This window comes from Hibiscus syriacus, unplaced genomic scaffold, assembly GCF_006381635.1.
Source record: "Hibiscus syriacus cultivar Baekdansim isolate YM2019G1 unplaced genomic scaffold, ASM638163v2 tig00110198_pilon, whole genome shotgun sequence".
Classification (NCBI taxonomy): domain Eukaryota; kingdom Viridiplantae; phylum Streptophyta; class Magnoliopsida; order Malvales; family Malvaceae; genus Hibiscus; species Hibiscus syriacus.
This window is the reverse complement of record NW_024062623.1, coordinates 783,849-1,026,547: the sequence shown is the minus strand read 5'-3', so window position 1 is coordinate 1,026,547 and position 242,699 is coordinate 783,849. Positions and strand designations below refer to the sequence as shown.

At 34.0% G+C, this 242,699-nt stretch overlaps 30 protein-coding genes, 1 non-coding gene and 7 pseudogenes across 45 annotated transcripts; 14 read left to right on the top strand and 24 right to left on the bottom strand.

Moving 5' to 3' along the window:
* Nucleotides 1-1,575: 1,575 nt before the first annotated feature.
* LOC120218559 (probable methyltransferase PMT24) lies at nucleotides 1,576-8,327 on the bottom strand. 3 transcript variants are annotated; one of them, XM_039215488.1, is made up of 10 exons: nucleotides 5,199-5,367; nucleotides 4,135-4,730; nucleotides 3,662-4,089; nucleotides 3,426-3,575; nucleotides 3,054-3,324; nucleotides 2,853-2,963; nucleotides 2,576-2,750; nucleotides 2,252-2,494; nucleotides 1,957-2,151; nucleotides 1,576-1,866 (listed from the first exon to the last, which is right to left on the bottom strand). In XM_039215488.1, the coding sequence occupies exons 2-10, from the start codon at nucleotides 4,694-4,696 to the stop codon at nucleotides 1,638-1,640; spliced, it is 2,364 nt and encodes a 787-aa protein (XP_039071419.1). In that variant the 5' UTR covers nucleotides 4,697-4,730; nucleotides 5,199-5,367; the 3' UTR covers nucleotides 1,576-1,637. The 3 variants fall into 3 exon arrangements, with proteins under 3 accessions (XP_039071419.1, XP_039071418.1, XP_039071417.1); XM_039215487.1 differs by lacking the exon at nucleotides 5,199-5,367 and adding an exon at nucleotides 8,316-8,327 and having other exon boundaries at nucleotides 3,662-4,730; XM_039215486.1 differs by having other exon boundaries at nucleotides 3,662-4,730; nucleotides 5,199-5,368.
* Nucleotides 7,105-9,153, bottom strand: LOC120218405 (annotated as a pseudogene).
* A 2,776-nt stretch (nucleotides 9,154-11,929) lies between these two features.
* LOC120218561 (magnesium dechelatase SGRL, chloroplastic-like) lies at nucleotides 11,930-13,572 on the top strand. The gene is made up of 5 exons (XM_039215489.1): nucleotides 11,930-12,220; nucleotides 12,612-12,788; nucleotides 12,893-13,051; nucleotides 13,185-13,331; nucleotides 13,420-13,572. The coding sequence occupies exons 1-5, from the start codon at nucleotides 12,065-12,067 to the stop codon at nucleotides 13,540-13,542; spliced, it is 762 nt and encodes a 253-aa protein (XP_039071420.1). The 5' UTR covers nucleotides 11,930-12,064; the 3' UTR covers nucleotides 13,543-13,572.
* A 20,152-nt stretch (nucleotides 13,573-33,724) lies between these two features.
* On the top strand, nucleotides 33,725-35,035 carry LOC120218558. 2 transcript variants are annotated; one of them, XR_005525243.1, is made up of 3 exons: nucleotides 33,725-34,660; nucleotides 34,757-34,877; nucleotides 34,968-35,035. XR_005525243.1 is itself a non-coding variant. In XM_039215485.1 (2 exons), the coding sequence occupies exons 1-2, from the start codon at nucleotides 33,780-33,782 to the stop codon at nucleotides 34,815-34,817; spliced, it is 942 nt and encodes a 313-aa protein (XP_039071416.1). In that variant the 5' UTR covers nucleotides 33,725-33,779; the 3' UTR covers nucleotides 34,818-34,961. The 2 variants fall into 2 exon arrangements, 1 of the variants encoding a protein (XP_039071416.1); XM_039215485.1 differs by lacking the exon at nucleotides 34,968-35,035 and having other exon boundaries at nucleotides 34,757-34,961.
* A 655-nt stretch (nucleotides 35,036-35,690) lies between these two features.
* LOC120218557 (putative pentatricopeptide repeat-containing protein At1g77010, mitochondrial) lies at nucleotides 35,691-37,732 on the top strand. The gene has a single exon (XM_039215484.1). It carries the CDS (start codon nucleotides 35,696-35,698, stop codon nucleotides 37,730-37,732), a length of 2,037 nt encoding a protein of 678 aa, XP_039071415.1. The 5' UTR covers nucleotides 35,691-35,695.
* A 4,231-nt stretch (nucleotides 37,733-41,963) lies between these two features.
* LOC120218556 (ACT domain-containing protein ACR3-like) lies at nucleotides 41,964-45,869 on the top strand. Of its 3 annotated transcripts, XM_039215481.1 has the most exons (9): nucleotides 41,964-42,190; nucleotides 43,162-43,246; nucleotides 43,300-43,323; nucleotides 43,747-43,858; nucleotides 43,991-44,039; nucleotides 44,149-44,212; nucleotides 44,414-44,793; nucleotides 44,884-44,988; nucleotides 45,365-45,869. In XM_039215481.1, exons 4-9 carry the CDS (start codon nucleotides 43,788-43,790, stop codon nucleotides 45,668-45,670), a joined length of 975 nt encoding a protein of 324 aa, XP_039071412.1. In that variant the 5' UTR covers nucleotides 41,964-42,190; nucleotides 43,162-43,246; nucleotides 43,300-43,323; nucleotides 43,747-43,787; the 3' UTR covers nucleotides 45,671-45,869. The 3 variants fall into 3 exon arrangements, with proteins under 3 accessions (XP_039071412.1, XP_039071413.1, XP_039071414.1); XM_039215482.1 differs by lacking the exons at nucleotides 41,964-42,190; nucleotides 43,162-43,246 and having other exon boundaries at nucleotides 43,316-43,405; XM_039215483.1 differs by lacking the exons at nucleotides 41,964-42,190; nucleotides 43,162-43,246 and having other exon boundaries at nucleotides 43,319-43,356.
* A 1,272-nt stretch (nucleotides 45,870-47,141) lies between these two features.
* On the top strand, nucleotides 47,142-49,282 carry LOC120218555 (F-box protein SKP2A-like). Its single transcript, XM_039215479.1, has 5 exons — nucleotides 47,142-47,249; nucleotides 47,483-47,770; nucleotides 48,199-48,547; nucleotides 48,626-48,767; nucleotides 48,851-49,282. Exons 2-5 carry the CDS (start codon nucleotides 47,511-47,513, stop codon nucleotides 49,216-49,218), a joined length of 1,119 nt encoding a protein of 372 aa, XP_039071410.1. The 5' UTR covers nucleotides 47,142-47,249; nucleotides 47,483-47,510; the 3' UTR covers nucleotides 49,219-49,282.
* A 198-nt stretch (nucleotides 49,283-49,480) lies between these two features.
* On the bottom strand, nucleotides 49,481-54,525 carry LOC120218554 (putative DEAD-box ATP-dependent RNA helicase 29). Of its 2 annotated transcripts, none has more exons than XM_039215477.1 (11): nucleotides 54,114-54,525; nucleotides 52,627-53,788; nucleotides 52,454-52,511; nucleotides 52,187-52,276; nucleotides 51,760-51,805; nucleotides 51,267-51,343; nucleotides 51,055-51,107; nucleotides 50,543-50,624; nucleotides 50,390-50,446; nucleotides 50,039-50,177; nucleotides 49,481-49,908 (listed from the first exon to the last, which is right to left on the bottom strand). In XM_039215477.1, exons 1-11 carry the CDS (start codon nucleotides 54,487-54,489, stop codon nucleotides 49,682-49,684), a joined length of 2,367 nt encoding a protein of 788 aa, XP_039071408.1. In that variant the 5' UTR covers nucleotides 54,490-54,525; the 3' UTR covers nucleotides 49,481-49,681. The 2 variants fall into 2 exon arrangements, with proteins under 2 accessions (XP_039071408.1, XP_039071409.1); XM_039215478.1 differs by having other exon boundaries at nucleotides 51,267-51,340.
* A 3,317-nt stretch (nucleotides 54,526-57,842) lies between these two features.
* LOC120218404 lies at nucleotides 57,843-59,882 on the top strand (annotated as a pseudogene).
* LOC120218402 lies at nucleotides 59,635-67,900 on the bottom strand (annotated as a pseudogene).
* Nucleotides 67,901-68,696: 796 nt separating this feature from the next.
* LOC120218359 (basic blue protein-like) lies at nucleotides 68,697-69,318 on the bottom strand. Its single transcript, XM_039215316.1, has 2 exons — nucleotides 68,999-69,318; nucleotides 68,697-68,925 (listed from the first exon to the last, which is right to left on the bottom strand). Exons 1-2 carry the CDS (start codon nucleotides 69,177-69,179, stop codon nucleotides 68,723-68,725), a joined length of 384 nt encoding a protein of 127 aa, XP_039071247.1. The 5' UTR covers nucleotides 69,180-69,318; the 3' UTR covers nucleotides 68,697-68,722.
* A 4,086-nt stretch (nucleotides 69,319-73,404) lies between these two features.
* LOC120218401 (receptor-like protein 35) lies at nucleotides 73,405-74,363 on the top strand. The gene is made up of 2 exons (XM_039215344.1): nucleotides 73,405-73,817; nucleotides 73,866-74,363. Exons 1-2 carry the CDS (start codon nucleotides 73,638-73,640, stop codon nucleotides 74,187-74,189), a joined length of 504 nt encoding a protein of 167 aa, XP_039071275.1. The 5' UTR covers nucleotides 73,405-73,637; the 3' UTR covers nucleotides 74,190-74,363.
* Nucleotides 74,364-78,553: 4,190 nt separating this feature from the next.
* On the bottom strand, nucleotides 78,554-83,569 carry LOC120218553 (small RNA degrading nuclease 5-like). Its single transcript, XM_039215476.1, is given in 16 exon segments — nucleotides 78,554-78,683; nucleotides 78,990-79,285; nucleotides 79,362-79,543; nucleotides 79,770-80,037; nucleotides 80,155-80,215; nucleotides 80,574-80,629; nucleotides 80,988-81,047; nucleotides 81,520-81,561; nucleotides 81,563-81,591; nucleotides 81,702-81,821; nucleotides 82,550-82,659; nucleotides 82,757-82,890; nucleotides 83,025-83,090; nucleotides 83,172-83,228; nucleotides 83,336-83,439; nucleotides 83,511-83,569. Coding segments are annotated over 15 exon segments (1,695 nt in total). The 5' UTR covers nucleotides 83,426-83,439; nucleotides 83,511-83,569; the 3' UTR covers nucleotides 78,554-78,559.
* Nucleotides 83,570-86,198: 2,629 nt separating this feature from the next.
* LOC120218551 (thioredoxin M-type, chloroplastic-like) lies at nucleotides 86,199-86,983 on the top strand. The gene is made up of 2 exons (XM_039215475.1): nucleotides 86,199-86,458; nucleotides 86,532-86,983. The coding sequence occupies exons 1-2, from the start codon at nucleotides 86,251-86,253 to the stop codon at nucleotides 86,849-86,851; spliced, it is 528 nt and encodes a 175-aa protein (XP_039071406.1). The 5' UTR covers nucleotides 86,199-86,250; the 3' UTR covers nucleotides 86,852-86,983.
* A 26-nt stretch (nucleotides 86,984-87,009) lies between these two features.
* On the bottom strand, nucleotides 87,010-93,897 carry LOC120218550 (transcriptional corepressor SEUSS-like). Of its 2 annotated transcripts, none has more exons than XM_039215473.1 (10): nucleotides 93,649-93,897; nucleotides 91,900-93,200; nucleotides 91,699-91,818; nucleotides 91,415-91,463; nucleotides 90,986-91,200; nucleotides 90,827-90,895; nucleotides 90,384-90,481; nucleotides 90,054-90,147; nucleotides 89,614-89,683; nucleotides 87,010-88,163 (listed from the first exon to the last, which is right to left on the bottom strand). In XM_039215473.1, exons 2-10 carry the CDS (start codon nucleotides 92,887-92,889, stop codon nucleotides 87,196-87,198), a joined length of 2,673 nt encoding a protein of 890 aa, XP_039071404.1. In that variant the 5' UTR covers nucleotides 92,890-93,200; nucleotides 93,649-93,897; the 3' UTR covers nucleotides 87,010-87,195. The 2 variants fall into 2 exon arrangements, with proteins under 2 accessions (XP_039071404.1, XP_039071405.1); XM_039215474.1 differs by having other exon boundaries at nucleotides 93,765-93,874.
* A 13,380-nt stretch (nucleotides 93,898-107,277) lies between these two features.
* On the bottom strand, nucleotides 107,278-109,536 carry LOC120218400 (bidirectional sugar transporter SWEET1-like). Its single transcript, XM_039215343.1, has 5 exons — nucleotides 109,514-109,536; nucleotides 108,271-108,366; nucleotides 107,902-108,181; nucleotides 107,698-107,817; nucleotides 107,278-107,603 (listed from the first exon to the last, which is right to left on the bottom strand). Exons 1-5 carry the CDS (start codon nucleotides 109,534-109,536, stop codon nucleotides 107,424-107,426), a joined length of 699 nt encoding a protein of 232 aa, XP_039071274.1. The 3' UTR covers nucleotides 107,278-107,423.
* Nucleotides 109,537-113,372: 3,836 nt separating this feature from the next.
* On the bottom strand, nucleotides 113,373-114,944 carry LOC120218547 (psbP domain-containing protein 4, chloroplastic-like). The gene is made up of 5 exons (XM_039215470.1): nucleotides 114,572-114,944; nucleotides 114,333-114,436; nucleotides 114,126-114,237; nucleotides 113,677-113,904; nucleotides 113,373-113,527 (listed from the first exon to the last, which is right to left on the bottom strand). Exons 1-5 carry the CDS (start codon nucleotides 114,876-114,878, stop codon nucleotides 113,463-113,465), a joined length of 816 nt encoding a protein of 271 aa, XP_039071401.1. The 5' UTR covers nucleotides 114,879-114,944; the 3' UTR covers nucleotides 113,373-113,462.
* Nucleotides 114,945-115,234: 290 nt separating this feature from the next.
* LOC120218549 (probable beta-1,4-xylosyltransferase IRX10) lies at nucleotides 115,235-120,355 on the bottom strand. The gene is made up of 8 exons (XM_039215472.1): nucleotides 119,922-120,355; nucleotides 119,703-119,849; nucleotides 119,548-119,612; nucleotides 119,382-119,451; nucleotides 116,409-116,627; nucleotides 115,895-116,038; nucleotides 115,649-115,784; nucleotides 115,235-115,562 (listed from the first exon to the last, which is right to left on the bottom strand). Exons 1-8 carry the CDS (start codon nucleotides 120,288-120,290, stop codon nucleotides 115,333-115,335), a joined length of 1,380 nt encoding a protein of 459 aa, XP_039071403.1. The 5' UTR covers nucleotides 120,291-120,355; the 3' UTR covers nucleotides 115,235-115,332.
* Nucleotides 120,356-122,567: 2,212 nt separating this feature from the next.
* LOC120218548 (alcohol dehydrogenase-like) lies at nucleotides 122,568-122,927 on the bottom strand (the record flags this gene model as incomplete). Its single annotated transcript, XM_039215471.1, has 2 exons — nucleotides 122,568-122,710; nucleotides 122,790-122,927. Coding segments are annotated over 2 exons (255 nt in total), but the record flags the coding sequence as incomplete, so codon positions are not given.
* Nucleotides 122,928-126,822: 3,895 nt separating this feature from the next.
* Nucleotides 126,823-140,019, top strand: LOC120218544 (alcohol dehydrogenase class-P-like). Its single transcript, XM_039215466.1, has 11 exons — nucleotides 126,823-126,936; nucleotides 127,123-127,259; nucleotides 127,348-127,394; nucleotides 127,475-127,800; nucleotides 127,893-127,975; nucleotides 128,062-128,137; nucleotides 128,241-128,302; nucleotides 128,415-128,510; nucleotides 128,595-128,756; nucleotides 128,836-128,978; nucleotides 140,008-140,019. Exons 1-10 carry the CDS (start codon nucleotides 126,903-126,905, stop codon nucleotides 128,950-128,952), a joined length of 1,140 nt encoding a protein of 379 aa, XP_039071397.1. The 5' UTR covers nucleotides 126,823-126,902; the 3' UTR covers nucleotides 128,953-128,978; nucleotides 140,008-140,019.
* LOC120218399 (tumor necrosis factor ligand superfamily member 6-like) lies at nucleotides 129,423-129,893 on the bottom strand. Its single transcript, XM_039215342.1, has one exon. It carries the CDS (start codon nucleotides 129,891-129,893, stop codon nucleotides 129,423-129,425), a length of 471 nt encoding a protein of 156 aa, XP_039071273.1.
* Nucleotides 130,318-133,063, bottom strand: LOC120218543 (annotated as a pseudogene).
* Nucleotides 133,360-133,452, top strand: LOC120218661. Its single transcript, XR_005525255.1, has one exon. It is a non-coding gene; the product is annotated as a small nucleolar RNA Z221/R21b (small nucleolar RNA).
* LOC120218546 (pathogen-related protein-like) lies at nucleotides 135,442-137,719 on the top strand. The gene is made up of 5 exons (XM_039215469.1): nucleotides 135,442-135,609; nucleotides 135,712-135,844; nucleotides 135,926-136,227; nucleotides 136,305-136,452; nucleotides 137,654-137,719. The coding sequence occupies exons 1-4, from the start codon at nucleotides 135,478-135,480 to the stop codon at nucleotides 136,449-136,451; spliced, it is 714 nt and encodes a 237-aa protein (XP_039071400.1). The 5' UTR covers nucleotides 135,442-135,477; the 3' UTR covers nucleotide 136,452; nucleotides 137,654-137,719.
* LOC120218545 (uncharacterized protein C57A10.07-like) lies at nucleotides 137,946-139,891 on the bottom strand. Its single transcript, XM_039215467.1, has 3 exons — nucleotides 139,109-139,891; nucleotides 138,562-138,686; nucleotides 137,946-138,363 (listed from the first exon to the last, which is right to left on the bottom strand). Exons 1-3 carry the CDS (start codon nucleotides 139,701-139,703, stop codon nucleotides 138,046-138,048), a joined length of 1,038 nt encoding a protein of 345 aa, XP_039071398.1. The 5' UTR covers nucleotides 139,704-139,891; the 3' UTR covers nucleotides 137,946-138,045.
* A 1,410-nt stretch (nucleotides 140,020-141,429) lies between the features above and the next one.
* On the bottom strand, nucleotides 141,430-145,116 carry LOC120218541 (LRR receptor-like serine/threonine-protein kinase RCH1). Its single transcript, XM_039215465.1, has 2 exons — nucleotides 142,179-145,116; nucleotides 141,430-142,011 (listed from the first exon to the last, which is right to left on the bottom strand). The coding sequence occupies exons 1-2, from the start codon at nucleotides 144,967-144,969 to the stop codon at nucleotides 141,566-141,568; spliced, it is 3,237 nt and encodes a 1,078-aa protein (XP_039071396.1). The 5' UTR covers nucleotides 144,970-145,116; the 3' UTR covers nucleotides 141,430-141,565.
* A 2,002-nt stretch (nucleotides 145,117-147,118) lies between these two features.
* Nucleotides 147,119-184,596, bottom strand: LOC120218536 (PH, RCC1 and FYVE domains-containing protein 1-like). 2 transcript variants are annotated; one of them, XM_039215461.1, is made up of 11 exons: nucleotides 184,069-184,596; nucleotides 183,257-183,343; nucleotides 182,843-182,932; nucleotides 182,354-182,440; nucleotides 182,123-182,242; nucleotides 179,619-181,718; nucleotides 179,374-179,520; nucleotides 178,586-179,073; nucleotides 178,167-178,377; nucleotides 161,656-161,667; nucleotides 147,119-147,134 (listed from the first exon to the last, which is right to left on the bottom strand). In XM_039215461.1, exons 1-9 carry the CDS (start codon nucleotides 184,114-184,116, stop codon nucleotides 178,230-178,232), a joined length of 3,315 nt encoding a protein of 1,104 aa, XP_039071392.1. In that variant the 5' UTR covers nucleotides 184,117-184,596; the 3' UTR covers nucleotides 147,119-147,134; nucleotides 161,656-161,667; nucleotides 178,167-178,229. The 2 variants fall into 2 exon arrangements, with proteins under 2 accessions (XP_039071392.1, XP_039071393.1); XM_039215462.1 differs by lacking the exons at nucleotides 182,123-182,242; nucleotides 182,354-182,440; nucleotides 182,843-182,932; nucleotides 183,257-183,343; nucleotides 184,069-184,596 and adding an exon at nucleotides 181,890-182,062.
* Nucleotides 151,826-152,610, bottom strand: LOC120218398 (dof zinc finger protein DOF1.2-like). The gene has a single exon (XM_039215341.1). The coding sequence runs from the start codon at nucleotides 152,608-152,610 to the stop codon at nucleotides 151,852-151,854; it is 759 nt and encodes a 252-aa protein (XP_039071272.1). The 3' UTR covers nucleotides 151,826-151,851.
* Nucleotides 158,216-160,197, bottom strand: LOC120218538 (annotated as a pseudogene).
* LOC120218540 (15-cis-zeta-carotene isomerase, chloroplastic-like) lies at nucleotides 161,694-163,977 on the top strand. Its single transcript, XM_039215464.1, has 4 exons — nucleotides 161,694-162,155; nucleotides 162,822-162,968; nucleotides 163,117-163,326; nucleotides 163,453-163,977. Exons 1-4 carry the CDS (start codon nucleotides 161,751-161,753, stop codon nucleotides 163,786-163,788), a joined length of 1,098 nt encoding a protein of 365 aa, XP_039071395.1. The 5' UTR covers nucleotides 161,694-161,750; the 3' UTR covers nucleotides 163,789-163,977.
* On the bottom strand, nucleotides 164,019-166,084 carry LOC120218537 (annotated as a pseudogene).
* LOC120218539 (U-box domain-containing protein 29-like) lies at nucleotides 168,565-182,759 on the bottom strand. The gene is made up of 2 exons (XM_039215463.1): nucleotides 182,754-182,759; nucleotides 168,565-169,814 (listed from the first exon to the last, which is right to left on the bottom strand). The coding sequence occupies exon 2, from the start codon at nucleotides 169,805-169,807 to the stop codon at nucleotides 168,587-168,589; it is 1,221 nt and encodes a 406-aa protein (XP_039071394.1). The 5' UTR covers nucleotides 169,808-169,814; nucleotides 182,754-182,759; the 3' UTR covers nucleotides 168,565-168,586.
* Nucleotides 184,597-195,890: 11,294 nt separating the features above from the next.
* LOC120218535 (fructose-1,6-bisphosphatase, cytosolic-like) lies at nucleotides 195,891-198,625 on the top strand. Its single transcript, XM_039215459.1, has 12 exons — nucleotides 195,891-196,223; nucleotides 196,318-196,365; nucleotides 196,455-196,529; nucleotides 196,615-196,676; nucleotides 196,784-196,850; nucleotides 196,957-197,070; nucleotides 197,198-197,284; nucleotides 197,398-197,468; nucleotides 197,550-197,615; nucleotides 198,028-198,114; nucleotides 198,255-198,330; nucleotides 198,439-198,625. Exons 1-12 carry the CDS (start codon nucleotides 196,065-196,067, stop codon nucleotides 198,550-198,552), a joined length of 1,026 nt encoding a protein of 341 aa, XP_039071390.1. The 5' UTR covers nucleotides 195,891-196,064; the 3' UTR covers nucleotides 198,553-198,625.
* A 5,743-nt stretch (nucleotides 198,626-204,368) lies between these two features.
* Nucleotides 204,369-215,719, bottom strand: LOC120218533 (serine/threonine-protein kinase STY46-like). 5 transcript variants are annotated; one of them, XM_039215458.1, is made up of 16 exons: nucleotides 215,277-215,719; nucleotides 215,047-215,134; nucleotides 213,885-213,994; nucleotides 213,595-213,717; nucleotides 213,172-213,238; nucleotides 212,043-212,153; nucleotides 211,444-211,494; nucleotides 210,777-210,916; nucleotides 210,574-210,681; nucleotides 207,181-207,254; nucleotides 206,657-206,832; nucleotides 205,642-205,737; nucleotides 205,267-205,347; nucleotides 205,147-205,197; nucleotides 204,617-204,757; nucleotides 204,369-204,539 (listed from the first exon to the last, which is right to left on the bottom strand). In XM_039215458.1, exons 1-16 carry the CDS (start codon nucleotides 215,456-215,458, stop codon nucleotides 204,507-204,509), a joined length of 1,632 nt encoding a protein of 543 aa, XP_039071389.1. In that variant the 5' UTR covers nucleotides 215,459-215,719; the 3' UTR covers nucleotides 204,369-204,506. The 5 variants fall into 5 exon arrangements, with proteins under 5 accessions (XP_039071389.1, XP_039071385.1, XP_039071387.1 ...); XM_039215454.1 differs by having other exon boundaries at nucleotides 204,370-204,539; nucleotides 215,047-215,161; XM_039215456.1 differs by having other exon boundaries at nucleotides 204,370-204,539; nucleotides 213,595-213,714; nucleotides 215,047-215,161.
* LOC120218532 lies at nucleotides 207,549-210,030 on the bottom strand. The gene has a single exon (XM_039215453.1). It carries the CDS (start codon nucleotides 209,652-209,654, stop codon nucleotides 207,771-207,773), a length of 1,884 nt encoding a protein of 627 aa, XP_039071384.1. The 5' UTR covers nucleotides 209,655-210,030; the 3' UTR covers nucleotides 207,549-207,770.
* Nucleotides 215,720-217,782: 2,063 nt separating the features above from the next.
* LOC120218434 lies at nucleotides 217,783-220,094 on the bottom strand (annotated as a pseudogene).
* A 2,370-nt stretch (nucleotides 220,095-222,464) lies between these two features.
* On the bottom strand, nucleotides 222,465-224,190 carry LOC120218397 (protein WHAT'S THIS FACTOR 1, chloroplastic-like). The gene is made up of 2 exons (XM_039215340.1): nucleotides 224,172-224,190; nucleotides 222,465-224,050 (listed from the first exon to the last, which is right to left on the bottom strand). Exons 1-2 carry the CDS (start codon nucleotides 224,188-224,190, stop codon nucleotides 222,465-222,467), a joined length of 1,605 nt encoding a protein of 534 aa, XP_039071271.1.
* Nucleotides 224,191-229,801: 5,611 nt separating this feature from the next.
* Nucleotides 229,802-239,536, top strand: LOC120218531 (exocyst complex component SEC5A-like). Of its 3 annotated transcripts, none has more exons than XR_005525242.1 (21): nucleotides 229,802-230,364; nucleotides 230,453-230,604; nucleotides 230,840-230,934; nucleotides 231,202-231,396; nucleotides 231,559-231,686; nucleotides 231,784-231,942; nucleotides 232,400-232,504; nucleotides 233,804-233,878; nucleotides 234,817-234,945; nucleotides 235,052-235,237; nucleotides 235,495-235,623; nucleotides 235,898-236,021; nucleotides 236,092-236,302; nucleotides 236,605-236,720; nucleotides 236,806-237,040; nucleotides 237,334-237,427; nucleotides 237,676-237,753; nucleotides 237,859-237,915; nucleotides 238,142-238,291; nucleotides 238,656-238,818; nucleotides 239,144-239,286. XR_005525242.1 is itself a non-coding variant. In XM_039215451.1 (21 exons), exons 1-21 carry the CDS (start codon nucleotides 229,993-229,995, stop codon nucleotides 239,363-239,365), a joined length of 3,225 nt encoding a protein of 1,074 aa, XP_039071382.1. In that variant the 5' UTR covers nucleotides 229,802-229,992; the 3' UTR covers nucleotides 239,366-239,536. The 3 variants fall into 3 exon arrangements, 2 of the variants coding, with proteins under 2 accessions (XP_039071382.1, XP_039071383.1); XM_039215451.1 differs by having other exon boundaries at nucleotides 238,606-238,818; nucleotides 239,144-239,536; XM_039215452.1 differs by lacking the exon at nucleotides 239,144-239,286 and having other exon boundaries at nucleotides 238,647-238,783.
* The last annotated feature ends 3,163 nt before the right edge of the window (nucleotides 239,537-242,699 follow it).

The window sequence follows — 242,699 nt, the reverse complement described above, 5'->3', positions numbered from 1 at the left end:
ATAAAATTAATAGTAGTTTAAACAGTGTTAGTGAGATATGTAGATGTATTTCACGACAAAATCAAGTGGTTTTCAAGACACCCACCAAATGCTTTATAACTTATATTTGGCTAGTCCTTTAAGGGCAATCAAAGGTCCAACTAAGGGGCAACTTGGCTTATTTCAATATTGTAAAGAGGACATGCTTCTATGACAATTTATTTAAGGGTTCATTGATCCTAGTTGGACCTTGTAAATCTTTAAATAAAGGTGGTTAATTAGGGTTTACATTGATAAAATAAATTAGTTTTTTTCCTAGATAAACATGATTATTAAAATATGAACTACGTACCACAAGTCAGTTATTCATGTGATAAATTTTATATCACCTCTAACTGTAAATACCAAATATCTAAATGATTAATAGGTCACAATTTCAAGAGTCGTATTCGTATTAAAAATCGGAATCAAACGGGATTTTATCCTTTTATTTTATATAAAAGTTTTATTCTCTTTAATTCGTCTTAGGATAACTATAGAAAAAATAATTATCTAAATGTAACTCTTATTAAATAATTGTATTGTGACCTTTCATCATCATACGCAAACCATGTTGTTTACTGTTTTGAAAATGATCCACCATCATTGTGGTCTGAATCTTGTTCACGAATTTAGGGTTTTCTTCCCTTCTTCTTTAAGCTAATCATCATGAGCTCAATTGAACCAGGAAGACTCACTGCAGGAGAAGAATGGGGTAATCTATGGTTTGTGATAAACTTAAGTTTTTTTTTAGTGATAATATCACATTTGATACCTTTACTTTGATAAAAATATTTAATGTGGTATTTTTACTCTTAAGATGTCCAATGTGGTAGTTATACTACTAGAATATTTAATTTGATACATGTATTTCAACATGATTTTAATATAATAATTATATTTTGAAAAAATAACTAATTTGAAAAGAAAAGAAAAGGTCGTAACATCCTCACCCTATCAAAGACAAGCATGATCTGAAAATTGTGTTCGAGATTAAGGTTGAATTGAGGGGAGACAGTCGTCTCTCGAAAATTTTAAATTTTCATATATTTTATATATTTTCTATGTTTTCTATTGATAATATATTTTCATCTCTTACAATTGAATAAGTTCGTCCCGTCTCGTACTAAAATATTATAAATTTACCCTTAATATAAAATTTATATTATAAATTTCGTTAAAAAAATCTGAATTTTGTGATAAAATTACAGTGCGTCATGTCATAATAATATCTCAAAAAATATTAAAATTTAACCGTCAAAATTAGTTAAAATGATTAATTAATTAATTAATTAATTAATTTCTCGATTTAGTAACTTAATTAATTTATTTTCTTAATTTAAAGATTCAATTAATTGCAAAAATAATTCATAGCTTAATTTATAGGAAGCCATGCAACATAATCAAGAATGAATATGAGTTTCACCAAGATTAAAAAAGACTACTTATTTTATTTTAATAAGGGGAAATTGACACAAAAATTACAATTGATTCTAATGTAATCAACTATATAATTTTACACTTGCCACTGGTAAACTATAACATGCTTGTGAATCCAAATGAATTACGTATATATTAGGCCAGATTGTGGAGAACAGACCGTAATCTAAGATTCATGTTCAAACAATGGCAGACTTGATCGGTTCTTCCTCGGTGGGACGCCAGAATTTCTTGCGTACGCAAAGGAATCCTTCGCCGTCTTTCGAATAAATCATTCGGATCTCCCATTGCAGAGATTTAGCCATGCTCTCCACCTCGCTAATCGTTTCGGCTGTGTCTCGTACGATCAGCTTCCCTTCCGGCCGCAGAATTCTATCGGCTTCTGCTATTACTGTGACCAACTTGCACCTGCAGACAATGAACCAAACGTCATATCATGGAGGTGATCTTGGTTGAGAAATAACATCTGCAAGAAATATAGCATGGAAGATAGTAGACCTCTTTTGAATGCTGGAGAAGAGATGATCTGCATGAAGAACATCGTACGTTCTCGGGTATGTGTTAAATGATTCACACCAATCATGATGTATTCCGAACAAGCCACGTTCGTAGATTACCGGAAGTGTATCGGGAGAGTCGATTGGGACGACATTCATAACCCACAATTTCAAGTCTTTCAGGGCCGCAGCAAACCTATAAACCGAAGCACAGAAGCATGATCGAGTAAGAACTAAGATAAAGAAAGGGCCTGATGAATAATGTCATCACTAGAGAGAGGTTAAACAAAATATACCCTCCGTAAACAGCTTTCATATCCATGACATTTCTCACAGAAGACCAGTCGATTCCCATCCCGTTCAAATACGACTGGGAGACGACTGTTTTCCAGTGATTGTAGTCTGCAGTGAAATCCTCCTGAGCATTCAACCAATATGGAGGTTGTTCCAACCTTTCCGGCCATTGTGCAGGCCAAACGGATCCTCTCTCAGTTGAATCTTCCGGTACTTTGTGCATGCATGCCTGAAGGGGAACATTCCTGAAGACATGAACCCGAAAATGTTCATCCATTGAGAGTATTGCAAACATTATTCATCAAGAAAATTCGGAGTACACTTACCAGGCTGCATTAGGATCATCAGATTCTTCACAAAGTGGAGGTACATTTTTAGACCTTTTCTCGTAGCAGTCATTGGAAGTCGGCTTCCGATATATTGCAGCTCCAACTGCGTTCAATCTGTCCTTCTTGACAGTCACCAGATCCCAGCACATTGATTTTGTTAGCCGAGACATCTCTGCCATCAGAAAGCCACAGCCCACAAAAATTAAAAACTTGTTAGCAATCCAAATCTCATTCTCCCTTAGGAACTACATTACTAGGTTATAAAATATTTTACCTTGCAAAATGCCAACATCTTCAGGGAGCTTCTGGTAAACCGGAGTAGCAGACCAAACAAAGTAACCACCGGGTCGTAGGACACGGTTGAGCTCCAACAGAAGTTTTCCACCTGAAACATGCATCCGGATGTGTCTCCGTATTAGCAAAGAATAAAACAGTATAGAATCAAACACTGACAAATACAAAAATGAAATCACACCTTCAACGTGCCAGGGGACCCTGCAACGTGCACAGTGCACAAGATCGAAGACGGAACTAGGATAAGGTAGTCTTTTGGTGCCCATCACATTTGATATAGCAGGAATCCCCCGTTCGAGAGCAAACTGCACTTGGGCTTCATGTTCATCCTTCGGAGCAAATGACATGGCAAGAACATCTCTTTCGAAGAGATAGCCTCCAAAGCTAGCCACCCCACACCCAACATCAAGTATCACACGGCTTCTTTTTCCCCATGCAATTTCAGGAACAGACTGCATTGTCGAAGCAGATATGTCGTCAACTTGACATGATTAGACGAAATAATACTTTACATTGTTAAAGCGAACATATATACATGCATGAAAGTACTTACCTCTTGAATAAAATCAATGTAATGAAGAGCCCCATTCTTAAACTGAGTTCCACCACCGGGAAAGGTCAGGTATTCGCCCGTTACTTTAACCCAATTCTGATGCCCCTTGACCTCTGCAAGCTTGGTGTGGGGGACATTGTAGTACCATATCTGCACCAAGCATCAAAAGAATAAATTTCAACCAAAGTAAATACACATAACACATACACTCTTTCAAGCTTTTGATAGGTGTTTACTTTATCCCGGCTTTTAGGCCATTTTATCGAGCGCTTATATCCTTCAGGTAGAGGGACAAGACATGTAGGAGCTTCATCCGGACAGTGCCTCTCTCGATGTTCATAGTGCTTTGTGCTTGGAAGCTTTTTGATAACTTGCCAATTGTCTAGGCACGGTATGTAGTCAGGCCCGGCAGTTGACTTACAGACTTTCCACTGGTGAACATTATTTTCACTGGATGTTGAAGTTTGCTGTGACTTCTTCTCATCCTGTGATTCCTCTGCTTGTGTCGACCAAGCTCCGATCTGAGTGGTAGACTCGGTCAAAATTTCCGACTGAGCAGCCGCAGGGAGAATCTCATTTGAAGTTTGATTGTTTTCCTCGCTTTCTGCATTGTTCTCGACAGCACTTTGTTCCGAGTTCTCGTCTTCATTTTTTCCTTTATTTGAAGTTTGATTGTTTTCCTCGTTTGCTTCATAATAGTTTTTACCACCCTCGGTGGACTCGGATCTGTTTTCACCTGAGCTATCCTCCGCTTCTGCCTCGACATTGTTATTCATTCCAACAGCTTCATTCTCTGCTTGTCCGGTTTCCAAATTCGACTCTCCCTCTCTTGAATTCATTTCCCCATCTTTACCATTTCCATTCCCATCATCTCCATCCGCCCTTTGTTGTTCACTTCCTGTCTCGGTTGTCTCATCAGAACTCTCGTTCCCATGATTTTCTTCCCGGTTTTCCTCAGCCGAATTCCGAGACTCCTCATCAGTATTCCCTGAAACTTTACTAGCCATACCAGTGCCATCTTCTTTTGTTGCATCATCCGATAAATCACCAGAGGTATCATCAAATTGCTTAGAAACACCTTCTTGCAATCTCTGTTTCACCTCATTCCCGGTCTCCTGCGACGACAATTCCAAATTCTGAACCGGAACGACGGATGAGGACATGAACATCCAAATCCCAACCAAACAAAAAGCAACAAACACAACTATAGCAGCCGTCGAACAGAAACTCGACTTCCTCCCATCAACTCTCGAATACTTCCCCATGACCATGTTTCTTTTAAACGTTCTCTCTTCTTACATATACCTGGAAGAACAAAAAGAAGTCGATTACTACCGGAAATCGACTTCTAAAACCAACGAAAACAAGTAGATCTAAACAATTAAATCTTAATATACCGAAAACAAGCCAATGGTAGCTGAATTATATGTATCTATACATAGAATTTTTCTTCTTTTTTTTACAAGAAAATCGAGTAGCTAGAAAACATTAAAAACAGCCTGTTCTTGAACAAGATCTTTCCCAAAAGTTATTCTAAAAACTAAATCTTGATCTACGAACGAAACCCAGATAAAAACAATCCACACAAAAGTGATTTTTTTTTCAATCTCCGGCCATTAAAGCTCAACTCAAAGCATGATCAGCTAAAGAAGCAAAACAGTAGCTTAAAACACCATTTGAGGCACTTTAATTACATGCAAAACTCATAACTACCAAATCACCTTAACTGATCAAAACATGGATAAAAAAAAGAATGTTGAAAAAAGACTGAACCTTTATTGTTTTTGCTTCGATGGGGCTGTTGCAGGCTTGTTGTAGGGATCTGGGTTCGGAGAATTTTAGGTGATTTTGCTCATTTTATTACAGTTTTTGTTAAATGAAGATGGAGATAGAAGTGGAAATGGTGCAGAAGCTGATTGTTTATTTATAGGCAAAGTTCAAGTATTGATAGCATAGTATTATTGCAGCTTTTTTTGTTGGATTTTGGTTGTCTGGATTCTTTTTTCACTAAAGGAAAGTGGACAAGTTGGATATTGGTACCATAGACATTTAATTTTATTAAAGAATTATATATAAAAACAAATTAAATACGATTATAATATTTAAAAATATGAAAATAGAGTTTAAATATAAAAATTATTGAAGTGAGAGATCTGTTTAACATTAAAAAAAATGTTCTTTTCGGGGCACATGCTTGTGTTTTAAAATATTCTTTTTTTAAATCTTGTCCTCCTTTGAAAATATCCTTTTTTTCATTTAAATTTCACCGACAAAATATGAAATTGAAACCCGTCTTTCATTTTCCATTATGCTTTTGAAAAATCATTCTATCTATATTTTTTAAATAAAATATTTGTAAAATATTTTATTTCTTTCATTATTAAAATCGTTTAATAATTTAAATAAAATTTTTATCAAAATAATGTTTCATTCAAAAATTTATTCAATTAGAGCAAAATACACCAATGATCTCCTACTAAAATATATTATTTTATTCAGTCTCCGACTATTGAAAATTATAAAATGATCCCTTAATTATAGGGAGTTATTTTGTTGAGTCTCTCTCTATTATTAAAAGTTACAAAATGATCAATTGACTATTAATTATGTTTCAAACTCATCATTTTTTCTTAAAAAAATTAGCGACAGACTGAACTGGAGGTTAACTTGCTGACTGTGATATAAAAAAATAGGATCTCATCATCTTAAACGACTATCATATCTCAATTAACATATTAACGTCTAGCTCAGACGATTATGATTTTTTAATAAAAAAAAAGGACGAGTATGGAACATAATAAATAGCCGAATGACTATTTTGTAACTTTTAATAGTAAAGAGACTCAACAAAGCAACTCTTTACAGTTGAGGATTATTTTATAAGTTTTAATAATCGACTGATTTATTAAAATAATATCCATAGTTAGGGGACCATTTGTGTACTTTACCCGTTTAGTTATCACATGATTCAGCAAGACAAACGTTAATTATAACATAATTACAAGAAGCAGTGCACCGACACTAAATTTAGATGCATGCAAGTCAATGTGTAGAACATGGGGAAAGGCCCCACCTAAGCCTCCATTCAATTCATAAAACACATCATTGAATTTGTATGAACGCAAGACTTTCATTGATTGAATCTCCAACATGATTTTATTGAAAAATCAGTAATAATTTTCCTATGAAAATATCACATAAAATGGTCCCATTCGGCATTAATTCTAATCTATATGGTTACGACTTAATTACAACTTTTTCAAGGGTTATGGTGATCCAGTCTAATTCGGACATAGACGAAACTATGTATAATATCGGACCAGCCCAACACTCAACACTCAACCGCAACCCAAAACCTTTACAACAATTATAATCGGCTTGGGTCCACGGTCCACCACTTACTCCTACCCTCCCACCCTGACTCAACTCCTCAACATCATTCGACCAAGTCAAACCGGCTACATATAATCTTGGAAAAATCGATGTGTTTAATCAGATCAGTTGTACATATGCTGCTGGTGATGTTACTTAATGTTATATAGACAGCATCAACACCAGCAGCCGCTTCTCAGGCAAAACCCGGCTTCCAAAGCCACTGGCGACATTATCATCCCTTACCAATTCGGTACCGGCTGTGATTGCAACGTCAACAAAAAAAAAATCATCACATGTACACCAGTTACAACATCCCATACCCAACAAGCCCTTTGAATCCACCACTAACATCGAAGTCATCGACATATGTTTCAACGATCAGTTGGGAATCCTCAGTGGACATGTTTATAAATCCTTTGACAGAATACGAAATCGTCAATGGAAACCATGTTAGTGCATAAGAATAGACATAAACAACATCTGCAACTTTGTTGCCGACCATGCAATACGATTTGCTGCCTACTGTCATAGTCGGACGGACTGCTTTTGTTACTTTGAGCATTAATTCCCGAAAGTTCACCGAGCAAAGACTCTGTCTCCTTCGAATCATTTTTCATCCAAGGATGCTTTAGCATTGTTCTTAGACCGTCCAATTCCATTGCAACTTCCTTCATTGAAGGCCTATCTTCTCCTCTTAACTCTTAAGCACCTGTTTGCCAACATGGAAACTTCCTTTATCTGTGCAGTGTTCCCCTCAGCTAGCACATGATGATCGATAATCCCGAAAATCGATCCTTCTTCAGTGCAGAAACAAACTGCATTGCTAGATTCCGCTCCTCTTCCGGCATTAAAAAACTAAGTGCCTTTCTCCCAGTCAATAACTCTGCAAGTACAACTCCAAAGCTATACACATCACTCTTTTCAGTTAACTGACCCGATTGAAAGTACTCCGGGTCTAAGTAACCAAGTGTGCCTTACACTAATGTGGTTAACAGTGTTTGATCCAAGTGAACTAACATTGAAGCTCCGAAATCCGACACTTTTGCAATGTAATTCTCGTCCAAAAGAATGTTAGTAGACTTGACATCTCTATGAATGATCGGAGGATAAGCAGCCGAGTGCAGACACGAGAGTGCTCCGGCAGTTTCTGCTGAATTCTCAACCGACATTCCCAGGATAAAGATGCATTGCCCGGACAATGCAAGCGCTGGTAAAGGGTTCCATTGGATATAAATTCGTAAACCAACAAAGGGACTTCGGTCTCTAAACAACATCCCAAGAGCTTCACCACATTTCTATGGTTAACCTGAGAAAGAACAATAACTTCATTAATGAACTGTTCGACTTGACTGCGATTTGCAATCATAGATTTTTTAATGGCGACAACTCTGTGGTCTCGCAGTAATGCTTTATAAACAGTACCTTGGCCTCCTTTGCCTAGAATTCGAGTTTCATGGAAGTTGTTTGTTGCCTTCTTGAGCTCTTCTGACGTTAAAATCTTGGCTGAAACAGGACCTTTAAGCTTTAAAAATTCTTGTAAGATAATTCCACATTTTGTAGGAAGAACTTTTCTCTTTGTCGGATGAGTTTTCTTCGCCAAAGTCCCCAATATGTCCAGGAAATGTTCAATATGACCACTAAAAGGCCTATGCTTACACCTAGACCGATGATAAGGAAAGGAAGGCCTTGTTCATCAATAGGACTGCAACCTGTTCCATATCTTTTTCCTGGTAAATTGTAGCATATTGCATTTTCCTCGCAGGAACTCCAAATCTTGCACTCATCCACATCTGCAAAAACATGTCAATCAGCAACAATCCCGAAGCCGGTAAACGACTTAATCGAGTTGCAGGTGACAGCAGATACAAAGAGACATGCCTAAACAACCTTCAGGGAGGTATGGATTCCCATGGAAACCGTCTGGACATTTGCAAAGATAACCCGAACCAATGACAGGTTCTTAACACTCGCTCTGATGACATGCGTAATTCGATGGATTCTTACCAGCTTTGTCACATGTCTCATTGCTTACAACCCAATCGACGGACACTGGAAACTTTTTATTTAGAGGTATAGATCGAACATAATCCGAAGAGAACCGAAATCTACTTTCTTCAACGATAAAAGCATAGCTGCACCGGTTAAAATCTGACACATTCACATGGCCGTTAAAGCTATTAGCTTGAACATCAATTGTTTTCAGTCCATCAGGAATCTGAGTCTGGCAACATCCGAATCCCGAACAAGATCCATTGACGAAGTCCTCAAACTGGTTACATATGGACATACATCCGGTACTGTAGCTTTTGTCTCCGATGAATCCCTTGAGATATGCATAAGTGTCGCATCCCATGGCGGTGAACTTGTTTCAGTTGTTTGAGACATTGTAAATCGACAAGGGAGACAGGGATGTTGTCTGTGGGATCACATCGGTCAGGGGAACATCTTAACAATCTCGAACAACTTTGGTTAAGATCTGCAACTGACCTTCCATGGTGATATCGGTGACAATAAAATCAGTGTGTGCTAAGTAGGCTATGGATTAGGTGGCTGATTCATTGCAACTGATACGAAAGTTCTCGTTTAGAAAACAGCCTTCCTCTGTGCCAAATGGGTATGCCATTTTTGTGCAACACTCGATTTCTTGTCACCGGGTATTACTGTTGCGGCCATTACCAACGATACGAGGATGTTTACTGATAATCTCGTACGAGGATCCATTACTCTCTCATTTAGAAACATGTAACTAAAAGTTTGATTAAAAGAGGAAAAGAAATAGTGTAAATCTTTGGATAATACGATGTATGGCAGCTTTGAACCATTTGCATTTTTCTTTTGGGATAAAACAGATTGCACATTGGACTTCTCTAATTAAGATCGTTTATTGTCATGGGATTATGTCTGAGACCACATTGTTGCCGGCTTTATAGCGAAATCTATTTCATTAATAAATGGACAAATTCAGCAAGACATTCTTATATAACTGGACAAAATCTAGGATGAGAATCTATACTGATTTGTTTATCTAGAGGATCCAACTGGCAATGTTTGGTTCAGTCTTTTCGTTTTGATGCAAATTGAATTCTAGAACCAGTTTGTGAGGAAGTAATTCACGCAAACTACAACATTACGTCCTAAAATCAATCAAAAGAATTGAGAGCCTCCACTCTAACGAGTGTCGAGATGTCCTCACCCTAAAATCGTTGAGATGCTTCTAAAAATCCGACTAATGTAGAGATGTCCAAAGAATGTTGAGACGTCTCTGCTATGGCATCAAGATGCCTATTCCCTGACAAGGGGAGAGTTGGTCTATTCCTCCTTGTCTTCACCACGACAAAGATGTCTCCACCCAATAATTAGATCCCTCGGAAGATGACGAGATATCTCCTCTTTGACCAAGGATTTTGAGAAATCCCCGCCCTACCTATTGATACAATAATATGACACTTCTGCTAGTGACTAACCAAAAAGAGTCGAGAAGCCTTTGTAGCGTCGAAATGTTACTATATTCTCCTTAATTCTCTGCGTGAGAAAGAGTATTGATAAAATTTCATAGAGAAGATTATGTCTTTTCCTATTGTTTCTCCTGCTACGTGATAAATACCTTTGCTTCCAGCATTGAGAGTCTTTGTGCGAAGATACCTCCGTTCAGTCATAGTGTCGAGACCTCCACCTACTTTTATACTGGAGCATCAAAACACATCTGATTACATATCCGCCTTAAGCGTCGAGATTCTTTACCTTAAAGATTTCTGCAATAAAATCACTATTTCAAGCATGAATAGCTTTTACCGATAACATAAAGCAAAATTTCATGGTACACACCCCGGAACGTTAAAGATAGCTCCACGTTAAGCAACAAAATCTTCCGCTGTCAGCATGGCGATAAATAATCTTCGAACGATATTTTACGAAGTGCTAAAATTTGTGTTAAATGATTAAAATACCTCTTTTTAGAACGTTTCAGATGACTAAAAACTTCTCTGCAATCATGTGTCGGGAATCTCTAAGCCGAGAGGCCTTCGTGCCATGATATATCCACTAAGGTTACTAGGAGATACCATTAATCTCCACTAAACAAAGAAATAACATCAATCTTATAACTATATCGTTTAAGCGTATATTATAGGACGCAGAGATATCTCTGCCCTGATCCAAAATTTTAAAACAAATCTGTAAGGACATAGGGATCCTGTAAAACATAAGCGTTAGCATACCTTTGTCCACTTAATAGCGTTAAACGCCCCATGAATAAAGATACAATCTAAAAATTCATTCAAACAACGAAGCATAAAAACAACAATAAGACCTGTTGACTTGACAAATTTGAAAAAGGTGAGGCATAAAAAAGGCCAATATTTTATTAAGATCATATACAAAAAATAATAAAATCGTTCATTACATAGGAAAATCAAACTGGATGATCATCGACATATGCCTTTTGATCAATGGCTCGACCTCTCAGCTACCTCTAGAGAAGAAGTAGAAGCATTCTTTAGAGATGATTTACATCAAGCTCTGAGTCGAAGTTTGTATCACCGTCATGTTAAAGAAAAGTCATTTTGGGCCCTTTTTTTTAGTATTTTGATCTTTAATGTTTCATTTAAGGATAAAAAATTATTTCGTGGATAGAAATTATTAGTCAACAAACGATTAACAGCCTTAAATATTTATCTTTTTTGTCTTAAAATGAAATATTATGGGTCAAAATGCTTTAAGAAAAAAAGAGAGAGTTAAAGTGACTATTTAATTAAACATTAAGGACCTTTTACCCTAAAATGAAACGTTTGTGTTAAAATATTCTAAAATTATATATATGAACTAAGATGATTATTTAATCAAAAAGATAATGGACATTTTGTAACATTATGCTAAAATAAAAAATACTTTTGTTTTTTTTTCCAGCAGAATTTGATTTTGAGCATCTGGTTGGCTATGGAAAATTAAACCATTGGACTGAATCAATGCCACGCCATTACATTATCCAAAAGTTATCAAAACTTCAAAGGAATGTCGATGACATGGCGCAATATTCCATCCCCCAATGCATGCAATATTTTCAAAAATTAATAAAACAAATATGTGGATGAAAGGACATTATTGCAAAGATTTTTGACTACCGGGTTCTTTTGAATACCAAATTCATCAATTCTCCACATTTACCCCATCAATCCTTTCTCCTCTGAAGAAAAAAGTTGTCAGAGAAGACAATGGTGGGCTTTGAACGATGAAGAAGAAGAGAAAGTGCAGGTTATGCTTGTTCCATGGCCATCCATTCTGCCTACCATGCTTCTTCCATTTCACCTTCAGTTCCATTGAAAGGCTTTGGTGCCAAGAATAGAAAGTTCAAGCCTTTTCGAGTTCAGTTTTTTTCCATTAGCAACACTGTTGGATCCTCCTACAATTCCCTTGTCTCTGAGGTTTTCCTCTTTCCTCTCCGTGTTAATGTAAATTTTGGAATTGATAGTTTGGTTTGTTCTTAGCCTGCAATTTGCTTGTGAAAAAGGCATTTTTTGCTGTGTTTCTGAAATTTGCATAGATTTTGTTCATGCACCTTTGGCCATCACCTGTTCTATCATTTTGGTTTGCTGGGATTTGCTTAGACTGTTGTTTGTAGTGAAAAAAGACATAATCTAAAATCTGGTTTGTGTGTTTGATCTACTTCATTGAATGTGTTGAAAAAGATGTGAAATACATGCATTGCTTCAAGGAGCTTTTCTGTAAATTATGTATGCTTACTCTGCTGCAATTATTATTGAAGGTCCCTTGATTTTCCAAACGGATATCAACATTTACATTCTTAGTTTTCAGGCTGTAAGGCTCTTGGTTCCTCCGGCGATTTTCGAAGCTTCTAAACTCGAAGTTGTCTTCATGGGAAAGGGGCTAAAAAGTTATTCTGCAATAATCCCAAGAACCTACATTCTTTCCCACTGTGACTTCACTGCTAACTTAACATTGACCATCTCGAATGTCATCGACCTCGATCAGGTTCGGATTCCATTAGTTTCAATCTCGGTATGCAGTTACCATTTTCTGAATATAGAAGAACTTTGATTTGGGGCTTTTACACATTGAATGATTTCCAATGGCAGTTGAAAGGGTGGTACAACAACGATGATGTGGTTGCCGAGTGGAAGAAAGTGAAAGAAACCATGTTTCTGAATGTGCATTGTTTCGTAAGCGGTCCGAATCTCTCGCTCGACCTTGCTGCTGAATTTAGATACCACATTTTCTCCAAGGAGTTACCTTTGGTAAGTTTTCCTCCTTAGCTTCGATGTTTTGGACTTTGACACCGTGTATTCGCCGTCTCGATAAGGATTTTCTCCATCTAGCTAGCCATTCTAGTAGTGGTACATGGTAATGCTTGCGGAACTTTTGCTGCAGGTACTTAAAGCCGTGCTTCGTGGAGATTCAGTCCTTTTCGCCGAACACCCTGAGTTAATGGATGCTTTAGTTTCTGTTTACTTCCATTCTAGTTTGCCGAAGTACAATCGAATCGAATGTTGGGGACCGCTTAAGGAGGCTGCAGAGGTAAATATATCAAACCCTTATTCATAATTTGTCACATATTACCGATGCCGGTTTTCGAACTCGAATAACCGAACCGAATGTTGGTCAGGGAAAACATAGAGATCAAGATCAAGGTATGTTAAGTGCAGATAAACAAAGTTCATCTTCACCAGCAAAATGGGGAAGAATTCCAAAATCCATCTTTCAAGCATTGTTTGCCTTTCTTCTTTGATTTGTGGATAACAATACAATAAAAGAAAACAAGGTTCAATTTCAATACCAAAGAGCAGTGAATTCCATGAAAGAAGGCTGTTGTTTTCTTCTGGTATTCTTTGCTTCTTGCTGATGCATTTGCTGAAAAATGTAAAACGCATAATTCTTCTGCAACTCAGGCCATTTGTTCATTCATTAAGTAATGGCTATTTTCTTTGTTGATTCGTAAATCAACATTAGAGCTACATTACACTCTTATTATAAGCTTCTAAGATCTGATTTATTTGTCATTCAGTAGCTGGACACTTGTACATGAATTACATACATAAGTAGGAACCGACATGGGTCGGGTCGGGTCGGGTCGGATTGAATTTTTGTCTCACCCGAATCCGGTCCAAAACTAAATTCCTCCACCCACACACGATCTGAAATCCAACTCCATTTTTTAGGTTAATACTCATACCCGAACCGAACTATAGTGGTAAAAAGAAATGTTGATCTCCTGAAGGACCCAGGTTTGAGCGTATACCTCTATATGGTGTGTATACTGTCAATAGGTTAATAAAATTCTAAATAGATACACTATATGCAATCATATTTGTCCACCCTAAATTTAAACTTGACTCGCATGATTACACCATTTGACAAAATCCAACTTGATTCAAATTTGAATTTTTAAAATAAAAGACCGACCCCACAGGGAGTTGCCCTTTAGCATTTATGCTCAAAAGGAGAATATTAGGGGTGTTCAGATCCGATAAAAAAAATAACTGAAAACCGATCTAAAAAATCGATAACCGAAAAAAATCGAAACCGATTTAGTGTGTTTGATTTTTTTTTAAAAAATCAATCGGTTTCGGTTTGGAAATCCGGAACCCATCCAAACCGAACCGAACCGATAGTATCTTACAATGAATGACTATCTCCCTACGCAGAACGACACCGTTTCAAGTTCAATAAAAAATAAAACCCTTTTCTTGGCTCGCGTTCACTCACTGGCCAAAAATTAAAACCCTATCACACTTTCGTTCGTTCCCAATTGGATCGGACAAGCTTGCATTTGTTAAAATATATATTCTCTTTGTAACATTCACAAACTTCACAAGCTTGCATTTGTTAAAATATATATTATATTTGCTTTTGTTATACATATGATGTTTTTTTATGAAAAAAACTCAAGAATTATTTTGAAAAATTAGAATCCAAAAACCGTACAAATCCAAACCGAATCAAACCGCACTTAATTGGATCGGATCGGATTTTTTTTAGAAACATCCAAACCGATCCAAACCGAAAACATTTATACTTTTGAATTGGATGAATTTTTTGCCAAAAACCGATCCAAACAGACCGCGAACACCCCTAGGGAATATATTGAATTTTAAGATTCGTCCTATTAATATTATAATTTTTAATTGAATTTTGTTAGTGAAATTCTTAAGCTACTTAAAGTTATCATTTAAAGTAATTTATTCTAATTTAGTGTACGGAAAATGACTAATAACGTTATTATTACTACTATTGTATTTTTAACTGTTTACTAAAATGATAAGATATATTATATTTTTATGAGAAAATCATATATACTATTTATTATAATTATGATTTTAATTGTCAGAACGTACATTATATTTTCTACAAGAGAATGTAGATTTGAACCTTAGCAATAATATTATCATAAAAAATAATTATATATCTCTAACATAAATTATAAGACATTCTCTCATCACTGTACATTTTTAATTAATGCAGCTAATTAATTAATCAATTATTTAACTAATAAATAGTTGAATGGTTATTTTCATTACAAAAGCCAAATAAGTGGCAGAAGCAAGATTTTGCAGCCGGCTTGTATGTCCATATCCTAAAGTAGTTAACTACTTAGTTAAAATATCTATTTTTTAATTAAAAAAAGATATTTTTTATAATATATATAGACACTTAGATAATAGTGAAATAAACTGTCAACATTTATACATACAATTTTTTGTGTTATTTTATTTAATTTTTTTTTATAAAAATGATAAATATTTTTTCGGGTTTTTATAGCATTTTTTATTATCGTAACACTTTTTTAAGATTAAATTTGATGTCTCTTTTTTATATTTATTTAATTATCTTATTGATTTACTTCTAATTTTGATCTTTGAATTGATTCTCTCACATTAGGTGCTTGTAGTCATCTCAGATAAGTTATGTATGCTTGAGTTGTGATAAGATTAATTTTCAACATGTTATTATCATTATATTCATTTTTATGTTAGTATTTATGGTGTTTATCATTCATTATAGGCAATGGTGTTTGTTTGCATCTTTAATTTTTCGAGTTGTTTGGTTAGATTTTTTAAGCCTTTTCATGTACGATCTTATTTTCTTACTTAGTGATTAGTTTGTGCTCTTTGATTGCTTTACGGGAAATGACTAGGTAATATGATTAGTGTAGTTTAGTTTTTGTAGGGGTTTTTTTTATTTAGAGGTTGTAATTTATTGTATTTTTGTCTCTATTTATTTAATAAAATTAGTTGTTTTTATTAGTAAAAAAATAAACAATAAATAATAAGACTCAAAACTCATGTACGATCGATAGATTAACAAGCGTCGGAAACATTGGTAAGGCACATTAAATTCATAACGAGAGAACTAACTTATATTCAAATTTTGGAGAGAACATTATTAGAAGAGAAATCTAATTTTAATCTTACTAAGAGAGGAGCAGACTCGATCCTGACATTTTAAGGGTCTTAGGCCAGGACGTGATGACAAGAAGACAAGTGGGAGCTCACACTTGATTACCCTCCCAATCATCAAAATGGGGTCTATTGGATTACCATGTTTCCGAGTTTTTAAATAAAAAATGATGTTTAAAAATATTTTTTAATTATTGGGGCCCACTTTTCGAGTGTTTGAATTAAAAAATATTTTTTAATTATTAAACTTAAAAATATTTTTAAAAAATTGGCACCTCCAAATCTGGCCCCCCTCGCCTATGCTCAGGGTCGGCCCTGGAGAGGAGGAGAAGTAAACTTTAGGGGAAGGAAAAAGAGTGTTTCTTGTCGGTAGCAGATATAAAAATCTAAAATTGGGAGTCTAAAAATTTTAATACTCCTTTTTTTTAATAAAATGGGTATACAAATATTCTTTTTTATTATTATTATTTCCCTCAATGTATTGAACTATATTTAATAATTTATCTAAAGACCAAATGCATTTACCTTCCTCACCTAAGGAAATATAAGAGAACAAAGATAAGAAGCTTAACCAACAAACCCAATGTGTTTACTCAAAAATATAAACTTAAAATACAAAAGATAAAAGAATGTAATGAGATTAAACATCTTGGATTTATCTAATTGTAGCATTCAATAGATAGCCAAGAGAGTGCATTCGATGTTTACTATACATTGTTATATATGTATAGACCAAAATCAAAAGAAGCTTCCTGTTGTACCCGATTGGTGATGGGTCATTGGCATGGCATTTACAATGACATTCATTCTTCATCTTATATATATATATATATATAATAAATATAAATTTACGTGTACCTTATTGATCAAACTCTCTAACTAAAAATATATAACAAATCACCCCTATTTAAATATTGCGTTTATAAAGAAAGAAAGAATGAATGAATGAATATTTGAGGACAAGTCGTAAAGATTAATCGTTCCTAGTGAAGGCCATGCAAAGTAGACCAGCGGTAAAGATGAAGAAGAAAGACAATGCTCCGCCAGTGAGAGGCGGCGTAAAACGTCGGATCTTCAATAATATCTCTCGACTGCTTAAAGTCTCGACCGGAAAGATTACTCGTCTTCTCTTCAACCGTCGAGAACGTCGTTAGCCTGCATTTCGTGGACCGGAAGCTTCATGAAGGGTTAAAGAAGAATTTTTCATACGTACGTGCTCTGTGACATGCATGCAATCTTATTATATGGACCGATTAAGTTCCCGATCATACTTTGTGAGCTATGTTTTAAGCTTTGAGCAATATTGGGTTTGATCAAATAAAGTTAGTTCCAGAAAATGAATGAGTTCTAACCCTAATCATATAAATTCCAATGATAAATGTAAAATAAAGAAATATAAATAAGGTTACACTCCTTGAATTTGAAGAGAAGGTTCTTATACATGTGTCCTTTAAGAGAGATATGGTTATAATTCTTTTCAAAATTTGAGTTGAGTTGTGATGGATCTAAATCACTTAATTAATACTCAAGTAGATCGTTTTTATTTAATTTTATTCTGCATTTGTTTTATCATTAAATCTATATATTTTCACGAGGAGTTTGAGTAGACTAAACTTCGAGAAGTTCAAAGAAGCACTTGAAATAGTCTGCAAATCATCTAAGGAAAGAAGTTTGCATTGAGGGGAGTCTTGAAATCCAATGCAACTTCTAGATAAATATATAATTATCATTTAGGAGTGATATATTAGGAATATTCTAGATTAATATAGAAAGAGGAGATGGCTAGAAATATCCATAAAATAATTTAGATATTTGTAATATTTAATATTATACCTAGAATTATTTACTAGAAGAACTAGATATATGTAATGTTAAATGACTAAGATGTTGACATGTGTTAATAATCTATTGATCACTAAAATATATAAATAGGGGTTGATTTTACCATTGTAATAAGAGTGAAAAATAAGGAAGACAGGGCCAAAAGTGTGAGTTAAAGAAAAAGAATTTAGAAGTAGAAAAGAGAAAAGTAGTGGAGTAAGCGTGTAATATTGTAATTATATTTTGTATTAATATAAGTGTTCTCTTCTCTTAAGTTTCTTGGTTAGTGCACTTGGGTTAGTTTTATTATATGGTCGGCAATGCCGTCTAATTGGTATATGATAGGCAATGCCGCCTGATTGGTATATGGTCGGCTCTGCCGCCTGAATGTTGTAGTGTTCTCTTTCAATTTAGTCCTTATGAGAACAGAATACAAGCGGTGTGGCATGACGACTTTTTTCGAAGTGTATTCGGAATAAGTTTACAAATTAGAATTGAAAGTCAAAATTTTAGAAAATGTTTGAAACGTTTGAGGTCGCCATCAACCCTTGAGATTATGTAGATTGAAAACCTGAGATACTCCCTTTTAAAAAAATTTAAAAAAGACGTGATTTTGTTTGCTTTTTAAAGATTTTGGGTTCGGGAGTCGATTACTTTTGGGAAAAGATTAACACCCCACAACACCAAATAATTGGTACCTTCAATTAAGAATTTGTCCCTATATTGAAAATTAAAAAAATTTGAATATTTATTTAATTAATGATCATTTTATTCCCTAAAATAAAAATATTCTAATCTAATTAAAGAATTTTAGAGAGACACGCAATATTTGTCTATTTCCAATTAAAGAAGAAATTGACCCTAATCAAAATTAAATCGATTATTTTTTATGTTTTAATCGAAATAATAAAATATTATCATCCTTAAAAATTATAGAATTAAAAGAAAATTAAAGGTGACACTCCAGTCAAATTATTATTTAAAAGAATAAGGATATTCCTTGATTTAAAAAACGAAGGTCAAGCCTTTGACATTAATTAAACAACGTGTCTTTAGCAATTTAAACATAGGAACAAACATCTACCCTTTTATTTTAATTAATGAGCCTATTTAATTTTTTAAAAATAACCACCAGTAGAATATTTATCCATTTAAAAATATTGAAAAAGAAATATCTAATTATTTTAATATTATTCATTTCAATATTAAAAACAAATAGATATTCTATTTTAATCAAATTATGAATTTAAAACTTAATTAATTTCTAAATAAAGAACTTAAACTAAGACTCTAATTACTAACTAAAGCTAAAACTAAAGAACTTAAAATTTAAGGTTAAATTTTAATATTAGTGTTAAATTAAAATATTTAAAAAATCTAAAGGTTCTACTCTATGATTAAACGTGTGACTATTTTAAAGATTCAAGAATTACGAGTGTTCAATATTAATAATTAAACAAATTTAATAAAATATAAAAGCAATTGAAATAAAATTGATTATTAAATTGAATTCAATCAAAATTCGGGAACAAATTACAAGAATTTGGTGACTACAATAAAACAAAGGAAAAGACACAGCCAATAGAAAAAACACGCGTATTATAGGGGTTTTAATGAAGCAATTAACCTAAAAATTACACACTATCAGTCTAAAAAATTTTAGGACAATCTTCATTTTTGTCTTAAAAAATGTCTCTTCCGCCAATTCCTCTACTTAGCCGAAAATTCTAACCAAACTCTCCCAAATTCGTTAAATCTTCATCATGTGTTCTTCCATATTTCATCCCAAAACACAAGTCTAGATCCAAAAAAACACCCAAACCATCCGAAAAATTATTTTTCAAGATCAAACAACACTTTTCATCTCGAGTTCTATCCATGTTCTAACCCAACAAGCCACTTTAATCCATGTAAACACCCAAAACCATTTTAAAACTAGTTTTTTTATATTAAAACTAGTTTTTTTTATATCAAAACACCTAAAATCTCAAAATCTTCAACCTCTTTGTTATTATACCCCAAAAATCTTCAAGAATAAAACTTAAACTACACACAAAATCCCAACTGCATCCAACCTAAATTACCCAAACCTAAACCACCACCACCCTAAATACCAAAACCCGTCGGCCCCCTTGCATCGCTACCGCAACCCGACGAGGGACGGCCACCATCTCCGCCTCCAACAACCTAACCGACGCCGACCACGACTAGTCGAGCCGAAAAAAGAAAGCCACGAAGCAAGCTCACCTTAACGACGAGCTGCAGTGACAAAATCCCGAGGATAAAAAGGCTTATTTTCCAACTCTTTCCTTTGAAATCTTCAGATTAATGCCTTGATTCTTCCTCTTGATGATGATGTCCTCTTGTTGTTGTGATTAATTGCATTTTATAGTAGGTAGATTCATTTCTTCCCGCCTATAAACGGTTATAACTAATTTGGGTTTAAAATTTCCATGTTTGTTTTCTTGTGTTAATATTGGCTTCTTGATTTTGTGCATGTTGAAAAATAAAAAAATGAAGACAACGGTGGACTTTTCGGTCGAAAAAGGCGATGAACGGCGGTCGCCGATAAAGATTCCGGCTGGTAGCCATTGGATCCAATCTAGATCGAATGATTGAGATTGTTTTGTTTTTCTTTCACATGGCTTGATGACGTGGGTCAATATGAACCCTTGAATCTACTCCTCATCCAATGACTCTAAAGAAATTGTGCTTCTTTGACAAGGATGGATAGTGTCAAAAAGCTAGGCCATTGAATCTATGGCTCATCAATGGTCCACAATGGCTTCACAAGGATAAAAAAAATATTATCATCAAAAACCTAAAAAGCAACACCACAATTAATATGTTGTCTCGTTTAAAAATTAAAGCAAAACAATTTACCCCATTTCCGACAAAAACCGGAAGGATAAAAAAATATCATCATCAAAAACCTAAAAAGCAACCCCACAATTAATATGTTGTCTCGTTTAAAAATTAAAGCAAAACAATTTACCCCATTTCCGACAAAAAAACCGGCTACTTTTGGGCCTAGAAAAAAAATTATGTAATCGACATATATAACGAAATGAACTATTTTATTTGGATTTTAATTTATTTATTTAAAAAGAAATTAAAAATGGACTATTGTAACATGAACTATTTATTCTAACATGCAAACTATATAGTATATACAAACTATATAATATAAACTATGTAATATGTTAATTATTTAATATCTAATATGTAATATGCAATACTATTTATAATATGTAATTATTATTTAATATGTAGCTATCATTTAATATGTATTATCACATGCAATTATTATTTAATATGTAATTACCTAACAAAAATTATATACTATATGATATATAATTATCTAATATGCAAATTATACACTATATATTATACATGCCCACACATTTAGTTTTACTATTATATTATATTATAATATGTTACGTGTCACCATCCGGACAAAATGGGTGATGACATGGTAGAATCGTATGTGTGGTCAGCTTATTTCTCTTTGACTTCAGCTTGATTGAATTGATGTTGAGGAGCAACAACAGAAATATTTTGGTTCCTTTATCAGTTGTATCACTCATATTTGGTGGGTATTCTTCGTCCTTCAATTCTTAAAGGAGAACCCTGCATATATTCAGCGTAGAGTCCGCCATGTGCGGGTGTGCCACTATCACCTGAAAGCTGCCGTGTGCGGATGTGCTACTGCCACCTGAAGCTGCTGCTGCAACTGAATCTTCTCCAAGTGAATCTCCTATCACTGCCATTCAATGAAATTTTCTTTAATCTTTCATCTGTAATAAGACATTAGTTTGCTCATTTCCTTTGTAAGAACTGAAAATGTATTTGGTCCGAACATATACTGAAAGACAATTGTATTGTATTTTACTTGAACGTTATCTTTGTGTGACTATAGATACACATAATTGTTAACCAGTTAAGGTATGCTATCTATTATATTGTTGTGCTGACCTCTTAATTGGTTAGTTATGATCACTGGTAAAAAGTATTTCAAATTTACCTTGTTCCTTTAGCAAGAATCTTGGTTGAAGATTTATCAAGGAATCAGAGTTTAAATCCGTAACTTCCACATTACACAATAACTAATAAAAGAATTTTAGACACATATATTAAATATATCTTATATATGAAGGTATCTCATTTAAACGTAAGACATGACAAGTAGATCGACATTATGATTGGATTTAATGATTCAACAATCCATATCAAATTTACATCATTTTTTTTCTTTTATTGGTAAGGAGCTGATGAGTGGGATTCAAGAATAAAAGAATGCTTAACTTTGACTAAATCAAAAACAAAATTTTAGTATTAACCCAAAAAACTTAATTATTAATTATATAGGTAATGATGACAGAGGTGATTTGATTATACACCACTCTTGCAATCAAAGCCCTCATGTCCCTATTCTTTCTAGAAAAAGTAATAAACTTATCAAAAAGACAACCATTCCTATGACACCAACACCTTAAAATCTACAATATATTATACGATATTGACAAATTAAAATATTTAAAAAAAAATTGTTGTCCTCCCGGTTCTAAGGTTTCGTCTTGACTAATCTAGACATGCATCACACACTTGGTTTTGGTGAGTGAGTCTCCCAGCATAGATTTTCTGCATACACAAAGACTTAAACTCGAGATTTTACTTAAGCGATATCAAGTTGCTTACCGTTTGAACCATTCCCTATTAGTAAAAATTTAAAAACTTTGATATCACATAAACATGATTAGAAATGGATATGAAAAGTTTTTTATTTAAATAGTATATTCTTCACTCGTCGTCTGACACGATCATAGTTTTGGAAGACATATTCTTGAAATTATCCTTGAACATATAGAGGATAAATTATATTATTATCTCAGGTCAGGTTAAGTTGGATATTTTCACGCAAAATTCAAATTCAACTTGACCGTATAAGGGTGAACAAAATTTGACTCAATTAAAAAAATCAAATTAAGTTTAAGTTATAAAATAAGACTCTAATAACTCAAAATTTTTAATAATTAGTGAATTGGTTTTTAAGTTCGTAAAAATATATATATATATGTTATGTATGGCTCATAAAAAGTCTCGTTGTGGGGTTACGAATTATGTGGGTTGGGGGTGTGGGGGCGCAGCCCCCGCGGTACGGTACAGGGTTGATTTTGTAATTTATGTACCAGGGTTTTCTATTATAAATAGAGATGTAACCTAGACCTAGAATATCATTGAATAAAACTTCTAGCGCCGCCTAGGCACTGAGGACGTAAGCACATTGCCGAACCTCGTAAAATTCTCGTGTTCTTTCGTTTTCTTTACCCGTTTTCGTCAACAATTGGTATCAGATGTCAGGAGCAAAATTCGAAGTCGCGAAATTCGATGGTCAGGGTAACTTCGGATTATGGCAAACGAGGGTGAAGGATCTATTGGCGCAGCAAGGGATCTTGAAGGCTTTGCGACCTACAAAGCCGGCGTCGATGGATGAGGAAGATTGGGAAGAATTGCAGCAGCGAGCGGCAGGAACCATACGATTATGCTTGGCGGACGAGGTCATGTATCACGTCATGCATCTATCGTCTCCAGATGAAATTTGGAGGAAGTTGGAAAGTCAGTTTATGTCCAAATCCTTAACGATAAAACTGTATCTGAAGCAGCGGCTGTATGGGCTGAAGATGCAGGACGATCACGATTTGGCGCAACACGTGAATGTCTTCAATCAAATCGTTTCTGATCTGGCTCGGCTTGATGTGAAAATTGAGGATGAAGACAGAGCGATGATTCTGTTGTGTTCGTTGCCTTCCTCTTACGAACACATGGTGACTACTCTTACATATGGGAAAGAGACTATCAACGTTGAGGAGATTACTGCAGCCTTGTTGGCTCACAACCAGCGGAAGCAGAATGCAGGGGAAAGCTCTCAAGCCGATAGCTTATATGTCAAGGGTAATCGAGATCGTGGACGGAAGCCAGAGAAGGCAGGGTCCGGGAAGCGGAATTCCAGATCCAAATCCAGGGATAAGAAGACGATTCACTGTTACAAGTGCAAGGAGGCGGGACATATGAAGCGAGACTGTCCGAAATTGAAAAAGCAGACCGATGAGAAGTGTGATGGCTCATCCAAGTCTGTGAACGTGGTCGAGGATGATACTTCTGATTGCAGTGAGGGTGATATGCTTTCTATTTCAACGACACAATTGACGGATGCTTGGATTCTTGATTCTGGATGTTCTTATCACATCACGCCAAATAGGGAATGGTTTTCGACATACAGGCCGGTTAATTCTGGTTCGGTTTATTTGGGTGATGATCGATGTTGCAATATTGTTGGTATTGGTGATGTCAGAATTAAGATGCACGATGGCTCCGTTCGGACGTTGAGTGGTGTTCGACATATCCCAGACTTGAAGAAGAATTTGATTTCCTTGGGCACTTTGCACAAGAATGGTTTTATCCCTAAGGCTGACGAGGATAGGGAAACCATTCGGATTGTTAAAGGAGCATTGACTGTGATGAAAGGCAAGATGACTGCAGGGAATATCTACAGATTGTTAGGGAGTACCGTTGCAGGTGGAGTTCACTCTGTTGAGTCCTGTGATGATACGACAAAATTGTGGCATATGCGCCTTGCTCATCTTAGTGAACGTGGTATGGCAGAATTACACAAGAGAAACTTGTTGCATGGTGTCAAAAGCTGTAAGCTCGATTTTTGCAAGTATTGTATTCTTGGTAAACAGACTAAAGTCCGTTTCAAGACTGCGAAGCACACAACTCAAGGGATTCTTGATTATGTGCATTCTGATGTATGGGGGCCTTCCACGACATCGTCTTTGGGTGGATCTAGGTACTATGTTACTTTTATTGATGATTTTTCACGGAAAGTTTGGGTGTATTTTTTGAAACAGAAATCTGAAGTTTTTGAGAAGTTCAAGCTGTGGAAAGCTGAGGTAGAAAACCAAACAGGACGAAAAATCAAGTGTTTGCGGTCTGATAATGGTACGGAGTACACAGATTCACAGTTCCTACAATTCTGTAAGGAGCATGGGATTCAGAGGCATTTTACAGTGCGCAAGACACCACAACAGAATGGTGTTGCGGAACGAATGAACAGGTCGTTGAATGAAAGAGCCAGATGTTTGCGGTTGAATGCGGGGCTTCCCAAACACTTCTGGGCTGAGGCTGTTAACATGGCGTGTTACCTTATCAACAGATCGCCAAGGGCATCGCTGGCTGGGAAAGTTGCAGAAGAGGTATGGACTGGTCATGATGTTAGTTTTGATAACTTATGGATTTTTGGTTGTCCTGCTTATGTGCATGTACCTGCTGATGAGAGATCCAAACTTGATGCAAAATCGAAGGAGTGCATTTTTCTGGGTTACAAGAAAGGTGTCAAAGGATTCAAGTTCTGGGATCCAGTTGCGAAGAAAGTTGTGATTAGTAGAGATGTCGTTTTTGATGAACAGTCTATGTTGCAGCAGAAGCAAGACACGACAGTGGTAGATTTCGAGCAGTTTCCAGTTGAGAAACCAGAAACTTCTCAACCGAATTCTGGTAGTTCCACTACGGATGATTTGCAGGATTATAGTCTCGCCAGAGACAGGGTGAGACGGACGAATATAAAGCCTCCGAATAGATTGGGTTTTGAAGACTTGGTATCTTTTGCACTTACTGTTAGCAGTGATGATCCAGTTACTTTTCATGATGCCGTTACTAGTCAGGAAAACGACAAGTGGATGGCAGCCATGGTTGAGGAGATGGAGTCTTTGAATCACAATCGCACATGGGAGTTAGTTCCCCTTCCTGAGGGTAAGAAGCCGATTGGTTGCAAATGGGTGTATAAGAAGAAACCAGCAGTAACAGAAAAAGAGGGGGAGAAGTTCAAGACTCGTTTGGTAGCGAAGGGTTTTTCACAGCAGAAAGGAGTTGATTATGATGAAATCTTTTCTCCTGTGGTCAGGCACACTTCAATCCGAGCAGTACTTGCATTGGTGGCTAGTTGGGATTTGCATTTAGAGCAGATGGATGTTAAAACTGCTTTTTTGCATGGTGATTTAGAGGAGCAGATCTACATGCGGCAACCTGAAGGTTTCACTCAACCTGGAAACGAGCATTTAGTTTGCAGATTGAAGAAATCTTTGTACGGGTTAAAACAGTCTCCTAGACAGTGGTATAAACGGTTTGACTCCTATATGATCAAGATTGGCTACAACCGATGTGAGTATGATTGTTGTGTCTATGTTAAGAGCCTTGATGATGGTTCTTTTATTTTTCTATTACTGTATGTTGATGATATGTTGATTGCTGCGAAGAACATAGATGATGTTATCGGTTTGAAAACTTTATTGAGTCAGGAATTTGATATGAAAGATTTAGGTGCTGCAAAGAAAATTCTTGGAATGGAAATTTGCAGGGACAGAGACTCAAGGAAACTGCGGCTATCTCAACGGGGTTATGTTGAGAAAATGCTAGAAAGGTTTGCGATGAGCAGCGCGAAACCAGTTAGCACTCCATTGGCGAATCACTTTAAGCTCTCATCAGAACAGTGCCCTAAGACAGATAAGGAAGCTGAAAATATGGCAAAGGTTCCGTATTCTAATGCTGTTGGCTGCTTGATGTATGCGATGGTATGTACTCGTCCTGATTTAGCTCATGCTGTTAGTCAAGTTTGTAAGTACATGTCTAAACCTGGTAAGCAACATTGGGATGCAGTCAAGTGGATCTTTCGGTACTTAAAGGGTACTGTGGGACATGGAATTGTTTTTGGGAGTCAGCGGGATAATCCTTTGGTTGTAGGATATGTGGATTCAGATTATGCAGGTGACTTGGATAATAGAAGATCTACGACAGGGTATGTGTTTACTCTTGGTGGAGGGCCTATTTGCTGGAAGTCTACTGTTCAATCTGTCGTGGCACTATCTACAACTGAAGCTGAATACATGGCAGCGGCTGAAGCTGCAAAAGAAGTTTTATGGCTTACTGGTTTAGTGAAGGAGTTGGGTGTTCAACAAGGTGGAGTTCAGTTGCTTTGTGATAATCAAAGTGCTATTCACTTGGCTAAGAATCAGGTGTATCGTGCTAGAACTAAACATATTGATGTAAGGTTCCACAAGATCAGAGAGTTGGTTGCATCTGGAGAGGTTTTGTTTCAGAAGGTACATACTGATGAGAATGCCGCTGATATGTTCACCAAGCCAGTTACGACAGACAAGTTCAAGCATTGCTTGGACTTGTTGAATGTTTCGAGTTGTTAAAGAAGTAAGGTAACCCAACCCACATTGAAGTTTCCAAGGGGCAGGATATTCGCCAAGGTGGAGATTTGTTATGTATGGCTCATAAAAAGTCTCGTTGTGGGGTTACGAATTATGTGGGTTGGGGGTGTGGGGGCGCAGCCCCCGCGGTACGGTACAGGGTTGATTTTGTAATTTATGTACCAGGGTTTTCTATTATAAATAGAGATGTAACCTAGACCTAGAATATCATTGAATAAAACTTCTAGCGCCGCCTAGGCACTGAGGACGTAAGCACATTGCCGAACCTCGTAAAATTCTCGTGTTCTTTCGTTTTCTTTACCCGTTTTCGTCAACAATATATATATTGTATGTGGTTATAAAAGTCATTTAAATTGAAATCAAATAGTACCTTAACATTATAAATATTTACAATTAAATTTAAACAGAAACTCAAACCTCTACTCAATTTCATTCAACTCGAATTTTATAAATTTGATTTGACTTGAAAAATTTTCAAATAAAGTTTAATTTATAAAATAAGATTCATCAGATCGATTAACTCAAATTTTTTTGAATTGACTCGATCGAATACTCACCTTTACGACCCCACATTATTTTCTAAAAAAATCCAAATGAGACTAATTTTTTTTAGAAAAAACATAATCCTATAAAATTGGATCAGATTAAAATCCATCGAATCTAAATTTCATATCCATCTCTAAATATTATATGTGAATTTTTAATTTAGATTTTATTTTAATTTAATAATTTAAATATTGTTATGTATGAATTTTGTTAACTATATTTTGTCTAATTGTGATTATGGTAATTGATTTTAGTTATCATTATTATTCATATATAATCAATTATAAAAAAATTAAGTAATTTGGAATTCAAAATATAAGCATAGGAAAACAACAAAAAATTTATTAATAGGATGGGACATATCATATGAAATAAATAGTAAGAAATAATGTGCCAAAATTAAAGTGTGAATGGGCAACCACTTTGTTTCCCTTCACATATCCCCTCCAAGCTGCCATCATATATCAAATTATCATAATATTATATATTTTATTTAATATTTTCCTACCTCCTAACGGTTTAAAAAAACTTTAATTTATCTATTCATGAGTCCGGTTATTAGTTTGAAACCTTAAATTAGTTAACTCTTTTTTCGATATGTAATGGGGTAAGGGGAGATATGATAGTAGGTTGCCCTCAACGCCAGGTTAAGGGCAGTTTCCGTGTGAAACCTCCGAATTATGAAATACCCTCCGTGAGACTCGATCTCACGACCACAAGATTAAGAGCCTTGTGCTCTATCAACTAAGCTGGATAGGCATCTCTATTTGTTTGAAACCTTGTGCATACCTAATTCTTTGGGAGTTTCGACTATTAAAATTCAATGTGTAACATGAATCGATCTGAATTAGTCATAATAAAATCTTAAAAAATCACAAAGACAAAAATATAATAATAATAATAACTCAAATATCAATCTGTCCCAAAACAATATGTGCGGTCTTGTAGCTTTTAGGGTCCTTACATTTAGGTCCAATGTAAAAAAAAATGTTAGTAATTGAGCCTCCAAGGTTTTAGTTCTTTTGACTAAGTCCTAATTTGTCTTAAATGAATTAAAATCCGGTCTTAGTTTTACGATCATCTATAGTTAGGTCCTAATTAGATATCAATTGGTTAAGATTATGGCTTTAATTAATAGTTCAATTCAATTTGATATTTAATTAGGAGATATTTATTAGGAATAATTTAGATTATGGTTTTCTATATTTAATATAATTAGATATAAATTCGGTCTTAGTTTTACGATCATTTATAGTTAGGTCCTAATTAGATATAAGTGTCGTGAGAGTGCTTCAACTTTCCTCACATGTAATCTATTCTCTTACTCAACTATGACTCTGATGTTGATGTAACTAAGATTTTGTGGATATTCATGATATACCGTTGAATACCTTAATGTGACATTATTTTTTAATTAAAAATAATTTATGTATCTAATGCTACAAAATTCAAACTCAGGAGTATATGTTTAGAAAATAAAAGTAAATTTTACTAAAATTTCCATTTGTATTAGATATTGAAATGGTTTTATTTTATATTAATTTTAATTTCTTATAAGTCGTAAGAATTACTTAGGCTATCAATTTAAATTTAATTCTGAAATAAAAATGTATGGTATTAAAAAACAACTTTAAAAATGTGAGGGGGCTAAACATAAATATTACTTTATTAAGCGATAATATCAGACAAAAGAAAAAGTTGGACAATTGAGGCGCCATGGCCCCTGCCTTTAGCTTCTTTCTGAGCCACTACTTTCTTTTCTTTTTTGGCTTGTGTACATTGAAGGCATTACCAGGGTTAGGACCGTAAACGAGTCGAGTTGAGTTTGATCAATTCAAAAAATTTAAAATAGAACTCTATTGATCTCGAAAGCTTGCGAGCCTACAAGTTTCAAGCTCGACTATAACTCTAAATCATGAACTGAAGCTAGATAAAAAAATCTTAAAATTAAGTTTATTTAAGCTAAAACTTGAACTTGAACATTAAGTATATGAAAACTTTATACTATATATATATATATATATATATTAAAATCAACACATAAATGTTAATATTTAAATAATTTAATTTTTCTAAAAATAAAATTTAATATATTATTTTTTTTAGAGTTGTTCGTAACCTTTTTGAGTCGAGTATCAAATAGTTCGTTTCGGCTCATTAAGAACTCGAGTCGAGTTCAAGCTCAAATCGAGTCTATTCAAATCGAATATTTATCAAACTTTAATTGAGTCAAGCTCGAATAATTTACGATATGTCTCGTGTCATTTATAGTTTCAACTAGAATAACTGACATTAAATCTGATAATCTCAAAAAATACAAAAATATGATTCAAGTTTAATATATTTAACATATTTGAAGAAACTTTTAATTTTACTTTATCTATAAATTTTTCAACCGTAACGTATGTTATATTAATTTATTTTTCTCATTATGAAAATTCACGTGACAATAAGAATATGTCCCGCAACATATAATATATATTATTATATTTTAAAAAACTCAGAAAATATAAAATTCCAGCAAAATGAAATTTGAAAAATCTTAATTTTTTAAACAAATTGATACTTTTTACTTTTAAAGTTTTTTTTATAAATTTCTTTAAATTTTTTGAATATATTATGTTTTGTATGATACATTTTTAGAGTGTAATGTGATTTTTTGTAATGACAAAATATGATGAGATAATGTGCTATCACATTTGAAAAGTTTAGAGAATAAATTGAGAAAATACAAGTGTGAAATAGATTATGAACATAGACGGACGTATGATCTTATACTAAGATGATGAATTTCTAAAATTTTATGAGACGAAAATATATTATCAATTAAAAATATAAAAAAAATATATAAAATATATACTAATATGAAATTTTCAAGCCCTCGATCCATTCCTAATGATGAGGTGCAACTTCAAGGCCAAAATATTATTTAACCTTCTTTTTTCTTTTTACAATTTTCACCTCTTTTGTGATAGCTCACATAAACATTTCAATAATTATAAAATAGTTTATGATAGTTTTAATTGTTTGTTGTCATTCTATTACATTTAGGTCAATTTAATAAAAAAAATAGAAGTTCAAGGGTTAAAAGAGAAATAATAAAAGTTTAAGAATTAAAATAATTAAACTAATAAATTTAAAGAGCTAAAAAGTTATTTTTCGTTTTTTTTAGTTATAAAAGAATAGGTAAAGTATATAAATGGTCCCTCGATTATAGGACATTGTTTTGTTGGGTCCATCGATTATTAAAAGTTATAAAATGGTCCCCAAACTATACACTATTGCTTTGTTGAGTCCATTGACTAGTTACAAGATGGTCATCCGACTATTCATATGTTCCAACCTCGTCCTTTTTGGTTAAAAATTGACTGTTGTTTGAGTTGAATTTTAACATGATGACTATAATATGATAAAAATATGATCGAAGAACTGTTTGTATTGTATAGTCGTTTGAGAATCTGAGATCATATTTTATCATATCTCAGTCAACAGGGTAACGTTCAGCTCAGACGACCTTCAATTTTTTTAAAGAAAAAGAACGAGTTTGAAACAGTCGGGTGACCATTTTATAACTTTTAAAAGTTGGAAGACTCAACAAAGTAACATCTTATAGTCAAAAGACTAATTTGTAACTTTTAATAGTCAAGAGACTCAACAAACTAACGTCCTTGAAGTACCATTTATGTACTTTACGCCAAAAGAATTTAGAGGAAAGGAATAATTCTTGGACATGTCATATGGTATAACATCAGACTTCAAACGGAAATAAAATCCTTTTTATCTTTTTTATTTGATAATAAAGTTGGGTATGGAGATTCAAAATTTGAAACATCTTAAACCATATCCCCTGTTCTTAGCACCTTTGCAATCCCTTAGAATATTAATTCAAATATCATAACGGGAAAGGACATAAATCCATAACGTTCTTATTCTTTTTCTTAGGTAATATAATAATAATAATAATAATAATAATAATAATAATAATAATAATATGTCTTATATATATATATATACCGTATGTATTTAAGAATTACGATTCTTTTCTAATTATATTGTCTATTTGTCTTGAAATTTAAACTTAAATTGCTTAACAATTTACATGTGGTATTAGTGTTAGACCTAGAATTTTTTTAAGGATAAACATATATATATTAATAACAAAAAATTTTCATATAGGTTATACACAAATAAAATTTTAAGGTGAGCACTATTAATAAAATAAACGATTAGCATAAATAAATACGAATGTCAAGATAGACACACATTTAACCTAACAAATCTTACATTCGCCACTGTATATTGTGTGTTGCTACATTACGCACCCGACCAATAGGACACAATTTTAGCTAATAGTTTTGAGTATCAGTGTATCAATAATTCAGAGATGGATGTATCATCTATGATTTTAAATTAACGATATGAATTTTTAAGAAATTATATTAAAACTCTAGAGATATAAATTTATAAAATTTAAAATTATAAATTTAATTATCAATAAAAAATTTAAAATATATAAAAATTTAAAACTTTTGAAGATATACTCACCCTAAATACCCTTTGGTCAATCTCTACACTCATTAATAGTGATGATATAAACTTACAAAATTAGATATTAAGTTGAAATTTTAAAATATTTGAATGAACATAACTTGTTAAATACGTTGGCAACATCAGACTGAGAACTAAAAAGTCAGAGCATGAACACGAGGGGGGCAAGGGGTTGTTTTTAAATCCACATAAATAAAACAAGACATAAGCCATAATCTCATCAAATCACATACATATCTACACACACGTATATCAAGAAAAAATAGTAATATAATTTCGGGTAAACTACAACATTACTCACTAAACTTTACTTTCTCTCCATATTTTACTCATTGTACTTTTAATTGTTCTAATTTTTTCAGTAGACTTTCACATTTCTCATGTTTTGGTCACCATATATTATTTTATTATTATTATTGTTATTCTATGACGTAACATTTTTATTATTATTAAAATATAAAAATAATTTAAAATAAAATAATATTTTTCACTCCTCCAACATTTACAACATCACCATCGCCCATTCTCGTCATCGTTGATCACAATCGGCTTTTGAAACCGGTAACTGTTGATCTTAAATTGTACCAGGAGACTTGCTTTGACACGTGGAGTCTGAAAGTGGTTGTTTGATCGAAAAATGTCCCCAAAACCAATGATTATCTACTAAAACATTTCGGTTCCTCACTTTCAATCTCATATTCATGGACTTCGAAGCATGTTCTGACAAAATGAAGGTCAAATTCAGACTTAGGGGGTCGAGGCAAAGCGATCATGAAATATAGGATCGAACGACCACCATCTAAGGCGGTCGACGACGACCAGTGTTTTGGTTTTCTCACTTTTGATCAAATTTGGAGTATGTTCCAACAAAATGGAGGTTGAAAACATACTCAGGTGATCGAGACGAAGTGACCGATAAAATTTAGGATCAAACGACCACCATCTACGACCATTGATGGTGGTGTTCAACACGACGAACAATGGACAACCACCATATGTTTTATTTTATATTTATATTATTTTTATATTAAATAATAATAATAATAAAAATAATATCATACCAAAATAATAAAAAAAATAATTTAGAGTGACCAAAACAAGAATAATTCGAAAGTTTAGTGAATAAATTAAAAAAAATGAAATATAGTGAATGAAATAAAAGAGATAATAAAATTCAAAGTTTATCCTATAATTTCATACAGGGATGGCCCTCTAAAATTTTTTGACTTTAATGCCCCCTAAAATAAAATAGAAAAAAAATCGAATTTCTAAAAAGAAATCAAGACACCAACTTGTAAAATGTTAAAATTTGAGGGCACTTGTCGCCATTTAAACCAAGTTTTTGTGGAGACAAATGAACAAAGGGGTCGGTGAAGAGAATGGCTCCGCACCCACCTTTTAAGCAATCTGCGATAACTCCATTGCCTCTTCCTTCGCCTCTCACCCCGTTTTCTTCCCAACAAAACATGTTCGATCCCAGCAAAGAACACCCCGATTCTTTTGTCACTTTGTCGGATCACTTAAGATTCAGTAATAGTTATGGCGGTTATGATGGCCATTCCTTGAACAACGATTCCAAACCCACAAAAACAGCTCAAAACCATGCAAATTACAGTAGCTGGAACGATGAATCTGGGATTTCCAGTCCTCCGTTATGGAAAACTAGTCCTCAGCATGAAAACAGAACCGATTACCGATGCCTTTCGCCGTCGTCGAGAGCTCAGGCCATCGCTAGAGGCCAACGGGAACTCATGGAAATGGTTAGTAAAATGCCCGAGTCTTGTTATGAACTCACGTTGAAAGATCTCGTTGAACATCAGCAGCAGCCGGTAGTCGATGAACCGAAAGAGGAGAGTTTCGCCGGAGGAAGAAGTTCGAGTTACAAGAGCGAGAGGCAGAACAGTCGGAAGCAGCAGATTAATAGGAGTGGGAGCTTGGATAATGGAGGGTTTCTTTTGAAAATGGTGTTTCCAGTTTCCTTGGGGTCTAAGAAAAAGAAGAACATCATCAACAACAACAAGAATGATTGTAACACAAGTAATAAGTCCAAAGTTTCTCCAAAGCCAACTGTAGCAGATGCATCTGCTAAGACAACAGAAAAAGATTGGTGGAAGAAGAGATCGGGATCGAGCGAGAGCAACAGCGGTGGATCGACTATAAACAGCGGAGGCACCAAGAGTAGCCGTAGCAGCAGCAGTAGCAGCGGCGGCAGTGGCAGAAGCAACAACGGCCGGAGCATCAGCAGTACTACCAACCACAGGTATGAAAAAAGACCCTTTTTTATGTACCAATTAAGCTTATGTAAGAGATTCAATTATAGAAGTTGAAATAGGATGTTGTTTTGGGGTAAATGCAGGCATAGAAGGAAAGGTTGCTTGGCTTTCATCTTCTGCAGGAAAACCAAAACACCGCTGTAAAAGGGAAACCTTGAGAGTTCAGCCCATCTTTAAACATGACGTTTCAACGTGTAATTATCTATTCAATAATGTTAAATGTTTAGGTTGAAGTACATTCAGGGGATTGTCAGTCACAGCAGAGGAATGCAGCTGTTTGTATAATATTCAGAGATTCTCATTAAAGTGTTTTTTTTTTTTTGGGCTTTAAATTGAAGATGAATCATGATTTTGCTTCCCAAGATGCTCTGCCTTTTCTGCCTTGAATGAGTGCAACAAAATGATTGTAAAGCCATTGCCAAGCAAAGGATTTTTCTTGCCATATCCGTGCCTAACCCGTATTCGGATAACATTCGTGTCTTACACATATTCGAATATAAAATATAAATTAGATAAATATATGAGGTGAACGGTGATTACAATATAATAATTATTAATATTTTTTTAATATATTGATAATGCATATAGATACAGATTTAACTATTTAAATTTAAGATTTCTATAGAAAATAAGTTTTTACCAAATAGTCACTTGATGGATTTATGTTCCATTTTTTAGATATATAAAAAATTTAAAAATTAAATCACATTTGATGATATAAATGTAATCTACCTTTTTACAATGCTGGATGTACTAAAAATTTCAAATTATTATATTTTTTAATATATTTTCGACTCTAATTACATGTTTCCAGCTGACCCATCAGTTCAAAATCTGCCGGTTCAAAGTGGTTACTGGTTAGTGAATCGTTTCATTCTTGTCGCCATTTATATTTTTTATTGTTAAGAGACAATCACAATTCTTGAATATGGATAGGACATAGAAGATAATATATATATAGTTTACAGTTTCAGAAAGCAAAGTGATAAAATCAACTACCGCAGACCAAATCGCTATTTCGCATGACCATGGAGCTTGATCACCAATATTATCGTCGTTTACTTCAATCCTGTACAACTCGAAACTCCATTCTCCTAGGAAAACAGCTCCACCTCTTTTTCCTCAAAAAGGGTATCCTTAGTTCCACTCTTACAGTGGGAAATCGCCTCCTCCAAATGTATGCGCGGTGCGGAAGTATGGCCGAGACTTGGAAATTGTTCGATGAAATGCCGCAAAGAAATTGTTTTTCTTGGAATACAGTAATAGAAAGGTACATGAAATCAGGAAATAAAGAGAAGACGTTGGATTTGTTCAAGTTGATGCCACATAAGAATGATTACTCCTGGAACTTTATTATTTCCGGGTTTGTTAAAGCGGGGGAGATGGAAGTTGCCGGGGCTTTGTTTGATAGCATGCCGAGGAAAACTGCCTTTGCTTGCCATTCGTTGATTCATGGTTATGCTCGAAATGGGGATGCCAAAAAGGCTGTTGAGCTGTTTAAAGAATCGGGGTCTTTGGGTGATGATGCGTTTGTGTTGGCAACTGTTATTGGGGCATGCGTTGATTTGGGAGCTATTGAATTCGGGAAGCAGATTCATGCACATATGGTGGTTGGGGGAATAGAACTTGATCCGGTTTTGTGTAGTTCTCTGATAAACTTGTATGGTAAATGTGGTGATTTGGATGGTGCAAGTCGTGTTCTAAACTTGATGGTGGAACCAGATGAATTTGCTTTGTCCGCGTTGATTTCAGGTTATGCAACCTGTGGCAGAATGACTGATGCAAGAAGAATATTTGATAGAAAGATCGATCCATCTGTTGTTTTGTGGAATTCTTTGCTTTCAGGACATGTTTTGAACTATGAGGAAATCAAAGCACTAACTCTCTTTAATAATATGCGGGAACAGGGGGTTCATGGAGACTTTTCATCTATTGCAGTTATTTTGAGGGCCTGCAGTAGTTTATGCATTTCAGAACATGTCAAACAAATCCATGGTCATGCTAGTAAAGTTGGTCTGATTTCCGATGTCATCGTAGCCAGCACTCTGATTGATGCTTACTCCAAATGTGGAATGCCTAATGATGCTTGCAAGTTTTTTAGTGAGCTTCAAGCCTATGATACAATCTTGCTTAATTCTGTGATCACTGTATATTCCAGCTGTGGAAGAATTGAAGATGCAAAGCAACTTTTCAATACAATGCCAAATAAAAGCCTGATATCATGGAATTCAATGATTGTAGGTCTGAATCAAAACGGTTGTCCGATTGAGGCATTAGATCTATTATGCAAGATGAATAAATTAGACCTGAGAATCGACAAATTTGCTTTGGCTAGTGCCATCAGTGCCTGTGCTAGCATCTCCAGTATTGAACTTGGTGAACAAGTTTTTGCTAAAGCAACTCTCATTGGACTTGAATCTGATCAAATAATATCTACCTCCCTTGTTGATTTCTACTGCAAGTGTGGTTTAGTTGAATATGGGCGAAAAGTATTTGACACAGAGACAAAATCTGATCAAATCTCTTGGAATTCCATGCTGATGGGTTATGCTTCTAATGGTTGTGGGTTTCAAGCACTGGTTTTGTTCAATGAAATGATAAATGCGGGTGTAAGGCCAACTGAAATAACATTTATAGGGGTTCTGTCGGCATGTGATCACTGTGGACTGGTAGAGGAGGGACGAAAGTGGTTTAACTTGATGAAATGGGACTACCATATTGATCCTGGGATAGAGCACTACTCTTGTATGGTTGATCTTTTTGCCCGTGCTGGTTGCCTTGAGGAAGCAATGAATCTCATAGGAGAAATGCATTTCGAGGCAGATGCAAGCTTGTGGCTATCAGTTTTGAGAGGCTGTGTTGCTCATGGAGACAGAATTCTTGGAAAGAAGGTGGCAGAGCGGATTATTGAGCTTGATCCTGGAAACTCCAGTGCTTATGTCCAGTTATCAAGCTTATTTGCAACCTCTGGTGAATGGGAAACATTAGCTATTGTTAGAAGGATAATGAGAGAAAAGCAGATTTTGAAGAACCCTGGTTTCAGTTGGGCTGATAGTTAAACAAGCATTGTTATGGTGGCAACTGGCAAAAGAGTTGCTAATGGAAAGAGATCATTTTATCCTTTGGAAACATAGTTTGATACGGCATGCTAGATGCATTTAACAATTTCGTCTGCGCCAGGGTTTTATTGGGCCAGCTTCTTTTACTTGCTTCACACATCAAGCTCTGAGGAGAGATATGTGTTTTTCTTTTCTTCTCTAGGACATTGTATTTGACAATTGCTTGTAGGTATGTGTTCTCACAGGTTGCTTTAGATTTGATTGTTGTTGCTTTGATTTATGAAATGCAATAGAAACATTAAAAAGATCGAATCCTTGGTCCCTCGAAATAGAGTAAATAAAACATCATGTATCCTTAGTCCTTACTTTGTGAAGAGAGCAAAGAAAACATTTGCTCCATGCATGCGCCCTTTCCTAAAACCAATTTATTGGTCTCATTAACCCACTGTTTCTCATTACAACAACCTCATAACCCAATGTTTACCCTTGAAGTCCATTCAACTCTCCCAAACAATCCATGCTCAGTTGATCAAATTCGGATTCAGTGGCATAAACTTTCTGAGTAATTGTTTTATGGACTTGGCTCTTTTGATGATGCTTCCGAAGTTTTTGAGGAGATAAATGACGAAAATGTTATATCTTGGGACATTTGGTTGAATGGGGTGCTCGAGAAAGATGTTGCTACTTGGAACTCGATGATCTTGGGTTGTGGGGGTTTTGGGGTTATGGATTGGAAGTGTTTAAGGGAATGCAGAATTTTGGTGTTAGATAGAGTAAGTTCACGTTTTCAATTCTGGCAACGTTTCAGTCTTGTGCTAGTCAGGGGAAGGAAATTCACTGTAACATGATTGCACATGATCGGCAATTCGTTGATTGATATATGGTAAGCTTGGCTTGGAAGAGTATGCTTTTAGTGTATTTTAGAGTAGGGAAGAGGTGGATACCGTGTCTTGGAATTCATTGATTTTGGGGTTGTTGTAAGTTGGGTCATGAAGACTTGGCATTGAAACAGTTTGATCAGATGAGATTTGCTGGTTATTTTCCAGATGAATTTACACTTTCCAATTAATTGCTGCTTGTACTAATTTGAGAAATTTGGATAAGGGTAAGCAAATCTCTGCTCTGTTTGTCAAGATGGGGTTCATCTCGAATTCCATTGTTTCAAGTGCTGTTATCGAAATTTCCTCGAAATGCAACGCATTGAGGGAATATCACATGAGTTTCACAGTTAACAGGTAAAAGGACCCTGTGCATGATTATGGTTCTCACATATGTTTTTTAACACATAAATGAAGGCCAGCTTGATATACTCAAAATCAAAACTTGATGGATTTGCATATGTTTTTTGTTTGAACTTTTGATACAGGGTGATTGTTCAACTTTAATTTAGCTTGAAAACGCTCCAACAATGGCGGAGCCCATCTTTTTGGCGCTTTGTTTTCTCTCTCTGTAAGCATTTGGATTGTCTCTCCCTTCTACTATGCCTTTGATGGTGCCTTCAACTTTCTTTACTGGCATTTATTTGACAACTATAACATGTCTTTGAAGACTCGACTATTGATTTTATGTGTCATCTCATCTTTTTAGCACTTTTCTTACAGAGAATACAGAAAATGTTCTTGACTAGCATCAAAGACGTGCTATTACAATTTGGACTGCAAAGGGCTTGCGTTTTCAACATGAAGAGTGCCGTGGTGGTCCTATGCTCACACATGACTTTGTCCCTATGGTAGGTTAGATCTATCCATTAGGCGAATCGAATAAGGATTTTCTATGAACCCGAATGCTCATTAAAATGATTGTTTTTCATTACACAGCTAGGTGACATTGGTCTTTCCAGATAGAAGATAGATGATGATACTCTGGAGCAATTGAACCCCGAAATGAGGCCATCAATGGTGAAGGTAATGACCGTTGATGCCTTGGAGAAAATGAGTCCGGATAACATATACTGTTGCATGATACATATGATGGAATATATGAAACTATGAACCATCATATAATGATCAATAGATAGAAAAACAGAAAATATCTGCATTAGCGGAAATCATAGGTGTTTTCTAACTAGAAACATCTTCATTGTTCATCCTGTTTATGCAAATTCTCTGTTTGAATAATAACATTTAATTGATGGGTTGTCCCACAGGAATTGCCCCTTCTTGAAGGAGAAACCGATCATTTCCAGCACTGGAAGGATAAGTTTGTGCCTCATAATACTAAACAATGAAGAATATTCTGACTCCTGACAATATCAATAGCTGGGAATTCGATCGATTGTCTGATGGATAATATATTTCAGACTATTTTTGGAGTCGGAACATCCGTAAAACATGCCCAGATCCATGCAGAACCTAAGTTTTAAAATGTGAAGTCATTTCGGTCATAGCTACAATCAGGGATTTAAATAGCGGTCTACTATTAGAATAGTAGCCGTTACATGGTGATAAAGGTGCCACCCGAAACCGTTATTTCACAATCGCAATACTTTCTCACTTTTTATTGTTAGTGACATTTTGTCCCTTTTGAGTTGATATCCTAGTTCCGTCCCTATGCATGATATGACGCTGCTATCATGATAGTAATGAATGCAAGTGTTGCTCAAGGTGAAAAGACTTGAAAACATCTTCATGAAAGTTTGTCGAAAGTCTACAAGGAGATAATGAGACAAGGGTTGAAGGGCTGAAATCAGAGTTGAAAACATGTACGTTTGTTTCTGTAAGTTAGGACCAAAGTACAGTGCTTCCCACAAGCTGGGGCATACTGGGGAAATCATTAGCATTTTTTTACATAGAAAAGAACCCAAGGCGTGAGAGCCGTCTAAAGTGTCTGCTTGGCATTTTTCATGGACCCTCTGCAATCATATATTGTATGCATTTGCAATAATGGTCACAAATTAGTAATACAGATGTCAAATTTCAAGTAATTAGTTTGCAAATTCGATTAAGTTTTTTATTCCTGTTCCTTGTTGTGATAGATTTTCATAACGTTGCATTGGAAGGAGGTGAGGATTAAAAAAAGGTAAATTATACATATGACCACTTAACTATTGATCCTTTTCATTTTGACCATTGATCTTTTAATTTTGTCAATACCACTTGACTATTTAAATGATCAAAATAGTTGACATGACAGTTGACAAAATTAATACAATTGTACATTTTGTCTTCAATATTTATACAGTCTATCAGTTTGGTCTACATTTAATAGAAATTCACTTCATTTTAAAATTTTAGAAATTCATCCTTAACATAAAATTATACATTCAATCTTAGAGAAAAACGACAGATTATACAACAAAAAGCAAAGAAAGATGGTGGTTCAGACCTCAAATGGTTGGCATTGATGGTGGGATGGCCTTGGAAAGTAGAAATCAACATGTGGTGGAGTACCAACGTCTCTACAAATCCCCTTGATTATCCTCATATGCTTTTTGCAACTTGCTTTGCTTCTCTCTAATATTTTTTAATAATCGCAAGAATAGTGAATAATTTGATTGTTAGTCACTAAATAACTTTTCTATTACAAATCCCCTCTAATAATTGATTATTAGTCACTAATTAATAAGAAAACATAATTATGCTTAACAATGTTGTACCATGTGCCCAAAACCCAATTAATTAATTTCAAACCTTTTATTATCTCTTTAATCCGAAACTTAATAAAATAATAAAAAAGTTTGATTCATTTGCATCCTTCCCCTTCTTTAAGCTGCACCTCTAATTACTTATCCATTTTCTGTACACAATTATCATATTAAAAATATATGAAGTCGAAAGGCTATTCATTTCCTGAATTTTAGTGATTTCGGTGATAAATGAATTATTGTTATTTTTTGAGATCTTAGGTTCGAACATCAAAAATATCAGGAGTACGAGCCTTTAATGTCAAAAGATTGAGAGTTATATCGAATTTAAATTAAAATAGAATTTAAGAATATTTCGTATATTGTTACATGATAATAAAAATATAATGATTAGAAAATAAAAGAAACAATAAATTTTACCTGGAAAATCTTTAATAGAAAAGATCTTTTAATAGTCGACGGTGAAGCGTCACGCGCATACCGAGAGTGGGTTTAAACTTAAACTCACACAAAACATAACAAAAATGGAATTTGGTCGCCGCGTCATTACTGAGTAATTAACAAAATATTTTAATCATTATGTATTATATTATATTTAGTTATTTAAATCCCAACGCCACTCTCACTTTGTCTGTCCATGACCATCTTTGTCCTCTCGTTTGCAATGAAATATATTAGAAAGCAAAGCATGGCTCAATGAAAGTGGTATTCCAACGTAGAAAACCATAGAATCTCTCTTTTTAAAAGATTCATTCATTCACCAACACGAAGAAGAAGAAAGTTTTCTCTTTGGGTTTTCCCTTCTGTTTCCACCATAGAATGTGAAGAAGAAAGAAGAAGAAGCAAAGTTGTATAACTTGAAGGCTTTTTCAAAGGTAATTTACAGTCTTTTCTCTAACATCTCTATGGGATTTCATTTTCTAGCTGAGAAATGTTTTTTTCCCGTGTTTCTCTTAAGAATTTTGCAGGTTTCCTTCTGATATACAACTCAGATAAAGGAATATTCAGCTTGTCTTTGGTGTTTTATACCACGAATTTTGCAGCTATTACAAAATTTATACATAAATTTCCCACTTTACTAGTGTTACTTATATTTTTCTTAAGAATTGATGGTCGTGATAACATAATTAGGATCAGACGGTGGTGACTGGTGATGCTTCTGATAGTTGTTTTTAAAGGTTGTATAGACACTGTTTCTGATGCAGATGATAGGGAAAGAGAAGAGTAAACGTGTTAAGAATCAAATCCTTATGCCAATTCAAAGATATTTTGGTCAATTTTGTTCTGTTCTTTTTCTTTGGTAGTGTTAATTCTAATCATACAGTACTTTTGGTTCCCGGTTCGGTTTCGTTTTTCCTTGTGTAATAAAAAAGTGCGACACCGGAACTAACTATATAGAAACTAAGCATTTTCGTATGGAGGAACGAAAGTCGAAAGGTATCTTACAATTAAAGCTAGGATTCAAGAGGAATGCATTGCATTCTGTTCTATGATTTGTTTCTGATTTGGAATCTTGGAGGGATTGATCCTTTAAGTTGAAAGGTAGGGTATATGTACCGTCGCAAACACGTTTTATGATCGATCGAGTTAAGATCACAAAGCAAGAGCTTGAGGATGACCTTACAGTAAGTAAAGTAAAGGCCTCAAGTTAAACATAGTTGCATAGCCTGCATTGTTTTCTTTAGTGATCTTCTTTGCTCTATGAATTGTATAAAGTCATCTTCTGTGATCTTTTACATTGCTATAAGTCAATATGATGATACTAGAACGATTTTGAATCGTCCGTGTAGCTAAATGCGCATTAGCTTATGTATATTTATTGATTTTTCTTCCACTTTGTTTGCAGATATTTGTTTCCATAACGTGAACCTGATTTTCATCAACCTGGGATTGCCACATTAGGCAACCTTAACTGCAAGCTAAATCATCAAAGAAGACCTTTCTTGTTTTCTTCGGGAACGGTAGTTCTCTTCCTGTCGTAGGCAGATTGAAGAAACTCTCCGCCATTATAATTTACAGCTCCTCGATTACATTCCGTTTGGTATAGAACTTGTGAAGCTTGACCTTTTCAATTTGTTTGTTCATATTAGGTAAATGTTCGGAAACATTTGGATTGCTACTAACTTTACTTTAATTTGATGCTTCCACGGATAACTTTTGTCTTGATGATTGCATTACCGGGCTTCTTATAAAAGATCAGCTAATTCATGCATGATGTTCTCCTCCTCCTCCATTTTCGGATGGCTTGCAATACTAGAGTGCATTCTGTGAAGGGATTACTTTTAGCTTTAGAGGGTTAATTATGGATATATTTCATATGTTTATAGCGGTTGGACGAATATCTTGTATCAACATGCATAAGTCAAGATCGGTCTTGTATCGACATGATGCATGCCATCTGGTAATTAAGCTTATGCCTGCTGTGGTACAGATCGAGAAACACATTCAGATTATTGTGAAGCTGCGGTTTAAATGGCAAAAGTTTGTTGGCCGTACTTTGATCCCGAGTATGAGAACCTGAGTATCAGAATCAATCCTCCAAGGTTGTCTCTTTATCCACTTGAATTTTCTTTTTCATACCAAAGGACAGACACAGACCATTTGAGAAGATTTTCAAACACATTTAGCAGTGAACATCTTTGCATAGTTGTAACTCTCTCTCATACCATTTCCAGCAGGGTGTCCGTTGATAACAAGAGTTGCAGCAACTGTACCGTCGTAAAAGTAAATTTTCAATTCAAAACAAATTTAATGTCTCACTAGATTTCGAACGAACATGTGTGGAATCAAACATTTATAGTGCTAAAATCTAAATCACTTTTCTTGCGTATAGGTTGACAGCGTGAATTTATTGCTGGAAGTTGCGCAAATACTAACAGACCTTGATTTCATGGATGGTATGATAATGATATATATGTATATATACACACACTAATATTTTTGTTTCTTTTATGTTAGGCTGTAGAAATTTTCTTCCTATATTATAAAGCGGAATGTGGTTTCATTCTTATTTTCGAGTTATCAATAAGCGCCGTCTCACATATTTATCGACAAGTATTGACTCATTTCCTACGTGGCTGTGGATGATGATACCACAGGCGGGGCTGTGGATGATCCGAACAGACTGTCTATTATGGAGGAGCAGCTTAAGCACATCCTACGTGGTTGTGAGGACAATGACAATATTGCTCGTACCAGCTTCTCCATGGGATTCACACATATCGACCGCCGGCTTCATCAAATGCTGTTTGCAGATAGGGATTATGAAGGTGGTGAAGTGACAACGGAGTTGGACTATCCTCCATCCTTCAAGCCAAAGATCACAATCGAGCCTTGTGAGGAGAAAGGGTACTCAGTTGTTAGTGTCCGGTGCAAAGATCGAGCTAAGCTCATGTTTGACATTGTCTGCACACTCACGGACATGCAATATGTAGTTTTTCATGCTAACATATCATCCAATGGTTCCCATGCTTCACGGGTAAACCCATCATCTGTCATAGCCTTTCCTAAAATGGTATCGGATACGGTTATATGTACATAAATGATCTTAATGTCTTCTGAATCGTAGGAATATTTTATTCGCCACATGGACGGCTGCATACTCGATACTGAAGGAGAGAAAGAAAGGGCCGTTAAATGTCTTGAAGCCGCAATTCATAGAAGAGTAAGCGAGGTGAGTAGTTGTATGTATCTAACTGAAATGTTCTGTTCATTTTAAGCCATTTTTGTCGTTAAATTCTCTGAATTCCATATTCGAACGGTTAAAATGCTGTAGATGTTCCTCTCATGTGAAACTCTAAGAATGTTTCCAAACTCTGAAATTCCATTCAGAAGAATATGAGTACTTGGAAACCAAAGCTAAGCCATTTCTTCAATAGAGCATATTGTTTTTCAGTGTATATTTACTGCAATTTTCGTTGACAGTCCGCTTCGAATCTCTCTCGTGAACACAGAAAAACTAGTGACATGACTCATGACATGTTTAAGATTTATGGTTTAGGAGAAATATTTAGTTTCCTGTCGTTTCAAGATGCATTTAGCGAATGCAGGGTTTAAGCCTGGAGCTTTACGCAAAGGACAGAGTCGGTTTGTTGTCCGAAGTAACAAGGATTCTCGGAGAGAACGGATTGTCCGTTCGAAGAGCAGAGGTCTCAACGGTCGGGGAGAAATCAGTGAGCGTCTTCTACGTGAGAGATGCTTACTGTAATCCAGTGGATGCGAAGACGATCGAAGCACTTAGTAAAGAAATCGGACACATGATGATGCTTAACGTGAAGAAGGATCCGGCAAGTAGGAAAGCAGCCGAGGCCGAGAGCAGTGGATGGTATAAAACAAGCTTCTTCTTTGGGAACTAACTGGAAAAATTCATGGGTTGGTAAGGGTAAAAGATCAACATCACAGAGATCATGAACTGTATAGAATAATGCACTTCAACCATGGGAAAAACTTGTGAATTGTGAAGCTTGGACTTTGATTCTTCCTCTTAATCTTCATTTACAAGATACTTGTGCTTGTAACTTATTCGGTTTCGGCATAAAAAATCATCAATTCGAATATTATTGAGTTCAACTTGAATAATTATACTTCAAGTCACTTAAGTATATGTTTTGTAATAAACAAATCACCTCTTTTAAAAAAAATAAAAGTTACATACAAGTCACTAAATTAAAATATTGTTACTAGCATGTCACGGAATAGTGATATATCATAGTATAATAACAATTTTAGTCCTCAAAACATATATAATTTATTAATTTAGTTTTAATTTAAAATAATTCAATAAATTTAACCTTTTGTATAAAGCTCAAAATCATTTATTCTTCTTAAAATGTTGATATATTAGATGTTTGTTTTAATTTAAACATATAATGGTTCATTTGTAATAATATTTTAATGAAATGACATATTTATAATTTTTAAAAGAAAAGTGACAAATTTATTATGAAACCCATATTTAAGTGACCTTAGATGTAGTTTACCCTATAATAAATCTATGATAACTATCTTATTAGCTGTATTAATCGTGGCTTTCCTTAATTCATGGTAGATTGGAGCTCAATTCACATCCCCTTTTTTTAAAAAAATTTAATAAAATTTAATATAAAAATATTAAAAAATAAAATCAACATCACCCATACCTTAATTTGAGATTTTGTTGAATAATTTAATAAACATATAAATATTTACATCTATACGCATTAAACAAACCAATATAGATATATATAATTTTAAACAAATGAACATAAATATAAAATTAAAATTATTAATAAATATAAATCAAGATGTATAAAATTTAAAATAAACATGATTTGTTGTCCTACTGTTACCTGGGAGTGAGAATTCGATCGAATAATTTTTTTTTGAGTTATTTAAGTCTTATTTTATAACTCAAACTTTATTTAATTTTTTTTTGAATTATTCGTTTTTCTCTTTAAATTTAATTGTAAATTATTATAATGTTATGATATTATTTAATTCTAATTTAAACAGTTCTCTATAACAATATATATTATAAATATATCATATAAAATTAAGAGACTCGACCCAAATTTAAAAACTAATCTAATAATTATTAAAAAAATATTTATTCAAATTATATTTAATAACTCTACTCAAATATTTTTTTAGTTAAATCAAATCTATAAAATTATAAATTATAAATCAAATCAAATTTTTTTAGTATCGAATCAAGTAAAAAAAAATTAATGATTAAAATTAAACCGTTAGATATTGGACACGTGGCATATTTAACGTCGCAAACTCTCTCCTTGTACGTTTCTCCCTCGCTTTTCTTTTCTTCATTCTCACTTGTGTCTTTTTATAAGCTCTTTTCCCTTTGCTTCTTTCTCTGTTCTCTGAAAGAGAACAGAAGCAAAAGGCCAAACGAATTTGTAGACAATACGGGAAAAAACAAAGAAAGCCCAGAAAAATAAGGTATATGATCATATCCACAATCCCTTTCTTTTATTTTGTTCCATGTTTTTGTTATAAAATCGAGCTGCTGATTTTGCAGCTGTTTCATATTCCAATCTCCTTTATGCTATGAAGTTGTGATTTCTTGTTTTGCTAGAAATGTTTAGTTTACAATGATACAATCAAATAAATTGGATTGCTTTAGTTTTCCTTTTTAACGGATCAGTTTCTGCAATTCTTTTCATGGCTAAAAGATTAAGGAAACAAAAGAGGGACTGAAATATGAGTGCTGAAGTTAAAGTGGGAAATGAAGACTTGAACTTATGCTTTGAGAAGATGATGATGGTTGCAGCTGGAAATGATGGGGTTAAGGGAGTTAAGATGAACGGTGTCGATATCACCGAGTGGAAAGACATCCCCTTAGAGCTGCTGTTAAGAATCGTTTTGCTCGTCGATGACCGGACGGTTATCGTCGCTTCCGGTGTTTGTAGCGGGTGGAGGGATGCCATTTGCTTCGGCCTCACACGACTCTGTCTCTCATGGTATAGCGTTTCTTGTCAACAATTGTTTGATGCTTATGTTTTGCTGCTGTGTTGTGCTTTAGCTATTAGTATAGTCTCTCGAGTAGTTGCAAGATTAGGACTAATATGAGGCTGTCTGCACCTTCTTCTTGGTGCTATATCCTCGACGGTCGCATCTGTGTGCTGTGTGCATAATATCGATTCTGCATACGGTTCATGTACATTAATCTGAACTCGATGAAGCTCTGGTTGCAGTATGTATGCTTAGCTGCATTTAGATTTGTCTGTGTGTTGTGGAGGTTGATAGGTTTTTGGACCTTTTTCAACCGTTAATGTCACATTTCTGGACCTCATCATTGATTAAGATAGACGTAGGACCTACCCTTTTGTGTCTTTATTTCCTCTATATCCCACTTGCTGATAACTGCGTTGTCTACATCTTACTATAGGTGCAGAAAGAACATGAACAACTTGGTTCTGTCTCTTGCGCCGAAATTCACCAAGTTGCAAACCCTGATATTGCGCCAAGAGTATCCACAGCTCGAGGATGATGCCGTTGAGACTATTTCGAAGTCCTGTCAAGATCTGCAGGATCTGGACCTCAGCAAGAGTTTCAAGCTTAGTGATCGCTCGTTGTATGCATTGGCTCACGGTTGTCCCAACCTTAAAAGGCTTAACATCAGTGGCTGCACATCGTTTAATGGCGAAGCTCTTGCGTATTTGACCAACTTTTGTCGAAAACTAAAAGTATTAAACCTCTGCGGATGTGTTAAAGCTGCAAGCGACCATGCGTTGCAGGTAACGGTATTATGCCGGGTTTTTGTTTACTTGCTGATGAAAAAGATAACAAACTGCTTGAATTGAATATATGCACAGGCTGTTGGACGAAACTGTAATATGTTGCAGTCTTTAAATCTGGGATGGTGTGACAATGTTGGTGATATCGGAGTCATGAGTTTAGCATACGGATGCCCTGATCTTCGGTGCCTGGACTTGTGCGGTTGCGTTCGCATAACAGGTATATTCCTTGCATTTAGTGCTTATTTTACCATGTAAGAGGTAACCATGGCAGATCAAGATTGACAGAACTTATTACTGCAGATGATAGCGTGATTGCTTTAGCAAACGAATGTGTCCATTTAAGGTCGCTCGGACTGTACTATTGTCGTAACATCACTGACAGGGCTATGTACTCGCTGGCTCAAAGCAGAATGAACAAGGGTTCAATGTGGGAGTCGATGAAAGGTAGATACGATGATGGTGGCCTGAAAAGTCTGAATATAAGCCAGTGTACTGCCCTGACTCCATCGGCTGTCCAGGCATTATGCGATACATTCCCTGCACTTCATACCTGCTCTGGAAGGCATTCCCTTGTTATGAGTGGCTGCCTTAACTTAACGTCTGTTCATTGTGCTTGCGCGGTTCAAGCTCATAGGTCGTTCAACAGTATTTTCCATACTGCTCATTGACAGGGATGTAGAATGTTCATTTCTCTATATGTGTATGTATGTATGAATGGAGAGACTTTCGAACTCATGGTAATAATCATTATCATTGTAAATATTTTTATTATTTATAATATAAATTTATGAGAATATAGATTTTAAACTTTCAATAATTACCATTGTATTGGATATATGAAAGTATTAATCCATCAAAAATGAGATGACAAAGAAGGTTCTGCTTAGAAAAGCCTATATAAAAAAAACCATAATTTTTTGCCCCTCAAGGTCTCAACCAAACAAAATAATTGCCAACTCCAATTATTTCCAGCATCCAGACATAATAAAAGGGTAAGCATTATGTGTGACATAATGTAATGCTAGTTAAAACAAGTTTTGGAAGGTCAAACTTTTGGAACCCCTTTCTGTTTAGCATGCACAGACCTATATGTAGTTGCTATCGAGAAGACTCTGCAACAGTCGAATCAGACTACTTGGACTTTCCTCTTTTACCACCTCCACCTCGACCGAAATTTTTACCCTTTTTCTTGTTGGCTTTGCTCTTCATATATGACAATTTATTTGCCTTTTCCTGCCTTTCCTTTCGCACTTGTTCCAAATCTTTGATCTCTGAACGCACATGAGCATTAGGCACAGAGTGCTGCGGTTTCTTATTTCCTCCGAACTTTCTACCATAACCACGCGACCGGTAATCTCCTGCATGAAATATTTTTTCCGGAATAACTAATGTATTCTTTGTATCATGAGAATACTAATAGCAGTACAAATCAGTTTTTTTTTTTTTTGGGGGTGGGGGGTGGGGGGTGGGGGGAGTTCATAATCCAACCTGATGAACTTGCTCTAGCCTCAGCATTCTCTCCATTAATAGTTCCTTTGAGATTAACTTTTCTGTGAGATCGTTCTTTCCACTTCTTGTAGATTCCTGTTTTCTCAGCTTTTACTCTGGCACCACTCTCTGTCTTAACCTGGAAACAACAGAAAAGAAAAGTACTAAAGTTATGTACAGAACACCAGGGACATATATGAATGAAAGAATGAGCATGACCATCAGCACCAGAACAGCTCACTGGCTATGGTTGAGATACAGTGATAGCATCCAATTTAAGTTAAACCAATAAGCTTGAAAAATGAAACTAGAGGGAAGTGAATATCCAGAAAGATTAGCAGCAAAAAGTACCTTTCCGCTAGCTGTAACACGTTCACCGTTATTCAATTTAACATACTTTTTACCCCTCTGCATATAAAAGGTTCAGATGAGTTGACTTAAAAAAACAACGTTAATTTATTTAGGATAACAATAAAAGATCAGTATTCAAATAGTTCTATGCACCTTATCCCAATGATATCTTGATTTTTGTTTGTGCATGCCTCCACTATCGTCAGCAACAAGATCCAGTACAGCAGATTCCAACCTGAAAATACAAAAATTAACAGCTTGAGTGCGACCAACCACTCTGAGAAAGGGGAATAAATCCCAAATTAAATGTATATATTGCAAAAATAAAAATCATCTTCTAATCTCGTTTCCCACAGTAAGAACTAAGATAGCATAGATGCACATCTTAACTAAAGCAGAATCTTGTTTCACAGCAATGACTGCAAATTAAGCTGCTATGCCGAGATATAACACAAGCCAGAGACAGAAAGGGGCCACATAAACAAGGATTTTAGATAGCGTAATAAATAAATGACTTATCATGAAGCATTCTCTGGCATAAAAAGGGCAAGTTACGTAACTATTGCAGAAATTTAAATGTCTACATCACCAACTCCTCACTAGGTAGGGGAAAGAACAAAACTGCAAAATGAGCTAAAAATGTATCATCAGGATCTGAAATTTACCTATTTGATCCAAACCCTTCATTACTTCTTACTGAGAGACCAGCCTCTGTATGCTGAAAATGATAGCAATATGCACACAAACTTGTTAGGCATTAGCAAGCTTCACAAATTGTAAGATACAAATTAGACAATACAATCAAATAAATATTAAATATTATAGACACATTGAGACCAAAATTGAAAAGAATGTTTGTTGGAAGATGTGAACATACGTGATTTGTTGGTACAGAACTTATGTAATACTCCTCGTCCTTGAAATTTCTTGCCTTTCTTTTAGAACCGCGTGCTTATAATATAGAAAAGGGAAAAAATATATAATTATTGAAAAAACCAAAACTAACTAATGCTCCAAGAAGATCCATCATTTATCAATGAATATATAAATAAATTTTTGGACAAATACATGTATATACATGTATTTTATTTAGCAAGTTTTACTGGCTTTTACTCGTTGGTTTTCTCCCACTTGAAGGCAACTCGCCTGTGATAAACAAATGTGGCAGAAAAGACCTAGAATATTTCCTGTGAGCCTTGATAACCACGACAATTCAAACCAAAAATATAGCTACTGTTACCCTCTTCACTTTTCGACTCCCAATAAAAAATTAATAAATAAATAGATAAAAAGCACCTTCAACGTTAAGGTCTTCAGTCAGGAAGTGACACCTCCAATTAGAAGAAATTAAAAAGTGGTAAGGAAAAAACCTTTTATCTCATTTATCTTTGGAGAATCATCGTCAGATTGAATTTCCTGCATGCATAAAAAATGATCTTAAATAGACGGGAGTGATGAAATGTGACCATATAATAAAATTAATGACCAAAAACTTCAAAACGAAGTGTAAGTGTTCCTAGTAAATCATATTTGTGAATGGAATAGGTCTAAATCATCTTCTTCTATCAAAACCATAGTTTTTGAAAACTCTCAAAACAACCACAAAATTTGAAAATCGACCAAAAGATAAAATTCACACTACTTAACTAGTTCCAAAAATGACTAAAATGTGTGGAAACTAATAAGAACGCATACCAATTTCAGAAGTTCAGATAGTGTGTGCTGATGCATGGTGGGAGGGGGTGAATACTTGATGGGTTTATTGTCATGTAAATCATTTCCAAATAGTAAAGTTACCTTTTCCACATGTTTGCTAGAGCGCTGCTTATGAACCAAATTAATGATCTTCTCATGTATATCTCTCTTCTTTTTCATCACATCGACCCACTGTATGACCAAAGGAATGCATCATAATTCTCAAACCCGCTTGTAAAGTGCAAGAAAGCAAGATATTGAAAAGAAACCATTTTAAAAAGGGCTGAAAGCAAAAAAAATAGCAATTTAAGGAAAAATCATCAACAATAATGGAAAGAAAATGCCATAATATAAATATTGCAGAGTTACCTGCAAATGCTTTGATTTAGCGGCTTCACCTTCAGCTTCCAGAATGGTTTGCTTGGGTCTAGTGTAAATCATTAAATATGTTAAAATGTGACTGCTTAACATGGAAGACAAAAAGACAGAAGCACTTAACCAAGAAGCACACTAATTTGCAGATTAAATGATTTAGAAATTACCTGAAAGCTTTCAAACGTTCAGAAAATGCAAGCGCTGCCAATTCACCACCTTCCAGCACATTTTTGAAGATAGGATGCAACCCTTCACGGGGCAAATCCTTTGCCCTTTTAATAGACTCCCTTGCAGGCAAAGGTTTAGTCTTGGAATACAAGCGAAAAGCATTTGTACATGTCCTTTGCAAATTATTTAGTTCTTCAGATGAATCAATCATGTCCCTGACCCTATCCGAAATAAGATCAATAATGTTTTGGGGGAAACGACCATAAACAGATTCTCCATTTGCAATTGCTTGATCAATTTTATTCATCACCCCATCCATGTCTTGCAAAACCTCCTCTTCAGTAGGTGCAGCCCTGATTGGTCTTGACAGAAATAGATGAAGATCTAGAAGGTACGGCATATCCTCAGATGTCAAAAAGGAAAAAGCAGTACCAGTCCTACCTGCCCTTGCTGCTCGTCCAACACGATGAACAAAAATTTTGGGCTTTGGAGGGAAGTCCCAGTTGATAACATTATCTAGTAAAGGTATGTCAATACCCCTAGCAGCAACATCTGTCACAATAAGTAGCATAGTTCTCCTTGATCTGAATTTTGAAATATTAATTTTCCGAGCATCTTGATCCATATCACCATAACACACGGAAGGTTCGATACCCTCCTCTCGAAATAAACTATTAAGGAACTCTACATGATGTTTCGTGGAAACAAATATCAAAGTTTGCTCATCAGAGCTAATGTGGTCCCTTGCCAAATACAACAGTGCGGCATGTTTTTCTTCCTGGCGTAAGGTGAAGAAAACAAGCTTTAAGTCGGGACTAATCTTGGTTTCTAAATCAAGCCGCACAAGCTGAGGGTCTTGTAGACCGGCATTAGCAAACTCTGCAAGGGCACTTGGTAAAGTTGCACTAAAGAGCAAGGTCTGACGGTTTTCACTAAGCTGGGTAAGAATTTTATGCAATTGTTCAGCAAAACCCATGCCAAAGAGGGAATCCGCTTCATCAAATACCACATATTCCACAGTTCGGAGTGACATATCATCAACTTCAGCCAGGTGGTGCATCAGTCTACCAGGAGTAGCAATTAAAATATCGGGGTTCTGTGCTAACTCCTCAAACTGGCTTTCCATGCTATCACCACCAACGAGTAAACTAATTCGAAGATCTAGAATAAACGCAACAAATTCTTTATAAGTTGCCATCAATGGAGGCATGCCAATCAGAAAACAAAATTCTGGTTTGAGTGCAAGTAAAATAAATTACACGATATAACAATAATTAAAGAACAATGCAAAGGGCTTTGTTTCCCAACATTTTTTCAATCCTCAGTGGTCTCTAAAACTCATTGGTTAGTAATCATATTTGATTAAAAGCAAACTAAAAACATGCATTTTGTTATTAAAAAATAAAAATTCTAAACTTTTTAGTTAGTCAAAAATATAAAAACCAAACATTAACGTTAAATTTCTAGATCGTAACAAAGAAGTAACCTGTAAATTTTCCCAATTCCTTGGTAAACTTCAATGTCTGTAAGGCCAAATCCCTTGTCGGAGACAAAATGAGAGCCCGGACACCGCCCTGAGGCACATGCTGCTTCAGCTTCTCCAGCATGGGGACCAAAAAAGCCGCCGTTTTTCCCGAACCTGTCCGGGCCATGGCAACGACGTCGCTTCCAGCAAGAATAAGAGGCATAGTCTTGCGCTGAATTGGCGTTGGGACTCTGTATCCCTTCCGCTTGATTCCTCTGTAGACATTAGGGCTGAGGTTTAAGGACTCGAAACCGCCAGATTTTGCCTTCTTTTTTTCCTTCTGTTTTCGTTTAAGCTCCGCTTTGGAGCTTATGAAAAGCTTGTTTTCCCGAGCCATGAAAGGTTTAGCGAAGAAACAGAGAGGAAGTGAAGAAAACGGCTATCAACAACCTAAAAGTTAAAACCCTACTCTGGCCAAATCCCATATAAACTTGGATAAATTACATAAATCGTCACTAAACATTTTCTCTCTCCTATTTTACTCACTTAACTTTAAAAAAATTCAATTTACTAACTGAACTTTAAATATTGATTTTTTTCACCCTCCTTTTATCTCTCTAAAATTGTGGTGATGTGTTATCTTTTGTTACTTTATGATTTGTCACAAAAACACTTATTAATATTTTATTAATATATATTTTTTATATTTTTCATTGAATTAAACATTTTATCGACACCATCGTCTGTCATTTCCATCTATGTTACATCGCCTATCGAACAACCATTTTTGTTTGAATTCAAATCAATGTCAAGCAAATCTTTCAACCAACAACCAAAACCCTAAATCAAGAACAATTCAACTACATCATCACCACCACCTATCATTGCACTCTTCTTATTCTCTTGGTCACCTCCAATTCACCGTCATTGAATCCTTTACTCATCCAATAATCATTATAGTCCATCAACAATCTCTCACTGTTAAACAAAACACAACTCCCAAAATTATTCTATCACCATTAACTGTCTTAAAATCCAATACCCAATGAACTAATACCTAGTACCTAAACTGAAACTCAACACAAATCTTGAAATGTTAAACCTTGTTTTCTAATATTTTGATATAATAAATTAAGGTAAAATTTCCTCTTGAAAGTTTTCGGTTGATCCATAGAGTTTAATGATAACTCCGCAAAAATGCTACTTTTAAGATCTTGTTCACTTAAGTTATTGTTTATCTAAAGGGTCATTTAGGTCATTTTAGATGCATATAATTGCATTTGTGGTGGTTGTGTTATTTTATTTCATTAAGGTGTTGTATGAAGGGAAGGTGTAGCTGTTAGTGACATGCAGGAAATAACGAGTAAAAGGGCGAGCTGGGAAAGAATGTCGTGGCATCATACATTGCTAAAGCAGACTGTAATGCTTTGGCATTTCTGGCACAGAAAAGGACAAAAATATATTGCTACAAAAAGACAACTAGCGAGGCACGTGTCTATTGCTTGTAACCGCCTGTTGGGGACCACTGCCACCTATGGAGATAGATCTCACGCACAAAAAATGACTATAGGGGTATGATGGGTATTTTAAGTGTAAAATCCCAAGAATACCCTTAGATATTTTTATTATAAAATGACACCTCACAAGAGAGAGTGGGACGGTTACACAAACTTATAAGCCATCATCTTCTTCATCATCTCCACCGTTCTTTTTCCTCCATTTTTTTCGTGTTGTTCCTCCATTAGCAAGCTCAAAGGAGTGGCGAGCTAAGCATCCGAGAAGAGCTAGCAAGCTAATGCGGTTAGTGGTGACTGAGGAGAGCTCCGACAACGCGCGTCGAAGGCTTTTCCTCATTCTTTTTGTTGATCTTTCTCATTTTTCATATTCGGGTTGCAAGGAACGAATGGATTTTATGATTTATTTCATGGATTATTCGAACCCCGCCATGTACTAGCGTTATTGGTGGGAGTTCACTATGGATGTTTAAGTTGTTATTTTAATGGATGGTTGCTCTTTTATATGTTTTTATTTATTTTGTTTATGGTGCTTAATGACTTAAGGTTATAGGAGCTATAAGAGTAGCCATTCCTTAGGAAAATATTAGTGTTCGAGAAAAACTAAGTAGTTCATCTTTAGTGTTCGAGAGAAACTAAGGAGGATCAACATATGCAATGGGTTTTAGATAGTAAATAAACCTAATCCACCCTTAAAACATAGGGCTACGATTTCAATCAACTAAAAGGAGTAGTGCTCGGTCGAGAGGTTATATTCTAGTGCTAATACTGAGTGGTATTGTCGTGACATATTCTATTGAACTGATGAGATCCTTGCACCTGCTAACGCCAAGAGGTATTGCCATGACATCTTCAACCTGTTGAGTCCCTTGACTAGAGATAGCATAGGGCATTTTCGTAAACTCTGTTGGGCAAGTAAAACATAGAAGTTAGACCATCCCGAGAAGTTAGACTTAAGTTTCCTAGTAACTCCTATCATTCATTCCCATAGTAGCTTGTTGTGTGAGGATTATCAAGTCATTTTATTTAATTCCAATAGTTACATTTTGTTTTGCTTTCGCATTTTCATTTGATTGCACTGCACACAGATTATTTTATCACAACAATTATATCATTTTCACTAAGACATCTCCATTTGTTATCACATCACACCATCATTCCATCTCCGCCAACACATATTGCCTTGACATTCTCATTGGTACATACCATCACACTAACTATACTTAGATAAAGTAGTTCTTTGCTTTTGTTAAATTCATAATTTCCACCAATCCATGTGAAGGCGATACTCATTCATTATTATATTACTTATTCGATTGTGTATACTTGTACATCATTTGCGTATAATTTTATAGTACTCACAACATGCAATATTTAACATGAACCAAACACGATATTGTAACCATCAATGACATTAAAAAAATAGAGTAAAAAGAAAAAAAATAAAAGATACTTTTTTTGTTCACATGTCTAACCAAAGAATGACTTGCAAAAAAGGGGGAATCCCATAATCAAAGCAAGGAAAATAGGAAAAGTAAAAAAAAAAAAAGCACCACCGTCATATTTTGGGTTTTTAGAGCTTTGACAAGTTGCTTAAAAATTCAAGCGGTGAAAACCACCATATCCCGATTTGATATTGGTTCAACGGTGGAGGAAGACGAAAAGAAACAAAGAAAGTCGAAGAGTTTTAGTTTAGATTCGTCTACTTTAGTGGTTTTTTGTGAAAAAGAGGTCAGATTCGTGCTTGGGATATGAAAAATGTCTATAATAAAATTTTGAATTTTAACAATGGCCACATGAAAAATGATGTGGTGGCGAACAATAAAAATTGATCATATTATGAGTAAATAGAGAGAACGAAAGGGGAAAAAAGAAAAAAAAATGAAGAAATGGATGTGAAAATGAATTTTATAGAGATTCAAACGATATCGTTTTGGTATATATTTGACTTTTCCAAAACGACGTTATTTTGATACTTTTACCATGTCATAACCTCGTTAATATAATTAATGGCAGAGTAACCCAACTAGGAATAATTTGAAAATTTAGTGAGTATATTGGAAGTATTTAAAGTTCAATGAGTAAAATAAGAGAAAATAAAGTATAGTGATGATTTATGTAATTTTCCCTATAAACTTATGGGCTAAACTTGGCTTACAAGAAAACTTGTAATTCGGTGTTTTTCTCATATTTAAAACTAAAAATTAATTGAGCGAGCTCGACTTCAACCCTAACTCATTCAAAAAGTCGATGTTCTTCTCAACTTCAAAATTAAAAGTTTATATAAAATCTTGTTGCAAGTTATCTCTTGTAAAGGATTTGGGAATTCTGACGGTTGAGAAGGTCGTGAGTGATGGCACCCGATGCTGCTTCTGCGCCTACCAAATTCTCCGATGATATCGAGAGGCTCCGGCCTTTTAACAGCATCAGGAAAGCTCCCGTTGGAGCTCAGATGAAGCGTGTTATCGACGTTCTTTTCCAGACAAAGCAAGCGTTCACGACGGAACATATTAACGAAGCATGTTACGTCGACGTCAACCGCAACAGAGATGTGTTTGAGTACTTGAGGAAAAACCCTAAAGTAAATTTCGATGGAAATCGCTTCACTTACAAGGCTAAGCACAATGTGAAGAACAAGAACGAACTTCTTGTGTTGATTCGAAAATATATAGAAGGAATTTCTGTTGTCGATCTCAAGGATTCATACCTAAATGTGATGGAAGACTTGTAGGCTCTGAAATCTGCGGGTAAAATTTGGATGTTATCAGATATTTTCTTCCCAAATGATCCGAGGGTACTGATTAAGGTGGACGATGACATTCAAGAATTATTCAGATCGATCGAATTGCCACGAGACATGCTGGACGTCGAGAAGGATCTCCAGAAGAATGGAATGAAACCTGGTACAAACACAGCAAATAGAAGATCGGCCGTCCAAGTGCAGGCCATTTCATGCAAGCGCAAACTCAAGCAGAAGGACAGGGAGTTGTCCAAGAAAGCTAGACTTACAAATGTCCATCTCCCTCAACTTTTCCAGAATCGAACCCTCCATGTGTATTATTTTAGATTTAAATTTTATATATTCTATCGATTAAATTTTGCTTCTCTTTTTTTATTTAGATTTTTTATAGTTTAATCATTTTCTTTTCCCGTCTTAAAAACTAATCATATCAAGTCGAGTCAGATCGAAATCCATTAATTTTAAATTAAATTATCATCCCTAAATGTAAATAAGTTAATAATACTTTCTTTTTAGTTACTTACTCATCAAACATGAAAGGGAAAAATAATTAACTTATATTAATGTAAATATATTAATAATATTTTTATTATAAATAATATCAATCAAATTACTGTAATACTTTAAAAATGATAATATTAAGTTAGTTTACTCTAAATAATATTATTTATCGTATTAAATATTTATAATAAATTATTTTTAAAAAACTATTAAACAATATAAAATTATTTACACAATATCATTCAAACATCATAAAATAATTTTTAAAAATTATTTTCAACCAGTTGATTTTCGATCTGACTGAAAGTGTGATGCAAAGTGGAAGCCAATTACAAATGGAGGCATTTCATGCACCTGAATCAGAAAATGAATGGCGACGAAAAGGTCACGGCAGCGGGAGATAGTTTGGAAGGTACCACCTTGTGGTTGGTATAAATTAAACACCGATGAAGCGCGAATGAACTCGATTGGGCTGGCGGTTTGTGTGGTGGAGTATTGAAAGATGCAACCGGCAGCTAGTATCGGAGTTCTCTAAATCAATTGGATGTTACTCGATTTTTGATGCAGAACTATGGGTGGTATTTGAAGGGTTGCAGATGACATGGGGTTCGGGTGTAAAAAAACGTTATTGTGGAGAAGAATAATAAACATGCACTTGCTTTCTGTGTGCATGGATCGTCCGCTCTGGCTCCACATATTATGATGTTACGCCAGTGAGAATGGAGAGTTACGTTCCGATATATCCCTCGCGAGGGCAATAAAATGGCGGATGTTATGCGACTGTATGGTCTAAAAATTTCGTTAATGGTGTAAGATAATTGTTCTCATGACAAACAAGTAAATCTTAGAACACATACAACATCATCATTTGTAACCAGTTGAAATGAATACTTTTTGCAGTAATCAATCTGAACAATGCCCAAACTGAGCTTAAAATTTGCATCCATAAAAGAGTTATATTTCCCTGCTTCTGCTAAACAGTGTCCTCAATACCTGCAAAGGACGAATAAGCCGGTTAAGAAAGTGCTTCGCTGAATAAACCGATGAACAAGCTAGAATAACATGATCATTTGTGGATTAGTTACAAACTACTAACCAGTTTCACAGGCTGTCAAACCGGACAACAATGCAGGTAATGTTGTCCGAGCTCCCTCTTGTATATGCCTCTTTTATAAGTTTCCTTGCTGCAGCCTCGGCATCTGTTACATCCTGCACCAAGGCCACGGCATCCTGCAAGTGAAACAACAAGTACAAGTGCTTACTTTCATGGATGTCGATTACAATACCTCGGAACAAGAAATATCAACATAAAGTTTTCTCCGTTTTCTTTTGTTTTGCATCAGAAATGAACTTCATAAAAGTTCTCACCTGATTCGATATGACATTCCAAAGCCCATCACTTGCAATGATTATGAAATCGACACCATCAATATCTTCTTCCTAAGAAATAGAAAACTTTAGCAGTTGAAAAACCCGAGGTTAAAGTTCGATTATCTTATCACGTTTTTAGGTTTTACACCAGTTGCCACATTTCGTTCACACTCAAGTAATTCCGCTGAAGTAAATGATAACGTGCACATTTTCACAGTATGAACCCCAATATACCAACCTGAATTTCAGGCTCAGCAACTACATATGGTTTAAGTAGTTTATCACCGAATGCACGAGAAACAGCAAGAACACCGCCAACTCGCCACGTCCCTATCATCAGAAAAACATGCAACACAAATTTTAGTTAACTTCTGCAACAAATAGAAACAATCCACTAAATCTATAATAGTTTAGTGCAAAGAAGTGCAAACGCAATTCATAAGCCAAAGATACAAGCATACTGAGAATGGAATCTATAGAAAACATGTGGAGATGAAAGACTGCAAAAGGCATATTACCTGCCCAAATGATGAAACCTCCGGCATCTTCGATCCTTTGACGTTCATCGGATCTATCAGGCTTATGATCAATTGACAGAGGGACAGCTGCAGAAAGCACAAAAGTAACTCAACGCTGTTTACGCACTTCAGATTTTAACCCTTTTTTTTCATATAACATTAATCTTAAAAATTAAGTTATATCGTCAAAACTTTATATTTGTAGTTTTAAATGGAGGAAAAATAGTAAAGCCAAAGCCTTTGAAGTCCTTCGACAGCTAACATGAGAATGGCATCTCTAATGAATAATAGCCATCAAGCAATTACTCAATGGTGTATAATACACAGCTGTAAGAAGATTTTTATTCTCATTTCTTCTATTTCCTTTTAGAACTTAAACCAAGCCAATTCTAAGACTAAACTATTCGAACAAGTACAATCCTAAGCAGAGAAGAAAGCAACCTGATCCAGCTCTAGAGGCAATCACTCTAGAATCACCAACATTTGCAACGAGCAGCCGGTCACCCAATAATACAGCAGTTGAGGCAGTTGAACCAGCATCTTTCTTCTGGCCTTTCTCTTCATTGAGGTAGTCATCATCGGTTTGTTTAAATGCTTCAACTGTAACGATAACATTGTCATAAACAAATAGATACATAAACGTTTCCAGATACATATTCATCGACATATAGTAAAGTGAAAACTTCACCAACTTCATACCTATAGCTGTCTTGGTGTCCTTGATAAAATCAGGATGGGTGCTTAGATTCTTAAAAAGGTTGTTTTTCAGATACTCTGCAGTTCTCGAACCTCCGTGACCTATAGTGAAAAGATAAAAAGGGCAAACCAAATTAACCATAAACCATTTTATACATCCTCCCCTGATTTTTCCTCGAGATCCTTTTCCCGTAACATAGCTAGTAAAAGAAGAATGTGGAGAGAACAACGACACGGGTTAGCAATAATGGCATACCATCAAAAACACCGAAAAAGGCAACCATCTGACCATCAACTTCAGATATCCTCGTTTCATAAAAGTCCTCCATCGAAGGCCTTTTGCCCTTAAAACTGGAATATCCATAGCTGAATTTAGGAGTTCGACTTCCGGTGAGAAAGCTGGCAAAAGAACCAAACATTTTAGCCACTTTTTAACTTCCCATATGCAGGACCATAGAGCCTCTAATGCTCAGTGTGTTTCGCAATTTAACCGAACTTCATAGAAACTAAACTTTCGAAACTAAAAATCTGATGATCTACACAATTCACTATCTAAAACCATGAAGCAAAGCATGCTGTTACTCCATAACACCAAAGCTATGTTGATTAAAAAAAAAAAAACCAATCAATCTATAAAGTATGACTATGTCATTTAGCAAGTGCATCAATGGAAGTTCCATATCAACAAAAAAAGGTCCCAATTTGAGACCTTGAAATGTAATTTTACATTGAAATAAATTATTTTATTGGATAATTAATGAAGGGTCATTCTTCAAATAGAACAAGTCATACAATTATATGATAAATTACATAACTTGGAATTAACAAAAAGAAATATTTCACTAATTGTGAAGACAAGTTATAATTAAATATGCTTATTATATTCTTTTTAAAGTAATCGTCCGAACAAAAAGCTTTGGTTTTTTTTATTATTTTTGTGCGATACTCTTGCTTGATAAAGTTATACGACTATTTAGTAAAAAAAGAGAGAAAATGGAGAACCTGATGCCGCCGCCACTGAAGAGCGCGTCCGGGTCCCTAGATGAAATCATGACGTCTGAATGAGGCGGTTGATGCGGTGGAAGTTGCGGTGGGTCAGCCAATGTGGGATGGCGAAGAGTCTCAACATCGGCATCCCCACGCGGCGGAGAAAGGGAGGAGGAAGCGGCCGCCACGAAAGGGTTCGTCAGGTTTATTTCTTTTTTTATTTATTTGGTAATAGATGGTTTCAGCTAGAAACAAGTAAAAACTCAAAAGTAAGTGCCGCCGCGTCTTGAGAGGAAAGCAAGCAATGGAGGTGTGGTGGAGAAGAGACGAGAATGAAGGTTTGAAGACTTTGATTTATTACTTCAACCACGAAAAGAGAGTTTGTAAGAAAATGTATACAAGGCCCAACAACATCAATTATGCATGTTCGGATTAGATCTGGATAGAATTTTCAAGATATTTTATTAAGTTAGTTATACTCATGCTTTTAATATTCGATAACTAATTTCATAAAATTTTAATAACAATTAAAATTAATTTTGAAAATTTTAATATTTTTATCTATTTTTTTCACATCCCTCTCATAATTTTATTATATATTTTACTGTTCTCAACTAAAGGTGAGCGTCTAATCTAGTCAAGTCAAAAGATTTTGAGTTATTCGAATTGATAAGTCTTATTTTATAATTTGAACTTGACTTGAATTTTTTGAGTCGAATCGAGTCAATTTTTCGAGTTTCTGTTTAAATTTAATTATAAATATTTATAATATTATGATATTATTTGATTTTAATTTAAATGATTTTTTATAATCATATACAATATAAATATATATATTTTTTTTCATATATGATATACATATATCATACATAGTCGATGGACTTAACTCAAATTTGAAAATTAATCTACTAATTACTAAAAAATTTGAATTATTCGAGTTATATTTTACAACTTGATTTGAACTTGAATTTTTTTTATATTGAATCGAGTTTATGAAATTACAACTCTAAAATAATTTGAGTCAAGTGTAAACATTGATTTTTTCTAATCCGAATCAAATTTTACTCACCATTATCCATAACAATATGAATCTTAAACAAATTAATGACCATTGTTTTTTTTTCTTTTTCTTGTTTTTTTCACATATAATCTAAATTATGTTATATTTTCTTAATTTATCTTTGTTTTCCGTATAAAGATGAGAATTTTTTTCTATTTTGTATGTTCTTTGTTCACCGGAAGTTATATCGTACGACAACTTTAATATATGACTAAGGAAATGCGTTATCGATTTTGTTATTATTTTTTTAATAAATCTGGTAAAAAATTACCTAAAACATTATCATTTTTACATAAAACATCAATGTTTTTTAACATTTCCGGTAAAGTAACCAATAATAACGAAACTGGTAGAAAAAAATAACAAAATCAGTAACGCTTTACCAGATATGTTAACAAAACCGGCAAAGCGCCCAATAAAAATAAAACCAGTAGAAATAATAATGTTTCCGACAATTTTTTATCGATTTTGTTAAAAAAATAATAACAAAACCAATAACATATTTATTTAACTGTATATTAAGCATGTCGCACGTGTTTCCTTTTGTTGACAGTTTTTATTAGGATTATAGTTGATGTTACGACTCCACATTCATGACATTTTTTAAATTATTCTATTGATTTATCACTATTTTAGGCTCTTAAATTAAATGTATTACGATTAATGATAGATTAAACAATATCAATTTATAACAAATCATTATAATTATATGCAATTTTGTACTACTGCTAGTTATATTTATCTTTCGTATTTTGTAATGATATTTGTTTGTATTTATTAATTATTCAATTTAATTAATTATTTAAAAAAAAAGATTCATATATATATTTTTTCTTAAATGATTAGTTTATACGCTTCAATACTTAAAAGAAAAATATGTGAACAACGTAATTTATTTAACTATATTGGACTCGAAATTTGTAATTAATTTATTAGAGAAGATAGATCTCAAACTCAAAGAATTTGCTTCATCAGATCCAATGAGCTATTGACTTTAAAGGCTTGTTTCCACTCATGTCTTCTGAAATAAATGTTTTAGATCTTTGACTGCAATTTTTTTTCCTTCTAAAATCCCATTTTATTTGGATAAATTTAAATTAAATCGGATAGGAACATGAAAGGGATGGTCAGAAAGTGAGTAGACATAAGCAGGAACATGATCTTATTCAATTCTGGAAATTCAGGATCAATGTACATTTCATTGTCGCCCACCAAATGAACAAGTGTAAAGCTGTATCAAGAATCGGAGAAGTCCGGCGATAAAACCACCCCGAGCAACAGCTACCGGTCGTGTCATGGATTTTGTTTGAAAATGTTCTTCTTCACTCCAGATGATCCCTCAGCCACGAGACTCGGTGTATCCAATATCTGCAAACCAGACATTGACTCAATGCTAAACGAACTATCTAAGCATGTGTTTACATATACCACATCGACTCGAGACGGCATAAGTAGATAGATACCTTTAAGTCGAGCTCCTCGAAGCATTGCTCCACATTGACTCGTGCTTTCGCGCTGCACTCGATGAATAGGCATCCGTATTTCTGAGCAAACTCGATGCCCTCTTTCTTGCTTACCACTCTTTCACTTTCCTACATACATGAAGGGTGTGTAGATGCTGCAGAGAACCGGTGCAATAGTGAAACATAAAAACAAACAACCTCGGTCAAAACTATACCTTATCAACTTTATTGCCAACAAGCATCTTGATGCAGTCCTGATTTGTCGAGTACAGATCGATTTCTTTAGCCCGTATATCAGATAGATTCGTAAATGTGTCTCGCCGCGTCACGTCATACACTACAATAGTACAAATATAGTACTTGCATAATTTGAGGAACCTCCTCTAGGACAAGGACCATAACAGATGAATAAATTAACCACGAGTAAATACCAGAAACAAAGAGCCCCTACTCCCCACCTTAGTTGAAGGGAATGCCTATTGTAAATCTTCTTCCAGTAGCTAAATCAATCTATGGTCAAGAATCTGATATCTTAGACAGCAATTACACACAACTACTAACAAGTAAAAACATCGGACCGATACTGTTTCCAATAGCAGTGTTCAGCTAAATCACCACAGCAAGTCAGCAACCTTGAGTAGGAGGCCTAACTTACCCAACCTCTTCATCAAGAACATCAAAAATGTTTCTCAATCCCATGTAGTCCGACCTAACAGACCAGCGTAAAATGAACCAAAACGACCCAACCTACACCGCCTTGTGAAGCTCATTCCGCCGATTATAGGAAAGTATGATTCCAAAATATCTAACAATTATGATATTTAATTAACAAAAGGCAGTAAGAACTTCAAAAGCATGATTGCTGATTAAAGAAGAAAAAGAAACTTCATGGACGAAGTGAATTATTACTATACACGATCTCATGGACCGAGCCGACATGTTCATCGTTTTTAACAACATATACAGATACTAGCAACTGATGTGCTATGGAAGTAACTAAAAGCAGCTGCTAACAAGAGATGAATGAAGTCCATACCCATATTGATTCCATGTGATCCTCTGTAATATTAACTCGTTAGCGTTCTAAATCTTTCCTGTCCGGCTGCACAAAATGAACACAATGCATGAACAATACCAAATTCTACAGAAGTACTATGGGAGTACAATGTCGAACCTATACATGCATGCATACATACATACATGCATACATACATACATGTATATAATGTTTGCAACTTCCACAATCATCATGATCCAAGACATATTACATTCAAATGTGCTCTAAGAACTCAAAATAAAAATATATAATGGAACAGGAAAAAGGAAAGAGACCCAACAACGTTTTACCAGTGTCCCAAACAGCGAGTTTCAGCTTTTTCCCTCCAAGAGTGACGTGCTTTACCTTAAGATCCACGCCTAAAGAACCAAAAAAGAAAAGAAAAAGAACCCAAAATCATAATCATTCATTCTTACATTTCTTACTGAACAAATTAGGCAAGAAAAAAGAAGATAGAAAAGGTTACCAATGGTGGGATTGAGTTCCTCAGAGGTATCGGAAGTGAAGCTCAAGAGCAGATTACTATTCCCCACACCAGAATATCCTATCAATAGCAACTTAAACAAGTAGTCAAACTCAGGTTGACTCGTCGACGATGACACTCCATCTTTTCAAATTTTCCTGAAAACTACAATTGTTGGTGTTGCAATATGGATTCGGAAAACAATGCAGAATAAGTAGAGTTTGTTTGCAGAGAAAATCAAAAGCAAAATAGTACGTAAAGTGTAGGAAGAATCTAAAGTCTTCTTTTATGTCGGTTTCTATCACAAAAGCTTAAAATTATCCGTTTATTTTTAAGGGTAAATTACATAAATGGTCCCATATTATAAGATATTATTTTATTGAGTCTATTGATTATTAAAAGTTATAAAATGGTCTTTCAACTTTAAAAGAGTATTTTATTATATCTCGACTATTAAAAGTTACAAAATAATCATATAGTCGTTTGAGATTGTGAGATTATATTTTATCATATCGCAATCACCATATTAATATCTAACTCAAACTGTTGTTAATTTTTAACAAAAAAAAACCGAACAAAACATAATAAATAATTAAATAATTATTTTATAATTTTTAATAATTGATGACGTAATAATATCCAATAGTGAATGCCTATTTATGTACTTTACCTTATTTTTAAACACCCGCCCGATTACTTGCTCAAGCGGTCTGGGATTGAATTCGGTGGGAGATAGAGTACGCGGGGCAGATTGTTAAAAAATTGAGTAAAAACAATCTTTGTTGACGTGTGAGTCGGTACATAAGTGTAAATTAACATATCTTTTAAATTATTTGTGAATTGTTTGAATAATGTTTATATATAATTTATCTATTAAATTAAATAAATAAGTATTAATAATTTTTTTATATTTGTTTAATAAATGAACATAAATATATGTGTGTTTAGTTCGTTTATATAATGAAGTTCGTTTATTGGTTTTTTTATAAGTTTTTTTATCGACTCATTTACTCAATTTTCTTTTCTTTTTTTATTTGAATATTGGTGAAGATAAAAATTGAATTGTTTGAATAATGTTTATATATAATTTATCTATTAAATTAAATAAATAAGTATTAATAATTTTTTTATATTTGTTTAATAAATGAACATAAATATATGTGTGTTTAGTTCGTTTATATTAATGAACAAGTTCGTTTATTGGTTTTTTTATAAGTTTTTTTTATCGACTCATTTACTCAAATTTTCTTTTCTTTTTTTTATTTGAAATATTGGTGAAGATAAAAATTAAATTAAATATAAGATAAAATTTAGAGTTCAAATTATGAAACCTAAAGAACTTAAAGACTAGTAACGTAATTTCACAATTTTTCTTTGATATATAAATAAAATGATAAAAAGAGAGTGTTGGTTGTTGAAACGAACGTATAAAGAACATGTTAGCAAACATTAAATGAACATCTTCACGAACATTAATTGAACATTTTCGTAAACGTTAAACGACCAAATAACTTTCTAATAATATGAAATTTTATGTAAAATAATTATTTTTTAAAATGTCAAATTAATAATTTATTGAAAATAAAAGGTTTTTAGTCTATTTAAAAAATTTCTCTCAACACTTATATATATATATATATATATATATAATATTCCATATACATTTTGTTATGATTTAAAGTAAAATAAATAATATAATATAAACTTAATATATTTATAATCTTTATGCTATTTAATATGAATTATTTAATGTGGTATTTGACAAATATAAATATTAATTATATCATGCCTGATAAATATAAGTACGAAATTTATTTTTGAAAAACACAATTATGACACTTATAAAATAAAACAAAAATTAGTATCAAATTAATTAAAAGCACTGGTATCATATTTATGAAGAACAATAAATTTAAATAATAAATGATATATTAAATCTTAAAATTTTGATTAATTAAATAAAAATTAGCTAACATAGGTTTCAACAAATTAAATTAGTTGGGTGATTAAAACAGAATAAAAACTTAAGTTTAGTGATAATTTTGGAGAAAAAATAGTTAGGTGGCTAAAATGAAACTGCATGAATAGTTGAGTTACTACATATGTAATTTACCTTTGTATTTTTTCAACAAAATTAATGATATGAGACAAATGAGGTAACAATTTAGACTATATAAAATAAAACGTTGGGGGAAATATTTTAAAAGACAATTCATTACAAAATACATAATTTAGGGGCATTTATGGAAGAAAAATATTATTACACTGCATTAATGGCTATCTTCATTCCAGATTCACAGTGCCCAGCAATGTTGCAAATGAAGAAGTTCAATCCCTTGTGCAGTTTCACCTCATCTTTCCCTGATTTATACACTTTTGCACCCGCCGCCGGCGTAATGCAACGCCGGTAACCTCCCCTGTTCACGGCCACCACATTGTGGAGCGTCGGATCATATTTGAACACTGCAAACAAATCAAATATGCAACTTCAAAACTCGTTTCTAGATGACGTGTATGTGTGTATGTACGTACTTACGGAGTTTGTCACCGGCCTTGAAATGCTTCCCTCGAGGCCAAGTGGCCGTGTTAAAGGTCCAACCATCGGAGCCTCCGACGGTATAAGTTGTCGCGTCGACGGTTTCCGAGAAAACCAGGAACCAAAGTAGCAATGGAACCATGAACTTGGCTTGATTTGAACTGCCGCTTCCCTGCGCCATCTCTAAGAAAAAAGCTTGGAATGTCAATGATGAAAATGGAGTTCCTTTTATGAGTAGTGGGTTAGGTGGGAAAGCTAAAGTTTGATGCCTTTATAAGCCGTTTAAAAGGAGCGATGTGTGGTCCACTCTCCAAGCCATTTCTAAAGAATCGAAATAACTCATTTGTTTTATAAAAATATTTAAAAAATAAGAAAATTATTTTTTAAAAATATTCTTTAGTGGATATAAATATATGATAAATGGTTAAAAATAAGATAAATTATATTTGCAGTCATTGAATTGTGAGGATACTTTCATTTTAGTCACTAAACTTTTAATACTTGTATTGCAATCACTAAAATTTTAATTTGATTTTATTACGGTCATTGTTAGAAACTGTTAAGCAATATTGACATGACATGTTAAAGTCTTCTTTCTAAAAAAAATATTAAGGTTCCAAATTTACAATAGTTGCAAAAGGCTAAATTTCTTATGAACAAAGCGGTCATTGATAATTCCAATGGTCGAAAGGATTCGTTTTGACCATAATATAACATAGCTTTATTTCAAGTTGATCTGACAATTAATAACGATATATTGAGAAGTTTTAGATTTTCAGTTTCTCTTAAGATTTGAAAAGGTTAAAAGGTTATATGATGAGTTTGAATCGAATGAATGAAAAAGAAGAAAATGAGAAGTTTGACGATCGTTTTGATCAGAGAAACTATCAAATGGTGAAAAAATGGTGAAAAAATGACGAGAATCTAATAGAAACTAAAAGTTAAAATTTTTCTATATGTCAATATTAATTTCCGGGTCAATTTTAAATCGTAATATGTTAATCTTCTGGACAAATTGAGCATTTTCACCGTTGGATTGACTGAATACCACTTTGTTGATCCAAAATTTGGGCTTTTGCGATGGCTTTCAATTTGGAAAGCTAATTTTTTTTTTGGGAGAAAAAGACTTTAACGTGCTACATAAACATTTGTTAATAGAAGCTAATGACAATGATCATAATGAAAGTGAATCTAAAGTATAGTGACTATAATGCAAGTTTCAAAAGTTTGGTGACTAAAGTGAAAGCATCCAATAACCAGAAATATCAAACTGAAATTATCATAATATATATCGGCAAACGATTTATATTGATATAATAAAATTTAAAACAAACAATTTCTAAACCTAAAAAACCATAACCAGAAAACGCAATACCACAAACACAAAAACCCTAAAACCACCAAAGCTAAAATTATGAATTTTACTAAAAGGACACATTTTGTAGGACATATCTTTCTTTAAAATAGTGATTACAAAAATTATGTTTTTCATGTTAAGAAAAGCCTTCACCACAAGTGTTCATTATTTTTTAAAAATATTTGAAGCATTATATCAATCACAGAAGTAAGCATCGATGAGTATTGACATAAGTGGTTGGGATTCAGAAATTTAAGTTTATAAAGTAAAAATCGAATCCTATCACTATCGTTCTTTGCGGGTAATTTATAAATTCATATGTAAATCTCAATTAGGTTTTAGGTATATCCTAACCCTGAAATAGAGGAACCACCCTTAACCTAAACTTTAATGTAGAAGAAAAATACGACGGAACTAGGAATAATTGTTTTGAATATATATTTAATAAATAATAATAATAATGCTTCAATCTTTAAGGCATTTAAAATTCTGATACTATAGCAACTTATATATTTTAATTGTTTTATGAATTGAAATACGAAAAAGTCCAGTGCCTAAATTATTACGTGTGGACTCGGAAGTTCTTGGACGAACTTCCAGGTGCTCATTCCTTAAGTTAAATACCTCATTTAATAACTCTGAGTTTAAGTCAAACAAGAAACAATAAATAGAATTTTAAATAGAATTAAATCTTTCTAATTTTCTGGAAACAAACTTGGATTTTATTTTCTTTTACTCGATTCAATTTTTATATTTTAAATTTATCAATATTGATTGTTGAATTTAATATTTTCTTTTAGATAAGTTGATATCATATATCACATCACAACATTAATTATTATATTTAACCTGTTTAGAATTATTAATTAACTAAGGGTTTGTTTTCTATTTCTCTCTCTCTTTTTATATTAGCTGTTAGTTTTTTTTTCTTCTTCAGCTTTAGGATCGATAGTGACATCAATCTTGATATTAATTACAGAACGTTGATATCCCTAATTGGGATATGCGCTTTGCGTTCATGGATAGTATCTTCACATCGTTCGATTCTGATTTGCGGTATGTCGGTGATCTTCCAATAGCTTTATTCTCTTTTGTGGTTCATTTGTCGATGCAGTCAGATCTATTCATATTTATCTCTTGTTCGAGTTTATTTGGTTAAGTTTTTTAACATTTTCCTTGTATGGTCCTTCTGTGTGTTATTGAGTGGCTAATTTTCTTGTATTTAAGAAAATATTCTTATTATATATGTTTAGTTTACGGTTGTGATTGTAAACTTTTATTGTAATTTAAATATTTTCTTTTTTTTTTTAATAAAATTAACCGCTTCTATATAAAAAAAATTAACCTTCCTAGATCAATTGATACTGGGAAGTTCTACAGTGCGACACCCTTAATATACGGATAAGGAAATGCGCTACCGGTTTTGTTATTATTTTTTAACAAAACCGGTAAAAAATTACCTAAAACATTATTATTTCTACCTAAAATATTAATATTTTTTAACGATTCTGATAGAAAAAATAACAAAACCGGTAGCGTTTTACCGAACATGTTAATAAAACCGGTAAAGGGCCAAATAATAACAAAACCGGTAGAAATAATAATGTTTCCGGTAATTTTTTTACCGATTTTATTAAAAAAAAATTAATAACAAAATCGATAACGTTTCTTTTTAGTCATATTAAGGCTGCCGCACGTGATCATTTCTCATTGATACTATATATCATATTGTCGAGTGATGTTTTCATAAATTTACTATTATTTTAATAAAATTTTAAAATTTTATTTTATTTTAAAGGATCTATAAATTCTACGTGGTAGATTTGCAATGTGTCGCATGCTACTAATATAAGAAAAAGCGCTACAATTAGTAATTAAAATTTTATTAAAGGATTTAATTGATTTAATTTTTTAATTGGAAAGTGGTTTCAAGTCCTGATTTAAGTGCGAATAGTTCTACAATACGAAAGTCTCAATATATCCTTTGGAACAGGCAGGTGTATGTTGGATGGTATAAGATCAAGTAATGAAACTCAATAGTGGTCGAGAGCAGGCATCTTCACCGATCGATTAGTCAAACATGTATTCTCATGAGATCCTAAGAAATTCCGTAAACTAAACCAGGTTTCAAATAGCATATGTGGCTTTTGCGAGTGAGAGAGGCCTAGATTAACTTTGACTTGACTCCTAAGGCATCAAGTATATGTAATATATAATACCTTGTTCAGTCATTGATCAGGTAAAAGGAAAATACAATGCGACATACTAAACATGAATCACTTTGCCCCTTCTTCAAGTAATTCAATTCAACAGGGATTTTTCAGTCTCATTCCAAGCTGTTTCACTTGTCACTTTCAATCAAAACTTCAAAAATAACAATAATTCAACTGGAGTTTTTCAGCAACTGTTCCTATAAGAACAGTAGGATCTCTTAACAGATCAAATTCAAGAAATTCCTTTGTCATCATCATGACCTTCATTTTCCTACTCCTTATTTCTTCCCAACTTCTTGTTATCAATGCTTGTCTTCAACGAGAAAGAGAAGCATTGATGAGCTTCAAATCGAACATGGCAGACCCTTCGAATCGTTTGTCTTCATGGAAAGGCCAAAACTGCTGCAGCTGGTACGGAATCAACTGTTCCGACACGTTTCATGTGACGGTCATCGACCTTCGGAATCCTGAGCCAGAGAACCTTTTTCTGGACATGAATTCCCAACTTGTTTCAACATCTGATGCCCCATCTACTGCTCTTATTGGTACCATCCATTCTTCACTTTTCTCACTTACTCATCTCACATATCTTGACCTCGGTTTCAACAACTTCAGCTTCTCAGAGGTTCCTTCAGGATTCTCAAACCTCACTGCACTCACTTATCAGAATCTGTCAAATGCTATGTTCGAGGATTCAATTACAACTCAGTTTTCCAACCTTACTTCCCTCGTGGAACTCGATCTTTCGTGTTCTTCGGTCATTCTGGACTACTCATCTGTTTACCCTTCTTTGTCGTCTACTATGACAATTCATTCAGGTTCTCAATATGCATTCATCAATAGGGGACGTTTGTATGCGTCGAAATTGAATTGGTCACAGGGGCTGAAAAATCTCAGAAAACTTTAACTGAGTGGTGTTGATCTATCTGAAGTGTGTCAATCAGCTCTATGGGCTAAACCGATATCGAATCTTACCAAGCTTAGGTTGCTTGACGTATCAAATTGTCAAATTTCGGGGAAGATTCCAATTGAACAGCTTCTCTTCCTTACCAGACTAACTGAATTGTACATGAGCTTCAACTTTTTTGCCACGAAAATCCCAAGTAAGTTGGCCAATCTCACCTATCTTAGGGTTCTTGACCTCACCAGATCAAACCTGCAAGGCCATATCCCCTACCTTCCTCAAGTAAAGATACTTTATTTGGGAAACAACTCAGACCTTACTGTCGATCTCCATTCTATGTTCGCGGTCCCCTGGCGCGGATTAGAATCGATCGACATATAATCTCCCCGTGTCATTGGATCCATCCCACCCTCCATCGGCAACTTCACCTCATTAGTCAAATTCAGAGCATACAATAGTTTCATTCAGGGTCAGATACCTACCTCCATGATGAACCTTTCGAGGTTGGAACACTTGTTTCTAGACATGAACAACATGAGTGGTGAGATTTCATCTTCAATATCCAATTTAAAAAGCCTGCAATTTTTATCTTTGATGCAGAACTCTTTTCATGGACCGATACCGGACACGATTTGTACCATTTCATCTGAGGTATCTAGACTTAGCAGTCAACTCTTTTACCGGAAACTTACCGGATTGCATAGGCCATCTCCATAACCTCAGCTGCCTTTCTGTAGGCTCCAACAACATGAACGGGTCAATCCCTTCATTGTCTTCTTTCTTCCGAAACTCGACTCCGTATATTCTAGATCTAGGATATAGTGGACTAACTGTGAAAGTAGACCAGCAACCCTTTCCACCAACATTTCAGCCAGAAATTTTGTACCTAGATTCATGTAATATAGGAGGTAAAATCCCAGATTTCATATCAAACCTGACCAAACTAGAATCATTAAGTTTGTCCAATAATAGCCTATCAGGAACAGTTCCTTCTTGGTTGTTCAATCTTCCCAATTTGGGTTACTTAGATCTTTCTTTCAACACACTCCAAGGCGACATCCCACCTAGCATTAAGCTAAAGTCATTTTTCATGCAGACAACACTTACATTAAGAAGCAATCTGCTTCAGGGATCGATCCCTCGGCGGCTCGACAACATACAAGCCTTGGATTTGTCGGAAAACAATTTCACAGGTAGCATTCCTTCAGAAGTTGGTCAGGGCAACATTAGGTACTTGGCACTCTCTGATAATCGAATTTCTGGTCCGATCCCATTTTCTCTATGTCAAGAAAACAATGAGCTTATGCTGCTTGATCTTTCCAACAACAACTTGTTCGGAACAGTTCCGACCAGCTTCGTAAATTGCAGATCGTTAGTGTACCTTAACCTTGGCTCGAATAACCTTACGGGTGGTATTCCAGGGGAACTTCAACATGCAAGAGGATTGAGATTTTTAGATATAAGTCAGAACCAATTTGATGGTCCTTTCCCTTCAGTTGTTCATAAATTTGAGAAAATAACGGTTATCGACATGAGAAACACCAAATTCAGTGGAGAGATCCCTCAATTCATCGGAGACCTTGAAGACCTTCGAGTTTTTGTGTTGGAATACAACTTGTTCAATGGTTCAATACCGGAAGAGATATGTGCTCTAGAAAATCTTCAATTCATTGGCTTCTCAAACAATCAGCTGTCTGGTCCAATCCCCGATAAGTTATCCGGATTAAAGACGATAGTAAACCGACCAAAAGACGGAGATCTTCTCAGGTTTATCATCTCGGAACGTTACATTGGTGTTGAAGTGGATATGGTGGCTAAGGGATTGTCAATGCAATTCGATGTGGTTCGAACATACAATAACGGAATGGATCTTTCATGCAACAATCTGACCGGAAATATTCCTTCAGAAATAGGCCTTCTGCAAGGGCTCTATGCACTTAATCTCTCCCATAATCGTCTCTCTGGTAACATCCCTTGTACCATAGGAAACATGAGTCTCCTTGAATCTCTGGACCTCAGTTACAACAATCTAAGTGGTGAAATCCCGATTTCATTGACCCTGTTGGATTCGATTTCGACATTAAACTTGGCGTACAACAATTTAAGTGGGAAAATATCGACGAGTCCACACTTTGATACGTTGAGTAGAGATGGATTAGCATACATTGGCAACAAATTCTTGTGTGGAGCTCCTGATGGTATCAACTGTGACGACGACAATTTCCCAGCTCCGGAAACATCTGATGATAGTGAAGATCAATCCAGAGAGTGGAGATTGCTGCTAGCCGTTATGTTTGCAGGGTATGTAGTTGGCTTCTGGGGGCTTTTCGGGGTTGTTTACTTGGTGAATAAGAAATGGAGGGAGGCTTACTGGGAAATTGTTGATCGAATCGTTACTGAAATCATCAGATGCACTAAAATCAGATTATCTTCCGATTAGTGAGCAATTCGATTCGATTAATCAGTCCCTTTCCAAAGATTGTTTTAGTTGTACGTAAGATCTGATGTATTGAGAATGTATAATATTTTATGTATTATCTGTAAGTTATATGATAACACCCATTGATGTGTTTCCGACTTTCTTGAAATTATTCGTTGATGATGTTGCGTCATGACGAGGCTTTTTGCCTACTGATAGTGCTTCTGTGGAACTTCTCCTGCTTCTTTTTCATAAGTGTGGAGGTTCGGGTTGGTCTTTGGAGCCAATTTAGGCCTCACTTCTACCATTTGCAGTCTATTTTAGGACTTTCAACCAATAAAAAATAAGTATAAAGTAAAAAATTACTTTTCGACACATTCTGTGTTTAGGGTATTTTTTATCCTACGCATTTTTTTTAGATAAAAAAGTCTCTATATACATGGAAATCGTTTGTCAAAACGCTCTAAAATAACGATTTTTTTTAAAAAATGAAACGTTGAGAATGAAAATACTCCAAAAGAAAAGTATAAAGGTTAAAAAAATGGTTGTCTCTTGTTCACATATGTAATGGGGTAAGGGGAGGTAAGATAGTAGGTTGCCCCCAACACTAGGTTGAGAACAACTTTCGTAGGAGATGAAATGCCCTCCATAGGACTCGATCCTACGATCTCAAGGTTAAGAATAAAGGCTAAAGTGACTATTTAATTAAATATTATGAAAATTTTATTCTAAAATGAAATATTGAGACAAAATACTCCAAAATAAAAATAAAATCAAGTTAACTATTTTGATTAAACATTAAGAGTATCTTTAAGTGGTATGCCTTTATAATATTGGTTTGTGTATAGGATCAAATATCATCCGAGCCCGCCATGGAAAACGAAGCTTTGGTTGTAAAGAAATTAGAGCACAACGAAGGGACTAATGCCATCGGCAACCTAATTTGCAAGTTGCAACTATTGAATATACATACATATATATATATATATGAAGGTATAAATAGTCATTTTATTCTATTTTTTTAACATTTTACAATTTGATATTTTAATGTTTTGTTAAATAAAAATCGTTAATTAACTAACTACTAAAATATATTACTGACATGAAATTTTCATACGTATTTCATTAATTGCGAGACATGTGTAAAGACATTTGTCTTGGCATCATATATTGGTGCGAGCAGTGTAATTTCAAGCTTGATGAAATGTGTTGCTCTGACAGCTCATGAAATTGGGGTTAAATTAACTTCGAAATATAATCTCATTTTTATATTTTTCTCATTTCTCGAAAAAAAAAATCATATATGATACCCTAATTTGATAACTTTTTAAAAAAATTCAAATACCAAATGAGAATATTTTATAAATTTATATATCTAATTAAACAAAAACAAAAAACAAACACATATACCACGTTAGAAAAAAAAAACGAAAATGATCAAGCACTTTAATTGAAATTCCCAGCATTATTATCTCACAACCCTAGTTGCTTTTATCTTTACACTTAGGGTAAACTACAAGTTTAGTACCTAAATTATTATTTTTATTTTGTTTTGGTACCTGAATTTTTATATTTTTTAACTGTCTTTACCATTTAGTTTAGGTTTCAATTTGATACCCTTCGTTAAAAACAATAGAACTACTGACGTGATATTTTTTTATTTTTTATAATGACGTGGAATTACCCTTTGGTGACATTTCAGCATCACCGTTAAGTTTTTAGTGGTGGGTACCAAAATGAAACCTAAACTAAATGTTAGATATGATTTTAGAAAAAAGAATAAGGTTTGAGTATCAAAACGGAATACAAATAATAATTTAGATAATAAACATGTAGTTTAGTCTTAAACTTATTATTAAATATATGTCATCCGATGAATATTGGATAGAAAAGGCAACATTATCTATTTTCTATATAATGTATTTTATAATCGCTAATGATATATTACGGACATGAAATTTTATCCATACAATACTCATTAGCAGAACTAATTAATTCATAATCCTTTTAGATTAAACATGGGATTAGGATAATCATTTCATTTGACAAAATAAGAGTTCTGCAAAACTTTCAAAGCCCAAATCCCACTATGATTGCTCCCTTCATGTCTTTGATTCTTTTCACATCCCACTCTTCCAACTATAACTTCTATTATTCAATTGCATAAACATGTTTATGGTCCAGCATGGAGCTAATTTTGAATGTTCATTATAAACTATAAAGCTGGTCCAGGAAAAAGAACTTTTTAATCCTCTGTGTTTATGTAAAATTTCAGAGTAGGGGTTGCCAATCATCTAACATTTTTCTTCTATAATATAAGTTTCCCATTTGCATCTTTACTTCATTTGAACTCGGTTCACACAATAACTCGAGCAACATAAGTTTGAGGTCCAATAACGGTCCGAGCCAACTTTTGAGCTCCGTTCGAACATGAATGTCTTATTTACACTCCTGAAAGAATAAGTAAAGAGAAACAGGAACGAGAACTGCACAAGACTCTTAATGAACAACAACAGCGCTATAGAATTCTCATCATAGTTTACAGGATTTTCCCAGTACAGCATCAAAAGAATGATTGTCATTAGTTAAAATTGTAATAGCCTGTAAAACTTACATATTGCTCTTGAAAATTGCAAGACAAATTAGTGCATAATGTTTTTTTTAGTATCTAATTCTTCATACCAATGAAACATAAAGCTACCTCAGCTTGGGCTTGCAGCTCTTCCAATACCTTGATAAGTTTCTCACGTGGAATCTTTGTTTCACTTTGCTCAGTCAGCATTTTCCTCAATCTTCATCCATGCACACCAGAAAAACCGAGCCAAAATTTAAGATTACAACTGAAAATTCAGTGACAAAAAGAAAAAGATCGACTGAAAAGCTAACTATTGACGTCTAGTTATCCGGACATGAAAAATTGAGTACACCCATATCGGACAAATATTCATATTCCTCATTCACCTTCAAGTTCAGGTGACTACAGCCTCATCGATGTCAAACCAAATTATGCAACAATGATAGAATACTTGAGAATGGATCATGGAAACATCATCAAAAGACATAAGCAGTATATAAGTTTCAGGTTAAGCAAAACGTACCTATGAACAATGGCTATGTTCCCGTGTCCAGTGCATATTATAAACATCGAGTTAGCGGGTAATGCAGTGTGGAGACTACGAACCCTAGTGTCAATGCGAGTTAATATTTCCTTTAGCTCAGTTGAAATTTTGTATTTGATTCCTTTTTGTTTATCAGGTTTCTTATCACATGTAAGCAACGATATCATCTCTGCAAGCTTTCCATTCAACTTTAAATCATCCTCGGCTTGTTTTCTGAAATAGGAGTTCAGTTCGGAAAACTGTGTCCATACAAAGTGTACACGATCGTTCTTGACCTAGCATAACACATAATATAATTTGATAAGCCAGACGGGATAGATAAAGGTATACCAGAAAAGCAATAAGCCTTACCTCTTTTCTAGCCTTTAAAAGTGCTTCATCATCAGAGCAAACCGGGATTGCATGGGATGACTCGGAAGCATATCGCTTGACTATGGAAATATCATCAATGAAAGAGCAGGTCTTGCCACACTCACCCAAAAGAGTAAGGAGCTTTCTGCGCATAAAGGATGGTGGCGAACCAAAATCAGGTCCTAACACAAGAAGCAAAGACATTACAAGAAATTACATACAAGTTTATACATCAAGACACAAAAATAACCGTATGATAAACCTTCCGCTATAAGTTATATTTGAGTTCTTGATGTAAAAGAACATAGTGTACAAATTTCTAGATGCTGCATTCCTTGACTCCAGTAAAATATCAAATTTTATCTTGAGATGTTGAAATGTGTGAATACATAGAAAATAATTACTTGCCATTTCTAATCTTTAACAGAGCCAAATCAATAGCAGCTCTTGCATCTTCAATGCTATCATGTCCGGTCTCAGACTGCTGTATTTCCCTAGAAAGAAATCTCTTGGCAAGAACTCGAAGAGCGCTTTTATAAGACCCACCACGAGGGTGTTTGTATAATACAGAGGTATCAATTATCAAATCATGAGAAATCTTCAAAGCTAACAAGTCATTCTCCAAGGAATGCCCGACTAAGATGGTATCTTTGTGAACCAGCTTTAGAAAATCTTCCTGAAGATGAGAAGCAACTATCAATAATTTATATATGAAATAACTTTTAATGAAACATTGATATTACAATATTGCAGTAAATTATTGATTAGTGATGGTCAATGAAGGACAATGAACCTGAACATCTTGAAGAGTCGTAGTAACTCCACTCAACATCTCGTATGTTATTCCACTAAACCTGCGTAACCAATAAAGAAAACTATGAAGTGGCCTATCGAGAGGAGATAATAAAAAGGATATGTGTGTAGAGAGAGGGAGAAAGTTCTCCGAGTTGGGACAGAATATATCAAATCTTCAGATCCAAATTCGGACATAATTTGAAACATGAGAAAATTTTACACAAAAAATAACCAGCATAATCTTGACCAACTAATATCTATACCAATAACATGGCACTAAGAGATTGTAGATAAAAGAAACATAATCTTCATTAAAATGCCTTCATCAGTAACCAATTAAAGCCTCTCGTCAAGTCTGCAATTCAAGAACAAAATATAATATTACGACCCAACTTCAACAGTTGAAATAACATTTACCTTGTGTTGTAATCAGTGATAGGGTTTGATGGTTTAACCAATTTGTCCATTACAACCTATCAACAAAACAATCATTGCAGCTTCAGAAAATTTATCAAGTAAACGAGTTGTAACATTTACATGACGCGGCAACAAGAAGATTGTTCGCTCTTTTTCCCCGTACTTTTTACAGGAATATGTAACATGTTCAGGAAAAAAAGTTGTTAAAAAGAGATATAACACATGAGCTGTATTAGAAAAAATAAATGCCAGTCACAGGCCACAAGCAAAATTATATAAAAGAAGCCAACATAAATTAAATCTACAAATACAATATGCATGTAATATGACTATTATGCAAATAAATAGTTGACAATAAGAGGATACATGAAATTAGAAAAATGAAAAAAAGAAGAGTTGTTCTGTTTAACATGCCTGTCCTTTAATATCAACCAGGGTCACTCTAGTAAGCTCGAAACCCTCACTTGTTACGCACTGCATGAACATAAGAAGACAAAAAAAATAAGAGAAATAAACAAAGTCCATCATGTTGAGCACATAAGATTAACTACACAAATACAAGAAAATCAATAGCCATTTCCAAAGGTAAGAAGCACAATGGTTCAAGAGTATGTAAAAAATTATTTTCAGCTTAAGCAAACAATAACATAAATTCAGACCAGAGATGAACTTTAGTAAATTCAATATTAGATAAGTGATAAAAGACTATCGACCAAATAGATTACTTCCAAACCATAGATGGGGTAAGAAGACAAATTAGCCAACAAAGGCAATTCTAGGAAAGACTCAAGCTCATGTAGGGTTTTATCTTTCTTCGGAAGAAAGTAACACTATCTTGTCACTGTACATTCTCCATCTAATAGTTTACAAGATTTTATCACATTTCACAAATAAGAAGTAAAGAGTCATTATGATTAAGTTTCATAAACTGACACACAGGATTTACCATTTCACAATCAAGTGCTAATATTTCATATGGAGAAGATCCAATCAGGAGCAGGAAGAGTAGAACGAAAATCTGCGTGGAACAAATCCAAGAATGAACCAAGGACACTTGAACAATGAAGAAGCAAGATTAATATGCAAAGAAAAGTATGTGTAATAGTCAGAGAAAAACAATTTTTGGACCTTGTTGATCACAACAAAATCCATTGTCTTCTAGTTCCTTTGCTGTAAGTGTATAATATGTAATGGGGAAAGGAATCTCCTTCGAGAGTTCTGCAGAGTCCATTGAAGAGATGGATGTTTCTGCCAAAAGATACAATTTTATTATCAACATGTTATTCCATTGACAGAGATCCTCAAATAAGTTAAGATAATAAAAGAATAACATTGTATTGTTGTAATGCTGAAAGCAACAAAAGGAATGTCAAGTGGCAACATAAACTATGCAACATAACAGGAACCATCTCATCTCCTAAATATAACATTTTGATAATTGCAGACACTATAAAGAAAAATTTTAATCACAGTACCTATTGATTATTATGATTTTGAATTTACAAATTTGAAAAGGGAATGTGTAGGACATAGACACCAGAAAGCATTATCAATTGTATAACTGAACATAATTGTTTACGATATATATTTCTACTTATTAGAATATTTTTCTTATTACGGAGAATTTACACTCCATTATTTTTTTAAAAGGTTTATGATCACAATACAGCCAAATAAGAGGATTGCAGCCCAACTCAGAGTGAATAGTAAAGAACTGGGAATGCCCACTATCAACAAATGCAGAACAGCTGAAATACCTTTGTTCTGTCTCATAAAAGTTAGTTAAGACCGCCAGATGAGTAAATGTCACATGTTTACTGTCCCCAAAGCTTTGCTTTTCTAGTCACACAAGTTGGGACAGACAATCCTATAATGAAACCCAACTAACCCTGTAGAGAATCTAATTCCACCATACAAGTAAGAAACTCATGCAAGCAAAGAAGTGGACCGTTCAACTTCAAAGATAGATTTTGCACCTTGTTCAGCAAGCTGGCTTATTTCCTTAACTGACTCGATCACATTTCTCTTTCTCTTCACCTTGCAAGTCAGGAGAGCATCTATCGTCTGCATCCCATCGGATACACAGCTATAATAAAAAACAGATTCATAAACACAACGCATTGCAATTCACACCGAGCATATTTCCAATAGACAAGAACTGCAGAAACAAAGTTATTACAAACCTAAGAGCTAAAAGCGGCCGAGGATTGCCACAACTTTGTTTCAAACCAGAAAGTTTCATGGATTGAGCCAAGTACAAAGCTGCATCCAAGCCAGGGACATAAAGCATAACAACTTTCGGAATCAGTGGCTTATTCTGCAAACAATATAAAATAAGAACATGCTCTTATAAAAGTTTTTAAAAACCCCAACAATGAAAGACTTTGTTCCACGCATTAATAAGGAAACCAAGTATAAAGTTCAATACATAAAATTATACTATTTATTTACCTTAATAAAAACCCAGGAAGGCATGAATCCGTCGGCAAGAACCCAGGTAACAAGTCCTTGAACATCCTGGAACCAAAACAAAAAATACCTAAACTTCAACCATGTTTCTTTTTCTTTTTTCCATAAAGTCGGTTTCCATAAACTTACTTGCAAATTCAAAGTATTGTCAGCTTCTGGCGTCTTGAAAACAAGTTCTGCTTTTGCCTGAAAAAAGAAGGCTTTAAGTTTCATCCCATTCCCCCATTATACTAAAACAAATCAACAGAATCCATACAGAAAATATTAAAAGGAAGAGAAAAAAAAAGATGTACTTGAGGTCCATAAATATCAAAATAATTAGAGCTCTCCTTCTTTTCCTCCTCTGAAATTGCCCCATCACTCTTTTCCTTTACAGAGGCCATTTTTTTCAAAAAAATAAATCGTCTTACTTTCTCTTTGATTTTTTTCTGGGAACCCAAACAAGCAAAATAAATAAATAAATAAAAAAGTACAGGCAATTCGGCAGAGAAGGGAATTGGAAGAAGGTACAATATAGTGATCGAAATAGTGTGAACCCTAAATGCTAAGTTGTGGCTCGTGGGTTTGGGTTGAACCGGGTTTTCTTAAGTTCCAAAACGCTGCGTTTTAATATCCTGTGGAAAGAGAAAACTACTTTTAATCCTGTAAACTTGATTTTTTTTATCGATTTAATTCCTAAACCAGTTTTGTTTATATTAATTCTGAAATTATATTTTTTATTATTTTAATTAGGTACGAACAAAACTCGATTCAACTCTGTTAAATTAAACTCCATAATTATGAACATTTTAATGTATATTGTTATCATAAAACATGACAAAAGTTAACTAATCAATTATATTATAAAATTATAAGGTATTAGAAGTGTTATGAAAATAAAAGTGTAGATATTATTAAAGTTATATTTATAATTTAATGAATGACAGAGTTTTAAGTACATACAATAATTGATTCTTAAATCAGTTAATAAAGGGGTTATGATCCCCAAGAAATAAAACTCATAATTTTATAAACTTAGACTCGAAAAAAATTTAAAATCGAGTTTTAAAATAGAACTCGTAATCCTTTTTCTCTTGCCTGTGGTTATAAGTTCACTTCACTTTTAGCATTATTTACTGAAATACTTAAAAGTATTGTCTGCTTGCTCCGTTATTCAAGCGTCAGCATTTGCAAGTTATGTGAAAGTGATTGATTTAATCCATCAAAAGTGTTTTCCGGACCGCCGGCATGATTTTCTATGAAATTGAAATTGGAATTTAGGAGAATGCTTCAATGGCAGTTGAATGAGGTTGGTGTGTTGTTATATTGTTTGTTTCGATTTTATTGATTCATTGTAATAACTACATGAGTAAAGCAAAGCGATGGGAGGTATATAACCAAACATAAGCTTAAACTTTGGCTAGTACACAGAAACTTGTATCCAGTTGGGAATTTTACTATCATAGTAGCTTAATGCTTCTTGCACCTGTAATTCCCTTTTGACACTTCTTCAGTGTCCATAGATGCTGTTTTGGGATTGAATAGACTTTTCTGTGTTACTAAGCTGTATGGTTTATGTGGTTTACGGTTTATATAGTCATTTTCTTGTTCAAGCGTTCAGTCTTTCATTTGCTTGTTTTTCAGATCTGTGAAATTGAACCAGTACTTCCGAGAATGTGATGGCCTTGTGAGGAATTCACAGGGTAGATTGGAAATACTTGCAGTGTCTGTACATGCCGAGGGGGATACACAGGTGGGTAATTATGATGACGAGGATATGTCATCACATCTAGCCTAGGATTCAGCTGAGTCAGCATCTTCACGTTTACCACCGGAATCTTCTGGTTCAGTCCTCCAACTAAGAGAGAAAATGCAAAAACACGCGACCATCTCATCGGGAAATGAGAATGGTGAAGGGGAGGCAAAGCAACATAAGTGCAGCACATGCAATGCATTTGTGGGGGATTCAGGGATCACTTGAAGAGCGAGTGGCACAAGCATAATTTAAAACGCAAAACCAGGCAACTTCCTCCCCTTACTTCAGAAGAGTGCTTAGCTGATATGGATTTGAACGACTCGAAGTCCGATTCGAAGGACTATTCATTTTGAGATTGTGGCTAAAACTTATGGGGGTGCATATGGCATTTCTTCTCTTTTACAATCTTTAGTTGTTTCTTCAGCTGGACATGAACTCAGTTGTAAATTTGGCTTCTTGTTACTCGGATTAGGTGTGAGTATTCGACATGGATATTCGAGTGAGTTTTAGCAACAAATATTTATTTTCCTTTTTAAGATCTTTACATCTTTGTACTTGGTAGTAGACAGTCTCTCTAATGCTCTCATTGGCTTGAACATGCGACTGATACATAAATCAAATGGAAAACGAAATTGTGGGGAAGATATATTTTGTTTTCTATATTTATATTTATATTTATTTATAAATATTAAAAATAAAATGGATAAAATTATAAATATAGAAAAGAGAAAAACTATATTTTTTTCTTTTAACTCCTATGTTAGCCGTCAATAATAAAACTGTATAAAAGCTAGAAGAGGCACCAAAAATATTAAATTAATGATGCAAATTTAATATATAGAGATTGAAGTTTAAAATCTAAAATAATATTTAAATTAAATAAAGATGAATCAATAGGTCTTGGAGAATGTAATTACGCTCCTAAAATTTTTGAATTATTGTATATTTTAGTTTTCCTTTTTTTTCTTCTTTCTAATAATTATTTAATTTCGTAGTTTTTAATATTTTATAATTTTACATCTGTTAAATTTTTAATATAATTTTCTTAAGTATGTAGACTCGTCTTTGTTCTCCCTAAATATAAACCATTTTAAACACAAATTTGAACCGGTCAAATAATTTCAGTGATAAAATGAAATGTTCTTACTGAATTTAAATCATTTAAACACAAATAAAAAAGGACATATTTGAGTTCGAATAATTATATCTATAGAGTGTGTATGTTGTCAATTAATTAAGAAAATTCAGAACACATATTATCTTTTAATCACCTCTTATTATTCTTTAAAAAAAATGGGAAAAGCTATGGTTTTCAATTTTCTGAAAATGAAAATGATGGAATGTTATCCATATGGAATAGATACTATTTTCCAGACCTCACATTCTCAGTTTACCAAAAGCTAGACGACAAAAGTTTCGCAACAATAAAAAAAGAAAAACCCACATCTTCCTTTCCCACGAGATTATCAAAGGATGGCTCTGAAAACCTATTTCCAGTTGAGCTCAGTCTGCAACACCAGAGCTACTGTGCTCCAAAGCTTCCATCATCATTCTCCATCTCTTAACAACATCCATTTGCACACGTTTGACGGCTTGAAATTCAATAAACCCACTTTATCAGTCACCGGTAGAAGCCAAAATTCCAGGCTTGTATGCAAAGCTAGTGACGCTGTTGCTCAAAGTAAGCATCTTTTTACCCCCTATATATTTGCTCTTTTGTTTCAGAGTTTCTAAGTTTTATCTGCAATTTGCAGTTGAGGTGGTGACAGAAGCAAACTGGGATGAGCTTGTCGTCCGCAGTAATACACCGGTTTTAGTCGATTTCTGGGCGCCGTGGTGCGGACCCTGTCGGGTGATTGAACCTGTTATAGCTGAATTAGCCAAAGAGTATGCCGGTAAAATTACTTGTTACAAGCTCAACACCGATGAGACCCCGAACATTCCGACGAAGTTCGGGATCAGGAGCATCCCGACCGTGCTGTTCTTCAAAAACGGAGAGAAGAAAGAGAGCATCATTGGTGCAGTGCCCAAGTCTACCATTGTAGCTACAATCGAAAAGTATATCGATCCCTGAACTTGAAACAAAACCATAGTTTCTTGTAAGAACTCTACATGGTATGTTCATGCCATGCTATGTCAGTTTCTTTTATGTATCATCCATTCAACTTGACATGATCTATGTTCTGTAATTCGTCATCCTTTTTCACTGTCATCCCCAATGCTTGTGCCGTAAAAAGTAAAATGATCATCGGAAACAAATTAATAGGAAACTGGAGCAACTTCAAAGTTGCTTTTTTTAATTGATAAAAACACTATGCTATATGGTTTTTCACTTTCTCTCTGGAATTAGTACACAGCGGGAGGGATCATATATAGTGTAATCAACAAAGAACCCATCATCTTGTTGATCATCCTTCTTCATGGGAAAGGTTTCCAATCAAATTGATAATTATTAAAGCCGTTAACTGCTCCGAGTCCACTCAGTAGCTGGTTTCCGATGTCCTGTCGGTGGTGGTTCATGAGTTGATCCCGAGCCATCTGTGCCATACTGATCCTTCCGTTCATTACAGGGTTGTTTCCCATTGTTGCTCTCATTCCATTCACTATAGCAGACTGGCCGAGTCCGCCACTTATCGAACCAAACCCAACACCACTAACTGATTTATTGTTGTTGAGTGCCCCGTTGCCAATCAAAGTGTTGCCGCAGTTCAGAACTGTGTTGTTGCTTGGTGGTAGCATTCCGTTTACGCTCTTCACATCATTGCCTAGAGTGCCGGTGCCGACCATGCCACCGGTGTTATTAAGTTGGCTAGACATTATTTCATGAATGATTTTCTGAACAGAGCTTTGCGATTCATTGAGGCCGGCCTCACCGGAAAGAGCTGGCTGCTGCATGGGCAAGTTCATTGCTGGAGAATTTGCGGAACTCATGTGACTTGCTGCTAAGGCACCGTTTGGAGCTTGAGGATTATTAGATGAGGAAGGTGTTGGTGACTGAAACGGAGAAGGATTCATTTGTGTTTGCGGTATTGTGGTAGAGGAACCGGGGGACGGAATCTGAGCAGAGTTCCCACCATAGGGACTGCTTGCATTATTCATAGAATTCTGTTGCCTGGAGCTCATGGAATTATGGTGTAGAGGCCCAGAAATGACGCTGGCAGATGCCGTTGCAGATGCTACATTAAGCGAGTTATTCATATTAGCCACACCATTGTTACCGGCAACTTGCATCCCAGAAGCTTGGCCATTACTTTGATCACCATTAGAGCTCTGGGCCATCATTTGCTGTTGCGATGTCTGCTGTTGCAGCTGTTCCTCCGGCTGTTGAGCTTGAGCGTGGAAACCAGATGAAGTGCTCGTTCTTCGAGGGAACTTAGCCAAACTCTCTGAGGAAAAACAAAATATATGAGATCGACCATCCAGCTAAAAAAATCATAGAGCCAACATGAGAACAAATGAATTTGGAGCTACACTTGTGAAGTTCTTATTTCCCACACTTATTTTCAATGGTATATCTAAATGAACACGACGGATCGTTAATAGCCGGAAACCAAGAACCCTTTCACAGTGCAAAATCTAAAATGTAAGAAAGTATGGGGCCTGTGGTCTAGATTTCTGAATATATGGAATGTTTCTTTTGTGGTTCCAAATAAAATGATTAATTTCATTATTGTATGGGATGATTTACTACCGAAATCAAATATTTGGAAAATTATCCAAAGGGCAGTGATGTGGACTGTTTGGAAATGCAGAAATGAGGTAATTTTTCAGAAAGGGAAGGTGGATGCAGTATTACTCTTCTTTCTTGTTCGATTTAGAACTGCTACTTGGTTTGATGCTAGTTTCAAGTATTCCCATATCCCTTTTGATTCATTAGTGGGAGATTTAAAATTAGCTAACTCTAAGGTAAGACAGATTAAGGGCTGTTCAACTCCTTCGTGTTGGGTGCATCCTCCTGATGGTTTCGTTAAAATTAATGTTGTTGGTGCGATGGTGAGGGGCTGGGGTAAAGGAGGTATAGGTGGACTGATTAGGGACAGCAGAGGTATTTTGATAAAATCTTTTTCAGAAAAGGTTGGGGGAGGTCCTCCTATAATGGCAGAACTTTTGGCGATTAAGAGAGGTCTGATTCTTATTGAAGAATTAGGATCTGCCCTAACTCAGGGTTATTTTAGAATCAGATTCAACTACAGCACTGAAGTGGATTAAAAATCCAGACTTATGCACCCCTATGTTTCAGTCCTTGGCGAAGGACATAGCTACTCGTATGGGAGGACAAGATATCATCTCAAGGCATGTTCTGAGAGCTGCTAATTGGGAAGCAGATAAGTTAGCTAAAGATGGTATAGGCTGTTTTGTAGGTTATGTTTTTGGGTATGTTAACATGTACGGAAATTATATTTTTTCCGTAGGGGGTTTGTTTTCAGTCTTATGTATCAGTGTTATGCTGCATTAGTAGGTTATGGTTTGGCTGTGTATTATGGTTCTGATTAATAAAGTTCAAGGGCACTCTTTTCCTCCTTCCTACGTCCTTCATGTTACTGTCGCAACATGGAGGGTATGAAGGGGGTTTTTAATGAGGCCTAATCTTTTATCAAAAAAATGTAAGAAAATATTAGGCGAACACAAGCTAATAGTCAACCAGCTTATAGAACTCCCATGAATTTGGTTAAAGGTAAACTAAAACAAAAATGGAGGGTACAAGAAACTCCGAAGCGCAATTGCAGGATTCCCGGACCGGTACTTTCAAGTGTTCAGAAGTATATTTAAAACTAAGAAGCCAATGAGAAGAGAAGATAAAATAAAATTAGCAAGGTAGATCTTGTCAAAACTTACCCATGGGTCCCGTCCTCGTTTCTCTACTGTAATCAATCAAGTCTTTCATACTATTAACCACTTCAGATATCTGTTAAAACCGCGATAAAAATAAGGAAATAGTGCATGAGGAGACTACATTTCAAATGCAAAATTCTTCAAAAAGGTGTTACAACTATAAAAGTCATCTTCATGTTTTAGTTTTTCCGGTTGCCACTCGTTAACATAGTAACAAAACATTTTTTGTGTTAAGGCACATTTCGATAATATAGTTTATTTGCACTTGGTCTTCGGAAAGTGCAATTTTGCTAGAACAAGTTGAAGATGTGAGTACATTCAGTGTGGAGCCGCGAACTAAAGAAGATTGTAGAAATCGGTAATTTTTAGTGGTAAAATATCGCAAAGTCAAAATTTGGGGGGAAATAAAAAAGGGTAGAGCAGATGCAAATGCAAGAAATTACCTGAAGACACCGCACATATCTCTTTGTATAACCCAAATCATTTACCAATGGCACTTCCAAGGCTTTAGCCAATTGCCGAGCCGATGCTACGAACCTGAAGTTCATTCATAGCTAATTAGAAATCCATGCATGCACAACATTGGTGAAACAAACATGTAATATTATTATTATTCAATTTTGATAAATAGAAAAGAAGTAGATGGATATACTGCAAGTTGATTTTGTCATCCCATTGCCCTAGTGTGTGTGCATGTGTGACCAAGAGTCTAACCAGAATATACGAGACTTTGCATTTACGGTCTTTATCAAAACAAATACTAAAGGACATACAAGTTACAGTTATTCTGCAAATCCAGAGCAGATAAATTTGTTGATGCATTTTGAGTTGCAGCTTGATATTTTTGAGCTGCGGCCCCAAGCTGACTAACCTGTACCAATCAAAATTAGAACCATTAAAAATGAAATAATTCGTTCGTAATTTAGGGAAATAAGAAGAAAAATAAGATAATTCGGTATCATCGTTGATATGATATTTTCTAGATTACAAGACTGGTTCAGAATGAAGATTTCAAGCAGCCGGCCATAAATTAGAAAGACATCCTAACTTCTCGTTATGATACTAAAAGCAGAACAAAAAAGAAATATTACAAGTTGATGGATCCGTGTTCTTAAACTCAATCAACAAATCTTTGTAGATTTCATACAGTCCAAACATACTATGCATAAGGTCACTAGCATATATCAGAAATTCTCAAGCTATAGAGAATCACAACCTGAGGTATCAATAATCTCCTAGGGATGAGTTCTTCATGACGCCGAGCACAAAACTCCCAAGAACATATCTGATGAAAAGAATGAAAAGAGCCAAAACTTAGTTAATGAGACCCCAAAATGTTCAAAGTCAATAAAAAGCCATTATCTCTATTTGTAACCTTTAGATCTGGTGAGAAAACTATCCGAAGCTGACCATCACGAACAACACGAAGGTGCTCAAAAACACTTTCTTGTATTGCTTTTGCATAGTCCAACACAATTTGGCCAGATGAATTCTGATACTCACGGGGCATATCAACATAAAGAAGTTCTTCTAGAGTACCACTTTCATATTTAATTTTGAAAAGCCTGGAAAGAACCTCGACAGTCGCCTCTGAAAGCACAATAGGAAGATATTAGATATACAGAAGACATGGATAAATTAGCCACGAGAAACCAAAATATACCAATTTATGACTTTTAAGTTTGTTGACATCCCACAAGAAGCACTAATACAAATTAATCTCACTAATATATGATGGAAAATTAATTCACCAACTACATCCCAAAAGGAGGAACAACAATAAAGAAAGAAGAAAAGTGCATACCAAATCCACGTCCAGGCTTCCGATTGCATATTTCACAGTGCCATACATCCTGTAACATGTATACGGAAGTTTAATTATCCTTTACATTAATAGTTAGTTATTAGAAACAAAAAAACATAATCATATTAAGATGCCCAAAACCCGACGAAAATTTCATCTATAAGGTGAGCAAACAAACAAATATGTAAAGTTCTAAAGATAATGACTTCATTCAATTACATAAGAATGCCAATTGAATAAGGTTCAGAATCAGAAGACATGGCAAATTTCAATCAGCAGCAGACCTGAGGGAAAACACCAGTCGTTTGGCGGCCACTTCCATACATAGAAACACACCACTTCTTTTTGGCATTTGGTGCAAAGTACTCGGCAACAAATTTTCTCCAAAATTCAATATTGTTGTCCTACACAAAAAACAGGAACGTTAAATCCACAAAGCCACTCAATGCATGTGGAAATAGATCTTTAGACCATGGATATCTTACTTCAGGTCTATGTTGTTGCTGATACATGTAATGTGTCAGACGTCGGGCACACATCCCAGGCTCATATGCTGATTTCACGGGTGATCTTAAAGGCAAATTCTGCTGTTGAAACTGCTGCGGTAATTGTGACCTTTGTTGAGGCATTGATTTCAAAAGTTGTTGCTGCTGTTGAAGCTGCAAGAGTCTTTGTTGATGCAAAAGATGCGGGGACTGCCGTGACATTTGGAGTAACTGCTGTTGCTGCTGCTGATGCAAAAACAATGACTGATCTGAATGTTGGGGCTCCATTTTTACCTGCGCCAAAGTTCTTGTAGGAACAATTTGTTGTTGTTCCAATTTAACGGGAGCAAGATTTCTCGGCGATTGCAACTGCTGTTGCTGCTGATCATTAGCCAGTTGTTGTGGCTCCAATTTGACAGCCCCAACACCAGCCAACCCTCCTCCAATAGATTGAAACTGTTGTTGTTGCTGCTGTAGCTGTCCTTGTTGGGTATTGTGAGGCGCAGTGACCTGTTGCATTCCCGGTTGACCATGTTGAAAATGTTGCGACTGGGGTTGTTGGGGCTGCTGTTGATCCGGTAAAATATGGTTACCGGACAGGTCTGAAAATTGCTGGCCTTGAACTTGGCCAGATGATCCAGGGTTTGCCATGTTCGATGGCACAAACGATGATGGCGGGGGATTAAACCCCATCACAGTACCTACATTAGAAAGTGGATCGGATTCAGCCCCAGAGTCAATACCTCCACGCTGACTGCTACCAGGACCCCCATTCCCGAATGACTGATTAAGAAGGGAAACCACGTTAGGCGCATTCCCGAGCATATTCATATTGTTAAACTGTGTTCGAGGGGACACTAATGAAGAGAATCCAGATTGAGACGAAAGACCACCGCCTTGCGATCCTAACATTCCCGAATTTGTCCGCAAAAGAGAAGGCGGCACAGACTGTGAACCACCCATAGGAGTTGAAGGCCCCAAGGGCACCATGTTTCAGGAATCGCTATCTAAAACGCACTCACAAAGCTGTAACAACTATCTAAAACAACATGAATTCGACAAAATAAGCTACTGTTACAGAACAAATCACGAAAATATAGCCGTATAGCACAAAGAACTCAACAGTTTATCCCCAACTTGGCAGCTTAAGAACTCAACAGTTTATCCCCAACTTGGCAGCTTACTGTGCCTGAGCATATAGCTTTCTGCTCCACGATACAAACGGCCCCAACAAGGAGCTCTGATTCTGAGCATTCTAACATTGCAGACAAGCAACAGTTGAAAGGCTTTCGCACGAATTTCTGTAGGAAAAAAAAAGAACACAAGAATCTTCAGATCCACTGTAACATAAATCATCCAGGAAAAAAAGTAACAAATAGCTCAAAAATAATTAATACTTTCAACCAAAAAACTGTAACACTGGATTCCAATAACCATAAAATCAAACTCCACACAAATCTTAAAGAAAAACCCAAATCTCCAAAAACTAGCAAATTTCATCAAAATCCAACAAAACTTTACTTAAAAGTTAAACAAAGCCCAAAAATGAGCTTACCAAGCTCAAATTTTTAACCTACAAACCCCCCCCCAAAAAAATGCAACATTATTAAAAGAAAAATCTAATGTTCAACCAAATACATTAAAAAACTGAACTGGATCCAGCCATTAACAGCACAAATCAATGACCCAGGCTTAAACCCCAAAAAAGAAAGAAAAATAGCAAACTAGAAAGACTTTAAGAAGACTTACCAGAGTTTAAAAAATCCCAGAGTTACTGTGAAAAGATCAACAACGAAGGAGCAAGAAGAAAAAAAGTAAAGAAAGTTTCCCAAATCTTCAAAGCTTCGATTTCAATCAAAACATACCCAAATTGCCTTTTAAACTCGCTTTCTTTTCGATTCTTTAACGTTTTGCTTCAACGAACTGAAGCAAATAATATGGTTTTTACTCACTTCAGCATAAAAGAAAAGAAAAAGGGGAACTTATTTCAATCAATTTCTTGTCTCAGTACGTGCTCTGTTCTTCTTAGGCTTCGGTGTATCTAGAGAGAGAAAGAGTGTTTTGTATTGTCCTTTACGGACGTCAAAATTGCATTGCACTAGATTGAATTTTCCTTTCCCCCTTTCATTCATTCCTTAATTTACATGGGATGATGGTGATGATTATGGGATTGCTCATGTATGCATCAGCTGCATACATCCATCCATGATGGATGATGGGAAATATTAAAGTGACGCTCTTGTTTCGTTGCATGTGAATGCTTAGACGGAAATTGTGCTACATGATTGCTTCTATGGTAAAAATACATGTTTAATATTTCAACTATCACTTTTATTTTGTTGTGTTCACTCAATTATTTTTTATTTCAAAATCATACTTAATATATGTTTTGGTTTCAATTTGGTCACTTGAAAAATAACATAACTGCTGACGTTATATTTTTAAAAAGTTCAATGATGACATGGCATTATGGTGACACGTCAGTATCACTCGAAAGTTGACATGATCCAGGTTAGGGTGCAAAACCTGACTCGTCTTTTAAGATAAAACTCAAATCTGATCTGACTTTATCTAAAACAAGTATAATTATAAAAATATTAATTTGATAAATATTATTTCAATTATTTTTAAATATATAAGGTATATTTATATTATTTTTTTGCGTAAAGTAGTTTTAATCCTAAACCTGACCCGGTCTAAACTTATTATCTAAAAAACCCAACATGATCCGACCAAAACTCAATTTAAAAAAAAACTTAAAAGATCGAGTTGAATCTAAACTCATCGAGGTCGGGTCATGTACTCATCCCAAGAAACACTGGCATTTCAAAATTTAAATAAATTCATTTTTATTTTTAAAATTTTAATTATCATCCTAAAAATTTATAATAAAAAAATCATAATTTTTTCAATATTTTTAATTATCCTACTTGATATTGTTAAAAAATCATTAAATCCGTCAAATTTTTTAAAAAATCTGATTAGACTTCTAAAAATAAAAAAATAGTTAGATCACCTCAAATTACATTGACAAAAAATAGTTAAAAAATCATAATTTTTTCAATATTTTTTAAAGATCGTAACAGATCAGGTTTTTAAAACAATAACTTTGACAACATTATGCACTTACATTGACAAAAAAAAGTTAAGCATCTAAATACTATATATATATATAATTTGAACACGTTTTTAATATTAAGCCTATTATTAATTAAAATTTAGATATGTAGTATTGTATAAATACAGTAATTATCATTGAAAGGACGAAAAAACCATAACACAAACCGACAACTGATCCTTCGCTGCAACCAACTGTATCATTTGTAATGATGAAATATAGCCCACATATCCCATATATCTGCTCATTTCTCTATTGCAGTTTGACATCTTTGCCCTTTCTCCTCCGCACAATTGAAAACGCTGAAATATAATTTTAAAATGGAAGAAGGTATTTTTCAAGTAAAATCCTTGAGTGGAAAAAGATCATCACTTCGTCTCTAAATTTAACAATGTTTTTTAATTTAATCTCTATTTTTGCAAATTAATTACAGTATTTGGAAAAAAATTCAGTCTGGTCCTTCAGTTTAGATTTTTAATTATTTTGATAATATCATTTAAAATTGTTTTGTATTATCATATCAGTTTTAATTTTATATTTATTTACTTTAATAATAATGTGATACAATTTTATAATATCATGTCTATCTTAAGAAATCAGCTTATTTTATATTCCAATCAAAAATTCATTTTTATGGCTAATTGGACCTGAATTGTAACTAATTATGCCCATGTTCAGTCCAACGACTCTCATAACCAACTCCTCTCCGTCTATATATTTTTTGGGTCAACTCTCATACATTGACTTTGAATTCAAAATTTAGAATATATATATATAGAATAAGATCATATTCCATAATATATAATTCTTTTAATTTTACATAAATTTAATATCATTAGATAAATAGAATAAAAAATTAATATTAAAGAAACAAAAATATATTCATAAAAAAAATTAATTTCAATCATATATTAAAAAATCAAGGCTTAACGTGAAAACAAATGTTCAAACAATACACTAAATGTCTTAACTATATATAATGACTCAACCAATAAGATTTGAAAGGGTCAAGTCAATCAGATTTCGTAAAGTTAGTGTCAGCCCTATTTTAACAATTTTAATTGGTAGTTGAGATTTATTTTAGGGTAAACTACATGTTTGGTCACTCATTTATTTTTGTTTCCATTTAACTATTTTTTAAAAATTATATCTAAGGTTCTGTTTCGGTCATTCATATTTAGAGTTAATTGTTAACTTAATGAAAATGATAATGTAATGTGGTATAATAACAATTTAAATATTTCAAATTTATGTATTATATCAAATTGATCATAATTCAAAATAATTTAATAAATATGTATATTCGAATTTAAGTTTATCCATCGAGTGACCTTAGTAGATAAATATAGTGTTGTTATCCCAAAGATTTCGGGTTCGAGTAATTATATATGTAAGGTGTGTGTATGTTGTAAGTCATCAGTAAAGATTTTGAACATATATTACGTTATAATCACTCCAAACTATTAGAAAAATAAGAATTAGGGGTTGTTTGTTTCACTAAAAATATTTTTCGGAAATGTTTTACGGTGTTTGGAAGATATTGTGTAAACCATTTTTCGCTAATTGATAAATTTTCTAGAAATTATTTATTACAAATATGAAATATAATAAATAACATTATTTATTAAAAAAATTAATATTATTATTTTAAAATTATTAGAATAAAATTTTTAATATTATTGTTGTCAATATTATTATTAAAATGTTATTTCTATGATTTTATAAATAAAAATATTAAGACTAGTATATTCTATTAGAATAAAAATATTATATATTATATTAAATATATATTAAAATAAAATTATTATATTATATTTTTTAAAATATTAATAAATATATTTTAAGGATTTTTATTAAAAATATTATTAGACTATTATATTAATATTAAATTCATATATATTATTATTCACTATTGATAAATCAAAAATATTATTTTTAAGAAATTAATAAATAATATAACTTTTATTAATAATTTTTTAATAATTATTTTGTCATATACACTTAAAATAATAATATCAGAAACGATAAATATCTATTTTAAACAAAAAAATTCTTTTAAACCTTCAAATTAAATGCAAAGTATGACTTATATATTTTTTATTAAAAAATAAAAAGATAAAAGCCTTTATAAAATTGCAATATATGAATATTTAATATGTTTTGGATTCCACCTACGATTGTTGAATGGATGGCATTGAACCATCGAAGGGAATGTTCCAAAAAGAAAACAAAATAGAGGAATTCCGTACATCGATCAATGGATTGTAGACCGTCTGATCCACATATCTGTTTTCAATCTCTTAACAGTTTACGATTAAGATAGTTCATGCCTCTTCTGAAGCAAAGCAATTATTAGCATTTATTCTATCCTACACGTGGCAACACCTGTGCCGTATAATCAGCTTTTTCAAAATATTTCTTCATCATTAAAGAATAAATATACTGTTAACATTACATTTTCCACAAAAATCACCCTACACCTATGTATTTCCCTGTAAGATACTGTTTATGTTAAATTTTTTAATCTAACAGCCGTTGCAGTAAATCGCGCCCATACAACACGTTTTAGGCTGATTTGGCGCCACGTAAGGTAAGACGCGCACCCTGCAACGCGCTTTGTTAAACGTGTAAAAAATCAGGGTGCTAATTTTATAAATATTTTTAAAATGATGTCTAATATGTAATTATTTTCTGTTAGAGTGATATATGTGTAAAAACGCCAATTATATATATATATATATATATATGATATTATTTTTAACAACATTTAATGTTTATTGACTTTTAAAATTAATTGTTTAAAAATATTAAAATAAACTTTTAATTGCAATTGAGATATCAAATTAATTATTATTCACTTTTTTTTTAAAAATAAATAAAAATGAATTAAAAATGAATAAAATTCAATAAAAATATAACGTAAAGCTAAAAAAATATAACCACTTTATTTAAAATATTATTTCTAATATTAATTTTAAAAAATATAAAATAAATATTAAATTTTAATTTTATTAAAAATGAATAAACATTATTAACTGTTGTTAAAAAATAATAATTAATGAATAATAATTCATTGTCTCTCAATTGTAATTAAAAGTTTATTTTAGTCAAGTTTATGATTGTTAAGCAGTCGTAGGTGTGGAAAGTTACTGGAATCGAATGAAAATTCGATCGTACAAAGTCAATAACTTAAAATTGTCTAACTGTTGTCTAAATATCAACTCAATTGTACCACGAATAAACATCCGATCAAAGAGTTGATATTTTCTTCTCAATCTTCACAAAAATTGTTTTGTCTCGTCGTTAATTATTTTTTTAACAACAGTTAATAATATTTATTCATTTTTAATAAAACTAAAATTTAATATTTATTTAATACTTTTTAAAATTAATATTATAAAGAATATTTTAAATAAATAGGTGATATTTTTAGCTTTACACTATATTTTTATTGAATTTTATTTATTTTTAATTCATTTTTATTACATTTTTCTTTATTTTTAAAAAAAGTGAATAATAATTCATTTGATCTCTCAATTGTAATTAAAAGTTTATTTTAATATTTTTAAACAATTAATTTTAAAAGTCAATAAACATTATTAATTGTTGTTAAAAATAATATTACAAAAAATAAATAGATAAAGTTGGCGTTTTTACACAAATATCACCATAATATAAATTAATTACATATTAGGCATCACTTTAAAATATTTACAAAATTAGTATCCTGATTTTTTACATGTTTAACAATGCGCATTGCATGGGTGCGCTTTACCACACGTGGTGTACAGCGCGGTGCAGGGGCGTTCCTTTTTGCAAAAGATATTATATCAGGAAATATAGGCTGAACGGTGTCTGACAGGAAAATATATAGATGTAGGGTGATTTTTGGGGAAAATCACCCGAGAATTTATGTTTTAATTAAAGCGGAGTATTTAATAGAGTAGAATCAAATCGAGTTAAAATTATTTTAAATTTGTTAAATTGACCAATCTTATTTTTTTTATTACCTTTTCGGTTTTAAGATTTTATCTTAATTAATTCGTATTAACTCGCATCGCACACTTGACTTTGACGGATAATCTCTCAGTAGAGATTTTCTACATACATAAAGACTTAAACTCGAGACTTTACTTAAACGATATCAAATGATTTACCACTTGAACAAATCCCTATTAGCTTATGGGTCTTATTTTATAATTTAAAATTCATTTAAAAAAAATTCGAGTTGAAGGTAGTTTATAAAGTTCTAGTCAAATCAAATTTATGAAATCAAATTTTTTTTAAAAATAATTATAATTTTTATAATATTATGGTATATGTTTATTTTAATTTAAATGATTTTTTATAATCATATAAGATAGGCATATATATTCATTCATATTTTTTTTTACATGTGTAAATAAAATTTTTAATGTTATTTTAAAAATTAAGTAACATCTAAAATATATTTATAATGTTATTTTAAAATAAGACACTTGTGAAGAAAATTGACGAGTATACAAGAGTAAAAGGAATTAATAAGAAGAAAAAATAATGAAAAATTAATCCAATGATCAAATTGAATAAAATAAGAATAAACTGAAGAAAAAGAATAATTTTGTATTACTAATAAAAATTGAAGTTGCATAGATATTCTATAGTGTTAGCTAAGCACATGGTTTAAATTTGGTCAAAACATAAACTTAAAATAAAATATTAATTGAAGAAATAAGAAAATTATACAAAATCGATAGATTAAATTAGAAAAAAATAGAAAATTGGTTTTCAAAATGAGAAACTGAAGTCTCATAGGTATTCTACAATGGTTTAGGAATGTATGGTTTATGTTTGATAAAAAACGAACTAACATAAGGAAAAGCGAATAAATAAGAAAATTAAAGATTAAATTATAAAATAATCAAATTCAATTTTTCAAAGCGATAAATCTGAATATAACTTATACTTGTAAATAAAAAAAAATCAATTTAATTTAATTAACTTGAAATTAATAAAAACAATTTTTTAATTAAATTAAATATCGTTCACCTACTGTAAAAATATTGAAGAAGATAGTATGAGAAGGATAACTATGGTAAAATAATTATAATGGAATATTTGATACTTTTCTTTCTTTGAGATTTTATTAATAAAAATATTACTTTACAATGTTTAGTATAAAAAAATATACACATGTCGTTAAATCGTTCTCTAAAAATTAGTTAATTTTTGAAATTATTCTATATTAAATAAAATAGCATATATATATATATTATTTTTCAGTAATCTCTAATATTAATCAATATTTATATTAAAAACAATAATGATGGCTTTAAAACTCGTCATTTAAAATTTGGGATTTTAATTAATAATAAAGATTAATTAATTATTTTCAAATCTTCAAATAAAATATGTATATATTTAAATATATTTATATTTATAATATTTTGAATATTAAAATAATAATAAATTAATTAAAATTTCATTAATTATTATTTTAAAAACAATTAATTTATGGGTACTTGTAAAAAGGAATATTACTGAAAATATATTGAGGAATGAATGAATAAGATGGTAATATATAGGAAAATAAGGATATAAATGTAATTTGAGCTGAAGTGACGCCATTTTGGATAGCTGGACAAAAGGAAAACCCTAACCACAAATAAATCCATCATCAAACCATGACATGCCATCATGTATCATATGAATCTTTATACGGTATACCCATACACCGCGACATCCCACATGGTTATATTCCCCATTATCTCATGATCTCATCATCATCATCATGTTGTGGTTTATAATGTGTGAAGAAGAAGAATGATGGAGATGACATGTTGTATGATGGATGATGATGTATCATGGGAGGGGAGGTCTAGTCACGTGTTACGTAGAAATTGACGGAAAAGGGCACCGTTTATTGAGAGAAAAAGGCACAACGGCCGTTTAAAAGGCAGAGGGCCTAATATTGAGAGCAGATGACAGTTGGACAAAGTTACATATTACAGAAGTTGACGGATCCCTCCCCTCTACTTTGTTGTTTTTTTTTCATTTTGGCAACTTATACTTCTATATTATTATTATTGAATATTGAATTTGAATGTGTCTCAAAATCTGAAAAATCGTGGGGTCATTTTTTGGATATAGAATGGATAGATTCAAGAAATAAGAGAATTAAGGATACCCACTAGAAAAACTAATCCAATCCATAAAGATGTACCGGAAAATACAATATTTTTGTTACTCAACCAACCATCAAGAGAAGCAAATACAACGTGTACACTAATCAGTAAGATTGACGGAGTAGCAATTAATGCAAAAACAGCCAATTGAAAACAAATAGTCATGTTTCTAATCCTCCAAGCTACCAACAAAAGAACTATACCATTTGATCCCTCGATATAGTCGGGTGATTTTTTATCGGTGTTAAAAAATTTATATTCATAAGTTTGTAGAAGGGGATGACTAAAAGGGGAGAGTCCAAATCTTTTTATTGTAAAAATTTTTAGGCTTAACGTAAATGTAAATGCTCAAACTATATATAAAGTTAACTTTAGGTATTTAAAGAATTTTTCGTTAAATTTAGTATATAACGTTTTTTTCATTACACTTTTAGGTGTCAATGGTTATAAAATCCATGTTAAGAGACGCATGTCACATTTGTATTTTTTATTTTTAAAAAAATAAAAATATTATTTTCAAAAAAAAATTCTCACCTGCATCGTCCCTTCCCCATGAAGTCTCGTTCGCCCACTGCTTTCTCTCCCTCCCATCCCCCACCTCTTTCTTGTCCTTCCGTCGAGACATAAGAACCCTAACGATAGATGAACAAACACTGATGACAAACAGATGAACCCTGACGATAGCTTAGGGTTTCGACCATTAATTTTTCACCCATTGTGCATCATCGTTCTGCTTCACTGTTCAGTTGATAGCGTGAGATTTCAGCTAGTAAACAACGTGGTGGTTTCAACCTATGCCGACGACGTTGGTGGTGGTTGACAGCAAAAAAGATTTATTTTAGGGGTTTGAGAATTTTGAGGTATTTTCGTAAATTTATACATATAAAAGTATAACGCTAGACACCTATTTCAAGCAAAAAAAATCTTTAGACATATAAAGTTAACTTTGTATATAGTTCATGTATTTATTTTTGTATTAAATCTAATTTTTATAATGATTTTTGATATCGATGTCAGTCATATAGTCATTGTTATTATCCATGAGATTAGTAGACTGGATAAATATGATTAATTCACAATAGATTTAGTTTCTACAGATCATACAAAAATCACGAATTCTCAAAAAATAGTAGGCATATGAGATCTTTTATCCGAATACGAAATAACTATTCCTAAATTTTTCGGAAGTATTGAGGTGCGTACAAGATTTGAGGAGGTATAACAAATTTAATGAGATAAAACTCCAGATTTTTAATTAATAATTAATTTAATTCAGATTATATCATTTAAAATTAGTTATGTGAATTAATTCACGATTTAAATTAATTCATAATCCTGTGGGCTGCAACAAGAAGAGTGCGTAATAAGAATAAAACGTACTATACCGCACTGCACCCAGTTTTGCGTTCCTTTTCCCCTCTTCTCCGGTGACTGCAGTGAGACGTTAGTGTGCGGGGAGGACTACGTGATCTTATCTGTCGTATAGGATTCGGATTTTCTTATCGACGGTGATTATGCCACCACTGCATAAAAGGATAAACCAATACCACACGATATTTCCTTTTTGATTTCTCTAAACAAAATATTTATTGATTTTAGAAATCTTGGAATTTGAGGTAACCATTTGTTCCTTTTAACTTTTTTTTTTATAAATATTTGTAATGTTTATTTTATATTTTATATTTACAATTCATAATTTATTCTATTAACTTATTTAATTTAATTGGACCGTTACAACCAATTCTGGTTTTCCAATTTTTGGATCTTAAGAGGATAGAGGGGGAAACTTCGTTTTCTTCACATTATATTGCATTCGGATCATAGACCCACATTGTCGTTGGAATTCATACCCTATTTGAGTTTAGCCCATTTTATTCCAATTTATTTAAGGACAAACCATATTAAATAGCGATCAAGCTTTTAGGGCACTTGCAGTTTGATCACCAATCATTTAAAACTTTTAATATAATCATTGAACTTTTAATTTATTCTCATTACTGTCAATATCAACAACTATTATTAAGAAATACTGACATGACATGTTAAGGTAATCTTCTTCCCCTCAAATCCTAAGTTTCTTAGACAAATTAATAGTCGTCGACCTCCTTTCATTTACACCATCACCGTCCGACGTTCTTTTAAACGTCGTCGCCTCTAAACACAATCTCATTCACACTTAATAGTTTCATCATCTTCACACGATCGATGAATAATTCATTATCATCATTTCATCCAAGTCTCAAACACCATAACCACTATCCACGACCAAATCAACTCGAACCACCATCACCAATCCCATTTAATCACGATTCATAACCACAACAACCAATAACAACAAATAATAAGCAATAAAAACAATCAAATAAGTAAATAAAATAGCAGAGAAAATGAAAGCTATTCATCTTGACATTGGCAAGTTTCTAAGGAATAGAGTCGTCATTAATCAATCATAGTGGTGATAAGACTTCGTTTGGATAGAAGATTAACATGGTTTGGTTTCAAGTCGATATGATGATTAACAATCACATATAAAAAAGTTTTAACTTTTAGTTTTTGTTATACATTCGGAGAATAACCTCTGCTAGTTTTCCGCTGGTCAAGATCTTTAAACATGCTCGTTCACTTACCAAGCCTTCAAGGAGCACACATCTTTCTGGTGCAGGCCTCCAAGTCAGCTATAATACTTAGCCAAAATCATTGGCAGGTCCATGTGACATATCAAAATGAAATTCAATAATCTGACTATCATATTTTTTAGCCTACTGACCAACGAATAACGATAATAATCCTATAATTTGGCACCACTAGCTAGAAACATTATAAATATCCAACTACTAGAACTGAAAAGGGTTTGGTCATTTCGTTTTCCTTCACCCATACATTTTCATTATGACCAACTCTCTCTCACAGGAAAACACCAACCAATGACTGTTCTCTCATTGTCTGTGGTTCTCCATCCAAATCAAAAGGGATGAATTGTCAACGACCGACAAGATAAATTTGTTCACATCAACAATTTTGATTAAGATTTGGGAAGATTGGAAGGTTTGTAGACGAGTTTGAACCAATGATGGAGATCGTATAATATATGTATCTGATTATGTTATCGTTAAAGATTTAATATTTTAATTATAGATTGTTCTTTTAGTTCGAGTTTTGCTCGGTTTATAGAATTATTTTCTAAGAGTGGTTTCTTGTAAATTCGAGTTTAGATCTAAATGTTTACAACATTTAATTTTATTCGAATTTTAGTATTCTATGTAAACAAAATAAATAAGTTTTTGAACCCATTGAGCAGTTTCAGTGGTAACATAAGATGTTGTTCTCCGTAGATATTATGGATTTAGGTAGTTACATCTATAACACGTGTGTTGTCAATAACTAATTTTTTTTTGAATAGATTTACATTGTTATAATCATCCTAGACTATTTATAAAAATTTCTTTATATTATTAAATAATATTAGGTAAATATTATCTCATTATTAATTACAATTTAATGTTTAGGGTTAAGAAGGATTCAATTGTTTTTGCTTTATCTCGACCCGACTCGATGTTGATCTAAGATGGTATGATATTTTGAAGGGTAAACAACATGTCTAGTAGCCTTATTATTATTTTTGTTCCGTTTTGATTACTTACTTAATTAATTTTTAAATTGTATCTAACATTTAGTTTTAATTTAATTTTTGTCACTAACTGTTAAAAATTAACAGTGATGCGTTGCGTCGTCGTTATAAGGTAATGTCATATCATCATTGAAAAAAATAAAAATACCACGTTGGTAGTTCTATTAATTTTTTAACAATATATGATTTAAAAAAAATGAAAGTTATGATTTAACAAAAATAATTGGGTGACAAGAATGGAACAAAAGTGATAGTTGGGTACTAAACATGTAGTTTACCCTATTTTGAAAGGAGAAATTCAATAAAAATGGTAAATTACACATTTAGTACCTAAAATGTTGCTTTTATTCCATTTTGGTATCCAAATTATATTTTTTCAAAATCATACATAATGTTTAGTTTAGGTTTCAATTTGATATCCCATCGTTAAAAACTCAACAGTAATCGTGTGACGTGTCACCATAAGGTAATGCCACATCATCATTGAAAAATATAAAAGAATCCCACATCTATGGTTCTGTTAACTTTTTAACAGTGGATACCAAATTGAAACCTAAACTAAACGTTAGGTATAATTTTGAAGAAAAAAAATTTAGGTAACAAAATAGAATAAAAAAATAGCTTACCCTAAAAAGTAGCTTTAGGAAGGAAGAAGAAAAAAAGGGCATCGGTTACAGGGTTGATAAAGGAGACAAAAGCAAAAACAAGGGTGTCAGTAAAGTGCGTATAGAGTTGAAAAAATTTTAGTTGCAGATGGCCACCTTCTCTTCTAAGTTAACATCTGCACCTCAAAGACTGCAACTTTCATTTCTCCTTGTTCCCAATGGAAAATCAAGCTCCTCTGAAGAATACTGGAAAGCTGCCATTTATACAACAACCTCAACCTATGAATCAATACAAACAGGCTCAGGTCCCCATTATTATATATATATATTCTGCTATATCGTGACTGTATTCCTTTTATTTTCATTTTTGTTTATTTACAGGCAGCAGCACTGGAAATGCGTTCAATAATATTCCAAATGAAACTCCAGAGGGTATGGAATATCATGAACCTTATACATCTCATTATTAGAGTTTCATGACTCGAATTTCATTTGATACAGTCAAAAGTTGGGGTTACAACTCAATCAGTTTACCATAAGACATTGATTATAAGTTCTCCTCACTCATCCATAGTTTTTCTCATTTAGGGTTTCTCACGTAAATTCTCGACGTCTTTCTTTTGTTTTACGATCGTTTTCGCTGTCATTATCTTCGTCTAGTATAACACTAATGTTTGTTGTAATGGGATTTAGGGCATGTCAAAGGGAGAATCAAGCACCTCAGCTACCAAATCTGATGGAGAGCAGCAGATGCAACTCAACGCAAAGCGCCATTCCCATGGCCAGCTTAATTAGCTAAATTTGCTTTGATCAGTTCATAATGTGAAGCTATAGCTTTGCCTTAATATGTTACAACTTTTCACTACTATGTTGTTTGTGCTTTTGTATTCGGACATCATGTTGAGCGAATATGTTGTTTAGTGTTTGTAGTTTTTATAATGTTTCTTCTTTAACCTTCTTTATTAACGCGTTCCGTAATTTTACCATTTTAAATCTCTTAATCCTTAATAAAATAACTAAAATAACCCAAATTTTGTTATAGATTTAGTCATCATTCTATAACTTTTAAAATTTTAGTAATTTAAAAATTATTTTAATATAATTTAATGATCATTTATTTACTTTACCCTAATTTCTTTTTGTTGTTGATGAAAGTTGATGAAAATAATTAATATTTTGTCGAGTATATAAACAAATTCTTCTGTCACTGATAAGATAACGGAAATAACAAACGTATAAAAAAAATGTTTTGTTATCGTTGATAAAATAACGAAAGTAACGAATAATTCGTCGTACTTATTTTGTCAAATGTATTAAATACAAAAATTTATCAAATCGTGCTCGAAAAGAATTTTTTTTTTCGTTTATGTATGTCCGTTTTACGATCTATACTCGAAGTTATTAATCACTACCATTCATTTGAGTATATAAATACATAATTTTTGATAATGTTTTAACTGTATTGATATTGGAGATTCGAAACTTTTACTTCGGATCTCGAATATTGAATATAAATCCGAAGTTTGATTTGGATATTAATATATGTAACCATTGTTTCCGTTTTATTCGAACTTGGTATATAATATGTGAATTTTATATATGATAATCTTATATTTTTATATATGAATTTTGTTAAAAACACACACGCATAATATGTGTTAAAGACATGTATTTACATGACCACGAGCATAAGTCAGATTGAATGACAACGCACATATAAGAAACTTATACTCAACCAATCGATTAGTGCACGTTAAAAATTTAATATCTAAATAATTGAAGACATATGTTCACAATCTAAAATTTGAAAAACTCGTGGTCAACCATATTGATTTTGAGTTGTTCTAAGAAAACTGGTTAACATCAAAGGGAGATTACAGTTGATGTTGCAGTCCAATACATGGAAGAATTGTCAATTTTGACATCTCCTCTCACTGATCCAAACTAAAAGGAACAGCAAGAATTGAAACAAAAAGACTTCATGATTTTGGGGACAGTAGACCAAATTTTTAAACTTGTTCGTCTTGAGGAACTTTGCCATTTCCTTGCTTCTCAGCTCCAAGTTCAACAGTTCCATTACCTGGTGGTTGCTTCTTCATTTCTGGAGACGACAACCCTTTGTTGTCGCGGTAGATGAAGTAGAGAATCAGTTGCATAGTACCTAGTCCACATCCAAACCCATTGGGGACCTGAAAAAACAGACACAAATGGCAGCCATTCACATTTCATGCACAAAGAAATAAAGTTTGAGATCAAGAACTCGATGTATATAATGTATCTTACTGTTATGAAAGCGTCACGACCGAGTAGACCATAGATGAACCAAGAAGTACCACAGAGGAACACAAACAGTGACAAGAAAAATGGCATGAACTCAACGCTTTTTGTCTTGATCACCAGCCTCTATATACAAAAGGAATGGAATTAGAGCATATAAAGAAAAGGGTTTGTGTAAAACAAGTCAAAAAGTTGAGGGTTTTTTTTTACCATGATTGAAAGTGGTGAAGCATACATGATGATGGAGAAAATGGTGGCAGCTAGGCCACATAAGAGCTTCCTTCCATTACCATGGAGGGCAAAGAGGGAGATCAATGCCACAGCAGAGAAGACAGTGAGGACGAAAGCGAAAAGCGCCATGATTCTAGCCTTCTCCTTCTTTGGTGCATAGATGATGAAGATCAAGACATAGACGGACTCAATTACTGCACCTGTTCCATTGATTGTTGAGACCAGGATGTTGTTTTTAGACACAAAGGGAAGGCCATACCTATAAGCAATTTTGTCCAAAAAACAAATTAGAGAAGATATTAAATCACAAGACTTTTGCAATGAAAATGAATCAATGAGAAAGGGCACCATGCAGAGAGGAGACAGTTGAGCAAGGTCATCACATAGGGAACTCCAGAGAACTGCTCTGTGGACTTGCTTTTAATGATCCTCTTAAATGTAATCCTTCAGAAAATTAAACATGGTTTAACAAAATCCATTAGTGTTTTCATCAATCTTGAAACGGTAATTCAAAACCTTTTTCTTCTTTTAAATTACCCAAAATGTAAGAAGAAGAAGAATTTGAAGTGAAAAAGTGTTGGTGGTAACCATTTTGAAGAAAAATACCATAAAAAAGGAGGAAAATGTTTCCCAAACCAAAGTGAAATTCTACATTAAGAAAAAACAAATGCTTTCTCCTTTCTTTGGAGAAAGAAAACAACATATCGACTGATTCCACTCGGTTTCCAAAAACCAAAAACTGGCAAAAGTTTAGTCTATGTTTGCATGTGTTTATCGCATAGGGACAGAGAGAAAGAAAGAAAAAAACTTCTTCTTCTTCCATTGATAAAGAAGAATCTGTTTGAAGTTTTGACATTTAAAGTTTCGAGAACCAAAACCCAAATAAATAAATAAAATAATGATCTTTATGCCCCTGTAGTCGTTCTTGACAGATACGGTCGGGTCTTCATAATCTGGAGTAAAAGGATTCGAACCTTTGCATGCGGTACCAAAAACCATATAAAAATTATTTAAATAAAAGAATAGTTAATAGTTTTAAAATTAAATTCGTAATCGACCATTATATAACATTATTATTATTTAAATAAAATAATAATTTTTAAATTGAGTTAGCATTTAATTAACCCGTCAAACAAACTCAATCAAAAGTTTTAATAATAAGATAAACTCAGAACGAATGATTAAAACTGAATTAATTTATTAAGAACTAGTTCAATAGGTGTTTTTTTGATAAGTTAAACATTAATAAGTGTTGAAAAATTATATATTGGATTTAAGTTATAAAATATGTTTGATGTATTAATTAAAATTAAATATTTAAATAATTCTTCTATTTGATAAATATAATTTTTTTAGTATAATCATTGGTATCTAATTTATTAATCAGCTAATCTAAATCGAGTATTACAAATATTAATTATACCAGCGGTCCAATTAATTCAATTTGCTCCATTCACAATAATAAATTTGATTTGTAGACAACATTTAAGGAATCTAACATCACATTTTTCTAAATTAACTGACAATTAATCAATAAATATAAAATTTAAAAAATACTAAAAATAAATTATTATTTACATATCATTCAAACCTTTCATATGGTTTCACTTTCATTATTAAATATATTTTTAAAAAAGTAAATTTTTATTTATAATAAATTATATCTAATAAAACTTTAGTATGAGTGTTGTGATTTAAGGAAATGTGGTCGCATGTTCTTCCAAAAAGACAAATAAATGAGAGGAAAGTTAGGAGAGTATCATAGTTGTTTAAAGGAATCAATTAATTCACTTCATTATTTCAATAATTATGATATTGAATTTAATTATTCAGCTGCTGATAAACAATAATGGACACCAGTAATAAATAAAGACAATTTTTATTGAATATTATATATAATAAAAATATTTTATCTAGTATAATTTGTGTATACCTTTTAATTTAAAATATAATAATAATTATATATATTTGGATTAAATCTTAAAAAAATATATTAACTAGACTAATATAGGTTTTTAATTAATTTATACATATTTTTATTTAAATTATTTTTTAGATTTTTTAGGGACACTGGGTGAGCCATGGCTTAAGTAGGCTCACTCCTACATCTGCCCTTGATGGAGACATTACTATTGCATTTGGAGTGATTTTTTAAAATAATTTTTTATGATTTTTTTCGTGTTAGGATTAAATTGAGGTAATGTGTAAATCTTGATAGTTAAAATTTATAAAATTAGGATTGAATTAATATAATGTGTAAACTTTAAGGACTTAATTTATTATTTTAGCAAATTAAGTAAAGACCAAGTCATTTTCTTTTATGTTCTAACGAAAATAGACAAAAAAATATCTGATAAATTAGATGGTTATTTTGTAATTTTTTATAATCGAGTGATCAAATGAGAAAAGCACTAATAGTCAATTGAGTATTTATGTACTTTATTCAACATTATGTGTCGTCTATCTCGATCAAGGACGCCTATAACACGACATCAGAACCATGTCTGCAGGATCAGAGTAAAGCCCTTCCTTATTTGATCATAAATATTTTGATTGGTTGTCTTGTATTAGGGTTTAGAAGGTTGCATTACCCTCCAAGGAAGGACTCTTTCCAAAGTGTTCTTAATGTTTGTGGAAGAGGTCGTACTCATTTCCAAAAAAAAAGATAATAATTATAAACGCGAGATTATAAATAAGTCGATTTTCATTATCGACGTTTTATAATCTCACGTTTGTAATTATTATGTACATAATACTGAACTAGTTCATGCATGGAGTTAGGTATGCATGTATTGAATTAATGAGCTTATTATTTAGTCTTTTTTTGATGTTTTCATTTGGTCATCTGGCGTTCCCTATGAAGCGGGGCAACTGCCTGCATTAAGTTCAAATGGAACGTTTTTCTCTTCTTCTTTGATCACACCACCAATGTGCATAGAAAGTTCAAGCAACCTTATATGTTTACATTAAATTGCAGTGACTACTGCCTGTTGAATTTTTGGACTTATATATAGGTCGACGAACGAGACGTTACGCGTCGTATTTGTCTTCGGAATTAACACGACAAATGGAAGAAAAAGAAACATTTTCTGCCTAAATTCTGTTGATTATAACGTTCATGCATGTTGATTATCAAATGAAAAACTCCATTGCAGAGCAGGCAAGGTTTCTTCTTTTGATTTGAAAGTTAGGGTTGTTAAGGTATAGTTAAATCTTCAAAGATTCACAAAGACAATCGCATGCTTTTCACAAATGTAATGGTAGTTCATTCATAATCGAGACTAAAAACATCTGATACGTATTATTTAATAAACCCCATAGTGTAGGTAAAGATGATAAAAAAAATTATAAAATTAAAACTATAAAAAAATCAAATATATAAAATAAAAATTCTACAAAAATAAATTATAAAAGCTTTTAATAATTAAATTATATAATACTTAATTCTTTAAGTTAATTGACGTTTCATTAGATTTAAGCATCAAACATGTAGATTACCAAATAAATTTACTGTACTAAAGATTCATCTTTTTCTTTTATTTCGTTTTCAAATTTATTTACTCTAATTTAAAATTTAGTTAGATTGTTGATAAAATTATAATTTTTTTAATTTAAACTTAATAAATTTATTTGTTTTAATTGATAAAATAGATTTATTAACTCCATTAGTTTAATTCTTTTACTTAATTCAACTGAATTCTGTCACCTTTACATGCATGCATCCAGAATTCATGCACTTGAAAAAGGCAATTAAGAATATAAAAATGTTTTGCCACCCTTTAACCAACATGGGGAGTGAAACATACCAGCTTAAGGAAAAAGGAAATAAAAAATGAATTCTTCATCATCTTTTTTAAAGTCCCAAGAATGTTGCTCTCAACCTAGCATTGGGGCAGGCTACTACCCTACCTCCCCCTTATCCTATTACATATGGGAGTAGGGTCAACTAATTTTTTTTTTGAAAATATACTACTCGTAATAATCACTATGTAGGCACTTAATAATATATAACTGAACAAAGCAATCCCAGTGGTTAAAGGAATAATTGTTATTCCTAAAATTTGAAGTCCCGGATTCAAGTACATTGTTTAAAGGGTATTTAAACGTATATTATCAAATGATTAAGAATATTTCAAACATATACTAAATGAATAATCAAGCAAACTAAATAAAATAAGAAGCAAAATCATAAGTGAATTCTTGATTTAGAACATCAAGAAGATGTCAATCTACGACCATGTGGCCAAAAGGAAAATGAATGGAGACAAGATTGCCAACCTCTACCTGAAAACACAGCCTTTTTTGTTTTAGTATTGTCATCTCTGTTATTTCCACTTTAATCCATCACCACCGAAAGTTTCATGTTCGTTTTTGCAGATTTGAATGCATCATACAGACACATGTCACGTTCATGTGCTTTTTTTTTTTAATCTTTGGAACCAAAAATATTGTGCTGTCCTTGCCAAAACAGGTTATCTCCTTAACATCCCCGTGCATGAAAATGACAGCAGCAAAGATTGGTTCGAACACTAGACATCATTTATTAAATGGACTCAAATTAGACCCTTCTTAGAGTCCCAACATGAACAGAATTTGACAACTAAATTTGGGTAATAAGAGTACCTTTCTATGTATTTAGAGAGTTTTCAATTTTTCATATCGTTGATGGTAATATTTGAATTATGACTAAAATAAACTGTTCATTATTTTCATTTTGGATAGAGAGTTGCAGCCGATAGTCAATGATGAATTTATACACTATCAATATCGCCTGATTTTTGAATTTAAAAGAGGGAGTTAAAGAAAAAAAAAGTTTTCTCCTCTCTTAGTCTTGGTTGGGAGGTTTTATGGCGATCCTTAATGTTAAGTCTAGAATCATGATAGTTACTCGTAAGTTGGCAGAGTGAATGAATACGATCGTCTGAAAACATGTTTGACCTTGGTAGATCACGTGAGTGTGCTAATAGTTATGTCAGGAGAAGATGATTGGTCAAACGATATAAGGATTCCAAAAATTTCTTCTTATTCTAAAATCTTCGGTTGTCGAAAAAATCATTTATGAATTAAAAACGCTTAGTGTTCAACATTGACTACATAGTCCAAGAGCATGAAAGATGGGAAATGAAGTAGAGTTAGGGTTAGGTTGGTCCATTATATGACCAACATGCAATGCCCTTGTTTGTTATCTACATTTGGCGAAAATATACTTTTAGCCCCCAAACATTTATGAATTTATTTAGAGATCCCCTTAATAAATGTCATTAAACTGCTGAGAACCTATTTGAAATTCATTAAAGAGCTATTTTACCCAGACTCAGAGATATCAGATGCAAATATATTCAATATTTTTTAAGTGTTTTTTTATGTATTTAAATGATATTCGGAGAGTCGTTCTCGTATTCATATTTTACTCGGCACATTTAGAACTGTGCTGCAACTACACTTGTTTCTCTCCTCCTTTTTGTTGTACCTTTAAATTGCAGAGGAAAAATATCCATAGCTAGTAATCTACTGAAGTCATAAACCAGGGAGATCCGAAACTAGACCACACGAAAAGACTCGGCTATCCGCTTTAAATCCTCGTAATGTCTTTTCCATTGAAGACCTGCGACGAACATCGAACATTTTCGTCTTTACCTTCGATTAATTGATAATGATAACTCGGAGCACCATAGGTACGGAATGCATGCTGAACAAACTTCCAATGATTATGAATTTGAAAGAAGCATTGAGGAGTAGGATAGAAGTACATACCACTTCCGGTTACAGTGAATAGGTAAAACCGGTTACCGGCTGCAGTTGCAGTGATCAGCGCATGGGGTGGCTCCAATTCATACTGGTAATACATCCTGCCATCATGCTCTGCCGTCTTCATGCTTAGTACCTTGCCTTCTACGTTTTCACCGATCACTTCCGGTCTGAATGCATTGATCACTTTTTCTGGAGGTCCGATCTTTTGAATCGTGGCATCGTCACCGAGATCTATACAATATCACAAGACAAAACAATTTTTTTTTCTCTGTTTAAGGCATCAGCTATCTTAAATCCACCCTAGCATCTATGCACGTTATCCTAATGCAATAATCGAAAGGTTAATACGAATCAAACAACTTTTAACGATCTCGATATCTGAAGAAACAAATTTCATTGCAGATTACTTCAATGGACTAACACAGTTAAACAAAATACTTGGGGAATCTTACTGTCAGCGAATCTCAGAACAGGAGCAACAATGACGAACAAACGTCCTTGTTTCGAGCTAGCAAACCTCAAGTCGATCTCGGTACCGCCTAAATCCGCTATCGATACAGGAACCTGTTGCAGGGATATGTATACATGCATATTATATATGATGAAGCCTTAAGTAAAGAGCTTCAAATTGGGGAATGTGTAATGGAATGAAAGAGTACCTCTTCCCAACCTTGAGGAACTTTAAAGGAATAAGGGATGATAGGACTCCATCCAACACCATGCCCTCCCGACTTGTCATCGGGTCTCCGATATGTACTCCAACCTGTCTGAGCACATTGTTCACTGGTGAAGATGATGATGTAAGCTTTTGCTAGAAACAATAGTTTTCCTTTGATTTTCTTCACAAATTTAGATGCTAGGGGACTGGTGAAAAGGCAAGTAAAACTGTTAAACCAACCTTGGTCATCGGGCTCGGACAAGCCAGGTATCCTTCCTGCTAGAAGACCTTGTTTGACGACCGCCATGCCCTCGCCTGGAAATCCAAATACAGACAGAGACGATAGAGGAATCCCGGAAATCAAAAGGGATCGTCTGCTCAAAATCCCCCATGAATCCTCTTTCTCCTTGCCAACCAACCCGTTTCCTCTTGAAGTGGTAACAGTTTTGGGTTTTGAAATCCCATTTTCTGGTGAAGAATGAGGGCGTGGTTGCCGATGACATTTCCATGAAAAGCTAGAGCAACCGGAAAACAACGTGATCACCATTTTTTTTTCTAGCAAAGGATTATAGAGCTGAAGTTCAAGGAGCAAGAAGAAACTGTTAAGTATTTTTGTGGACGATGTGTCATCTCTGCGCAGTATTCTGATTCTTACCGATAAAATATGATCATTTTTAGCCTCACACGTGGAAGATCTTGAATCACTTTTCCTACACACACATTCCCTTCAAATATCCATGTCTAATATTTATTTCTGCATCCTTAATAAATTTATAAACATCTAGAAACAGAGACATAATATTCTAAAATCAGCTATATTATCATTAATTTTCATCATACTATAATGTCCAAATACAATTTCGTGTCATTTTTACAACATTGAAAATTGCACTACTTCTTTTTAAAGACAAATGCTCTATGACCTAGAAAAAATAGTAAATAATAATTTGTGGAAATCGAAGAAAAAGAGATCTCTGCCAACCAAATAGTCTGTTTCTTTTTTAAGGCAGAGGTAAAGGAGGTTTCCAGTTTGCAAATTCAACAAGATCTCTATTCACAACGGATCCATTATGCAGCCAAAATGTTTCAGCTGATTGGTGAAATTGCCTCACTTTCCTCTGAAGCTCCCACATTAGTGCTTGCATTGTAGAACATGGCTCTGAGTCCGGAGCGTAAACCCACAAGCATCTTACTTGCCTGCCGCGAGCTATTATCTGCTCTATGACCTCATCTGAATCGTAAATGCAAAGCTCGGTTGTTCAATGCTGCTAATGAGTTCAATAAGTAAAGCAACAAGGAAAGGATGGAATATCTGACCTGGTATTGAAGCTAGGTAGTCCAGAAGTTCGGGTCCTATTGATGTGGATGGCCATTTGATTGATATCTGTGTGTAGTCGATTACATTTTGAAACGGTAGTTCTACTTGATCTGATAAGATGACAGGAACACATTCCTGTTCATGAAAATATAAAAACAATAACAATTTGTGATGGTTCAGTTGGCCTCAAAAGCTTGTGTGCATGTGTTTGTGAATGACAGAGAGAGGGGGAAAGAGAGAGAGACCACAAAGAATGCCTCGTAAAAGCGGAGGGTCCAAGATGACTCTCCACGTGGTGCAAGGCAAAATTTGGCATTGCCAAGGTGCTGAAAGTATTCCAGTCTTCCCAATTTGTTAGGACCCCTGAACTGTAGCTCTGGACATTCCAACTGTTACACAGTTTTCCCACAAAATAAATGAGAAAATTCTAGTCAAACAACCAATTTAGCATGTGAAAGAAAGCATCTCGAGATACCATAATTCACATCAATCAACCAGAAATGAATCAAAAACCCACAGTAAGATTAGGCAAACATTATTCTACCAAAATAGTAGATACAGCTAAACGGGCAAAGAAGTAACAATATGAGACATATTAAAATCATATAATTCTTTATTCTAGATCAGATTCTTAATCGATTAAAAGTGATATTAGGCTATATATTGTTGTTTTGAGGTTTTATATGAAGCCACTACTAAATCATCAGTATTCGATACAATGTCATATCTAAAGCAGTAATCTGAAAATGGAAAACGTGCCTTATCTGGATATTCCCTTGCAAGCTCAATCAACTTGAGACGACCAACCTTATTTTGTGCCCGGCCTAAATAGTTTGCCAAATACCTTCTCTTTGATAGAGGCCAAGGCTGGAAAATAGTAGGCCCTGCTTTCGTCATCCCGTCATCAACATTTCCAGGAATGATGATATCTTTCCATGAATTAAAGGCACTTGCGTCTCTCTTATCAGTACGGTCTCCCTGCACAATACACAAATCAGAATTCTTTTGTTAAGAAAGCCAACATAAAACACAAGAAAACTTCAATTCTGAAGGCCTCAATTGGTAAGAAAAATTGAAATGTGAAGCTTAGAAATACTTAAATGGAGACAAAATGGCTTCAAACATTCATTTGTAAGATATTAAAACAGGATTTTTTTTTTGGGGGGGGGGGACAGAGAAGTATATAATCCTTTACTCAAAACCTCTTTCTATTCCTTCTGTAGTGTTCACAATTTGGAAAGAAAAAGAAAAGTATAAACTTCATTGTGCACAATAATATCTAATAATAGTTCTACAATACATCTATTAGTTCCACATCTCCTACAAGAGTTGGGAACAATTAAACTAGTTTTTGTCCATCATATTCATATATCTCAAATAAGTAGCAGCCTTTCATAATTTCTGATCAACAAATGGAGCTGGCAATTTCAACAAAATAGAAGTGGATATAGGCCGTTAAGGCTGGACCAAAATAATTCTTCCAACAAGAAAAGTGATTGTTTTCTCCCATGCACATAATCAGTGACGGAACCAAAGCATGAGCAGGCCTAATGACAATTTAGGTCCTTGTTAGTTTAAATATTAGACAAACTAACCCTTACGCCCCCCGAAAAAAGAGTTTAAATACTTAATAGTCCCTTGTATTTTTTAAGTCAGGTAATTTGTCCCCTCCCAACGTTTGACCCTGGTTTCGTCCCAGCACATAATTTAACACCCATTTTCAGAATAAAAGTCTTCAGCCCCAGGACTTAAGGATTTTCCATATAACTCAAGGAATTCAGGAATTCAGTCTCTCCTACTTTCCCATGTTGGGTAAAGAGTTTAGATGAAATCATCTAGCCAGTTACCATGGTTGGATTTGACAAAGCAAAACCCTGAACTGTAGCTCTGGACATTCCAACTGTACACAGTTTTCCCACAAAATAAATGAGAAAATTCTAGTCAAACAACCAATTAGCATGTGAAAGAAGCATCTCGAGATACCATAATTCACATCAATCAACCAGAAATGAATCAAAAACCACAGTAAGATTAGGCAAACATTATTCTACCAAAATAGTAGATACAGCTAAACGGGCAAAGAAGTAACAATATGAGACATATTAAAATCATATAATTCTTTATTCTAGATCAGATTCTTAATCGATTAAAAGTGATATTAGGCTATATATTGTTGTTTTGAGGTTTTATATGAAGCCACTACTAAATCATCAGTATTCGATACAATGTCATATCTAAAGCAGTAATCTGAAAATGGAAAACGTGCCTATCTGGATATTCCCTTGCAAGCTCATCAACTTGAGACGACCAACCTTATTTTGTGCCCGGCCTAAATAGTTTGCCAAATACCTTCTCTTTGATAGAGGCCAAGGCTGGAAAATAGTAGGCCCTGCTTTCGTCATCCCGTCATCAACATTTCCAGGAATGATGATATCTTTCCATGAATTAAAGGCACTTGCGTCTCTCTTATCAGTACGGTCTCCCTGCACAATACACAAATCAGAATTCTTTTGTTAAGAAAGCCAACATAAAACACAAGAAAACTTCAATTCTGAAGGCCTCAATTGGTAAGAAAAATTGAAATGTGAAGCTTAGAAATACTTAAATGGAGACAAAATGGCTTCAAACATTCATTTGTAAGATATTAAAACAGGATTTTTTTTTTTGGGGGGGGGGGAGAGAAGTATATAATCCTTTACTCAAAACCTTTCTATTCCTTCTGTAGTGTTCACAATTTGGAAAGAAAAAGAAAAGTATAAACTTCATTGTGCACAATAATATCTAATAATAGTTCTACAATACATCTATTAGTTCCACATCTCCTACAAGAGTTGGGAACAATTAAACTAGTTTTTGTCCATCATATTCATATATATCAAATAAGTAGCAGCCTTTCATAATTTCTGATCAACAAATGGAGCTGGCAATTTCAACAAAATAGAAGTGGATATAGGCCGTTAAGGCTGGACCAAAATAATTCTTCCAACAAGAAAAGTGATTGTTTTCTCCCATGCACATAATCAGTGACGGAACCAAAGCATGAGCAGGCCTAATGACAATTTAGGTCCTTGTTAGTTTAAATATTAGACAAACTAACCCTTACGCCCCCCGAAAAAAGAGTTTAAATACTTAATAGTCCCTTGTATTTTTTAAGTCAGGTAATTTGTCCCCTCCCAACGTTTGACCCTGGTTTCGTCCCAGCACATAATTTAACACCCATTTTCAGAATAAAAGTCTTCAGCCCCAGGACTTAAGGATTTTCCACTGGTAATAACTCAAGGAATTCAGGAATTCAGTCTCTCCTACTTTCCCATGTTGGGTAAAGAGTTTAGATGAAATCATCTAGCCAGTTACCATGGTTGGATTTGACAAAGCAAAAACTGGAGTGTGTATATAAATATTAAATTGTGTTCTTTATAGAAAATCTAATTTCTAAACAAACAGGGATCCCAAACCACAACAAAAATGAACTTTGATAGTTTTCTATAAGTTGGTTATAGAACCATAGAATCGCCTGTATTCTTAGCATTTTCCTCAGCTTCTTTAATTGGGGTCAGAGTGGTTATGACAATTTATGCCTCATGAAAGTAAGAGATACATATACTCAACTGATAACGGACAGGCACAAGGGGGAAAGAATCATTGCCCTATATCACAGGTCATGACCTAGCAAAGTCTAATGCATGTGCTAAACAAAAATCTTAAGATTTTTTGGACAGAAAAGACCAATACCTCAGGAGTGAGAATTATAGATCGGTTTATATAGGTTGCCCAAGATCTAAACAAGTGAGCTCCAGCACCACTGTAATATACATGTAAAAAGCAAACAACCTTGAAAACAAAGTTAATCAAATTCAAACCAAACCAAAACGGAACAAAACACTAACAGCTATTATACCTTGGGAAAACAAATATATGGTCCCGTCCTCCGGATCGCCTGAAATACGGCATCTGGCTCAAAACCTGAAACAAAGCAACAGTTCATTCGTTGCTAAAATTGAACAAAAAAAATCATATAATCTATACATGGAGCAATTAAAAATAAGCTTTTACCTTGACATATGTTTGGTTAATTTCTTTGTCATTAAGACCACCCAACATCCGAACACATTTAACATAAGCTGGTACAAAGAACAAATCAGCTTCCTCTTTCTTTCTTGTTCGAAATCGAGATTCAAGCAATAGCCTATGGATTTTGACCTGCATTTTTGTTTACTAACAAATTAAGATTTAATTTGAAAGAAATTACTCCTAAAAAGAAAAAACCGTTACCTGAGAAGCCCACTGGCCTTTAAGACAAGCATTGGTAGAAATGGATCCATCTCTTCCGTAAAAAAGGTGTTTTAAGCCGTCGATCTCGTTCTCGTCGTAGACGTAGATCTTGAGAGAGAGATAGGACCCGTACCCTCGCTCGGGCCACAAGAGGTGGCCGGCAGCGTTGGTTTTGGCGACGTGGAGGTTGTCGACGTTCGGGGACGGACGGCCGTGATCGAGGTAGCAGCTGGAGGGAGGGAAGGATTGATCGAAGAGACGAGTGAGGAAGAAAGTGGCGGTTACGAGGAAGAGAGCGGAGATCTTGTGAGCGCGAGTGCAGAATGGTGAGGCGTAGGCATGCGCTTGGAAGACTCGAGCCTGACTCATTGCTTTGTTTTCCAGAGACTACTGAGTCGAGTGGAGCATCAAATGGAAAGCTTAAAAAACCTCTTCAGCCTTCAAGATTAGATGATAGTAGCTTAGTAACCCAAACGATGTCGTTTCCTTTAATATTTACAACATAAATTAAATTACTAATATATTTTTCTTTAATAGAAAAAATTAATTTTATTAAAAATAGAAAATATCTAAATTATTATGAATGTTTACAACTATAACCTTAAAGTAAACACATTATATGTATATTTTTCTATAATTATTAACATAATGAAACTAACTACTTAATATCACAAAAGGTTCTTATGAGGAAAATGTTATAAATCTAACAAAATAAACTCGGACAAAATGTAGATATAAATTGATCTTACCATATCAACAAACGAATCACAAAAATTGATCAAGCTATTGAAAGACCACTGATAAATAGTAAATCAGAGTCGATCGACGTGAAAAAACACGAACACAAATCACAAATCCAAATCTAAATCTAACCCAAGGGTCAAAAGCATGTAAAATAATCATGAGAGCAAATAAATATAGTCTTTACAGGTCGTGGCGATGTTAAATCAAACCAATGAGAAAAAAGAAAGATGTAAGCAACAATAAAAAAACATGCCATAAAGACATAAAAAATCATGTTATAAAAAGTTGAGTTATTAAAAAATTTAAAAAATATATATTATAATAAAATAAAGAAAAAAACAATAATTACTAACAATCGACGATGATACTAACTTACAATCAACACTGAAATTAATATCATTGTCGATTATAAAGATGATGAAGAAAAGAAATTAACAGTGATCAAAGAAAAAAGAGAAAAAACCTAAAATTATTGATAGATACTATTTAATATTTTAAGCATCAAATATTTAATGCTATCAATTATATTAATGAATAGTATTTAATATTTTAAACATCCAATATTAATTACTATCAATTATATTAATAATTTATAAATATTTTAAGCATCAAATATTAATTATTATTAACTATATTAATAAATAATATTAATATTTATCACATAAATTAAATTATTTATAGGTTTAATAAAAAAATCTAAATTATATCAATTTTTTTAACTTTAGGTGCTTAAAAAAATTTCGCTCAAAGTAGGTATATAACGTTTTGACATTATTCTCTTAAGTGCCTATGTTGTAGCGACTAGGGATAGGCATGGCACCCGAACCCGATGGATTACGACCCAACCCTATGAATTATTATTATTATTATTTTAAAAAAATCATATTCGAGCTCGAGTAGAATTTAGATTTAAGATGAAAAATATCCGATCTGATCCTAAAAAAATAATATAATTATATCTTATATATTTAGAGATAATAACAATAATACTCATCTATATATCATATTTTTCAATTAAATCCCTATTTTATCAAATAAATTTAATATTTTTATAAATATATTTATTTCGAATCAAATTCGAGTTTTTTATAAATATATTTTGGGATTGTATATTAAAATAACAAATTTATAAAGTTTTAGAGTATAAAGAACTTATAAAATTTTAGACGACGAAGTGTATATTAATCAAAAAAGAAGAGAAAAAATTGGCTAGTATGCAGGTGCCGACAGTGAAGGATGGTTCATGCCGGATATTTGGGTCAACGTGCGCAATTCTGGAGACAATACTCTTGGAGTCATCCAAGACCAAGAGGTGTTTCCGGTGAGACAGTAATTGGGATGCCTAGTGAGATGGAGATAGTGGCACCAAGGAAATCGGACAAGATCAGAATCATGGGTGGCTCACTTCGCGGTGTTACCGGTAAGCTGATTGGCGTGGATGGCATTGTTAGTGTAGATGACAGTCTCCTGATGTAAAGATATTAGACTTGGTTACACTAGCAAAATTACACTAAACAACTTGTTATAGTGTAATTAAAATTAACAACGATTACTGTTTCATTTTGTATTACTTAGGCTAAATTATTATTAATTAATTATTTTTTAATAAAATCATTATATAAATATGGTAATATCTAAAAAGTAAAATTTACTTACTGTTTTTAGTAATAAGATTACATTTTATTTATATTACTTAGCATGACTTTTATGATGTAGAAATTATTTTTAAAAATAAAATGTCATTGCACGGCAAAATGAAAGAGAATAGAGAGAGAGAGAGAGAATGAAAACCCACAAAAAAGGATAAACATTGCATATTAAAAAAAAAAAGTAAAAACAGCAAAAGCATGTAGTAGCATTCATTATTCTATTTTCCTTATTCACTCTTTGCAAATAATTTACTCAATCCATTGACAAAGCTTCATCCTTTAAGCATCCATGCGAATCATACATCTCAGACCCTCACCCGCAAGCATCAACTCAAATGCCTTGTTGATCTCCGAGAATGGAACCGAGTGAGTGATGAATTTATCCAATTCAAGTTCCTGCAACATTTAACACATCTTATTATTGCTACTTCTTTACACGATTAAATGTTTACATCAAACAGGAACATAACCTCACCTTGTTCATGTATTTCTCGACGACAGCAGGAATATCGGTCCTAGGCTTGTAGTTGCCGAAGAAAGTACCCTTCAGAGTCCTCTCATTCAGCAGGTTCACCGGATGCGTTTTGAATGCATCGTCTTTGTTCGCGATTGTTCACACCTTTGCACTTGATAACCTGACCAGCAGTACTCATATTGGGCTGTTTAATTTACTCTGTATTTGTTTTCTTGTTGTTTGTGAGGAGAAAAGAAAGGTAACGATATTCTATTTATAGTGAAACTCATTTCCAGTTCACTAGATTACGCAAACCAGATCAATGGTTTTCCTCTTTGTTAGGTAACTGTGGTTTTTCAGACGAATCAGTGTCTGGTTTTGTGGTATTACTACTCATTCTTGTCGTGGTTTTGTGACAAGTGTGTAATCTTTGGACTTCTTTTATTTACACGGTTGAGTTGAAAACTCGAAACGAGTGAGTCACCATAACCATGGGCGCCTCATGGAACAAGAAGGTCAATACCACTTGTCCACTCAAACCCGGTTTTAAGTTTCACAAACGGATTCTTTGGTTCAGTCAAATCTAATATTTATGGGTTTTCCTTTTTTATTGAATAAAAACGAAGTTGTATTCCATTGATGTTTAAAATTTAGGGTAAATTATATAAATAATCACTAATATTTCAGTAAATTAAGGGTAAAGTATAGTAATGGTCACTGAACATTTCTGAAGCTTGCATTTAGGTCTCCCAACTTTTAAAACTTGTAATACAGTCCCCAAACATTTAATCCGTTTGCAATATGGTCCCGCACCTATGAAAATTAGGGTAAATCATATAAATGGTCACTGAACTTTTTAGGCACTTGAATTTAGGTCCCCCCAACTTTTAAAACTTACAAAACATTCCTCAATTTCATTATAAATCCCAATTTCAAAGTAATTCAATTCATTCTAAACCCTAATTCCAAAATAATTCAATTACATTCTAAACCCCAAATTCTAAAATACTTCAATTTAAGGGAAATAAATAGATTATCTTAAGAACGTGATAGCATTTGATTTTTTACTTTTGTGAAAAAAAATACACTCCCTCTTCGTAATATAAATTTAGTGATCTTCAATAATTAATATAAAAAATGATTAGGAAGAAATGAATTAAAAAATACAATCTCTCAATGAAAAAAATTAAGAATCAAAATCCCCAATTGATCCTTATAATTTTTATTTATTTCAATTATAATTTAATTTTTTTTAATAGTTTGATGTGATTATAAGATAGTATTTATTCAAAAAATTAATTTATTAACAATTATAAATATACCTACAAACACAATTGTTTGAATTTAAAACTTTTAAAGAAAATAACATTTTTACCTATATTAAAAAATTTAAAAATAGATCGTGCTAGAACTAAAGATACGTGAACGTGACCATGAAATAGAAAGTTTACGTATGTTACGAAAACATGGCACAAATCCCATCTCTTTTTTGATTGTTATCATCAACCTAGGGGTATTATATTAAATTATTGATTTTTTATTTATTTTTGAAGTAGTCAACTTCAGTGTTTATTTTTTTTATTGTGTTTTTTTATGATTTTATTAAATAATTTTTCTACAAAAAATATTTGATGTAATAAGTAAATAAATATTTAATTATCATGATAATATTTATATTTTAATTATAATAGAAATAATATAAAAATAAAATTATTTATACATCATTACTATAATTAACATAACTCGTATATAAATTTTGACTCTGCTATTTATGTAGTCTTAATATTTATGTGAAAGATATAAATATATTAACACGTATGATTAGAGATAAAACATACACAAATAATCAGAAATATATTTATTTTAAATAATGAATTATTATCATATATTCTTACTATTGAAAAAATTTTCATGTCTTTAAATTAATATTAAAAAATTATCATATGTTTTAAAATAAAAAGTAAATTAATTAATAATTAGTGACATTGGCGTCGTTTATAAAAAAGACAGAAATTGAAGTATTTTAGAATTTGGGTTTTAGAATGTAATTGAATTATTTTGAAATTTAGGGTTTAGAATGAAATTGAATTACTTTGGAATTTGTGGTTTAGAATGAAATTGAGAATTGTTTTGTAATTTTTAAAAGTTGGGGGACCTAAATTTAAGTGCCTGAAAAGTTTAGTGACCATTTATATAATTTACCCTAATATTCATAGGTGCGGGGACCATAGTGCAAACGAATTAAATGTTTGGGGACTGTATTGCAAGTTTTAAAAGTTGGGGGACCTAAATGCAAGTTTCGGAAATGTTCAGTGACTATTACTATACTTTACCCATAAATTAATTATTTGACCGTTAAGAACTGTTATCCTAATAACAGAAGAGTGATGCGACGCATTTGACCAACTGATTGGCACATTTGAGCGCATTGACACTCTGTGCCATCATTGGTACTCTTCCATCCTTTATTCTCTCCGTCCGGTGGGGCCATTTACACCAATGAACTCATTATCAATGGCTTCTCCGCTCACGTCACGGTTACTCAGGCAGATAAGCTCAGGGCTAAAAACAAGAGGGCTTATTGATTCTTCTTGGGTTTGATAATGTTGATTCTTTGTATTCATCTACAAAATAAACCTTTACGACAACACCCTTCATTCAAAAAATAATTTTTGTCCAGCTTAATAAATAATTTTTTCAGCTCAATAAATTTCATTATGATTAATCTATCATACTCTTGAATATAATATATATGTCGCAGTAAAAATAAATTATATCAAGCGTATTTAACAGTGTTAACATTATCATCATGATTGTTTTCGTTCAGACTATCATAAATACTAACACAAAATCATAATTACTCGTATATTAGTTGATGATTAGCACATATGCCATATGGATTTAAAATAATATGATAATAAATGCATATATGTTGTAGGCATACGGTCTCATCTAGGATATAAATTAGACGAGACAGATTGTAAACTATTCGAGATCGATTTAATCAAAGTTTAATAAATATTCATCTCTCTTTTACCTTATAAAAATAAAAATTTCAAACAACACTCAATCGTGGTATTGCCACGAACTATAATTCTCTATTAAACTAAAAATGTTAATACAATCCATTTGTTGTATCAACATAAGTGGTTTGTAAGAGAGTTCGTGGCACTTTCTTAATAATTATAGTGAATATTTTATTACATAAACTAAACTAAACATTTAAATAAAGATTCCATGTGGCGCCTAATCATTTCAAGTTTTCAACTCAGCCACGTGAATCAAAAGTCCACGACTAGACAGAAAACACTGTAATATAAATAAATTAAATTTGGATATTGATTACGAAGAAAAAATTAGTTGTAATTGAATTTAAATTATGATATCGTAAATTAAATAAAAATTATTTTATAATGAATTTTTTATATTTTATTCAATTAATTCAATAATAAATTTGAAATATCAAAAATAATATAAATATATTTTGATATCTTGTAATTTATAATATTAGTGCTTTTAGCACATTAAAAAGGGTAAATTACAACATTTAGTATATCAATTATAATTTTTATTTTGTTTTGATCATTTAATTATTTTTTTAAATTATATTTAATGTTTAGTGCGGGTTTTTTTGATAAAATGTCTTTAAAAAATCAATATTGATATATTTACGTGTCATCATAAGATAATATCACATCATCATTAAAATATTTCTTAGAAAAATGTCACGCCAAAGTTCTTGAGTTCTTTAACGATGCGTGGCCAAAATAAAATCAAAAGATAACGTTAAATATGATATTGACAAAAAATAGTAGTGACCAAAATAAAACAAAAGTAATAGTAGTTGAGTACTAAAGTGTAGTTTACTATTAAAAATGATACTTCGATTTGACCAAAACCATTCTTAAATAAAAAATAATAATCGACCAAAACCAGACACAGATTCGGCTGGAAAACAAGCAGTCATTTGACAAAATCCAAACTATGGGTGTGCTTTCGCTATAAATAAAATCCCATTGGCTTTCCTCTTGCATCATAAACAACAAACCGCAACCACAGAAGAAAAACGAGAGTGATCAGATAAAACTCAACAACTCTTTAGTTCTGTCTGTCGAAGAAAATTAAACAGCCAATATGAGTACTGCTGGTCAGGTCATCAAGTGCAAAGGTGTGAACAATCACTGTTTCTCAGATGTTCTTTGTTGGGTTCTTTTCTCTTTCTTCATTTGATCTGTTTTTGCGTGTTCTCTGTTGGTTTTGATTCTTCGGTGGGAGTTCTTCTATTTTGTTACTGGTTGATTGGTTATTTTTTCATGGCGGTTGTTTTGCTAATTCTGTGGTTGTTGTCTTGCAGCTGCGGTGGCATGGGAGTCGGGGAAGCCACTGTCAATAGAAGAAGTGGAAGTGGCGCCGCCGCAGAAGAATGAAGTCCGTATTAAGATTCTCTTCACTTCTTTATGTCACACCGATGTCTACTTCTGGGATGCTAAGGTTCCTTATTCACCCTTCATCTATGCCTATTATACATTTGCTTCACATGAATCTCTGACTCTGATCCCTCTCATTTCTCTTGTTGTAGGGGCAAAACCCCCTGTTTCCTCGCATTCTTGGTCATGAGGCTGGAGGGTATGTATTTGTTTAAAGTTTCTACTTTCTGTGTTCTTATATGTATATTTACTCTGTTCTTTGAACTTGGTGATGTTTAGGATAGTGGAGAGTGTAGGTGAGGGGGTGACTGATCTCAAAGCAGGTGACCACGTTCTCCCCATCTTCACCGGAGAATGCAAGGAATGCGCTCATTGCTTGTCGGAAGAAAGCAACATGTGTGATCTCCTCAGGATCAACACCGACAGGGGTGAAATGATTCATGATGGGAAATCCAGGTTTTCCATCAATGGCAAGCCTATCTACCACTTCCTTGGCACCTCTACTTTCAGCGAATACACCGTCGTACACGTCGGCCAGGTCGCTAAGATCAATCCAGAGGCTCCACTTGATAAAGTTTGTGTCCTAAGCTGCGGGATGTCCACAGGTTAGGGACTAAGACTTCCCTTTGTCTTCCTTTTTTGGGATATATAAACCATGTGAATGACATCAAGGAAGCTTTTGTTGTTGTTCTTGCAGGCTTTGGTGCCACTGTGAATGTTGCTAAACCCAAAAAGGGTCAATCTGTTGCGATTTTCGGACTAGGCGCTGTCGGTCTTGCTGTGAGTTATTCTTGTAGCTTTTATGTTTAGTTCTTTCCCCCCTCTTGGTATGCACTTTTAAGATAAATCTCTGTTCTGAAATTTAGGCTGCTGAAGGAGCTAGAGTTTCGGGGGCTTCGAGGATCATTGGTGTTGATTTGAACCCCAGCAGGTTCGAACAAGGTAGGATTTGTTTCACAGTCATGATTTGCACAATACATCCCAGGATTTGGTTATGTTCTTGGTTAAGCAATGTTACAAAACTGATTCCTATTACTTGTTGCAGCCAAGAAATTTGGTTGTACGGAGTTTGTGAATCCAAAAGATCATAACAAACCTGTTCAAGAGGTTGGTTCCCACATCTTTATGACCCTACATACTAGGGTCACCTAGTATAAAACCTGCATTATATAATAAACTTGTTTGAGATCCTTCTTATAGAATTGTTTTTAATAATCAGGTCATTGCTGAGATGACTGGGGGAGGAGTTGATCGCAGCGTTGAATGTACTGGGAGCATCCAGGCCATGATTTCTGCATTCGAATGCGTCCATGATGTACAGCATTTTTCTCTTCATTCATGACATCAGAATATATCATTTAACATTGTTGGTTTTTAGCTGAAATCAGTTAATTTTCAGGGCTGGGGTGTTGCGGTTCTTGTCGGTGTTCCGAACAAAGACGATGCATTCAAAACGCATCCGGTGAACCTGCTGAATGAGAGGACTCTGAAGGGTACTTTCTTTGGCAACTACAAACCTAGGACCGATATTCCTGCTGTCGTCGAGAAATACATGAACAAGGTGAGGTTATGTTCCTGTTTGATGTAAACATTTAATCGTGTAAAGAAGTAGCAGTAATAAGATGTGTTAAATGTTGCAGGAACTTGAATTGGATAAATTCATCACTCACTCGGTTCCATTCTCGGAGATCAACAAGGCATTTGAGTTGATGCTTGCGGGTGAGGGTCTGAGATGTATGATTCGCATGGATGCTTAAAGGATGAAGCTTTATCAATGGATTGAGTAAATTATTTGCAAAGAGTGATTAAGGAAAATAGAATAATGAATGCTACTACATGCTTTTGCTGTTTTTACTTGATGTTTATCCTGTTTTTTCTCACTCTTCTTTCTTGTTGATGTGTTCAACTTGTTGTCTTACTTGCAAAATAAATAAAAATAACTATTTACTTTATTGATTATTGACATTTATATATATATATATCATATAAAAGTAATTGCTCTAATCCGGGACTTGTAAAAAAAAACAATACTCTTTTATTACGAGGTCACTTGAACTACTATACATGATTTATAAAACATTGGCAAAATATTTTTTATAATTTTTATTACAATTCATGAAGTAACAGAAGAAAAATTGAACATGATCACGGCACATTTTCCTTTGGTATTTAAGTTTATTTAATTCAACATTTTTTTAAACAATATTTAAAATGAACATATACAAGACTAGGCCTTGTGTTCTAGTTGATGATGAGAACTTGAAGTTTCACCTCCTGCTTCGATATCTTTATGATGAATTTGCTCAGAAGAGTGGAGATTGGATCCGTTTCCAATTCTTTGAGTCTTTGCAATCTCTTCATCGATATGAATATCATCTTCAATCTCTAGTAAAACTGAGCTAGTTCCATGGGGACCTTCAACAATTGCCTCCTTGATTTTCATTTGTTCATCCATATGTACCGCGTCAGCCTTTTGAACCTCCTTTTTCTTGAGGAAACAAAAGAGAGTGGCCGCAAGGAATGTGAGGAGGAACACGCCGCCACATGATATAAACACGATGATTATAACCGTATGGTTATTTGGTGATGGAGGAATTGGAGTCGGCGGTGGAGGTACATGGGGAGGTGGTGGAGGCGGAGTGATTGGATGGTGGGGTGGTGGAGAGAAATAAGGGAAGTTGAAGTTAGGAGAGGCCATTGTGGAATGAGGGGATAGATACAGTATGAAGTTGATATTGTTGGTGCACAAAAAGGTAGCATTTTGGACTGTATTTGTAGTGAAACTTGTGCAGTAAAATCCAGATGAAGTTATGAATAACTTGACTCTCATTCCTTGCCTTCCCTTCAAGTTTAGGAAAGTTGGGCCAATGGGTTCTATGTTTGCATTGTAAAACACGAAAAAACTTCATAATACTCAAATAAACAAGGGTAGAACTTGCAACTTGCAAGCAAACCATTTTGTACAATGAATTCCTTGTACGGTTGCTATTTAATTGTTTACGGGCTCGTCTCTCTTTTCTTACCCAAGGTGTTCGCGAAAATATTCATTTCTGAATAGTATGGTTAAAAAAATGTATTATAACTATGTTTGATCATTGTAACATGTGCTGAAAAGTGAGGCTTTCATCACTCTTCTTCACGCAACAATGAATCCATTTCTGGAGCATAACCATCTTCTCTCGTCAATACAACCAAATCCTTCAAAACTTCTTCAATTTCATCTGCTTTAGGATGCGACTCATCTCCTGCAACAAACATATTCGTTTTCTGTCCCACGATGATCCAGCTACAACCAGGGAACTTCTGCAACCTTTTTTCACTCGTTCTCTTCCTCGTAGCATTAACTTCACTCCACTTTCCCGTTGCAGCATATATGTTAGACAGTAGCACATAGGGTGATGGATTTTTCGGTTCTAGTTCAATCAGTTTCTCCACTGTCCTCCGTCCTCTAATTTCATCTCCATGTATTCTACAACTGTCTAGTAGTGCAGCCCAAATCATAGCATCGTGTTCGAACTTCATACTGTTGATGAAATCCTCGGCTTCTTTAAGAAACCCCATCGTCCAAGAAGATCAACGATGCAGGCACAATGATCCACTCTTGGCTGAATCCCAAAATTAACCATTGTGTCAAAAATTTGACGACCTTCAGATACCTTCCCTGCATGACTACATGCAGTAAGAACACCGAGGAAAGCGACATCATCAAGCATTACATGTGTTTGAGTCATCTCAAAAAATATTCTCAATGCATCTTCTGCATAACCGTTTTTAGCAAACCAGACTATCATCGAGTTCCAGCAACTAATACCGTTCTTGCTATTCATTTCATAAAAAACTTGTGCAGAACATTTAACATCCCCACATTTAGCACACATATCGACAAGGGCACTAGTTGTTAACTCATCTGAAACATAACCAGTCTTATAAATTAGTGCGTTGATCTGTCTGCCTTCTTGCAAAGAAGACAAAGCAACAATCATAGCATTCATGGAGACCACACTCCATCGAGACATAACATAGAGGACTTTATGTGCATCCCAAATGGTTCCCGACTTGGCATACATGTCTATAGGGTCACTTCCTGCATAGAGGCTCTTATCTAAACCAGATTTAATTGCAAGACAATGGACTTGCTTCCCATGCTCAAGATTCTGAACATTTGTGCAACCACTAAGTATACTAGCCAAGGACACTTCATCAGGCACAATGCCATCTAAAATCATTCTTCGAAACATGTTAAAAGCCTCAAACTCATTCTCACCTTGCACATATCCAACAATAATTGCATTCCAAGAAACATTGTCTCTATCTTTTATGATCTCAAACTGCTGCCTTGCTTCCTTTAAAGCACCGGATTTTGAATACATATCAACCAATGCATTTGCCACAAATAAATTTGATGCGAATTTGTTCTTGATTATTAACCCATGAAATTGGCGACCTGTTTCCAGACATCCTAAGCTAGCACATGCACTCAAGGTACTGGTATAGGTGAACTCATCAGGGTGATAATCAGACCCTTTCATCTGAGAAAACATCTCAATGACTTCATCAGCACAATCATTTTGTGCACAACCTCCGAGCATTGCATTCCACAATACAACATTTTTCTCATGCAACTCATCAAATACTTTCTTTGCAGCATCAATTTCCTCACACATAGGATACATATTGATTAAAGAGCTTCCCACATAAACGTTAGAATTTAACCCTTGTTTAATTGCCTCACCATGAACCAATAAGCCTAAGTCTAATGCTGCTAAACTAGCGATGACACTCAACACACTTCCCAATGTGGAGCGTGTGGACTTAACTCCAGATCCCCTCATATTATGGAAAAATTCAATAGCCTCCACCTCATAACCTCTCTTGGCATGCCCTGAAATCATCACATTCCAGGCTACAACATTCGGATTAGGCATCTGGGAAAACAAGGCACGTGCATCATCAAGTCTACCTAAGCCGACAAATGCATTCATGGTGCTAACAAAAGCCACCTGATTATCCTCAGGCAAGCCAACCTGAACATAACACGCAACCATCGATGTCCATGAAATTGTATCAAGATCCATTGACCCAAACACCTTCCTAGCATCAGTTACATAATTACACTTGGAATAAATATCAATGAGAGCACCTTCACAGAATGGACTCGCTTCAAGGTCCATTTTAACAACAAAACAATGCACTAATCTACCAAACTCAACATCTTTCAATTTGGCACATGCAGATAAAAGAGTGGCAAATGTGAACTCATTTGGCAACACCCCACTACTCATCAAAGGTCCGATGCTCTTAAAAACTTCTTCTACCAACCCTCGTTTTGAATACATCGAAATAACCGAGTTCCAAGCGAATACATCTCTCTTTTCAAGGCTATGAAACGCTTTCTCAGCAGAAACCACATCTCCCCAAAGATCGAGAATTGCATTTCCGAACAACCCTTTTGAACAAAACCCAAGTTTCAAACCTTGTGCGTGTATCATTTTTCTTGCTTTCAAATCCGGCTCTCTCGTCTGAGACATTTCGTCGAACAGGTAACGAGTTTTGACTTCTCTGCATTGTTGTAAACACAACCTTACTAGGTGGCTGTATCTCTCGGGTGTCGAGCTTCCCGAGCGAGTTGACAGGGGAAGAATCGTTGAGAAGTAAGAGTGTTGAAGAAAAGAGCTCGGCTCGGACGTCGGTAGAGTTCTTGAGAGGAACTTTAGGCGCATCGAGTCGGGACACTTCTGGCATGGCTTGATGGAGTTAACGAGTTGGGTGAGTTAATTGGGCTGTATGAAAGCAACCATATTTTTCGCTCCGAATATGAATGATCTGACTCAGACTCTTCCAAAACCTTGAATTGAAAGTCTTGAGGATTGAGCCCACGAGACCATCCCCAAAACCAGAGCCCAAAAGGAAAAATCGTAGTGAAAACGGGAAATAGAAAGGCCAACGGAGGGTAAAACAGTAATGACACAAAAAATAAAGAAAACGCGGGATGCGATTAGGGTTTTTCTTAGAGTTTCTTCCCCTGTATAAATTGTCGAACCCAGTTGAATACCTCGTAACATCGTTCTAAGTTCAAGTCTGCAGCTTTCTTTTTCCCATTGATTTTCCTTATTAATTTCGCTTCAAATTTCATTATTTTTAAAAAGTTTTCTACTTCAGAATCTGGGCAATGATGAGAAAAATTAGAGGAAGTCATGCACCACGCTGATCCTAACCTGTGCTGATAATTCTCTCTACCCATATTTTCCTCTGAGCTTTTATTTTCCCCCAATTATAAACCTTTTGATTTTAGATAGAGTTTTTGTTTTTACGGTATTTGATTCATCTTCGTTAAACCCTTTTCTCTGCCGTGAAATAAATTTTCAATTCCAAGCATTGAAAGGAAAATTAAAAGAAAGCAAAGGAACCAGATGATGTGATCTTCTCCAAGGAGAAGATTGAACCATGATGCGGACCGTAAAGCTTTATTAGCTTCTGGGGATAATTATTGGTTTCTGATGGCTCCTCTCTTTTCAATTTAAATTTCTGGAGGGAAGTAATGATTTTTTTCAGATGAAGTTTTAGATTCGGTCTTTTGCTTCATGATCATATCAAATCTTAAAATGTTTCAAATATCTGAAATTACAGCCTCCGTTACTTATAATCTAATTTTGAATAATCCCACTTGTTCAACTTCCAAGAGATTTAAATATTTTTCGGAACCCTAATTTTACAATCATTATAGTAACATTAATCACGATTATAAATGTTATTATAATCGTGATAAATGTAATGCAACCACAACTATAATTACAACTGCAATTAAAATCGATTCCTCCAACGGAAGCTTTAATTTGATTTAACGTTTGATTAATATTCAAACTTAATAAATTTGGTCGAAATTTTAAAGAGTTAATGAATTATTTGAATTTAGTTATTTTCTAAACTAAATTATTAATAATATGTATATATTTTTATAATATAATATAAAATTTTCTTGTACTTAAGATTTAATTTCGTGTTTTAATTGAGTTTGACTTTCAATTTGAGTTAAATCTGAGAGGCTAATTTTTTTTTTTAAATTTGAGTTAAATTTTAATTTCAAACTTCCTAATTTTTAAATATGTGAATTTTTAAATTGATTTGAGATTAGTTTTAAACTTATTGCGTGGAGTTTAATGATATATGAGTTCAATTTTACTTGCTTATAGTCCTACTTAAGAGCCCTTAAAGATGATGGATTTTAGGTAGGGATGAATATTCGATCGAAATGAATCAAAAAATTTGAGGTTATTTGAGTGGATGAGTCATTTTATGACTTGAATTTAATTTAATTTTTTTCAAGTTGAGTCAAGTTTAAGAAATTCGAGTAGATTTATTTGAGGTTCTATAAAAATTTTATTATAACTATTTATAGTATTATGGTAAGGATTGATTCTAATTTTTTGAATTTCTCTAATCATATAATATATATATATTCCATATTCTTTAAAAAATATAAGGTTATTTAATATATTAAATATAATCTAAAAATATATTTAATAATATTATATTTTAAAGAAGATATTTTGATGGTAAAATATTGATGAGAATATAAAAGAGTCAATAAATTGACGAGACAAAGAATTTGTAAAAATTGCAATCAAAAGATCAAATTGAGTAAAATATAAAGTTAAGGGACTAAATAAAAAAAAGAGTATATTTTTAGTAAAAAAAAAGAATTTGAGTTACATACATATTTTATAATGGTATATGAGTATGCGATTTAAATTTGGTAAAAGTTTGACTTAAAATGAAAGATAAATTGAAAAAAATAATAAAAAATCGAGAAAAATGAAGGATGTAATAAAGGGAATTTAAATAAATTGAATATTAAAATAGTGTCAAAACCTCTTTAATACTTGTCAATTTTGAAAACAAGTTAGTTCCATATAAAACATAAAATAATCTCCAAGGATTCAAAATAAATTTATAAAAATAAATCAAATTCATTGTTCATGTCTGCTTACACCTTTGTTTAATCCAATGTTAATGTCTGCTACAGCCTCCATTATTGAAGAATCATTGAAGAATTGCAAATTAAATATTATTGAAGGCTCACTCACATGATAATAACATTTAAAAATAAATCAAATCCAATGTTAATATCTGCTTACACCTTTGTTTAATCCAATGTTAATGACTGCTACAGCCTCCATTATTGAAGAATCATTGAATAATTGCAAAATAAATATTATTACCCAACTTTTTAACACCTTCATATTCTCCCCTTACGTACACTGAATAATTCAGAAGCTGCAACAATGTCTGGCGTTGAAGGAGACAAATATCGTTCTTATTTGCATGGAGAAGGTGAGCTCAACACCACATGGAGATGGGGAGCTGCTCCAAATTACGACATTGTTAACAAGCTCTTCGAAGAAGGAAGAACTAAGGTTTGATTCTTTTTCATCAGTTAATTTTACATATTTAATATGATTACGAGTGTTGGATATAAATACATGTCTGACACGAGGACTTCAATATGTTAATGGAAGGTATGGCCTCCTGGATCACTAGAAGAAAAAGTGCAGAACCTTGTGAAGACATGGGAAATGGAGCTTTTCCACAAGGCAGCCCTCGATGATGTCAAATCAATGGACTTTAACAAATTCACGTTTAGCTTAAATGGTAAAACGAAAGAACATGAACTGAGACATGTTGTACGTTAATTTTTACAAATGCTTTACGTTAAACTGGATTATGTTTCAGGTCGGAAGGCTCTGGACATGATGGAAATAAAGAAGCTCGGAGGAGGATATAACCCACACCTGCAAACATCCCTCCCCGAAGAATACAGAATCTACGATCCTGAAAAGGAAACAACCGAATCATCTCACAGGGCTTTTCTTACTGCTTTTCCAAGAGGTTTTGCTTTAGAAGTTCTCAAGGTTTATGCTGGACCTCCTGAGATTGTCTACAAGTTTAGGCACTGGGGTTACAGTGAAGGTCCTTTCAAAGGTCATGCTCCTACAGGAGATTTGGTTGAATTTTACGGAATGGCCATCTTCCAGGTAAAGTTAATTATCCCAGAAATTTATTTGTTTTGATTTTTGGTGAATAAAACTTGACTTGAATTTTTTTGGAACAGGTGGATGAAGATATGAAAATTGGTAGAACTGAGTTCTTTTATGATAGGGGAGAATTGCTTGCTGGCCTATTGAAAGGTGCCGCCATTGATGATAGCTCTGCCATGGAAGCAGCTTCAAAGTGTCCAATCTTGAGGAAGACAGGGTAGAATTATTCCCAGTATTCTACGACTTTTACATAAAATAAATACCCTTTGGGGGTGGTTACATATGTATTTTTTGATGTCAAAATAAATTCCATCTACTTAATAGAATATAAGAAATATACAATAAAAATAAGTAAGGGTCTATCCTCAAAGGTTAAATTTCTATTTGAATTACTTAAAAAAAGTAATTTAAGCGAAAATAAAGAAAGAAAACAGATTTGAAAATAATTATGGTAAAAATCAGTCTCATGACTTGCTTTGACTCAATTCATTTCTGATCATCAAAATTAGATTTTCACTTTGTGATTCATGTCGGTTATAGTTTACAAGGCATTATCCATGTAACTTGCTTTTCACTTTGGTAACCAATCTTTGGAAATCTAGTTTTTTAATTGAACTAACTACGACAATCGTCGTTTGTGCAAAAATAATTTTAGTTTAGGAAAAGTCTGACTCGTATTATATTGTCTCTCTGAGAATTGAATCCAATCTCAATTTCTCTTAGCGGACCGTCGCAAGGGTGTTCACAGGAAGTTGGATTTGCTATTTACCGATCTTTCCTCTCAACTTTAAATTAGAACAACATCCTGATCAACGTCGACTTTTTGAAAAGAAAGTGTTTTGATTTTTAAATGATAGGTCAATTACCTATCCAAGTCTTTTAGAAAATTGAGATTGACATCTTGAAGATGTTATGTGCTTTTCAATTCTCTCATATCAAAATGAGTCATCACTTAGCCTCCCGCTTTTAAGAAAATTAAAACATGACAAAAGTCATCTTAGAGATAAACATGGAAAAAATAATCCTAAAGATAATTCCAAATGTTTTTTTTTTTCAAATTCAAACTTTAATATTTTAAAAAATAAATCTCATAACATATCTCTCCCGTCCACCTTCAAGAAGGTACTGACTAAATCTTCTAGAAAACTGTTACTGACTGGACCTTCTAAAAAACTGCTGCTGACTGAACCTTCTAGAAATTGCTACGTCGGACCGTGTCATGCCCAGAGTTGTGTCCATGTCTTCAATGGTGACCAATAATAATAAAAAAATTCAAAATGGGCACTCTTTACTGCTAATTCTGGCAAATAAGATCATGCACGAAAATAAACACAATACAATCAATTCACCAGTAATAAATCCATAAGATCGAAGAATTAACGAGCAAATATTATCGATTTAAAACACTCATCAGGTGGCCTCTTTGTCCCTTCAGTTGAAACACCATTTGCAGATTTATTGTTTTTGTTTCCATTTAAATTTGTATGTTGCTAAAGAAGCAAGTTCCATAGCCATGGAACAAAAGCTTTCTTTATGATATTTTCTTTATATGTTGTTTTTAAATGAATCCATTCAAATTTTCACATTGAATTAAGGTCAATAATATGTTCTTATGATTGATGAACTTTTCCAAAATCTCAAGCATGTTTCTTACATAGAAAGATGGACATGATATACAAAAAGAAACAGAAATAATAGCACAAACATGACATGAATATATATTCACCTTCATTCTCTATTGATTTGGTTATTGAAATTTTATTTAACAAGTATTTATATCATGTGATCAAGTGTCTTTTGCTATGGTTAATCTTGCTATGCCCATGGGAGTGAACCTTGATACGGAACAGTCCCACAGTATCTAAACAGACCTTCAATTTCCGGGCATCCATTCGGATATGGGATTGACCGGTGGAAAGGATCACGGCTTACTTTCTTCTTCTTAAGCGATCCGATACATCCATATGGATCTTGTTGAAATTGAGCCCTCACCAATGCCTCGCCTTTCAAAGCTGCTTCTTTTGAAGTCGCCGAAGCTGGTGTGCCTGTGTAAAAGAATTGCGACTCCGGAAAGCCGATCGCGGAGCGGTGCAAGTTTGCAAATCTCTCTTCCTTGAAATCATAACTTACAACCTGATCCAAAATGAAATAGGATAATGATGAGTTTTCAATCTACAATGCGAGGAACAAACAACACTTGTCGTGAACAAAAAACTAACAAAGCAACGAGGACATATTACGAAAAAACTCGATATATATATATATATATAGTTAATTTGTGAACTTATTTCTTACAACCATGGTGGCATGGATCAAGTAGGATATGCTTACAGTTATGTTTTGAGGGTATGCCCCGGTAAGCTCTCGGAACCGACAAACACTAAAGAGAAGATTTTCAAAGCTATCTCTTGCATGCTCCTCTGTTAATGCCCTCCACTTCACACTTTCTTCTTCCCCTGAAAAAACAGTTGAATAAAGAACGATGCTCGATGATTCAAAACCAAACCATTGTAGAAAAAAATTAATAGAATAAAGACGGGGAAGAAACAAACTCATGGAAATAGACCAGAGAGTGGAACTCTCACTAATAAGCTAAAATGGTAGCAAATATGGATTTAAAGGGTCATGAACTTGGAGGAACTCATGGGAACATTCAAGTATATACGAAGCCGAAAGCACAAATATTGCATACATAATCTCAGGAAATTGATAATCTCGATGTTGCATAAGAAACACAGAACAATGCAATAATCTTAACTTGTCGAGTTTATGTTACATACTTCAAAGTTCAAACCAATGGGAACGATCAAGTATAACTAAGGCAAGCAACTACGGCATATAATCAGAGAAATGGAGAATGCCGAATAAGTGAACATACCGAACCATCCTTTCGATTCAGCAACTGTCCAATAACTCTGTGACTCACTCCGAGGACCGGCATCCTTCCTAGTCTCTCCGCCACTAAACAGAAGCAAAGCCGAATTATCTCGTGCAGTGCTTTCAATTCCTTCCTTTATGTGACTCAAAAATGTTGCAGCCTGCCCTGGATTCTTCTGGTACGACTCCAAAAACCAAGAATCCTCCTTATCAACTCTTCCACATCTACTACTTGTATAAACCGAATGCCCAGCAACCATGACAAGATTCTTAAGCTTGGCATACGGATAATAATTACCGAATCCATCATCAAGTTTCCCATAATTTCTTAGCATTCTATAGTTGTGCTCATATAGAGATAAAACTATAAGGATAATGACCCCAAATGCCAAGGAAACAAAGAAAACAAGGAATGGGTGTAACTTGTAATAGTAATGAAGCCTGTTAGCCAAGGATTTAATCATTCTACCAGGGGAAAACGATGCATTTCTAGACCTTTTGGTTCTTTTGATGGTGCCTAATTCAATATCAAAGTCACCCCTTGGATATGCATCGAAGGGCTTTGGACTATTTGACCCAAATGGATAATTATTCATGCTAACACAGATACAGCTGAACAGCTTCCAGATTTATGTAAATAAAGCATGCCCAGAGAGACAATTCAACAGATTATCCAGTAACGATAATGAATTTTAATACAAAACCAAAGCATAAACTACATAAAAGGAAAAATCTTGAGTATCAAAGTTGCACCTTTGGAAACTGGAATTGAATCTTTAAGGCAGAATTTTGATTACCAAAGCAGAGGTATAAAGAGTAAACTCACAAAAACCTGGCAGAGTGGAAGAGACTTGGATCCAGAATTCCAGAGTTTGCTTATTAAAATTAAAAATGTCAGAGATGGTAAAGAGAAGATTACTAACAGGGACTGAATTCTTGGGTTTCGCCCATTTGAAGCCCAAAAGGTGATCCATTTGTTTTATAAAACTCTGCTTGTTTATCATTGGAAAAGCCCAAATATACAGTTCTATATTACAACTCTAAATATATTTATGATGTTCTTGAAGCTACTGCTCATCATTTGAATTTGGAATGACTAATTTGGTTGTTGGTGTAGTTTTCGCACACAGTAATGTTGCATATGGAAGTGTGTTCTGGCTACCATATATATTTCTACTGTTGATCTTTCACATTAGACATGTTTTCAGATTGATTACGTCTTGTTTATTAGAGTACATCTCAAGTGTCTTGTAAATGTTTGTTGAATGATTGATGAGGGGGGCCCCATCACACACTCTTAGATGAAATATCGAATAAAAAAAGGAGTTTATCCCTTTTATAATTAAGTCGATTCCTTCTGGTTCATAGTTCAGTTGCCATGATTTGCTTGGTTGTTTGTATCATGTTTTTTCCCCTTTTGGTATGAGCCGGAAACTGATGAATCTCTCACGCGTGGATTTTAATTCAGGAAAACAGACAGCAAATCTGTCTACTTTGTGATTTGTAATTTGATGTAGTTTTATATGAATCGATAAGGAATGTATAGCTAATGCTTCAATTGCTAGCCACTAGAGAATGATATGTTATAAGTGGGCCAAAGATAGCTTTTTTTCATCTCACATGACTAGGAAGAAAGCACCATTTTAAGAACATGGGAGCTTTAGGGTCTTATTATCTCTTTACTGAAAACAGATGTTGGGGAAGCTTATGGGAGGTGGTGGTCCTTTTGTATCCCCCCATAATTCTCATGTTCAATCTTGTTCATGCCAACCATGGTTTATGTCAAAGCCCTTGTCTTTTTCATCGGCTCGGCTCCTTCGATGTCCACCAGAATGAGGTTCGAAAGCTACCCTTTTCCCTATTGGTCCCCTACTTGAAAACTGCAGCTGATGAATTGATTGATTTTTCTAGCACTGTTCCACTTTTAAATTATTGTTTTGCTTTCCGTGATCTATGCCATTGATGAAAGCTTGCTTTATTGGATGGTTGAGGCGACCCTTGATGACAATTTTGGTCTTGTAAATTATACAGTAATTGAGTAATATAACTTTGAAAGATCATATATTATCTTTTCATTTGGAATATAGGCTACCAGCTTGATGGCATTTGGATATCTTCCTTTATTCTGCTCGGTCGCCTGCATATCTTAGCAGTAGTAAATGTTTCTATTTTGGGGGAAAAAGATGGAAGGAAACAGTTTGTAGGTCCGCTTATAAAGTTCCATTATTCCTCTTCTGTTCCTACAGGACAGCTGCCCCACTTGATCGAAAACAAACCATCCGATATGAGTTCAAGCTCGGCAACAGCCTCGCATCACAGAAATAAATATAACAATACTGAGTGCATTTAGGATTAACGAAGCAGCAGTTTGAGGCCTATTTTTACTACATATGATAAGAATTCTGACCTATACAAATGACAGTTAAAATCAAATAACGATTATACTGAAGCGCATCGACTAAGAAGTTGAACTGATGAGAGGTTCGGATGATCTCGAGAAACTAGAACAATGAACTGCAGCTTTGGGGTTTCTTGCTATGCCTTTACAAAGAAGATTTGTTTTATCAGAATCATCGTTCTCATGCCTGATCTCTTTCAACATTGCGGTTACATCTTTCATTGTGGGTCGTTCTTCGGGACATGGATTGACGCATAGGAGAGCGACGCCGAGCACTTGAAGCATTTCTTGGATTTGTGTGCCTGATCTTATGAGCAGCATCTGGTCTATAATTGTTGTGAAGTCTTTCCTCTTTTCACGAAGTTCAGTGTTGATCCAAGTGATAATGTGGACACAGTCTGGAATACTGTTGTCTGTTGGTTCCATGCCTGTTAAAACTTCCAGGAGAACTAGACCAAAGCTGTACACATCACTCGTCTCTGTGATCCTCATGCTGTATCCATACTCTGCAAATCATCATAATTATGTCGGAATGGAACATATAGTAATATATATACATGATTGATCGGGGAACATGTCCGTAAACATCTCAAGATCTTGAAGATTTTGAAGAAAAAACATGTTCAGAACGTAAAGGAAAATGCCAGAAAGACAATTCACAATATTAACTCACCTGGAGCAATATATCCGTAAGAACCTGCAACAATGTTGGAAGCTCTCGGGCTCTCTGAAACATCGACCAGCTTCGCCAGGCCAAAGTCTGCCAAGAAAGCTTCAAACTGTGGTCCAACCAAGATGTTGTTGGCTTTGATATCACGATGAACTATCGGTGGGATACAATCATGGTGAAGATATGATAAACCTTGAGCAGCTCCAAGTATGATCTTATATCTTGCATCCCAGTCCAAGAACAAGTTCTTCTCATGCAGCAATCCGGCCAGGCTCCCGTTACTAATGTAATCAAACAAGAGTAATCTGGTTTTTCCATTGTCACAGCATCCCAGTAGCCTCACTATATTTTTATGCCTTATGGTTCCGAGTGTCTGAACTTCTGCAGTAAACAAATCCCTCTCTGGATACTCACCATTTTTTATTGGCCATAGTTTCTTCACTGCAACTACCTGCTTTGTCGGCATCTCAACACGATAAACCACACCGGAACAACCCTTTCCAATGATGTTTGAATCGAACAGACTCGGTAATATGTCATTCATGGAGAAGTTAAGCTTTTGGAAGGGGATGAAGTGCCAGTCCAAGAAATCATCTTCATGTTTGGCTCCATGAACTCTGATAAATAAAAATACAGCAGCAGTGACTAATACAATGGTTATGGTAACACTGAAAAGCGTTCGGAGGATAAGATTTCTGGTTAATATTTTGGCATGGGGATTTCCACTTGAGCACTTGATTCGGTTAATGCAGAGATGATGATTGCCGGAAAAAGCAGTGTTGGGGAGATTATCAAATAACTTGGTGTCCGGAAGGGTACCTGAAAAGTTATTGAATGAGACATCCAAAGAAACAAGATTGTCAAGACCACCAAGGACCATGAGGCTCCCAGTTAGCTTGTTGTGAGAGAGGTCTAAGTTGGCCAGTTTTGATAGATATGAAAAGCTTTCCGGAATAGACCCGGTTAAGGCATTCCAACTAAAATTCAAGAGTATATCGAGTCCTTGCAGACGACCGATCTCTTCTGGGATATAACCAGCAATCTTATTTCTGCTTATATCCAACAATTGCAAATCCTTACAGTTCCCCAGTGACTTAGGGATCACACCTGTTATCGAGTTTCCACTGATTACCATTTTGTTTAACGATGTCAGCTTGCCTAAACTCTGAGGAATGGTGCCTGCTATGTTGTTCATCGAAAGGTCCAGGATGTTGAGATCAGCAAGGAATTCAAAAGATTCAGGAATTGTACCTTGGAGCTTATTTGCTCGCAAATCCACCATTTCTAAACAAGTGCAGTCGCCAATATCGGGAGGAATTTCTCCGGTAAACTGGTTTTCCGATAATTCAAGGAAGCTCAGACTATGCAAAAGGCCAATCCCTGATGGAATGTGACCACTAAAGTTGTTTGATCCCATCCTTAAACGGGTCAAGCTAGTGCAATTCCCCAGAGTTTGTGGGATTCCACCAGAAAGTCTGTTCGATAACAACAACAACTGGGTCAAGTTCTTCAAATTGAACAGAGAACTTGGAACTGAACCAGTAAGTGAATTGTGTGATAAGTCCAAATGTTGAAGTTTCTCACAGTTGGCTAGCTCGATCGGTATGCTTCCATGAAGCTGATTCTGCCATGCAAAGAACTGAGTAAGTTCCTTTAGTTGTCCAATGGCTGCTGGAATCTCACCAGATAATCTGTTGTTATCTAACTCTAACTGCTTTAGGCTTGAAAATTTGCCTATGAAGGAAGGTATGTTACCAGAAAGGTTGTTCCCTGACAAAAGAAGCTCCTCCAATGAAGCCAAATTGGCAAGAGATGAAGGAACCTCCCCCGTTAGATAATTCAATGAGATATCAATAATAACCAAACCAGAACAGTTCCCTAATGACTCTGGAATTCTCCCACTCAGCTGGTTCTGCCATAATAACACTGTCTTGAGATTCTTCAACGAACCAAGTTCTTCAGGAATCTCACCAGAAAGTTGGTTTCCATAAAGAAACAACTCCTCCAAAGCTGAAGAATTACCAATTTCTGGTGGGATATGACCATTAAGCTTGCTTGTATAGATCAAAAGAGTCTTGAGATTCTTCAGTTCCCCTAAACTTCTCGGAATCTGTCCCGAAATACCAGTATCCGCTAGTCCAAGAAAAGCTAGTTGTCTGCAATTCGATATTTGCATTGGGATTTCACCTGCAACACCTTTGTTCCCCCCTGCCCTGAAAATCTCCAGTGACATCAATTGTCCAAGCTCTTCAGGAAGCTTTCCAGAAAGATGATTATCAAACAGTTCGAGCAACCGAAGATTCGAACAGTTTCCGATCTCCCTCGGGACACCACCGTGAAAGATGTTTGTGTTCAACGACAACGACCTCAAACGAGACAACTTCCCGATCTCATCTGGAATATTTCCCGAGAAAGCGTTGAAACTAAGGTTCAAGGTGATCAACGATGACAAGTTCCCTATAGAAGGTGGGATTTCCCCTGTGAGGTTCCCACGTGAAAGAATAAGAGCAGTAAGATGCTGGAAAGAGACAACCTGGGAGGGAAAACTTGCATGAAGATCGATGTTCGATATACTAATTTCACTAACGAAACCTCCACCGTCACATTTGATGAAATCCCATTTGCATGGATTCTGGTGGGATGGATTCCATGAAGAGAAGAAAGCAGCAGCAGAAGAAGAAGAATTGAAGGTTGAAAGCCATGAAAGTAAAGAAAGGCCTTCATGGTTCAAGCAAGAAATGGGAGGAAGAGAGTTGAGGAACAAGAGAATAATAGCAATTACATTGCTTGACATGATGAGGATAGTGTTCCAACACTGTTCTCTCTCTCCTCTAGTTATAGATTATCCAATGTCAATGTTTCAATTCTTTTTGGAGCTTTTTTTTTTGCCCTCTTATCATGAAGATTGGAATCCTGAAATGAAATGCCCCCCACTATCTATCCATAATTACTGAAAACAATGTTACATCTTTGCTTCAACCTTAAAAATAACTCAAATTTAAAGATTTTTACGGTAAAATTTGGGTTGCAACAGTTATACATGATTCATTACTTTTGGTTTGAACATAGAATCGCAGTCGACAGTTTTAAAGAAAATGATGAATCAAAGATGATGAGTGATGCGTGAATGAGAGAGAATTTAGATCCCTTTTTCCTATCATACATGGAGACTTATATACTGACCCTAAGTAGATGTGTAAGAGTTATGATTGCTATTTGTAGGCCGGAAAAGTGAATTTACCTAATCATCATTTACCAGAGTTTGTTGGTGATGAGACTGACAACAGTTAGATCAAGGGGCTATAACGAATATGGAGGATATGAAACTCCAAAAATTTCTAAGAATTTCGGAGGCCTAAATAGATAGAGAAATTCCTCCAAAAACTCTAACTAGCGAGGAGAATTAGAGAAAGTACAACATTATTGAAAATAAGACACCCAAGTTTGGTTGTAATAAACAAGACATATATACTAACATTTCTCTTACAAGACACACATATATGTACCAAGTAGAAAAACAAATCAGCAACAAGATACAAAAAAAACAAAAACAAAATCTCAATGTACTATTTAAATTGACATGGATAGAAGAATTAAATGGGCATGCATGCTTTACCTGTATTTCTGTAATTGTTTCTTTCATTATATATACATATATATGTATGTATGCCTGTACATGAAAGATGATGGATGGTTACTTGCAATTTTCCAAACACTTTCAAACAAAGATTGCTTATCTTTTCCTTCTTCGATTTAAGTTGCATGACAACTCTTGAAGGTGTCTGAAAATGACAAAACAACACCAAAGAACAAAAGAGAGAAGCATGCTTGACACCACAATATTGTTTATTTATTTATTTCATTTTTTTGAGAACTTGTAAGGTTTCAAGATCAGTTTGATATAGAAAAAAGGGTTCTTAGCAAGAAAGCAAAAGGCACAATGATGTTGGTAGAAAGGATTAGACATTGGGGTATATGCTCTACTTCCCTTCTCTCATGCACGAACCTCCCATTCCCACCACATGCAATATTAGCCAATACCCACTACAATATGATGCCAAAATTGTCCATTTTGCGCCTTCTTATTGGCCTTTTGCCCTTATTTATATACGTATACATGTATAAAACAGATACTATTTCGGTGGTAAATGAATTGTTGTTATTCTTTGAGGTTCTATGTTTGAGTACTATGAAAGCCAGGAGTATGAACTTTCAATGTCAAATTATTAAGGATTATCTTTAAACAGATATTACTTTATATTTACCTCATATTAATTTTATTTTTTATCACTCAATAAATATAAATTTAAAATATTATATTTAAACACAAAGATATAAATATTTAACCAACGTGAAATTTACTTCTTTGTATTAATTACCTCTCTATATTCTTTTGTGTAGACAACAAATTGTCATTACTTTTTCATTGATCATTGTAAGAACTTAATATCTTAATTTTGATCATTTAGGTTTTTTTCTTTCTTTCTAGTTCATCAATTTCTTTTAAGAAATTCATTTCACCTAAAATAATGATGGCAAATGGTTGTTAAAAAAAAAGCAAGGTTGATGCTTTGGTTGGGGCTGTGTAATAATTATTACAAAATCACATACTGCTAATTATTGGTGTGTTATTACTCATTATCATTGAGTAATAATGTCAATGATTTATATAAAGATTTTATATACGAAATTAATTGTACCCAAAACCGTAACAGATATATGTGTGGGTAAATTGTAAAATACTAACGTATTTATTAAATAATTGAAATTAAACACAGATACTTTTATTTATTAAATAATAATTGTAGCTAAATAGAATAATTTTAATTTTAAAATATATTATCTCCCCTTATTTTGTCGAATATGTAATTCTAGCATTGGGGAATAATTGCGTAACGAAACTACGAAAGGGAACAATTCTAATCACTTCTTCGACGAATATAAATATGTAAAAAGAGAAAAATCATTAGGTTGCGGCAAAAGGGCATATGAATGATGCAATTGCTTACCTTTATTCTTTATGCTTAAATTCGGACATTAATTATTCCTTGTTCTAGAATCATTCTGAATCAAGTAATGTTTCACTTTGGTGATTGGATTCATTTTTGTTGGTTAATTTTTAGGTAATATCACGTGATCGTTGAAAAATAAAATAAAAATTCACGTCAGTAATTCTGTTAAATTTTTAGCAATGAGTGACCGAAATGAAACTAAAACGTAACGTTAGGTATGATTGAAAAAAATAATTGAATGATCAAAATGAAACAAAAATGATAGTCATGATACCAAATATGTATTTTACCCTAATTTTTTTATTTTTTTTTTCACTTTTGATCATAAATATTTTTTTCTTAAGATCATTTTCTATTAGTTGTTTGTAAATTTGTGCATATTAGAGTTTTCACGTAATTAGGCTAAGTTTGTTATATGACCAAAAATATGTCGGAGGTGTTTGACAAACAATTGATAACTGATAGTTGGTAGTTGATTCTAGTAGCTAGTTTGATTAACTGATTTGATTAGCTGATTTGAGAAATTGATTTGATTAACTGTTAAATTTAGCTGATAGTTGATACGGGTAAAATGACAAAAGGGTGTGATATATTTAGTTGTTAAGTACATATATGTTTTATAATACTGTAGTCTTTATTGGTGCAAAATTATTCGAATAAAATACTTTTGACAATGAATTAAAAATTCCTTAAAAAATTAGTGAATATTTTTGAAAATTTTGAATATATTTTTTAAATTTATTTACAAATATTAACCTTGTGAGATTCATACATACTATTAACATTGTATAAAATATCAACACTACATTTATTTTTTACTTTCATGTTTTACTATATTTTCTTAATTAAAATATATTCGAGAACCTACAATTAGAAAATAGAATAATAAAAATAAAATTTCACTAATTCATTATTAGACGTTGAATAAAATTCATTTTATACAAGTTCATTGAAAATAAATTTAGACTGCATAAATATTGAAGAAATAGATACATATCTAAACAAATAGGAATATTTAAGAAATATGACAGCGATATAATTATGGAAATAATTGGTATGTACAACACTAGATAAAGTAATAATTCAAGTAAATTATTTTCTATTAAGAAAATTAATGTTATGTTAAATGATCTTAATTACTTACTGTAACATCAACAAATATTCTTGACCATTAAAACTCATAGACTTCACAAGTATATTAATAGCAAGTATACACCTACACTTCAACATCTAATTAAATCTACACTGGACCTAACAATAATTCAAATAAAGTATTTTTCACTAAAAAGATTAATGTTGAGTTATATAATCATAATTACTAACCATGACATCAATGTCTTTTTGACCATTAAGACTCATTGACTTCAGAGATATACTACCGATAAATTTATCGTAATTTTTTTTTTACCGACTTTGAGATTAATTCCGGTACTGATCGTCGACCGTCGGCGTTTATCTTTATTATCTCATATCTCGCTTTGGTTTGTTCTTTTATTCGATTTTTATTTTAGTCTTTAATAAAAAAACCTCTTTTATTTGACTTCTTACTTTTCACATATTTTGCACATGTTCGTATTTCTTTTTGACATATTTAACTCTGTTTTTGTGGTACTATTTCTTTGTCTTATGGCACATTGTTCATCTACTTCTACGGTAGATATGCGATGGTATAGAGATTCTCACACCGCTCGTATCCAATTTACGATTGTCGGTGGCTTTTCAATGATTAGATTCTTTTTTGTGATTGCTTGTCGATGTATTCAGATATATTTTGTGAAGCAACCTATAAGTTTACTTTTAGTTGAACTTAGTAACATAATATAACAATCGGATCTGATTCATTAGATGATTAATTTAGATCGGACATTACATAAATCTATAGTGAGATAATTATTATAATCAAATTTGTTTTATTCACGGTTTCAAAATTCAGACTTTAAACATTGTTTAAGAGACATATCACCTCTTCTCATTAGACCAATTGATAATTAATTGAATCGATTCCTTATGATCGATCATTTTAACGTTTGTAAACACTACTAATATAATATCGATGTTATGTAAATTTAAGATAAAAGATTTATTTATTAGCTGAATTAAAGTAGATTAATGAATAAATTAGTAGAAGCAGCAAGTTGTTCAGTGGGAAAACAGTTGAGACCAAAATCTTGAGATGGTCCCATGAGGAAGACAAGGTGGGGGGGGGATATTTCTAGAAAGGCATTAAAAAACAAACAAATGGAAAGGAAAATAATTAAATTGATTTTCAATGAAATAAAATTTAATGGAATAAGCTAGAGAAAAGGTGGGGGCAAGTGATGCCCAACAAGTGGCTGATTTTATTTTTATTTTCTCGATATTTTCACTTGCTTTTGTACAAATTATTTTGTGCTAATAGTAAAAAAATATTTTCTTTCAAGTTTTATATAATTATATATACAATTTATATGGTACGTCGTTATCAATAGATTAAAAAAAATCAAAACAGTTTGACTCGCTGCAGTACACGAGATCAGAAAACACATGCAGAACTTATTATAATGATCTGTTGCAGCGAGAAATCGATCCGATCAAGGTGCATGGATGTTCCCTACCCCAAAACTTGGACTTGATGGTTAAAGAGTGTGTTGTTTGCTTTTGAGGTCTTGGGTTCGAGCAACTGCGTCTGCATGGTGTGTATTGTCGATGGTTAAAAAAGATTCTGAACAGATATTACCTTGTAATCACTACAAACTATTCAAAAATAATGACAATAATTCACTTGAGATTTTTATTTAATAGATATATTTGGCAATAAGTAATGATAATATTAATAAAGGATTAACATGAACTAAATGAATTTATAAAGGATTAGAACTGATTAAAGTGAAAAGAAAGCTTAAAGGACTAATTTATAAAAGATGCAGAAGTAGACCCAATGGACATGTTTGTATATGAAAGTGCAATGTTGATAGTATTTGAGCACAATAACATATTAATCTTTATTATAGAAAGTGAATGAAATGTAATGTATGTTATACAAATAGAAAACAAAATGTTGGTATTGATAGATGTCACTATTACAATATATGTACTAAATATTACGATAAAATAATATAATTTTAATGATATGTTTCAATAAGTGGATTTGAATAAAAATACATTCAAATATGAATCTGAAAAGACATATTGATTTTAGAAGTCGTATTTACATTTCAAGAGAGATATATGTAATCTTCTTTGTACGTATTTGAGGTATTTGTAACCATTTTAATATGTATACTTATGTTATTGATGTAAAAGTACAGATCGTGAAAGTATGCTATAGTATAATATGTGTATAGATAAGTTGAAAATAAGTTTGCATGAGAAAATGTTTGATGATTGATAATGCAAGTTTGAAAACTTTAAGGATTTTTTAAAAATATATTTTTTTAAATCTAAGAGGATTACAAAGTAGTATATATTCTAAAGATTATTACCCTTACAGTCTCTGGTGTTCGAACCTGAGACTTTTAGAGATAATGACTATATCGATACCTTATTACAAAGTATCAATATTAACATTTTTTTATATCTCAAACTTTATTTTGATATTGATACCCACATAAAAATATCAATATCATTTCTCATTTATTAATGAAACAATTCGATGGATTCTAAAATAATCATATGTTAACATATACTCGACAACATCATATGATGGATCAACATCATAAAAGTAAATATATTCCAACTCCAAAGATTTTAATTGATTGAGGTGGACTGACCCCAACCCTAACAATCGACCAACATTAATCCCCCCACGACGTGTCTTTTTCATCCCAAGATCCACATTAGTCTCCTACGCTACTTCCATGTGTTGTTCTTACAACTTCACATGCATGTGATGTAGGGTTATTTTAATATTATTTTTAAAAAATGTTTTTAAATATGTAAAAATTAATTTTAAAAAGATAAATATTTATTTTATATGTGATAAGAAAAAAAAAGAAATAATAAAAAATTAAAATTATATTTGGTAAAAAAATATCTACTAATCTTTTTTTTTTAAATTATATATTTTTATGTTGTTTATGATTTCAAAAATGATTTTGGTAAAAATAAAACACTTCTCAAATTTATATTGAACGGGCAGAATACAAAATGTTAGAATTGAAACATAATTGATATAAAACTAAAATTTAAGATTTAATCATGTTAAATTATTAAAAATAAAATATAAGTAATTTTTCAAGGAGATAAATTACTCTTGTCATAAATATTCTTAACAGAATGAGAGTAATACTAATTAATTTATTTTTTTGGAGACATTATATCTTCGTATAAATTGAATATTAAATCAGTTTATAAGTATTATAGTTTTATCTTTCATTAAATTATAAATATAATTTATGATATTTATAATTTTATTTTCATAATACTTTAATATTTATGACAAATATAACATATAACATATAACGTCATATATTGTATACACATGTTTATAATTACGGATTTTAATCTAAGAAGATGTTATAGATTTCAAATGTGTTTAAGAAAAATACATTATTCATATATTTCTTCAAATAATATAATTTCAATAACCTTAAGCTAGATCATGTTGTGAATTCAGTAGATTAAGGAATACAAAAAAGAATACAGCATGAATTACTATAAAAGAAATTGGAAAAGTTCCTTCAACTTCAAGGTTTTGAATGAACTCCAAACCCTGAAAGATCAAAGGAACCCCACTCTTCATTCAATAAATTTGCAGAAACCTTCAGTTGATCATCCACTGGAAAGGATTCAAACTGTTGCATTTGCACTATTGGTTGCCATTCAAAGTCTGGCGTTGTTGTTGCAGCAACATCATGGTCGGCCCACAAACCATCCAGCAACGCCATTTGATCATCAGCTGCTAACAAATCTTGTAACCCGAACGCCTCGATCTCATCGGTTTCCCGCGTTTCTTGAAAGATACAAGACTCTGGAATTGAATGAACAACTGGTTTCTGGCACCGCATTGATGAATCATTAGGCTGATAAGGCTGATCAAAGCTGGCGTTATGGTTCAAGAACTTGGCGAAAACAATGGCTAGATCGATATCCGGTTGATCCCCATCAGAAGAACTACTTGAATTCTTACCGTAATTCATCGAAATTCGACCTTGTTTCTCCAGCCTTTCCCTGCTAGACTTGCCCCGTCGACTCTTCCGACAGCCGCCTCCGACCGGCACGTTCCGAAGGGAACCACCTTTAGTCCAATACCTTCGGCAACCTTTGCAGAAGTACCTAGGCTGAGACAAACTATAATTGTTGTAATAACAGAACTTGGTGTTGGGAGAAGTGCAACGTGGACAATTGGGAGCGATTTCAACATTGGATTTCCACTTTCTCTCTATAGAAAACACTGGAACAGTAGGATCACACTGCAACATCTGCTGGTCACTAAACATGAACATTTTTTGAAGAATAATTGCTTTGTAAATCTATAGATTGTGAGAGGGGAAGTTTATAAGAACTGTAAGCTGTATATATATGTGTGTGTGCATGTATATATGACGTTGATGGTGCAAAAACGGGGGCGGTTGCCGAGCCGTCGGGAGTTGGAAATGCACGTAGGTGAGGTTATGTCTAGTTTTTAGTGCTGCGTATGATCGATTGTGATGGGTTTGAGCGTGTGTTTCGTTGGTTGATTTACTAACCTGGATGGATCGTATGATCTCTTCATACTTTTATATAATTTTTTAAATAAAGCAACTAGAAATCACAATTTTTAATTTTAAAAATAAGACTAACATATTTGTATCCAAATCTCCTTACTAAAGATTTCTTTACAGCCTCAAATCTTATAGATTCATGCATACTTAAGTGCATAATTATAATTTGATAGATCGAAGGATATAAATAGTTGGACATTATACTAAGTATTTACTTCAATTTATAATCTTAAAAAATCTACAATAATTAATACCCATGCCAATATCAGTTAACTATTATTAGATTATGATATAACTTTCTTGAGGGTAATATTTAAGTTGCAGTAGATATAGACAGTTTTTTTTTTATTTAGACGAAGAGTCGTATTTGATGTTCTATTGTGGAATTAAAGGTGATTTAGGTCGTCTGGTTTTTCATAAGTATAATTAGAAGAAGAAACCCCCCTTTTTTATCTTGGCTTAAGGGTTTTATAGTGACATTTGATGTCAATGTCAGACTTGAGATCACGATGACTACTCATATGCTGGTCAATCGAATGAATATGGTCGTCTAACGATAGATTTGATCTTGATAGGTCACGTAGTATGTTGATAGTTATGTCAATAGTCATGTCGAGAGAAAATGATTGGTCGGAGAGTATGATAACTTGAAGTTTGTGGTCGGCAAAGAAGGACCCTTCGGAGGCCTCCTCTTGCTCCGAGGACGTCAATTTTCAGTGGAATTATTTTTGGAGGTATAACAAATTGTCTCATCTTGATCAAGGAAATATCATAAAATGAATTGTTTTCCAAATGATTGGAGGCTTAGATATGTGGCACATTGTGTTTGATGGAAATAATGCATTACATCAGCTGCAAAGTGCTAACAGTTCACACCTTCTAATTTGACAAAGAGTTGTAGCGGTTCACCCAATTTTTATATTGGGTGGAGATTTTCAGCGCACATATGGAAGATTCTCAATGCTTTAGTAAAATATTGTTGGAGATAGTGGCATCTTCGATGCTTTTATAAATTCTCCCAAGTCCTCATTTTAGACATTTCATTATCTTAATTATTGTAAGCAATTTTAAATTAGACGGTGTTAATTCTATGCCTATATATGTATCCTATAGAGGATTCTCGACGCTTTGAATGTCATCTCAACATTTTGTGATGGTCAATGATAGGTTCTTTTAACCTTAACGAAGGCATCTATCTTGACTCTATTAGGCTGGTGAAAAGGTGGTTGTATAATGTATGTAATTAAAGTGCCCGTTGAGAGATACCTCACCTTCGGCCATAAATAGGTAACTCGACACGCTTAGAGAAGTCTAGTCTGACAGGCAGAGGCATTTTTACCACGGTGGGAGCAATTGAGAGCTTTTTGTCCCCCCTAGTTAAGGCAAAGGCATCTCAACACTCATAATAGCAATGAAAAAATTCATATTGTCAAGCGGATGCATCTCAGCACTCTTCATAGGATCATTTGAGTTACGAAGGTTAGAGTGTGAGATAACTCATCCTCGGCATAATTTCATGAGCTATGCAGAGGCACCTCAACACTTTCGGGTGGAGGCATATCGACGTCCTATGAATCAACAATGGAGTAATCCCTATTACAAAGACAAATGATTCTCATCTTTTTCAATCAAAACTAGGAAGAGTCATTTTAGTTCTAGAGGAATAGAGGCATCTTAACGCCCTCTGCTAGTTAGATGAAGTAACACAGCCCCCAATGGTGTTGTAGGTGGAACGGAGGTATCTTCAAGCATTCAGAACTCTACAAGTTGAGCTAAGACATCTTCACCTTGGTAGAAGCAATGAAATGGCATTCCTCTCGCTTGGTCAAAGGTATCTCAACACTTGTTAAAGCACAATAGAGAAACTCCTACTGCTAGAGCGGAAGTAACCCAAAGCCCTGGGTAAATATATAACCCGTAAGCTTGAGATTGAGACAACTCTACTCCCGACAGAGGCATCTCAATAATTTCAGAGTAAAGGCATCTTGATGTTATTAACGGACAACGAAATCGTTTTAACTCATCTGACCGATTAATGAAGAGATTAAAGAAGTCCTTTCAACCAAAGTTTAGCGGAGGCAACTCGACACTCTTAGCCAAAATGCAGACATCTCAACCCCGTGACAACACAACGGAGACATCTCAACACTATGGAAACATAGTGTAGGATATACAACACATCGGGGGAAATATCTTTAGAAAGTTCCAAAACTTAAACGGTGAGAGAAGAATTTTAGTCTTTTTATGTACTAGAAATTTTTAAGCACTACGTAGTATGTTAAAAGAAAGTTAATTTCTCACTAGCTTTTGTGAGAAGTAGCTAAGTTATATGTACGTAGTCAGAGGATGATGTTGTAGGAGTTCTTCCTGACATCATGGGCTCGACGCTCCTTTCTAAGATGAGATTATTTGTGTAGCTCAGGAGGTTCCCTCCTTATTAAAGCTACATATGAAGTTGTGATAGTATCAAAATGTTGATGCTCACTGGTAGCAAGGTCTGCTACTTCTTGGTTGATAAACTTATGAGGTTCATCTACCTTCTATTTGATATTATCGATGTTGTATTGGATGAACCAGAAGCGAATCTAAACAATAATATATGATAGATTGCAAACACTAGTGGGATGAGTGATTCGTGTTGGAAAGATTTTCTGAATTTGGCCATACTATTGCAACCATAGTCAGGTCATTTCGGAGGCCTAAGATTGTGCATGCAAGTTATACAGCTTGATCTGCAGTTGCGTAACCTGGTAAATTGTGCGCATTTAGGGAGATTTTTGGAAGAGAATATGGGTGATGTTGGTTATTGTTTTCTTGAGGGTGCATCTCGGTTGATTCTTTTCCATCATGAAGTCTTCCCTACTTACTACACCAATTGTTGATGGTAGCATTTAGATGCATGCAAGTTATACAGCTTGATCTGCAGTTGCGTAACCTGGTAAATTGTGCGCATTTAGGGAGATTTTTGGAAGAGAATATGGGTGATGTTGGTTATTGTTTTCTTGAGGGTGCATCTCGGTTGATTCTTTTCCATCATGAAGTCTTCCCTACTTACTACACCAATTGTTGATGGTAGCATTTAGATTGTAGTGACTATAGACGATTCATCCCTTTTGATTTGAGCGCAGAGCCACGACCAATGTTTTATGGTGGAATTACAAGCGATTTAAGTCGTTTGGTTTTTCGTATGTATAAGTAGAAGACGATGATTATGGAAAAGAAGCTTATTTTTTTTATCATGGTTTAGGAATTTTATAGTAACATTTAGTATTAATGTCAGACTTAAATTATGATGATTATTCATAAGTTGACTAGCTGAATAAATATGATTGTTTGACGATGAATTTGATCTTTACATATTTTGTAGGACTATTAATAATTATATCAAGAATCATGTTTGAGAGAAAATAAGTAATCATAAAGTATGACAACCCGAAATCTATAGTTGAAAAACCTTTTGAGATTTCTTGCCCCGGAAACTTCAATTTTTAACGGAGTTATTTATGGATGAGGTATAACAAACTTAGAATGTATTGGATGAAATTATTTTTATTGGAATATTTTAACTCTAAAGTCTGACCGTCCACATGGGTAGCATAAATAGCAATTTATTAACAAGAAAAATAAGGTAGAAATGTGGGCATGCATCAACCGATTTATTTGAAGTACGAGCTCAAATGCAGTCTACTTTACGCTGAAAATCCTTATTAATAACCTCTCGATTTCATGTTTGTACGTGCATCCTTGGATACGTGCCCTCCTTTCCAACCATTCACTTCCACTCAAAAGTACCTATAAAAATTTGATTAAATTATACTATTTTTAAGTGTTTAAAAATATAAAAAAATATAAATACGATGTAGATCAAAAAAATTTAACGATTATTACGGTAAAAAATTTAGAATAATAATATTTGCAACGATAGACATCTTCATTGATCGAAAAAATTATACACATAAAAAATATAATTTAATCATTTTTATATTAAGTCTTTATTTAATGATTGCGTAAAATATAAGAATTTAAATTTGTTGTATGATATTTTTATATGGTGTTTAATGTCATTGAATTTTTTATTATTAATTTTCTTCAGTTAATTCAAAGTTTTCTTGGTCAACGAATCCTAACCATGAAAAATAAAAGAACATTTGGATCGCTCTGAACAGTCACATAAATATAAACACCGACTTCAATATAAATCTATATGAGAATAAAGTACACAAACGGTAAGTTTATGTGATTTATTTATAATCAATTTATGTTTATATTATTTAAGATACGTTAAGTTTTGCATTGCATCAGTAGTTTATTTAAGGGTAAAATACATAAATGGTCCCATGACTATAGGACGATGTTTTGTTGGTCGCTTGATTATTCATATGTTTCAAACTCGTCATTTTTCATTAAAAATTGACGGTCTTTTAAGTTGTAGGTTAACTTGTTGAATGAGATATGATAAAATCTTATCCAATAATCGTTTAAGGTGTATTTTGTTGATCGAATCTCCGTTTACATTATGTCGTTGAGACAATGCTTGAAACTCTATGTCGTCGAGCCAATGCTTAAAAATAACAACCATGTTTGATCATATCTTAGTTAGTACGTTAACGTCCAGCTCAAATGACCGTCGAATTTTTAAAAGAGAATGACGAGTTTGGAATATATGAATGGTCGAGTGATTATTTTGTAACTTTTAATAGCATGAAGCGAAACGATGTCTTATAGTCGGAGGACCATTTTATAACTTTTAATAGTTGAAATACTTAATAAAAATAATACCCTATAATCAGAGTATCAATTGTGTACTTTATCATTTATTTAATTAGTGTGTCGACTCATCAATTTCGTTGTATGTTTTCATTATGGGTCCGATCCTTGAGATAATTTTATTGTAATTAGTACTTGGCAGTAATAGTGTTCCATGATAAGGAAAGTAAGGGTCAAATGGGCAATAAAACAATTGTGAATCCGTTTTACAACACAAACAAAAGGCAACACTCTTCCCACTCATGGAGCAATAGGAAAAAGATTGATGAGAAAGCCTTGAAGCGAACTACTGGGTCAAGTTTAGGGATACCCAAAGAGGACAATATCATACTAGTAGTGGTGGCAATGCTCAGGCTCGAGCCCATGTTCGTTATATTAGGGTATTTTTAGTAGTATAAGGTGATTAAAATATAAAATTTATTCATAATCTTTCTCAGCCATTGACAACTACATACATCCTGCAAACATAGTTGCTCAAACCCGTAACTATATTAGGGTTGTGAATGCTAGTTATACATCATATTTTAAAAGTGAATACATTAAGCCTTGAATTCTTAGAAGCTATATATATATATATATATTAAGCATGAATATGCTGTGACTCGAGTATTACGTGTATTCCATGTTGTGGTCGAAGGGAGATAAGGAGAACTGGTCTGTGGACATAGGCAGGGGAGAGAGTCATGGTGTAGCGTTGTAGAATCATGGATAGAGCGATCTTGGCTTCCGTGGTTGCAAATGCCATACCGACACAAGATCGAGGTCCCAACCCAAACGGAAAATATGCAGCCGCGTTATAATTTGTCGCTTTGGCGACTCCATTCGCGAATCTCTCCAGTTTAAAAAGATGCACATCTGCTCCCCCACAGTTGAGGGTCATGGTGAAGCGCAATATTTAGAACCGATACATTTATATTAGCAGGTAAGACTAGCTTTCCCAACTGAACTTCTTTTTCGACTTCTCTCGGCAGACCGTTCGACGGACCGTACAGTCTTAGTGTTTCGTTAATGATCATGGTCATCTGTTTGCAGAACCGAAACATGTTAAATTACATCACAGAATATCCTTTGTATAGACTAATTTTAAATGGTTGGATAGTGTACTTAGAGTTTTGAGTTTGGGAATGCCTTCAGGATGTGGATTTTGGTCACCAAATATCTCAATAACCTCTCTTCTTGCTTTCTCTTGCCAATCTCTATGGATTGATAATAGCAAGACTGTCCATCCAAGCAAAGAATTAACAGTGTCTTGTCCGGCAAGGTAGAATGTTTTGCACTCATCTACCAGTTCCTGCAATAGAAGTCTTTTTCCCTCGTCTGAATCATGATAAGCCTTTACAAGTAATCCCAGGAAATCGTCTCCGAAGCTGTCAGACTTCTCCGATCACGACCTTGTCTTCTCTTTTCTTAACAATCTCCATCACACAAGCTTGTATTCCTTTCTCAAGTTCTTCTGCCTCTTTCAAATCAGTAGATTTCATAACTTGCTGTACAAGCAAACCAAGGTCAGCTATGGACAAGGAGAAAACTAGATCAATCCGGATCGAAAGTCTAAAATTTGCATCGATTAAGCATAGATGCAACATACCTGATGAAAGGAATCCTGGTCGCGAAAATATTTCGGATCACAATTATCGTCGACTTGTTCAACATGTTAAACATCTTCTCCCCTTCCAAGTAACTGCTACCAAAAGCTGTTCTTGATATCACTTCTGAAGTCAATAATCTAAATTCTTGGTACACTTCGATCTCTTTACCTTCTTAGCCTTTCCACCTTGCTAGCATTGTCAACGCTGGTAATCATTGCCGGAGTCATGTTCTGCTCAAACAAAACATGAAGATTAGTCCTTGAGTCTCGAGCTACATTGCTCGAACTCTTCATTTTTCGCATATGGATATGGGGATATGATTCGTTACCTTTAAGCTTTCGCCATGAAAAACTTGATTCGCAAGCTTCCGTTGCTTCACCCATTTTTCGCCCTCTACCGCCACAAGCCCGTTCCCCAGTAGCTTGCTGCCCAAGTCTGTAGGCTTCCTTTTCACAAAAACTTTTCCACTATTTTTCAGCACCTCTTTGACTAGTTCAGGTTCTGAGATAACCAGTTCAGCTTGTGAGATAACCAGTTCAGCTTGTGAGATAACCAGTTCAGCTTGAGCACCGTTCCAATAAAGATAATTTTTCCCTAATCACACAAAAAAAATCAAAAAGTCAATCTTTATATATAAATTTCGAGTCGGGTTTATGAAATCACAACCGAAAATAAAAAATGCATGTATCCATGATCTTACCATACGTCTTGAGCCATGAGTAGATATGTGGCTGCAGCCTGGGAAATAAATCATCAGTCAAGCCCATATGTTTGCTTGAAGCTTCCTTCTTCATCTGGGTAACTTGTTTGCTGTTTCCATGGATGAATCTGGAAGGAGGTCCTTTGATTCCCTGTGAATTATCATATGCTGTATACGGAGAGGTTTCCATAAGTAATCATAAAGGAACTTTATTAAACTTATCAGGAAGAAACAACACGGGACAACAATTACAAACTTCATCAAACCACTCATTTTCTTTATCTTAATTCTGATCAGATTAGGGATTTAAATAGCAGTCCGCTATTGAGATAGAGGTAGCGGGTGCCGTTCGTAACCGTTATTATACAACCGTGATATCCACAATTACAACAATAACATCCGTTGTGTATGAAATCACGATAAACACAATGCAACTGATCACAACTACTACTTAAATCCCTGTTTCAAATATTTCTTTAGTATTTTAACGTATGAATTCTGATTTATATATATATATATATATGATAATTTTACTAAAATAATATCTTTCCAGACTTTTTTATGGTACTATTTTAGTAACTAATATTGTTTGTGTGTTATTTCAGTAATAAACGATTAGAAAAAGTATTATTTTAATATAATTTTCAATAATTTTCTTTATTAAGCCCTAATATTCTCGGTAAACGAATCCTAACCAATGAAAGTTAGTTTCAAAGTTCTAATATAATATGGTTGAAAATCCATTCGATTTACACTAATAAAAATCCTAACCAATTGATCTTTTATTTGTATTTTTCTTTATTTAAAACAATCCTAACCAGTTTGGTTTTGGACAGTTCATTTCTGTATCAACTACTGACATAGATATTATGCATAAAATTGACAGATGAGGGGAGGTAAATGTTGAGTGGAGAAGGAAACACATCCATTTGAGAGACACGACATGATCGTATTTCCAATCGTTATTTTTTTGAGTCTTAATATGATTGTTTTGAGTGGTACATGATATGGTTCATGCAACATAAAAGGTTGTATCTATTGTTTAATGAGAAACAAGCTAAATCTATTCATCGATGCAGCGAAAAGCGTCCACTGATGTAACATCGCTGTCTCCCGCCTAATTGAGGGATAGCTTCCGGTTCGTCTTCAGCAACACCACTTGAAACACCACAACATACATCGACGACACCGTTGATGTAATATTTACCATATTTTGTTCCATCAATGTCAAGTCTGACACAAAATTATTATACACCAATATTATCAGACCCTATATTTTACTTCATATGCATCATATTTGACAGGTGTTGGTCCTCCACCAATACCTTCATAGCCAATCCATCCGATTCAACTAATGATGCCATTTTCATCGATGATATTTTTTGAATTTTTACAGTTTACATTTAACAATGAGATTATTGATCAAATACCTTCACATTTTTCATTCTTCATAGGTTTTCCATTATTGTTGATGCCGACAACAAATAATGATACCAATAACTTTGGATATAACGTCGGTCAAGATGACGGAAACAATGACGACGTCGATTCTATTGAAGAATAATTATTACTGAAAAATCTCATTCGAAACCGAAGACCATCATAATGTGAAACTTATTCACGAATAGATCACCAATGATGTGGTCTTTTTTAAAAATATAGAGATTAAAAATGAGCAACATAGGAATTAAATTAATCAATTTATGCATCACAGAGGGACTAAAAGAATAATTTGACAAAAAAAGCTTCTGTTAGATTTGGCCCACTGGGAGTTGACATTTCAGAAACCCCATCGGCTTCCCAAAGCTCTCTTTTCTCGTGTAAAAATGGCAACTTGTCTTGTTGTAGCAAACTCCTTGTTTTCATCTCCTCGTCCATTCAAACCCATAGCCAAAAAACATCATCTTCAACCCATTTTCCCCAAACCCAGAAAACCCATCAATTCAACATCCTTTAAACCCCATTTTTTCCATTCAAAATCCTTTAGAATTCGATTTCTTTCCAAAGCTTCCCTTGGGGAAACCGATTCTTCCTCAGAAGAGCTCCCTCCTTTGGTGGGTGAGGACTCTGCAGCCTTCGATTTGGGTACCCAAAGCATCGTTTCTTGGATTTATTTCACTGTTGTTCTGGGAATTGTTCTTTTCATTCTCGATGTTGCCTGGATTGATAACTCCACTGGCTATGGAAAAGCTTTTATTGATGCTGTTTCAACTCTCTCTGACAGCCATGAGGTTACCTTTTTTCTCAGCCTTGTTCCATCAAAATCTGTAATTTGATCATATTGTTTATGCTGATATTTTGAGTTCAATTCGTACTTATTGCTTGGATTATTCTCTTATACACGAGGCCTGTAATCAATTTTAGATGCCTGCCACAATTGGTGATGAATTAAAGATACAAAATTAATATGCATTGAGGGTTTATGTACAAAAGTTATTCTCTTGTACAATTGGTGCTGAATTAAAGATACAAAAACTGGCGCTGAAGGGATATACATGCAATTTTATCAGCTCCAACTCAGTTTCTATTAATTTTCTTAAATTATGTACCAAAAATTAACTCTTTTTCTATTGATCAAATGACTTTGACTTGCATTAATCCTGACCTGTTGGTTTACAGGATGCATTCGACAAACTAATGCCCTGCATGTTCTTTCGAAATTATCGAAGCTGTGTTCCATTTTAAAAATGCTGATAACTGATGCCTTGCACTGTTTTTGGTATTAGCTTTGGTTTATAGGAATGTTCATGACTTGGAATGATGAGCTCATAACTCATAAGTGACAGATGCTTTATGTGATTAACTGTTGGCTTCTTGCTTTGTCGACGTTATTTGTGTTATTTTCTGTAATAGGGCTTTGACAATAAGAATTTGATTCTCGAAACCTTCTTTGGCAGATCGTAATGTTGGTCCTCATTCTCATATTTGCTACTGTCCATAGTGGCTTGGCTAGCATTCGGGACACGGGTGAGAAGCTCTTGGGAAAACGTCCATACCGTGTTCTATTTGCTGGTGTATCCCTTCCGTTGGCTGTTAGCACAATCGTGAGTTCCAAATTTCTGATGCTGAACAAACGCACACTCATTTAAAGTTGATTTTCATCGTCTTGCAGCTTAAGTTTGTAATTCTTGGCCTCTCAAGGGCGTGGTAGAGTTCGTTCCGACTTTTTTTTTATTTGTGATTGCATTGCAGGTGTACTTTATCAACCATAGGTATGATGGGGTGCAGTTATGGCAGCTTCAAAATGCTGTCGGAGTCCATCAACTTGTATGGCTCTCGAATTTTATTTCCTTCTTTTTCCTATATCCTTCTACCTTTAATCTATTAGAGGTAGCAGCCGTCGACAAGCCAGAAATGCATCTGTGGGAAACTGGCATCATGAGAATCACCCGGCATCCGCAGGTTGACCACTATTATCTTGACATTATATTGTTTGTTTAAGGTTTTCCGTCGTCTTGTAGAACACTTTTTGATCCTTCTCCGATGTTTTCAAATTATCCGCTTTGTAATTCCCTCTTATCTTTTCAGATGGTAGGGCAAGTAATCTGGTGCTTGGCGCACACACTTTGGATTGGAAACTCTGTAGCTGTTGCGGCGTCCATCGGTTTGATCGGACATCATCTATTTGGCGCTTGGAATGGTGATAGGAGACTAGCTGTGCTGCATGGGGAGGCTTTTGAAGTTGTAAAGAAGCGCACAAGCATCATCCCATTTGCAGCTATCCTCGATGGCCGCCAAAAATTGCCGAAAGATTACTACAAAGAATTCATTCGATTGCCCTATTTGTCCATCACGGCATTGACACTAGGTGCATATTTTCTGCATCCAGTAATGCAGGCAGCCAGTTTCCGGCTCCATTGGTAGTTCGAACGACACCGTTGGATCATGAAAATTGTATGTAAAGATGGACGAAACTCACACCGAGATAAAGATCATGGTTACATTGGCAAAAAAACATGTATTTTTTGTTGTATTTTACAAATCTATAAATGATTTGCAGCTGTTGTTTCATGAGCAAACCCTAAATTCTTATATTAGAACATCATTACAATATGTTTCCTGCGTGTACTTTCATATAGTTTCTCATTTTCTTTCCTAAACTAAACCTTGCTAAAATGGCTCCTGGGCGTCAACCATCCAGCATCGTCGCCAATCGGACTGTTTTCTCCACCGAAGTTCAAAATATCTTCACTTTCTCGACACAAATTTGATTTGATCCTCACTGTTGGCCTCGTCAATGGCAAAACCGGAAGTGCCGCTTCGCCTCTGAGAACCATGGCAGCTTCTCTCACTGTGGGTCGTTTTTCATGGTTGGGATGAGCGCAACAAAGTCCTACAACAAGCACCCTCTCCATCTCCGAGACGTTATACCTCCCAGAAAGTCTCCAATCAGCCACCTCAAGTAGTTTCCTTTGCGCCCATAGGTCCCAAACCCAGTCCACAAGGATCGTTTTGTTATCATTCACGGGCCTCTTCCCGGTGGCCACCTTGAGCACCACCACGCCAAAGCTGTAAACATCGGTTTTCACAGTCGGAACACCACAATAAACATACTCAGGCACGAGATACCCGATAGTTCCAGCCGGTATCGTAGCTTCTCTTGAACCACAATTGTATTCGTAGACTTCGGCTAAACCGAAATCCCCAAGCTTGGCATTGAATTCATCATCAAGCATTATGTTGCAGGATTTCACATCTCTATGAATTATCTGTCTCTGACATTCTTCATGTAAAAACGTAAGAGCTGAAGCAACACCTAGAACTACCTTTAATCTTAAGCTCCATGAAAGGAAAGTTTATGAATCTGGGTTTCTATGGAGGAGTCTGTCAAGGCTTCCATTGGCCAAAAACTCGTACACCAACACCAACTCATTTCCCTCACAACACCACCCTTGAAGCTGAACCAAGTTCTTGTGCTTCAAGCAACCGGCCAAAGCGGCGACCTCAGTCGTAAAAGGATTATTAGTGAACGATTTCTGATTGGACTGATCGAACCGCTTCACCGCGATGGCTCCACCGGAAGGGATGGACCCTCTATAAACAACTGCCGAAGAACTTCACCAACAATTCTGTTCCTATGAAACCCCAGTGTAGCTGATTTGATCTCTACAAGTGCCCATCTTGTTGGGACATTAGTCATTTCAACTATTCTTTCTTCTTTTCTGCTTCTTCTTCCAATACTCTTCTCCTTCCTCACCACCACGAAACAAAGGACCGGAACCGCTATTATTACAACGACGGAAGCGACTAGGGATCCCAATAGAACCCACATGTTCCCAATCTTGAGACCTTTTTTCTGAGGATCATTAATGTCGGATGAATCCTCTGGAAAACACATAAAACAATAGCCTAATTCAATGGAAGTGGTGAATGTTTTGAACTGCCAATGGTCGACAATGTGCTTCGATGAACCGAGTCCATTCGAAGCCGAGAAACCGACATGCATGTACTCCTTGAACTGATTCGCAAGGTCGATTTGTGCAACAAGAAGAGGACTGGGAGGCTTAACCGATGAATAACTAATCCATATCTGAACCAACTTGGCCGAATCCCCGTACTCAATCCAAGCTGTTATCTCTTTCCCACTTTTGAGATCAAACCCTTTGGACAAAACATCAACCGACGCTAAAGAAACAACGGAGTTAACATCAACACCGATGTGATTGCCATTGATGTCACCGAGTGATGGGTTGAAAATTGTGTCGAACTCAACGGCAAAGAAAGAAGAAGAATCTTGGGAGTTGAAGTCATCGTCGAGCTGTGGGAGTCCCATGTAGCCATTGAAGAAGCTGAAAGAATCGGGTTTGGAGGCGATAAAGAAGACGATGCCGTCGCCGAAAGGACAAATGGGGTTAGGGATGATGGAGAAAGAGAAGACAGAGGTGAAAGAAGCGTTGTTGGCTTTGGTGGTGGGGTCGAGGAAACGGACGGGGTAAACGTAGAGAGCTCTTCCGATGTGGGAAGGTGAAGAAGAAGGGTGGCAGGTGGTTTCTTGAGTGAGGCAAATGCCATTGGTGCCGAAGAAAGCGTCGTCGTAGAGGGTGATGTTGTTTGGTGGGAGAGAAAGTGAAGGGAAAGCGAGGGAAAAAAGACTGAAGCAGAAGAGGAACAGACATGAAAGTTGCATTGTTTGATCTTGTTGAGATAAACAGAGGATTTTCCGTGGAATAAAGTACAGAAGAAAAGAGAAAATCTTGCTTGTTTCATCTTCCATGTTTTTGTTAGATGAAACGAAGCAGTTAAATGACCCACATTGAGCCTTGGCTCCTCATTTCCCCAACACTAAAATGTAAAACTATTTCTTTTAAAAAAAAATAAAGAACAAAATTAGAATAATTTCAAAATATTTATATACTATTTTTTTTTATATAATTATGTGGCGAATACAAGATAGTATACGTTCAATAACTCTTAAACATTTGAGAATGAACGCTTATACTCCTAAATACATAGTCTTTAGATTCAAGATACGAAAATATAACAAAAATCCACTAATCATTAAAATCGTTTAGTTAATGCTCTAATATTTAAATAGTTACTAACGAAAAAATGCATGTATTGAATAAAGAAAGTATATCATTATATACTAACATATATTACCTTGTACTTATCTTAGATTATCAGAAAAAGATAAAACAATAATTTCATTAAATATATAAGATAATAATTTATTAAATATATAAAAAAAAATTAGATACATTACATTTTAGACAAATCTTCTTTTTTAATCTTCTTTTTTGCTAAAATATGCATCTACAGTTGACTGCTTCTTCTTTATATGTGAACCAAATATGATTTCATCTTTTAACTTTTAGAATGACATAAATTAAATCTAATATATTATTTTTGTGTTGTATTTAATAATTCTTGAAGATATTCACAACCAGAAAAACCTCTTTTTGAGAAACATGAGGTATGGCTCAATAATAATAAGTAAGATTGTTAATATTCACATGCTTAAAGCATATAGGATTAGTAAACTTACTAATAAATTAAAGACTTAATCTCATTGGGTATGGATCCGAGGTCCCCAGAGGCTAGCAATCAAGCAGAAATGAATGGTGTCAGGTGGAAGGACTGACCCACCATACAGTGTAGTTCGCAGCTAAAGGCACAAAAGGAAAGAGAAAAAGAGCCGCTTGACCTCAAATTGGCGAGGAATTCAAGGAATCATAGGCGTGGAAGGCCAATGAACATCGGCTTCAGACCTTAACCTTAGACGTACCGTACTTCCTCAAGATGAACCTGCTGTAGAGATGATCCAATCCCTGGACTTTCGCTTCTAGCACTTACATCGAATTGAGTAGCGAGTTGAGCCCCTGCCATGCCCGCCACTCCTTAAGGTTACCTGCTGTATCAAACACTTCTTGCATTGTTTCCCACGCTTCATACCCCCTCTTTCTTAAGGTAAGGTAAAGGGTCGGGCATGGTGGGGGTAGGACAGCGTTTTAACCGAAAGAACTTCTTGCGCAATTCATGCCCTTCTGTTTTTGTGACCAGAAATTGTTTCTTGATTTCCATTTCAAATTGTTCTCTGGACTTTTTATCAATATGAGGAGATCGTAACACAGTATATAAGACTCGTGACAATCCAATCTTCCGTGTGTAAGGGGAAGCCCCCAAAAAGGTTTTCATAAATTAGTGATCAAAAGATTGAATCACTATGCGTATCTTGGTAATCGTTACTTTTGGTGGTGCTCCAGAAATCATTCCATGAGCCGTTAGGACAGCAGCCCTCCATGCACCAGCCTCCAATTCCGTCTTAAGCAGAGCCCTCCATGCATCAACCTTCAATCACCTCTTAAGCTAGGATAGGGCGATCATCTCAGTCATTGTCATGAATCCGCTGTCGCATCTGCCTCGGGAGAGAAAGAAGGGAGTACGAAAGAAAGACTTCTTGGAAGACAGGGCCTTCCTTCAATCTAAGCTCAAAACGGAAACTATTGAAATAGAAGAGCAGGACGATGGAGGAGTGAAAAAGAAAAGGCTGAGGCTCATCCGTCAATTTAGACCTTTTTATACATTCAAATGAAAAAGTATGGAAGAAAATACTATATAAATTACAATATTTTAATATGTACATATATTTATGTATAATAAAATTTTTAATCTATTTAATAAATACATATGTTGATCAATTTTGTTATTACATAAATAAATTAATTAACTTTTGACTGCGACATTATTTGCATATAGATCATCACATTAATATTATAAATATATAAGAAAAAATAAAAAACTTATTTCTTTTCAAAAGTAGATGAACTTTTTATATGCACCAACAACATTATTCACCAAGGAAAGAGACCTTTGGATCTCTTCTTGAAGTAAAAAATTAGTTAACCCTTATTACTATATGTAAGGGGATAAGGAGAGGTAGGATAGTAGGTTGTCCCTAACGTCATGTTGAGAACAGCTTTCGTAGAAGACTTTCAAATTATGAAATGTCTTCTGTAGGACTCGATCCCACGACCCCAATGTTAAGAACCTTCTAGCTACAACTAAAACATGATCATGCAGCTATGAATTAACTACTAAAGCTGAAGATCAAGGCAATAAATTTCTCATGTTCCTTTCAACAAAATTGCAAGAATCTTATTTCCTAAAACAAAAGATTCTTTGAATCTTGTTTCACTTTCAGTTTGAATATATTTTCCAGAAACTAACAGGGCCTAATATGAGTTGTTTTGGTTTCATAACTGCCCAAGCTCCAATCTTTACACGCAGCTCTTACAGCTTTAACCAAATCACTGCACATCATTTTCACTCTTCCTTCCCCTTCTCTTTGCATTATCACCAGAATCTTCGTCACCCCATTCCCTTTCACCACCGCTTCCTTCACTTTCTCCTCTTTCTGCAAGCAACACCCTCTCCACAGCACCACCACCGCGTCCTCCGTCGCCGTTTTCGATACCTTCAACAGCTTCTCGACGATCGCCGCCGTGCATTTCGGGTTCGAGCTGATCGCCGATCTGCCTTCGCTGCTACTGCTGAGCGTTGCTAACAGCTTCAATGACTTTTCGGTCATCGTGTTCGATAGGATCTCGACGACGCCGTTTTCGATGAGGCGGGACTTGATGGAACGAGTTACTGAAACGGTGGTTAGAATGGAGGTAACGGCGTCGTTTAGTGATTGGTCGTTGTTTGTTTGAAGGAGCTGGAGGAGGACGGATAGAAGATCTTGTGAGTCGGAGATTCTGCGTTTGGATTCTGAGTCGAGTGCTAGTGAGTCCAGGACTCGGACAGATCTGACCTTCGAGTCGGGGCTTCCGTTTTGGAGAATGAAAACGATCGTCGACAAGAAATTACTTTCCTGATTGCTTTTCAAAATTAATTTATTTAACCGTTCTTTAATTCCGTTTTCGCTCAAAATCAAATCCAATATCCCAACCGTCATTTCCAAAGCTTCGATTTCTACACATTTCCTTATCAAAACTCCGGCGATCACCTCAACGAAACCGTGGAATCTAACCACAAATCTCCTGTTCTCTTCACAATAGCTCACGAATTCGGAAAGTTTAGACAATGATTCGGCGCAGCACTGGCTCTCGATCTTCTCCATCAAAAGCTTAGCTCGAACCTGGGTGATCTCCGGAAAGGTCGCCGGAAGAAGCCGCGGAGAGTTAGCACCTGGCAGGAGAGTAGAAGATTGGATCCAGAGATTGATTAGACGATGGAGAGTAAGGTTAGGGATGAAATCCTTGGATGGGAGAAGCTGCATGGTGGCGGGACACGTGTTATGACCTGATTCGAGCCATTGCTGGATGCTGGAGCGGTCGTAGGTAACACCAGTACAGAGGCTAACCGGAGATTTCATCACGTCCAGTGAAATTGGACACCGGAAAACACTCGGCACGGTTATGTACAGTTCCTCTTTCACCATTTTTTTTCTTATTGCAGAGAGAGAGACAGAGAGAAGCTTTTCTTGGCTCTGAATACAAGGAAAGGTATTTTTATATTGAGAAATCAAAGTCTAGGTGAAGTGGCCTCGTTTGAACGTGTTATTTTAATCAGGGTAGTTGGTCAAATAATCAAATGCTTTTGTTATAAAAAAAATCGATTTTTTTTTGGCTTTAAAATGCAAAATTTGAATTATTTTAATTTATAAAATAATAAATTTAATTATGAAAGTAGGTAACAGTAATTACAAATTTGCATTACTGATTTTTTTATTATTAAATAAACCAACGTATTAAAATTCCGTTTGTGAAATTATAAAAACTTGCGAATAACCCTAAAATGAATCACAAATGCCAAGTAGCGAAATTAGTAGCAATCAAAACACGTGGTTGACTTGAATACCAATCCAGTACAATTGATTTGACTGGACTGGTACCCAACTTGTGAAAAACGGCATTTTTCCTGAAAAATCATCCTTTTAATTTAATATTTTTGATCAAATATCGATTAGATTATATTTTTTGATTTAACACTCTTTGCAGTAAGGTATGCCCCTGTAATGTACTATACGTTGATTTGACGTCATGTGGGGTAAGACGCGGCCCTTGCGGCGTGTCTTATGCTGACATGGATACATGTGTGTATTGCGCGGGGTAGATTGGTAATAAAGGGTATAGCACGAGGCAGAGGCTCGCCTTACATGTGATTCTAACACGCGTCAGAAAGGCGTGGCTCCTGCCGCGTGCTATACCCTTAATTACCAATCTACCCCCGCCCGTTCACACTCATCTCTTCCTATAAATACTCTCATTCTCAATCGCTTTCATCACACCAAATCCTCTCAACCTCTCTCAAATACTCTTATATTCTCTTATTAAGGTATATTTTATTATATTTAGTATTTTTTAATAATTTATTTAATTATTTTAATTGTTTAATATTTTATTTAATTAATTTTTTTGCAGATATAAAATGGAAGGCGATCTACTTTGGTTTGATGGAAATCATATATCTCGACATTTTGCTGATACGATAATATTTTAACGTTTTAATTTAATTAATTAATTAATTTAATGCATGATTATTAGTTTAAAAATTAATTTGTGTAATTATTTATATTTTAGGAGAGAGACCGTATATTAGATCCTTTTATTAGGAACCTTAAGTTAGTTATATCTACTCGTGTGTATTTAGTAGAGGCTGGATTCGGTCACCTAGGTAGATATCAGGGTCACTGTAACATAGAATCAGACCTTATTTTTGCCTTAGTAGAGCGGTGGAGGCCGGAGACCTACACATTCCATCTTCCATGCGGAGAGTGCACGATCACGCTTGAGGATGTTTCTATGCACTTGGGGCTTCCGGTGGATGGAGGTGTGATATCAAGGATAGCTTCCGGTTCTTGGACTACTTTGTGCCGGGTTAGTCTAGGACGTGTCCCGAAAAATTTTAACGGTGGACGGATACCGTTAAATTGGTTAGATGTCAATTTTTAGGAGTTGAACGAGGACGCGTCTGATGATGAAGTTAAACAGTATACACGAGCATGCATATTGCAGCTGATAGGAGGGTTGCTGATGCCGAATAAATCGCGCAACCAAGTTCATTGTATGTGGTTGCAACATCTTGGCGACTTTCATCTGGTCGGATCACTCAGTTTGGGCTCAGCAGTTTTGGCTTGCCTGTACAGGGAGATGTGTCGAGCCATTGACTGCAGGCGTAATGCTATCGGCGGATGTCTCCTGCTGCTGCAGTCTTGGGCATGGTATCGATTGCCCTTTTTATGTCCAGTTGTCAAGAACCCATTCGTATTTCCGCTACTCCTGAGGTAATTATAAAACTGATTTTGTATATTAATAATTTTATACAGTGAATAAGAAATTATTTTTCTTGAATAGGTGGTCTACTGATAGGAAAAATCATCATGAGCTACCTGATGATTTAGAAAAAAAATAGGGTGTTAATCGATCAGAAGGTTGGCACACATGTATGAATTTTAATGTTTAAAAATCGATTTTAGATTATAGTTATATAATTAGATTATTATTTTGATAAAAATTATATATATTTGTTTTAGTTTGAATGAGTGTCATATTCTACTGATGATGTGAGGGCGGTGATCCCACCTGAGTTGAGGGGCCCATCAGATGTTTGGATGGTAATAGTCTCTTTGATATGTTATGCGACCGTCGAGTGGCACTCTACTAATAGCATGCTCCGGCAATTTGGTTGTTTTTAACCAATTCTGGAATCACCTTACAATATGGACGAGTTGCATAGCACAGACAGACACGGCAAGACAGATACAGATTGGCTGGTGAGGCATCATGCGTGGGTCGTGTTTTGGGAGGATCGACATCGGCGCCTTCCCTGTAGAGAGCCCATTTTACTTGACCTCTTGTCAGGTTACTGACGGTTATTATGAGTGGTTCAACAGTAACGAGAAACCGTTTCTTCTTCCCGAGGATGCACGAGGGCAGACCTTTCCGCGACGTCGATAGAGACGTTCACCGACACAACACCATCGTCCCCCGACTCGTGGACGGAGAGCAGGTGCTTCCGGTTCATCCTCAGCTGCACCAGCAGGACCTTCACAGCAGTCACCGTATCCACCGGCTTACATATCGTAACCATATATGATGTCGTCACCGCCTTTCCATTACCAGATGTTGTCATCGCCGTCTTCACCTGGTTTTATGACCCCACCGCCGCCGCCGTCACAGAGTTATATGACCCCTCTTGGAGGCTATTATGGGTCTATGTTTGCAGATCCAACTTGGGGTTCATATGCTCATATTTTGGCGGGTCCAGCCTCATCACCCATGGCCGCAGCACAAACACCTCCTGTAAAGTTTTCACACTCATCGATGTCTGGCTTTCCCAGTTTTCACAGGCCGGTCGGATAGTCAGTCATACACATCGAGGGTCCTTATTCTATGGAGGTGCTTCATTGTCATCAGATCCTCATCAACAAAATGTAGCTACTCAGGACGACGACGACGATGATGGTGACAGCGAGGAGTCACAACCAGTGATACGAAGAAATCCTCCTCGAGACTGACAACCACCGCTCTACGGAACACATTTACGTCGCAGGCATCGATAGATTTTGTTTTTTTATACTTGTATTTAGTATTTTTTTATTGTTGTTATTTATTGGACTTTTTTATTGTAATTTTTTTATTTATCATTTAATATTTACTTTGTTAATTTATCATTTAATATAAGTTATTGTAATTTGGTTATCATTTATCATTTAATACTTATTGTATCGTTAATATCAATTATTCATTAATATAACGCCAACGTCTAATCTCGTATAATTGTATCATTTTTTTAATCTTCATCTGCGGTTATCGAATAACATTAACTTGAAGTAAATGCAAAGTAAAGTACAATAATTATTATTTGATAAACAACTACATCATTTCCTCATCAATTGTTACTTGATGACAACAAAAGTGGACATGTTTTTTTAGTATGTCCTGGGTTTCTACAATGCCCACATCTTCTGTCTTGTCTAGATCTTTCTCGAATATACATATCGCAATGAATTCGATTGGATTTTGGACGACCACGCTCCCATAATAAACTCAGATTTGCTACAATCGGAAGCCAATCTTGAACCTCATCAAGGTCTTTGTCATTAATTATGGGGGGAAACTCAAAATCAAATACCTTAAAAACTTCATATAATAGGTATATGGGATCCAAAAAATGGTTATAGTCTTAACGTGTATGCGAGCAAGTTGCTATCACATGAGAGCATGGATACTTCAGAGCTTGAAAAAACCCACAGTCGTACGTTCTGTCCCTTAGATTTACTCTTAACGACACAACTTCAATCCCTTGAAGAGGTTGCGGCAACTCTGTGACACGAAATATTTCATGCCTTCTAGAGAAGCTTGTTACATACATTCTATTTGATGCAGCAATTTTTTCTGTATATCTGCAACTAATCTAGGGTGATAGACATGACTACCTTGTATATAGGTTTCAGTTTGTCCCCCGAGCTTCACAAAAAGCGCCCCAAACAAAAATATGTAGTTTTTACTAAAGCCGCTACAGGTAAGTGACGTGCACCCTTTAAGGTTGAATTGATTGCCTCAGCCAAGTTGGTCGTCATGTGTCAATATCGATATCCACCATCATATGCGTTCGTCCACATTTCTTTATCGATGAGGCTGATGTAATCGTATCCTTCCTCATTCTTCGCCTGAAAATCTTGAAGCATTGATTCAAACGTTCGAGGAAGTAGTTCTGAACCTGATCAAAAAATGTATAACTTAATAACTTGATTTCTTTGCAAAATTAAAATGATCAAAAAATGTATAACTTACTAACTTGTTTTCACTTACCCATTCACACAATTAATTGACACTCATCATTCTTCTTGTACCTTTCATGGTAGTTCGCAGCAATGTGTCAGAGATAATACCTATGTTGGACAAAGGGTGGTTGCCACATTGGACCCAAATACTCTATTGTTGCTTTGATCCCAGCTCCGCGATCTGAAATGACACAGATTTTCTCCCTCGTGATAACATGTGCACGTAAGTTTCGGAGGAAAAAAGCCCAAGAATCTGTATTTTCTCATTCGACAAGAGCTAAAGCAACTGGAAGAATGTTGCGATTGTCATCTTGGACACCTGCCAATAATAAAACTTGCTTGTATTTTCCATACAAGAAAGTCTCGTCGATCTGGACCACAGGCTTGCAGTATTTGACATCATTAACGCACTGTGGGTAAGTCCAAAAAACCCGGTAGAATTGGCATCGATCGCATAGAACTCGATCATTATGGTATGCATAGGAGGTTTCGAAGTCCACAATTATCCCAAGATTCAACGTCCGCACCAGCCTAAACCAACCTAGAAGTTCGTTGTAAGATGCATCCCATTCACCATGAAGTTTGACAATGACATTTTGTTTTGCCAACCAAACTTTTTTATATGAGACATTGTACCCATATTGCGATTGTATAGTTGAAATCAACACTGCAACAACTATATGAGAGCTTGCTTTTACCATGGGCATGATGGCTTAACATATCACTTCAGAGTCCAAGTTGGGATGATCTTGGTTGACCCCTCCAGTACAACATGTGTGAGGACCGTTGTATACTGTTAGTTCCCATATGTTATTTTTCCTCTTCCTCTTCAATACGCAAACCATCCAATTGCATCCGTTTTCGCGTCGGGAACAGTAGCATGCATATTTTTCGGTCGTGGAGCGATCGACTCTGGACTGAAAAAAATTACGGATATTGTAATTTTTGATAGCCATCATCGCTTCTTCCTTGCTTGAAAACTCCATGTCTAAAGATAACTCCCCATTATTTATTGATGAGTAATATACATAGTCACCGAGATGAGACATATCCGAAAATTCTGGCCCGTACATTGCATCATAATCAGCTTCATACATGTGTGCTGGAGGGTCAGTTTGTGCCACATTTTTTGAAACTTCATCTACATCATCATCACCATCGGAGTTGAATTGCGATGATTCTGAGTGAATGAATAGTCCAGTCTCAGCGTCATCCACACCAGGCTCACGAAGCGGTTCTTCTGGTGGAGATGATGGTTCCTCCATGCTCTCCACATTTAGGTCGAAGAACCTACTACTGGCACGTCTTCCCCTTGAACTAGAAGGCATATCTGGATTGAGATCGAAAAAGCTCGCAGTCGAATGCCTCCCCTGGAGCTTGAAGCCATCGTGTCAAATGAAAACTGCATAGATTGTTGCGTTGATGACATCTCCATATTAAGGTCAAAGAAATTTGCAAATGAATGCCTTCCCCTCGAACTGGACGCGATGTTGCCATACGGATTGTTCGTAAACCCACCTCGATACATATCGTAAGGAGTTGCGGATGAATGTCTCCCCATTGAAGTTGGTGTGTCGGCACCATGATGTGGATTTCCCATTACGGCATTAAAATCATTACACATTACTGTAGTCGGACTGTTAACTTGATCAACTTGTTCAACCATCCCATAGTGTGAGCTTAATGGTTGACCCCGAACAACACTCACTTGAACAAACTTTGCATACGTCTCAATATCGTCGTCTGAATAATTACTTTGATAATCAACCATCATTTCAACATCATCATTGTTCGATAGTTCGAATGTTGTATAAATTAATGGCAACAATGATGTTGGAAATCTGTACTGCAACGACGACATTCTTCTACTACTTCCAATATGAACATTTCTCGAAATCTTCGTTATCAGCTCCTCAAGAGTTATGTTTCTCTCGAATGATATTTTAACACGCTCATTTGATACGAAAATAACGTCGATTTCATCTTCTCGAATTTCTCCATCATAATAAACAATAGCTGAAAGTCATGTCATTCTTAGAGTTTAAAAGTGCAACAATATTATATCTGCAAAAAAACAACTAAAACAAACTTGATTAAATAAATAATATATGACCAAAAATATAACAGAATAAATTTTTTACACATAAATATAAATAATTTAAATAATATAATTTTATATTATTACCTGCACCGCAAAAATATTTTGACGTATGCTCCCACTTTCTAATTCTACAAACACAGAAATTAATTGAAAATAATTAGTATAATATTTTTTCAAATAATCATATATAACTATAAAATAAATGTTATAACAAAATTACCTTATAACGAAAGATCGAGCAAACTTCTGAATCAAATATAAGATGATTGTCGGATGTTATTTACTAATTCAAAGGATTGTTGGTGAGAGAGTTTACGGGAGACGATTATTTATAGCCAAGAGAAGATGCCTTAAAGCCGAGAAGTTTGGGAAAATAATACAAGCGCGGCCCCTGCCCCTACGTGGTGTATGGCGCGACCCCTATCCCGCTCCATACACACGTGTATCCATGTTAGCATAAGGCGCGCCGCAGGGGATGCGTCTTACCCCACATGACGTCAAATCAACGTATAGCGTATTTCAGGGGGCGCGTTTACTGCAAAAGATCTTAGATCAAAAAATATAATATGACCGATGTCTAATCGAGAATATTAAATTAAAATATGATTTTTCGGGAAATAAAACGCCGTGGAAAACTACCGGAGTCCATTATTTACACTTATAAACACCTCATTCTATTAAAAAAAATTATAGGAATTGGCGACGACCGTGGGGTCCTGACCGGCCTGGTTTTGAATTAACTCGCTCTTCTATAATTTCCAATTTTGATTTTTGTTATTGGGGTTGGACACGGCACCCGGCCTGGTCAATGCCCACCGACTCCATTAAGACTGAGTCAAATCCAATGACATGTCACTCTGTTCTACTTTGCCCTCGCCTCACCATTTTCAACCTAATAAGAATACCTTTCAACCTTTATTTTTCGAATATTTGTTCTACGTTTACAATTTTATGCATTAAATAAAAAGAATTCTCCGTGAATTAGGGTTTCAAATCATTTTTATTCCATTACTTATATTTGTAAATAACTTTTTCTAAAAATATTATACACTATTCATATTAAAATAATAATACAAATTTCTTTCATTATTTTCATATTTCTTATTCTTCCATTAATATTTTTTACTTTATTTTCTTTATTTCATAATAAATTGAAAAAAATATTAATTTATTTATCTTAACACGTATATAATGACGTAAAATTTGGATACAATTAATAAATAACATAATTTTATTTATTATGGAAGCCAATAAGGTCTAACTTCCTAAACTACCAAAGACAGTAAAAAAAGGAAAAAGAAACATGGATCAAACTTAATCATTAGCCCCTGTAATATTCATAAATAATAGATTCAGTTATTATATTCTAAATTGACCAATTTTAATCTTAGTATTTTTTTAAGATTTTGAAATCTCAATCTTAACTCAGACAATACAAGGATGATATGCCTAATTTATAAGGACTAAATATAATCATATTGGAGAACATAATTAAACCCACAACTAACACATAATATAGGAACTTATAATAAAATATAACATTTATTATTTGAGCCAAGCCCAAAATATAAAAACCAGACTAAAAATAATCAAATTAATATACAAAAACTAGATTCATAATTTACGCACAATGCAAGGGCTAATACATGAATTTAACAAAGATTAATAGTCCACTTTCAAGGGTTAATTGTCAATTTTCAATTTTTAAGTGTAATTTTTGGAGCAACCCTGCCTGAGTCTAATTAAAAGGGAACTGGGGATGGAGAAAGCAATGAACAAAACCTTTCTTGCCAGAGGGATATTATATATACTGCAATTCACAATATCTGTGAAAGCGAAGGAGAACATTAAATGCAACAAAATTAATTATAGATGGGGCAGTGTCAAAATATGTTAAAAAAAAAGTGGGGCGAGGGAGTTTCCATGCTCCTTATAGCCTGATCAGTGACACAAAATGAGAGCTGAAGCTTTTTGTTACACTTGAGAAGTGGGGGAGAGAGCTCCTTCTGATCTGCGGGCTGTTTGCCCAGAAACCGATACATTAACATTGTACCGCTCGTATACCTTCTCACGGTTTTCCGACCACCAAGTTTCTGCTTGGTGCTCTCCAAATCTTCTCCGGCTGCATATATGAACATTACTTAACATCCCAGATCCATAAAATGATTTAAGATGACTGAGGTAAATCCTACATTTCATTCTATCGTTAAATCAAACAAATCATTGGTTTTCCATTCATCTATTCTTTTTAATTTCTTTAACTTTTATCTTGTTAATGTTTTATTTAAGATAAAACTAGTGTTTATAAAAGAAAAACCTAGAAAATGTACCTGAAGCGCACTCGCTTGAGATCCCTAGTTCCATCCCGCAGTGCTACAAGAGTTATGTAGACTCCAGGCTCATACTGTTCAATCCACTCAGCCTCCACTTGATTGCCATTAGCAACCAATGCAGAAGTTCTAGAATTCATTCCATTTTCGCCATCTCCAAAAGAACCAGATTCCCTTTCATCGACAGCTCCCGCCACACTACCGCTACCATTGAGCAGTCTTGCAACGGAATGGTCATCTCCACCATTGGCTCCGGTTGGTTCCCTATGGAATTGGCCAGAGATCTTAGTGCCACTGATTGTGGTAGAATCAAGTGCAATAGGGGAAGCAAGGAAAGAGCCACCAATTGAATCAGATCTTAAATGCCCCTCTCCATTTGCATCTGGATAGTGAACACCGTTTGGCTCCAAGCCATTTGGCAAGTATGCTGGTTTGATGTTCTCCGTATCATAAACTCCAGGTGGCAGCCTTTCAGCCATATCCTTAAGCTGAGAACAGTATGGAAAAAAAATGTACGAATTATGATAGGTAAATTTGACCAGGCAAAGTGACACCAAGTCTCATAATGAGGATGCAAAGGATTTTATAATCACTGAAATAAAAGTACATTTAACACATAAGAAAACGAAAAGAATCAATGAATTGTTTATTTTGCGAAGCTAATCTTGATGGAAAACCATTATGCATATCACGATGATGTTAACATTGCTTTGTAAGTTAATAAGAACAGATATCCAAAAAAGAGAGTTCAAAGAAACAATAGCGAGAACAATAAAGCTGAAGATAACCTGTGCCGTCAGTGACTTTATAACTTCTTTTGCAGCTCTAGATTTAGCAGACTCCTCTGCAGCCAGTGTCATAGCTTCCTGAGTTCTCTTTGTTGATTTTTTAAGCTCCACTTCCTGGAGTTCACATCTCTTTCTAAGGGTCTCAACCTGGAATAGATCCACAATCATCAGATTTACATTGATTCAGTACCACAAGGCCCATCCACAGAATACAATATTAAAAGCACCAGTAACAGCATTCCTACCTGTGAGCGCAACTTAAGCGCTTCTTGGTTCAAAAGTTCATTTGTTTTTTTCAAACTATCAGCGATGCTTTTGGAGAATGAAAGTCCAGATGTTGTAGGAACTGGGGTCGCAGAACGAGGAGGGCTAGGTCTCCTTGAGAAAGGTGAAACGGATCTAGAACTTACTCCAGATCCTGTAAGAATAGGTTTAGGAAGTGTCCTTCGCGAATCTACAGCATTAAACAAAACAACATCTTTCAACTGTAACAAAGAAGGTGCTTGAGTGGATCGAACCAAGGAGAATGTTTCAGATTTTTTTCCTTGTTTGGCTGCTTTGCTATCTAACTGCTTAATCAAGTCCATGTTAGAAGGAGTTGCAGATTTGGTTAATCGTATTTCAGCCTTATCCAACCGGTCCTTGTTCTCTCCTGAAAGGCGAGGTCCGGAATTCTTCCTGTTATTACTAGCTTCTGAAACCTTGTTCAGCTTGGCAAAACAGGAATCACAAACACGATAAGGTTTCCCAGGATTAGGAGCCAAAGCTGCTCCTGGTGCTTTTTTTGAACTGCAGGAATGGCAATGCACGAGTCCGCAGTTATAGCAATTATGCCTTTTTCTGGTGAAACCAAAAGCCTGTCTGCAAGCTGAGCATTGAGATTGCTCAGCACCAGATACCCATTTATGGAGACATATTGCAGCACTGTAGTTTGAACCACAAGCAATAAATTTCACATGTCTATCCTTCAAACCTTCAACCAGGGTAGGAGTTTTTCGATCTTCGACATCTCCATGCCCCAACCTACCATTAGCTCCTTTTCCCCATGTATAGACTTCGTTACTGGATGTTAAAACCGCTACATGATATGCACCACAGGCAATTTCTTCAGCACATTCCCCTGAAAGCTTGTCCTCTACCAAAGATGGTATTTTCCCATCAGCATAGGGAATCCCAAGTTGACCATACACAGTACTCCCCATTGTAAAAACTTGTCCTGATGTGGTCAAACCAACTGTTAAGCTATGCCCACAAGCAACTTTGTGAAAATTATAATCAATTAGTGCAGGCACGCATGTAGGCTTAAGCCGAGGTTCCTTGTCTCCATGTCCAAGACGATTTTTGTCCCCATCCCCCCACGTGAATAATTTTCCAGATGAAACACTAGCACTAGACTGGGAGACAATAACCTCAACAACGGCAGCAGTATGCCACACTCCACATCCCACAGCAATTGTTCTCAATCCTGACAAAGACTCTACCTCTCTTGGATATGGAACACTTTCTCTGTCACCATGACCCAAGACACCAAATGTACCATCCCCGAAAGTAAACAGCTGTCCTGTTGATGTTATCAAAGCTGTATGCCATGGACCACAAGTTACTGAAGCAACTTGAAGTCCCTCAAGAGGACCTGAAATTCTCTTTGGAATCCAATGGCTGACATCAGTGCCATGACCAAGAAGCCCGGCATTGTGAGTTCCATCTCCCCATGTATAAAGTTCCCCGGCCATTGTAACAGCACAAGTATGAAATTCACCACAGGCAACAAAATCAACACTAGTGACAGCCAGTGATTCAACAAGATAAGGTTGAATAACATCCTTCCCAACACCATGGCCAAGTCGTCCACCAGATTCTTCACCCCATGTAAAAACTTCACCTTGCCTTGTAACTAGGGCAGCATGCTTGACCCCACAGGCTACATGATGTACATCTAAAACTACATTGCACTCTAAAGGCCTGGGAAGAAGAACATCCGCTCTCATGCTCAAATAATTGGCATTCTTATCAGCTACAACCTTCACAGCATTATCACAGATAACCTCACCCCATATATACACATCCCCTAAAGCATCATAATCATCCGGTGCAGAACCATGGCTAGAAGTGCTTGGGGCACTAGAAACACTAACACGAAAAGCATATGAACTAGATCCTTTTACATCCATATTTGTGCCTTCTGATGCTGCATGTAACCTTTCAGAATGAAAAGAATTCTCAGGTTGTAAACTCTTAGGTGAAGTGTTTGGATTAAAACTGACAAAAACTTCAGGGGAGCTAATATCTCGAGTAGCACTAACAGAACTGTCACTTGCACTATTTGATGTCAAATCTCTGCCATCCTGAAACCAGTCAGATAAACATTTATGGTAAACACAATTGATTAACTGTAGCTATAACAGTAATACAATTAAAAAGAAAAACATTAAGCACAAAATTTTACGCCTATAAATGAAAGAATTTCCATAACTAAAGGAATAAACCAATGAAACCTTAAATACAAAGTTAACCACCTATATTTGTCAAACAACCGAGTAATGCTGTCTACATAAAGACTTTATTCCTGTTCAAAAAGAGCTGGAAAGATAGTCTTGGTCTTCATAAATGAGTATCCAATAATTCAAGGGCAAAACTTTGTCGTATTTTGAACATGTACAAACAGGAGTCATTAAATACAGCACTTCATGAAACAAAAAAAAAACACAAAAAAGACTAGCGGAAAGAAGTCAAATGGAGATGGAATTACATCAAGGTAAAGGCCTCCATCATTCCAGCCATCAATTTTGGAGCGTCCACCCTGACCAGAGGATATCAATGCTTTAAGGCCTGCAATCCACACCTCGGCCTCAACTTTGTCCTTGCAAATCTAGGAGCGAACCAAACATTAAATCAAAAGCAGAAACACATAAGAGGATAAAAATATCAATAATAGTTGATCATCTATCTACAAACAGAATATCAAAGTCCCATTACAAACCAGATCAAGTGACCTTTTCCCGTTGTTGTATATAAGAGAAAAGGATAAATAATCTTTCTCGGGCCGGAGATATCGCTGGAAAACAGCCTGATTGAGCATTAACAACAAAATTTTAGTATAAATTCAAAAGAAAAAAAAGCATAGAAGAAAGAAACTAGATGTAGGGACAAAAAAAGTTAAAATTAGAGCATCTACATCTATACTAATACTAAAGTCCCTGACTGAGTTGATGTCCCGATTTAACCAGACACCAACTCAACCAAGAACACCATTTGAGAACTTAATTAACACAACAGCATCAAGTTCATTTCAGCACTTTGATATTTCAAAGAAAAAATTACCCACTTCTCCTTCACAAACTACGTACCTATTTCTTTTTCTTTTTCTAAAAGATTTTCACATTTTTTGCTTCAACCCAGATAATGGATGTGCACGTTTCTAGTAATATACTAAATACATAATGCAACAAGAAAACCATTAAGATCTTACAGTTCTTTGCCCAGGAATGATTTTAGAGACTAAGGCTAACTTTAAACTTCTTTCACCACTACTTGAAATCCAGATTAACGATGCTTCATCCTGCAATTTAAACAGAAGAAAACAGTTGGTAAGTGCAAAAATTTGTTAGTTGGATAAAAAAAGAATGTTAAGAAAAGGATCTAAAAAAATAATGTAAGACGGACCATGCAATCATATTCAACTTCAGTAATTCTCTGAGTCAATATACTTGCTACTTCCACATAATGAGAGGAAATGAACTTTAATGCATGGTTTTCTAACAAGTCCCTCCCCTAGTATTTGTGCACATTTCAGCTTAAGACCATCTAACGAAGCATAACAGAGTAATGTTCACACATGAAAAGAATGTAACAGAAAGGTTCCAAAAGTTGGAACCAAACTTACATTAGAAAGTCTAAATGGACAAAACTTAGGCTTTCCCTTGCGTCCATATTTCAGAAGCTGAGCACCCTTCTTCAAAGCTATTAATGCCTACATAGTGTAAAAAATATTAATGCCTACATAGAGTAAAAAATATTAGTTGCAAAAGGATAAAAACATCAAGAAACACCAGACGGTCACTTAAAAACTACAAGTTGATAAATGTGAAACATCAGGCAGCACAATTAAACATCACTCATTCCGTTCCTGGCTAATACATGTTTATATGTTCATTATTCATAAACATCACCCTATAATATATTAGTCAATGTATCATTTGTACAAGGTAAGCACATCAGCATGGCCATCAGATTGGAAAACTATTGGGACTTTTAAGTCCTCAAGTCAGTTTTCGAATTTGCTGCCTAATAAAGCATGAAACTTCCGAATTCACTAACCAAAGTTGTCAACCATTATTGATCGGAAGTATCTAATGAGCAAGAAATAACATAAAAAAATTCAACATTTTCAAACACAGTTATCCAGATTCTCCTAAATTAGATGCCAAAAAAAAACAAAGCATTCTTCCAGGCTAGTGAAGTCTCCCAAAATCTAGAAATAAGGAACCAAATGCTAAACTTGGCGATTCCACAAAATAGCAGAAAATCCAAATTTCCAACAAATTACCCTTCGTTTCTTCCACTGATCAGAAATTTCGAGGGAAAAATCGAAAGTGAAACAAAGTTAACAACGAAATTGAGAAAAAATAAATAAGAATAAACAAAATCTTGAAGTTCAACTATAAAAAAGAAAAGTAGAAAGGAAAAAGGGAAGACCTGGTCGATGTAACGTTGTGCATTACCGTAGCTAACAAGATCTGCCATTCCATGTGAGGAAATTACCAAAACGCCACCACCCTCTACGATCGCTCTCTGGAGCTCCGTTCATCATCTGCAGCTACCACCTCTCCTCCTTTCTCTTCACTTCTCTCCTCTTTCCCTCCGAAGCTTACCATCCAAAAAAAACACGTTTCAACTCTCCATTTCCAAACAGCTAACGAAAACCAAAAACAAATTCCTTTAGCAGATCTAAGGTGATCTCCACTACCTCAACACCAAAATCCCAGCAGTCCCCTCTTCAAAAAACCACCAAAGACTGAGTCCGCCCCTCAACTTGGACTGACGGCGCCAACGACGACCCAAAGATCAAAGAGAAGCGGCGACCGGCGGTGAGTTCCGATAGAAGAATAAGTTAAGGGTGGAGGGAAAAGAAGGAAAGAAAGAGATAATCGGCAGGGGAAAATCTGGGGTTTTGAGTTCTTTTGGGTTTGCTTAAACAAAATTAAATTAAAAAACAAAGGGTAAGAGTCAAAGAAGGAAAAAGTAAGCAGGAAATCGCCTGTGCCGCGAGAGGTTGAAAAAGAAAATTAAAAGACATTTCCAATGCACATTTGCTTCCTTTTTCTTCTCTCCATATTATTTCTTTAATCAAACTCATATATAATCATAATTTATTATTTTCTTTACTCTTATTAATCAAACTTGTCAACAAAAATCATTCTCATTTATTATTCATATATTTTATATTTTAATTATTATATAAATAATAAAAATATTTGAAGTTTGAATGAGATAATAAAATAACTGTCACCTAAAATTTGGTGAACAAATAAGTTTTAGTTAGTTTAACAAGGAATAAATTAAATTATATTAAAAATAAATAAATTATTAATATTATAAACTAAACTTAATTGGTGTAACATTAATTTAAAATATAATGTTATAACTGAACTTGTTAAACAACTTCGGTGATTAAAATGATGTATTAATTTTTTAGAGTTATAGAATTCTTGAGTAATCATGTCTATATGATATGTTTGTATTTATTATCAATTAGTTAGAAAAATTTTAAATAAATATTATATTGTAATTATTATATATTAATAAAAAAATAAAATATTATGTTATATATTCATATATTTCATTTTTTAAATAACGGTTTAATTTAAATTATACTGGATAAAAATGTATAGTAGCACATAAAGATGTTATATTTTAAATTACTTTAAAAAATTTAAATAATATATTTAGTATGTTTAAGATCGAGTTTGAACAGATAATATAAAATGTTCTGAGCCTATCCTCATAAAAATTATTATTTTGAAAGTTTTATATCTTTTATAATTCTAAGGTGAATATAATATAGTATATGTTTAAAAAATTTCAATCATTTAATAATGAATACTTATACTCCTGACGTATATAGTATTCGAACTCGAAACTTCGAAGAATAACAATAAATAATTTAACAACTGAAATTATTTATTCATGCGAAAATTTTGTATTTGCGTGTGCCAAACAAGGCATACAGGTAGGGGTGTTCAAAATTCGGTTTTAACCTAATTAACCGACCGAACCGAATTAATTCGGTTAATTCGGTCGGCCACCGAATTAGTTCGGTCGGGAAACGGTTAAGGTTTTTTTGGATATTCGGTTAACGGTTAATTCGGTTTGAAATCGGTTAATTAACCGAATTAACCGAAATAAAATTTTAAATTTTAAATATATTATATATAACATATGGACTTAACCCAAACCATTTAAAATCCAATTAATAATTAAAGATCTAATAACTTTTAAACCTAAATCAATATTAATTAATTAAAAAATTTATATAAAATTTTTATTTTATAATTATATATTATTTAAATTAGTTGTAAACTGTTTTTTTGAATTAAAAAATATTAAATATATTATATATAACATATGGGCTCAACCCAAACCATTTAAAACCCAATTAATAATTTAAGATTCAATAACTTTTAAACCTAAATCAATATTAATTAATTAAAAAATTTATATAAAATTTTTATTTTATAATTATATATTATTTAAATTAATTATAAACTGTTTTTTTGAATTATAAAATATTTAATTTTTATATAAATTATAAAATTTTAAAAAAATTCGGTTAATTCGAAAATTAACCGAATTAACCGAAATTTATTCGGTTCGGTTAATATTTTTGAAAAAAAATTCGGTTCGGTTAACGGTTAAAGAAAAAAAAAGTTCAGTTAATTCGAAAATGATAGTTCGGCCGGTTCGGCCACCGAATTAACCGAATGAACACCCCTACATACAGGGAGGAAGATGAAGTCACAATTTTTCGGGAAATGCTCACGTGCGACATCTTTAATACACGGTTAAAAAATGCGCTACCGATTTTGTTATTGTTTAAATAATAAAATCGGTAAAAAAATGATCAGAAACATTATTAGGCGCTAAAAATAATCGAAATTGTTAAAAAAAATTATATTTTAAGTAAAAAATAGTAATATTTTAGATAATTTTTTTACGATTTTATTATTTAAACAATAACAAAACCGATAACACCTTATTTCAACCTTATATTAAAGTGTCGCAAGGTAAAACTCCCTCAAATTTTTACTTTAGGTCTGAAAAAAAAAAAAGAGAAAAATTGTTTGGAGCCACGTCATTTGGGGCATTTTCGGTAATTATCGACGTATTCAAATGACGTGAAAGCCCTTGCAGCCGTAAATACGTGGCGAAAGAGGAGTGGAAGAGGTGTAAATGAAACTTTACGGCAGGAGGAGAGCAGATTTTGGTGGGGGCGCGTGAGTGGGTCCGGAATTTGGTGGCGATTTTTGGGAAAATGAAGTGAACCGAGGAGAATGTAGTCGTAAGGTGAAACCAAATCACCTGTTGTAAGATCTTTAGTGATCATGTGAGTTTTTTAAAATCTCTTAAATTATATATTAACTAAAATAATTATTGAAATTTCTATTTTCATTTTTGACATTTAGTTTTATATAATCAATTATTTTTATAAAAAAAATTAATGAATTGTGTATATAATGTAAGTGGATTTAAAATACAAATTTGGGTTATAGAATAAAATGTTGATATTCTTTTAGTTAAGATTTTGGACTCAAGTATTGTGAATAAAAAAAATTTAATAATCCTTCGTATATTTAAAGGTTTTATGTATCTAATTTTAATTATAAACGAGTTTAATGTATGAATTATTAACTAAAGAAAATATGTGAATTTTTTAATAAATACGTTAGTTTTATTAAAAATAGAAAATATATAAATTGTAATGAATGTTTATAATTATAAACGTAAACTAAACACATAATAAATATATTTTTTCTATAATTATTAACACAAGAAAGCTATCCACTTAAGATTATAAAATGATCGTACAAGGAAAAGATTAAAAACTTAACTATATAAACTTGAACAAAAGGTATATATGAATAGACAAACCGCAAAATCATAGTCAAGCTATCCACAAAATGCTTCGACAAATTAACCACAAAATGGGATCAAACTATTGAAAACCCACTGACAAACCGCAAATCAGAGTCAAGCGACATGAAAAAACTATACACGAATGCAAACCACGTATCTAAATCCAATCCAAGGGTCCAAAGCATGGAAGATCGACATAATAACAAATAAACATCATCTTAATCAGTTGTGGTGATATCAAATCCAACCCTAATAAAACGATAAACAAAAACAACGACCAAACAACCGAAAACGTACCATAAAGAAAAATAATGAATATCAACGATAGGCGCCAATACTAATGTCGTGGTATAAAAGAGATTAATGGTTAAAGAAAAACCAGGACAATCCTAAAAATTATTAATAATATACAAAAAAATATATATGTGGGTTTAGGAACCTTGAGACAAATGTATTCATTAAATGTATGTTTATATTATTGGATATTATGAAAATATTTAGTAAATAAAGTTCCATTTCATTCATCATTTGGTATATTTTTTATCAGACTTTCAAAAGATGTGACATCATTTATAGTGTTGTGTATTACATTTTAAAATATATGTAAAATTAACATATTTACTTCTATTGGTATTTGCTTATATTGTCACGTTTTAAATCTTTTTCTTGTATAATAACTCAAAAAACTTTTTGAGGATTAAAAAACTTCTATCGGTATTCATTAAATGCACGTTATCATTGACTCAAAAAGATTACAAATAAATATTATTTTGTGATACCCAAATTATTTAAAAAAAATATTCCGAAGATAAAATAATATATATTAAAGAATTTGCAATAAAAACACAAATCTTGAACATTTGTTTAAATTAAACTCATTAAAGTTATGAAATGATGGATTGTTTTGGTGATGATTAAACTTGTTAGTCAAGGGAACAAAAATTGGCACTCATATTCTCCTATTTATTTATTTTAATTTTTTCTTCTATTTTTAATTTAACTATATAGTTGTCATCTATTAATGCAAGCAAGAATCAACAATAAAAAGGGAAAAATAACATGATCAAAGAGGCTTATATCAATCATCCAATTAAAAAATTGAATATTGAATAATGCTAAATTGTTATATGAAAAATAAATAAGATAGTAAAATAATAATATAAAGATAATACAAAATTTATATAATATGACTAAAGATAATCTATACATATAAGAGGTATGATCGAATTACATCCAGCGTAAAACTAAGAGTTCAACATCATTTTAGGATTATTGTGTGAGATAAATCAAAGGGTGAGATTAATAATAGAAAAAAAAAGATATTCATGGGGAAAAAATAATGAGATAATCTCAACCTTTGATTTTCCTCATCCAACAATCCTTAAAAGATATAGAACTCTTAATTTTCTATTTTTCTTAGTGTAAGTGGACAATAACCCTATAAGTAAACTAAATATTATTTTTCCCTAGTTTTCTTTTTTCTGGATCGGTGTTAGTCTTTTTTTCATATTTATGATCCGTGATGGTATCAATCTTGATGTTGATCGTCAACTGTCAGTATTCATTATTTTTTCTTTGTTTTATTATAGCGTATCTTTGCTTTTGTTCTTCTTATTGTTTTTAAATTTTTAATAACTCCAACCTTTATGGCACGTTCTCGATTGTTTGATCGTTGTTTTCATTTATCCTTTTTCTCTGAGTTGGTTTTTGACATCGTCAAGATTAATCAAGATGATATTTATTTTTTATCATGCTGATCTTTCCTGCTTTGGAAACTCATACAGGATTTGTATTTGTTGATAGTTTTTTCACGTAGCCCGACTTTGATTTATGATTTGTCGATGGTCTTTCAATAACTTGATCCTTTTTTGTAGTTCGTTTGCTGATGCGTTCCGATCTATTTGTATTTACCTTTTGTTCGAGTTTATTTTGTTAAATTTTTTAACATTTTCCTTGTATGATCATTATATGATCTTAAGTGTTAGTTTTCTCAAGCTAATGAATATAAAAACTATTTTTATTATGTGTCTATTTTATAGTTGTGATTATAAACCTTCGTTGTAATTTATATTTTTTTATATTTTTAATAAAATTAGCATATTTTAATAATAAAAAACTTAATACTATAAATAAAAATTAATTATCTTATTTAATTATTTAAAAAATAATTTATCAATCTAATAAAATGAGATCTTAGGTTTATTAAATAAAATCAAGAGTTCAATATTAAAGTCGTAAATGGAATAAGCTGAATTGAGAATATCATCCTCATAATAAACTTATTTTGTATTTAAATTGGATTAATCAATTAATATATTGAATATAAATAATTAATCCATTTAAAAAAAGGTTTTTAGGGTAGGCTTGTTGTCCACCCAAAAGGAAGAGGGTGTACTACAACACCTCCATTTTCCTTTAATGAATATAAAAATATGAGATTGATAGGTGGTAGTAATGATTCTTGTAATAATTGTACCAAAAATGGTTCTTATAGTAAAACTAATAATAGCATAATAAGAACCTTGAAAGCCGCCTTATATTTCATAACTGAATTTTATTATTTTATATATTCTTTGCTGTAATCTAAACAAATCATGACATATGGCATATTTCATAAGCCACCTAATTGACTCGACTCAATTTTTTATTTACTTTAATTTAAAAGTTAATTAAATTTAACCGATAAAATAAAATAATTTAATATTTTTTAAAATTTACTTAATTCTACTAAATTTAATCGAATATTTACCCTAAAGAAGGGCAGTTTAGGATAGTTGTGCCAAAGGCTACCTTTTGTGGGCAAGAAGCCAATATTTTAAAGAGAGGGAGGGGGGGGGGGCTACTTATAATTCTTTTTATTTGACACAATTACTTCACTAACTTAGGTTGGTCGGGGTCTTGCTTTGCATTTAGGGGCCATTTGCACATTAAGGAATAATTAAAGAAAGCAATTTTAGTCTTTATTGATTTAGGGCTTAATGAGTTGAACAGTTCGTGAGTTGTTTGAATTCGATTCGATCAACTTTTGATTTGAATTTGAGCTCGACTCGATACCTTAATGAGTTTAGTCGAGTTAGGTCCAATTTAACTCGATAAATTTGTGAATAGAAAAAGTGACGTATCTTTATCTATCTATGCAAATATTTAAAAAAAAACTATCTATTTTTTAATTAAGAAGATATTTAAATTATTTGTAGAGGAAAAACTCTAATATCAATATATCAAATAATGGAACATAAATTATTTTGCCATTTGTTTGCAAAACAATAACATGGATAATGGAAGAGGACAATCATAGTGCAAACCTCAATTATGCTTCCCACCGTCCTCATAGTTTTGCCTTTAATTTTTGTAATGAAGTGGGATATAATATTTCCATGTTGTAGACGGGGCGGAGCTCCCTTGGGGCCCAAAGGGTCCTGCCCTTGTAAAATTATTTTATGTTCGATAGATTTTGATCTAATAGTATTTTAGTTCATGTAAAAATAAAGTATTAAAATTAAGAAATATAAGAATTTATTAGATATTTAATCAAGTAAGAACCAAACTAAAGACCGATAGTCCAATGCCAACAACCGGTAGGTTTAGTCGGATGAGGCACTAGATCCCTTAAGCAAGATCATGGGTGCAAATCTTGGCGATTGTGAATGGGGCAAACTGGGTTGGGAGGGTCGCCCTCGCCTCTGCAGTATCCGATCTGAATTAGTTGATCAATAGATCGAAAACCGGTGGTTATACAAAAAAAGAATGATAATCCAATGTTCTTAATTTTTTTGTCTAATAACAATTTATGCCATTATAAATTTAATTATCAGACAAATAAGATATTGTCTTATGAATGGTAAGTTTAAATACTTAATAAATCATTGTATTTTTCTTAAAAAGTTTAATATTTCGGTCCTTGTCTATATCTAATCCTGGCTCCGTCCCTAGTTGTGGATGCAAAATATATCCTTGTATTTGGATTTTTTCCAACGAATAAGAAAACATTGTTGCCTATTTATTATATTATATTTAGGTACATGTACGGGATTTTATATTAGGAATGAATTTTATAAAATTCTAAGACATGGTAAACTTATAAATTTTTAAGGAATAAAAATGATTTTTCAATTAAAAAATATAAAAATATATAAAAATTCGAAAATTTTTAAGGGAACGATTGTTGGCATTCAATCTCTCCCTTCGTTTAATCCTAATTATATTATATTATATATTCAAATGAGGCAAAATATGCTTGTATTTGACCTTTTGCCAAAAAGGGAATAGTTTACAATGAGGTTGTAAATTTAATATTTAATGGTATTTTTTCCTTATTAATTTAAATATTTTTTTGAGATTTTAAATTTAAATATTTAATATATTTCTGAATTTTTGAAACTACGGAATTTAACTATTCTTAATATTTGATTTTGATTTCCTCTTTGAACTAAACTACTTGAACTCGTCCTAAACTCCCGAATCAAATTACATTGCGCATTTAAAAATGTTCATATTTATGTCCTTCTAGATGGAAAAAATTAAAATATGGATCTGGTTGATCACGTCATATGTAGTCCCAACTAATAAAATCCATCTATTTCATTTTTTTCAAGGTGAATCTTCACATTTTTTCTACGTATAAATAAAGAATGAGTAGTTATTTGAAAGCTATTTTAAGAAATATTAATCTTATTAACTTAAACCACATATCACGTGGTGAGTCAGGTCTATATAATAATTTCTCTTCTAGGTGATATGGTCACAATTAGGATTAAACCTTTGTTGAATAGTTTGAGATGAATATAAGATAGTATCTGTTCATAATCTTTCTTAATCATTGACACCCAACAGACTCAACAGTTGAACCCATGACCTCTAGAGAAAACATAATTCTCCTTAACTATTGAGACCATAAATGGATTCAAATTAAACTATTAAATCAATAGAAACATATTTTTAACATTTAAACTAATTGTTTATAAAAATCATAACTAGATTCAATATAGGTCGAGTCAAATAATCTACTCGACCTATTTCATTTTTTGTTTTTGTTAAATAGGGAACTGATAAAGGAAGCTAAACTGTCAATTCCGGTGCATGTGTTTCTTTATCCCCTTTCACTTTTTTCATGAAATGAAAGCAATTTCACATGTAATAACCCTACTAACTTACAAAATGTCAAGCTGCTGATATTCCCTTCCTTATTTAGCTACAATCTTTATGGCCTTAACCTGACAAATTTCAACATGACATGATACCTAAATTCACTTTAATTTTATCCATCTAATTTTTGAATTTCAAATATATCTAAAATAAATATCAACCCCCGCCATCAATATCTCATCTATATAATATTATTATACTTATTCATGAATCGAATTATTTTTCAGTTTGAATTTAGATTTAATTGAATTTGAGATAAGAATAGTTTTAATCCGCTTTGCACTAATTGTTCACCTTTAATTATCGTAGCAACAACTGTATTAATGGTGCTTCATGAAATTCGTTAGTTGATTAGTGGTCAACGCATGCTGCTGACGTAACATTTTCACATGTGTTAAATTGACGATGTGTCATATATAACATCATTCAAAATAATGATGTGACATGTATCATGTGTAACGTCATTCAATGTAATAATGTAAAATATGTATTGTATTTAACTATTCAAATTTTATATATTTGCCTTCACTAATTGGAATGGGGAAAGGTTGTGATTTTGATGCAATTAACTTGAAAGATGGGAGGGAAAGGAACTATTTGGTTAGCAGTAGCATTCAGTACCGTTACCTTCACCATTGTGGCGTTTTCATCATAAATGGCATTTAATAATATAACTTTGCTCATAAGTGTATACAACAATGTTGATAGAGAAGACTCCCCCCCCCCTAATTGTAAAATGCATTCCAATTCGAATTAATGGTATGTATTCGTGCACACATACTCATTTTTAATTAAATTTGATGTTATAATTGAGCCGGCATATATGTTAAGTATATATATATATATATATATATATATATTAATTAGCTTGTGGTTATAGAAAGAGTAAATTAGGGATAGGTATGAGATTTAAATACTATAGATTCTAATTCAATTTTATATACTCGGCATGAATAAAGTGATTTCAGTGGTTAAGATACTATTGATATCTTTTAAGGTCTCAGATTCGAGCATAATGTATGTCAGGGGTATAAACGTTCATTATTAAATAGTTGAAAGTCTTTGAACATATACTACTTTATATTCACCTAAAGTTTATAAAAAAAAACTTTATATGGTAGGTTTTTAAAAATATTTGAGTGTGAGTCATGTCAAATTCGAATTTAGGGTGAAAATTCTCAACCCAATTTGATCGATAAAAAGAATATACTTTTTTTTTATATATTTATAGATAATTACAATAATATACTTATTTTATTTTTTCAACTAAGTCCCTATTATATCTAATAGAAATAAAATTTATATATCGTATTCACTCCAGATTAAAAAAATATTGGGTTTGATCGAATATTCACTCCATAAATATCAAATATGTGAGCGTTCAATGTCAAATGATGGAGAGTTATATTTGAATATAGATTGTCTCGTACTTATCTCATATTAATTAAAAGATAAATTTGTATATAAAAAACTATAAACCCTGTATTTAAAATTATATATTATTTTCTGAAACCCTAAACCATGATTCATGGTCCATGAACCTATTATTTCATTGGACCAAAAAAACTACTTATTATTTCTTAATTCACCATGGGGATTGGGCCTTGCAACTGGCTGAAGGCTCTTAGGTTTTCTAGGCTACCACCAATTCAATATTTTTTTAGTAAATATAATTAATATAAAAAGTTGTGTAAAGTATAAAATAAATTGAGATACACAAACATAAAAAAAATATTATTTTTCAATTTCATCTGTATGACATACAATATGTGATGAATTAAAATTATATAATTTAAAGAAAATAACATAAACACAATTATATACTAATATATTAAAATATTAATAATTCTTACAGGTAAATAAAATTTATTATCATAATACAATATTTTTATGTTATTTTTATTATTTAAAATATAAAATATTTATTCTCATATTATAATAATTAAAAAATATAAATTAAATAAAAAATGTACTTTTTGAATAAATGGAGATATATTATATTTTCAAAAATAAATATGGAGATCTGAGTTCACACAAAATAAGATAATATTAGTATCCTTAACCACTTAACTAGTTAATGAATCTCAAAATATAATACATTTTAATCTAAATAACCAATTTTTTAGATTTACAAATTATAAACCCTTAAATATTCAAATTTATCGGCCGTAATTAAAACCTTGGGTAAACTACATGTTTAGTACCAAAACTATTACTTTCGTTCCGTTTTGGTACCAAAATTTTTTTTCAAAACCATGCATAACGTTTAGTTTAGGTTTCAATTTGATATTCTAGCTTTAAAAATTTAACAGAATTACTGACGTGATATTTTTATAATTTTCAATGATGACGTGACATTACCTTATAATGACACATCAATATTACTGTTAATTTTTTAATAGAGGATTATCGAAATAAAATCTAAACTAAAAGTTAAGTATGATTTTGAAAAAAAAAATAAAGTTTAGACACCAAAACAGAACAAAAATAATAATTTATATATTAAACGTATAATTTACCTTAATACCTTTTAAAACTTATTGTAATGAGTTAATTGCATCGTATGTCCCAAATTATGATCCTATGAAACCATCCAAGAAATTCATCTAACACATGTTATCAATATCTCTTAGTACAATATATCATGTGCTCTTATTGTACCACCTCATGTTATTTTATAAAATCTCATGTTATCTATAAACCTTTCACATTTAATGTAAAACGATAGGATTTAGTAAAATATTTTGTAATTTTAAAAAATAAAATATTTTATAAACTCATCAAATGATTTTATTGATGATAAGAGAATATTGTTTTCAAGTTTCAGGTTCGAAACAACGACATCTATAAGATATGTATTGTTAATAATTAAGAATTTTTTTGAACGAATACAATATTATAGTCACTTTAAATTATTAAAAAAATAACAATAAAAGATTAATATATTACATACAAAATATAATTTGTAAAAATTATATTTATAATTTATAAAAAAAAATAAACATTCCTTTTATACTAAAATGGAAGAAACACATAAGAAATAATTAATTTTTATTTTCCTAGGAGTTCATGACTTTGTTTGTCTTCTCTGAAAACACGACAAAAAACAATCTGATAGCCATCAAATCCTGAAATTGAAAGATAAGGAAGACGACGAAATCCGTTAACACCGTGACGGCTACTCCCTCATCGGATCGTTCTCCTCCCTCCACGTGTTCCCTGAAGCTTCCATTTCACCGATCTTCCACTTTCCCTATAAAGAATCTTTATCATCTTCCACCTCGAAAAAAGCAAACCCAATCTTCATTTATTGATTATAGTGTTTTTTTTTTGTTGTTGTTTCTTCGTTGGGTCATTTTTATTTTCCTTCGTTGTAGCTTTTGTTTTCTGGGGTTTTTGAAGGAGAGATCATCATGGATCATGCAGCAGATGCTCATAGGACTGATTTGATGACTATAACTCGTTTCGTGTTGAACGAGCAATCCAAATATCCCGAGTCTCGTGGAGATTTCACCATCGTACTCAGTCACATCGTTCTTGGTTGCAAGTTCGTTTGCTCTTCTGTTAACAAGGTCTTTACTTTATGTATTTAATTGAGTTTTCTTTGAATTTTTTCCTCCCATATGAATTCTGGGTCTTATTATTTTTCTGTTTATTATTATATAGGCTGGTCTGGCTAAACTCATTGGACTTGCAGGGGAGACCAATATTCAGGCAAGTAGAATACTCAAATGAATGTTTTGTGTATATTCACGGTGATAATATTTCATAGAAAAAAAATGTTTTTTAAATGTTGAATTAAGGGTGAGGAGCAAAAGAAATTGGATGTGCTTTCAAATGAAGTCTTTATCAAGGCTTTAGTGAGCAGTGGCAGAACTGTGAGTAATTTGTATGCATTTATCGTTTAAGTCAACATTGGAGATGTTAAGATTTTCTTTTTAACATATTTGGATGTTATATCAGCGTATCCTCGTATCTGAAGAAGATGAAGATGCAATTTTCGTGGAGCCCTCCAAGCGTGGAAGGTGCTTTCAGTTGTTCTCTGTTCTGTTTCTAATGAATTGCTCCTAAAAATGTCGATATTAGAACCTTGTTCGCTAACAGTTGATGTGAAATCTTCTTAAAAATGCAGGTACTGTGTAGTTTTTGATCCACTTGATGGCTCCTCCAACATTGATTGCGGTGTTTCAATCGGAACAGTACGGTTCTTAATCCCAAAATGCCATCATGCTAATGGCATATTAGGTTTGATTCGATAACTTGATATTGTAGTTTTCAACTGAATGTGTCCTCTATTTCATCTAGATTTTTGGGATTTACATGGTGAAAGATGACCATGAACCAACTCTTGATGATGTGCTGCAACCCGGGAAGCAAATGGTAGCCGCTGGCTATTGCATGTATGGAAGCTCTTGCACGGTATGATGTTTCTTGCGATAAAACTGCAGACATTTCTGTCTTCAATTTTCTTATTCTTGATGGAAAGGACTTGGTACTTTCTGTATTATGGCCTTAAACTTTATTCTCGAATAACATGGTTTTGCAGCTTGTGTTGAGCACTGGGAACGGAGTTAATGGATTCACCCTTGATCCGTCCCTCGGTGAGTTCATACTAACTCACCCGGACATCAAGGTACATGTTTGGTCTTGCAATTATTGGATTAATCACGTGATTACCTCTTTTAATCTACTCTATAGTTCAGTTTCTTACACCCTTAATTGGTTTATCATGTCTTCTTTTAACAGATTCCGGAGAAAGGGAAGATCTATTCAGTTAATGAAGGAAACGCCAAGAATTGGGATGCTCCAACGGCCAAGTATGAATTCGTTTAGTTTGCTCGTTTCTTATTTTACATTTGTTTTCTGATGCAGTTGCTTTACCCTCTCTCTAACTTCAGGTATATCGAAAAATGCAAGTTCCCTAAGGATGGTTCCCCTTCCAAATCCCTGAGATATATTGGAAGGTATCATTGATTCGATTACCAGTGTTTCCGTGCCTGCTTTATGTTCGTTTATCGTGTTGGAATATCGATTCTGGTATATACTAAAGTCTGTCATTGATTTATTATTTTAGCTGAAATTGAAGAATCCGGTCAATGACATATTTTGAAACTGGCATATTTGTTCTGTTTCTGACCATTGAACAATTCTGACTTTTTGAACAAGTCACACTCTTTTGTTTGAGCTCCATCTGGTTCTTGTATGGGTTTTCTGGGAGGAGGATGCATTGATTTTCAATAATTCTCGAGATGCATAGATGATCATCAGCGACTATCTGATTTTCTCGCAGCTAGATATTTTTGTTTGGTTTATGACCCTGGATTTGTTTCTTTTAACATGGACTTGGTTTTACTATAATGACATGGTGATGAACAGCATGGTAGCCGATGTCCATCGCACGTTACTCTATGGGGGGACCTTTATGTACCCTGCTGATAAGAAGAGCCCGAATGGGAAGCTGCGGTATGTTAAAAATGCAGTTAGCACTTAGCACTCCCATTTACTTGCAGGCTCGTTACATGTGGTTTGCCAACACAAAATTTTCATTTTCATTGACTATGAGGCTTAGTTTCTAACCAAGTTGAGTGATTTTTGTGAACCAGTGTCCTGTACGAGGTCTTCCCAATGTCGTTCTTGATCGAAAAAGCTGGAGGTCAAGCATTCACCGGCAAGCAACGGGTAAATTTTGTTAAAGTTGCCACAAAGAGCAATGAATGGAAGCCAGTAAAATTGTGAATATGCTGCTCATGGTGATCTGATTTTGTTAAACCTGATAAATTTTTGCAGGCACTTGACTTGGTTCCAACAAAGATACATGAAAGGTCTCCAGTATTCCTTGGCAGCTATGATGATATTGAAGAAATTAAAGCACTGTATGCTGCTGAAGGCCAAAAGGAATAAATGTATCACCCTTTATCTTTGCTGGATTCATTTTTCAATCCTCAATTTCATAAGATTTAATCCGTTTCAAGGCTTATTCTGTAGTGGGATACTGCAGTCAAATGTATGTATAAACCGGACGAGCATTGCCTTCTAAAATTCTGGAGTATTATTCTATAAAATAAAAGGAAAATGTTTTTAAGTCCAAGTTCCAATCTTGATTTATTTATGAGAAAAAGTTTCTTAGTTCATGTATGTGGTCCTACTAGTTGTTGAGAGCTATGTCTGATTCAGTCCTACGTTGTGAGTAGGGGTGAGCATTTGATTTATTTATGAGCAAAACTTTTGCTTCCCCGGTCTCCATGCTTGATACCGGCAACTTTGTGCTCTATGATTTGAGTTCCGAGATCATATGGCAGAGTTTTGATTCCCCGACCGACACCGTTCTGCCCAGTCAGCAGCTCTCTTCCTGTAAACGTCTGGTTTCCGGTGTATCCGAAACGAATCATTCTAGTGGTAAGTTTCAAATCGTCGCGTAGAGAGATGGGAACCTGGTGCAAGATCCAGTAGGACCAACAGAGCTTGATGCTGCTTACCGGAAGATTACTGCTGCTGGAGAGAAAATGTGACTATGGATCTTGATATCAACGGTCACCTTTACCTCCTGAATGCTACCCGAATCGTCGTAAAAAACATTACCGAGAGGGTTAGCGTCTCTCGTGATGGCTTCCACCGTGCAACAATCGATTCAGATGGCATATTTCGATTGTATTCACTTGGGTCTAACAAATCCCATGGTCCATCCAGTGGTCATCCTCTAGTAATAAATGCTGTCATGTTTGAATAGTTTCTGCACTTTAAAGGACAGGGATTCCGTTCGTGAATGTCTTATCGGTTTCGATTTCATCAATATGTCCCGGACATCTTCATTACAGTCGCTGATATTCTAAATTAAGGTGATTACAAAGGTAATATATGTTTTAAATATTTTTAACCATTTAATAATGAAAGTTCAATCACCCTTGCAGTCGCTGATGTTCGAATCTATGACTTCTAAGCACAACAACGATTCTTTTAACCACTAAAGTAAATTAATTCGTACAAAAACAAATACAAAGAGCTAAAGAGTGCATTGGGCGAGAAGATAGCGGATTTTGATTTAGCCAAGCTAATGATGGCTAAACAAAGCAAGACATTTACAGGGATAAGGGAACAAGGGGTTACCTTGCACCGGAGTGGCATAGGAACATGCCTATAACGACGAAGGCCGACATATACAACTTCGGTCTGACGTTGTTCGAGATCATTTACTGTCGTCGAAGAGTGGAAATTAATGTCCCAGATAATGAACAATTGCTTGTGAAATATGTCTTGGATTGTCTGTAACAATCAACAATGATTTTTATTAATTAGGGTAATCACCTAACCATGTGGGACACCAAATCTTTAATTCCTTTCAATCTCTATCTCTTAAATGATATTGGAAGCCGGTGTGATTCAGATCTGTTGATATGATATTTATTTTAAAAAAAGATATAATTTGTTTTTTTGGTCAATAAAATAATTTATTAATTTTTAATCGATTTCCATATACATTACCCATTAAATGAATCAAACCAAGTTTTACGTCTACATTAATCTGGCAGTCCCACTCACTACCCTAAATGTTACATCAACGTTTGACCCTTGCTTGCATGGCATTTACTCATCTCACGTGGGATAGTCGTTCCAAAACTTTATAAAATAATGATAAAATTTTAATTCATCATCTCATTAAATTTTATCACACTTACATACGAACGAATTACCATATTTTATATATAAAAGTATATTTATAAAAATAATTTAATAATTGACGAATTCAAAAATATTTTTGAAGATACACACAATTATTAACAACATAAAAAGAACGAACACAACTAATATAATAACTAATAAAAATAAATTTAAATTTTAGAGTAGATAAATACCACGATGTTTTCGATAACGAATTAAGAGGATTAACTGTTCAATTTCATTTTTATTTTCTTTTATAACTTAATAAATTTAATTCAATTTCATGACAACTTTCCAATTTTTTAATCACAATATTAGGAAAAAAATTACTGATAGCAATCGGTGATTTAAATATAAATATATTTAATATCTGTAAGTGTATAGGATGGTTTGTGAAAGCAACGGATTTGGAGATTGGAGGTACCAATCATTTGATCTAATTGCAGTTTGTTTAACCAAAATATTTTTATATTTTCAATTTATCAATACATCTCAGTCAGCAAGGTTCAACGACTTTGGATTTTATTAGATATAAATTTATATATTTATTTGTTGACAAAATAAAGCCTATAGTTTTATTAGATACATTTATTCTTAGCTGCCAACTTCAACCCTATAATATGAAGCATGAATCTGAATCAATTGAAAACTTCCCTTTTTATTTATTTATTTACATTTTATAACTTCCCAGAAATATTTTTTTTGAGCAGACACATATATATATTCAAAAAATTTGTAGGGGACAAACACAAATAAAATTCAGATCTTGATGTTAAGCGTTTGATAAAAACAAATTGAAGGAATAAAATTAATCATTTTTTATTAAAAGGATTATTCATAATATACATATGTAATATTTAATTTAAATTAATCGATCAATAAATCAAAAAACAAATAAAAAACTGTATCAGATATCGATGTTAAGGTTTGATTAAAAAATTAAAGCGAATTGAAAAATCATTCAATGAATAAAATGAAAAAAGATAGTAATTTAAAAGTCAAAAGTTATTTTCTTTTTCCAAAAGATGCAAAATAATTTAATATTCAGAAATATAGAAAAGAAGAAAGAAAGAGACAACTCAACTTCCAATTAGTTTTCTTTCATTTATATTCCTTAGTTGTTAACCTTGGCTTGTAATTAGAATATTCAGTGAAAATAATAATAATTAAAAAGAAAAGGGTATGGGAAAAAATAGAGAGAAAGATAGTACAACTTATGTCTTTGCCATTAATTTTTCTTCTTGATAGCTTTATTGGGGAAAAGTTATTTAATAATGCGTTGAAAGAAAAAAAAATAGTCATATAAAGTACATCTTAAATTATTTTTTTAAGTAGGGTATTTATTACAGTTATTGCAGTGTGTCGTCATGGATGTGCATGCGGAAGAGATTAGGGAAGAGGAAGTTATGGGTTTGGATGGCTCGGCTAGCTTACATCGGGTGGGCTTTCAAATGGGTATTGGCTTCGCCCGAACAGTCTAGGCCTAGTGAAATTCATTTCCTGCCACTCGTTCGGGCCCGACTTCAGAAGAGTCACTTATTGAAATTCCTATTAATTAGGCTCATGATTCTTCAAACTGCTCTTTGGGCCAATCTAAATCATCAACCCACATCGTTGAAGATGGTTCAGGTGTTGTTACAATCAAGCCTAGGTGTGTTATCCCATTAATTCATGAATTCTTGTATGGCTCACTAACACTGGTGCATTGATCCATTACGTAACAAATATGGATGCACAAACCATCAAGAAATGTTCAGTTGCTGGAATGGTAGGTCAAAACGGTGAATGGAGATGGGAAGAATTTGAAAACCTACTGCTCTATGAAGTACTCCTAAGGTTAGCTGCTGTTAAACCTCCAAATACATCGTTCCAAGACGATTCAGTTGGATGGAACGGACAACCAGACAGGAAATTCACGGTGAAAGCAGCTTATAACACGAGAATCCAGCAAACCAGGGAAGAAGATGAAGCGGTATGGAATTCGATAGCAAAATATCAAGGCTTACACCGGATACGGACCTTCCTGTGGCTGGTTGACCGAGAAGCTCTCCTAAAGAATAGTGAAAGAGTCAGAAGACACATAGCCGGGGCCCAAAAGGGGCGCCAGCCCAGGGCCCAGAAATTTAAAAATATTATTAATATTTTCTTTTATTTTTTATAAGAAATTTTAAAAAAGTTGTAAAATAAAATAATGGAGCCCATAAATTTATTAAGATGTAAATTGTAATTATTATTAATGTTAATGAATGGTTTCACTTCAAAAAAAACTTTAATTAAAATTTTATATCATATATTTTTAAAATTTTTTAAATTTGTTTTTTAATTTCGTTCCGAGCTAAAAAATAGCCAGGACGGGGCTTGCATATAGCAACTGAAACTCGACGCTAAATATGTGGAGATGCATGGGAAAATACTGGCCATGTACCGCTCAAATGCATTAATGCAACCGAAATCTGGAAAACATTGACCAAGGTAGAACTGATACCGGAATTCCTGTCGATGCCAATCAAGGATTGGATCCTAAGAAATGTGAAGAACACGGAGGACTAGGACATTTTATTTGGAGTGATTTTATGGAATCTATGGAATCGCAGAAATAAGTTAATTTTAAACCCGAAAAGTATCAGTAGAGATTCAGTCTTGGAGAACAGTAGAAGGATAGTAAGCGAGATGAAGAATGCTAAAGAAGAAAGAGTGTCGCAAGCTAATATAAGGCAACAAGTAAGGAAAGAGACTAGATGGAGACCACCTCCAGCAGATTGGCTGAAACTTAATATTGATGATGCTAGAAATGTTGTGACCGAGAAAGCAACCTGTGGAGGGGTTTTGAGGAATGAAGAAGGTAGGTGGATAGCAGGTTTCTTTAAGTCCATAGGCACATGTTCAGCGTTGGAAGCAGAACTCTGGGGAACTTTAGAAGGAATAGACCCAACATGGAACCGAGGTGCACGAAAGGTAATCCTGGAAACGGACAACAAAGAGGTGAAACAGATCCTACAGGGTAGGAGTAATCGATGTTAGGAGTAATCGATGTGAAGTATCCACGTTTTACCAGCATATCTGCAGTCTAATCCAAAGGGACTGGGAGGTACGATTTGAACATGTATATCGAGAAGGTAACCGGGTTGCGGACGGCATGACGAAATTAGCAAGGGAAGGAGATGGTAGCTGCCACGTCTGTAAGACACCACCAGCAGGAATAATGGCAATCCTCCAGGAGAAAGCCAATAGAATAGTGAAATAGAAACTGTTTAATTTTCTCTTCTTCACCAAAAAAAGAGAGAGAGAGAGAACGAAAAAAATGTGTGAAAAAATAATAACTTTTTATACACAATTATTTCAAACTTATCAATTTAGAGAATAAAAAATAAATATAATAATTTAATATTATAATTACCTTTTTATAGTTATGTGATCAAAATAAAAATACTCTCAAAATTCAACCATTAATGCTGTTATAGTTATTTATCCTGAAATTATTTATATTATAGTGTTTTTAAATAAAATGATGCGACTTCTTATTACTTCATTTAGAGACTAAGATTTGAATTCATTTACTATGTAAATTATAATAAAAAATACATATTATAAATATAGTGTTAGATTCAATAAAAATTATAATTGAAAAACATTAAAACAAATATTAATCGAATACGAATTTATATTACAAATATTAATCTAATGAAGTCTCCTCTTGACACGGCACGATGCATCTTGAGGTATGTTAAAGGTGCCATTAAATATTTTTACTCAATTTATATGCATCTAAATCCAAATTAAAACTTTGAAATCCAATAATTTAGCTCCTCTAAGAATAAAACATATCCAAAGGGTACTAATTGCCATTAAAAAATATTTAACGTGTGATAAAAAAATATAGATAAAATTCATCCATCAAAGGATCAGAATTTTCGTTCAATGCAAAATAATAGTAAATAGAATGTATTCTTTTAATCATAAAAGTAGGCTAACAGACTATAGCCTAAAAGCTGAACATCAAACTACCGAGAGAAACTGATATTAAATTTATAAGCGAACGTGATATTAAGTATACATGTTCATACAAGGGATCGTTATTACAGAAAACAAAACAGAACCAAAAAATAATATTGTGAATCAGCATTTTGTTTAGGTTTGTCCCTTTCGTGTAGTAATATTAAAATGTATTACTCATCAGGTTACTTGCATACCAAAAATCTTCAGTTCCCATTTACTGCTTCTGTTGTTTCCTGTTACTTTACACTATTAGATGAAAAGAAATCACTCTTCAGAAAAACTAAAAATTAACTTAATTTTGAAGATTGCATACCTTCACTTCTTCCAAAAGTGTCTCGAGCTCAGCTCTTATCTCTGAGAAGGACGGTCGCTTGTCCGGAGCCGCTTCCCAACATCTTTTCATCAAATCTAAGAGTTTCGGATGTGCATTCTCGGGTAGTTCCGGACGCAGTCCCTGAAAATTATCAGGAAACTTGAGAAAAGCTTTTAGTCCCAATGATACTAACATAACAGAAGACTCCACTGCTGTTGGAGCCTACTGGACATGCATCGAAAGGAAGAGTCTCACTCAGAAGATAGCATGCTAGCAGAAAACGGAACTCGAAAATTTATTGCCAAACCTATCAAGTATCTGATTGGTATTTGCAACTACTATATGACGGGGAAGCCATGAGCAAGAAATTCAGCAAACAAAATCCATAAACATTACAAAGATGAATAGCTACCATCGAATGTGTTATGCGGTAAAAAAGGAACCGAAATTCAACAATGATCTCATATACCCAAATAAATCCCGAGTTTGGTACAAAATAGTTATTTAGTTCCCTAAATATAAATGCAAACCTGTCTAACTCCCAATGCGGCTTGCAGTGGTGTCATGGTATCATACGGAACCTGCAGTCCCAAGAAAAAATAATTCAACAATGTCCCATCCAATTGCATCAAATGATTTCAGGAAAATACCTTGGCTGTCACTAGCTCCCACAGTACAATAGCAAAACTGAATACATCAGCCTTTTGATCATAGGGCTGATGGTTTATGACCTAGTGGGAGGAAAATAAAGTAAGATGATTATACAACACCTAACGAAAAGCCTGAAACAATAATGATTATTGTAAAGCAAGGAAAAAGTATGATAAATGACCAGGAGCACAACATATGAACTGAAATGTTAGAATGGAACATAGTCGAGCATTTATACAAAGAACAGCATTAGAGGTCTTTTCCACAGTTTCCGCCATCAGAATCATCAAACATAATCTAAATTTTGAAATAATTAAAAGATAAAACACAACCACTGACTGGGAGAAAAGGAAAATAAATAAAGAGATTCACACCTCAGGTGCCATCCATCTATACGTCCCAGTCTCCGCGGTCATCACTCCTCCTTGGTTCTGGAACCGGGCAACACCAAAATCTGCTACCTTGACAACCTTGAGAGGAAAGATAAAGGCCTCAGTTTTAGAAATTATGAAATGTTGCAAAAATCTCCTCAAAATGTTATATGAACAATTTTACAGATGCCAGTACAGACTATAATAAGTAAAATATTTTTAAAACATTAACCACCAAAATACAAGATGAGTGAAATATCACAATTAATTTATCTTAATATATCCCAAAATCCACATGCTACACCAAATGTAGTTCCTACTGTTCCCAAAAACATTAGAACTCCTAAAGTAAGGTTTGCTTGCGACAATTAAACGAATGAAACCAGTGAAATCCAGCTACAACATCCAATTTATAACAAATGTAAAGAACCACATCATAATACAGTTAAACAGTAAATACTTGGCCTTGCTATAAACCCCACATGCAGTTTGCCTACTAGATGGCTTTCAAGAGATCATATCCTATGATGTAGATCACCGCTTATTTTTTCAATATTTCAAAACTGACATAAACCACAACTCCCCTTCAACAGTTCTTTGACAATCCAAATGTTAATTTCCTTAATATTAACAAAACGAAAAAAAGAAAATTACTGACAGATTACAGAGACACTTCAACTAATTTCCTAATAGAGGACCACTATGAAATAGAATTCATGTCCATAAACATGGGGTAAAAGTAATTCAAGACAACCATGCTCTTTATCCCAATAAACATATGGCTTTCTATTCAGTAATCTGTAGTAAATAAATTCATAAAATTAGTTTACCATCCTTCATGGAAGTTTCACCTTATTAGGAAGGTTTACAGAGGGAAACCCAACTCTTTCACACGTCAAGGTTCTGGTTTACATCTTAATATTCAGTTATGTTGCTCACTGGAAACCTTAATTATTATAAAATCGATAAGCTAATCCTTGAGTGCACTTAAACCAATGATCTTAAAAAAAATCCTTACTTTGTCTGCATCCATTAACAAATTTGCTGTCTTCAGGTCCCGGTGAATTATGTGATTTTGATGCAAATACTCCATTCCTTTGCAGACATCAATCGCAAACTTCAGTAGCTGAGAGAGCTTCAAGACTTTATGATTCTTATGCAAATAGTCATACAGGCTTCCCCCAGGCATGTACTCTGCAAAATGAGAATTTTATAAATAAATTTGCACTTAAAACGGATTCCAAAGTTGAAACAGCAAGTGGAGGGTGCTGCAGAGAGGGGAATCCAAAGCCCCTGATTGCTGTCAAATGAACAAATTCTTTTAGTTCTGCCTAGTTTGACACCACTCTGAAAGATGTTTAGACAAGCCAAAAATGAACATGAAAGAGCAAGGGCAGCTAATATGATTAACTAATCAAAATGAACATAACGCTTTTCTGAACTGATGACCAAACATGACATAATAATAGGGGGAAATGGAACTATAAAAGAAGCCTACTTTAATTTAAAGAGAGTTCTTCTAATTCCTCAGAAGTTCCATACCTGTTACTATGCTCAAATGAGGAGACTTTGTACAGGCACCAATAAAACGGACAACATTTTTGTGCTGGACTTCGCTGCACTCAAGAACCCAGAAAGTAAGACAAATATTCATATGATTATGGTCCTACATAAATACAAGTATATCCTCAATAAAATCAAAATTAAATTCAACTTAAAGAGAAAGCTTCCAATTCTTTAGACAGAGAAAAAAAAAAGAGGCAGATTTTTTTTTTATTATAAAAGTTGAATGTCTCATTAAAAACTCCCTTCGTATTCTTCCACATACTAAGAAGTATGTTGAAGAACATTGGAAGGAAGAAAAGAGTGCCTCATAATTTATTAATAGAACACGCAGTACATGTGAAAACACCGAATACCCTCATACGGGTATATACACCATTACAAAAAACCATATCACCTAAAAATCTCCCATCATCAACCACAAAGCCCCAAAGACAATAACCCTATTTCTAAAATACATCTCAAGCAAAAGGAAGAAAAACAACGCAAAAGAACATAACAGAATAGAAAACCAACACTTGCCACCATTAAAACTAAAAGAAACGCCTCTGAATAGAGCTCCAGAATAGTTACGATCCAATTGAAGGAACAAGTTCTAATGAATTATCGCAATCATCAGGGACCCAAGAATTTGGTTTGAAGGAAGGATCAATTTCATACACCATGATTTTGAAGAAATTAGCACCGACCTTTAACTCCAACGACTCATCAATTCTCACTTGAGGCTTTGTGAGTATTTGATTTTGTGCCCGATCAAAAGACAATAGAAACTCACAGCTGTCGTCGATTGCTGATAATTTGCCCCACTTAGCTGCAATGTTTTTGAAAGTATCCCAATTCCAACCGTGGAAATGAACACCTTCGCAAATTAACCACACTCGACGACACTCCACCACCAGACTCTCTGACCAAGCTTCAACTCTGGAAAACCATTTTGCAAGAATCTCTAATTTATCATTTTTCAAACTTCTCAACGAAGCAGATTCTTCAAAAATCATTAGAACTACATTTCCAGCAGCTCTCATTAACGTGAAACCAGCGAGTCCTTTGGCTTGCATTTGGCTAGCAAGATTACCGATTTTGATGAAGTTCTTGCCCCACCCAACAAGAAAGTTACTCAACATGTGAAGTTTATCTTCGTCCACAACACCCTCAACTTCACAATGTTTATTACTCGAAACAACTTCCATCCCGGACTTACGTTGAACAACTTTCGAGGATTTTCTCCAATAAGACTGTCGAGGATTATATTTAGCCAAAGAGACTCTAATTTTGCTGCCGTAAATATGAGAACCATTCATCTTTGATATCGCTTTCCTTGCTTCTTCAATTGTTGCAAAGCGAATGAACCCAAAACGAACCCCTTTCGAATTCCTTTTGTTAGGAATAAAGGCATCAATTACATGATCGTGAGTGCAAAATAAAGATTCAAGTCTCTTCCAATGGATCTTCTCTGGTAGGTTTTCAATGAATAACGTGAAACTTCCACTTCTGTACCCATTACTAACATTTGTATGGCCTTCCTTCCACCAATTATTAAATTCGATTCTCCCAATTCTTGCTCCTTCACCAGACTTGTTACCACAACACCCCTTTGTGATGAACTCCTTGATTCCAGCGTGGACAACATCTTCGGCAGGTTGAGCTATTGATGTCTCTACTAAAGATCGCTTCCCAATCCCATATTTGGTTCCTTGTAAAGGAGGCAAACCTTCAGGCCTAGATTTATTATCCGCCTTTTTGCTGGCAAAAAAAGTCTCTTTTTTCGCCGACGAAACGTCCAATCGGGATCTCGTATACTTATCCTCACTCGACCTCGACTTCACCTTAACACCTCCCATTCTACTACCTTGATAATTTCCGGATGTAGAAGCACTTGCCGATTGCTTCTGATTACCATCAGAACCACCATTGACAGCTTCCTTCACAACAGCTGGTTTCTTCCATACATGGCCCTCAATGAGAGCTTGCATACGATCACGATAAATACGCGCAGCAGTAGTGTTATACTTGGTAACGATATCAGTTTCTTTAGGAATACCATATTGTTCCAAAAAAGCGTTGAGCTTGTCGTTGCTACCCGATTCCATTTTCTTGATCTGAATATCTGACCACGAATCCATGTTAACAGATTGAACGAACGAGATATGTACACCTAAGCCTTGGTGTTTGCAGGAACACTTTGAGCACATGAAAACATCGTATGTTACCGAAGCCCACTGTGGAATTTTATTTTTACAGTCCACACAAATTTTGTTACTCTGTCGAGACTGTATAAACTGTAAACGGCTTGTAGCTGCTGACCTTGAAGCAAATGTCTCGGACGGAGCCTTTAACCTTAGTCTTGCCTCTCGTTTGGCTAAACCCAAAGGTGAGTAGGCGTTGAAAATCCCCGGGAACAACATACCTCGGATCCGAGACGATCCAATAGCTACCGAAGGAGATCGGTACATTCTAAGCTGGAATGATCTCAGTGGTTTTTGTTAAGATGAGTGCCTTTTTTGACGAATCCACGTTCAGAATTACATTACCAGTGTCGGAACGAGTCCACCAAGTTTGCTTGTGGTCACCAACCACCGGTGACGCCGGATGAATCTATGGGTGTCGGCGTAGATCTACTGTGATGTAGGCTCTCCCTCATGAAAAAAATCCTATAACCTTGTTGCTTCCGTCGAGGCGAGCAAATCTTGGCGATTCGGTGGTCAACGGCAACCGGAGGTGGCGGCCGGCACGGCTTCTGACGACAGTGATGACGGTGGTACTGGCCACGAAATTCCCAGCCTAGAAAGAAGGGAGTGGGAATCGGGTTTGATAAAAAGAATACACCAAGAGAGAAGCGAGCTTCTCTCACTAGCTTTTTGACTTTTTTAATAATTAAACATTTAGGCTAAAATAGTTTTTTTTTCTGAAATAGTTCCTAATAGGGGAAATATATCACTACACATTCATCATTTAGTAAAGAAATGCCAGCGAAAATTCCTTTTTATTTAAATTTATAATCTAAGGAGCAAGTACATGATTATACAAGTTAGAATCTCGAGAAACATCGTTATTACAGATTTTCATCAACTTGATTGTACTCCTATAGTTTATTAAGGTTAAAGGCTTGTCAGACATAAATGGCAAAATTCTGGAGGAGACTAAACTAAACTGAGAGACCTTCAATAACATGGAAAGATATGTGTTCATGAATTCAACTATTTCTTTCCTTTTCATTGCCATTTTCTTTGGGCAAGTGGATAGGTGTAGAAAGTGAGGAGCAGGGGGGGGCTTTAAAAAAATAATATACTGGGATTCAACAGCATTAAAGACAGTTGCAAAGATAACGTGAACCATCACTGAACTCTAGAGTAGCAGTTAAAAGCTACTCACCGTAGGATTGCCACCTCTTGAGCAAACTCATCTTCAAGAGTATCAGTCAAATGCTCAGATCTAAGAATTTTAACCGCAACATCTTGCCCAAGATAGATACCACGATACCTTCAAAGGAAGATCAGAAGAAGCTAGATCAAAAGAAAGGGGAAATAGAGAATAAAGTAGATCAGAAGTAGCCAGTTCGTAAGAGCACAACATACAGATCTCCACAAGACCCACACGCAATTCTTTCTCCCATCTTCAGAAGTCTTCTATCTATCTCCCAATCTCCAGAGTTTTCTTGTGTTGCTAATGCATCATTTATATCTGGAGGAGAATGTGAAGATCCAGAATACGACCCCTACATTTCCAGTGGATCATAAGATAAATTATCTATTTGGCATTCATAAGTTACTAATGAAGGGGAGGTGCAAATAAAAAGGTATTAACTATCATGTGAGAACACTAGATACAACAGGAAGATAGTAAAGAGTTGAAGAAAATAGTAACTAAAAAAGGCCAAAAGAAATTTAATGCATCAAAAACAAATTATAGGGGTTAAAAACCATGGTTGCAAACTACCCAATTATATACGAAGTACAGATTTACATACAGATCAGTCATCAAATGCATGAATCTGATACTAGCTACATCAACAGGTTCTTACAACCGAGAATTGAAAACTTCCATTAGAAGCACAGTACTGAACTTTTCAAAATTCAATGTTGAGTCATAGTTACTACCACATTGTAAAACGTAAAACCTACAATCTAGTAATACTAACAATAACTTTTTCAAGGGATTTGATAAAAAAAAATCAGATAGTTGCAAACTTGCAACAAATTGAAGCAGAAGCCCATAAATAGAATTCACATGGACAATGTTCACCTTGCTTCTAGCAACCGCTTTTTCCATAGCTTTATATAAACCATCTGTATCCTGACCACAACATTGCAAAGTCAGCATTCGGACTCAGCACAGATCCCTGTCATAAAGGAAATATAATCACAATGCTCCTTAATACATTACATGGCTACTGGCTGGGGATAAACTGTATATTGCTTAATGTAACTGACTTGATAAATTTTAATACAAACCATGATGATTTTTTAATCTATGTTGAATGTCAGTCGTTATATGATTAGGCTCAAAAATGAAACAGAAAGGGCTGACCTAGGCCAGGAACAAAAAATAGCATCAGCACAGAAAGTCTAAAACATGAAATAACATTTATTTCCTTTCTCAGCACACTGGGGGCATCTGGAGTTCTTTTCCACGAATTAGATCTGATTTTTACTGCTTAAAATAATTCATGAATAGAATAACAATATAGTAATTGAAGATATTGTGCCTCAAGACAATAGCAAAAGATACATTATCTTCTGCAAAGCAAGATCCATTGTTATTTATACAACATATGAAACATCCAATTATATGATGATACAAGGACAAAATAACAGTAAAACATCCAATGAAGTGATGATTACCTCAATAGGCCACCCATCTACCACAAACACACTCAAAGAGTAGCCATCAGTTGTTGAGAACACATGTGCCTCACGAATGTTAAGTCCTATATCAGAAAGCAATGCAGAAAGCTAGAAAAAAATGACAGCGGGTCAGTATTTCAGTTTGACTAGATTAACAAGATAAATGATGTTGAAAGCCCCACAAACAGTCCAAATATAACTCAACATTAGTTGTTTATCTCTTTACTAATTCCAAGAATACTTATCTTGATAATCTTCTTAACACAAGTTTTGACATTGTTCACAAAACAGAAACTATTGCTCTCCTGTTTTGAAGGAAAGGATAAACACCATAAACATATGAAAATCGTAAAGTTCATGCAACTAGAAACTATATCTATCGGCAGATGGCAAGAAAGCAGCTTAGGATGCTCTTAGTATAAGCCACCATATGATGACAAGAGGGACAAGAATTTTCAGGAGTCGGAAAGCATATAATTAGGACAACAAACTGTAAAAGTTCCATTAATGAATTGAACCACAAAAATACAAAACTAGTAAACAACTGTGCATCATAAGCTCTTTAAGATCTCAAAGAAAGCAAAGGATCAATTTCAAGCTCTGGTTTGTGTTATACACACACATATACATATTAATGGTTGTGCTTTTCATAACTGAAACTGTGTTGGAAGACATGTTGAATACACAAATATAGATTAAAACATGCCCAAACTTTAAGCATGGTGATATCAGATATCAGTATGACCAAAGCTGTGGCAAAGATAAAGGGTACATTAGACTTCCACCCTTCTGCTTCTCAGTTTCTCATATAACACCTTGCAGCTTTTTCCTTGACACATTACACCCAGTAGTTTCATCATGTTGTCATAGGGGTTATCATGTTAAGTAAGCAATAACAAGAAAAAGTAAAGTGCCTCCTAAATATGAGGATATTTTTGTCATTTTGTTGAAATAATTATCACAGTAACCTTATGATAATAGAAGCCACAGGCTGTTCAGTGTCAAGATAAAAATCACAAGGTGTTAGTAGAAAACATTGAAAATCACTCACTTTAACATGTAAGTTCACTCTAACAAACGACTGCTCTGTTCGACAATAAAAGAACATTTTTATTGTCAAACATACCTGACTAAGCAGCTTTGGCCTGTCGGTGGTAGAAAATATCACTTCATGAATATGTACAATTTCTTGTCTGCATAACATATACCGAAAACCAACTTATTTCCCATGCATACATATGAGAAATCCATGTCTAACATGACAGATGCATATATTAGCTGCATACTAGTACGCATGCATTCCGCACAGGCATTTATGTATAGTACTAAATATTTGAACATGTTCATATATACATTGTAATACACATTTGCTGCTTCAGTTTTCAATTCAAGGGAGGGAACAGAGAGTGAGAGGCTGAGCATCACAAGAAAAAACAAACGCTTCCTAATGATCCTCTTGAAAAGTAATTATGTATAGTTAGGGCAAATATAATATATGGCAAAACTTTCGGAAAAGGAAAAAGAGGTCCAACAACCTTTGACAAAGTACCTTTCAGGAAAGTTCTCAGTGAGATGTATGTCCTCTACACACTTGGAGCTCTTTCTGATTTCCAAATTTAGGTCCTCAAGCTTAGAGCAGGGTTCAAAGTCAACAGGATGATCTTTGCTTCTCCTACAGAAGGTGGTAGACGAATAATTAAAATTTTATTAAGAAAACAAGCAATTCGAGTGACATTAAAGTAGTAATAATGAAAAGAAAATTTGAAAAAAATAGAACATTTAGGACCAAATACTGAAATGGGAAAGGGGAACATAACTTACAATCTTATAATATAATACCTTTTATTCGAAGGCACAACTTTTTCGCTATCTCCATCATCAAAAGACTGGTTAGTAAAAGAATTTAAATATTGTTGATCATCAATCGCATCTGCTTTGGCGCAAAGGTTCTACACAGAATCATGTAAAAGGGATAAAACAAGCAGAATCAGGAAATCACGGCAAAAAAAATGCACCACATTACCCAAAAAAAAAAGAAATATCAACATGCAAGGCCATCATATTAACAATATGGTAAAGATATAATTTACTAATAAATTATAAATGTAGTGACAAAAACCATGTATCTAAAAATTAAAAAGAAAAAGGAACAAAGTCATAAACAATCAATATAAGGTGTTTAAAGATATAGGCAAAGGCTTTTTGTTAATGGTAGGACCAGGCTATCTCAATATAACTTACTTTCCAAGTAAAAAATCTTTAAGACAAATTTCATTTTAAAACTCTTTTACCCTTTGTCAATGTATAAACATGTTTTACCCATATTAATTGGAAAAGAATACTAGTAAAATGATTTTCACCTAGTCCATTAGGTTTCTACTTAAAGCAGCAGATGATACTTGGTCAAATAAAACTAATAGTTTTAACATGCGTAACTACTAATGTAAATGTTATCTGATATGTACTTCTTTCAGGTTCTCTCATAGACAAACATAAGGGGTCAACTGCACACCAAAAGATTTGGAAATGCCATTACAACATTAACAATTAAACATAAAGGGAAAATTTACCCAGCACTTACGTCCTTTTGAAAAATTCATACCACAAACCACGCATATATGCACAATTTTTAAAAAAATGGCTCCTAGCACACTTTTCTTTAATCATTATTGATCAGTAAGGTAGCAACACAATTTACTTATATTTCTTGCAACCCCTACTTTTTCTGAAAAATAATAAACCTTATTACCTTTACTATCACGTGGCTTGAATTACACACAACATCACAAGAAGCCCGGTTTTCAACCTCTTCAGTCTTCACATTAAATTAACAACAAAAATCACTTCTTATGAACTAGTAACTGAAAAGAAAAACACGTATCTCCACTTTTTGCTGTTTCGGTAACCATATCTTGAATACATAAAAAAGGTACAAAACCGGAAGATGTTCTTCTAAAACCCTCAACATTTGCAATTTAAACAAAAGGTAAAATAGTAATACCTCCAAGAAGCGGATATGATAAACTGGCCGCTTTTCCGGATCCTTGGCCAATGCAAGCAGCTTCTGATGTAACAAAACATCTTCCACTCTATCCATATTAACATCAAGTCCATAGCTGAATCAAATAACCAAACAACTTCATCAGCTTCAACTTATCCAAGTAAATAAACATATATAATAGCTATAACTTATAAACGCAGAAAATCATTCGTTTAAGAACTAAATTTTACCTAGCAGGCAAACGGTTGAAGTGAGAATCTAAGAGCTCGCGAAAGTCAGGATCAGAAACAGCTTGTTCGTGGCCGGATTCAACTAAACGATTGAACACGTCGTTTCGGACATCGTAGCCGTTGAAGCTGCCGAAGCTTCTCGGCGGCGATGAGCTCTCTCCGACTCCTTCCGTCAAATCCATCAACAATGAAATCTACTCCTTTTTTTCCTTCGTTGTTGCTATTTATGCATCGCATGAGGTGAGAAATCACTGTGTTTTTTTTAATTGATCAGAGTGAAGAAGATCTTTGACTGGTGATGGAATTTGAGAGGACCAAAAATGGAGGGAGATAATGGTGGTTCTGAGGGAATTCGGAGGGTAAATCTGGAAATTCCGTAAGTGTAGCAGAGAAGGAACAGTTCAGGTAAAGTGAGAAGGAGAGGCTTCGTTTGTTTGTTTTTAATGGAAGAAAGAGAATTTAAGTGGATAGAGATAGCCCATTTTTTGTATTAAAAAATGTCTGTGAATGTACACATATAACCTTGAGAAGAAGAGAGAATTACGGTGAGAGAGACAGATTCAAAAGAACCACGAAAATGCCATTTTCGTGAAGAGAATGAGAAAAAGAAAAGGAGCGAGATTCGTGCGTAGTGGGTGTGGTATTATTATTGCATCGACTCACGCTACACGCGTTTTTTGAGGTATTTTTCCGACAACACACTCACCCTATGTGATTTTTTGTCTGAAAATAAATATATTGATAAAACTATATAAAAAACTGAATATTTATACAAATTTTGTTAAAAAGAAGTTACGTATTACTATAAATACGAATATAAATTAGGTAGCAACGATGATATATGTATGTAGAATTTATTTTTATTCATTTAATAAGTGTATGTATAAAATTTATATTTAAGTTTTTAAATATTTTATGATTTGATAGTGTAAAGAAATAAAATAAGTTTACATTATTGAGATATTAGTTTTTTAAGTATTTGAATATTATTTTTAAACATACACTTATTTAGAGATTAAAAATTAAATTAGTATATATACTGTCGTCGCTGAGCTTGTATCCGTGTTAACACATATTTACAACATCTAATGTGCACGTTATTTCTTTTTGAATAATTTTTTTATAATTTTTTATTTTAATTCTTGTAATTTTAATATTTTTTAAAATTTTACTTTTTGTTATTGAGAAAATTAGACCCAAGTCGTTTATAGGTGTCCGTAACTTAATCGGAATCAATAGTACTAATTATTGATAATTTTAAAATTTTATTTAATACTAATATCTTTATTGACCTACAAAGTAAGAATAAATGGTTTTGGACGTTTCATCAAACAGGTCTAGAATTATTTGTTAATTGAAATTTATGAACATAATTAGATAATAAATAAAAGTCAGAAAGAGGTAGAAGAAGATTTATTCATCTGTGTGTAAATGCTAATATTTTATAGGTGTAACTTTTAACGGTTTACAACTCTTAATATAATTGTTTAAAATATTGTTAAAAAAAAGACCCGAACTAAATTATTTTATAGTTAAAAGGATGATTGTTATCTTTAAAGGTTTTATATTCGAGCATCAGAGACTGTAAGAGTGTTATCTTTAGAACAAATATTAGTTATAATAGTGGCTTATTGCAAATAAGTAAATAATATTAAAAGGAGTTACTTATAAATACAAAGTAAATAGTAATGTTAGAAAAAAAATAAAGGTCAATTAGCGACTTATTGCAAATATTTTAATAAATAGCCCATAGCGAATGAATAATCTACTCCAATTCCAAAACGTGTTTGTCAAGGGAAGATTCTTGTTGGTCAGTATAATACTAGAGTAAACCCATGTTTCACGTGATAATATTCTATTACAACCAAGTCCGCACCTATCTACAAACTCCTCACTCGAAGCTTTTATACCACTATCAGGATGGATCGAGGTGACGTGTTTAAGAGATGTTATCTGAAAATTTAAAATTATAATATATTTTATATTAAAAATTGATTTTCATCTCCTAAAATTTTATAATTTCATCTCTTCCTAAAACACGTTCGGTTGGTATTCTATTGGAAGTAAGTTTGAAAGCATGAGTTAAATGATCACCGTCTTTGTCTCTGTTATTTCCGGTATTGCTTCTACTTGACATGAACTATAGAGAAACTGGATTTCTTCTTGAGTGAACTGGTCGGAAAAATCATCAGCTTGGTACCAAGAACATGTTCAACCGCTTTGTATCGCCAGCGGACAGAGTCGAAATGAATCGTTCTTATCTCGGGTTTGCGGAAGGATTCGAATCCGAAATGGCATTGCATATCACATTTTTAAAGATGATTGCATGAACCGGTTGAACTAAGCCCCTAAAAAATTATCAAAATCTGTAGGGTGACAAGTACTTCCTTATCCATGGTACTAAACTTTGTTATATATATACACAAGCACTTGAACTAAATTGCAGTGGTTTTGTTAAAAAAAACTTTATTCTCCTGTTCTTCAATTCATGCTGTAATGCTTTCCATCTTTTCCCTTCATATTTGATTTCGGTTCAAAATGTTTCACAGCGGCTCGACAATAACAGGGTACTTGTTCTTCGGCATACGAACAAGCGTTGGCTGCACCGAATCATCTTTCTCCAGAGCTCTCCACCTATGGTAGAGATTGCATTGATATAATTTAGTCACCAAACTATGTTATTATAGTTTTATAACTTAAGCATTGCATCATCTTACTTGTACTTGCAGACCAGGTGATGGATGAAGATGCAGATTTCCAGTTTAGCCAGGTTCATGCCAGGACACATTCGTGGTCCGCTGCCGAATCCGAGGTAACTGAAAGCCTTTAACGGTGCCTGCAATTGAAATGCATAGATATGTTAAAGTATATGCTTCCTGGAAGAAATCAAAATTCCATTGCTGATTTCTTACATTGAATCTGGAAGGATCGAACTTTTCAGGATCCGGGAAAGTTTCAGAATCATGGTGGATTGAAACAACATCCAGGTTAATGGACCACCCTTTCTTTATATTGTAGCCTGGAAAATCGAGTAAAAGCAGTCATTTCCGATCTACATTTCCCGAGAAAATATTTGTTCATACTAGTATACCATCAATTTCAAAGGCCTGGGCAGCTTTCCTTGAATACCAAGGTAAAATTGTAGCTCTTTTGAGAGTTTCACTAAGTACCTGAATTTAATGGGTGAAAAGTTTTAGTCCACAGTGAGCCTTGAATGAGTTGATTCATAGTATATAAGCTTACTTTGTTGGTGTTAAGCATATTATTAACTTCGGACCATGTAAGGCCGGTTCCATCCTTCCTATTTGCTCGAATCTGCAGATGTTCCTCCTGCAAAATCACCCCGGATTCGAGTTTTTAAAGTGAAAGAAACAATAATTTAGCTTGAACGATATCGAGTAAGTGATTTTACTCTAAGCTATTCCAAAACTGCTGGATTTTCTCCAAGGAATTTGATGAGCCATGTAAGAGCTGCGGTCGTGGTGTCGTGACCGGCAACTAGCAGAGTCAAGATGTTGTCCTTCATTTGCTGATCGGTGAGTTTATTTTCATCATCTACTGTGTCTGTTCCCTTGCTATGTTTAATAATCAGGGACTCTAGGAAATCTTGTTGGATCACTTCCCCATTTCTCCTCTTTGCAATGATTGAGTCTAGCATGGCATACATACTATCCCGGGCCTGAAAATATGGCAAATGTATGATTAGGTTCATCTTTCGATATGTTACTTTACCCCGACTATTCATTTTTCGTAAAATGTCTGCATTCGACACATATTAGGACTTCGACACTCCGAGTCCGAATAACATATGGCTGAACAGAACATTACCTTGATACCACGATAAAAGGCAGTTCCTGGGAATTTGAAAGGCAATGAAGAAAATGACGAAGAAATGAGTTTGAAATTTGCTCTAAACTTTTCCTGCTCTTCACCACTAGGTTCAAGGCTCATTATCATGTTGCCAATTACCTTGAGAGTGAACTACAAACCAGAAAGTTATATGAGTTCAAAGTTTCCAGATAAATTTAACATAAACCAAATTGCTTTTTCCACAATACTCAACTGAAGAAGCCTCTTCAAGGACCAATATTCTTTGACCAGACCATCGATCCAGCGTTTCGATCGCGTGACTGTTGATAAAATGGAAGTACTTTTTCAAACCATCAATTGAGAGTGGCTCAGCTATCAAACGTCTAAGCCTCTTGTGTGCTTCACCATTGGCTTGGAGCAAACTGTTGGGACCCAAAACTTGTTGGCCTGTGTAGAAAAGGTTTAAGCTCACCATCCCATCTTTGCCTGTCAACAAGATTTTGTTTGCTTCTCTTCCAGTCATGAACACTGTGAATCTCCCCAGAACAAAGCTCTTGAAAACTTTCCCATATCTGGTGGAGAAAAAAAAACAGTATATTTTAGCACTAAACACGTATATCTAAACACTACATGCTGCTCAACTTCTCATTTTTCTTGAAGTATATGAATCCGACCCTCGAGTTCTAGTAAGATAATTGAAACATAAAGAACATTTTATTAATACCCAGAAATTTGATTCATTACCTCTGTCGTCTCTTGTGCATAAAACTGCATATACCAGATGGGCTTGAAAAATCTGACAGAAATGATAAACTTTCACCGATTACAGGCCATCCCAAGCTACCAGGGATATCATCCATTGCTTTTGGTGAAGTTGATATACGAGATAAGCAGAAAGCAGTGGATACAAATATGACAAGGAGTAACATGATCATCAACATGCTGAGCTCCATTTTCATTCACCAGGACCAAATGCTAAAAGTAACCTAATTGGTATTTGAACTTCATCACTTACTACATATGCAAATATATATGTGTATACAAACTGACTACAACTGGTAGTTGATACCAATGGAAATGATAATTTCAATGTAAACACCGGAAAGGAACCAATGTTTTCTCATAAGATTTAACAATTCTTTGGTCTGCATCTTCTGAGAGGTTTGCTGTTTACCTTTGTTCTTTGATGGAAAGGATCTTGATCAGCCATAAGAGGCAAAAGAAAAAGGTCAGAATAAATGGAAGAAAACAAATGTCAATTTTGTATAAAGATCACAATTGTTTTTCTCAGAAGATGTCAAATGCTTAGGGCTATTTGTTTATATCATGGCTGATAAACAGGTAGCTGTTGTTTTTTTTTTCCTCGATGATCTGAACTGAAAGCGACCCACTGATTCATAGCTGTGGCCTGTGGACATGTGGTAGTGAATAGTGATGATTTGCATGCTGACCTCAAGCTTGCCCTTTATTAGGTAGCTAATAATCCCAGATAGTCATGATTGATTGATGATAGAAGACAGTGTTTGGATAGAAATAGGGTTAGGGTTTTCATTGTTTGATTTGGTTTTAATTGAATTAACCGATCAAATAAAAATTTAATTGGTTAATCAGTCAGATAATTAAATGTTAGATCGGTTAACAATTAAAAATATTTAAAATTCAGTTATCAGTTAATTAACTGAATATATATATATATATATATATATATATATATATATATATATACATATATTGTGTGTGTATACATATATTAAGCTTAAACGTATTCAGAATCAAGATCCAACAATCTTTTAACTACATTAAACTCATTAAACTTTCAACACCCAATTAAATTTTAATCAAAATAAAATATATATTTATTAAACTCAAATTAATTTAACTAAAAAATTATTAATAATTCAGTTAATTCAAAAACTGACCGAATTAGCCAAATTTTGTTCCGTTAATAATTTTTAATAAAAAAAATTAATTCAAGTAGCGGTTAAAAAAATAATTCAATTATGACTATTTGATTCAGTAGATGACCAAAATAATTGTTTAAACACCTTTACGTTATCAGATCACTTGAGAAATTCTTTTAAAAAAATGGATTACCTTACAATTTAAATTGTTTGAACTCGATGCCATTGTTGATAATTGATTGTTTGAGATTTAAAAGCCAGAAGGACATTTAGTTTATTTTTGTTCATGATAGATAAACCAAGAAGGAATATATTGTGCCAGCCGTTGTTTACAAGAAAGCATTATCAGTACATACAAGAATGATAAAAATGATAAAGGTTCATCTTTGTCACAACATTCAGTTGTACCATTTTATCATTTGAGATAATCTGTTAATTTTAGATATATATACACACACACCTAGGTAAAATCAGCCCAATAATCCAAGTGGGTAAATTATTTAGCACAATAGGGTGACCCGGAAATTATTTTGAGATTTACGGCATTTACTACGGTGATCGTGAAACTTATCACGTCATAAAATATATTAAAAATTAGAACTCGTCATATGATATAGAACAAAATTGTATAGAACTTGTCACACCGGCGTGACGAGTTTCAATTTTTTAATATATTTTATGAAACTTGTTACGCCAACGTGACGAGTTTCATGTGCACTGTAACAAATGCCGTAGATCCCAAAATAATTTCCAAGTCACCTTATTGGGCTAAACAATTTACCCGCTTGGATTATTGGACTGATTTTGCCCATATACCTACTCCAAGGAATAAATATCATTCTAAATATAAAGATTTGTTACAACAACAATAGTATACCCATCAATTATGCTCTATAGTTTGGACCTAATCTCTCTAAACAACACATTTAGGTTCATTCTCTCTACCCTAATGGTGATAAAGCCCTATGATAAACAGATACAAAGGGACTGATCCCAGCAAGACTCTTTTACAACCCTAACCTGCAATGCCTACACATATTTCTATGTACCAGATACTTACATTGAATGAATGTTCTTATACTCACCAAGCATATCCTTCCAACATGAAACTATGCCCTCCGGTTAAAATCAGTAAAGTAAGGTTGAGGCCAAGGACGGAGGGAGGGAGGCTGGCGGGGTAGCCGTTCCCCGGAAAATTTCAAATTCTCGTGTCAGTTAAATGTTTTCTTTATATTTTCTATTGATAATCTATTTTCATCCCCAGCATAAAATCATGCATCCACACCAAAGAGATGTGGAGCAGGTTGATGGTTGGAATTGATTACATTGAAAATTGTATAAATAATGACAATATTTATAAGGTATCTGAAAACCGTATAATAAACAAAATGTGACACGTTCCCATGCCATAATATTATTGCAAGGTGTGTATATAGTGGGAAAAATGAGAAAAAAAACACGCATACCATCTCAGTAGTCAACCCGGTAGCAAAAGTTTTCTCCAGGCTTTGCTCATTACTAGCTGGATCCGAAAAGCAAAAGACATCGAGGTTAAAATCATCTCGAAATTATGGATATTTTTCATCAAAAAGGACCTTATAAAATCGTTTCCGTTCTTCCGGTCAAATAAACCTCCTAAATTATCACCATTGTCATCCTGGTCGGAATTTTCAGCGCTTCCATCTTTCCTTCTCTCCGACTTCATCAAATTCATCCCTTTCTTCTTCTTTTCCAAATTTACCAAGCGGCGCCTCTGGTTATATTCATGAAGCCCTTCTTGCATCAATTCGCCGAATTTATTCTTCACAATGACCAGTGGATCTTTATCTACCAATCCAGACCCATCATCATAAGCTTCTCTAAGGAGCACGTTATAAATCTGATACTTGTTCGACACATAAAAGATGCCGGGGTGCTTGAGCAACAAAACATTCAATTTCTCAGGTAAAGCAAATTCTTTCTTGAAATGGCTTAGCTTTACAATTGATAGCTTCTTCCACAATGTCAATGACAACAACTCGTGCACAATACCCACAATTCTCTTCTCCATTTCCTTTGTTCCTTCTTCTAGACCTCTAGGATTTAAATAAGGTGAGACGTAGGGAATTGCATTAAATTCTTCAAATCTCTGTAGTGATTTGGTCCAAGTTGAAGGTAACGAACACGAGAAATAAGGCTCTGTTCCCTGTTTCTGAGCTGAAGCTTCGACAGCAGAAACTGCTAAATCAGGGTTACATGCCAGAAGTTCGATTTCCACTGAACTCTTCCTCCAACCGTTATTAACCAGTCGGAACATTTCTGGGTGCTTCGGTAAAATTCTAATGATGTAGTCATCTGGAAATCCAAAGCTGTGTTTGAGCTCATTAAGTTTTGTAACATTAAGCCTTTGATTCATGCTCATCATTAACAACTTTGCCATTTTCTGTACAAATATTGGCTCCTGCATATCTTTCACCGATTCTTCCTCTTCAACCAAATGCATCATCTGCTTTGTTAATATACAATGATACTCATCATTCTCGAGATAAACTTCGAAGCAACAGGGATACTTCTTGAGCCAATTGAGAGCTTTGCCTTGAAGATCAAGACTCTTAAACTTCTTCTGAAGATGCTTCAAAGGTGCCACCTGGTTTGGGCATCTAAGTATTATGTTTTTAATCTGGTTATTGACTATCCAACGGCGATTTCTGGAAAGCGCTGATTCAAGATCAGGGTCTTTCTTCATTGACCAAAGAGAGAAGTTTCGAAAATGATAAAGATGGGAAGGCTGAGAGTACAGCCTACAATAGCAACAAGCCAACCTCTGCAACAATCTATTACTAATCACCATAATCAACTTGCTATGTCGCTTATTCTCCAAGAACAAACCTGTTAAGAGCAAATAAAATAAAATAAGAAAGAGCAAACTATCGTTCCCTACATACGGGTTTGGGATTGGCCCTTCAACAGCAAGCAGCGGCCACAACACGGCGTTGGCGCCCTCGGCGACTGCAACAGTGCAAGGATCGGCGAACCAATGGCGACACAATATCTTGACATCACAACAAAAGCAAACAACGACGGCTAAACGACAGAATATAACAAAGACATGGGTCTAATCCCAACGACGGCGATATAGATTATAGGACTCTAACAACCATTTAGCAGTAGACCACGAGTTAATAGAGAAAGAAGAAGTATTTACCAGGCGAAGACGATGGCATCAATGGAAATGGCGATGGAAACAAAGGCTACAACCAGGGCCGCGATGGACTCCTCGAACGGCGGTGATGAAACCGAGGGGTTTAGACTGTAGCTCTAATGGGTTTCCTATCTGAAACTTTGGACAAACTCTACCATGATTCGAAGAGAAAAGGGGACTCTCGAGTGAGGGAGGAAACTTGATGTTGGACTTAGGAATAGGCTCCACGAAGCTTATGGCGCGGGTTCAAACTTCTTCAGGCCCTAAATCTCTTCTTTATTTTAGGTAAACTATTTGTTTAGTACCTTAACTAGCACATTTATTTTATTTTAATCGTTTAATCATTTTTTAAATTATATCTAACATTATGTATTGTTTTATTTTGGTCATTGGCCGTTAAAATAATTAGGGTACTAAAGACGTAGTTTTTACCATTTTATTTTTTAGAACTAATTTCAAAATAGGGCATGGAAGGGGAAAAACGTTACCTTTTATCATTAGGTCATGCAAAAAAAAAATAGTTATATTTTAATAATATGTATATATAACAAAATTTTAAGTTATTCTTCATTAAATTTTGACAAGTTGTAATGAAACCAAAGTTGTTTTTCAAGTTTTGACCCTTGAAATTTGACCAAAACAAATAAACCAAATCACATGAAACTCTCAGCCAACAGCATGAAAAGTGTCGAGTGAATCATTGAAGAACAAGTAGCAGCCACGCAAAGATATGGAGAGGGGTTGTTTCGGTGTCATCTCTAGAGCGTTGTCACATGCTCGATCGGGTTTGTTCACATAGATATCAAACCCGATAACATTCTTTTTATTTTAGGGGTAATTTAAAGATGGGGAATTTAAAGTAATACGAAGAATTTAAATTTTGATGATTGTAAATGTAGTAAGTTGGGTTGGGAATGCCGTTTTTATAATAGAAATTTGATTTAGATTAATCAATCAATAAATTGAATACTCCGATTAATTGGGGATGAGATGATCATTTCATCCGGAGTCGACATATTTCAACTTGACTTGATTCACTTAAATCGATTTTTTATTTTGAAAATTTGGGTTATGATCTACTTTTTTAGGTTTTGATAGAGTCAAATTTAATTTTATGATGAAAAAAATCGGACTCGATATAATATTATAATTATCCTTTTTATATTTAGGGTAATTTATGTAATACACATTTCTATTTTATTTTTCTCAATTAGGTCCTTATTTTATCTAATATATATATAGGGATAAGCTCATGTTACACAATGTAAAAATCTTTTAGTTTTACACAGATTTAAAATTGTTAGATGAGTGAAAATAGATGACTGAGATTAAGAGTAGGAATTGAGAATATTTACTGGGGAAAACAAGTCAATCTCAACGATCTATTATATATATCGAGTTGGATCAAGTCATATGCATGTTTTAATGTAAAATATTGGGTTGGATTTTATGTCGGATAAGACCCTCTTAAATTTAGATCGAGTCGAATGCTTACGAAGAACTTTAATTTTTAGATCAAATTTAGATGAGCCAAAAATCTCACTTAATTCGTTTTCATCCGGAACTGAGAAGGTCGATAGTTAGAGTGTTGTTTTGTTTGTCATGTGGGACGACATTCCTCCATTCTATGGCAAAACGGCTGAAGAGATTCTCTGTAGAACAAGTCATGGGTAAATTCTGTTGGTTTGCAAAGATATTTCAAAGACTTGCTGAGGAAGATGATTTGCAAAGACATTTCAAGATCGTCTGTAGAGCAAGTCATGAGTAAATTCTAAAATTTTTAATTTGTTTTTTTTATTTTCTAATATTGAAGATTAATTGGAAAAAAATACTAAAATTTTGATCTAACAAAGTGAATCAAATTGCTTAAAATATATGAAAATTAACAAAAGCAAAGAAATCACCTAATTTGATCCTAACACAAGATCAAAGCAATAAATACATGCAAAATACATGGATAAATAGAATCAAAAGCATTTTTTTTAATATAAGCAACTAGTTTTATTAAAAATATAAAATATTTAAATTATAATGAAAGTTTACAACTATAATCGTTAACTAAATACTTTATCCGTCCCATAATTTGTATCTTATATTGACTATGTACATAGTAGGAGATATATTTGACCAAAGAAAATAATAAAATTATCTCTAAAACGTTATTGATAGATTTGGTAGATTTATATTGACAAGTGCAAAAGAGTGTGACATACAAGGTAAAGTAATATAAAGTGTTGTTGTTTGTTGACTTTTCTAATAACACATTTTAAATGAGATAATTTTAAAAACAAAAAAAAGACACATTTAATGGGACAAATGGAGAATATATTAAGGATAATTTTATATAATCATTAACACAATAAAACTAGATGCTTAAGATCACAAAAGGACTATATAAGGGAAAAGTTAAAAATCTAACCAAATAAACTCGAACAAAAGATAGATACGAATATATATTATCGCATCGGCAAACGAACCATAAGATGATCAAGTTATTGAGATATCAATGACAAACCATAAATCAGAGTCGAACGACGTGAAAAAACTATCCATGAAGCAAATCATGTATCCAATCCAATTCGAGGTCAAAAGCATGAAAACCAATATGATAACCAATGTTATTAAAACCGGACCGGTCGGTTCGACCGGTTGAACCGTCAACCGGTGGCATGTACGGTCCGATTAACTCCCAAAATTGGATGAGCACATAATCGATAAAGAACCGACTGATAACAGACAAAACCGGGGTGAACCGGCAAAAACCCGGTGTGAACCGCCGGTTCTCTTTTTTTCTTTAAAAAAAATTAAACCAAACGACGTCATTTGTTAAACGAGTCGAGTCGAACTCGAGTACTGCTGAGCTCGACTCAAAAACTTTAAAAGTAAGCTCAACTCGACTCAAAAACTCACGAGCTAAAAATTATCAAGTTCAACTCGAACTCGAAATATTATATTGAAACTTGAACTCGAAAAGGCTCGAACTCAAAAAAAAATTAGAAGCTCAATTGAAGCGAAAGAATAGTTCACTCTGTGCTCACCAAAAGGCTCTATGATTTTGAATGTCAAGTTATATTTAGTATTTATAAAAAATCAGTTGGGATGCTCTTCTATGTTTCTTAGCCATGTGAGATTGTTTTTTTTTTTTAAATTAAACCAAACGACATCGTTTGTTATGATTTTTTTCAGCCCCAAATTTATTTTTTTGATTATAGTTATATAATTATATTTATTATTTAATATGTTTTACCTTAAATATTAGTTGTAGTTGATTTAAATCATTTTTTTTCACTTGATTTTATGTCTTTTAACTTATATATGTTATAACTTGTGATATTTTTATACCTTTTAATATTGTAAACTTAAAAAAAATGTTATATATATATTAATATTGTTTTGAATATTATGTAAAACTTAAAAAAATATTATTTTATATAAAATCCGGTTGAACCGCGGTTGAACCAGTGAACCAGTACCTTCACCGGTTCAAGGTCCGGTCCGGTTTTAAAAACATTGACGATGACAAATAAGTGTCATATTGATCAATCGTGACAATAACAAATATATCATTGAGAACAAAAAAAACCACAAATATGCCATAAATACAGAGTAAAACATACCATAAATACATAGTTATTAAATTTAAAAAATAAGATGCACTGTAATAAAATAAAAGAAAAAGAATAAATACTGGTAGTTAGCGACCAAAAAATGAATAATAACTTTATTATAAAATAAAGGGAAAACAAATATATTTGTCAATAGCATGCTGATCACATGGAGATAAAAGAAAAAAGACTTACGGTAATCAAAGAAGGAAAAAAAATTAGGACAAAACCCTAAAAGAACCACATAACTAGAAGCAATATAAAACATAGTATCAATAGAAACTTAATTATTTGATTTGGGGTTTTATGCTAACCCATGAATTTATATTTTATTATATAGAGAAAGTTAGTTTTATTAAAAATATAAAATATTAAAATTACAATAAAAGTTTACAACTACAACAATAAGCTATACACATAATAAGGGCATTTTTCATATAATAATTAACACAAGAAATTAGCCTCTTAAGATCACACAATGACCATACAAGAAAAATATTAACAAACATAACCAAATAAACTCGAATGAAAGGTAGATACAAACATATTGGACTACATCGACAAACAAACCACAAAAAAAGATTAAGCTATTGAAAGACTATCGACAAAACATAAATCAGAATAAAGTTATGTGAGAAAACTATCAACGAACACAAATTGCGTGTCCAAATTCAATTTGATGGTTCAAAACATGAAAGATCAACATAATAATAAATAAGCACCATCTTGATCAGTCGTGACGATGTCAAATACAATCCTGAAAAAATAATAAACGAAAACAACGACCAAACAAATGAAAACGTGTAAGAAGTCAAGAAAAAGAACATGCCATAAACATAGAGAAAAACATATGTTAGAGGCATGGTTATTAAAAATTAATAAAAAAATATAATATAATATAATATAATAAAAACAATAGATACTAACGACTAACACTAAAACTAATATCGTCGTAGATTATAATGATAAAAAAAACTAATATTTAACCATGACTATTTTTGGTGTTTGAATGAGAGGAATTGATTGAGAGGATTGTAATATCATCTATGGGTTTTTATCAACATAAAACTAATAGAACAAATTATTATAGAGGTCATTTAATTATGGGTTAATTTTATTTTGATTATTGTATAAAATATTTATTAATACGTGATCATTATGTAAATTTATATAATTATATATTTAATTATTAATTATTATATATTTTTATTAATTTAATTTTAATTTTAATTAGATATAATTATTATCGTATAGGATTAAAAATTAAGAGAAAGGATTAGAATAAGAGGATTTGAACATGAATCATGTGTAGGGATGGACACAGGAGAACCGACGAGTTTCGACTTGATCCAATCTTATTAGGTCAGGCTTTTTTTTAAAAAAAAAATTTAGGTTCAAGGTCAGTTTTTTTAGAGGATATGTTTGTGTCGAGTCGATTTTGGGGTGAAAATACCCAACCCGAAAAATAATGTAAGTACAGATCAAATCGGATTGACCGAAAACTCGACTAAACCTCAATTATGTCCATCCTAATAATGAGGGGTGATATAATCCATGAATTTAGCTAAATTTGAACCCAAGGCTATGGGCGTAAACACAAAACTTCATCGTTGAACTAAGCTAACTATTTTTTATTTTTATAATTACATATTTATAATGATTAAATTAAAATAAGATTAAATTAATAGAATGTATAGAATCAAATGAATTATCATCTCAAATATGATTAAATTAATATAATATATAAATAATGATAAAAATTTTATTATATAAATTTATTTAATTGTCACATATCAATAATTCGATTGAAATTAAATTAGAATTTTAATAAATTAATTAATAAATATCTTATTCAGTTGTCAAAATAAAATCGAGCTCGAACAAATTTAAGAGCTGAACTAATTTAATATGAAGGTGACATTGAGGACCAAATTGAACATTAAAAAACCTAAAAGGGACTCAAATGCAGAATAACGAAAAGTTCGACAACTTATTAGACTTTTCCATATTCAAAGACAAACACTGCCGTTCGAGAATTTGTAGAATAGTCTCGTTGAACCCCCGAGTGACATGACGATATTACTGCTCTCAATTTCATGCTCGATGCAAGGAAACTCATTTTCATCCAATTTCTAACAACTCAAACAAACAAAAAAATTACATCCTTCGTATAATCGATCAGATCTAAGCCAAAAAGCACCAAAGGAGTTGCGCCAAAAATGTCAAGCGATAGCGACGACGAAGACGAGCTCCTTCAAAGAGCATTGAAGGAGCAATCCCAACGGGATCTGAATTACCAGAAACCGTCTTCCTCCAATTCTCGTAAACCGGTGGTGAACTTCGTTCAACCGCAGAAACCGGCCGGCTACAAGGATCCGGCGCAGAAAAAGCCGACGGGGCGGAAGATGTCAATGGATGAAGACGAGGATTCGGAAGTGGAGATGCTGAGCATTTCTAGTGGAGATGAAGACGAAGGGAAAGATCCAAAGGGAGGAGTCGGAGGGAGACCTGGAGGGAGGCCGATGAAAGACGACGATGGAGTATGGGATGGAGAAGAGCCTGATACATGGAAACGTGTCGATGAAACTGAGGTACTTTTTTTTTTCTTCAATGAATTTTTAAAAATCGAAGTAGCTATTGGAGTTGATGATTAGTGAAGCAGGAGTTCTTCTTTGGCAGCTTGCTCGTAGGGTTCGCGAGATGAGAGAGTCGAGAACAGCTCCGGTGGCACAGAAGTTTGAGCTCAAAGCAACCGCACCAACTGGGAGAGTGCTTAACACTCTGCAATCGTTACCTCGTGGCGTGGAATGTGTTGATCCACTTGGAATAGGGTAAATCTTTTCAGCAGCTTCTTATTGCTTGATATTCATGTTTTGTTTGGTTTAGAAGAATTCACTCTAACTTATGTCTCATTAAGGTAAGACCGTAAGAAAAGTTAGTTCTATTATTAATTATTGTACTAATGTGATTACGTGAATTGTTGCCTGGTCATTTTTTTTCCTAGCCTTAACCCTCAATTTTCATTTATAAGTATTTCTGCTGACCTGTGTTTTGTATGATTGCCAGGATAGTAGACAACAAGACCTTAAGGTTGATCACTGAATCATCTGAAAGCATTTATTCTGAGAAAGAGAAAGATCCTATCGATAGTAACCTCCGTGGTATGTTTTCTGCTTGTCTTTCAATATGTTTTGTGCAGATTATACTTTGTAATAGACTTTAATAACAGCATCACTCTCTCAAACTGTATATTTGCAATCTAAAATATATAGTTATTTTAGATGGCTATCACCTCGTCTGAATTCCTCAACGAACTGTTTTTTCTCCCTTGAATATTTTAATTTAATGCCTAAAACACTAATACCAGTAATCTTTGGGCAAATAAAATCCCAGTGAATTATGTAATTTTCTTGGGTGAAACTTTGCAGAGAAGTTGATGTATAGCTCTGAAAAATTTGATGCAAAGTTGTTTCTATCCCGAATACACCAACATACACCTGCAGCAGACTTGGAGGCTGGAGCTCTTGCTCTAAAAACAGATCTCCAAGGGCGGACTCAACAGAGGAAACAATTGGTTAAAGATAATTTTGACTGCTTTGTTTCATGCAAAACCACAATTGATGGTAAAGTACCTCTCTTCACTTGATTCTGGTTCTATTTTAACTGTGGCAGTGCAAATGTTTGATGGGCTGAAAACCAATTTCTTCACATACACTTTGCCATATAAGTTCATAGAATTTTAGCTGTTGGCAAACAGTGCTAATGTGGAGATGGTATTTGCATAGATATCGAGTCAAAACTGAAGCGAATTGAGGAAGACCCCGAAGGTTCAGGGACAACTCACTTGTATAACTGTATGCAAGGAGTATGTTCACGGGCAGAACGTGCCTTTGAGCCTCTATTTGAGAGACAGGTAGGGTAACTGCACATCTTAGTTTTATTTCAAATTCATTATGATTGTGATATTCAAATAGCATGGGATATGATTTCTATTTTGTGATTTGATGTAGGCTCAAGCTGAGAAGATCAGGTCTGTCCAAGGAATGCTTCAGAGGTTCAGGACGCTCTTTAATTTACCTAGTACAATTCGTGGGACCATTAGTAAGGGTGAATATGATTTGGCTGTTAGGGAATACAAGAAGGCAAAATCAATCGCTCTCCCCTCGCACGTAAGCAGAATGATTGAAATTGTTATGTAGAAGATGGACTTTTTTTTTAAATGCTTGAACATGGTGGGTCTGGTATTTGGTTGAGGTGCAAGTAGTGAAGAAATTGTTTGATGTTGAGCATGGTTTTAGTTAAAATTCTAGCCATAAATCCTTTGCATTTATAAACTAATTTGGTATACATTATTTATATGCATTGATTCCCTGATGGCTGACATCAGGTGTTTGACCCCCTTTTTTTATGCATGTTTCACGTGATTTTGGTGGTCTTATTCTCAGTTCAGTATTGTTTTGCACTCAAGTCTGTATAGACAAAGACCTTTGCAAGAGCTAAATTTGTGAAGACATTATGTGTTGGTTGAAGAATACTATACCTATAATCTATAATTAATATAATTTCATATGGCACTGCTCTTTTCCTGTGTAAGCAGACAAACTTAACATTATTCTTTATTGTCAGGTAAATATACTAAAAAAAGTTCTTGAAGAAGTTGAAAGAGTGATGCAAGAATTCAAAGGCACGCTTTACAAGTCCATGGAAGATCCAAAAATAGACCTAACAAGCGTAAGCATTTGAAATGTGTTTTTCAATATTTTGACAACTTTTACTTGTGCGGAAATGTACAATTGAAGTTGACCTAAGACCAAGATCGTCCATCGATGTTTGCTGAATTTTAATGCTCTTGATATTAAAATACTATTGCTCTACCTTAATCTGGATTTGGAGTGAGTGTGAGATTTAGATATCTATCTAACATAGATATGTGGTGGATTATACTTGCATACCTATATATAAATATGTGTCACCCATAGGTGTAGGAAACAGGTACTTTAAGAAATGAAAAGTTTTTGCAACATAACGATTGTTTGATGCTTACTATTGACAAGTCAATGAAAAGATTCCATTAATTACCCATGTTGGAATGCACCTGTTTTCATTTGAGTTGTAATTTTCCATGATCTGTCTGCCCTTGTTGTTGCCTTAGCAGGAGTAGAAGTATGGAATATTATGCTGAAAATTTATGGGATGGTTGAACATGGAATCTTGATCTATCTGAAATATAACATAACACTTGATCATTTAAAAAAATGTAATTTATCCTGTTTTAATCCAAGTATATGAGATAGATGTGTTATGTTATTTATACATTTTAATTTTGTTGTCTTAGATGGTTGATTGTAATTACATTATTACGGTTATAGTAACATAGTAAAATGCTGATGTGGAAAGCAAATAGAAAATATCAACTGACCTTGGAGTAAATTATGCTAAGAGCATCAGCTGGTTTTCATTAATCTATGATGGAACAATATGGTGGTGGTTTGACTAGTTAAGATAGTATAGTGCAGTTTGTAAGGACTGGTTAGTTACAGATGTTAATGTGCTACTCTTTGCTTCCTATCTTATATCAGTTGTAATTGCTCTCATGTAAAAGACAGTTTTGACTATTTATGGTATTTTTTCTTCTTTTCATCTCAGAAGGTAAAGAAGCTCATTAAGCTAACATTGTTGAGTGTGTATTATATCATCAAAATGCCGTTTTATTGATATTACTTGCTTTTTAAGTTAGGAAAAATAATTTTGGGGATTTCATATATTTTAAACTTTTGATTATTCTAGAAATAATGATTTAGGTTGATGTACTGTGACAAGTTTCTCAAAATCCAAGAAACACTAAATAAATAATGTATTTGAATTAACCCCTTGTTGTGTTGTTGTATTAGTAAATAGATCCATCAAAGAGAATCTATTTGACATCCTATAGTTTTGTGTATTGTTTTGAGGAAAATACAACTTAATGCATGGAAACTGAACAAATTCTACCCGTCTGATGAGTATTTATGATATTTCTGTCTCATGTAGCTTGAGAATACAGTAAGGTTATTGTTGGAGCTTGAACCTGAATCAGATCCAGTGTGGCATCATTTAAATGTACAGGTTAGTGAATCGTGAACTCTTCAATAAAGTGTCAAAATGCTCTATATATTTTTTCCTTTTCTGACTAATGGAAATGTTCTAGTCCATATGTATATTTGCTACATGATTTTTTTATTAAGCGTTGGGCATTTTTCTCAGAAGCCGATTGTTCTGTTGTCCAGTAAAGTCAAATAAAATGGCTATAGTTCTCATTTCCATCCTCCAAACCCAAAACAAGTGCCCTTACATCTAAGATGCTAGTGATAGAGGTCTTTATCCAAAATTTTGCATAACAGTTATCTAAGTGAAGATTTAGAACGAAAGTTTCTTTGTTATTTGGGGTGTATGAGCTTCTAATACAAGAACCCGATTCTCCCAACCCTCATATAAATATGATCTTGTCATACCGTGGGTTCAAATTTGATAATTTGAGACTTATGTTTTGAGAATTTGGGCAATTTAGGTTTTGGATTATTTCTTGAGTGTTCGTTTTAAAATTATATGGTTCTAAATCAGCAAGTCTTGTGAGTAGTTGATTTGGGTTTTAGCAGATATAGTTTACTTGCTGATCAACTTGAACCTTATGAGAGTAGAGTCCAGGAAGCTCTTGAGTGCTTCTGAGCAAATCAGTTTTGGAATCAAATTGCTGACTCTCGAGTGCTTTTAAACAAATAACTTTTAGTTGAATTGCTATTCAAGTAATTTGAACTTGATTATATGTTCTATTCCAAGAAGTGTGCTACCTTAAAAACCACCTACTCCAGAGTGAACCTGATGAGAGTAGAATCCAGGAAGTTCTTGAGTGCTTCTGAACAAACCAGTTTTTGAGTTGAATTGTATTCAAGTAACTTGAACTTAATATTGTGTTATTTTCCAAGAAGCCTGCTACCAACATGACTGGGTTAAAATCAGCTACTCCGGAGGTCAATTATCTGAAATTCAGGTTTTTTATTTGATAGAATCATAGAATTCGAGGGTTGCTTGAGAAGTGCACTTCAGATCATGAATCACGGATGGAAAGATTGCATAATGAGTTACGTGAAAAAGCCATCTCAGAAGCGAAGTGGCTTCAAATTCAACAGAACTCTGTAAGTGCTACTAGCTAGAATGATGATCTGATAATTGTATGAGGAGAAACTCTTGGCTCTCTGCCTAACTATGAGATTTATTTCTTCTATTTTTTCTACTACTCAGTCAGATGCCAACTACTCTTTTGGGAACTTCGAACTGCCTATAGAATGGCAATCGCTGGCCTTGACTGGTGAAGAAGTTAATGTTCTTAGAGGAAAATATATCAAACGGCTAACCACTGTACTTGTGCATCACATACCAGCTTTCTGGAAAGTGGCACTTTCTGTTTTTAGTGGGAAATTTGCAAAGGTGCTCTATACATTGTCTAAATCATTTTTGCAAAAATTGTTAATATTATGCACTATATAACATTACATGATACATACATGTTGATTCTCATATAGTAGTTCTTATAGTTTGAGAGCACATCTTTTGTTTTTCTATAATTTCTGCTTATTTTCTATGGTCATATATTCATTTTCATAAGTGCCTTTTCTTAAACGCAAGTTTTCAATATAATAATGTGATTCATTGAGATGAATATATATTCTGGTTTTGTCTTTCAGTCTTCTCAGGTTTCTGATTCCTCGGGAAGTAAAAGCGAGGAAAAAATTGGAGATGGGGGATACTCAAATCATTCTCTTGATGAAGTTGCAGGAATGCTGCGTGGTACAATATCTGTATATGAAATCAAGGTTAATATGCATTTCTTGGAACTGTTTAATATCTTGCTTGGTTTATAACTTGACTGGATTCTTTAAACAGCAATATGTGGGTTCTTCCCTTCTGAACAATATTTGGTCCTTCACTCAGTCAAAATTGTAATTGGTTTAAAATATGAGTAAGAAATCCTCAAAATATTATATCATCTAACAAATCAAACTACAATGTTACCGGTCCAATTGACATGCATTTCTGACATATCGTTTACTTTTGTAGTAACTCTTACTGGGTTTGCTGTTGATATAGGTCCTCAATGCATTCCGTGATCTTGAAGAATCTAATCTTCAGTCATACATGAGCGATGCCATAAAGGAAATATCTAAAACATGCCTTGCTTTTGAAGCAAAAGAAGCTGCTCCTCCTATAGCTGGTATTCCAACTATCACTGAAGCTGCCTTTGACTTCTAACAATTCTGATTGCTTCCTTTTTCATCTGACAGTCATGTCGCTCAGGACACTTCAAGCTGAGGTTACAAAGGTTTACATACTAAGACTGTGTTCTTGGATGCGAGCAACGACAGAGAGGATAACTAAAGAAGAAACTTGGATCCCAGTATCTAAACTTGAAAGGAATAAATCTCCGTACACCATCTCTTATTTACCTTTGGCTTTTCGTTCAGTTATGACCTCAGCAGTAGATCAGATCAATATGTAAGTATCTAAAGCTTATGATGTTGAATTTCTAAGAGGCATAATTAGTTACAATGTCATGTGAGTAGAGTATGGGCGTGTTTGGCATTACTTTTGAGAAGTACTTTTCACTTCAAACAAGCTTTTCAAGCCACAAGCAACGCTAAATGAAGGGGTTTTCAATTCAAAAGTTCTTTTCAAATTGGTTTTAACCCAAACCATAAAGCTAAAATATTTTTGGCTTTTGGAAAATAACTTTAGAGCTAAATTATCTATTTATCCTCATTCATCATTACCAACTTATTTTTTCTTCTTTATGCAAGTATGATCCAGTCTCTGAGGAGTGAGGCTACAAAGTTCGAAGATATGTTTGCACAACTTCAAGAAATCCAAGAATCGGTTAAGATTGCATTTCTGAACTGTTTCCTGGATTTTGCTGGTATGATCAATGACAGTGTCTTATTTTCTCTAGAAGAATTTCAAACTGCTGCCAGTTTGTCATACATTATATGCATGTTGATTAGGCCATCTAGAGCATATTGGCATTGAGCTTGCCCAAAATAAATCAAGCAAAGAAAGTCTGCACTTGCAAAATGGGTTTTCCCACGACTCAGAGGAGGAATTATCATCTGATCTCCCAGGAAGTATTGTTGATCCACATCAACGGTTATTAATAGTTTTAAGTAATATAGGATACTGCAAAGATGAGCTTTCTTCCGAGTTGTACAACAAATACAAATGCATTTGGCTGCAACCCAGGTATGCTGGGACTCTTTCACAACTAATACCTGAACAATGCTAAAAGTTATTATTGCTGGATATTTGTAGTCATTCTTTCTTACGGCATCAGGATTAGACCTCATTCTTGCAGTTTATTCAGCTATCTATTTAGATTATACCCCCTCTCCTTAGTAGAAATAATCACCTGGCCCACCTAGCTAACCCATGCTAACTCAACTTTTTCAGTTGCTCAATCACAAATTTAAATCTTGACATAGGACATGTGCACTTTATGCATTCTTTGTTGATACACTGGCGTGTAAATGCTGTAGGGATAAAGATGGAGGGGAAACAGACATAAAAGAGTTAGTAGTGTCTTTTTTGGGACTTGAAGAGAAGGTCCTTGAACAGTATACTTTTGCAAAGGTATGAAAAGATTGTCATACATCGTTGATTTATTGAATTTTTTTAGAAAGCGAACAAGCACACACAACCACAAATATAATGGGGAAAGTTGGTATTCTTTGTGAGCCTTTTGATGGACTCCAAGTATTATCAACTGATTGGATAGCCATTATATGAACTTTTATTGATGGAACACTTTCCCATCATTGACATTGTTTGTGGATCATTATTTCTTTATTTTTTTATGTTCTAATTTCCCCCTACATCAGGCAACTTTGATTAGGACAGCTGCCACGAACTATTTGTTAGATTCTGGTGTTCAGTGGGGATCAGCACCTGCAGTAAAAGTAAGAATTTATGATTTCATAATTGGTTATCTAGTAATTTCTCTGTTCAGCTTAGCAAGCATTAATTTATCCTCAAGTGATGACACATATTGCTCCTACCTTCAGGGTGTGAGGGATGCCGCTGTTGAGTTATTACATACTCTAGTAGCTGTACATGCTGAGGTAAATACCACCGTATAATGTGTTGACATATGATTTTTTTTGGGTGTATTTCTCTGTTTTTGTGGGTTATTGCATAAGTGATTACTTTCATCTCTTATCTTCTCGACAATCTGTCAGAGAATCCAGTATTTGAACTATGAAGCATCATCTCTTCTGATCTGTTTAAACAACTATTAGTGGTTAAAAAACTCAATTATTTCGTCTACTTGACTAATACCTCATCCAGGTCTTTGCTGGTGCTAAGCCCCTCTTGGACAAGACACTTGGCATTCTTGTGGAAGGTCTAATTGATACTTTAATCAGCCTTTTCCATGAGAATGAAAGTAAAGATCTTGGTTCGCTTGATACAAATGGTTTCTGCCAGCTCATGCTCGAGGTAAATATGATGTTCTTCTTTAGTAGTATAATGTTCTTGATTCTGAGAATTGATTACTGCTTCCCTTTTATGTTCTACAATGATTTAATACTTACTATTGTCTGCAAACATGATGGGAATTGAAACTCTTTCAAATTACTGATATATGTGCCTTGTGATTTTAACATCCTTCGGTAGAACTTGGAACCAGTTGTTAATGGTTTGTAAGCACTAGGTTCTTTTCTTTTTGTAGATTTAATATGTAGTCCTTTTTGACAAATGCACATATACCTGATTAATCTGTGGTTTATTTTTGTGTGCTGTGTATTTTGCAGCTTGAATATTTCGAGACCATTTTAAATCCATATTTCACAAGTGATGCTAGGGAATCTATGAAGTCTTTACAAGGTGTGCTGTTGGAGAAAGCCACTGAAAGCCTCTCCGAGGTTGGGAATTCTGGGCACAATCGGCGGCCAACACGTGGAAGTGAAGATGCTGTTCCAGATGAGAAGCTGCAAGGGGCATCTGTATCTCCAGATGATCTGATTGTAAGATTCTTGTGCTTTAGGATATCTTCCCATATTTGTTTCTTATGGGGACATCTTGACCATGCTGTCTTTTTATTCATTTGCTTTTATAAAATCATTTTTTACCGAGATGAATGAGACAAACAGCAGTGCATATCGAGTATTCCATGTTGGTTCAGACAGTTTTGGTCAGGTTACTATAGTGTCTATGCACCAAAGTAATTCCATCTGATTCATACATGTAGTTTCCAGATTAGTTTCATGTCAGGAGCCATTATCATAGCTTCAATCTTGTGTTTTTGGTTCCATTCAATGAATACCATCTTAACATGTTGGTTTTCCCCAGGCTCTTGCACAGCAATATAGCTCCGAATTGCTGCAAGCAGAGCTCGAGAGGACTCGCATCAACACGGCATGTTTCGTGGAGTCACTTCCGGTGGAATCTGCTCCAGATCCGGTTAAAGCTGCATATGCCTCTTTTAGAGCTCCAGTGGACCCTCCCAACAAAAATTATCGGGGCACACAGGCAACAGGATCCCCGAATTTCAATCAACGCCGGCGCAGATAATTTGCCACCACCCTGTAGCCGTATTCTTTTTAAAATATAAAAGTTTTCTTCAGTTTCAGTTTCAGTTTCATTTGCATTGTGCTTCACTTGATGATGATACATATGATTTCGGAAGACCTGCATTCTTTTGTCGCAAGTCACCATGGATCATGCATGAGCTTCTTCGATTGCCTTGATAGGTGTTAAATTTTTACCTCGTATTATTTTCCATGTATTATTTTCAATGAGCACGCATAATTTTTTGGAAATTTTGGCTCAACCTTTTTCTTTTTAACTTGTGAGATAGGATCATGATTATATATAAAAAAATGTGAAATATTCATAATTTTAATGTAATAATCACATTTAAGGAATTTTATATTTCTATATATTCTGATTTGTTGATATTTTATGTTACATAAATTTTAACATTGTTCGAACTATTATAAAACATCGAAATGTAAAGTTTGATATTCAAAAATGACTTTACACGATTTCAGTAATTAAAGGGATGATTGTTATCTCTAGATGTCTCAAATTTGTATACAATGTTTATAGGGATGTTTGAGTATGTAACCCCCACATACCGATAAGGGTAAACAAATCCGATCTGAGGTGTCACATTTGGGCCACCGGAACAATCTACTGTAAAAATAGCGAAAATTTTAAAACTTTTATTGAAACATGTAACTTATAAAATCAGTTGTCACTATTTAAAAATAAAATAAATTTCCAGACTCGTATATAAATCAAAATACAATTACATGCCCCCTAATCACATGTACCATACTCTACAAAAACGCCGGAAGAACTCCCTTACTGAAGTCGATAGATGCACTGGTACAATTCTTTTAACCTGAAAAGGTGAGTAATAGAGTGAGCTTCGGAAAGCTCAGTAATACAGAACTACCAGATGATGCTGAAAAACATGCAGATACAGATAAACATATTTTCCTTATTGGTTCAGATATTTATAGATCTTTATGTTGAGCTGAGGTCCATTGATATCGTATTTAGTAACAAATAGTATTCATTTCAGATGGAAAATATTTCAGATGTCTAGGTTCAGGAGATCAGAATAGGTTTTCTAGTGTGTTCCCAAAAATCATGTAACTTTTCAGATCTTTTTAAAACATATATATATATATACCCCCATCCGTCAAGTTCAAAATGTGTAGGTTCCCCAGAACCATACACCCACCGTCAAGTCCAGTAGGCCCTGAGCACACAGCCGAGGAGCCGGTAAGTAAGGCCCTGAGCACACAGCCGAGGAGCCTCCAGGTATACTTCCTCCAACATTACCCCAAGTAAAACATGTTCCGTCCGCAAACAAATATATCAAAAATCATAACATAATCCAGGTCAAGTATCATATCAAAATCCATGTCAAGTATTCAATCAGAATCCAGGTCAAGTATCCGATCAGAATCCAGGTCAGGTATTATAATAGAAATCAAATCGGAAATCAGGTAAAATATCCAGGTGATTAGGGAATACACCAGAGTTTACAGAAATTATTCAGAGGTACTGGATAATCTTAACAGGTAGAGGAACACAGATCTTCAGTATACCGATAGAATATTGGAATTCAGAATCACTGTTGGAAGAGTTCAACAACTGACAAAATCATTAATTATTCAGAATATGACTTGAGCTGGTAAGTAAGAAATGAAGGTTCAGGACATTTATATCCTATGTCGATTGATCGGATTATCGGACAACTCTTAGATGAATAGTTCCCATAACTAATGTATATCGATTGGTCAATTCATTGTTCTTCCAGGGTATTTACTCTTTAATTCCACAAATTTTTTTCCATAGACCATTTTCGAAATCATCGCTGAATAAATCTTCCAATGTCTTTATTTCATTTCCACGCTTCCACAATATCATGAAATGTTGACGTACTTGATTAATTTGTTCATAACCCATTGTAATTGTACATTACATAAACTCATTAGAGTTTCCAGACTTATCCAAATCACTTACTAAATCCTCAGTCATTGGGGTTACCTAGTTCATTTAGCAGTCATGTCCATTCTAGTTACTTCAGGATTTTCCAGAGTAATTCAAACGTTCCTGAATTTCAGATACATGTTGTATTTCCATTCCATTCAATTTGGTCTTCGTGGTTGATTTGTCGAACAAACGTCCAATTCTTAGTACTGAATACGATCTAGAGTTGAGCTGAATACTTCCAAAATTTATCATCGAGCCAAACTTGAGATGTAACACCCCCAACCCGTATCCGACCCGGATACGAGTCCGAAGTGTCACATTGACTTTTTAAACCTTGACTCTTAAGAAAAATCCCGGGAAATTTAAAACTTTATTTAAAACAAAATACAGACTTTATCAGAGTGCTCGTACTTAATGACTTATTACATGCCAACACTTTATACATAACCAAAAACATACTTTGTCAAATATTTCTGATCTGATCTTTTGGTAAGGAAAACTGACCTGTCTTGCCCCGCATCACTCCTTACTCTTCTCGAAACCTACGTGTGAAACAATCACACGCTAAGTCGAAGACTTAGTGAGGCATAACAACTTATAATGCACTTTAAAACCTATATTGATACATGCATGTTCTATTCTATCATGTTACAGCAATTTCATGCATTTTTCATATCGTATAAAATCATATCAGATTAATTGCAGTAAATACATGCATACACATACTTCATCATTAACAGTTTATCATATAATCACATACTATTTCAATCAAACACTATGCACACGCAACATCATATCATTTCTATAGCATTTATCATACCACTAACTTATATTTGTTCATATCTCTGGATTAGCCCATGTACATATGTGAGAACTATCGATATGTGAGTCTATAGAGGTTGTGCACTATGCTGTCACTACAGCTCGTATAAATGCACCGAAGTGCCCCGTATAATTGCACCGAAGTGCCCGTAAAATTGCACCGAAGTGCCCGTAGAATTGCACCGTAGTGCCATATAATGATGTCCATAAGGACCACATAGAATTCCTTAAGAATCATATACATATACTATGGATCAAGTATGTGTCTTTCAAGACTTCACACAGGTTCCAAAGGATATACATATGTCCTAAAGAACCGAGTAGACCCTCGACTCTTGGCATGCCAACTATACCCCTAGCTCTCATGACACATAACATGGGCGTTATCATTTATTTCATTTCAAATATTCACATAAACTTGTAATTCACTTTCACATATCACTTATCACATAGCTTCTTTTCATATGATCACATAGTCCCGTAGTTCACTTACACGTAGATCATTTCCATATAATTCACATGTCACATATGTCATGGTTTCATATAATTTTTATCATTTCTCACCCAATCACCT

Excerpts from the sequence above, each read along its gene's own strand:
- LOC120218559 (XM_039215487.1), bottom strand. The coding sequence starts at position 4,696 with ATGGTCATGGGGAAGTATTCGAGAGTTGATGGGAGGAAGTCGAGTTTC. Across the intron at positions 2,964-3,053 it reads GGTCCCCTGGCACGTTGAAG|GTGGAAAACTTCTGTTGGAG; the intron begins GTGTGATTTCAT and ends TGCATGTTTCAG. Across the intron at positions 1,867-1,956 it reads TTCTCCAGCATTCAAAAGAG|GTGCAAGTTGGTCACAGTAA; the intron begins GTCTACTATCTT and ends CATTGTCTGCAG.
- LOC120218561 (XM_039215489.1), top strand. The coding sequence starts at position 12,065 with ATGGCCATCCATTCTGCCTACCATGCTTCTTCCATTTCACCTTCAGTT. Across the intron at positions 12,789-12,892 it reads ATGTCATCGACCTCGATCAG|TTGAAAGGGTGGTACAACAA; the intron begins GTTCGGATTCCA and ends TTCCAATGGCAG. Across the intron at positions 13,332-13,419 it reads CGCTTAAGGAGGCTGCAGAG|GGAAAACATAGAGATCAAGA; the intron begins GTAAATATATCA and ends AATGTTGGTCAG.
- LOC120218558 (XM_039215485.1), top strand. The coding sequence starts at position 33,780 with ATGGCTCCGCACCCACCTTTTAAGCAATCTGCGATAACTCCATTGCCT. Across the intron at positions 34,661-34,756 it reads AGCAGTACTACCAACCACAG|GCATAGAAGGAAAGGTTGCT; the intron begins GTATGAAAAAAG and ends GGGTAAATGCAG.
- LOC120218557 (XM_039215484.1), top strand. The coding sequence starts at position 35,696 with ATGACCATGGAGCTTGATCACCAATATTATCGTCGTTTACTTCAATCC.
- LOC120218556 (XM_039215481.1), top strand. The coding sequence starts at position 43,788 with ATGGCAAAAGTTTGTTGGCCGTACTTTGATCCCGAGTATGAGAACCTG. Across the intron at positions 43,859-43,990 it reads ATCAGAATCAATCCTCCAAG|CAGGGTGTCCGTTGATAACA; the intron begins GTTGTCTCTTTA and ends TACCATTTCCAG. Across the intron at positions 44,213-44,413 it reads AGACCTTGATTTCATGGATG|GCGGGGCTGTGGATGATCCG; the intron begins GTATGATAATGA and ends ATGATACCACAG.
- LOC120218555 (XM_039215479.1), top strand. The coding sequence starts at position 47,511 with ATGAGTGCTGAAGTTAAAGTGGGAAATGAAGACTTGAACTTATGCTTT. Across the intron at positions 47,771-48,198 it reads ACACGACTCTGTCTCTCATG|GTGCAGAAAGAACATGAACA; the intron begins GTATAGCGTTTC and ends ATCTTACTATAG. Across the intron at positions 48,548-48,625 it reads CAAGCGACCATGCGTTGCAG|GCTGTTGGACGAAACTGTAA; the intron begins GTAACGGTATTA and ends ATATATGCACAG.
- LOC120218554 (XM_039215477.1), bottom strand. The coding sequence starts at position 54,489 with ATGGCTCGGGAAAACAAGCTTTTCATAAGCTCCAAAGCGGAGCTTAAA. Across the intron at positions 53,789-54,113 it reads GGAATTGGGAAAATTTACAG|ATCTTCGAATTAGTTTACTC; the intron begins GTTACTTCTTTG and ends CGTTTATTCTAG. Across the intron at positions 51,108-51,266 it reads GTTCTGTACCAACAAATCAC|CATACAGAGGCTGGTCTCTC; the intron begins GTATGTTCACAT and ends TATCATTTTCAG.
- LOC120218359 (XM_039215316.1), bottom strand. The coding sequence starts at position 69,179 with ATGGCGCAGGGAAGCGGCAGTTCAAATCAAGCCAAGTTCATGGTTCCA. Across the intron at positions 68,926-68,998 it reads CAAGGCCGGTGACAAACTCC|TGTTCAAATATGATCCGACG; the intron begins GTAAGTACGTAC and ends ATTTGTTTGCAG.
- LOC120218401 (XM_039215344.1), top strand. The coding sequence starts at position 73,638 with ATGAGCTTCAACTTTTTTGCCACGAAAATCCCAAGTAAGTTGGCCAAT. Across the intron at positions 73,818-73,865 it reads ATCTCCATTCTATGTTCGCG|ATTGGATCCATCCCACCCTC; the intron begins GTCCCCTGGCGC and ends TCTCCCCGTGTC.
- LOC120218551 (XM_039215475.1), top strand. The coding sequence starts at position 86,251 with ATGGCTCTGAAAACCTATTTCCAGTTGAGCTCAGTCTGCAACACCAGA. Across the intron at positions 86,459-86,531 it reads TAGTGACGCTGTTGCTCAAA|TTGAGGTGGTGACAGAAGCA; the intron begins GTAAGCATCTTT and ends TGCAATTTGCAG.
- LOC120218550 (XM_039215473.1), bottom strand. The coding sequence starts at position 92,889 with ATGGTGCCCTTGGGGCCTTCAACTCCTATGGGTGGTTCACAGTCTGTG. Across the intron at positions 91,464-91,698 it reads CGACTGGTGTTTTCCCTCAG|GATGTATGGCACTGTGAAAT; the intron begins GTCTGCTGCTGA and ends TACATGTTACAG. Across the intron at positions 89,684-90,053 it reads GATATGTGCGGTGTCTTCAG|ATATCTGAAGTGGTTAATAG; the intron begins GTAATTTCTTGC and ends CGGTTTTAACAG.
- LOC120218400 (XM_039215343.1), bottom strand. The coding sequence starts at position 109,536 with ATGAAAGTGAAACCATATGAAAG. Across the intron at positions 108,182-108,270 it reads AACTGTCTCCTCTCTGCATG|GTATGGCCTTCCCTTTGTGT; the intron begins GTGCCCTTTCTC and ends AATTGCTTATAG. Across the intron at positions 107,818-107,901 it reads CTTCACCACTTTCAATCATG|AGGCTGGTGATCAAGACAAA; the intron begins GTAAAAAAAAAC and ends TTTTGTATATAG.
- LOC120218547 (XM_039215470.1), bottom strand. The coding sequence starts at position 114,878 with ATGGTGATCACGTTGTTTTCCGGTTGCTCTAGCTTTTCATGGAAATGT. Across the intron at positions 114,437-114,571 it reads GTCCGAGCCCGATGACCAAG|GTTGGAGTACATATCGGAGA; the intron begins GTTGGTTTAACA and ends GTGCTCAGACAG. Across the intron at positions 113,905-114,125 it reads TGTTCTGAGATTCGCTGACA|ATCTCGGTGACGATGCCACG; the intron begins GTAAGATTCCCC and ends GATATTGTATAG.
- LOC120218549 (XM_039215472.1), bottom strand. The coding sequence starts at position 120,290 with ATGAGTCAGGCTCGAGTCTTCCAAGCGCATGCCTACGCCTCACCATTC. Across the intron at positions 116,039-116,408 it reads CAAGGGAATATCCAGATAAG|TTGGAATGTCCAGAGCTACA; the intron begins GCACGTTTTCCA and ends ACTGTGTAACAG. Across the intron at positions 115,785-115,894 it reads TTTACGAGGCATTCTTTGTG|GAATGTGTTCCTGTCATCTT; the intron begins GTCTCTCTCTCT and ends TTTCATGAACAG.
- LOC120218544 (XM_039215466.1), top strand. The coding sequence starts at position 126,903 with ATGAGTACTGCTGGTCAGGTCATCAAGTGCAAAG. Across the intron at positions 126,937-127,122 it reads TCAGGTCATCAAGTGCAAAG|CTGCGGTGGCATGGGAGTCG; the intron begins GTGTGAACAATC and ends GTTGTCTTGCAG. Across the intron at positions 127,976-128,061 it reads TAGGCGCTGTCGGTCTTGCT|GCTGCTGAAGGAGCTAGAGT; the intron begins GTGAGTTATTCT and ends TCTGAAATTTAG.
- LOC120218399 (XM_039215342.1), bottom strand. The coding sequence starts at position 129,893 with ATGGCCTCTCCTAACTTCAACTTCCCTTATTTCTCTCCACCACCCCAC.
- LOC120218546 (XM_039215469.1), top strand. The coding sequence starts at position 135,478 with ATGTCTGGCGTTGAAGGAGACAAATATCGTTCTTATTTGCATGGAGAA. Across the intron at positions 135,845-135,925 it reads ATTCACGTTTAGCTTAAATG|GTCGGAAGGCTCTGGACATG; the intron begins GTAAAACGAAAG and ends ATTATGTTTCAG. Across the intron at positions 136,228-136,304 it reads ACGGAATGGCCATCTTCCAG|GTGGATGAAGATATGAAAAT; the intron begins GTAAAGTTAATT and ends TTTTTGGAACAG.
- LOC120218545 (XM_039215467.1), bottom strand. The coding sequence starts at position 139,703 with ATGAATAATTATCCATTTGGGTCAAATAGTCCAAAGCCCTTCGATGCA. Across the intron at positions 138,687-139,108 it reads TGAATCGAAAGGATGGTTCG|GGGAAGAAGAAAGTGTGAAG; the intron begins GTATGTTCACTT and ends CTGTTTTTTCAG. Across the intron at positions 138,364-138,561 it reads CATACCCTCAAAACATAACT|GTTGTAAGTTATGATTTCAA; the intron begins GTAAGCATATCC and ends ATTTTGGATCAG.
- LOC120218541 (XM_039215465.1), bottom strand. The coding sequence starts at position 144,969 with ATGTCAAGCAATGTAATTGCTATTATTCTCTTGTTCCTCAACTCTCTT. Across the intron at positions 142,012-142,178 it reads TTACGGATATATTGCTCCAG|AGTATGGATACAGCATGAGG; the intron begins GTGAGTTAATAT and ends GATGATTTGCAG.
- LOC120218398 (XM_039215341.1), bottom strand. The coding sequence starts at position 152,610 with ATGTTCATGTTTAGTGACCAGCAGATGTTGCAGTGTGATCCTACTGTT.
- LOC120218540 (XM_039215464.1), top strand. The coding sequence starts at position 161,751 with ATGGCAACTTGTCTTGTTGTAGCAAACTCCTTGTTTTCATCTCCTCGT. Across the intron at positions 162,156-162,821 it reads CTCTCTCTGACAGCCATGAG|ATCGTAATGTTGGTCCTCAT; the intron begins GTTACCTTTTTT and ends CTTCTTTGGCAG. Across the intron at positions 162,969-163,116 it reads CGTTGGCTGTTAGCACAATC|GTGTACTTTATCAACCATAG; the intron begins GTGAGTTCCAAA and ends ATTGCATTGCAG.
- LOC120218539 (XM_039215463.1), bottom strand. The coding sequence starts at position 169,807 with ATGGTGAAAGAGGAACTGTACATAACCGTGCCGAGTGTTTTCCGGTGT.
- LOC120218536 (XM_039215461.1), bottom strand. The coding sequence starts at position 184,116 with ATGGCAGATCTTGTTAGCTACGGTAATGCACAACGTTACATCGACCAG. Across the intron at positions 183,344-184,068 it reads CACAACGTTACATCGACCAG|GCATTAATAGCTTTGAAGAA; the intron begins GTCTTCCCTTTT and ends TACACTATGTAG. Across the intron at positions 182,243-182,353 it reads GGAAAAGGTCACTTGATCTG|ATTTGCAAGGACAAAGTTGA; the intron begins GTTTGTAATGGG and ends GTTCGCTCCTAG.
- LOC120218535 (XM_039215459.1), top strand. The coding sequence starts at position 196,065 with ATGGATCATGCAGCAGATGCTCATAGGACTGATTTGATGACTATAACT. Across the intron at positions 197,071-197,197 it reads TGTATGGAAGCTCTTGCACG|CTTGTGTTGAGCACTGGGAA; the intron begins GTATGATGTTTC and ends ATGGTTTTGCAG. Across the intron at positions 197,616-198,027 it reads TCCCTGAGATATATTGGAAG|CATGGTAGCCGATGTCCATC; the intron begins GTATCATTGATT and ends GGTGATGAACAG.
- LOC120218532 (XM_039215453.1), bottom strand. The coding sequence starts at position 209,654 with ATGTACCGATCTCCTTCGGTAGCTATTGGATCGTCTCGGATCCGAGGT.
- LOC120218533 (XM_039215454.1), bottom strand. The coding sequence starts at position 215,458 with ATGGATTTGACGGAAGGAGTCGGAGAGAGCTCATCGCCGCCGAGAAGC. Across the intron at positions 210,917-211,443 it reads AAGCGGTTGCTAGAAGCAAG|GGGTCGTATTCTGGATCTTC; the intron begins GTGAACATTGTC and ends CTGGAAATGTAG. Across the intron at positions 204,758-205,146 it reads CCGCATTGGGAGTTAGACAG|GGACTGCGTCCGGAACTACC; the intron begins GTTTGCATTTAT and ends GATAATTTTCAG.
- LOC120218531 (XM_039215451.1), top strand. The coding sequence starts at position 229,993 with ATGTCAAGCGATAGCGACGACGAAGACGAGCTCCTTCAAAGAGCATTG. Across the intron at positions 230,605-230,839 it reads GTTGATCCACTTGGAATAGG|GATAGTAGACAACAAGACCT; the intron begins GTAAATCTTTTC and ends TATGATTGCCAG. Across the intron at positions 236,022-236,091 it reads AGCTGCTCCTCCTATAGCTG|TCATGTCGCTCAGGACACTT; the intron begins GTATTCCAACTA and ends TTCATCTGACAG.